Source organism: Eubalaena glacialis, chromosome 5, assembly GCF_028564815.1.
Source record: "Eubalaena glacialis isolate mEubGla1 chromosome 5, mEubGla1.1.hap2.+ XY, whole genome shotgun sequence".
Lineage (NCBI taxonomy): Eukaryota > Metazoa > Chordata > Mammalia > Artiodactyla > Balaenidae > Eubalaena > Eubalaena glacialis.
Window position 1 is genome coordinate 122594282 of NC_083720.1, and position 269247 is coordinate 122863528.

Here is a 269247-nt window from a genome sequence, read left to right on the forward strand (position 1 = left end):
GTATATATTTTTGTTATTCTCCTGCATGTCTCTCTAGAATGGCTTTCTCTACTTTCTCTTGGTTTCTCTGCTCTTGATTAAGTACACTGTATTTGGTCTGCCCAGTTTCTAGTTGACTATGCATTGTAGTATCTCATGGATTACTATCAGTGTTTCAATCCCAAATTCCTGGTGTTGGGAGATGGATTAGCCCAGTTTAGATCAGGTGCTCATCCCAGGTTCATTTGGTGTTAATAGGGGTCGGGGCCACTAGATACCAATATAGTTACCTAGGTCTACCTCTTGAGCAGGAGCCAGGATGGGAGGCAGGTTCTCTTAAAAAGAAGAGTTATAGATGCAAAACGTTGATTGGCATCTCCAGCATCTGTCTACAGCCTATTGGTGTCACAGAAAATTAATTTTTTTATTAAAAAATCTACTAATATTCCCATTCAAGCACTCTGATCCTTTTAATTTTCATTCATGGTTTAAATTTAATCAAAGGTCAGTTCTAAGCTCAATTGCACTGGAAATACATTCAGCTAAGTTGTATTTGAAGTATGTTTTTGTGAGAGCCGGAGGTTAATTTCACCCATTTGAAAATTAGATTCTTACCTCTTTAGGTAAGAATCATGAAAGGAGATATGAACTTAATATCTTATAAATTCTAAAAAATTCTTTCAGCTTTTGACTTCTCTCAAAATAGATGCTCTTCACAAGTGCTGAACTTAATCTTCTGTCCATAGTAAATGCCCCAGAGTGTATGTAAGTGCGGAAATCCTGTGACTTGGTTACCAGTCAGGAGACCCACTGAGTTGCATTCTTAAAATAGCACAACTTTTGGTTCTGCCCTCAGAAGATGGGCTACTTCAGAGCCTAGCTAGAGGAAGGAAGTAGAGATTTTGTAAGTCTCACATTCAGACATAAAAGAGAAGGACGGAAGTCAAAGGAGGCATCACCCATTTACTTACTATTTTATAAGAGAATCAGGAATTAAAGGGCAGTGACCTTGACTTTGTAACAAGTTTGTAAGACTCTGTAACCTTTGCAGGCCACTCCTACTTGTCACTTTTGTCACTCCTTTTGGTGAGCACTTAAAATCTAAATTCCTTTACCATTGAATTTTCTTCTTCTACAGTTCTTTCAGTATTTTGAATTGATGTACCATGATATTTGGAAATAGATCGAATTTTAATTCTGGAGTTATAGTTAAATTCTCAATGAAGTAGTTATTTTCATGATGCTATAACTTCCTTTACAAAACTGGTAAATCTTATGCAAGTTTGATTCCAACTCAATACCTTAAGGTGGAAATTGTGATTGTAATTGTATCTTCCAGCTGGTTGGCATTTTATTTACATATCGTGTTCATGCCCTCGTGGAAGCAGACACTAAGACAGGATCAGACATGCGAGAGATTGATTGGGGGAAATGCCTGTTAAGGATAAAGGGGGGAAGCAGAAGCGGGTAGGGGGTACCTTCAGAGACGAGAATATCCACTCCAAAATATGCCACTTTGGCATGAGGATTATTGTGAGCTGGAAGCAAATGAGAATCAACAGATGCAGAAAGAAGCCTTCCTGGAGCTAAAAGCAGAAACTTTTGAAAAATGAGGAATGCCATAACTCTCCCCTCCCAGGGAAGTTTCATAGCTATGAGGAAAATAGAACGTTGGCACCCAGATGGATCTGCACAAACCTTGCTCCATTCCTTTCCCCCATATATTTACCTTCCCACAGTTTACACCCTTTGAAAGCCTAAAACCTTGTCCTTTGCCTTGTCACTTCTCTACAAATTTATTGTTCTTTTGTGAAGACGCTATAGAAGCCTAAGTTCTAACCACCCCTTGAATTACTCTTCATTGAGGTTTCTCTTGCATTATGTGCACTACACATTAATCAATTGTTTGGTTTTCTCTTGTTAATCTTTTGTCAGTCTAATTTTGCAGGGCTTCAGCCAGAGAACCTAGGATGGTAGAAGGAAAAAACATATTTTTCTTCCCTACCATTGCCACAAACATATATGATATGTTTTGGAAAGAGAAAGATGTACTTTTATTTTATTACTTACTTATTTTTTAGTTTTTTTAATTTTTGGCTGCGTTGGGTCTTCGCTGCTGCACGCAGGCTTTCTCTAGTTGTGGCAAGCGGGGGCTACTCTTCGTTGCGGTGTGTGGGCTTCTCATTGCGGTGGCTCCTCTTGTTGCGGAGCACGGGCTCTAGGCGCACAGGCTTCAGTAGTTGTGGCGCATGGGCTCGGTAGTTGTGGCTTGCGGGCTCTAGAGCACAGGCTCAGTAGTTGTGGCACACGGGCTTAGTTGCTCCGCGGCATATGGGATCTTCCCCGACCAGGGATCGAACCAGTGACCCCTGCATTGGCAGGCAGATTCTTAACCACTGCACTACCGGGGAAGGCCCAGATGTACTTTTAATAAATTCATCTTCTAATTTTACTTAACTAATTTCAAATGATTTTATAGACGCATATGTACACACGCATACATATATACACACACACAAACACACACTACACAATCTTCAGGGTAGAAAAATAAGATGTAAACTTATTATTGGACCCTTAGTTTGGACTTACGAAGATCTCAGGCACTCAGAGGAAGATAAAATTTAGATGACAGAAGATTTGCACTTTGATGATGATGATAACTAACGTTTATTTGTTAGCTACATGTATTGTGCCTGGTCCTAGTACAGGTGTTTTACATGTGTTAACTTATTTGGCCTTCACATTAGCTCTTGTGAACTTGGTAATATTTGTCCCCATTTTGCAGAAAGAGAAACAGACACAGAAGGTAAAGTGGTTTGCGCAGCACTGTACAGCCAATGTATGATACGGCAGATTAATTAGACCAAATTGCATTGGAGTAAAAGATGAAACCTATAGTTTGAGACTGGTAGCTTATTATGAGTGTGGAAATAAATGAAGACCACCCAAATGAGAACAAACGAAGTGACCATCACTTGCTCTAGGCAGAGTAGAAAAACTTTATAGTGGTATGCTCTGATTACAGATCGTGGGCATGGAAAAGCTAGATGTGGACTAACAAGAAGCAGGCCATCTTATATACATGATTGGTTTGAAGAGCACGTTTGGTTTTCTCTGGTTGGTCCTGAGTTTGAGGCAACAAATAGAGAAGTTGGCAGTCACTGACCAAGTCCTGATAATTCTGGGCAGATTGCCGTGGAGGCTTTTGTGGTTTAGCTTCTCAGGCCGGTTGCTACACAGGTTGTGGGTCAGAGCTCCATTGTCATATATGATCAGTTTGTGTATTCAGCCTCTCAAGAGGAAAAAGAAGTCATCCAGTTTATCTTAACTCCGTTAATAATAGTTTGCTTCTATCAGGATAATGCTGATAAAATGCTATTTAGGTTATCTCACTATATATGCATGCAATGAGGTTCTCCACAGAAAAAAGTTAGATAAGTACTACATACAAGATGTACATATACACATATATAAACACAATTGCGGAAGAAGATTAATTCTAAAGAAAACCCAAAAGGTTAGTGCCTCCACTAGTTCCTATATTGCTGTTACTTGAGAAAGTCTTGTTTTTTCCTTTTTTGTCCGTGCCACGCAGCATGCGGGATCTTAGTTCCCCCATCAGGTATGGAGCCCACTCCCCCTGCAGTGGAAGCGCGGAGTCCAAGAAAGTATTTTAAAGTGTGTGATGATGACAGACTAAGAGTTGTTCTTTAACTACCATTCTCCAGTGCTTTCATTTTAGCTGGACACGTGGCCATGCTGAGTAAAGAAGGCATTTCCCGTCCTCCCGTGCAACCATGTAAGTGAAGGATGAGTGCAATTTACTTGAGGAAGAAATGAACTTCTATTGTGCAAGCCACTGTTATTTTGAGCCCCTGCTACACACCACTAAACCACATTCAATAATACAGTGTTTAATTTTTCTCCTGTGCACAATTCTGGCCTTGAGAATATGATTTTTTGTTGCTAATTGAGACCAAGACAAAAAAGTTATTTAGAGACAGAGACTCAAAAATGGTTTTCTGCATGGAGCAGGTGCCCTTCAATGAAAAACAAAAGGACGTCATCAGGACACAAAATTGGTACTTCCCAAGTGCCCCCAAATCAGTTTCTTTCTAAAATTTCTGCTGTCTATATAAATATCTGCATGTTGTTTGTCCAGAAAAGGGTAAATGTTTGGCTAAAATGCATTTATAATTACAAGTTTTATCCATTCCCAGGGTGAGCCAGAGTTCTTCAGTATACTGAAATAAAGTTTTATGGATACTAAACAAAATAATAAATTATTTACTTTCTATTTCATACATGACTTTGTTTAAGTAAGGATTACTTTCCTAGGCTACGTAGGAGCTAAGCACATGCCTGGGAACCACCAAGTCTTGGAGGAGATTAAAAAAAAGAAAAATAGCTTATATTAGCTTGTGAGCTTGCCCGTGTCTGTGGCTTCTGTGGTCTTAGAGAGGGGAAAAAAGGGGTTTGGAATTTGGGACTATCCCTTGTCATTTCTTCAGTGAAAGATGGGAGGACGTTAAATGACTAGTATTAAAGAGGAAAACCTCTTTTTAGTTCCTCAACAAGGTATTACGAGCTCTGTTGTTAGGAATCTGGCAGAGGAATGGGCATCTGGAGCAAGCTTATGCTGCCCCGCTGGGAAGCAGAGCTCCAAGCAGGCTGTAGGGCCCATTGTCCCAGCTCCACACCACGTAATTAAAGAACTAATGCAATAGGATCTGTGTGCCCAGCTCTTTGGTGAGGGAAAAAGTCAAGCACAGGAATGAGGAGAAGGAATACACAGGTTCAGAAGAGTAATTCTCAAAGCCAGGCACATCCCCAGGGACATGTCAGCTCGGCTCCAAGGCAGATATCAAGAAAGGGACTAAATATTCCAATTAGAAAAAAAGATTGTCAGACTGGATAACACAACATAACTAGTCTAAATGCCACTTACAAGAGATACACTTTAAATGTAAGTATTCTCAAAGGTTCAAAGTAAAGAGATAGAAAAAGATAGTCCTTGCAAATACTAACCAAAAGAAAATGGGGGGGGAGGAGGGGCAAGATGGCGGAAGAGTAAGACGCGGAGATCACCCTCCTTCCCACAGATACATTAGAAATACATCTACACGTGGAACTGCTCCTACAGAACACCCACTGAACGCTGGCAGAAGACGTCAGACCTCCCAAAAGGCAAGAAAATCCCCACGTACTTGGGTAGGGCAAAAGAAAAAAGAAATAACAGAGACAAAAGAATAGGGACGAGACCTGCACCAGTGGGAGGGAGCTGTGAAAGAGGAAAGGTTTCCACACACTAGGAAGCCCCTTCGTGGGCAGAGACTGCGGGTAGCAGAGGGGGGAAGCTTCAGAGCCACGGAGGAGAGCGCAGCCACAGTGGTGCGGAGGGCAAAGCGGAGAGATTCCCGCACAGAGGAGCGGTGCCGACCAGCACTCACCAGCCCGAGAGGCTTGTCTGCTCAGCCGCCGGGGCGGGCGGGGCCTGGGAGCTGAGGCTCGGGCTTCGGTGCTAGCCGGGAGGGAGTCCGGGAAAAGGACTGCAGCTGCCGAAGAGGCAAGAGACTTTTTCTTGCCTCTTTGTTTCGCGGCACGCAAGGAGAGGGGATTCAGAGCACCGCTTAAACGAGCTCCAGAGACGGGCGCGAGCCGCGGCTATCATCAGCGCGGATCCCACAGCAACAGGGACGCAGAGGGAAAAACGGAGAGATTCCCGCACAGAGGCTCGGCGCCGAGCAGCACTCACCAGCCCGAGAGGCTTGTCTGCTCAGCCGCCGGGGCGGGCGGGGGCTGGGAGCTGAGGCGCGGGCTTCGGTCGGATCCCAGGGAGAGGACTGGGGTTGGCTGCGTGAACACAGCCTGAAGGGGCTAGCGCACCACAGCTAGCTGGGAGGGTGCCCGAGAAAAAGTCTGCAGCTGCCGAAGGGGTAAGAGACTTTCTCTTGCCTCTTTGTTTCGCGGCGCGCAAGGAGAGGGGATTCAGAGCGCCGCTTAAACGAACTCCAGACGGGCGCGAGCCGCGGCTATCAGCGCGGACCCCAGAGACGGGCATGAGACGCTGAGGCTGCTGCTGCCGCCACCAAAAAGCCTGTGGGTGAGCACAGGTCATTCTCCACACCGCCCCTCCCGGGAGCCTGTGCAGCCCGCCACGGCCAGGCTCCCGTAATCTGGGGACAACTTCCCCGGGAGAGCACACGGCGCGCCTCAGGCTGCTGCAACGTCACGCCGGCTTCTGCCGCCGCAGGCTCGCCCCGCCTCCTCCGTACCGCTCCCTCCCCCCAGCCTGACTGAGCCAGAGCCCCCGAATCAGCTGCTCCTTTAACCCCGTTCTGTCTGGGCGGGGAACAGACGCCCTCAGGCGACCTACATGTAGAGGCGGGTCCAAATCCAAAGCTGAACCCCGGGAGCTGTACGAACAAAGAAGAGAAAGGGAAATCTCTCCCAGCAGCCTCAGGAGCAGCGGATTAAAGCTCCACAATCAACTTGATGTGCCTGCATCTGTTGAATACCTGAATAGACAACGAATCATCCCAAATTTAGGAGGTGGACTTTGGGAGCAGGATATATTAACTTTTCCCCTTTTCCTTTTTTTGTGAGTGTATATGTGTATGCTTCTGGGTGAGATTTTGTCTGTATAGCTTTGCTCTCACCGTTAGTCCTAGGGTTAGGTCCGTCCGTTTTTTTTTTTTTTTTTTTTTTTTACTTAAAAAAAATTTTTTTTCCCTAATAAATGTTTTCTTAATAATTTTTTCCTTATTTTCTACTTTTAAAAAATTAAAAAAAATTTTTTAATAAGTTTTTTCATATTTTTTATTTTAAAAAAATTTTTTCTTAATAAATTTTCTCTTAATAAATTTTTTCTTATTTTTACTATAAAAAATTAATAAATCTATTTTTAAAAATTAAAAAAAATTTTTTTCTTAATAAATTTATTCTTAATAATTTTTTTCTTATTTTTTTATTATAATTGCTTTATTTTATTTTCTTTTATCCTTTTTCTTTCTTTCTTTACATTTTTTCTCCCTTTTATTCTGAGCCGTGTGGATGAAAGGCTCTTGGTGCTCCAGCCAGGCATCAGGGCTGTGCCTCTGAGGTGGGAGAGCCAACTTCAGGACACTGGTCCACAAGAGACCTCCCAGCTCCACGTAATACCAAACGGCAAAAATCTCTCAGAGATCTCCATCTCAACATCAAGACCCAGCTTCACTCAACCACCAGCAAGCTACAGTGCTGGACACCCTATGCCAAACAACTAGCAAGACAGGAGCACAGCCCCATCCATTAACAGAGAGACTGCCTAAAATCATAATAAGGCCACAGACACCCCAAAACACACCACCAGACGTGGACGAGCCCACCAGAAAGACAACATCCAGCCTCATCCACCAGAACACAGGCACTAGTTCCCTCCACCAGGAAACCTACACAACCCACTGAACCAACCTTAGCCACTGGGGACAGATACCAAAAACAACGGGAACTACGAACCTGCAGCCTGTGAAAAGGAGACCCCAAACACAGTAAGATAAGCAAAATGAGAAGACAGAAAAACACACAGCAGATGAAGGAGCAGGGTCAAAACACACCAGACCTAACAAATGAAGAGGAAATAGGTAGTCTACCTGAAAAAGAATTCAGAATAATGATAGTAAGGATGATCCAAAATCTTGGAAATAGAATAGACAAAATGCAAGAAACATTGAACAAGGACGTAGAAGAACTAAAGAGGAACCAAGCAATGATGAAAAGCACAATAAATGAAATTAAAAATACTCTAGATGGGATCAATAGCAGAATAACTGAGGCAGAAGAACGGATAAGTGACCTGGAAGATAAAATGGTGGAAATAACTACTACAGAGCAGAATAAAGAAAAAAGAATGAAAAGAACTGAGGACAGTCTCAGAGACCTCTGGGACAACATTAAACGCACCAACATTCGAATTATAGGGGTCCCAGAAGAAGAAGAGAAAAAGAAAGGGACTGAGAAAATATTTGAAGAGATTATAGTTGAAAACTTCCCTAATATGGGAAAGGAAATAGTTAATCAAGTCCTGGAAGCACAGAGAGTCCCATACAGGATAAATCCAAGGAGAAACACACCAAGACACATCTTAATCAAACTGTCAAAAATTAAATATAAAGAAAACATATTAAAAGCAGCAAGGGAAAAACAACAAATAACACACAAGGGAATCCCCATCAGGTTAACAGCTGATCCTTCAGCAGAAACTCTGCAAGCCAGAAGGGAGTGGCAGGATATACTTAAAGTGATGAAGGAGAAAAACCTACAACCTAGATTAATCTACCCAGCAAGGATCTCATTCAGATTTGATGGAGAAATTAAAACCTTTACAGACAAGCAAAAGCTGAGAGAGTTCAGCACCACCAAACCAGCTTTACAACAAATGCTAAAGGAACTTCTCTAGGCAAGAAACACAAGAGAAGGAAAACACCTACAATAACAAACCCAAAACATTTAAGAAAATGGGAATAGGAACATACATATCGATAATTACCTTAAATGTAAATGGATTAAATGCTCCCACCAAAAGACACAGACTGGCTGAATGGATACAAAAACAAGACCCATATATATGCTGTCTACAAGAGACCCACTTCAGACCTAGAGACACATACAGACTGAAAGTGAGGGGATGGAAAAAGATATTCCATGCAAATGGAAATCAAAAGAAAGCTGGAGTAGCAATTCTCATATCAGACAAAATAGACTTTAAAATAAAGACTATTACAAGAGACAAAGAAGGACACTATATAATGATCAAGGGATCGATCCAAGAGGAAGGTATAACAATTGTAAATATTTATGCACCCAACATAGGAGCACCTCAATACATAAGGCAAATACTAACAGCCATAAAAGGGGAAATCGACAGTAACACAATCATAGTAGGGGACTTTAACACCCCACTTTCACCAATGGACAGATCATCCAAAATGAAAATAAATAAGGAAACACAAGCTTTAAATGATACATTAAACAAGATGGACTTAATTGATATTTATAGGACATTCCACCCAAAAACAACAGAATACACATTTTTCTCAAGTGCTCATGGAACATTCTCCAGGATAGATCATATCTTGGGTCACAAATCAAGCCTTGGTAAATTTAAGAAAATTGAAATCGTATCAAGTATCTTTTCTGACCACAATGCTATGAGACTAGATATCAATTACAGGAAAAGATCTGTAAAAAATACAAACACATGGAGGCTACACAATACACTACTTAATAACTAAGTGATCACTGAAGAAATCAAAGGGGAAATCAAAAAATACCTAGAAACAAATGACAATGGAGACACGACGATCCAAAACCTATGGGATGCAGCAAAAGCAGTTCTAAGAGGGAAGTTTATAGCAATACAAGCCTACATCAAGAAACAGGAAACATCTCGAATAAACAACCTAACCTTGCACCTAAAGCAATTAGAGAAAGAAGAACAAAAAAACCCCAAAGCTAGCAGAAGGAAAGAAATCATAAAGATCAGATCAGAAATAAATGAAAAAGAAATGAAGGAAACAATAGCAAAAATCAATGAAACTAAAAGCTGGTTCTTTGAGAAGATAAACAAAATTGATAAACCATTAGCCAGACTCATCAAAAGAAAAAGGGAGAAGACTCAAATTAATAGAATTAGAAATGAAAAAGGAGAAGTAACCACTGACACTGCAGAAATACAAACGATCATGAGAGATTACTACAAGCAACTCTATGCCAATAAAATGGACAACCTGGAAGAAATGGACAGATTCTTAGAAATGCACAACATGCCTAGACTGAACCAGGAAGAAATAGAAAATATGAACAGACCAATCACAAGCACTGAAATTGAAACTGTGATTAAAAATCTTCCAACACACAAAAGCCCAGGACCAGATGGCTTCACAGGCGAATTCTATCAAACATTTAGAGAAGAGCTAACACCTATCCTTCTCAAACTCTTCCAAAATATTGCAGAGGGAGGAACACTCCCCAACTCATTCTACGAGGCCACCATCACCCTGATACCAAAACCAGACAAAGATGTCACAAAGAAAGAAAACTACAGGCCAATATCACTGATGAACATAGATGCAAAAATCCTCAACAAAATACTAGCAAACAGAATCCAACACCACATTAAAAGGATCATACACCATGATCCAGTGGGGTTTATCCCAGGAATGCAAGGATTCTTCAATATATGCAAATCAATCAACGTGATACATCATATTAACAAATTGAAGGAGAAAAACCATATGATCATCTCAATAGATGCAGAGAAAGCTTTCGACAAAATTCAACACCCATTTATGATAAAAGTCCTGCAGAAAGTAGGCATAGAGGGAACTTTCCTCAACATAATAAAGGCCGTATATGACAAACCCACAGCCAACATTGTCCTCAATGGTGAAAAACTGAAACCATTTCCACTAAGATCAGGAACAAGACAAGGTTGCCCACTCTCACCACTATTATTCAACATAGTTTTGGAAGTGTTAGCCACAGCAATCAGAGAAGAAAAAGAAATAAAAGGAATCCAAATCGGAAAAGAAGAAGTAAAGCTGTCACTGTTTGCAGATGACATGATACTATACATAGAGAATCCAAAAGATGCTGCCAGAAAACTACTAGAGCTAATCAATGAATTTGGTAAAGTAGCAGGATACAAAATTAATGCACAGAAATCTCTTGCATTCCTGTATACTAATGATGAAAAATCTGAAAAATTAAGAAAACACTCCCGTTTACCATTGCAACAAAAAGAATAAAATATCTAGGAATAAACCTACCTAAGGAGACAAAAGACCTGTATGCAGAAAATTATAGGACACTGATGAAAGAAATTAAAGATGATACAAATAGATGGAGAGATATACCATGTTTTTGGATTGGAAGAATCAACATTGTGAAAATGACTCTGCTACCCAAAGCAATCTACAGATTCAATGCAATCCCTATCAAACTACCACTGGCATTTTTCACAGAACTAGAACAAAAAATTTCACAATTTGTATGGAAACACAAAAGACCCCGAATAGCCAAAGCAATCTTGAGAACGAAAAATGGAGCCGGAGGAATCAGGCTCCCTGACTTCAGACTATATTACAAAGCTACAGTAATCAAGACAGTTTGGTACTGGCACAAAAACAGAAATATAGATCAATGGAACAGGATAGAAAACCCAGAGATAAGCCCACACACATATGGTCACCTTATCTTTGATAAAGGAGGCAAGCATATACAGTGGAGAAAAGACAGCCTCTTCAATAAGTGGTGCTGGGAAAATTGGACAGGTACATGTAAAAGTATGAAATTAGAACACTCCCTGACACCATACACAAAAATAAACTCAAAATGGATTAAAGACCTAAGTGTAAGGCCAGACACTATCAAACTCTTAGAGGAAAACATAGGCAGAACACTCTATGACATAAATCACAGCAAGATCCTTTTTGACCCAGCTCCTAGAGAAATGGAAATAAAAACACAAATAAACAAATGGGACCTAATGAAACTTAAAAGCTTTTGCACAGCAAAGGAAACCATAAACAAGACCAAAAGACAACCCTCAGAATGGGAGAAAATATTTGCAAATGAAGCAACTGACAAAGGATTAATCTCCAAGATTTACAAGCAGCTCATGCAGCTCAATAACAAAAAAACAAACAACCCAATCCAAAAATGGGCAGAAGACCTAAATAGACATTTCTCCAAAGAAGATATACAGATTGCCAACAGACACATGAAAGAATGCTCAACATCATTAATCATTAGAGAAATGCAAATCAAAACTACAATGAGGTATCATCTCACACCGGTCAGAATGGCCATCATCAAAAAATCTAGAAACAATAAATGCTGGAGAGGGTGTGGAGAAAAGGGAACACTCTTGCACTGTTGGTGGGAATGTAAATTGATACAGCCACTATGGAGAACAGTATGGAGGTTCCTTAAAAAACTACAAATAGAACTACCATACGACCCAGCAATCCCACTACTGGGCATATACCCTGAGAAAACCATAATTCAGAAAGAGTCATGTACCAAAATATTCATTGCAGCTCTGTTTACAATAGCCAGGACATGGAAGCAACCTAGGTGTCCATCATCGGATGAATGGATAAAGAAGATGTGGCACATATATACAATGGAATATTACTCAGCCATAAAAAGAAATGAAATGGAGGTATTTGTAATGAGGTGGATGGAGTTAGAGTCTGTCATACAGAGTGAAGTAAGTCAGAAAGAGAAAAAGAAATACAGTATGCTAACACATATATATGGAATCTAAGGAAAAAAAAATTATAAAAAAAGGTCATGAAGAACCTAGTGGCAAGATGGGAATAAAGACACAGACCTACTAAAGAATGGACTTGAGGATATGGGGAGGGGGAGGGGTGAGATGTGACAGGGTGAGAGAGTGTCATGGACATATATACACTACCAAATGTGAAATAGATAGCTAGTGGGAAGCAGCCGCATAGCACAGGGAGATCAGCTCGGTGCTTTGTGACCACCTAGAGAGGTGGGATAGGGAGGGTGGGAGGGAGGGAGATGCAAGAGGGATGAGATATGGGAACATATGTATATGTATAACTGATTCACTTTGTTATAAAGCAGAAGCTAACACACCATTGTAAAGCAATTATACTTCAATAAAGATGTTTTAAAAAAAAAAAAAGAAAATGGGTATAGTTATAATAACAAGAAGCATTACTAGAAATAAAAAGGAACACTTCTTAATGATAAAAGGGTCAATTTACCAAGAAAATAGAAAAATTCTAAGTTCATATGCATCTAATGGCAAAGCCTCAAAATGTACAGAGCAAAATTTTACAAAGTTATAAGAAGAATTAGAGAAATCGACCATCAAGTGGGAAATTTCACATTCCTTTCTTAGAAACTGATACAACAAGGAGCTAAAAAAAAATCAGTATGGATAGATGTAAGATTGATATGTTTAACAAACTTGACCTAATTAATATATGTAGAAAATTGCACCTACCAACTGTAGATACTCATTCTTTTCAAGAACAGATAGAACATTTGCCAAATTTGAGGCTATGCTGAGTCAGAAAGCAAGTGTTGACAAATTTCCAATATTTTAAATCAAAGTATTTTCTCTGACTATAGGGGGATTGAGCTAGAAATCAGTAACTAAAAAATTACTATAAGTCTCTCAGGTTTGAATTGAATTTGGGTTTTTTTGTAATTTATAGAGATGAATACTTGGATCATTGATTTTGGAATGTCATACCTTTACTACCATTTAGTTCAAATATTTTCTAATTTCCCTTTTGATTTTTCCAGTTGATTAATTTCCAAACATGAGAGACTTATAGTTCTTACTTTACCTCCCAGTAGGATTTCACACTTTTGACCACTCCCTTTTTCCTGAAATACTCTTCTTTCTTAAGACCACACACTTCTGGTTTCCGTCCTGCGTTACTACCTGTTCTTTCTCAGTCTCCCTTGCAGGCTCCTTGTCCTCTGCTTGATCTCTACATGTTGAATTTAGTCATGAGACCAATTCTCTTTTCTAACTGCACATTCTCCCTGGGTGACCTCATCCATTTCCAGGACTCTATATATATCTATACTGTGAGGACTCCCGGACATATATCTCGATCCTTACGCTCTCTCTGAAATTTTATCACATTCAACAGCCTATTTGTCTTTGCTTTGAGAATGTTTAGAACCCTATCGCAGACTTAACATGGCAATACAGAACTTTGTCCCCAAACCTCAACGGCATCTCATCTCATAAACGGCACACAATCTATCCAATTAATCACACCAAACGTCTATTCTGCCAAGACCTACTGTTGAATAGGTCTTGGATAAATACATCCTGGATTTTAAGGAACGTACTGCTGAGCATTAGCAAATACCAGGTTTCCTAAGTGCTTGGACTAACTTATAGGCAGCTCTGGCAGTCTCAGAATGCATATTTAGTTGTGTCTCCTGTCTTCCCCCATGTCGGCTAAATCCCAGACTCTGAGGCAGGGCTTGGGTGGGAATATAGCCAATATTTTATAATAACTATAAATGGAATATAACCTTCAAACATTATGAATCACTATGTTGTACACCATATTGTACACCAACTATGCTCCAATACAAAACAGACGTAAACAAAAGGCACCTGAGAGGCTTGAGTGGAGCCCTGAATAGAGCCAAGAGGAGCCAGGTGATCCCCAGCAGTGATCCAGGTGAGAAAAGATACAGGAGTAAATGAAGGCAGGAGCAGAAAAGAAGAGAATGGACTTAAGAAAGAGGGACATTTATTATATGGGTAGAGAAAAAAGACTGAGAGTTATAAAAATGTGTTAATAAGAATTCTTTACAATCAAAATATATCACAAAACATGCATTGATAGGGGCTTCCCTGGCGGTACAGTGGTTAAGAATCCACCTGCCAGTGCAGGGGACACGGGTTCGAGCCCTGGTCCGGGATGATCCCACATGCTGCGGAGCAACTAAGCCTGTGCTCCACGACTACTGAGCCTGAGCTCTAGAGCCCGTAAGTTACAACTACTGAAGCCCGCGCACTCTAGGGCCCGCGTGCCGCAACAAGAGAAGCCACCGCAATGAGAAGCCCACGCACCACAACGAAGAGTAGCCCTGCTCACCGCAACTAGGGAAAGCCCACGTGCAGCAACGAAGACCCAACGCAGACAAAAATAAATAAATAAAATGAATAAAAATAAAAACAAAAAAAAAACATGCATTGATAAGTATGAGGGTGCTAGTAACACATTTCTCTTTCTGAGGCGGTCTCTCCCACCGCCCTGGCCATCAGTCTGACCAACCATGGGCTGCCCAGCCCCCTCTCCAACTTGTCTCCCTCTCCTCTCTTCTCCATCTTTCTCCAGCTACAAAAACAGGGAGTTAGAGCAGACTTGAACCACACATTCCTTAAAAGCCGAGTAAAACTATCTAACTAAAATGTCACAGGAAATCGTCAAAAGCTGTTCAATCTGCCCCATCCAATATGGGGATATGATTGTAAACTTTACTAATAGTAACGAGAATTAAGTCAGTTCTGTCAACTGTTCGTTTGGTGAATTGGTCTGATTCCATAAGATGCAGGGTGGAAACTTGGTGGTGGATGGCTGAAGGAGGTGGAGGGAAAGGTCATTAGAGTTCAAGGAGCTGAGAGAGGCTTGTGTTCTGTATGCACCACTCAGGAGGATATTAAAGTCACCCAGAGCACTGAAAAAAAACAGGGAAGAGCAGACAGTGATCTATGGGGTGGAGTGGGGGTGAGGCAAGAGGGAGTGACCACTGAACGAGAAGGGGTGACCACGAGTCACTAGATTATAGCAACAAGGAGAGTGGTGTCTTAAGCTAAATTGCTAGGGATTTGGGAGGAGGAGGGAGCAGTGCCGGACAGGAAGGGAACCCATTTCCTGCTCCCAGGGCCGGGAAATAGTTCCACGTGGTCTCCTCAGGGGAGCCGACATTCCATCAAGGCAAATTGGGCATGAAGTGGAGATAAGGTTTTTCAGAGAACCAGAGGAAAGGCTTGGCAAAGGGAGAGGGTTGGGAGACGGTGGTAGCTGAAGGGATGATCATTTGGAGGTTGAAAAACTGGAGATGATAGTGACAGGAATTCGGGGAAGGTTGGGGAGACTGCAGATGAGAGGAGCCCTCAGGTGCGGTGACTGGCACAGCGGTTGGAGTGGTGTTGGCAATGGGCAAAGAGAAGTCGGCAATCGGCAAAGAGGACAATTGTTTCCTCCTATTGTAAGCCTTTGAGGGATCATCTCAGCTCAGAAGGTTTCCATCTTTGTAACTGTAGAAGGAGGACAATTGAATGTTTGTAGCAGCGTTATTAATAACAGCCAAAGAGTGGAAACAATCCAAATGCCCATCAGCTGATGAATGGATAATTAAATGTGGTGCATCCTGCAATGGAACATTATTCAGCTATAAAAAGGAATGAAGTGCTGATACGTGCTACAACATGGGTGAACCTTGTACACATTAAGCCATGTGAAAGAAGAAATTCACAAAAGACCACACAGCATATTGTATGATTCCATTTATATTAAATGTCTAGAAAAGGGAAATCCACAGAGGCAAAATAGATTAGAGGTTGCCTAGGGCTGCAAGTAGGGTTGGGGAAATGGGTAGTGACCGCTAACAGGTAGGAAGTTTCTCTTTGGAGTGATGAAAATGTTCTAAGATAAATTGTGATGATGGTTGCACAACTCTGAATATACTAAAGACCATTGAGTTGTACACTTTAAATGTGAATTGTATGGTATGTGAATTATATCTCAATAAAAAAGGAGGGCAGTAACTCCTGTTCTAATTAAACAAAAATATGGATGTGAGATTTCTTTGGAGACCAAAAAGCACAAAATACATATGAGATCACTAAGGCAAGTGTAGGGACACCTTCAATGAGGGTTGAAAGAAAAGGGCTAATATTTGGGGGATGGCCAGAACTGAGTAATTGAAGGTATAGCTTCAAGAAACTATTACAGTTGTAATTCTGTGAAAGAATAGTCATATAAGTTTATTTCACTTTTTGTCAGGACTTGCCTTGTAGATTCGGCTTTATGCACAAGGGGGCGATGTCCACCAAACAACAAAAGTTCATAGCTGCTGGGAATATGCATATATAATCTCAGAGAAAAAACAAAATATAATTAAGAACAGCTGAAATTTGTAAGTTGCATTAATACATATGAATTTGCTTATCAGTGCACATCTGGAAAAACAAATAATGTGAAAGGGATACTTTTTGTGTTTTGAACTATGTCATTGTATTATTTATTCAAAATATTATATAGAAAAAAGACTTCATAAGGAAGATTATTTTGTGCTCTTATTTATTTAATTTATTTTTTAATAAATTTATTTTATTTATTTATTTTTGGCTGCATTGGGTCTTCATTGCTGCACACGGGCTTTCTCTAGTTGCGGTGAGTGGGGGCTAGTCTTCGTTGCGGGCATGGGCTTCTCGAGGTGGCTTCTCTTGTCACGGAGCACAGGCTCTAGGCACGTGGGCTTCAGTAGTTGTGGTATGCGGGCTCAGTAGTTGTGGCTCGCGGGCTCTAGAGTGAAGGCTCAGTAGTTGTGGTGCATGGGCTTAGTTGCTCTGCGGCATGTGGGATCTTCCTGGACCAGGGCTCGAACCGGTCCGTGTCCCCTGCATTGGCAGGCAGATTCTTAACCACTGTGCGACCAGGGAAGCCCTGTGCTCTTATTTAGGTTAAAATATTAATTTGATAAAAGTGATGTGAAGAATATATGCAAATATATAGACGTTATTTTAAATGTTTTTTAGAATGAGTGCCAATTCACACTAATAGCTTTTAAAAAACATGTTCTGATGAACTCAAGGATTTCCTGTATATTATTTATTCTTACCATTCTGTTTTCTCTCTATTTCTTCTTCCTTCTTTCCTTCCTTTCTTCCTTCCTCCTTCCCTCCTTTCCCCTCTTTCCCCTTCTTCTTTCTCTCTCTTTCCTTCTTTCTTTCCTTCTCCTTTCTTTCTGTCTCTTTGTTTTTCTTTTTCTTTCTTTCTCTCTCTCTCTCTTTCCTTCCTTCCTTCCTTCCTTCCTCTCTTCTTTTTCTCTTTCTTCTCTCTCTTTCTATAGGAAAGATCAATTATCTGTTCAATTATTTTTCAATTTTCTACTATCAAACTCTTCAATAGAAAGGTTGAAAGAATATTACAATAAGTACTCACTACCTTGACAATTATTAATATTTTGCTTTATTTAAATCTGTTTCTCCACATATACATGTATTGTGAGCAATTTTTTCAGATTTTTTTTCAGATGCTCTAACCCTAAATATTTCAACATGCATCTATTTGATGAAGGCTATTCAACTACAGTACCATAATACTGTTATTACACCTGAGAATATCGAGTAATTCTTCAATATCATTTATTATCTAGTCCATTTACAATTTTCTATTTGTGCCTAAAATGTCTTATACAGCTTTTTCCCCCCAATCAAGGTTTACATATGGTATTGTGGTTGTTACGTGTTGGAGGACAGAGGGAACGAAAAGTACCCACTGAACTGAGAAGCCATCTTGAGACCAAAAACTGAGGCAGGCAGCTCCATATAATCAATAGATCAGTTTATTATAGGGTAACTTCCTCACAGGGTGGGATTGGGCAGACAATGATCCAGAAGCATTCACAATTGCATTCTGTACCGCCAAGAGGCCATTGTGCCATGGTGACAATTTTATAGTTAACCTAGGATAAAGAGGTAGGTGCTTGGAAACAGGATGTGCATTCCTAGTCAAGATGATTGAATGAGTAAGTAGTCTTGTGGGTGTCAGGAATACGTCAACAAAGGTCTTCATCATTGTTTAGGGACTAACAGAACACAGAGGCCAATATCACTGGTGAACAAAGATCCAAAAATCCTCAACAAAGTATTAGCAAACCGAATTCAACAGTATATATTAATATTTTATAGTAGAGGTTTTGCACGTTCTATTTTAAATGTATTCCTAAGTATTTGATATTTTTGATACTGTCATAATCTTCATCTTTAAAAAAAATTTACATTTGAATTGTTTGCTGTGGGCCCATAAAAATACAATTAATTTTTGCCTATTAACTTTGTCTCTAGCAATCTTTTATCTTTAGATTTGTTTGGATTTTCTACATGTACAATCATATCATTGTGAATAATAGCAGTTTTATTTATTTTGTCCAAATCTCCTACTTCTCACTGGCAGGGTCCCTCAGTACAGTAATGAATAGAAGTGGTAATAGTGGACGTACCAGTCTTGTTTTAGGTCTCAAGAAGAAAGTTGTCAATATTTCACCCTGAAGTGTGATGTTTGCTGATGGATTTTTAAAATAGATATTCTTGTCTTTGTAACACGTTTCTTTTTTTACTTCATGTTGATAAGAATTTTGTTTTTTAAACCATACATAGATGTTGAAATCTATCAACCAGTTTTCTGCATTAATTGAAATGACTGTGTAATGTTTTCCCCTTTAATTTACTGATGTGGTGTATTACCTTGCATTCCTGAACTCCTGTAGGATTCTCATGATTTCTTTTCTAAAAGTTTGGTAATATTTATAGGAGATTTTGTCTGAGCCCAGAATTCTCTTTGTAAAAAACGGCTTTTAATTATAAAATTCATTTTAGTTGACATAGGACTATTCAAATTTTCTTTTCTCAGTTGTAGTAAGTTTTTTTTAATAGCCATTTGTTCATTTTATAAAATTTTCAAATTTATTTGCCTAAGGTTGTCCATAATATCTTTTTAATTATCATTTTAATGTCTGTAATATCTGTAGTGATATCCTGCTGTTTTAGTGCTATTAGTTACATACAAACATAGGATTATACTATGTTTAGTTATATAGCCTTAATTTTTACACAGCAGTATATCTTGGAAAAACCATTCATGACATTAAATGTGCTTTTATTACAACAGTTAGGATGTTTTCCACTAGCAGAACCTATCTTTCAAGTAAAATCTTACACTTATCTTCCAATGTGGAAACAGAAAAAGTAGGGACACCCTAAGTAAAGCAAGGTGAAAGGGCATTGGACCTCCCAAACTTGGCCTCCCTTTTGTTTCAGAGGTCTCTCTTGTTAGAGGAACACACTTGAAAATTATTGTTCTATATTATAAATGGCTATATACATATGTATGCACAATTTAACCAACCCTCCATTGTTGAATACACTTCCAACTCCTTGGAGATAAATTATTGTGCATACATTTGATTAATTCTTTAGGGTTAATTCCTTAAAATTCAGTTGCTTGGTTAATGGTTAAGTATAGTTTCAAGACATTAAAATTGTAATAATAAACTGCTCTTTAAAAAAAGTTGCACCCCTAGACTGTGAATTATGGAGAACAAGACTGGGTCTATTCATCTCTGAATACTCAGCCTTGCACAGTACTTGGCATGATGTAGATTCTCAATAAACGGTCATGGAATAAATGTAAAAAAAAAAAAGTTGTACCAATTTTTGCTCCCAGTGGTAGTACAGTAAGTCCCCTACATACGAACCTTCAAGTTGCGAACTTTCAAAGATTCGAACATGTGTTCCATCATCATCAGGCGTGAGTGAAATTGCAACTTGCCCTCCATCTCCTATTGCTGACGATCCTTCAGCTCTACCCTCTCCCACCTCCTCTCCCTCCTCCAGTCAGTAACTCTTCTTGCCTGTTTACTTGATGTCAGCCCCTGTATGCCAGCTGTTGTACTGTACTACTGTACTCTTCTTTTTATAAAATTTTTATTATTTTTTGTCTGCACCACGCGGCATGTGGATTCTCCATTGCCTGACCGGGGATCGAACCCGTGCCCCCTGCAGTGGAAGTGCGGAGTCTTAACCACTGGACCGCCAGGGAAGTCCCATGTACTACTGTACTTTTCAAGGTACTGTACTGTAAGATTAAAAATGTTTTTTTGTGTTTGTTTTTTATGTATTATTTGTGTGAAAAGTATTATAAACCTATTACAGTACAGTACTACATAGCCGATTGTGTTAGTTGGGTACCTACGCTAACTTTGTTGGACTTATGAACAAATTGGACTTACAAATGCACTCTCGGAACGGAACTCATTCATATGTAGGGGACTTACTGTATATGCCAGTGTTCCCCTCCCCACACCTGTATCCAAATTGGATATCATTGAGTATTTTAAAATATTTGAAGGGATATTATTCAGTCTTTAAAATAACAATTCAGATAGATGCTTAACACCTGGGAAGATATTTATGACAGCAGTAAATGCGAAAAGCAGAATCCATCTGCACATTTGCAGGCAAAGAAAGGGAAGTAACACAGATTGCAAGTGTTTTTCCTCTCCTCTCCCACCATCTCCCAATTTTCTTTTGTTATACAGTTTTGCAATATGAGAATAAGAAAAAAATATATTCCAGAATGCAAGAGGCAGAAAAACAGGCCCGTGTCAGTTTTCAACAGGGGTAAGCCACTCTAGCAATTTTAAACCAAAAGAAATTTACTATAGAGAATAAAGAGTTAACAATCACTAGCAGGTGTATAGGCCTTTAGGAATGATTCTCAGATCAATGCCACGGAAGAGCCAGACATGGAAACAAACAGGAATCTGGGTTCACGAAACCACCTCACTAGTGGCTGAATCCAGGATCACGTGCCCATGGCGCCATGAGGGTGCAGGAAGCTGCCACCACAGATGTTGGCTCCAAGAATATGCCATCTTAGCTGTCAACCAAGGATCAGGAACCCATCGCTTCATCTACTAAAAGTGAGTGGCTAGATTTAACAATACTGATGCTTCGCAGAGTTCCGCCTCCCGCTCCACTGAACTGTTCCTGACTTTGAACGTGACAGGTGGAAAGTGGAGGATGGGCCGAGCCCTAGCTGCAAGGAAGTCTGGGAAATGTAGTTTTTTATCCTTACAGCTTCTGAAGTACAGGATGGCACTCTAGAAAGAGTTTGGATCAGCTGTTAAGCAAGCCAATCTTCCACAGACCCTTTATTTCTTTGATGGTTTGACACGGTAATAAATATGACGATTGTGAAGGATTTTCTCTGTTTGCTCTGTCTGACCTGCCCTCTTGCCTTCTCCGCCTTGCCATGTGCCCTGAGAAGATGACCTCCATGTATTGATATTACATCTCTTGGGTTATTTCTGGCTGCTGGTTGTTTTTAGCCAATGGCAAGTCATAGGAGAGGTAACCTGACTCCCTCCCTGCTGGTCTGCCATTGGTAGTGGTTGTGTCCTTTTACCTAAGACTGAAATGTCTGCTGGCGGACAGCTCTTGCTGGGTGTCAGTAACAGCACCCTCCATTTGCCTCCTTAGTTCTAAAAGTGTTGATGGCTTCTTACTGTTGCTAGGGGTTTTTAACCACCCCTTGTTTGTTCCCTTCACCCAATCTACACATTTGCAACAGTTTCTTCATTCAACTCTCTTCAGTTACTCCTTTGAATGTGCCATATTTTCCTGCCAGGGCTGTGACTGATGTAATGACAGATAAGACATAGTTTTTATTCTAAGGTGCATATAGCTAGGTAGATGAGCTAAACACAGCCATCTATTATGGACTGAATTGTGTCCACCCAAAATTCATGTTGAAGACCCAACCCCCCATACCTCAGAATATGACTGGTTTTGGAGATGAGGCCTTTAAAGAGGAAATTAAGTTTAAATGGGTCATAAAGGTGAGGGTCTCATTCAGTATGGCTGGTGTCCTTACAAGAAGAGAATGTGACACCAGGATTCCCATGTCCAGAGAAAAGGCCAAGTGAGGGTAAAGTGAGAAGGCGACCATCTACAAACCGAGGAAAGAGGCTTCAGAAGAAATTAAACCTGCCTACACCTTGACCTCTAACTTCTAGCCTCCAGAACTATGAAAAAATAAATCTGTTATTTAAGCCACCCAGTCTGTGGTGTTTTGTGATTGTGGCCCTAGCAAATTAATATACCATCACAAAAGCCAAAAGTGAAAAACAGAAGAGACTTGCCAATTTTGTGACTTTCAGAGGAAGGAGCTAGCACCTCTGGGTGGGGTAGTTGAGGGAAAGCCTTGTGCAATTGTTTAAGTTGGAACTTGAAGGTTGGAGAGAATAACGTTACCTACTTCACAGTATTATGATTAAGTAAGAGTAAATATAAAACACAGTGTCTCAATAACTGTTGAATAGCTTCGTAATTTATAAGGACACAGAGCTAAACTCATAGACCCAGGTTCAGAACTATCTCCTAACTTCCTGTGGCCTACTCTTTCCAGGCTTTGTCTTCTGACATTTTAAAGTTCTTAATTCTCAATACACTTGAGTTCCTTGGTCCTTAAGGCCCTCCATCTTTGGTGTCATCTCTTAACATTCAACTCTGCCTTTGTGATAGCTAGCCTCTAAGATGCTGCCAGCGATGATCCTTACTTCCTGGTATTCATGTCCTTGTATGTCTCCTCCCACAATGAATAGGGAGTAGACCCAGAGAAAGAAACTATCCATCCATCCATCCATCCATCCATCCATCCATCCATCCATCCATGTATGCTGTGTATCTATCTATGGAAATCGAGGTTTACTTTAAGGAATTGGCTCACAGAATCGTGGGGATGGCACGTTTGAAATCTGTAGGGCAGGTTGGCAGCCCGGAAATTCACACAGGATTTCTATGTTATGGTCTTGGGGCAGAATTCCTTCTTCTGTGGGAAACTTCAGTTTTTGCTTTGAAGGCCTTCAACTGATTGGATGAGGCCCATCCACACTATGGAGGGTGATCGGCTTTACCTAAACGGATTGTAATGTTAATCACATCTACACAGTATCTTCACAGCAACGTCTACACTAGTGTTTGAACAAACACATGGGCACCACAGTCTAGCCAAGTTGACACATTAACCATCATGATACCATATTGGAGAAAGTGGGCTTTTAAAACATTTATGTGATTTTTTCTTTTCTGTACCACCACATACTGAGTCCTCCAAATGCTCTGGGTACCACACACAAAATCAGAGACGTGTTGAGCTACGAGTGAATCACCAACATAACCATGATTAAAAGTAATAAAATCCTGTCTAATGAATTATAGGAATAAACTTTAGGAACTTAATTTTCTTCCCAAACTTCCCAAGTATGATCTAATGACAGAGTCAGAGCTGCAAAATGCTGCGACTTATGGTAATTCTTGGGGTTTTATGAAGCACTGGAGGTGTTTGGAAACTTTCCTAGAAACGAAGAAGCTCAGCCAGCTATCATTTCCCAAGTCATGTTGGGAATGTATTTCCTGATGGTAAAGGTTGCACACAGGCCCTTACTTATTGGCCTTTTACGCAACAAAGTGCTGGTAGCATTTGCTACATGAAGGAATAATGCGCATACGCCTAGGGCAACTGGGTCTCAGGAGCTTTTCCTATTTAGTTAGAGCATGACTATTATATTTAGCATGATTTAGTGGGATCGTTACTGCAGAAAATGAGTGACCCTATGGAAGTAGAACTGGGAAGCGTAGTTAACGGCAGAATTGGGTTAGATAAAGACTCTAAGGAAGGGTTGGAAATAGAAATTTTATGTCCTCATTGGGTCACAGTTTCAGTATTCAAATTGACTATTTAAGGTCTTGAAACCAAATTGTTTGAAAAAGTTTTATTTGGTAGCAGAAAATATCTACAATTGGATCTTTACAAAAGAAGATGTGCAAGAGGGGAGAAATAAATTTATACATAAGATTTTGCTGTGGAAATTTGGAATGATTATCAACAATTGATTTAGGTTACAAGAATGCACACAAAGCCATATCTTTTTAGTAAAGGAAGCCAGAAGCTATGTTAATCCCTTGATGAAACAGTCTGTTGAAACTCACAATATGCATTATACTGATCCTAAAGAAAGATAAGTCTATGGAGGATGAACTAAATTATTTCAAGCTGTAGTGATATATAAACATATTTAGTCAGATTAAAACCAATCATCTCAACAACCCGACAAGTGATTTTTCATCAGAACAAGTCCATGATGTCTACAACATTCATTTGCACCATGGCTTTTCACCTCATAGTTGTTGGTATTTTAAATTATATACAGATTTACAGATAGCTGATGTTATTGACAATAACTGTTATCCTGGGATATGCCCCTCTCTCTGTATCCATTTGGTTTGGTCATGTTATGTCAATCCTGTTACAGACCTGACTGCTTATCTAACAATGGAAGATAAGACCTATCACAATGACCCAAAGATAGGAATAAAAAGATTCAGTCCCCCTTGTCGTTTCTAAAATGTTTAAGGTTAGTATATTTTTAAAGGATAATTCATTCGAAATACTAACACCAATACTGTCAGTGGGCCAAATAAGGAGGCACTAAGAGTGTTTGGGAATATCTAAGAATTATGCCTATGGTATAGTGTACAGGCATAAAGTAGTCAACAGTTTAACAAAATATAAAAAATACTGTTTTTGCTAAAGGGGGAAAGCAGACAACTTCCCACTAAAAGAGAAAGAAAAACAAACACTGGTGTTCAATTTCCAGTTTGAATGCATTTATGGCTATGAATATTATGACCTCCGATGAATTAAATATAAAGAGTCTAGAGGGAATTATGACTTATGACATTAATGTACAAGTATGGCAGTATTTCTATATCAAATTAAACTTAGTCTATGATTAAATACAATGCTATATATACATACACACACTCATAGTACCTTTATGGAATTCTCTAAAATGCTCACAGTAGCTTATATGGTATTGATAAAAATAAAGATGAAAACGTATAGAGTGTAGATAAAAACCACTTTTATAGCTTTCTAAGGTGATGCATCCTGTGGGTTAAATAGCTTAAATTATTCAAGTCTGAATTTTGAGTTTTGAAAGCAGAGCTGAGCACTGGTATTCAAACTTTCATAAAATTGTACAGTTTTTCAAAATAAGGAATAAAAGGTAGAGAGCATCAAACGTGGGAGAAGAAAACTTCTGATTTATAACACAACTGTTACACAGTTAACCAGTGGTGTTCAACCCATGCCTGGCCAAAACTCAGCTTCTTGTGGGCGATTAGGGGTATTAAAGAGTTTGATTCAAATTTTGTTTTTATAAAAGTGTGTAGTTTAAAAACTTAGTAAAAATGCACATTCTAATGTGTTACATACACTATTTTACCACACTGGAGGCTGCTTATGTATAAACTTCCACTACCAGGATAATTTACTTTTATATAAACCTGGGAATACAACTTTACCTATCTCTAGTTAAAGAATCTCCTGAAATGTGTGTTTAAACCCTATTATTATTTGTACTTACTTACATTTGCATGAAGCAAAATTCTCTTGACAGTATGCGAATAAAACAAGGCATAGAAACAGACTGGCAGCTAAGGTATCACCAACTATCTATAACCCCAATTTCACATTTGTGTTACTTAGAAATGTTATTCTTAGTAATGTTCTAAGACAAGTAAACATAAATGTGGACTCAAAATACAGTTACACTGATCAAATGAACCTTCCAGGCTTTACATATTGGGCTTACACAAGAGTTTACTTAAAAGAGATTCTAGTGCTAAAAAGTCTTTGGGAAATACTGCTCTATAAGAGACTGTCTTTTCATTTAATTTGTTAATGCAATGTTTAACGTGATTTAGTTTAACAAACTGCCTAATTTTCAATTCTTAAATTACTCTGCATAATGGGAAAATTTCTACAGATTTGAGTGCTGTGGGTCTTCAAAATGGTAACTTGTAAAAAATTGAGAAATTACACTAAAAAATTCATTATTGCCTTAGAATCTTCTAATAGGTAGCTTTTAAAACAAGATTTCTATTTTTGAATTAACAATATATTTATTGTTGTGTTCTAAATCTCAAAATATGTTTATCCTCCATGCAACACAATTTGGTATCTTCACACATCAACTGTGTTATGTGTTTTGACAGTTGAGGCACATTTCAATGATTTTCGACTCTATTTTGTGGTTTCATTATAAAACAGCTTACTCACAGCAAACTCAAACAATGTTTTTTTATTTAAAAATCCACCTCAAAATTCAGTTCTGGGTTTTAGTTTTTGTTTAAAAAGAAGCAAACATTTAAAAGCATCCAATGTTACTTGTCTACAATTCATCTCGTTATGAACGTTTTTAGCTCATGGAGGGGACATAAACCCATTACATTGATTAGGCACAGTACGGTGACCAAGGGGCCAGAAATCAGGGCACATCTGTGTACTCAGGCAACATTAGAGGTCTGCATGGAGGGAAACATGCCTCAGCTGTGGGCTCTTCAATCTCTATGCCCCCTCCAAACACTGTTAGTAAGTCTCAAATCAGTACATAAGAGATTGTATGTAACTTAGTTAAAAACCAATCAAACCAATAACTATACCTGCTTTCTAAATTACATTGCAAAGCCAAGACAGATAAATTGTAGCCTTACTATAGATAATGTGTGGTCTTGCTATAGGACCATGTTATAGGTGAGATAGAATTATACGATACCTCTGGTGGTTTCAGAAATCTGGTTGGAAGAGGTCCATGACTATAAGATTTCACATTATAGCAAGGCTCCAATATTTCTTGAATTGGGGCAGTGAATATAAATCACAGTACAAAATCCTTAATTCTTTTACTGGAAAAGCAATAGGTGCTACATATGAGAATCACTTATATAACATCTATTTTTTTAAAAAAATGCAGATATAAAATATTAATTGCATAGGGATTTAAATAGGATAAGGCCAAGAAGAATATTAAGTAAAGTTTAAAAAAAATCATAGAAAGGGCACTATGGTGTCAAAAGACAGAATTTCATTCTTAGAGTAATAAATCTGAATGACTGTCTAATTAAAAATCACAGTATGTTGCTATAACTAACAGTGAATGTCAATTGTGCCATTAATTCCAAACTGGAAACCAGCGTTAGAGGACTAACACGAATACAACTAAAGCTCACTGTCTAAACCTGATCAGTGTATTAGCACATCAGTGCCTGGTACGTACCTGATTAGTTATATAATCTACACTTTGCAAATAACGTAAAGTTTAATACATGTTGAAAATGTGAGAGCACATCGTCACCACATGCCATCAGTGAGTTGTACGCTTACTTGATACTGTGATTATTCACTCTTTCCAAGGTGTAAGATCCCACCTGGCAGAATCTTCACTTAATGAGCCCAAAACACTGTAATTAACAAAATATGAGAAAGTTCCACCACTGAAAACCAAATGTCCATGAACCAGAGAACAAAGTCCTGACACCAGTAGGTACATGATGCTTAGCACTTTGGAAGGCAATGAATGATGAGTCCAACTCTACTTTGTAGTTTAAGCTAACGGTTACCCCGTTAAGTTTCAGGTAGAAAGGTATATTGTGAATCTACTTCTCACGTCATGTTGTTACCCTGCAGCTGAAAGAGCAATTTCCCAGTGGAAAGTAGCTTAGTTCACGTAGCATCGTTCTTAAGAGTAGTGTGAGGAAAAACAAGAACTCCCAAAAGAATCATGTTAAGGTCCATTCGGGAATACCCAAACCAATGCTTTAAATGAAAAAGTGCATAAATACAGTAATACTACAAGTGTGTTAACTACGAAACAAATGTTTCTCTGGGAACCAAACAACAGTATTTTCCCACATTATTTACATGTGATGAATTGTTCAGATACCACAAAGCACCATTTACACGCTCAATGGCTTGATTAAGTCTGAAAGGTCCTCTGACTTCGACTCTGTTCAGTTGAGGATCTACCTAGAGTACAAGGGTCAAGTTATCTTCGGTCAAACAGGATTTCTCCTTACAGCTCGGCCCTCTTTTGTTCAGAGACATTAAAGCGGCATTTTCACTTCACATTCTTGGCTGGCGTTTCAGACTCTGTGGACTGTCTCCCATCGGTCCAGGCTTCACGGGTGCTCTTCAGAGCCAGGGTCTTCTGTTGGTCAACCACGACATAGTCCACTCTCTCGTCAGCTACACTGCTGCCTGAGCCACTGCTCTTTTGCTAAAAAGCAAAGGAAAAAACCCCATAAACCTCCACAGAAAAAGCGGTGCTTCTGCGTGAACTCCAGTCTTAAAACACAGACACATATGCACTGTGAATAACTCGTGAAATTCTACTGGGTCACCAAAAAATCACATTAACTACCTCAGTTTAACAATGTTGTCTCTCTCCTAACTGTACTCTGTTTTTCCCTTAATTTAAAAATGATTATATTTAAGAATTCAAACTAATGCTCCCATAACAGATGAAATTCTTAGAAAAGAAGGAGAGCAGACCCCTGGTTCATCTTAAGAGACATAGCTTGCTTTTAGCCTTTAGCTTAAGCTTGACTTTTTCAAGTCTTGAGAACAGGTACAGGTGTTTACTTTCAGAGTTAAGAAATGTTTTTTGAAAAGGAGTATTTCAAGAATGGCAGGCTACATAAAATCCAACTAGATACTCACTAACTTAAAACAAATGTAATTATTAACACGTTGCTGGGCCACTAGAAATTAAGGGAAATATCCAAGGTGTGAGGGAAATGGAGGGAGTAGAGAGCTGCTGAAGGGTCCAGACAGTGTCGTCTTCAGGATGAACGTCAACTGAGCAATGCAATCAGGAGGCCTGGGTGGGAGGCATGCGGAACCCTAAACTATCCTCTAAGGATAGGGACCCTTGAAGGAAACTGAGGTAGTCCTAGGGTGGTAGCATCACCTGCTTCCTAGCAGAAGCAAATGCAAATCCTTTCTGAAGGAAATTTAGGTCTGCAGGTTTCCCACAGATATGCTTAGCAAAATAAATTCACAATAAAAATGTATGAACACACAAGGAAACAAGCCATCAGGTATGTGAGAAACAGTAAACATAGATTCAGACCTCCAAGGACTTCAGATATGGAAATTACTGCATAAATAGTATAAAATATGTGTATAAAATGTTTAAAGGAATTGAAAAATAAAAAATAAAAGGAATAAGATAACAAAAAAGGAGTGAGAAGCTATTCAGATCAGATAGGCATATTTGGGGAAAAAAAGCCAAGCAGAATGTCACTTCAGCAGTGAAAAATAAAATATTGAAATTAAAAATTAAACACATGGGTTAAGCAGAAGAATTGAGAATTAGTGAACTTGGTGACAGATCTAAAGAAATTTTACAAGTAAGCAAAGAAATGATAAAATAGAAAATATGAAAGAGTGGTAAAAGATAAGAAAAACAGAATGAGAAGTTCTAACTGTCTAATCAGAAACCTAAAAGGACAGAAGAAAGAGAATAGTGGAAAAGCAATATTTAGGGAGATAATGATTCAGACTTTTCCATAACTGACAAAAAATATGAGTCCAGAAATAAAGACTGCACAACTTCTACCAAGCAGGATAAATAAAGAAAAATCTATGTCTAGATGTCTAGACACAGTGTAGTGAACCTGCAGAACACCAAAGATATAGAAAAGATCTTAACATCAGCCAGCTAGAAAAGACAGATTACCTACAAAGGAACTGCAATTAGACTGACAGCATACTTTTCACAGGAACAATGGAAGCCAGGTGACAGCAAATAGTATCTCCTATGTGTTGAGAGAAACTTACTGTCAATTGAGAATTGTGAACTCAAACTGCTCCCCCCGCAAAACCCTCAATACTCATTTTCCAGAATGAGGCAAAATAAAGACATTTCAGTTAAACAAAAACTGCAAGAATTTACCATTAACAGACTTCCATGAAAAGAACTTCTAAAGGAAGGAGGAAGGAAAATGATTAGAGAAGGTCTAAGACACAAGAAGGAATGATAAAAAAAAGAAGTTGGTAAACATGTAGGAAAATGTAAATAAACATTGTCCATATAGTAAGAATATTACTACTACTAATGTCTAATTTGTGAGTGTAACAACAACAAGAACAACAAAAAACCCTAAAACTTTTGGACAAAAATACCAAGAAAGTCAGAAAAGGAGTAATTTGAGCTAACATCGGAAAGGGAGTGAAGACCATGATTAACTTTGGAACTTTAGAATTTAGTAAAGTAAGCATTTCAATGGTAATCACTAAGAGAGTACAAAGTGTGTAACTTCCATACCATTAGAGATGAAAAAATAAACTTATCAGTCTAACACTTTTGTGATTTATGAAAAAGCATTAAGCAATAGTACTAAATTTAAATTAAACACACTAAGAAAATTTCCCCAAAGGAGACCCGATTCTTCAGGTTTCAAATGGGAGCTCAGTGTATTTATAGAATGAGGTTTCACTTACCTTACGTGGTGGCGTGGATTTCCCAGAATCTAAATCTAGATCTAGATATTCCACTTGTTTGTCTCCTTTGGGCTTGATCATTGGGCTGCTTCCTCCATCAAGACTATTACTGCCAAAAAGATTCTGAAAGTAAAATACAACAAAATCAACTGTCAAACATTCATGAGACATACTGCTTATTACCTTGTTTGCCATCTACTCAAACCTAAATATTAACTTTAAGAGGACATAGCTTGAAGAAATGTCTCCTTAGAAAATTATATAATCTTTTAGGATGGGGAAAAATAAGTAATATTTTAAAAATTGATTAAAACATAGCATAGGTAAGCAAGCTAAAAGTAGTTTGGAAAGTAAAACTTGGTTCAGACTAAGACTGGGCCATCAAGCTACAGTTAACTGCAACAGTTCTTTTTTTTTTTTCGGCTGTGCCGCGCGGCTTAAGGAATCTTAGTTCCCTTACCAGGGATTGAACCCAGGCCCCCGGCCGTGGAAGTGCCAAGTCCTAACCACTAGACCGCCAGGGAATTCCCAGTTGGAATAGTTCTAACTCAACGCTATTAAAATGATATCTGGAATCCCCGTGTCGGTGCTGCTGTTTCGCACGAGGAGCTTCGGTCTTAAGTGCTGGGTGCAAGGACTCTGCACGCAGCACCCTCTGAGCAAGCGGAACTAGACAAAGCACAAAGGAAAAGAAAAAGAGTGGTATACTGATTAACACGGGAAGATGGCGGAAGAGTAAGACGCGGAGATCACCTTCCTTCCCACAGATACATTAGAAATACATCTACACGTGGAACTGCTCCTACAGAACACCCACTGAACGCTGGCAGAAAACGTCAGACCTCCCAAAAGCGCGCAAGGAGAGGGGATTCAGAGCGCCCCCTAAACGAACTCCAGAGACGGGCATGAGACGCTAAGGCTGCTGCTGCCGCCACCAAAAAGCCTGTGTGCGAGCACAGGTCACTCTCCACACTGCCCCTCCCGGGAGCCAGTGCAGCCCGCCACGGCCAGGCTCCCGTGATCCGGGGACAACTTCCCCGGGAGAACGCATGGCGCGCCTCGGACTGGTGCAACGTCACGCCGGCCTCTGCCGCCACAGGCTCGCGCCGTCTCCTCCGTACCCCTCCCTCCCCCCGGCCTGACTGAGCCAGAGCCCCCGAATCAGCGGCTCCTTTAACCCCGTTCTGTCTGGGCGGGGAACAGATGCCCTCAGGTGACCTACACGCAGAGGCGGGTCCAAATCCAAAGCTGAACCCCGGGAGCTGTGCGAACAAAGAAGAGAAAGGGAAATCTCTCCCAGCAGCCTCAGAAGCAGCGGATTAAAACTCCACAAACAACTTGATGTGCCTGCATCTGTTGAATACCTGAATAGACAACGAATCATCCCAAATTCAGGAGGTGGACTTTGGGAGCAGGATATATTAATTTTTCCCCTTTTCCTTTTTTTGTGAGTGTATATGTATATGCTTCTGGGTGAGATTTTGTCTGTATAGCTTTGCTTTATAATAGCTTTATTTTACTTCACTATATTTTATCCTCTTTCTTTCTTTCTTTCCTTCTATTTTTTCTCCCTTTTATTCTGAGCCGTGTGGATGAAAGGCTCTTGGTGCTCCAGCCAGGCATCAGGGCTGTGCCTCTGAGGTGGGAGAGCCAACTTCAGGACACTGGTCCACAAGAGACCTCCCAGCTCCACGTAATACCAAACGGCGAAAATCTCTCAGAGAGCTCCATCTCAACATCAAGACCCAGCTTCACCCAACGACCAGCAAGCTACAGTGCTGGACACCCTATGCCAAACAACTAGCAAAACAGGAACACAGCCCCATCCATTAGCAGAGAGGCTGCCTAAAATCATAATAAGGCCACAGACACCCCAAAATACACCACCAGACGTGGACATGCCCACCAGAAAGACAAGATCCAACCTCATCCACCAGAACACAGGCACTAGTTCCCTCCACCAGGAAGCCTACACAACCCACTGAACCAACCTTAGCCACTGGGGACAGATACCAAAAACAACGGGAACTACGAACCTGCAGCCTGTGAAAAGGAGACCCCAAACACAGTAAGATAAGCAAAATGAGACGACAGAAAAACACACAGCAGATGAAGGAGCAGGGTCAAAACACACCAGACCTAACAAATGAAGAGGAAATAGGTAGTCTACCTGAAAAAGAATTCAGAATAATGATAGTAAGGATGATCCAAAATCTTGGAAATAGAATAGACAAAATGCAAGGAACATTTAACAAGGACGTAGAAGAACTAAAGAGGAACCAAGCAACGATGAAAAACACAATAAATGAAATTAAAAATACTCTAGATGGGATCAATAGCAGAATAACTGAGGCAGAAGAACGGATAAGTGACCTGGAAGATAAAATGGTGGAAATAACTACTGCAGAGCAGGATAAAGAAAAAAGAATGAAAAGAACTGAGGACAGTCTCAGAGACCTCTGGGACAACATTAAACGCACCAACATTCGAATTATAGGGGTCCCAGAAGAAGAAGAGAAAAAGATAGGGACTGAGAAAATATTTGAAGAGATTATAGTTGAAAACTTCCCTAATATGGGAAAGGAAATAGTTAATCAAGTCCTGGAAGCACAGAGAGTCCCATACAGGATAAATCCAAGGAGAAACACACCAAGACACATCTTAATCAAACTGTCAAAAATTAAATATAAAGAAAACATATTAAAAGCAGCAAGGGAAAAACAACAAATAACACACAAGGGAATCCCCATCAGGTTAACAGCTGATCCTTCAGCAGAAACTCTGCAAGCCAGAAGGGAGTGGCAGGATATACTTAAAGTGATGAAGGAGAAAAACCTACAACCTAGATTAATCTACCCAGCAAGGATCTCATTCAGATTTGATGGAGAAATTAAAACCTTTACAGACAAGCAAAAGCTGAGAGAGTTCAGCACCACCAAACCAGCTTTACAACAAATGCTAAAGGAACTTCTCTAGGCAAGAAACACAAGAGAAGGAAAACACCTACAATAACAAACCCAAAACATTTAAGAAAATGGGAATAGGAACATACATATTGATAATTACCTTAAATGTAAATGGATTAAATGCTCCCACCAAAAGACACAGACTGGCTGAATGGATACAAAAACAAGACCCATATATATGCTGTCTACAAGAGACCCACTTCAGACCTAGAGACACATACAGACTGAAAGTGAGGGGATGGAAAAAGATGTTCCATGCAAATGGAAATCAAAAGAAAGCTGGAGTAGCAATTCTCATATCAGACAAAATAGACTTTAAAATAAAGACTATTACAAGAGACAAAGAAGGACACTATATAATGATCAAGGGATCGATCCAAGAGGAAGGTATAACAATTGTAAATATTTATGCACCCAACATAGGAGCACCTCAATACATAAGGCAAATACTAACAGCCATAAAAGGGGAAATCGACAGCAACACAATCATAGTAGGGGACTTTAACACCCCACTTTCACCAATGGACAGATCACCCAAAATGAAAATAAATAAGGAAACACAAGCTTTAAATGATACATTAAACAAGATGGACTTAATTGATATTTATAGGACATTCCACCCAAAAACAACAGAATACACATTTTTCTCAAGTGCTCATGGAACATTCTCCAGGATAGATCATATCTTGGGTCACAAATCAAGCCTTGGTAAATTTAAGAAAATTGAAATCGTATCAAGTATCTTTTCTGACCACAATGCTATGAGACTAGATATCAATTACAGGAAAAGATCTGTAAAAAATACAAACACATGGAGGCTACACAATACACTACTTAATAACGAAGTGATCACTGAAGAAATCAAAGGGGAAATCAAAAAATACCTAGAAACAAATGACAATGGAGACACGACGACCCAAAACCTATGGGACGCAGCAAAAGCAGTGCTAAGAGGGAAGTTTATAGCAATACAAGCCTACCTCAAGAAACAGGAAACATCTCGAATAAACAACCTAACCTTGCACCTGAAGCAATTAGAGAAAGAAGAACAAAAAAACCCCAAAGCTAGCAGAAGGAAAGAAATCATAAAGATCAGATCAGAAATAAATGAAAAAGAAATGAAGGAAACAATAGCAAAAATCAATGAAACTAAAAGCTGGTTCTTTGAGAAGATAAACAAAATTGATAAACCATTAGCCAGACTCATCAAGAGAAAAAGGGAGAAGACTCAAATCAATAGAATTAGAAATGAAAAAGGAGAAGTAACCACTGACACTGCAGAAATACAAACGATCATGAGAGATTACTACAAGCAATTCTATGCCAATAAAATGGACAACCTGGAAGAAATGGACAGATTCTTAGAAATGCACAACATGCCTAGACTGAACCAGGAAGAAATAGAAAATATGAACAGACCAATCACAAGCACTGAAATTGAAACTGTGATTCAAAATCTTCCAACAAACAAAAGCCCAGGACCAGATGGCTTCACAGGCGAATTCTATCAAACATTTAGAGAAGAGCTAACACCTCTCCTTCTCAAACTCTTCCAAAATGTTGCAGAGGGAGGAACACTCCCAAACTCATTCTACGAGGCCACCATCACCCTGATACCAAAACCAGACAAAGATGTCACAAAGAAAGAAAACTACAGGCCAATATCACTGATGAACATAGATGCAAAAATCCTCAACAAAATACTAGCAAACAGAATCCAACAGCACATTAAAAGGATCATACACCATGATCCAGTGGGGTTTATCCCAGGAATGCAAGGATTCTTCAATATACGCAAATCAATCAACGTGATACACCATATTAACAAATTGAAGGAGAAAAACCATATGATCATCTCAATAGATGCAGAGAAAGCTTTCGACAAAATTCAACACCCAGTTATGATAAAAGCCCTGCAGAAAGTAGGCATAGAGGGAACTTTCCTCAACATAATAAAGGCCATATATGACAAACCCACAGCCAACATTGTCCTCAATGGTGAAAAACTGAAACCATTTCCACTAAGATCAGGAACAAGACAAGGTTGCCCACTCTCACCACTATTATTCAACATAGTTTTGGAAGTGTTAGCCACAGCAATCAGAGAAGAAAAAGAAATAAAAGGAATCCAAATCGGAAAAGAAGAAGTAAAGCTGTCACTGTTTGCAGATAACATGATACTATACATAGAGAATCCTAAAGATGCTACCAGAAAACTACTAGAGCTAATCAATGAATTTGGTAAAGTAGCAGGATACAAAATTAATGCACAGAAATCTCTTGCATTTCTATACACTAATGACGAAAAATCTGAAAGTGAAATTAAGAAAACACTCCCGTTTACCATTGCAACAAAAAGAATAAAATATCTAGGAATAAGCCTACCTAAGGAAACAAAAGACCTGTATGCAGAAAATTATAAGACACTGATGAAAGAAATTAAAGATGATACAAATAGATGGAGAAATATACCATGTTCTTGGATTGGAAGAATCAACATTGTGAAAATGACTCTACTACCCAAAGCAATCTACAGATTCAATGCAATCCCTATCAAACTACCACTGGCATTTTTCACAGAACTAGAACAAAAAATTTCACAATTTGTATGGAAACACAAAAGACCCCGAATAGCCAAAGCAATCTTGAGAACGAAAAATGGAGCTGGAGGAATCAGGCTCTCTGACTTCAGACTATATTACAAAGCTACAGTAATCAAGACAGTTTGGTACTGGCACAAAAACAGAAATATAGATCAATGGAACAGGATAGAAAGCCCAGAGATAAACCCACGCACATATGGTCACCTTATCTTTGATAAAGGAGGCAAGCATACACAGTGGAGAAAAGACAGCCTCTTCAATAAGTGGTGCTGGGAAAATTGGACAGATACATGTAAAAGTATGAAATTAGAACACTCCCTGACACCATACACAAAAATAAACTCAAAATGGATTAAAGACCTAAGTGTAAGGCCAGACACTATCAAACTCTTAGAGGAAAACATAGGCAGAACACTCTATGACATAAATCACAGCAAGATCCTTTTTGACCCAGCTCCTAGAGAAATGGAAATAAAAACACAAATAAACAAATGGGACCTAATGAAACTTAAAAGCTTTTGCACAGCAAAGGAAACCATAAACAAGACCAAAAGACAACCCTCAGAATGGGAGAAAATATTTGCAAATGAAGCAACTGACAAAGGATTAATCTCCAAGATTTACAAGCAGCTCATGCAGCTCAATAACAAAAAAACGAACAACCCAATCCAAAAATGGGCAGAAGACCTAAATAGACATTTCTCCAAAGAAGATATACAGATTGCCAACAGACACATGAAAGAATGCTCAACATCATTAATCATTAGAGAAATGCAAATCAAAACTACAATGAGATATCATCTCACACTGGTCAGAATGGCCATCATCAAAAAATCTGGAAACAATAAATGCTGGAGAGGGTGTGGAGGAAAGGGAACACTCTTGCACTGTTGGTGGGAATGTAAATTGATACAGCCACTTTGGAGAACAGTATGGAGGTTCCTTAAAAAACTACAAATAGAACTACCATACGACCCAGCAATCCCACTACTGGGCATATACCCTGAGAAAACCATAGTTCAAAAAGAGTCATGTACCAAAATGTTCATTGCAGCTCTATTTACAATAGCCAGGACATGGAAGCAACCTAAGTGTCCGTCATCGGATGAATGGATAAAGAAGGTGTGGCACATATATACAATGGAATATTACTCAGCCATAAAAAGAAATGAAATGGAGGTATTTGTAATGAGGTGGATGGAGTTAGAGTCTGTCATACAGAGTGAAGTAAGTCAGAAAGAGAAAAACAAATACAGTATGCTAACACATATATATGGAATCTAAGGAAAAAAAAAAAAAAGGCCATGAAGAACCTAGTGGCAAGATGGGAATAAAGACACAGACTTACTAGAGAATGGACTTGAGGATATGGGGAGGGGGAGGGGTGAGATGTGACAGGGTGAGAGAGTGTCATGGACATATATACACTACCAAATGTACAATAGATAGCTAGTGGGAAGCAGCCGCATAGCACAGGGAGATCAGCTCGGTGCTTTGTGACCACCTAGAGGGGTGGGATGGGGAGGGTGGGCGGGAGGGAGATGCAAGAGGGAAGAGATATGGGAACATATGTATATGTATAACTGATTCACTTTGTTATAAAGCAGAAACTAACACACCATTGTAAAGCAATTATACTTCAATAAAGATGTTAAAAAAAAAATGATATCTGTTCTCTACAACATTCTTTAACTATAGGATCCTTATAGTCCATGCTTTCAAATTAAATTGTTTTTCTGCAAATGACTCTATATTTCATTCTCACATAAAAAAACCAAGCCAGATTGCATGGTGTGTGTGTGTGTAAAATTTTGTATTCAAATGTAACGACAGAGCCCATACCTGAAATTTCCCTAATTGGAAACCCCTAGAATTATTCACGGTGTTGCAGGCTATGAAAGAAACCCTTGGGTTCATATGACGTACATGTTTAATCTCAGTAAGTTGTTCTTAAAGAGAATTTCTCAGAATTGCTAGTTCAACTGTACTCTGTCTAATAATTACTAGGACTGGAAAATTTTTCATCTTCAAGTATTGTTAAAATGTGTGTCTCTACAAAAAAAGTCTATTTGCTCTTGATCTAATATAATCTCAACTGGGAACAGCCTGTCTCTGCATTCTAGGCTTTAACCCAGTGTTTTCCCAAAACAGTTTAGAAAAACCCTAAGATTCCAAGAGTTATTATGAAGTGTTCTGTGAATTAAAAGAAAAAATATAGTAGTACTTTGTTTTTCTAAAATTCTTGAAAAAATACATAAAATTATTGAACATACTTTTGATGTTGTTGTTACAAACAATATATATGCCTTTAGTAATGATGTACTGTCACTTGAATTTCAGGCGTCACATTAAGGGTTCATTTCACGAATGGTTGACTTTGGATGTCTGCATAAATGAACAGGCAGCATCACCAATTCACTGTTTCATTAGACACTGTCTGCTCCATGATCACCAGTGTAGGAAATAGACTGTGCTTCAACATTTCAATGTACAGAATTTAATCTTCATTGTCCCTATAAACCAGATTTGATCCAATCCTGTTTCAACTTCTCCAAGACTAATTTTTTACCGACTTCATCAACCTGAGCATATGTTAGACCTTGTGAACCTCTATGGTACTCCACTGATACACTAAATTCCAAGAGGTGTGGGAAATATTGCTGTAACTATCACATTCATTCCTAAGGAAAAGTTGTTTGGACTAAGATGAGCCCTTGCAGTTGGTGGCATAAGATGGAAATGGCACAGCTGACTTTTCTATTGTGAATGGCAGATGGATATTTTCACTTGGGACATTTTTGCTTATTTCTAACCCTTAGGGCCTCAGTACCTTAGAAATTCACCATCTGGTGGTTAGTTAGACACCTCTACTGGCAGGTAAAATTATCTTTCTGGCTTAGTGTTATACTATATAAAAGAACAATTTTATATCTTCCTTTCCTTTGACTTTCTGATTGTAACAGATTTTTTCCTAGATTTTTCCCTTCACTTAACACCTACTCATGACAAATCATACTTTCAAACTTTCCTATTACAGGTCCTTTCCAATATTTTTATGTTTATTTACTATTTTGGGCAAAATAAAAGATTCTTTAGTATCTCAGAAAAGAATTACTTTTGTAATAAAAAAATTCATTTAACCACCTAAAGATGAAAATTCAGGGCAATATGTACTCCAATGCAGCACTGAGGATTTACTTAGACTCTTACTAGAGTCTGTTTACTATAATGAAGAAACAAATTAAGTTAATAAAAATAATAAAATACTACTCATCAAATGGAAAAATTATGAATCCAGAAGTGAAAGTCAGTTAATAAAAATTGCCCTACCTTGAAACATTAGTGAAAATGTTATTGATATAGTTCGTTTGTATTCTAATTCAGGGTTGACATAAATATTTTAAATTATCTTATTCATTTTTGAACACTTTATGAATTTGATAATATTTTACAGTTAATTAGTTCAAGCATCAAATCAGGCTTTTCAAATCACTTAATTTTGTTCCCTGACAAATGGTCGCGAGAAATCTGTTTCTGCCTAAAGTCCATTAAAGATATAAATTCAATGAAAAAATTGGGCTTTATATATTGAATCTCTGAACAGAATTGTTTTAAAGGACATAAAGTCACTAAAATGTTACTCATGCCAAATTTTGACATTAGGTATTTGCTTATCAGATGTTGCCTGGTTGTGCCCCATGATCTGTTCTCCCTTCTCCACCGGGAAGGGGATTTTTAGCCGGGCCCACTGTCCCTCGGTACAAAGGCTACTGTTTCCAGTCCCTTTCGTGTTTATGTGGCCAGAGGCTAAGTTCTGGTCAACAGTTTGTAGTCAGCAGTTTCTGGGAACCTTCTCTATGAGGCAATTGGGCTGCATCCTTTGCTTCTTCTTCCTTCCCTCCATTCTGCAGCCTGGAATGTGAATCTGCTGGCTGGAGTATCATCTTTTTCTATTGAGCCTGTGAGCCAGACCCAGGGGACAGCGGATTGGAGAGCAGGAAGGGGCAAGGATCCCCGAGGGCTCCTGGAACAAAAAGCTGCCACAACAACCGCGGACTGACTCTCTGGACTTCTACATAAGAAAGAAATAAACATCTGTCTTAAGTCCTTGTTATTTGCTTATTTTCTGTTACTCAGAGGGGATCCTAATGCCAACTGATAGACTTATCTACTAAAAAGCAAGTAACAGAGCAAGCAGTGACTCTGGTTTGAGGGAAAGCAAAAGGAAAAGATTTTTAAAAAATTAAAATTGGCTTGTATTTTTAAACATCTGAAGTATTTTCTGGCAACTACCTGATTTCTGGGGAACATAATGCTTGCTACTATTACAAAATTCTTGGGCCTTGGGGTAATAACAGTCAGTCTGAAGTAAATCAGGTTTTAACAGGTCTTCTTTGATCTTTAAGCCTTACCTAAGGATGTATTATTGAATGATTATTAAAAACCCTCGGCATAAGATTGTTTCACCCTGAGTGCGCTGACGTGGGTCTGGAGAAATGCATTATAAAATGCTTCCAGTAAAAAGTATTTTCTTGAACAGTTTCAAAAGTGAAGTACATCTTAAAAGAAATATAACTGGAAAACTTTTATGATTTTTAACTAACTTGTATCTACTTTATAGATATTAATATTACACTTTGACCCTTTATTGGTTTTAGACTTGATGATGCTGTTTTTCAAAAGCATTTTTATATGAAGTTTTTTTTTTTAATTTTTAAAATTTATTTTATTTTTTGGTTGCATTGGGTCTTCAGTGCTGCACGCGGGCTTTCTCTAGTTGCAGGGTGAGCGGGGGCTACTCTCTGTTGTGGTGCACGGGCTTCTCATTGCGGTGGCTTCTCTTGTTGCAGAGCACGGGCTCTAGGCGCGCGAGCTTCAGTAGTTGTGGCACACGGGCTCAGTAGTTGTGGCGCACGGGCTTAGTTGCTCCGCAGCATGTGGGATCTTCCTGGACCAGGGCTCGAACCTGTGTCCCCTGCATTGGCAGGTGGATTCTTAACCACTGTGCCACCAGGGAAGCCCCCAAAAGCATTTTTTAAAAAAATTATTTATTTATTTATTTTTGGCTGTGTTGGGTCTTCGTTTCTGTGTGAGGGCTTCCTCTAGTTGTGGCAAGCGGGTGCCACTCTTCATCGCGGTGCGCGGGCCTCTCACTGTCGTGGCCTCTCCTGTTGCGGAGCACAGGCTCCAGATGCGCAGGCTCAGTAATTGTGGCTCACGGGCCTAGTTGCTCCGCGGCATGTGGGATCTTCCCAGACCAGGGCTCGAACCCGTGTCCCCTGCACTGGCAGGCAGATTCTCAACCACTGCGCCACCAAGGAAGCCCCAAAAGCATTTTTTAAAAGTTGTCTTTTATCCTTTTTCCTTAAGTAAAGAAAGATGGAGGGGTAAGGTGTATGGACTGCAAGAAAGGTCTAGTGTGAATGATTCAGAAGGGCTGCTCAGGAAGAGAGACGTTAAGAGAAGATTCTACTTACCGAGTCTTCACTGGACAGGTTTGGGTTCATGGGAACATAATTCTCTTCACTGTCATGTGAGTCGCTGCTTGAAGTCGTGCTGTGCACTGAATCCGGCCGGGGAGACATGGGAAACCTGGAGGAGCTGATTACAGAGATGACCATCACAAACACACAACCTGACCAAATTTCTCAATTCGCTTTGAAACTAAAAATGAGTGATAGTATACATTCTTCCAGAAACATTTATGCTTACAATCATTTATTGTATGCATTTATTATTGTACAATTTATCACACACATTCAAATGCACAACTAATATTTATAGCTATTTGTAAAGGGATATTTTCTTTTTTAAAAAATTTTTTAATGTTTTACACAATTTTGAAAGGTTACTTTCCATTTACGGTTATTACAAAATACTGGCTCTATTCCCCGTGTTGTACAATACATCCTCGAGCCTATCTTACACCCAAGATAAGCTCCCACTTATCTTGTAGTGGGAGGTAGTTTGTACCTCCCACTTCCCCACCCTATTCCCACCCCCCCACCCCGCCACTGGTAACCACTAGCTTGTTCTCTATGTCTTCAAGTCTGCTTCTGTAAAGGGATATTTCTGAGCATCAAAGTACCTTCTGCAGGATAAAGAAAATGTGGCACATATATACAATGGAATATTACTCTGCCATAAAAAGAAACGAAATTGAGTTATTTGTAGTGAGGTGGATGGACTTAGAGTCTGTCATACAGAGTGAAGTAAGTCAGAAAGAGAAAAACAAATACCGTATGCTAACACATATATATGGAAGCTAAAAAAAAAAAAAAAGGTTCTGAAGAACCTAAAGGCAGGACAGGAATAAAGATGCAGACGTAGAGAATGGACTTGCGGACACGGGGAGGGGGAAGGATAAGCTGGGACGAAGTGAGAGAGTGGCATGGACTTATATACACTACCAAATGTAAAATAGCTAGCTAGTGGGAAGCAGCCGCATAGCACAGGGAGATCAGCTCGGTGCTTTGTGACCACCTACAGGGGTGCGATAGGGAGGGTGGGAGGGAGACGCAAGAGGGAGGAGATATGGGGATATATGTATATGTATAGCTGATTCACTTTGTTATACAGCAGAAACTAACACACCATTGTAAAGCAATTATACTCCAATAAAGATGTTTAAAAAAAAACAACAACAAAGTACCTTCTGCAGAACAACAAAAAAAGTATTGCTAGTGATGTGGGGTATAAGTAGAAAGATACAGATACAAAAAGGAAGATTTAAGAATTACTATTTAAAAAAACTATATATATATATATATATACACACACACACATATATTCACACACACACACACACACACACGTGTACACATTCAACACAGGTTTGTAACTACAAACATTCTTTTCATTTCCCCATATACATTTAAATGAATCTCCATTAAATAATCCCCAGAAGAAACTACCGTATTTTCCAGAGCAGTAGTTCTCAGAAATTTCTAGCCTCATGAACCTTTCACACCCTTAAAATTTATTGAGAACCCCAAGGAACTTTGGTTAATATGGGTGCTATCTACTGATACTTACCACATTACATATAATAGAAAAAAAAATTAAAAGACAAGGGTACACAAATACATACACTATTAGCTGTCACAACGATATCGTCCAATATTATGCCACCTCTGGAAAACTCCAGTGTACACTCATGAGAGAAGGAGAGTGGAAAAGCAAATGACATCTTAGTATATTCATGAAAATAGTTTTGACTTCACAGAACCCCAAAAAGGGAGGCTCCCCAGACCATCCTTTGGGAACCACTGTTCTAGGTACTCTCCATTACAATGAACAATCAAGCTAAGTATTTTAAACAAAGACTTACTCTCGAGCAAAACTCCTAGTGATGGGAGATCTTACTGGGGCTTGTAATTCTTCCCATTCTGGCAAAGGTTTTATTTCTAAAGGTGCTGGCTTGACTGAAACAAAAGAGAAAAAAAGAGACTTTAGCATACAGAAATTTGGAAAACAAAACAAGACCCTCTTTCTACATCTCTCTTTATACATTATAGCCAGAGTACACCTAGCACCAGCTTCGTTTCACACATGAAAAGAAGTTCACTGATGTTATGTGATTTTTCCAAGGTTACACAGCTAAAAAATTAGTGGCAAAAGCTAAATCAGATAATGTTTCCTGATTGTTGACTGAAAGTCTAACTAAAACTCTATTATTACAACATGTTGCTTCTTAAGTAAATATTTTATGAATATAAACTTAATGAGAACAAGAAAGAGTAATGTGACCCAATTCCTTCATAGTTACTTGACTTATACTTTTCATTATTTCCTTATTTTGTTTTTTTCACTAACTTTATCCTCAAACACGGAGATTTAATTTTCTATGTAAAAACAGTCCTCATCATCAACATTGAAGCATCATTTATACAGCTATACATATAAAATGATGTTTAGGAAGCAATAAACACAAAACTTCGCTAAAACCAAAAACTGAAAAAAAGAATTAATAACCAAATCTTTTAAATTAATTCAGGCCCAGTCTGGAACCAAATAAAACAAAGCAATAATTATATCTTTATGCTCAAACTCTGCTCTGAGAAAAGGCCACAATTTAACAATTGCCTCAAATTTTTAGCTTAATTTAACCAACAATATCCTTTAACAAATTAAGTAAAAATAAATGCTAATGTTCTTATTAGCTTTATTTATAAGTTGTCTTTGCTTATTTACCCTATTATTGCAGTGGACAATTAATTACTCTGCCAGTATACATTCCACAGAGCTCTTCGCCCTTAAAGTAAGACTCAGTTTTCAGAAATTCATGGCATGAGCAAAAGAACTTCAACAATATTATTTGTTAATATTCATTATATTTTAGGATACGATTTAAACATATTAGGTAAATATTTTAGTTACATTTCATCCTGCCACTCTAAAGAAAAAGTCTTCATTTTTTCCAGGCACCCCTCCTCTAGTCTTTCTTTGTCCATATATGTGTACATTGAATCAACCAAGTTATAATTACCTTCAAACTAAAAAATAGGTAGTCATTTTAAAGGAATATGTAGATTCTCTGGGGTTGATGCCGAAGTATTTTTGGCAACTCAAATACAAAAAAATTCAATGAGATTTTCTGAAGGCTACATTGATTTAAGTTTGAGTTAAAATAATTTTGCTCACCTATACACTTAAAATGGACATGTACAGAATGCTGTGCTCACTTGAAAGCATTTCTTTAACTCTGATGTTTTCACTTTTTTTAAAACACAAAGGCTAATAGCTGCTTAGCTGTCAAATTCTAAGTAATGGCATAAAGTAATGAATCCATGGAAATGATTGTACATTGTCTCAGAACAGAATATATACATTATACATAAATACAGGAGACAACTGGAACTCACAAGCATCCCACAAGCTTAAAGAAAACACTCTATTGATGTCTAAAAGGTTAAAAGAATAATGCAAAAGGAAAAGACTGAATATCATATATTATCAAATATTTAACATGCTGCTGTTAATGGCATAACAAATATACTCGTTGTGTATTATGGGAAGCATTCACTTTAGAAATTACATGCTGGGAAGTTTTATTTACAACAAAATAGTATTTAAGCCTCTTCTCCTTTACTTTTAAAGGAAACAACATCACAGAATAAATAAATTCCCAACACCCCATCCAGCATGCCGTGCTAAAGTACATACCCTTTCTTCTTGTAGCAAAGTCACCTATGGTTTGTGAATCAGTTCGCTCTAAACCATGGGGTTTAGGTCTTAAAATTTTAGGACTTTGACCTAATTGGTAAAAAGAAGACTCTCTTAATATAATGTTATTTTTTTAATTGGAAAAGCAACAGAGCCCTGAGCAAACATGTTACATCTCAAAAGCATAAACAAAAGTTTGTTCGTGGAGACTATTTCAGTCTGGCTATGCATATCATTCATGCTCAATACCATGGGAACGCGGAAGCTGCATGCAACAATGTAATAAGCAAACTGTTATAAAAGATGGTAGGGTTTTAGTGGCATAACTGCTTGGTTAGTTGTTATCTTTATTTGGAGGAAGAGAGGAAAAACATGTGTCATGTTAGTTACTCTTCTAACATGCCTTAGAAAACTGGATCCAATAAAAAATTATACAACCTCTCAGTCAGATCGCAAGTACATCTTTTCTTTGCAGTCTGGTGTCTCATACGAAAAAGTACCAAGGCCTACTTTCTTAACTTGATGGAGGTGTTTTAAAAACCTTAATCTGACTACTCCTTCACCACCTGAAAGCGCCCTTCTAGAGAAGTTCTATTGATACAATGTCTGCTAATCCAAAGTCAAAACCAAGACCAGCATTTCTTTTCCCTGAACACTCAGTGGTTGCCCCCGTGACACCATTTTGCAAGGATTAGATGTCTAGATTCTGGAACTGCTGACTGTCTAGCTTTAATTTGAGAATTGGAAAGCATAAATTCAGTTGCCATCTTTTTTTTTTTTTTTTCGTTTAATCTCTGTCATGTACAAGTACTGCTGAAAAGCCTTATGAAAAGTACAGGTTTAATACCCAGCAGCTGGCCTCATACTTTTCCCCACCAGAAGCCTGGATGCCAGAGTAGCAATATCATTTCAATCAGGAATTTAAACTACTTCATTCTCAATGGCACCAAATTCTCTTTTTTCTTGGCATGCACAAAACTGAGTTGACATCTATTAAATGGAAAATAATATTAGAGTTCGCTGATTCAATGCTGATCTCTAGCACCTTATTGACCAAAATCTACAAGTTCTTGAAAATGTGATTTTCTAGCTTATAAAACATGAAAATTTCCTAACTCTCTCAAGTACTCTCAAGGGTACTCCTTGGCATTCTTCACAGAAAGATACCGTATTAAGTGAATTTTTTAATAGTGCATTTATAAAATTTCCATGTATTTTCTACTCCATGCAAAGCTTAAGGCTGATTTTAGGACAAACGCCTCAAGGTGAAAATGTTGCCCTGAATTGAACCTAGTCACTCAGGCATTTTGGTAGCTGAATTCATTTCTTTGTATTTTTACTGCCTGGCTCAATTTGACATTTATGTTCCAGACAGAAATGAAAGTGATACTCAAATGATGGCTCAGTATTACTTATGAGGAGAGAAAGGAAAAAAAAGTCCAAGGTGTATGTACTTCTCCTCTGCTGCCTAGAGGCAAATCCTGGAACGTTTCTCTGATTACTTAAGTGCGACAATTAAAGGGTATGAGATAAGACTAAAGCAGAGGCAGAAAATGAACCAACTCTGGGGATACACTGATTCTCAGATTGTAAGAGTCAACAGTGTTAACTCATTTGAGCCTCAGCTTTTTTTTTTTTTTTTAATTATTAGCACCTTTAATTATTATTTATTTATTTATTTATTTTTTGGCTGTGTTGGGTCTTCGTTTCTGTGCGAGGGCTTTCTCTAGTTGCGGCAAGTGGGGGCCACTCTTCATCGCGGTGCGCGGGCCTGTCACTGTCGCGGCCTCTCTTGTTGCGGAGCACAGGCTCCAGACGCGCAGGCTCAGTAGTTGTGGCTCACGGGCCCAGTTGCACCGCGGCATGTGGGATCCTCCCAGACCAGGGCTCGAACCCGTGTGCCCTGCATTAGCAGGCAGATTCTCAACCACTGCGCCACCAGGGAAGCCCAGCCTCAGCTTTTAAATCCAAGACAGTTAACAAGGAGGCTTTAGCTAGATTAGGTTTGAACAAAGAAAGTGACATGACGCATTTCTTTAGCAAAGGGCACCCCACTGTGCGTTAACCCTCAAGGGTTAAAACAATCTCCCCCGGGGCTGTCAATCTCTGGATCATGGGATCTGCTCCCTCATTTGGAGCACAACTTGGTACATCTTAACCTCTGGTTCAGATCTCCCCTAAGATCCTTACTGGCATACCTACAAAGTCACCCCACATGGAGGTTCTGTAGGCTTTCACACTGCACGTTCGAAATGGAATTTATCTTCTGGGACCCACCATACCTGCTTTGTTTCCTCTGTCTGCGGTTGCCATAGCAGATCTCTTAAGAGTTACTCTAGATTCCACTTTCTCTCTGATTTCCCTGTATCAATTTTACTTTCTATTTATAATGGCAATAGTTTGTTTTCATTTATCCAAGAAAATTAAAGAATCTGTAAGTCTGAAGTCCTGGCTTCCTTTTTTTAATGTGCACTGCACTTACCTGGTTTGTTTTTCTGCAATTGAACTCACACTGTATGCCTCCACTTACACTCCAAGTGGCCTCCAAACTTGTAAAAATCACTCACTCTAGGTCCCCAAGTGGAGGTAGCAATTTCGAGTCAGGACAGGGACTTTTGTTATGCCTCCCTGTCTGATCATCTCTAAAGCGAGGCGTCAAGAACCCTGGGTTTGGAACACCGGGCAAAGCACTCTTTAAAGAAGATGCTGAAAAAAAGTGTGATTTTATAACAGTTTGCATTAAAAAATACCATTTTTCCCCTATGGTATCCTTAAATCTTAGAATGAGCTTTCTAGGGGCCGACCTGATTATGTTACTTGCCTACATAAAACCCTTTAATGGTGTTCTCAGAATAAAGCCCAAACTCATTAGCATGGATTATAAAACCCCCAGGAGCTGGCACCTGCCAGGCATTTGGCATTCGTTCCTTCATTCATACTTTCCTCCCTCCCACCCAAGACTCTGAGCCAGTCCCCTCTTTTTAAAGGATCTGGGTATGCTGTTTATTCTGATAGAAGATCCTCTATCATCATTTCATTGCCACTCACCCTCTGAGACTCTCCTCAGAGGAGACAGCCTGCAGGGCCAAGAGCTAACCTCAACCACAAGCCCCCTTCTGTGCTAATTATGATAATGTGTTTACTTTTCCACTTTCCCACTAAACGGGAGCTTCTTTAGAGAAGCCACCTGTCCTTCCTTGGGTTTCCAGACCCCAGACCTATCAGAGGGTACATCCTATAACTGGGAGGCCCTTCAATCTGTTTTGATGAACTGTGGTTCTCTTAAAGCTTAATCTGATAGTGGTGTTTAATCTGATCAATGTCTTAACTTTGTGTTTGCCTTTGAAGGAAAAAAAAGAAAATAAGAGCAACTGAATGTTGTTTCAAAAGCTGATCATACCAAATATGGTCAAGGCAGTCCATACGAGGTCATGCTTCAAAGAAGCAGATGCAGTCCTTTTTGAAAAGTCCATACACGATTATTATTTTTACTAGGTACTGCTTACATAAATGCAACTCAAAGTGGAAAATTTATTTTCTCTACCATTATAGGTCTAACTTAGCCTAAATTATTCACTCATCTGAAGTTTCACAGATGATGCTATTTCCAGTAGGCATCTCAGAAATCAAGAAAGAAGAAAAATAATTCACAACATTATTATCCTCTGCTAATTCCAAGTAGTAATCAAAGTAGCACACTGAAAAACTTTTACACTTGTTTGAATAGTCTCATTGTGTAAAGGGGACTATAATAATGATAATTATATTGGAAGGTCAGGAATATTTAGGAAAAAAACCCGCACGTAGAGGCTGTGCTGTAAAAATGCACTCTGTACTCATTTCCTTTAAACTGTAACCACCAACCCAAAAATCTGACTTGAGAGTCAAACTTTAATACTTGTTTATTAAAATCTAGCTATATTTACTGGTATCATTTACCCATCTTCCAAACATTTATTCTAGTATAAAAGTAGTTTTTTGAAAGCATGTTAATTTTTAATCACTTTCAAAAAACTTCTTTAGAAGCTCTCTTGAGCAAATATTTATAGCAAAGATACCAAAAAGATCCACCTAGAGAAGCTCCTCGATTGGTCTTCTGGATCCTTCCTATACCAAAGTGAAGATCCAGAAGGACCTGAAGATATTTTAACCAAACGAACGTAAAAAAACACAAGAAGTCACCTCGCACTGCTTTTTTAAAACCAATACAACAACTAATGGTCAGATCTACTGCAGAAAGCCATGAATGGACAAAGCCAAACAAAACAAAATATGAAGACAGTATATCTGAGGCTTGAACAGCTGCTATATCATGTTAGAAAGAGAGTGAATGGGCCCAGTTAAGTGCACAGATGAAATCTGGTAGATTTATTTAAGAACTTACTTTAAGAGAAATCACAATATCTTATAGAAATTTCCCAAACTTTACAAAGTTGCATTTCCATTAAAATATAAAAGTTTCAGTTGAAGTAATCAAAACAGAATTTGTCCTGCATTTCCAATGACTCATCTGCTTTCCTAATATTTAACACAGTACATGTAAATTATGATTTTCTCCTCTGTTAATATACACAAGATGTGGTTCAGAACAAATACTATTGTGACAGAAATAGTATGGGTGAAAATATAGATACCACAGTTGGGTGACTGGGTAAAGTGTCCATGAAAATACACTGAATGTAAGTGTTTAAAACATGCATGTATTTCTGCAGCTTCAATTACTCAGAAGTATTTGAAAAACTCATCCGTACTACTAACTACAGCAGCTGACATCTATAATTGGGGGTATAAACAAGACTAGAATGTCACTCATTTATTGTAGACCCTTCCCAAGAAGATGATCACAGAAACCAGTTATACTGGGTGTTGAGTTAGTTGTATTGAGTTTTGGAACTAATCAAGCCATATTCTATAGAATAAGGTTTGCTTATTATGAGGTTTAGTTAATAAGAGATACTAGAATAATAGACAGAGCCATGTATCTGATGTCACAAAATTTGAAATGAAAACAGACTCATTAGATGCTATGCACCATGAGAAGAATTTCAGGACGAAATAAGACATCTGTTTTTATGGTTTAAGTTTTTAAGGATAAACTTTGCTCCAAGATCTGAATTTGGGTTTCAAAATGTTTTTCTCGAATAGCTATAACTTTCTAAAGTGACTTGACAAGGTTTGCCTTGCCGTATTAGATACTTTCTCATGCCTTCTCTTGTATCATATTTATTTTAAAAAGTAGAGTAATAATAAGAAAAGCAACCCACCCCCTTTTTTTATAACTAAGACTTTAAGTAACTTCTTTACTGTTTTGCTAAACCTATTATTCTCCTTGAATTTGTCAAAAACTATGTGGCAATTTTATTCTGGGTGCTTTTTCAGTTCATTTTGTATCTAAGTAATGATACCAAATCAGTAATCTGGCCCATGAGCTCAAGATTGTCTTTCAATAGCTCAGTTTATTTTTTAAAGACTAAACAGAATCTCCAGAAGTAACCAAGGAACCTACTTTGTTCTGTTCTACAGTAGGGTCACCATTGGTTGGTTTAGAGGACTAGGACAGTCTCTCATGTACTAGAATATATAGTACTTTCACTATATATTTACATAGGGAGGTTTAATTACACATATATGCAATATATATGATGTAGAGTACACATGCCATTTTATTATGCTGCCTACATAAAATAATATATACTATAATATGGGGGTACGTGAACTCTGTCAGACCTAGATGATACTAAAAGCATTTCATTATGATCCTAAAACTTTCCAACATGTAAATAGGGACCTTTTCTGATTCTGCATTGTGCTTACCACATGAAACCATTAACTGTGAAATATACTGGGAATTTTCAAACTGTGTTAAGCAGAGCCCGACGGGAGGAAGGAGAGGCAGGGGAGCAAAGCCGCAAGGACTCAGAGCTCCATGCGTCACCCACAGCACACCACGTCCATATTTATGTGGGGACCTCAAGATATAAAACGGTTACGTTTGGTGTCAAAAACTAGCGATCTGCTGCCAACATGTGCTAATTACAGGAAAAGAAGGAGAGAACCAGTTTAGCATTAAAATGAGGATTTCGATGTTTCATGGACTTCCTGACACTTGTATCTTAATCCTTCCACCCTCTGTGGGCTCAATTATAAATCTATACATGTCCAAACATACTTCTGTGTGTTGTATGCAAAGAAGAAAATGACGAGGGATGTCTAAATAGATTTAAAAACAAATGAGGACCAAGAGAAACAAAAGGAAAAGTTATCACCTAAAAAGCCTGGGATGCTCACACTGTTTCTAAAATAGCCAGCCCTGATCATGGCTCTGCTGCTGGGGCCTCTGGGGTGACTGGGGGTGCGACCATCTTTCCAGCTGTCCGAGCAAAGGTGGGCCCTTGACCCAACAGCAGCCAGCGTGTGGGCTCGCCTACAACCTACAATCTATCTTGTGGCCTGGTGTGGACAGAAAAACGAGACCAATCAAACTTTCGCTGAGCGATCTGGAGTGAGTCAATAATGAACAAGGCAATTAGCAGCAGATGTGGAAGCTGCGAGGGCCCATAAAAAGGAGCCACAGGGCGGAATCGAGGCCACACAGGGGTATCAGAGGCCAAAGCTCTCTGACAGCAGAAAGCACGTAAAGTAGAGGATGCAGCGTAAAAGAAAACAGGAAAGAAGGAAAGAATGTGAGGGAGAGCAAAGCAGGATCAAAGACTTTCCAGAGGACGGAAATGCAGGGAGGGCAGGACAAAGTGACAGCCTCCTAGGAGTGTCTCAGTTGCCACTAACTTTCTCTTTTCATTTACTTTCTTAAAAGCAAAACAAAACAAAACTCATTTTCTTAAGATACTCTGAGTCTCAGTCTCTGTTCCCCACACCGGGAACTTAATTAGAATGACTGTTAATGATCCAAGCCCAGGTTAATGAGAAATTTACACAAACATTACATGCTTTTTAAAAACAGCTACATAGAGCACACGAGACTCTTCAAATGTGCTGAATTCCCCAGAAATTGTGCCACGCATCTCACAGCCAATACACTAATTTACTTGGTTGTCGAGATTAAATCACACTTGCAGCCTGCGGCAACACAGCTGGCTGTCTGGGGTTTAACCACTTGAGCCCAAATTTCAAAAGCTTGGGTACATATTACCAGTTTGGCTGAAAAGTTTCTTTTACACTGAGTTCTTAATCAACCATGCCACCTTAGAATTTAATGTTACTTATGAAGGCCAGTATGAAAGAATAGACTAGAAGCATTTATTTACACCCCAGCAAAGGCAGAATCATTTTTAAAAAGTTGTTATATGCACAGAATGGAAAGAGTATACAAGCAACCTTACTGTTCTTAAAGAATCATGGCAAGTGCACTAATAATCTCAAGTCTGATTTGATATTAAATACTCTGGAGGAGAGGTTACAAAAGACCAGCCAAAGATGATATCTAGCTTGTAAAAGTGTGTGGTATGGTCTGCAATGTTTCGTTTTGTTTTTTTTTTAAATAATTAAATTAGGTGGTAGAACTTAAAAATCAAAAGAAAATACATATAAAACCCCAAATTTTTGACTTCCTTTGATAATCAGAAGATTTTCCTCTAGGGGGCCCATGTTAGTTTCACAAGTCCACAAAGGATTGTAGCCAGGCAGTAGTTAGTGACTCCATTTGGATGGGCCAAGGGCATTCCAGTTTCTCCTAATTATCTCCTGTTGCTTACCAATCCTTGCGAATATTTTAGTTTGTAACCTCTGCTCCAGAGATAGGAGACTTAAAAATCTCACCTGGGCATCAACGTATGACATAATAATTATTAATCTATAAACAGCAATACTACTTTACTTAAACAAGCTGGTAACTTAGGTAATATGAAATACTTCTGAATTTCTAGTCCCGATTCCGTTTTGGATTTAATGACAGTTAAATGCAGATCTCAATTGGCAACCCCCCGCCCTTTTACCACGCCACGCTCTCCTTACCTTTTCTGTCTGGCTTGAGGTTCCGATCCACGGGGGGTGGTTCACAGTCTGCAACAGGAACTGGCCTTCTAGGAGGGGTCTTCGGGCTGGACCTGAAGCCCATATGAGCGGGAGGAGGCACTTGCATTCCAAATGAAGAAAAATCAAATGTCCCCGGAGTCATTGGCACATAATTTGCTTCCTGAATTGGTTCTGTGAAACTGCTGGAATGTTGTCGTGGAGGAGAGTTGGGATTCATGGGGACATAATTTTCATCCAGTTCTTCGCTTGATACACTCCCCACTGTCAATACATTTTTGATTTTCTAAAACACACATACATTTCTTTTAATAAACAAGAACTACTGTCAAACAGGAAAACACAATTGTAAGTTATGCCTATGCATGTGGATCTGAAGGGACTTTTATTTCAGGATCTCATTTAGTCTCAGGGTCCTAAGTGCGAAGGTTTTGACAATGAAATACACTTGATGATGTCAAGGTCAATTATACTTACAAAGTGGTTGTGGAAGCCTTCGAGTGAGCTAGATCTATCAGTTGGAAATGTTCGTGGAATATCATAGCAGTCTTGAGAACTAGCATCTAAAACAGAGAACAAACTATCAATATTTCTCCCCATCTTTGCCAGTTCCCAGGGTAATCAGGAATGACCTTCTCTCTCTCTCTTTTCATATATGCATGCATGCACACACACAGGTTTTAAAAAGGATGCTCAAAGAATAATATATTGAATTGAAACATTAAACCACTAGAAAATGCAGACATTTATTCATATGCTAACCAGTACCAGTATTTGATTATGACAGTGAGATGGGTTATTTAAAGATGGAGAAAAGAAATACTTCTGTTTTCTTATCTTTTGCACCCTTGGGTATAACTTATATCTCACTAACTTATTATAACCACCTCAAGATACATTACAGCCATTTCGAGAAAGAAGTTAGAAATTGGTGTTGAATGGCTAAGTAAGTATTGACATAAGTACCATCCACAAGGCATCAAATCTTTAACTTCTTTAGAACAGCTGGATAACTCTACCACAAAATCCAGAAGTGTCAGAAGTAGTTTTTAGGGTGGGTGCCTTTTAAACTTGGGCTTTTTATTTTCAGGACTTTAGGACCCTCAGAGGCTAACCCAGACTCAATTTTTCTCCTCTCAAAGTCTATAACTTTTGGCAGGCTCTAGGAAGATGGTACAGGAATCAGTGAAGTGGCTAAGGGGTAAGGGGAGAGAAGATTCAGAGCTTTAAAAACAAATAAAACCAAACAAACAAAAAGCAGAATGACCTGATTGCAACTGAATATCACCTGGTAGACATAACGTAAAAACTGTTGATCTGGGAAGGAAGGGAACAGAGCCCAACAGATGTGACACAGAAGCGGCCGTAATAGGACACAAATACGGGAAAGGGTATGACTGGGAAAGGCTTTGTGGCTGGTCCATTTCCTGTGCCTCTGCCCCATCGGGTCTGCTCACCCAGGATGTAGAGGAAGTGAGAGAGAGCGGTGCACACTCCCTGAGGCAGGGAAGTATTACTAAGGCCATACTTCTTAGGGATGAAAAACTCCTCGTCTTTCTCCCTTCCACCACAACATGTACACAGGCACACGCTGCCTGCACAAACACACTTCCTGGGATCTAATGAGGCTCTGACAGCTTCGCTACCTGAGTGGGTAACTGCAGCGCTGAAGAAAAAAGGGACTGCCGTTTAATGTCACACTAAGCGTCCAAGAACAAATACTCAGAAAAAGAGATTTTCTATCATTAACCTCTAAGCCAGGAAAAGCCAACTGGAGCTGACCTTTTCGCAATTTGTTCAAATCCACAGTGGAAATGGTATTACTACGGGACGGTGGCACCCCTGCTGTCGGGATACAGTAACTACTGTCAGTGTCAGAGGCTGTGCGTGTGATGCTACACGTGTCCACAGGAGATCGGTCATGAGCCGGATGCGGTTTCGGTGGCCGAGGTGGAGGAATATCTGGAATAGTGTCTAGCTTTGACGTCTGCCCCAAGGTTCCTTCTGGAAATGTTCGTGGAATCTGATAAGTATTACCAGGTGTTGGAGGAATGTCATAACTAATAGATACATGCCTCATTTGAGGCTCTACACTCGAGGTCCCGGATGGGGTATTAAAAACATAGAGCTCTCCGTCAGCTTCGGTACTTGAAGGAGACACCTTTGGTAAGACGTCGTGGGAGTGACTTCTGGGCAGGTTATAAAGGCTGGAGTCTACAGAAACGGATGCAGCCCGAGACGGTGGAGAGTCATACATCATCTGCTGTTGGAAAAAGCCATTCACTCCATGTTTGCTCTGGGAGGAAGCAGGATTTTTATGAGAAGGGACGTTATCATTGCAGTCTGTCTCCGAAGGGGTGGATTTCGCAGAATCAGCGTGCGTTCTAAATAAGAATTGTTAATGACAGAAAACAGGGTGAAGACCGAAGACTACATTTTAATAAATATATTTCTAGCTTAGCAATCAAACTCCATGGCTTTTTTCATTCAAGTTTTTGGTGTGTGTGACCCATCTGATTGAAAGCACGAATGTTCCTGAGTTTTTATGATTATACACCAGATAACAAAACCACCACCACAAAACCAAAAGCATTCTCCCTAATCTCGTTCTGTACCTGTCCACACCCCCCACCTCCACCTAGTATATCCACACGTAAAACCACAATCCCTGAAGCACTGGAATTAGAAAGGTATAAAACTTGGAGGAAGGTAAATAATTAAGGCACAAGACACCAGGAAAAGCACTTCCTCTGAAAAGCATGCAAAAACCTCGTGCCAACAGTTTATCAAGGTGATCCACTGCTCTTTAGCCCACCTGTGGCAACTCTGTTGTTCTGTAAAGTTTAATGATTACCTGGTATTGAATACATTCAATGTGTCATACAAGGAGGTGGCAACTTGATAGGTTTTGTGTATCTTCCTTTCTATTTATTTTCTTTAACAAATATTTAGCCAATACTATGAAAAGAATCAAAATATAAGGCAAGGAGTTAGCCAACTCCAAACAATAATTCACCTTGAGAAATCTCATTAGAGTGTATTTTATGCTTTGGGTACATTTCTGGTCTCTGTATTTTGCGGTATCACGAAATTTGGGAATAAGTCAAAATGAAGCTACCAATACCAGAACGCTTGTCCTTCCTTAATGCTAAACAAGATACCTTAACTACCTATGTGTGTTGTCCAAAGTCCTGTAGGAATTTAAACTCAATATTTAAAAAAAATAACTTGTGATAGTTTTTTTTTAAAGGGTATATCTCCCTGATTTCTTGGTAACATCTGGCACTGTGTATTGCATTTATTCACTGAAACTCTCCCCCACTACTATCAGAGGACCTTTATTGCAATATCCTGACTTTCCTTCTTCCTCACTGATTATGCCCTTGTTTCACTGACTGCCTCTTTCTTCCTGTCTCTCCAACCTGGAAATGGCCATCAGAAATCAGTCCTCTAAGTCTTTATAGCACACACCATTAAAAAATCCTCCTTTCTCGTAACTTCCCCTTCTACTGAATGCTGACAACTGCCATCTTCTCACCAAACTCCGAGTCCTGTATTTACAAATGGTTCAAACGTATTGCTACTTGGTTATCCCAGTGTTCCCTTGCTCATGTGTACCAAACTAAACTCAACTTACTTCTCAAATTGGTGGTCCTTTCTGACTTGCCATGAAAAGAAATGTCTTTATATCCCAGATTCTCTAAACTCAAAATCCAATCAACTTTGCTTCATTCTCTTTGATCACCACCATCACTTGGGCACAAAGTCCTTCTTTCTAGCCAAGCGCCTATTCCCCCACTCTGTTCCCACTGTCACCACCCCAAGTTCAGGTCCGTATCTCTGCTGAGATCTACACCACGGACCCCTCCCTCAGCAAACTTCTTTCCTCTAGCTTCTCCCTCTTCCAATCTATCGTACCATCGATAGGACCAGGACTGCTACAAGATCAATATTTCCAAAACATGGCTCTCAGGTCACTCACCTATTCAGAGAAAATCCCTTTAAGGGTTCCTACAGGCTGTAGGAACTACAAAAAGCCCACAAACAACTCCACTTGGCACTGAGGCTACTCCTACTCCTCCTATGAGGCATCTCACCCTCCCTCTCAAAAACACTTGCACTGACCTTTCTAGGAATTTCTAACACATATTCTAAAATTTGTACTTGATTTAATTCAAACGTGAAGTTAAGAAGAAGCTAGAAGTACAATGAGTACTAAGTTCCCTGTCTTTGACTAGCTTAGAGTTTAGTGGAGAATACATAAAATTATCAAGCTATTTCCAATTCTGTGATACTGGGCTGGCCAAAAGGTTCGTTCCGCTTTTTCCGTAAGATGGCTCTAGTAGCACTTAGCTGTCTTTAACTTCATTTGAAACAGTTTTGTTAGACTGTATGTGACAGCTGTCATATCAGCGTGCATTTAAAAAAAGACATCAAAATTGGTGAATTTTTGTATAGCCATTTTAAAATTGAAAATGGAAGGAAAAAGCAACATTTTCAGCATATTATGCTTTATTATTTCAAGAAAGGTAAAAATGCAACTGAAATGCAAAGAAAGATTTGTGTAGTGTATGGAGAAGGTGCTATGACAGATCGAACGTGTCAGAAGTGGTTTGCGAAGTTTCGTGCTAGAGATTCCTCACTGGACGATGCTCCACAGTCAGGTCGACCAGTTGAAGTTGATAGCGATCAAATAGAGACATTAACTGAGATCAACGTTATACCACGTGGGAGATAGTTGACGTACTCAAAATATCCAAATCAAGCGTTGAAAATCATTTGTGCCAGCTTGGTTATGTTTTAATCGCTTTGAGGTTTGGATTCCACATAAATTAAGTGTAGAAAACCTTCTTGACCGTATTTCCACATGCGATTCTCTACTTAAACGTAATGAATACGTTCCGTTTTTAAAACAAATTGTGACGGGTGATGAAAAGTGGATACTGTACAATAATGTGAAATGGAAGAGAGCATGGGGCAAGCGAAATGAACCACCACCAAGCACACCAAAGGCCAGTATTCATGCAAAGAAGGTGATGTTGTGTATATGGTGGGATTGGAAGGGGGTCCTCTGTTATGAGCTCCTTCCAGAAAACCACACGATTAATTCCAACAAGTACTGCTCCCAATTAGACCAACTGAAACCTGCACTTGAGGAAAAGCGTCCAGAATTAGACAACAGAAAACGCATAATCTTCCATCAGGATAATGCAAGACTGCATGTTTCTTTGATGACCAGGCAAAAACTGTTACAGCTTGGCTGGGAAGTTCTGACTCATCCGCCGTGCTCACCAGACATTGCACCTTCGGATTTCCATTTATTTCGGTCTTTACAAAATTCTCTTAATGGAAAAAATTTTCAATTCCCTGGAAGACTGTAAAAGGCACCTGGAATAGTTCTTTGCTCAAAAAGATAAAAAGTTTTGGGAAGATGGAATTATGAAGCTGCCTGAAAAATGGCAGAAGATAGTGGAACAAAAGGGTGAATATGTTGTTCAATAAAGCTCTTGGTAAAAATGAAAAATGTGTCTTTTAGTTTTACTTAAAAAACCGAAGGCACTTTTTGGCCAACCCAATAAAACAGAGACATGGGGGTACAACCAGGATTCTCTGAAAACCCAGAGAGGCATTTAATACAGCCTGGGAGTTTAGTGGAATGCCTCCTTAGAGGAGATGTCTGAGCTGAGGACTGCAGGATGAACGGGCGTTTGCAAGGCAATGCTCACATCTTGCCTTCATCTATAAGCACTTCATGCTTGCATGTTTTGATTCCTTCACAAGCTTTACTTTTAAACTCTGAAGGTGACTGAATCTAAGGGGGCTGTATCTTATGTAATTAGTGTGTACCTTCATAGCACCTAGCGAAACAGTGGGCCCTCAGTGGGTACTTCACGACTATTTGCTATTTAACTGTCACTTTTGCAAAATACAGATACAAAATATATCTGAGTAATGATTTTGAGCATAATTTCTACTACGATAGGAAAGCTATGATACCAATGAGATCAATGAAAGACACTATATAAAAAGAAAATGTACTGAAAACTGTCACTTAGCTGTTGGCTTTTGAAAAGCTGAGATGGAAAAATAATTGTGGAGCTCCCTAAAATAAAATCTTAGTTATTAGTAGCATATGCAACAACGTTGCGAGTGTATAATTTTAAATTCTCACAGCAAACAAGCAAAAATCAAGTTAGAATTTGATATTAACTGGTGTTGATTTATAATTTTTCCTTCTTTTTTTTTTTTTTTTTTTTTTTTTTTTACTTTTACAGGTAAAATCCCATTACAACAAATATATAGAAACTCATCTTTGGAAGGTTTGTGAGCTATTTCCACTATCTCAGGGAATGGTTCACAGAAACTAATTTGTGGATCTTAACAAATTCTATATAAAAATTTTTGAACAAGGGTTTTGTATGATCCTTTAGCCCAGTAACAGTCACTTTCAACGTGAAAAAAAACTTTTTTTTATAAAAATAATGCTTGAATCTAATATCCCTGTTTAAAAAAATATCTTTTATATTTCAATGCAATTTACCTCCCTCCTTAATATTGCAAATTAAGATAATAAATATACCCCATATCACTAGTTGTCACATAGCTATTAATGGTATGACAGGCCTTGTGATCATCAATTTCTGGCTCAGTTCTCACCATTACCTCCAGTCTTCCAATTATTCAACATCAAATGAGAAGAACGATTAAATTAAAATATCTTATAGCTTAGAAGAAAAGAGGGGTATGGGAGCAGAGATCAAGATGACAGGGAAACCAAGGATTCGGCAAAGTTTTATGATATCTTTGGTCAAGTACTGAAATCCACAGACTTCATTCTACTTAAAAATCTGCAAAGTCAAGGCATGTGGTAAGCTCTGCTTCATCGCTAGGTGTGAAGATTTGAAAGTTTCAAAGTTTTTAGCAATATATTTGATTTCATCAAATTTCACTAACATCTGATTTGTTTATTCCATAGGATTTGCTATATTGGGATTTTACCTGTACGATTAATTTCTCACACAGATCCAAAGCAACCACAACACACTCACTGCAATGGAATCGTTTTGCTTTCAAAATCTTCTAGCAGTAGGTATTCCTCTCCTTCTTCAGAAACAAAAGATGACCCTTGGCTGGTTTACAATCACACAAGAAATGGAGCAAGATCACCATTTATAAATCAGTGAAATCTGTTAAGCAAAGTTAACACTGTGAATCTGCAACAAGGACTAAGACACAGGAGACAGATTTCCAAAAGAGCCATGAAGGCACATGTGTTCTTTGCCAAAAATGATAGACAATGTGCTTCTCCAATAAAATCTCCTGAACATCAGAAAGCATTCGTGGAGGAACATCAACCTGAATTATAAGCCTAAAAGATGAGCTTCTATAGGTGGTTACTTTTAAGCCTTCAAATCAGGGTTAAAAAAGTTTAAAGGTAAGAATGCCTAAGGGTATGCACGTACACGCACACAGACGCAGGTGGTTTACCTGGTGGGTTCAGGCTTCTTGCTTTGACAGTTGATTAGCAAGAGGTAGTCCTGAGGATCCTCCTGGATGCCAAGGGTTTCCAGGTGTGGTGGAAGGCTAATTAGCTGATACGGAGGAGGTGGAGCAGCCGAGGAGGCATCCACCTGGGTGGACGGTGGTGCTGTATTTATCGCCAGTGGTAAATCAGCTGGTGCTGGTAAGGAGCTGCCAGGTGGCTTCACGGGATCTGCAAAACCCAAGTGTGACCATCACTGTCCATCCCATTTCTTTTTTAACATCTTTATTGGAGTGTAATTGCTTTACAATGGTGTGTTAGTTTCTGCTGTATCACAAGGTGAATCAGCTATATGTATACATATATCCCCGTATCTCCTCCCTCTTGCGTCTCCCTCCCACCCTCCCTATCCCACAGATCGCTAGTGGGAAGCAGCCGCAGAGCACAGGGAGATCAGCTCGGTGCTTTGTGACCAGCTACTGGAAAGTTTGGAGATAAATCGTTTAAACACACGGAGACAGGATAAACCAGGACAATGTCAGTTAAAATACGTACTACCTAAATGGCAACGCTGACACAGAAAATTATTGGTCCTCGTTAAAGAGATCTGAAGGGTAGGGTTCTTTCTTCCAGGGGCTCTAAAAAAGCCACGGTTGGGAATTCCCTGGCGGTCCACTGGTTAGGACTTGGCACTTTCACTGCTGGGGCCCAGGTCCGATCCCTGGTGGGGGAACTAAGATCCCGCAAGCTTCAGGGTGCGCCAAAAAAAAAAAAAAAGCCTTGGTTAACGTTGCCTTGAACACTCTTTGGTTTTGAGGTTACTGGGAATGGAGATGTTAGCACAAGTAGCAGCAGACTTTTTTTCCATGATAGTAAAGCACTTTCTAAGCCAAGCCAACCTTCCAAGGAGACCCATTTTATTATGTGGTATCTACAGGCCCATGGTGCTGTGTGTACCAGAGCCAGCTCTTTACCCCATGTTTATCTTGCTGTTCATTCTTTTCTTTCTACTCCTTAGCCACCGACTAGGGAGAAATATGTCTAACTCTAGGATTCACATTTAAGGAAAGAGCTTTTCTTTAAGGCATCACCTCTTCCCTCGGCTCATAGCCTCATTTGCCATTATCGGATTTCTGTAGTATTTTCATGCAAAAGGTAAAGAAGGTAAAGAAGGCAGCAGGTAAAGAAGTAGTTTATTAAGCATTTAACTACATTCTGAGAAGACATATGAAAATAGTTAAATTGTGTAGAATGAAGTAATTTGAAAACAAGTTGAAAGCCTAAAAATAAAATCTCACTGACACAACCAAGGAAATTTTTGAGGGCCCAGAAGAAAAATTCTGTTAGTCTGGTTAGGAATACGGGGCTATAAATCCAGCAAAAAAAGGTAAATGCTCATATTCGAATAAACAAATCTGTTTATTGGCTGTTTATATTAGAACAGAAAAGGCTGGGTTGAAACTGAGATTTTTCACAACAAAACAGTACCTAACGATGTTAAAAAGTGGTAAGAAGACTTAATATGTTCTATAGGATAGAATAACAGGCAGGTCATTTGGCCTGTCAATTCCCCAGGGAAGAGCGAAATGTCTGCTCTCTCTTCTCTAGATTCTACAGAATAAGTCCATGTGCTTTTGATGAGGTCTTTATGTATTCAACATTAACATCCACATACGCACTACAGCCAAGTTTATGTAGCTCATTTCAAAACTCTTCTTCCTAGGCAGAGAAGCTCATATCCTAATGGTAAAGCTTGAATGATAACACGTGAGTATGGCTATCTTTAATTAGTTTATCTTTAATTGTGGGTCCCCAAAGCAAACAAAAAGGATCAAAACTCCTGGGGCAGATGCTCGAGAACACTCCATTCACCCAACAGAAACTCACTTAGCACTTTCTCTATACCAGGTTGGAAGAGGTGAAAGCAATCCCCAATCTGCAAGACCCCTTCACCTGCACGTGCAGTTTGGAATTTGCTCTTCCAGAAATCTGTGAGCCCTGCTAGATGCTAACCGAGTATGAAAATTTCTTTCTGTTGGAGACTTTGGCCTGAGTTAAGGAGAAGTTGAGCTAATTTCTAATGTTCTATCTTTGTTATGCTGCACGCAATGTCAAGTCTTCACACAAGCTCATCTAACAAAAGCTAACACTTTATGACAGAAATTAATTAATTCATTCTTTCTTATTTATGAAAGGCCAGAACAGACGATGGTGAGAAAAGAAAAAATTAATTTTTCGACATTTATACAAGATAATGGCATAATTTCACAGGAACTCATAAATACCTCATCATGTCTAACTGATGTCGGTTATAAATAGTGTTTATAACATACCCTATGAAATGTTTTACTGTTTTGATTTTGAAACAAATATAAACAGATTTATCTAAGGGGATTTGAAATGCCATAGATTAATCAGTGACTCAGAGTAAATCCTTGTGGAGTGTTAAACTTCAGAGAACTATGAAAAATATTTACCCTTTAAAGACCTTAAGAAAAATACATACAATATTGAGGAGAAAAAAAAAGCAGAGGAATCACAAAGTAGTTACTGTATTCTGTGTAGCCTACAGGGTGTATTCACAAGTATATTTTATATACTTCTTTCTTCTACCACAGAGATATGGTAAAATTGTATAATCCAGTTCAATGTTTAGCTCTGACCAAACAAAATCAAACTAAACACTGGAAAAACTTTACTGTATAAAATAGTACGAATTCTAGTTTTCCACTGCAATTCCTAAAATAACTTTTCCAGGTGGGTTTTTTTTTTTTTTTTTCAAGTCGTTGTTTTTATAGATACACTTTTCCTTTAGTATTTTTTCTAAACTGGATGGCTATATATTAAACGAACTGAGTGATTCATCTTAAATGGGAAAAAAGTCACCCAGCCAAGCAATCACTTTTGTTTGGCCTTGTTTTATTAACACAATGGGACTATCTCATTTTTTTTTTTTTTTTGACTATCTCATTTTTAACCTTCCATTTCTGCCACCTGTGAATGATGCAAGTGTTTTACTCTTTTATAGCTGCAAGAGCCTCTCCATTTTCTGACAAAAGGACTGGGATTCAAAGGTTCCTTTTTTAACAAAAAAATCTTGTTCACAATATGGGAAGACTTATGTATACTTCTCAGAGGCAAGAACTAGAGAGAAACCTCCATTATGTTCACTAGCAAGCTCATGGAAGAAAAGACCTTCAAATAGCCGTGAACAGCAAGCCCAACCGTTCCAAACAACATGGCACACAAAGGACTTTAAAAGGGAAGGGGACACTGCTTTACCACCTTGGGCTCAGGTAATGCACCATCTTCAAAGTTTGAGTGTTTGGGATGATTCTACTCATGGTAATTTGACTATATCCTCAACTCTGTGATTTTAATGCCAGCATGGCATGGTATCTAAATATTCTTCAACATAAAACTTCTAGCCAAAGTTAACCAACTGGTCTGAAAGAAGAAACTTCTCTTCAACCTTAGAAAGACATGGGATTAGCCCCCATTCTATCCTACAAGTAGTTGAGCAGACCATGTTTATTGCTTTCTGCCTCACTTGGGTTTCCGACTTACTGCTCTTTCTAAGTAATGCTAGTATCAAGTTTCTGAGAACCAAACATCAGCATAGGGTGTGCTTCTGTGTGTAAAATTATTTCCTGCCTCTTAATTCAGAAGGCATGAAGATGATAATCAGCATCCACTAAAGGCCTAATAAGCTGCTGCAGCAAACTCTTAATTTAATTTTACTTAGAAAGCTAATAAGTACTGCAAAGGAAAGCCTTAACCAGTTTTCAGTGAAGAGGAGTAGATTGTTCTGTGAGGGGAGCCACAAATAATAGATTGGTTCACACGATCCCTACCTTAATGCACAGTTTTATACCATTTGGAAGCATAACGCTCTGGAGTTAGTGTCCCTCATACAAGCTGGGGTGCCCAGCCAACGCCTTGAAATATTCAAAATAATATTTTTTAAATCAAATGGTACACGTGCTTAAGCCCAGGAAAGCAATCTTACTCTTTTTTTTTTTTTTTAAAGTATTTGTTTATTTATTTATTTATGGCTGTGTTGGGTCTTCGTTTCTGTGCGAGGGCTTTCTCTAGTTGTGGCAAGCGGGGGCCACTCTTCATCGCGGTGCGCGGGCCTCTCACTATCGCGGTCTCTCTTGTTGCGGCGCACAGGCTCCAGACGCGCAGGCTCAGTAGTTGTGGCTCACGGGCCCAGCTGCTCCGCGGCACGTGGGATCTTCCCAGACCAGGGCTCGAACCCGTGTCCCCTGCATTGGCAAGCAGACTCTCAACCACTGCGCCACCAGGGAAGCCCAACAATCTTACTCTTTATTATGGGTAAGGTAGACTATTTCAAAGTTGACGTGCTAAGATCCTCTGATTTTGTAACTACTGACATACCCTTCCTGAGCATGTGGTAATAGAACTGGGGTGTTGCTCACTTCCTGTCAGGAGACCAGATGAGATCCTTTCCTCCCAAGATGGGCTACATTTGTTGACAGAACATTTGCTTGTTGCTATTGCAAAAGTTTTCCCTTTATGTTCACAATTAAAGGTAAATAGGTCAAGGTCGCTCTATATCTACTGATTCCTGATTTACCAGGTCTGTTGTAGATATTTTTTTTTTCTGTAAAGAGAAGCATTTCAAATAGATTTATGTGATTTATATCTAATTAACCTAGCAAATAAGAGTCCACAAAGAGTATGCATTAACTATTAACTATTAACGCTAAAATGGCCGTCTTCTACTTCCCCAGCGGTCCAGTGGCTAAAACTCCGCCTTCGGGACTTCCCTGCTGGCGCAGTGGTTAAGAATCCACCTGCCAATGCAGGGGACACGGGTTCAATCCCTGGTCCGGGAAGATCTCACATGCCGCGGAGCAACTAAGCCCATGTGCCACAACTACTGAGCCTGTGCTCTAGAGCCCGTGAGCCACAACTACTGAAGCTCGTGCACTCTAGGGCCCACGTGCCTCCACTACTGAGCCTGCGTGCTGCAACTACTAAAGCCTGTGCGCCTAAAGCCCATGCTCCGCAACAAGAGAAGCCTGCACACCACGAGGAAGAGTAGCCCCCGCTCGCCACAGCTAGAGAAAGCCGGCGCACAGCAACGAAGACCCAACACAGCCAAAAAAAAAAAAAAAATTAAGTTAAAAAAAAAAAAAAAAGACTCGGCCTTCCAATGCAAGGGGTGCCAGTTTGATTCCTGGTCAGGGAACTAAGATCCCACATGCTGCGTGGTGTGGCCAAAAAAAATAAAAAATAAAATAAAGTAAAAAGAGCAATAAAAAAAGAAATGGCCGTCTTCTCACTTCTGAGCATACCCTTCTTTACGGAAGAACATTTTATAAGGGTAAATCTATCAAATGGATACAAACAAGAAAGAGCGGTAGTCACAATTTTCACTGAAGCAACCTGAAATGTCTTCAAATTATTTAATCAAAAATCGAAGACCTTTCATCAGAGTCCAATCTTCTTATTTGTCATGACCATCTATCTCCTTAATAGAGTGTGAAAACATTCTTGGAGACTTTTAAAACAAACCCTTAGTGCTGACAAATGATTTAATTTTCATCCAGAGGTGTCATGGTATCTTGGCATCAGAATCACTTGTTGGGTATTTGAGAAATCTAGGTGCCTGGGCCTCACCTCAGGAGACTCAATGAATCAAGATCTCAGGGGCAGCAGCTTGAAAATGTGTGATAAAACAAAAGAAGACAAAACAGAACAGACAGACTCTGGTTGGATTGGTCCTCAGGAAAATGCAAAGTAAGACCACAATGAGATACACACTCACTAGAATGGCTAAAATTAACGACCCACAACACCAAATGCTGGTAATGTAGAGTAACTAGAAATTTTACATGCTGCTGGTAGGAAAGCAATTGGCACAATAACTTTGGAAAACTAAAGCTACTAACAAATCTACTAAAACTAAAAATATATATCCTATGATGAACTGCAGCAATTCTACTCATGGGTATATATACCAAAGAGCAAAGTGTTCATGTCCATCAAAGGACAGATGTAAAAATGTTCACAGCAGCTTTATTTGTATTAACTAAAAACTGGAAACAAGCCAAATGTCTATCAACATTTGAATAGATCAATAATTTACGATATATTCACACAGTGGAATGCTACATAGGATGCTGAACTCCTGCGACATGCAACATAGATGGATCTCACAGACTTACTATTGGAAAAAAGAAGCCAGACTCAATGGTTTTATTTGTGTAAAGTTCAAGTATAGGGAAAACTAATCTATGGTGATAGAAGCAAAATAATGGTTACATTTGAACTTTTTTCTGGGTTTTTACTGGGAAGAAACGTGAGAAAACCTAGGGGACTGGAATTGTTCCATTTCTTGATTTGAGTGGCGGTTTCACAGATTTCTATGTATAGATACAGAATGGATATATAAAACTACATTGAACTGTAAACTTAAGATCTGTGCCTTGCACAGTAATAAGTTATACCTGAATAAAAAAGTAAATAAAAAGAAATTTAAGTTCCCTAATTAAGAAGCACTGCTTTGCAGGAATGGCAGCGTGTGTATATTCTCACATTAGTTTACCTACTTTTCTAAAAGGAAGAATATCAGAGAATCACACTATTTTTTTTTTTAAGCCAGTATTATCTGGGCATTTTGAGAAAAGCAACTCAACTGATTAAGAGGCAACTTTCTAAACTTGCACCTGAAATGAGACCAGGAGCCTCTGCACCAAGTTAGTTGCGTTCAGCCCTAAGGCTGAGTTTCCTGGCACTTGTTTAGCAGATTTTACAGCTTCCATCTCGGTGTAGAAACAAAAATAAATCTGCACATTTCCAAGAAAAACAAAAGAAATTAGTTTCTTGGTCTCAAGTCTACTAAATAAAAGCATTCATAGGAACCACACACAGTGCAATAAGCTAGAATTGAAAAACAGATTCAGCCTGCCAGCATTCTGAGTATTCAATAATAGCAATGGTCACCTGGGGCAGCGGAAATAACACGGTAATGATATTTTGAGAGGTTCCTGGAATCAAAACACAGGTCAGAATTTTCCCCTTTCCTTTTGTTTTCAGGAGAAAATTAGTTATTCTCCTAGGGATTGGGGATAGTTATGTTCTCAGGCTGTAATACCAAGCATAGTCTATTTCTTCCCACGTCTACCCTGAAACTAGTTTTAGTGAAAAATCATTTCGTGTTATTAATTTTAAGCCAAGAGTGGGAACATATTCGGCTGTCTGAAAAGGGAAGAACACAGGGCTCAGGGGACAGATCTAGGTAAAGACAAAAGCCCCTATTATACAGTGAGTGGAGGAAGCAGGAGAATATAAAGCAGGTAGTAAAGTTAATGGAAGAACAAAGACATTCTGATATTCCCCTTGTCATATTAAACTGTACGAATGTGATCACAAAGGATAACAGCAGTTCTCTGCAGTTTAGAATTTGATACAAAGCTTTAAATATGTGGAATTTTGAAGAAGGCATCTAGCAAAGTCAGCTACTACAAATGAATAGGGAAATACAATGGTTGGCTTTTAAAAGCTTTTTGCAGTTTTGCTACTATGCCTCAAAACCCAAAATTATAGAGCAAAATAAAACTATTTGTGTGGCTCCTTGATACTACACAATGAAGGATTGCTCATCTTTCACTGATTTATTCCAAGAAACTCAAGTCTCCAACACAGTCTAGTAAGACATTTCTAACTGTGGTTATTTGGGAGATGGCCAGGATGAACTTGTAAAAACATCTAAATTATAGAATTGAAAAAATAAGCACAATTGAATTTAGATATAGATCAGGAACTAAATTTAAAAGTATTTAAACTGAAGTATTTTGACTTCAGCAAACTGAAGTCCTTAGGGACTTATTTTAATGAACAGATAAAAATGATCTGTGATTAGCATAGCTACTCTTGGTAACCAACTCAGCTTATATACATCAAATTTGATTAATCATATTATTAATTTTCTTACAACTTCCCCTTTTATGGATATTGTGAAGATTACAAGTTCACAAATTGAGAGCTTCACTCAAGGCAAATATACTTCTAATCTGTTTTATAAGAATTTGGGAGTTTTGCCACTGAAAAGGTGGCTTTCAAGTTTTGAAACTTTCCCCCTCCCTATACTAGTAAGTTTATGAAGTGAAAACAGGCATTGTAACTGATTCTGACTACTAATGCCAATGAAGATGTTCCACTAAGGACAAAAATAAAGTTCTCAGTACAGTATCAGTTATAGTCACAGAGCCATTTAAAACTACCTAGGCTTTTCCTGATCCTCCTGAGATGAAATCAGCTGCTATCTACGCTTTTTTTTTTCTTTTAGCAGAGCACCTAACAACTGGTATTATAATTCCTAGATTATTTGCCTGTCTCTCCTACTAGACTGACTTAAGCTCTATGAGGGCAAAAACTGTATTTACACACTCCCACAGTATCATACTTTAATATATAAAATTATACCTTAATGTTATATATTACCACTTTAATATATGTCAAAGTATGATTTATATTAAAAAATGTAAACACATATATGTGCATACATATATTTCTAACTTGCACTTATCAACTGTAATGAATTATTTTGGGTATGACTCTTCTCTTACTAGATGCTCAGTTCCCTGTCTATAATACCTCTCATCTGTCTGCCTAACTGGCCACCTAATATGTATCGGTTGAATGAATGCCCAAAGCCTAGTGGAGTACTGGCAAACTCAAATAACTGGGTAGATTACTGAATTAATGTTCTAAAGCAGACAAAACCTATCTACTTCCCAGAGCTGACTGGCTCCCAGATGATAAGAATCATTCTAAGGTGGACAGATGGACCAGACTCCTTGCCTTAAAACTTGCAAAGCTAATCTGGGACACATGAGCATGACAAATTCTTATTTTGGGGGTTCTCAACTCTCACCATCCCCAAAAGTGCTTCCAAAAATTACACACTCACATTCCTTAACCAGAGAATGCACTAAGAGGGTATCTCATATCCTTTGCTAAATCGGACAATTATAAAGAAAACAAAAAGAGACAGAAGAACACCTACTGTAGTCTTTCAGATCTGCTGAATCTGTACAGGCAACCAATGGAGACAGAAATCTGCCTTTATATCCCCCCAAATTCTAAACTGAAAAGGTAGCAGGCAAAAGAACAACATCAACACAAAGATTATACAACCACTTAAATTATTTTAGCTGAAAATCCATCATACAAGGAAATGAATGTGAGGTCTAAATCCAATCATTATCATTACTGAGGGGCTGTTAACCATTAAAAAGAGAGTGATCTCATTTGTGACTTTAACTGAAAAATCCTCTGCTGCACTCAAATATAGATTATGTATGCAAACAAGAAGGGAAAGGAGTTTTATTGGAGTTAGAAGTAATACCAGCAGGCCCACTTAAAATGTGAACATATTTAGTAACTTTACAAAAACAACTGAAGCTTTAATTCCACATGTGCAACAATTGCTTGAGGCTTTTTAATCAGGAGAACTCTGTTGAAGAGCTCTAGGTCATTAGCCTCCTGTCTAAATCAGATGCCTCCTTCCCTTTCTCAGCGCTGTTTTCCCTCCAGCATTCTAGATTGCCTCAGCAAGGGGTTTCCCCCAGCCCACTGGGCCAATCCCAGCCCTGGAAGCCTCCTTCTCCTGGGGGCTGCCTGGCCAGAGAGGAAACAGCATGCTGACCTGAGCTAATTAGAGATGATGACTGTTTCACTTCAATCTAACTCTTGAAGTGGATTGTTAACACAATTTTTCCACCCCTCACGGAATCTCCAGCACTCCTAAATATAGATATTTGGAAGTGCATGCTTGTCAATGTGAGTATAACCATGAAGACAACAGGGTCAAAGACCCTATTTAATAAGGTCGCCTTTATTTCTGATTCTTGGCTCTGCAAACCTAAATTAGTGTTGGAGTCCCCTCCGTGGGTTCTCAGTGTTTGTTTAAAAAGGAAGAGAAGTACAGAAGTAGACAGGGAATATAAAAGGTCATGACAGCTATATAAAAGCACCCAAAGAGGAATTCCGCTTGTAAAATTCTTCTTGAGGGACTTCCCTGGTGGCGCAGTGGTTAAGAATCCGCCTGCCAACGCAGGGGACAGGGGTTCGAGCCCTGGTCTGGGACGATCCCACATGCTGCGGAGCAACTAAGCCTGTGCGCCACAAATACTGAGCCTGCGATCTAGAGCCCGCGAGCCATAACTACTGAGCCCGCGTGCCACAACTACTGAGCCCACGTGCCACAGCTACTGAAGCCCGTGCACCTGGAGCCCATGCTCCTGAGAAGCCCACGCACTGCAATGAAGAGTAGCCCCCGCTCGCCGCAGCTAGGTAAAGCTCGCATGCAGCAATGAAGACCCAATGCAGCCGAAAATAAATAAAAATTTATTAAAAAAAAAAAAAATTCTTCTTGAGGCCTTTAATCACTCAGCTCCTCCCAGGAAAGGCACTCAAATCTCAGATCCTCAAGCAAGTCTCCCCTTGCCTTTATCATTCATAGCCCTCTGCCCTCTAGGAGTCTACTCCACCTCTGGGCCCTTCCCTAGCCCCTAAGCCTGCAGGTTCTGCGTCCCTCCTTTCATTTATGTAGATATAACACTACTTCCTTCAAAAGCCTACAGTTCACAATTGGTCTTTCTCCAAGAAGCTTTTCTTCACTACCTCTTTTTCAAAACTTGAGACCCCTCTTCCTCCATGCTTTTTTTAGGACATTTGTGTTAAGTAAATTCGTACGTTTGTTACTTTTTCATCACGTTTTGTGACTGATTCTCATTTGCTTTTCATAGGTATTGACAGTCACCTTGGCTATTTCATAACTCCATAATCCAATACAGTTTAAAAAATAACTCCTGTATCCATCATTAGATGAATGGATAAAGAAGATGTGGTGTGTGTGTACACACACACACACACACACACACACACACACACACACACACAGTGGAATACTACTCAGCCATCAAAAAGAAGTAATTTTGCCATTTGCAACAACATAGATATACCTGGAGGGTGTTACGCTAAGTGAAATAAGTCAGACAAAGAAAGACAAATACTGTATGATATCACTTATATGTGGAATCTAAAAAATATAACAAACTAGCAAGTATAACAAAAAAGAAGCAGACTAACAGATATAGAGATGAAATCAGTGGTTACCAGTGGGGAGAGGGAAGGAGGAGGGGCAAGAGAGAGGTAGGGGATTAAGGGGTACAAACTATCATGTATAAAACAGCTATAAGGATATACTGTACAACACAGGGAATATTGCCAATATTTTATAATAACTATAAATGGAGCATACCCTTTAAAAATTGTGAATCACTATATTGTACACCTGTAACATATAATACTGTACAGCAACTATACTTCAATTAAAAAAAACTCCCAAAGAATTAAGTTGAGCCGCATGAAAATGTTATTTTAACAGGTTGAAATATCAAGTATCAGCAGTGTTAAGGTTCAACTTAATATTTACCTTGGAACTCAAGAAATGCTCTTAAATAAGTATGTCTTCTTGTCATCATCTTCAGGACATTATTTAGACACTGCCCCACAATGGTAGTCTCTCTTTCTAAAATCTATAAAAATTTCTCCCTAAACTGATTAAAAGGTTTTTCTAAATGTTGTTACTATTATAAAAAAAAATATTATATTGTGTAACTGAAATAACAAAGAATTTTACAACGGTTTTTAAAATGTAGTAATAAAGGAGAACTCAGGTTGAGTCACAAAATCTTGAACTTACCTTCTTCTGTAGGATTAAACCCACAGATGTCACAAATACAACGAACCCACTTATTCATCTCCTCTTCACTGTCTGCTACCAAGTAGAAAATCCGGTCAATGGTGTTGATATCAAAAATGTAGCTGTTTTCAAACTCTTTTTTGTTAAATGTCAATCCAGCATCAACTTGCTGACATAAATTTAAATCAATGATACGGATAGGCTTCTTGGCATGATCATTTTTGTAATATTCCAAGACATCTGGATCTCCAGTTAAACGGCCACTGCGTAACACAAACCATCTCCTCTTCCAGGCCTAGGAACAAAACAAAAACATCCATCCAGTGTTCACTTGAGAGCAATCTTTCAAGATGCACATTTGTCAAACCAATTTTATAAATGCATTGACTAGAGAAAGTCATAGACAATGTTTTGTTTCCACAGAATAATCCACCACTCCAGCAAAGTTCACTGATGCTTCCTCAATTAACTTAATAATGTGTGTATACACATTTATTGTTTTCTATTAGATCTTCTGATAAAACATCAGAAGACACCGACTGATATCAGAAGCTATTACATTGATATGTAATACCAAGTCAACAAACCAAGGAAGATTTAGTTTTTACTAAATATACAAAGCAAATGGTGCTGGGAAAACTGGATATCCAAGTGCAAAAGAATAAAGTTAGACTCTCACCGTATCAAATAAAAATTAACTCAAAATGGATCAAAGACCTACATGTAAGAGCTAAAACTAGAAAATTCTTAGAAAAACAAAAACGGAAAACCTTGATGATATTAGGTTTGGTAATGATTTCTTGATTATGACAGTAAGAGCACAGGAAACAAAATGCCAGGGAAACTGGATTGCATCAAAATTTAAAACTTTTATATTTTTGAAGAACATGATCAAAGAGTGAAAAGGCACCTCACAGAATGGGAGGAAAGATTTGCAAATCATATATCTGATGAGAAATTAATGTCTAGAACACATATAGAACTCCTACGACTCAGCAGTGACAACAAAAATATACAACCCAATTAAAAAATGGGCAAAGGACTTGAATAGACTCCCCAAGAAAGATATACAAATGACCAATAAGCACAAGAAAAGATGTTCAACATCACTATCAGTAGAGAAATGCATAATGAGATACCACTTCATACACATCAGAATGGCTATTATCAAAAAAGCAGAAAATAACAAGTGTGGGCCAGGATATGAAGAAATTGGAACCTTTGTGCATTGCTGGTGCGAACGTAAAATGGTGTAACTACTGTGGAAAATGGTATGGCGGTCTTTCAAAAAATTCCAGTGTGGGTATCTAACTCAAAAGTATGAAAAGCAGGGTCTCTCAGAGACATATCTGTACACCCATGTTCATAGCAGCATTATTCACAACGGTCAAAAGGTGGAAGCAACCCAAGTGTCCACTGATGAATGAAGAGATAAATGAAATATATACAATGAAATATTATTCAGCCTTAAAAGAAAATTCTGACACATGCTACAATCTGTATAAACCTTGAGATGTTATGGTAAATGAAATAACCCCGTCACAAAGGGACAAAAATTGTAGGATTCTATTTATACGAGGTACCTACGGTAATCAAATTCACAGAGAGAGAAAGCAAAATGGTGGTTGCCTGGGGTTAGGGGGAAGGGGGATGGGGAGTTAGTGTTTAATGGGTAGAGTTTCAGTTTGAGAAGATGAAAAAGTTCTGGAGATAAATGACGGTGATGGTTGCACAACAATGTGAAAGTACTTAATGCTACTGAACCGTACACTTAAAAATGATTAATACGGTAAATTTTATGTTATGTATATCTCACCACAATTTTTTTAAAAAAGCAATGTTTTTCTCATGCCTTAATATCATGCCATATTTTAAGTTATAGGTTTCTCTCTCTCTCTTTTTTTTTTTTTGTTGGGGGATGGGGAGGAGGAAGGGGGCAAGGAGTAGGGAGGAGAAAAAATGGTTTAGAAGCTTTCCTGGTCTCTCACCTGGAAAGTAAGCAAAGACATGGACTACAGATAAAATCTATATTCTCGAGAATGGGATACAACTTAAAAAAAAAAATCTTTCTTCTTCTCTTCCCAACAAACATACATTGGCAACCTGGACCTACACTCAACATGTATTCCCTCCACAAGTTTTGGTAAATTTTGAGTTTGATATTATACCTAAAGAAGCCTAAAATTCTTTCACTATTACCCTCTTTAAACTCTACATTGATCAAATAATAAAAGCAGAACCAATTGTCTGAAATGGCAGGCTTCATCAGTCTTTAAACCCAACATCTCTGTCAGGAGACAAAATGAAGCCTTTACTCCTCTGTGAGGGTCTTCCTCAGCGGGCAGTCAGCTAGATCAAAAAGAGGCCGACGTTGGCAAGACTCAGTCACCTACTAAGAGACATTCTCTACTCCAGACCAAACAGACAAAGATCTCCCAAAGAGGACACTCAAGAAGTGGAAGGACTGAGAAACAGGGCAATTTATAAACCCCAAGGGAATCAAATCTTCTTCATGGCCATTGTACACTTCCATTCATTTGGAGAACATGATGGAGCACCAGTCTCATCTCAGTCCTTTAGTTCTGGAAAAGTGTAACCGAGACAAAGTATGTCTCTTCCAGTGATAACTTGGGGTAATGACAGCTTTACGCTTATGGCGTTTTCAGAAATTTTCTTCAGAGCAGTATTGAGTTTGGTGCTCCGGCTACAGTCTAATAAGACCAAGAATGCTCATGATTTTGGTACTGTAACCTAAGCCAACTTCACCCAAAACATTATTTCTGTTTCTTCCTTAACATATATATCAGTCTATTTTTAAAAAATCTACTAAATTTATCATCACCAAAAGCAATATTAGTATGACATGATAGGGTCTATTTTTTTTTTTTCTTTTGCAGAACTTTGGCATCTGTAACACAAAAGGCATTGTGGTAGCAACTAAAAACCGCTTCATTATATCTTGAAACATACATGTAAACAGAGAGAAAGAAAGGGGGACTAGCTAAAATCCACATATACTTCTCCAATAGATGTTTAGTCTCAGCCTCCACCTTCACCAAATTTTTAAATAAATTCTGACATGAGTCACTTTTGACTTGTAGTTCATTGATGGAGTCACAGCTAGGAAGCTGTGGCAATGGTCTGAAGCAGAGAAACGAGAACTAAGGGGCCGGAGTGGTGCATAAACCAGCTCATTTGGTCTTTAGTAACTTGGACACCTGTACTGATAACTGAATTAACTAGGGTGATAACTTAAGATTTAACATTTTAGTAGATTCTTTAAATTGAACCCATCGAAGAAAATTTAGATATTAAGAATTAAATCAACGAGATAACCAGTCAATAAGTTATTGATTATACTGTAAACGTCATGCTAGGTACTTGTGGGAAGAAATACAAGAAGATAATTCATGATCCCTATTCTCAACGAGTTTACTAATTATGAAGAAAACACTTACCATACATGCAAATATTTGAGATTAGAGCAATCCTGGTAAAATATATGCTGGACTATTGCTAAATGCACAGGCATTCCTTCATGGAAAAACTTATGCAATCCTTTAATAAGAAGATCAGTAGAAAAATCACAAAGACCTAAAAATATTATGTAAGTAGTTCTTTAATATCATTAATATTTTAAATTAACTTCTTGGTCTAACTGCAGCTCAAAGTTAAAAGCAAACGATTGGTGTCCAGAAGGAGAAGGTAGTGTTGGAGGTCAACAGATGCTTTAGATAATACTGAAAAGTCATAAAAGTGTTAAATTCACATGAATTTAGCACTGGCTTCTGGATTATAAAAATCCATTTAGTTAATATATGACATCTATTTATTTCAAAATAAATAAATATCATCTCTTAGTAAAAGGATGCCTTCACAGATACCTCCCTATCAAACAGTAAGCTTAAAAAGGGAATAGAGAAGTAAAGAGAAAGGAAAACACAGTATTATGTCACTTATCCAGGGCCATCAAGGAATCACATCTTTTTGTAAAAGTGATTTCTCCAGATAGTGAAGGTTCTGTCTTTAAATACAGAAATGACTTTTTAAAACTTTAATGTCTTCCATGGAAATCTTTCTAAAATGCCTTACTACATAATTCATTGAACATAATTCATCCATTCCCTAATGACTCAGACTAAGTATTACAGGCATCAATTTCTATACTGCACTTCAGAAAAGCTCTCGGGCTGCAGGACTGTTCGGAGGGTTATCTGTCCCTATACTAAATAGTGCCATACTGCTGTGCTTGTATATAGTTCATCTCTAACCATTTAAATACGGTCTTTTTTTTTTCTCTTAAGTTTTCACCAGTTGTCACTTCTCCCTTCTCATCATATGGTTTACAGCAGGGGTCCCCAACCCCTGGTCCATGGACCGGTATTGGCCCGTGGCCTGTTAGGAACCAGGCCGCACAGCAGGAGGTGAAGGGCGGGTGAGGGAGCAAAGCTTCATCTGGGGCTTCCCATCTCTCGCATCACCACCAGAACAAACCCTATCTCCCCTCCACCCCACCCACTCCGTGGAAAAACTGTCTTTCACGAAACCGGTCCCTGGTGCCGAAAAGGTTGCGGACCGCTGGTTTATGGGAGGCCAAACTGTCTCCTGCCTCAGGGACTTCGCACATGCTGTTTCCTAAGTCCGGGATGTTCTTTCCTCTCTTTGCCAGGCAGACTTTGACCTTTAGGCCTTCCCTTCCCTGATCACCCTCAACTCAACCACCACCGGTTGTAGAGCAGGGCATAATGTTAGGGACCCCATCACATACCTATGTAGTGATTTCTGTAATTTTGCAATCCAATTTTTCTTTGTATTTATTTAGTATCTAACTCCCCAAGCAGACCATAAAGTCCGCGAAGACAGTGACCATGTCTGCTTTATTTGCCATTACATACTCAATGCAGAGCAAGGGCTGAGTACTTAGAAATATTTGTACAATAAACAGAATTCCCCTAAGACTATGAAGTTGTAAAATTTTTGAGATTATTATATTAGATATATCGGCCACCCTGAATAGACAGGCGTGTGCTTTCAAAACCTCTTCCACTTGAGAAAAATACTGAACATTTACATCATAAAATAAACATAACTGAGCTTTACCAAAACACACACACAAAACACCTTGGGAAAATGACAAAAAAGAGAATAGAATGAAATATGTCCCTTTGCTACAGCTCATGTGTCACTCTTTGTCATCCAGTCGACTGTGGGTCCCCCAAACATTTCTTTGCCTCCCTCTTGAAATGATACTGTTAAAATGTAATAGGCCCTTGGAAACTAAAATACATAGCCAAGAAATGAACAGCAGTGAATTGCGGGGCACTAGACAGATTGGGCTAGGGATTACAGAGGCCGAGAAGACATTATCTAAGAGATGAACCCTGCAGCAGGAAATTACAGCATGAAAACACAGAATTTAGCCAAGTAGCACCTGCCACTTATTTATTTATTTTTAATGTGGTCCAAATGTGAATGTTTGTCTCAGTCACAAAATGAGTCACTCTCATTGAATCTGGCACAGATTAAACTGGAAAACAAAAGCAATTACATAAACTACACACTTTAATAAGGCAGATACAAAGGTTCTCTGGATTAGGGTACAAAGCACAATTTAGCCACAGAATAAAGCTTGATGCTCGACAAGAGAACTGACATCAGCACCCTTGCTAATCACAGCACAAAAGCTTCTCTATGTTTTGTCTGAGCACAAAACGGGTCCACATAAATCAGTCTTTGTTATCTGAAAATATCTGGGATTCTTAAAGTTTGCCCTATTTTTATCCTTGCTGCCTTGGTAGCCCCGGAGAAAGCTGTACATTGCTTCACCAATCCTACAGAGCAGTAACAGACAAAAAGGACACGTTTTCTAGAAACCCTCAAAAACACTCCAAGCAATTTTAAACAAAATGCGTGTGAAAAAACGTTTCATCTACTGGAAAATGAGCAGGTGTGCTTGAGAAGAACTATGCAAACATTTATTTTGTTGTCATTTCCTACATGCAATAGTGACTTCAACCTGAAGTTGAATAAATGATGCAGTAAAAAGATATCACCAGCAGGTCTGCATTTTGAAGCAGCTTTAAAAGCACCATACTCTGATACCAGTGTCCCATCTCAGGGTTTCAAGATTAACTTTGGCTACTATATTAACCTCAAAAGAGAACAGCATGGAGAGTCCATGGATCCCAATGGAAATACATTTAGATCAGACTGCCAAATTAAATATCCAAAATGCTTGGAGTATTTGCATTGCCATCTACCCATTCCCTATGTTTGGTGACTGCCTACTGCCTGCAGGATAAAGCCAAACTCTCTGGCAGGGCACATGGGGCTCTTCCAGCCTCTCCCTATCTCTGCAGCCTCACTTCTTGCCTCTCTGCCTTCCAGCCACATCGGAAATGCTTGCAGGTCCCCTAATACTCTGCTTCTGTCCCGCCTCTGGCCCTGATACAGGCTGCCCCTTGGCACATAATCCACCCCCTGGATTTAGCTCAGATTTCAGGGCACCATCCCTAAGCGGCCCCCTCCAAGCTCTCCATTTCCCCCTCGTTCCCAGTTACTGTGTTTGACATCCCTACAAGTGAGCATCTTGCGGGCTGGAGCCATGTCTTTTCACCTTTCATCTTTCTTCTCCTAGTCCCAAGGAGATACTCGGTCAGTATCGGCTGAATATGCCAGTCAAAGGAACCATGGATAAAAATATGGAAGTTCTCACACTTTCTATGCATTCTGGGGATATTGACATGACTGCAATCTGCCCAGCCCATTTGCAATTTGGCTGACAAGAATTTGTCAGGCAAGGTAGAGGTGCATAAACCATCAATTCATTTGTTTTAAAAACTCTACAGATATGAGAGGAATTTTTATACTTCATTTTAAAGGAACTGTTCTTTTAAATAATTTCTGTATTTAAGCCAACTGCATACTGAAGACAGACTTGTCACATGGAAGCAAGGTTCTAATACAGGTTTATCACATACCTACAGAGTATGGGTATGTACACATTGGCAAGAAAGTACAGATGGGGTCCCATTACCTCGTGGGAAGAAAAAAATTTCAATATGGATTAGCCCCAAACCACGACCTGTAATAATATTATTAACAAACTCACAAAATATGTCTAATTTGCCTAAATGGCAAACGGGCTCAGTTTTAAAGAAAAACATTGCGAATGCTGCACACACTTGTTTTCTGAGCTTTCTCTGCTGTAACTGATGTAACACAGGCTTGGTACAATGCTTTCCAAGACTCCCTAATCGCTTCCCTGTACTTCTATTGGAAGAGCTAATTATTGAAGAAATAGCCAATAAATGCATGGGCAAAGAGAAGAGGTCAGGGTGGTCCAGTGATTCTCAACTCTAACTCTAGGTAAGAAATATCTAGAGAAATTTACTTAAAAAAAAGATTGATGCCTGGGGGTCTCACCTCAGGCCAACTAAACTGGAGCGTGGGGCATCAGCCCTAGCACCAGCATAGGTAGTTTTAAATGCTCACCAGGTGATTCATATGTGCCACCAAGACTTGAGAACCACTAGTCCAATCAATAGACAGAATTAGGTTGCTTCTTAAAATAGAATTAAAGAAACAAACAAACATAGAGGTCCTTTAAAGCTTTCATCTATCTAATTCTTTACCTTCTCAAGCCTTCTGTTCTTGCCAAGGTAGTTTATCTTCTCCCTTCTTGTCTTTGTTGACAATATTTATCCTATTGGCGAATATGTTTGAACTCCTTTCTACTGTTGGAAACCTAATCTATTCTCCAAGGTTCTGTCCAAACTTTCCCTTTTCCTCGCCACACCTTCCCTCTGGAGTCTTGGCCATCCATCAGATACTGCCCTGGAAAGTCTTCTGCATGGCTATGGACAGTTTGGAACCATCTGTTATTTTACTATGTACATCTCCAAATGTTCCAAATGCCTGTGAATTATTTTCCCGAGTTCTTTGAAAGCCGAGACCATTCCTTAAATGTTTTTTGTATCTGCCACAGCGCTTCACCCATTGTGAAGCCCTCAAAGCCTCCACGGGATGCTTTTAAAGTTTTCTGTTCATCACAGTGATTGCGGAGAGGCAGTGAACTTAAATGAAAAGACCTCAGGGAAAGAAAAAAAGAAGTCCATAGTTGTTATTAGGGTAGTCCAAACTCCCTTTACAGGTTGGCATACAAGGTTCTTCAAAACCATACTTACCTGCCTGGCGTCTCCAGCCAACGCGCACATTTTGTTGTTTTGTTTTGAGTCTAACACATCCTCTCTCTCTCACCCAATGATCCTACTCAGTCTTTAAGAGTCAGCTCAATACCTCTTCTTTGCAGCTTCCCTCAACTTCCTCTGAGTTAAGGCTTCTCTGAACTCTCAGCACACAGGTCCCAAGTAGCCCATTAACAAGCCCATTCTGTTCGAGTAGTTCAGAAAGACCTCTGATGACTGCATTCAGGTCTCTCTAGTTGCTGAATCCTCGAGTTTACCTTGACCCGATAAACTGAAGAACAGCACTTTCCATATTCTTGAGCCAACTGCCTTTCCATCATGAAGCATCACCACTGTAATTTTACTAACCCTATATTATCCTAGGAAACTGGAACTTTCTTCTTCTGAAATCTCTTTAAAGGTATTTCATGACTGATATTTAAGGAAAGAAGGTCATGACTGTGAATTCAAAATTTACGTATAATCTCAGAAATCTGTAAAATGTTAACGGTTGAGGACATGGGTTTCACAAAATGAAAATGCTATTTTTAATAAGATAGGTTTTAATCTAAACTTCATCAGCAGGGTAATGGTTAAATTTAAATAAATTACGAGCTATCTATACAATAGTAAGTTGATGCAAAACATTTAAAAAAGTGAGACAGATCTCACTTATATGTGAAAAATGCCCACAAGATAATTGTTAAATTTTTTTAAAAAGTGAGTTACAGAACTTTATGATTTCATTTAGTCTGAAATGATTGTGTGCTTGTACATGTAAACTATGTTTAGAGAGCAGGTCTGGAAGGAGACACACCGGAAGTGTTAAATGTGGTCATTCCAGGAATAGGGATGGGAGGGCCAGACCAGTTTCATGTTTTTATTTTATATGATTTTGTGCAGTCCGATTTTTTTTCAAGGAGCTTCCATTTACTACTGTTATAATTTTTAAAATATTACATGATTTAAAAACTTATGGTTAAAAAATGCTCTGAAAAACAGTCTATTAATTAATATTTTAAAATCTAGGAATGATGTACACACACAAAAAAGTTTATTTCTGTATGGAAATGCATACTCTTCTTCTTATTCTGCAATTAGTGAATAAATTTAGCCTTTCTTTTAAATATAGAATTCCAGGATACATCTGGAGAGAGTCTTGGTCAGGAAATAGCTTAGACAAAGTATAACTACTTTGTTTTCAAGACTGGAATTTAGAGGGTTAAAAAGAAAAAAAAAAGTAAAGTTGGGAACACTTAAAATAGAGAAACAAATTTCTTCCCCCAAAGTCCAGTGGTTATAATATTCTCACAATTTTAATTTATTTTAAAAACCATGTCAGTAAATGGTTAATATACTTAGATAGTTAAATATCTAAAATAAGCACTTTGGGAATTACTTCACTTATTAAAAATATTAAATTTCCATAATAATAATACAACCAGGGTAAACAAAATAAAGAAAAACAAATTAACCATGAAGCAGGGACAAAAGAAAACCATTTGCTTTAAAATACTTGAGTTGTTTTCCAGGAAGCACCATCTTTTCTCAGAGGGCAAAATAAGGAAAAAACACTCGGTGGAAGTTTCCACTCCACTGGCTCTGTCATTATGATCATCTGTTCCAAACACACACAAGCCTAAAATTTCCTGTTTTCAAACTATTGTCACCATTTTCTAGCCTAGTGTTATCTGTGCTAACTTTAGCTTAGTAATATAAACAAAAGAATACACCAAAAATAATGCAGAACAATGCCTAGATATAGGCTAACAACTGTGCCACAAACCTTTTAAATCGGAGTTTACATATGCTGCCTGGACAAAAACAAATTAGCTAGACCTGAACCAATTTCATAACAGCAAAACAACAACAAAAAATCAAATTTAACTCAAACACTACAGTAGCTGGGAAAAAAATTCAGGGAATTTTAAATCATTAATGAATAATCGTATCATATCATTTACTTGTTGAAAGTAAATGTGCATATCAATTACTTGTTGAAATCATTGCTAAACTGATGCCTACCTCAAAGCTCTGGTGTTAAGTCCTGCATCAAACGAACAAACAAACAAAAAAGCAATGACGAAAACTCCCCAGTATTTAATATACACAAACTAGTTTTTATACCTTTTGGGGTCACAGACAGCTTTGAGAATCTAATAAAAGCAATGGTACCTTTTCTTAGAAAAAGGCACATACATAATATTGCACAGTTTCAGGGGTTCACATGACCCCTGGGGCACATGTTAAGAATGCTCGAAATAGGACTACCCTTTAATACTTCTTACTACAAAGGACAGTTTGATATGAGACCTTGGACCCCAACCAGGCATATCAATTACTAAAGTCCCACAGGAAGGTAGGTCACCTCATGGCATTAACTCTCAATACAGCACTGTGGGGCAGGTTGAATATATTTTTACTTGTGAATACTAGTTCATCTCTCATCATATTTCCACACTAACTCTGGGGCTTTTCAAGGCTTCCTTATCCTGACCAGGAGTCTGAAGAGAGGCAGGAGCCTGGCTAGCAGTGGATCCAAGATAAGCTCGCAACATCCTGTGTGGCTGGGAATGAAGGTCTGGGGTGATGGTATAGCTGAACCTGTACCGTACTGGGAAGTAAGACCACCTGCCTTGGGTTTCATCTGATCTCACCCTTTTCCTGCCACCACATGCACTAAGGGTCAGTGAGCTCATATCAGGGTGTGGTCATAGGAAAGTGGGGTCAGGGAGTCCACCTGAACTTTTGGAATCAGCCTCCGGCCTAGACAAAAGGTAGCTGGAGTCATATGCAATCTGGCCAGCTAGAGATTTAGAATGGGTGCCACAGCTAGCGACAGAGCAAGTATGTACCTGGCCGTGTCATCTGTGTATCTCCCTAAGAACCTGTGGAGGCAGAGGTGGCAAAAATGTCCAGGCAGACTCTTAGCAATCTAGCTGAAAACAGCAAAAGTACAATGCAGGGCTGTGAGCTCCAAACACGCCCAGAGTCACTGAACCATTCATTTCATCTCTACGAATCTCACCTAAGGAAACAATGCAGAATGTAGCTAAATATATAGGCATCAAAACACTCAACACCGTGCTGTTTATATGAGTAAATATTTGAAACAATCTAAATATCCAACAATAGGGTGACCAACCATCCCAGTTTTCCCAGGACTGTCCCTGTTTTGGAAGTCAAAGTTCCACGTCCTGACACCCCTCAGTCCTGAGCAAACCAGGAAGGTTGGTGACAGTAGGAAATTGAGTAAATAAATTAAGATACATCTCCATGAAGGTGTCTGACATAATCAGTAAAATGATGCTTTTCAATGGCATTTTTAAGATCCCCCTTCCCCATGGTCTGAAAAATTTCCAAAACACTGAGAGAGCTTGGCAAGGAACTAATTTTTTTCATTTGGAGTAACTGCAATCTGGTGTGAAGGAAAACTGGCAACACTTTCCTTTCTACCTTCTCTGGCTCTCTGTCACCTGCACCAGGTAAAGCTGACTGCTCCAGGGTATCCAGAGCACCTGTGCAAACTTCTATTTGAGTACTCTCCTCTTGAATGTCAAGCAGTCCTTTGTACAGCTGCTTTCCTCCCCAAGATCTTGTCCCATTCCTCTTCAATCTAAATGCTTAGCATAGCGCATAGCAGGCAAGGCCTTGGCGCCTTACAAGGCATGTGTGATAACTTACCTGAACAAATGAACAAACGAATCAATGTCTCCTGGTGACCCTGAAAATGCTGTCTCTGTCCTTCGCTAACTTAGTCTTCACGTAAATGGATGATACGCCAAACCAACAGTGGGCCTTCTTATTGCTAAGAGTTTGGCCATAAATCCTATCAAATCTCCTCCTCCACAAGGTTCAGCCAACAAAAAGTGAAACTAACTTAATCAAGAAACAAATCAGTATGAAACCATGCCAATGTGCTAAAATTCAGAAACTACAACTTCAGACACTGCCTACAGTATTTTGGAAAGTCTACATATTTATGTTAGTATATTTATTTATATATATAATTATTCTCTCTCTTCATATATTCAACATTGGTGTGTGTGTGTGTGTGTGTGTGTGTGTGTGTGTGTAATGACATCCCAGTCTCTGAGGGTCGAATGCAATGTTATTAGGGAGAATAAAGACAAAATGCCATGTACTATGAAGCATAGTGTCAACGCACATGTTTAAGTGAAGAAGATGTGAGAATGTTACTTAAATTTTGTTGTTTAAGTGGTAGGAAATTGATATCACATCTTAAAGTCACAAGATTTTCCAGCACAGATACAAATTCTAATTGCAGTTTTAGAGCAGTACTGTCCAAGAGAACTTTCTGCAATGATGCAAATGGCTACATTGATCAAAACACATTAAGTTCAAGATGCAAGGAAGAATAACCTCACCCAGAAAGGAGAACTAAGCACAAAGCTGAACATGATACAAAAATTACTCCACAGATAATGAAATCAAGAGGACCTCTGATGCGAAGGTGGAAGACTTAGCCCAAGTGCGGATAATGATGTTCTCCCCACCCCCAATCACAGAGGGGAGCGTCACCCTTTGAAGACGTGACTCTTTGGAGGAAACCACTTTTTCATTCATGTAACATCCAGATAATGATCTCATCGTACAAGAAAAACTGTTGATCATTTACCTCTCTTTGTTTTCAACAAATCGGTGCTATCTTGCCCATTCTATGATGTGTTGGCCCTCAAATGAGCCCAGCTTTCTTTTTCCTGTCAACTTTCCATCTCCCTCTACACCACCCAAGCCTCCTGACCTTCGACCGACAGGAAGTAGATACAATGGACTGAAAATTACAGCGACTGGAAGGCTTTGTGAATGCACGATTTAATGCTTGAGGACTAGGAGAGAAGGGCTGGGGGAAAGAGAAAAGGACTAGCTATTTCTGCCAGTGCCATTTGGCAGGACCCAATTCATCTTGAATTCCATACAAAACTGTTATCCCAGTTATACAGCTCATAAAAGCAAAAAAAAAAAAAAAAACGACAGTAGGTACAGTAATACATATATAGGTATACCAGATGCAGTGGACACAACTTATACACTTATCTGCTTTAAGCATGTTAGAAAACCCTGTGAGACAGTCAGTCATTCACAAAGTGCTGGCATCCGAGGTAACAGACAACAACTGACTGTGTCTGACTTGCCAACTTGGAAGTTCACTAAAGTCTATAAAAGCTAAAAATAGCCCCACAAACATGTTTACGGCATTTTGAAAATACAGGATCCACACTGTTTTCTAAATATAAACCTTGAGTTTGTAGCACAGGGATTGGCTTTGGGTTTTCAGAGACGTCATTGGGACATCCCACACGTTGGCACAGAAATTCACATTTCACTATTTTACTTTAAATATATAATTGGTAGTGTTTAACTAGAGAGAAGGTGGGGTGGATCTGGAAGGGAGAGGATGAGCAGGAAAAGATGGTATCTCTTCCCCCGTTTAATTAGAGGGCTTCAGACGACCACAAACCCCCAATTCTTTGTGGTGGGATCAGACCGTCATGAAATTCTGAAAAGGGATATCTTGCCTATATTTTTCCACTCTTTATATCCACTCTCCAATCCAGTCCCTGCCCCCTTCCTAAGACTGTAGGTGCTACTGCAGTAGATAGAGACAGAAAGTCAGATGGAACATGTACACATGTGTAAAAGTCCCTGCATCCCAATTGGTCCATGAGTGTAGGCGTGCTGAAGGCAGCAATTCTTCTTTTTTTTTTTTTGGCCACGCCACGCAGCTTCTGGGATCTTTGTTCCCAGACCAGGGATCGAACCCATTGCTTTGGCAGTGAAAGCTCCGAGTCCTAACCACTGGACCACCAGGGAATTCCCAAAGGCAACAACTCTAATTCTTGTCCAGTTCGTGAAAAGTGAAATCATTCTAAATCAAACACAGGAAAATTCCAACTAAAACCCACAATGCTCATATCAACTGGGATTGCTGAGGGGGAGAGTGGTATACTAAGACTGTGAAAGAGTTAAAGAAGTATTTTATTAGTGCAGAAAAACATGTCTATTTGGTCTCTTAAGTTACGTAAAATTACTTTTTTTAAAAAAATTTTATTTATTTATTTATTTATTTTTGGCTGTGTTGGGTCTTCGTGTCTGTGCGAGGGCTTTCTCTAGTTGCGGCGCGGGGGCCACTCTTCATCGCGGTGCGCGGGCCTCTCACTATCGCGGCCTCTCTTTTTGCGGAGCACAGGCTCCAGACGCGCAGGCTCAGCAATTGTGGCTCACGGGCCTAGTTGCTCCGCGGCATGTGGGATCTTCCCAGACCAGGGCTCGAACCCGTGTCCCCTGCATTGGCAGGTGGATTCTCAACCACTGCGCCACCAGGGAAGCCCTGTAAAATTACTTTTTGATATTAATTTCTGGTTAGAATTTGTTTAGATTTCATCCTCTGCATTTAATTCTACTAAATCTTTAAAATTTAGCAGCTATTAAAAAAAAATAAGAGAAAGAAAAACCTACAGCAACAGACTTAGCTCTGTACTAGTATGTTATAAACTTCAAATGTCTGTGCCTCTTCAAGTCCTGTGGTAGAATCTATATTTCTGGAGGTTACGCAACATCCAAGTGAAATGCTCTCCAAAATAACATTGTGTCAGTCGTATGGGCATTTTCTTAACAAATTTATTTGTAATAAACTACAAGCAATAACAAATTCAACTGAAAAATCAGGGGAAATTATATATAATCCTACCACCATCAAAAGTATATATTTTTCCATATTTTCATCTAATTTTTATTCATTTACATATATACTTTCTAGGTATACTGTTTAAATAAAGATGGCTGTGTTTTGGTTTCCTGAGCCACACTTCTAACTTTCAGGAGCTTAAAATTCTCCGGTTTAAAATTTTAATTCATTAATATTTCACTAATATTCACTAGTATTGATTAATTTTTCCAGATCTTGCTTATCATGCTAGAATTATGGAAATAAAGGTGAAGCCCTCACTGAATGCTTTCTGAAATCCGATAAAGAAAACACATTTAATGATTGTAAAAACACAAGACATTTATTTACCATGGGTTTTCTTAGCACAGCATCCCAGATACACTCTAGCAATTAAGATATTTAATTATAACTCAAATGATGTCCTGCTGGGCCTTGTCCAATTTGCTACAGTATGTAGTTGATGCTCTAAGCAAATAATGATGAAAACAAACATATATCTTCTCCAAAGAAATGCTATCACCTTGTTTATCAATAATCGCAATCTCATACTGTATACACCAATTTATTAAATCTAACAGAGGAAGAATTCATTCCAGAAAAAAAGATCTTTTGATACTTCAACTTATGTTAGGCATTGTAACCTGAAGACATTCTCAGAATAAACGTCTCGACTTCTCGGCCATTTAAATGTTTATACCTTAAAAATTAAAAGATGAGGCAATCTAGTTATAGGTTATCTACTATGAACAAAGGATAGTCTGGTCCAAAAACAGAGGAGAAGTTAAGGAGAAACAAAATATCTCTAGTTAAAATTTGACTAGCTTTGAAAAAGAAATAAAAACAAAAGTATCACTCTGTATTTTGTTGAGTAATTGACCATGAAAAGGCAAAGTAATGAGATTTTCATTTAAAGATTAAGATTATGTAACCCTAGGCTGGCTGAGGTAAATGAGTTTTGGGTAACTAGATCTAATTCTTGGTGGAGCAAAGACAAAGAATAAAAAACACAAGACCTTTAGCTAGCCTCCTAGACGTGGCACTGAAGTCCCCAGGCCAACCCCATATGGCTTTCTAATCTTTAGGAGCAGTTGGAAAAGAATAATCAGAAATAAAAACTATTCAGCACTGTAGCCATCAAGAATTCCTTGGGGGGGGCAATATAGGAGGGGGGGAGTAGGAGGTACAAACTATTGGCTGTAAGACAGGCTACAAGGATGTATTGTATAATACAGGGAATATAGCCAATAGTTTGTAATAACTGTAAATGAAGTATAACCTTTAAAAATTGTATAAAAAATAAAAAAAATACAAGAAAAAAGAATTTAAAGAAAAAAAAAAAAGAGTCCCTTATGGTTCCTCTCAGCTTAGTTCTTTCACCAAATGGCTTAGAGGGCAACCATAAGTAACCATTTGTTTATACGCAGACTCTCTTCACTGCTCTATTCTCAAAACCTAACACACACAATGCTTGACAAAAGCAGGGACCCAACGAGTGGTGACTGAGTGAATGAATGAACGAAAGTCTTCATGAATAAGATGAACCTATAGTGATCATCGTTACAGTCGTCCATAAATAATAATTAAGTGGTTTGAGATTTGATGGCGGAAACATGCTAGGAAAGCAAAAGAAGTACACTGCGACAATGAATTAATTGAAAAATTACCAGTAAGACTGAATAAACGTTTACACTTTAAATATAGAAATAAGCATAATGTACATGCTATTATATGAAAGTCACTAAATAGAAAAACCTTCCCCCAAGGTATCCAGAAGGAGCAGCAAACACAGGGCATAAAATTATAGCAAATGCAATGCATTGAATAGGTTTCCTTTCTTCTCCATTCTGTCGTCTGCCCCCTAGTGGAGTCCTTATGAGCAGAGAAAAACGTAAGAAAGGCACGCACTACAGAAATCAGGAAAAACCAAAACAGAACACAACAGAACCGAACAAAACAAAGCACAAAGCACAAAGGGATTACTCTGGACTTCTACAAATCAGCTACTCAAGAGCAAGTTAACTTATGAAATTCCTATTCAACGCTTTTGCCCCAAAGACAAAACTCTTGTATCAACTTAGGCAGGTTCACTATTCCCTTGTGCACCTTTGGACTTTTGATTATTACCTTTTAAGGAAAAGCCGGCATCTGTAGATTGCATCTAGGTAGTATATGGGTCTCAGGATATTTAAGAAGACAATTTACTAACTGCTAGTTTCTCAGTGCATGTGGTCAGCCCGCTTTAATTTCTGGTTTTCAGGTGTCTTTGACATAAGTGGCTAAAACAAAATCATTTCCATAAAGATGACTCTGGAAAGCTATGGATTCATTTTCACCGTACTTCAAATCAAGGCACAGGTAAAGTGAAACGGAGACGCTGAACAGTGATGACAGGCATGGCTGAGGGACTCCTCTGGAAAGCAGGCTTATCTCCATGGGGAGCTTTCTGTCTGGAAAGAGGTGTGGGTTTTGTCTATGATCTCATCAGCAGCAACAGCCGACTCTCCTTCAAACCGGCTGCCCATTTTGTACTCGAGTTTTGCATTAACATGTACATTTCTTTAAATATGAAGATGACAGTCACTGCTACTGACTGATGTAAACAACCAGTCCCGTGACCCCCCTCCCCCCTTGTGACTGGTGACACACATTTGCAAGCTAGCCATCCAGCCAGCCAGGGTCAGACAAACTACACTCACTGAACAAAACGTCAGAAAATCATCCCTGAAGGGAGATACAAGTCTTCGGAGTTTCTGGGCTTCAGTGATCCAGCAGTTCTATTTCTTAACCTCTGGAGCAATCAGAATGCTTAATAACTAATGATTATTTTAAACAAAATGATCTCTAGAGAGGTGATACTAGGTTTTCTCCCATATGTAAGTACTTGAACATGTAAAACTCCTGCATCGGTAAGACTTCTGTTTCCCAGAACTGTATAAAAAAATTCAAATGAGAGGATCCATACAAAAAACATTCAGAGACGAATAAAGGCACTAAAATAAAGTTTCCTGAATTAGCATGTTTTAACACCCTGTGTAGAAGTGCATTAGTATGATAATTCTGGCAGGTTCTAAAAACAGTTCGCTTCCAGTGATTTATGACTACATCTTACATGTAACGCAGTTATCAGCTTAAAACACTCTGACCAGCTTTTTCATGGAGGAAACAGAGGGGCCTAAATCAGGGGAGACGAAGTATTCAAGCCTTACTTTAATAAGCAAATACTCAGGATATAGGAACCCAAGACTTAGATTTTTTCTGTTCTCAGACTGTTGTGCATGCTGTGAAAGGTGAGAGGGATGAGGAGACAGCTGACAACCATCTTCCTCTGATCATTTATCGTTTTTCCCTTCGGACAAACCCTCAGCAACAGGAAGTATCAAGAAGACCGAAGAAAACTCCTGTGCTGGTAATGCTTTTCCCAATTTCTCTTTTGTTGCTCAGATCTCTACTAGAAAAGCAAGGAAAGGCAAATTTCCACCAAAGACCCCCCCAAAAGATTTACTCCAATCATCAAGGCTCCTATGTCAGGAAGAAGGAAGGTTGGGGGGAGTTTTCCCAGCTCTCTCTACTTGGATATTATGGCTCCTCGGGTTAATTTTTATCTGCTGTCTGTTTCACTACCAAATTACAATATTTATAGAGGGCAAAGCAGCTAAAATAATTGACTTTCTTAAAACTTACTATATTTAGATAATGATATCACTACTAAGTTTTAAATACACTAACATTATGATATAATTCTTAAAGCATGCTTATATATCTAATATAATGTTTTGGAGTCAGTTCAAATTATTCATTAAAATGAGTAACAAGCGAACAAAACAACAAAGAGGCAGCTGTTCTGTTCGTATATCTGATTTGCAGCATGTCGTGTATTACGGTTAGAGCAAAACAAGCTACTCAAGAGAAGAACTGTCCCCACTCCCAAATAATTATATTTTAAAAATTAGTGCAGTATCATTATTAAAGACTTATGTTTATACAAGTAGCACTAACTTTTTGTGTGCTATGAAATTAAACTTATAGCATTAATCACAATTCGTAATCATATTTATTTTGTTTGCTGGTTTGTGTAGCATCTTTTCTCTCCAAGGAGACGATAAGCAACTTAAGAACAGACTGAGTCGCTCCTAGCACATTAGATGAAATAACAGGTGCTGAATAAAAGTATGTATATTAAAATGTTCTATTAAATTCATACCTGCAGGAGGTTAAAACATCAAATTGTACAGAAGAGCTTATCAGGCAACACAATAACAAAAATCCCCACTGCAGGCATCCTCACCCCCAGCTGGCCTCTAAAGAGAAGGATGTCCTGGTTTTGGCTTCTCTTGGTGGCTGCCCTGGGTTGGTTATTCTTGGTTTAAACCCCTCACGCCCACCCATTCTCCACCCTTCTCTGTTTGGGGAGGGGGTGAGCGTATTTATCCTCCTCTCTTCTCCTGGCTTTACCTAATTCCTGAGCACAGCGTCCCTGGGTGGTCGCTCCTCATTGTTCCAGAGCTCACTGGTCTTGTATACACAGTGTTTTAAATTAGCATTTATTATCTCCTCCCCTGTCCCTCCAGCCCTAAGGGTATAAGGACCCTCATCTAAGCCCAACACACAGCACCATAAATAGTCCCTTCATTAAAGTCTACATTTGAACCATCTGAGCTGAGCTGAGTCTCTTACCAGGACAGTAAAAGATATATCCTATTTCCAAACACTATGCTTCTATATGACTTGTCCCTTTTAGACACTGTCTATCTACTGAGGTCCAGCCTTGACAGCTCACTTTCTCCCTACTGCCTCTTCCCTCCTTCCTCCCAAAGTAGTGATATCCCCATTCCAGTCCCTCAATCAGAGAAACTTTGAGCCACATACTAAGCTGCTATTGTAGTTTATCAGGCACAGAGTGTAACTTTCTTGGAACAATTAGCTTTCATCCTCTCCACCATCTTCCCTCACGCCCTTCCACTGCCTGATTTTCATCTGCTGTACACATACTTTCACCCTGTTCTATAACCATCTCAATTTTGTTTTTTAACTCTAAAGGTTGAGTCTAAGAGTTTAAAATCAGTAAAGGGCATTTACACTCTCATGACCGTGGATGTGTGCTGTTTCCTACGGCCCCTTGGGGCTAGAATTGCCTTGGCTTCTCTTCTTGTCCAAGGTCAGTGTCACTATCCCCAGGCCACACAACAGAGAATGCTCCTTGGGTCCTGGTCTAATGGAGTCTCTGTTTTCCACCTCACCAATTGCCTTTATCAGATCGTCAACTTTTCCCAAGCTTCCCATTGTAATTCCCATTTTACCAATCCTCTCCTTTCTTAGGTCCACTCTGCTGGAGTCCTCCCCTGCCCTGCCTTTCTGTTTCACCAGGCTTTCCTCCTGTGATTTCCCGCCTTATTTTCCCAGGGTGGGTCCACCAAGCCCTACAGGCCATGCCTTCCTCCTTCTTGGTTTACTACTCATTTTGTTACATCCAAACCCTAAGAAAGGGTATATGGAAGGCATGCTTTAAAAGATGGCAGTACAAAAAATACATGCAGCCCAATGTTCATAGCAGCACTCTTTACAATACCCAAGACATGGAAGCAACCTAAGTGTCCATCGACAGATGAACGGATAAAGAAGATATGGTATATATTGATATATATACAATGGAATACTACTCAGCCATAAAAAAGAATGAAATAATGCTATTTGCAGCAACATGGGTAGACCTAGAAATTATCATACCAAGTGAAGTAAGTCAGAAAGAGAAATACAAACACCATATGATACCACTTATATGTGGAATCTAAAATATGATACAAATGAACTTATCTGCAAAACAGAAGCAGACTCACAAACATAGAGAGCAGACTTGTGGTTGCCAAGGGGGAGGGGAAGTGGAGGAAGGATGGACTGGGAAACTGGGATTAACAGATTCACACTACTATATATAAAATAGATAAAAAAGGACCTACTGTATAGCACAGGGAACTATATTCAATATCTTATAATAACCTATTATGGAAAAGAATCTGAAAAAGAATATATATATATACATATATATATATGTATAACTGAATCATTTTGCTGTATACCTGAAACTAGCACAACATTGTAAATCAGCTATACTTCAGTTGAAAAAATGACATATATACACTACCCAACGTAAAATAGATAGCTAGTGGGAAGCAGCCACATAGCACAGGGAGATCAGCTCCGTGCTTTGTGACCACCTAGAGGGGGGGGAGGAAGACACAAGAGGGAGGGGATATGGGGATATACGTATACATATAGCTGACTCACTTTGTTATACAGCAGAAACTAACACATCAATGTAAAGCAATTATACTCCAATAAAGATGTAAAAAAAAATAAAAGGTGTGAAGAAAATTAAAAATTTAATTAATTAAACTTGCATTTAATTAATTTAAAAATAAAATTTAAAAATTAATTAATTAATTAAAAATAAAAATAAAAGGCAGCAGCAGAGTATAGTGGTTAATAACGTTTTACAATCCACTGTTATTTGAAAGAACACTGCTTTAAACATCAGTACTTATTATGCTATTCTCTTAGAATAAAGGGAACAACAATACAGCCTGCCCTCCATATCTGCAGGTTGTGCATCCACAGTTTCAACCAATCTCGGATCAAAAATATTCGGGAAAAAAAAAAATTCCAGAAAGTTCCAAAGAGCAAAACTTCAATTTACCGCGTCTGCAACTATTTACACAGCATTTACGTTGTATTAGGTATCACAAGTAGTCTACAGATGATCGAAAGTCTATAGGAGGATGTGCACTAAGCCATTTTATAGAAGGAACCTGAGCACCCGTGGACTGCGGTATCCGAGGGGGGTCCTGGAACCACTCCCCGTCAGATACCAGAAGGGACAACTGTATTTTACAAGCCCTCTCAAACATTTTTAGCCACAACTAAAGGCTTTAACTGCCTGAGCCGTGGGCATCCAACAATCTTACTGCTCACCATTTAAGTTACAATAGTATTAACCCATGAAAACATGGATTTCATTTTCAATTTCCCTTTTATGTGCTCACCTGTTCATGGGTTTCAACAGAATTCATTCAAAATTTAAAGTATTCTTAAGATATTCTTGGGGCTTCCCTGGTGGCGCAGTGGTTGAGAATCTGCCTGCCAATGCAGGGGACACGGGTTCGAGCCCTGGTCTGGGAAGATCCCACATGCCGCGAAGCAACTGGGCCCGTGAGCCACAACTACTGAGCCTGCGCGTCTGGAACCTGTGCTCCGCAACAAGAGAGGCCATGACAGTGAGAGGCCCGCGCACCGCGATGAAGAGTGGCCCCCGCTTGCCACAACTAGAGAAAGCCCTCGCACAGAAACGAAGACCCAACACAGCCAAAAATAAATAAATAAAAAAAAAAAAGATATTCTTCTTAGCACAAAAACATCTAGAATGACACCAACTGGCAACCTATATGCATCTGGGGAGGCTATTTCAGTGGAAATCAACAACTATATTTAATTTATTCATTCATTCACTCATCCAAAAGTATTTATTGAGCACCTCCATGTGCCGCTGTTCTGGCTGCTAGAAGGACATTCATAGTTTAAGAAACAAGAACTCGCCTGCTTCAGCAAACGTAAATTCTAGTGGAGGAGGGCAAACCCAAGTAAGCGAGCAGGACTGATTTTAGTTCTGTAACTGCTACGAAGGAAAACTAAAGTCGATTTGAAAGTGCTAACCTTATCTGAACAATCCAAAGGATGGGGGGGAATTGTTATAGCACTCCCATAAAACGTATTTTAGTACACGAAGCCACCACTATCCCTCACGTGGTCCCACTGGGCAGTAACAATTATCAAGCTCTCAGGGTCACATCCTGGGAGCTGCAGGCTTGAAAGCTATGCAACCTTGTCTCCTCAAAGGTCTCCATCAGCTAATAAGATGAGGTAATAATCAATGTGTGCCTTGGCTGTGTAATCTCCGTGCGAGGCCATTACTTCAGTCCCCTGACATCATCAAATACCAATCCTGGACCATTCATCTCTCGGGTCCGATATCCACAAACAGAATAAACGACTAGAGAAAAATAGAAGGAAAAAGAAAGAATGAATTTTACTTAACTCATTTCTTGTGTGTCTCCTGTAACATTTTCTATATTTTGTAAATAACTAAGTTTGTTCTTCCCCTACTTAGTGGCGAATCAAGGGGTACTAGAGAAAATGAAGAAAGGTATTCAGGAATCTGACAGATGTTTTCATGGTGAGAATGATGATGATGATGAAGGCAAGTGGCTAAAGGTAATAAAATTACTTGGCTTCACAAATAAATATACAAAATATGATGATTTTTTGTGTATATACACACACACACACACACACACATATGTGACCGGTTTTCTGAGGGAACATACCCTACATATAATGTGTGTTCAGTAAACACTCCTTGACTTGATGCTGAAAATTTATTTCTGCAGAGAAAAAATAAACGGCGACACATAGAATGATTAAGGTGGGCTCCCAAGGGAAGAAGGGATGTTAACACTGGACATCCTGCAGAAACCACCAGCCTCCCTTTTGATCTAACCTTTCTCCTCTTCTGCTGACAGCCTTTCGTGTTCTTGTTTCCCCTTCTTTCTCTCTCTAACAATTATCCTTTCTCCAATCACTCTCATTTCCACTTTATTTCTTCTTACGCTTGTCATAAGTAACATCAAAGAATGTCCATTTGCTTTGTTTTAAAGTGTCACGTTTAATATTCTTTTCTGAACCTAAAACGCAGGTATCTTTATTATTTCCTTTTATGCTTTTGAGCATTTTTTTTTTTTTTTTTTTTTTTTTTTACATCTGAGTATGGGTCTGTCTCAATGTCCTTTTTCAGTAAAGTAGGCACTATTAGAAAGAAAATGGCCTTAAACAGAAAGTGGTGTTTGAAAATTTGCTCATTCACCAATTGAAAGCATAGGCTAGTTTAGATGATCTCTAAAGACTGTTCCCACAACAGTAATAATAATCACTGACATTTACTGAGTACTAAGTACCAGGCATTGTTCTAAGCACTTCATACATTAACACAGTTCTCACCACAGCCCTATGAGGTAGGCACTGTAATTATTCCCATTTATAGAGAAGAATACGAGTCACAGAGAAATTAAGTAACTTGCTGCAAGTGGTAAAGCCAGGATTTGAACCAATGTCCCCTGGCCCCAGAGTCTGTACCTTAACCACTTAACATTATACTATCTGTCTATGACAGGGGGCAGCAAACTTTTTTGTAATGGCTCAGATAGCAAATATTTCAGGCACTGCAGGCTACACATGGTCTCTGTCTCATATTCTTCTTCCTTTTATTTTTCTACAGTCTTTTAAAAATGTAACGTGCCTTCTTAGATATAATCAGAACTACAGGCTGTAGTTTGCTGGCCCCTGGGCTATGATTTTATTAATTCATATGCGCCACTCTACTACTTTTTATTTAGACAATTTCAGACAGAAGAAAGGTGAAAGATTCCAGATGGGTAGTTTATAATCCATAGCCAATGAATGCCCAAGAGCTACCAATCATAGGTTGCCACTGCAACAGTAAAGGTAAAGAAAATGCAAACATCTTGGAAGCAACCTAAGCGTCCGTCAGCAGGTGAATGGATAAAGATGTGGTACATATATATATACAATGGAATACTACTCAGCCTTAAAAAGGAATGGAATTTTGCCATTTGCAGCACCACGGATGGACTTGGAGGGTATCATGCTAAATGAAATAAGTCAGACAGAGAAAGACAAATACTGCATGATATCACTTATACATGGAATCTAAAAAATACAATGAACTAGTGAATATACCAAAAAAGAAGCAAACTCACAGATATAGAGAACAAACTATTGGTTACCAGTGGGGAGAGGGAAGGAGAAGTGGCAATACAGGGGTAGGGGATTAAGAAGTACAAACTATGGGTATAAAATAAGCTACAAAGATATATTGTACAAAACAAGGAATACAGCCAATATTTTATAATAACTATAAATGGAGCATACCCTTTAAAACTTGTGAATCACTATATTGTACACCCGTAACTTATTTAATATTGTACAGCAACTATACCTCAATTTTAAAAAAAGAAGGGACTTGCCTGGTGGCGCAGTAGTTAAGAATCCGCCTGCCAATGCAGGGGACACGGGTTCGAGCCCTGGTCCAGGAAGATCCCACATGCCGCGGAACAACTAAGCCCATGCGCCACAACTACTGAGCCTGTGCTCTAGAGCCCGCGAGCCACAACTACTGAAGCCTGTGTGCCTAGAGCCCGTGCTCCGCAACAAGAGAGGCCACTGCAATGAGAAGCCCGTGCGCAGCAACAAAGAGTAGCCCCTGCTTGCTGCAACTAGAGAAAGCCTGCGCACAGCAACGAAGACCCAACACAGTCAAAAATAGATAAATAAATAAATTAATTTATTTTAAAAATTAATTAATTAAAAAAAAAAGAAAATGCAAGCATCAGAATCAAAGAATTGTAGGGGGTTTGTGAACACACAGAAGGACATAGAGCTTATAGACATGAACCAGGTACAGTTATCACTAATGGGAATTCATAAAAAACAAAAATCTAAGTAAGCTTCAGCAACCTAGTATATATTTCACAAGTAGAAAACTCTGGATATCCCTTCCTTTATCTGTTGGACAAAACTACTATTGTAATCTGCTCCCTGACATCTAACAACAGCATCTGCAATATTAAAGAAATGCCTTCTTTTTCCAAGTCCTTCATACTAATTCATTATTGAATTATCAAAATATTCATTATTTGCAATGTCAGAAACTAAAGAAGAGTAGCTAATTAACTCCTAGCCCAAGAACCCCGAAGAATTTCGAAATTGTTAAGAATCTGAACTTCATCTACTGGAATTCTTGCTGAGTCTCTGGCAACAGGAACATAAACTATCAACACGTCATCACCACTTACCACCCTCTTAAGATTTCAGAATTCTTGAAATAAGTTTTCATAGGCTCCATATATTTCACCACAGTTAATTTTCCTTTAAAAAACAAAAGCTCCATTTCAACAGCGTAGCAATCATTTTGATAAAAGCAATCAGAAACTAGGAATTTAAGCACTATATTTTGACTGTACAAGTCAAGTCATACAGGTCAATCTACAAAATCCCACCTCTTAGGAAACTTAATTTCCTTAGAGGTAAACACTTCCATGAAATCTGGTTCAGAGTATATGCTGTTATTTATTTTTGTCATTTTGGTGGGGGAAAAATAAAAACTGAGAAACAGTCTCACTTCTCCTTTCTTTCCTATGAACTTTGGACCATCTGTTTAAAATAGCTGCAGCTATTTTCAGTGGTTAGGCAAAGGGTTACTTACAAAAACAAAAACCAGTGCCTGCTCATGTATGAGCATTACTTGCATACAAAAGAGTCTAGTGTAAGTTACTTGCCAAGTCTAAAATTGTAGGAGATTTTTAAAAATATTATGGAGCGACTCAGGACATCATTTCATTCCTTCTAATTGTTTTTTAGCAACTGCTAAATGCACAAGAATAAAATAATTTGGAGATCATTTTTATGAGCATTTGAAAATATTTTGCTCTAATACTAGATCTTTACCCCCAACTTGGCTGTCCTTAAGAATCTGTGCATTTCTTCTGTTGAGAAAAGTTGCTTATTTAATAGTTCATTTTTTTACCTGAAGTACTTGCCTTTAAATGCAGAAACTCGTGTATTTGTCTTTTCTTTGGCAACAGTGACAAGTCAGAGATAATCTCAGTGAATATTTATGTAAGTTTTTCCTTTGCATAGCACAAAGTATATCTTTGAAAGAGAAAAAGATGAATAAGACTTCTCTGTGCAAGTCTCCACTTCTCTGCCTTCTTTTCTGTGCTTTGAAATAACTTCCTCACTCCTAGAAAAAGTTTCTCTAGAAGCCACTGTCCTTTGTCCTTGCCGGGTCACATGAGGGGTTAAGTTTAACTTACAGAGCAGGCCTTTCAAGAAGAGCACAGCTAATCAGCCTTTGCTCCATTTATCACATTCCCACCCCTTCTACAGCTTTCTACCCACCCTTCCTACTCTGCCTCAAGGTTTACCTGGATTTGCCATTTAACACTTAAAGGACCCCCTCCCTCAGAAAACAACTAACCTCTTAGGGGAGACACAAATTCTGTGCTGCAACAGCCCTTTCATTCCTCTTCCCCCGGAGCCGGGATATTGAAACCCTCACTTGAGATGTTATTTTTTAATAAAAAAAAAATAATGGTTGCATTGATTAAGCCCTGCTCCCCCAAGTCTGTTTTTCCATCTTTCCACCGTGAACGCCTTGTAACTGGGTACATGCTGTCCAGTACCGAGTACCCAGAATCTAGAAATTCTACTTCCAGACTCTCTGGCAGCCAGATGTGGTCAGGTGAGTGCAGGGGTGTGCACCTTTTCTGGGTCTGGGCCTGAAGACACTGAGCATGACACCTCCACACTCTTCCCCCTCCCCTCAAGCTTGGACACAGAAGTGCCCATGACCTCACTCTGACCATGCAGATGGACTCTGCGATGTCGGGTGGATGGAGTAACAAAGTAGAAAACCTGAGTCCCTGGATTTCTGCAAGGAGTATGACTGCCTTGCCTTGCAAGCCTGGATGCACTAACTAAAGTTGTATCTTCTTTAATTCACTGTATTTTGGGATCTCTTTGTTCCAACAGCACTGGTTTTATCACAATCGATGCAAGCACTGTATGCAGCACTGTTCTGAGAGCCTTCCATGAATTATCTCATTAATGAGCCTCTGAGCAAAGTACTGTTACTGTTCCCAGTTTCCAGATGAAGAAACATAGACTTGGAGGATTGAGTGACTTTTTCCAAGGACAAAAGGACGTTGCAATGATCAAAACTGCAGGTCTGTCCGATGCAAAGTTCAAACGCCCACCCACTACACTGCAGTGTCCCCTACGGATCACTTTGCAAATCATCTCCCTCCGGCTGAGATTTTTCTGCTGTGTTATCTCTTACATACCCGGAGGAGAAATATTACGAGCTCAAAATGAAGAGGTATAAATTATATTTGGTTGCTCATAAACATCGTTAACCTACTGTTTGTTGAAGATCAAAATTTGTAAAAATAACCCCCCAAACTTCAAAGGAATCAGACAGCAGCAAGTTGAAAGAGTCTTCTGGTTGAAACCTTTTAATTCCTTTCCAAAATTCTATTATGTGACACACAAAGCCTAGATCTGTACCTCAAATCAGTGCTGTAACACAAGATTAATTCAAAATGAGCTCATTTTGGCTGTGTTTAATATCATGCTTATTATGAAAGGGACCATGAAACCCTTACCCAACACTGGGGTTTTCCTTTCAGTAATATGAGGCGACACACCTTTACTCCTCATGAACTTTTTAAACTAAAACCAGGAGAGGTGCCAGGGACATGTGTACTGGAGGAGACTGGCAAGGTGAAGGCAGGAGGGGGATTAGAAAGATCAGCTTCTTTTGTCTTTACATTTCACCTCTGGAAAAAAAATCATTTTGCTGAAGAGTCCATTTAATCTTCCAGAAAGCTCTTATAAGTAAGAGCTTTATTTATTCCTTTCTTTATTAAGAGCCATTTATTTACTCCTTCAACACATATGTATTGAACACTTACTGTTTGTTGATTACTGTGCCAGGCACTGGACACAGAAGAGTAAGTACAGGATGAGTGAAGAGACAGAAGGTGGTTTTTTATCGTAACTTAAGCTTGAGTAAAAATTCCAGAATAAATTGTTTAATTCTTTAATAATTGCATAGACTGTAAGAAAAGAAGGCCCTTCTCTTCCCTCCTTTCTGACAAAAGGGGCTGTAAGCACTATTTCTAGGTGTTCTTCAAGCATCAGCTCTTGAACTCCCAGGTGGAGCTGTACCATTTTGCCTAGGTCGTATCTTTCCTTCCGATCCTTTCAGAAAGTCTGAATATACATTTAAAATTCATGCTTATCCATCTGCTTCCTGCCATCAGTGCCAACTTCACTAGGTTTTTGGTTTTTTAATTAAATTTATTTATTTATTTATGGTTGCACTGGGTCTTCGTTGCTGCGCGCGGGCTTTCTCTAGTTGCGGCGAGCGGGGGCTACTCTTCGTCGCGGTGCACAGGGGCTTCTCGTTGCGGTGGCTTCTCTTGTTGTGGAGCACGGGCTCTAGGCGCGCGGGCTTCAGCTGTTGCGGCACGTGGGCTCAGTAGTTGCAGCGCATGGGCTTAGTTGTCCCATGGCATGTGGGATCTTCCTGGGCCAGGGATCAAACCCATATCGTCTGCATTGGCAGGCGGATTCTTAACCACTGAGCCACCAGGGAAGTCCCGTCACTAGGTTTTAATTAACAGGAGATGGATGAGTGGACAGCATGAATTCTTTCCCAGAGTAAGCAAGTATCTCATGATTTAGATGGGTCCCCTCGTTCTAGGCTTGGTTAAAAAGACAGAGGGAGCAAAAGGAGTTGGCACTCCATAGGGTACATCATTTCTATAAAAATAAAAGTTCCTCTGACATCTGATGCGCGACTGTGGAAAGATGAAGCTGTGAAAATGCGACCTTCTGTGATTATGATGGGAGTGATTTTAGATGGATCGTCTACATGATAAGGTATGTCTCTGGCAGCACTGGTGAGAAAGGGCTCCAATCCCACCCTGGGAGTGGACTAAGAGGCTTTTCTGCAGGTGGCCCATCTCCTGTACTCGGGGTCTGTGTCCACATGTTCCCTCTTAGGCCTCACACAAGGGCTGTCTGGTTTCTGGCTCAGCCCTGGCTTCCAAGGAACTGCTTGAAACTTCCAAATGCATTCTCTCTCTCTATATATACATACATATGGAATTCCCTGGCAGTCCAGTGGTTAGGACTCCATGCTTTCACTGCCAAGGGCCCGGGTTTGATCCCTGGTAAAGGAACTAAGATCCTGCAAGCCTCTCGGCGCGGCCGGAAAAAAAAAAAAAAAAAAGAATGCATTCAATACTGCTTCCGGTCTGAAGAAAACACTTTTACTATGTCTTCAGGTCTGAAGAAAACACTTTTACAACGTAGTGTTCATCTTCTAAAAACTCGCAAAAATATTACACTGAGTTTTGAAGATCTTAAGTGGCACTCATTTTCCACATAATTAATCAGGGCCCTATTTTCATTTGCACCTAAATTCCTCCAGGTAAGTCAGTTCCATTTTTCGTGACAGGCATTAATTTGTAGACAGCATCATTGTACCACTGACCGACACCTACTAGGTAAAAGTGAAGAGGGCAGGGCTCAGGTAGATCTGGACTCAGCCTCAGAGACCTTACAGCCCCTGGGAGACTAGAAACAGACCCGGGATGACAAACCAATCCCCCCCCGCCCCCAACACAGAAAGTAGCGAGTGCCGTAAGATGCCAACAAAGCACTAGAAGCATTTGAGGAGGGAGCGCTTACCCTTAGGTTGGGAGGCAGGGCCCAGCTGGAAAGGGAAATCTAAATGTGGGAGGCACCAAAAGGAAGTCAGCACCCGCATCTGCCCGGCTGTGAACGTGCCTACCCTGCACCCGCCGTGGCCTAGGTCCCCAAAGCCTTTCGATAGAGCGAGGCTAAGGCAGTGATAGGAGCAGATCTGTGGAGACGGCCAAGCGCAGAGTGGGCAAGAGGTATTTCTGTGAGGCTGGGGACTGGAGTGTAAGGCTATAAGGAAAACAGGATAGGAAATCAAAGGGTGGAAAGATCTGGAGTGACCAGCCAAGGAGCTGGGCCTGTATTGAGTAGATAACGGGACCCACTGGAAGTCCTTCAAAGGGGAGTAACCTAAGAGGCACACTGACGGAATTCCCTGGTGGTCCAGTGGATGAGACTCGGCCTTCCAATGTAGGGGGTGCGGGTTCGATCCCTGGTCGGGGAGCTGGGAATCCCACATGCCTGGCAGCCCAAAAGCCAAAACATAAACAACAGAAGCCATGTTGTAACAAATTCAATGAAGACTTTAAAAATGGTCCACATCAAAAAAAAAAAAAAAAGCCACACTGAAAGGAGGTTACCTTGGATGGTTTGGAGGCTGAGGTTCTGTGCAGGGAGACCAGTGAGGAAGCAATGGGAAAAGAAGATCTGACCCACGGTAGCGGCAGTGGGAATGCAGCAAGCATCAAGTGCAAGACAGAGGAGAGGGCTGCAGGGAATGGGGCGGTGGGGGGGGGGGAGCGGTACTTGAGTCATGAGGCTCCACTTTAAAGATGGAAGCTCACTTCAGGAAGCAACCTTCTGTACCTGCCCCCTTCACCTCCACCAGGCTCCTGCATGCCTGGCTCCTTACATCTTTCCCAATGCTGCTTCTTCAACGACCACCCACACACCAACTCACTCTCCCGGGCTCATTAGTCTTCGTAAGACCCAACTCCTAACTCTGAATTTCCAAGGCAGTGACTCACCTGCTTACCAGAGACTATCAACTGCTCCCCTAATAGTCATTTCCTCCTTTTCTATAGTAGAGGTCAGCAAACCTCTGTAAAGCGCCAGGTAGTCAGTACTTTAGGCTTTGCAGGCAGTAAGGTCGTCACAACTCCTCACCTCTTCCACGGTAATGTGAAAGCTGCTGCGGACAATTCCTAAACGAATGGGTCTGGCTGTGTTCCTATATAATTTGTTTTTAAAATTTTGTGTATTTTTACTGAAGTATAGTTAATTTACAATGTTGTGTTAGTTTCAGGTGTACAGCAAAGTGATTCAGATATATATATATATATACATATATACGTGTGTGTGTGTGTATATATATATATATATTCTTTTTCAGATTCTTTTCCATTCAATAAGATATTGAATATTGTTCCCTGTACTATACAGTAGGGCCTTGTTGTTTACCTATGTTGTATACAGTAGTGTGAATATGTTAATCCCAAACTCCTAATTTTCCTCCCTACTCCCTACTATCCCCCTTGGTAACCATAAGCCTGTCCAATTTTATTTACAATGACAGGTAGCTGGCTGACTGGGTGCTCAGACCACTGTTTGCCAGCTCCCGTCTACAGTACCAGAAGCCTTCGCAGGGTGTCTGGCTTGCTAAGGATGACATTTTCCAGCCTCCCTTACAGCTAGTTGTGGTCGTGTGACTCTGAGTGAAAATGATCTGTACAACATCTAGATCATGTCCCTTCTCTTGGCTGAAAAGAGGTCATGGTGAGTCACCTTGACTGTGAAGATGGGGGCGGCACTCACGGGATGGCAGAGAAACAAGATGGAAGGAATTCGAGGCTTCCTACTCGTCCTGGAGTACGGACCATCTGGACTGTTCTGAGTAAAAGGAAAAAGCCCCCCCAAACCTTTTAACTTAAGTCACTGTATTTTGGGGCATCTCTTTATAAAGCTTTGCGTTTTCGAGTTTAGCTCAGTGCGCGAGGAGGCTGTATTCAGAAGGGGAAACGACTTTGTTGCAGAGCTACCGCGAGATCAATGATCAATCAAGTACCCACAGAGTGGTCGGATGACTCGGCACACATCTACCATCATCACAGCACGAATCTATCATCATCATGGGAACTAATACTGAGCGAAAGCTTACTCTGTGCCATCCACTTATAAAATACAAGCTCTCACTTATCTTGAAAGCAATTCTTATTCGCATCAGTTTTTACAGATGAGGTTCAGAAAGATTAAGAAATATGCCCAAAGTCATACTACTCCGAAGTAGCTGCACAGCTATATAAACTCGGGGACACATGATTCTCCAGCACGTTCTTTTGCCCACATCAGCTCCCTCGTGTCGAGGACAAGCCACAGTAGTCAATTCTAGGGTGATTTTCAGAGATGGTTCTGTGACTGCAGGCTTAGTTTTCAAACTGAAAAGCGTCACTAAGATCCACTGACTGACGGCTCCATTTGGTTTCATCACTACTCCCCTCGAAGAGCCAAGTACGCCAGAATGACACAAGGTTAAATGACCTATTCCTTTGAAAGACTCTGAGAACGCCAGAATGTGGATTGCATGAGACAGCCACAGGGGCTGCCAACTCGGCCCCAGCTTTGCCACTACCTCCTCTTTCACTGCCCATTAGAAGTTAACTGCCTTGACACCTGCTACCCCAGGCTGAACAGAGGCTGCAAAGCAGTTTCAAAATATGCCAGCAGAGGGGGAGAGCTTCTTTTCTCTCCAGGAAAGGGTGAGCAAGGCCACCGACATTTACTGTTGACCCTAGGCTGTCAGGTGTAGCAGCCGTCTCTGCTGGGGTCTTGGCACCCATCATGGGGACCATCTGCCTCTGTTTCCCTGACTGCATGGCCTTTCCTGTCCTGTACAGCCTGGAGGCCCAAGGAAAATCAAGTTCACCTCCAAATTACAGCCTAGCTGATGGCACCAACTGACCGTGGTAGGTGAACCCAAAATTCAGGTGCAAAAGATTTTCATCTTATTTCAAGTTTAAAAGAAAGAACTATTTCAGGGGCTTCCCTGGTGGTGCAGTGGTTAAGACTCCACCTGCTAATACAGGGGACACGGGTTCGAGCCCTGGTCCGGGAAGATCCCACATGCCGCGGAGCAACTAAGCCCGTGCGCCACTACTACTGAGCCTGCGCTCTAGAGCCCGTGAGCCACAACTACTGAAGCCCACGTGCCTAGAGCCCATGCTCCGCAACAAGAGAAGCCACCACAATGAGAAGCCTGTGCACCGCAACGAAGAGTAGCCCCTGCTCACCTCAACTAGAGAAAGCCCGTGTGCAGCAACAAGACCTGATGCAGCCAAAAAAAAAAGAAAGAAAGAACTATTTCAAAATCAGTTTGATTTTTTTTTAAAGTCTTCTTTTGGCTGCATCGTGAGGCATGTGGATCTTAGTTTCCCGACCAGGGATTGAACCCGTGCCCCTTGCAGTGGAAGCGCAGAGTCTCAACCACTGGACCGCCAGGGAAGTCCCTAGTTTGATTTTTTTAATAGGGTAAGTTCATTTTTGAAAACATCACTTGTTTAATCAGCTGTGAATGGCTAATTAAACATTAATTACTTATAATTAGTTGTTGCTATACCAAGAATTATATAAAGTAAATGTTTTATTATAGAAATGTAGTAAACATTAAATAAATTTATCTTGAGTAAAGCACAAAATTAACATGTTCTTAATTACTTTTTTAACCCAATTATTTTTAAAATTAGGAAGAAAGACCTCACCCCCAAAATGCACTTTTTTCTTTGGCACATCTTTAATAAGTATTTCCAGAGCCAAATCACAATGGATGCCAAACTGCAGCTATTTAAAATCATATTTTCAAAGAATAGTTTTGGGATGTGAGAAAGGTTCTCATATCTATTATTATGCTTTTTAAAAGGCAGGTTTCAAAAAGGTTTATAGACACTCTTGTAAAAGAATAACTACATATCCATATAAATAAGCATAGAAAATTAGTCCGGAAAATTAGTCAGTTTTTCTCTGAGTGGTAGTTACAAGTAATTTTTATTGTCTTCTCGGCAGTTTCAAAATTTTCTAACATATCATAAAAACATATATTTTTAAAAGAGCTAGACTATATAAAGAGTATGATAACACTAAAAGCTTTCTCCTTTCACTGCATTCTGTAAATGGATGCAGAATGTGGTTTGTGCAAGCTATTTTATATCCAAACCATACAGAAAAATCTCAGAAATGCCTATATTAAACACCAAGTCTCTGTGCTCTGACACTGCACATTTCAGAAAGATCAGAGAGGCAACCATAACATATGGAGATACGGAGCCACTGGGGAGAGGGTCCAGATTCATTACACCCACAGCTATTATCCATGTTTTATCTCCACTAAATTGACGTTAAAAATGGAGTAGGGAGTACGTGTAGCACTCAAACACCTGTGACACACCATTATGGAAGAAAAATATTTCCCGGAATTTGAATTCCCAAGTACTGCTTACAGATTGAGAAAACAGCAGAAAACAACTGTGAAACTGAAAAGAAATACATGCATGTCACAATTTAGCAGTTGGTAAGATTAACTAGAAATCAGTTTCTATTTCACAATGGGAGTTACTAAAATCACAGAAAGCCCCACAATTAGGGAACAGACGTCAGAATCAAGTCTAAAACTGGAGAATGTATCTCCCACCCCCAATCACAATGCCCAACAGGGTCCGGGGACACACATTTGTTTGCAGATATGAAAAGAAAAAAATATTGTAATGGCTCAAGCTAACAGATCGCTGCCCCAAGTTTCACACTAATGGTTATATGACCTCCCAAGTGCTGTTTCTCAGACAAACAGTCTCTTTTTTATAAAGCCAAAGGATCACCAAAAAGGCCTAAGCCAAGCAAGCTCCTATATTTTAAAAATGATGGATCGATCCTCTTAACAGAGGAAAACAGGACTTTGAAAGAAATATTTCAGGAAAAGGTGAAGGTAGGGAGGTTCAGGAAAATGTCTGATAAAATTCCATGGCTTTTCCAAAACAACAAAAACATAGTTTCCCAAGCCCCCAATACGAAAGCAGAGGAGAAAATAAAAGTGGGTTCTCAAGCGACACAGTTCCTGAGGGAAACACACTTTCACTTGCTATTTCGACAAATATTTTCCCCACAGGGTTATTTTACTTACAAAGAAAAAGACAGTATAGATTGAACAGTCCCCAAATGTCACATCTCTTTATATAGACCACACACAGTACAGAAATATACAGCTTTATGGAGAAATTTCACCTGCCTTCAATAAATATTTAGTTAACTGAAGAGAAGATTTTCAACAATAAAACAACAATGGAGAAAGACAAATAATAAATCAGCGTCAGTCTGTCTAACCCGAGAACAAGCAAAACGACAGCTAAAAGAAGAGCGATAAAGGTTGTAGGGTAAGAGAAAAAAAAAATTACTAGGATACTAAGTCAGATTCTGATACATCAGCACCAATACGAGGAAGACGGCAAACACACCTTATGTGCAGGCTGCCTAGAAGGACAGCTTCCCCGTACCTCTGATTTCCATCATCCTGTTCAGGACCAGCCTAGGAAAGTAATATACACCCGCAGAAACACTGGCCTGGCCGGCACCCAAGTCAGTGACTTCAACTGCTCCACATTAATAACAAAAGCTGTACAGAGTGGACAGGCAGGGAGCGAGATGAAAGACCGGAGCAGACTTCTAAGAGCAAATCTATCTCCTGTTAAAGATGCTGGCCAAGCCTGTTCCTCCTTGATGGAAAAGATCTGTTCTCTTTGTAAAGACTACAGTCATTTCATGGAATGGTTTTAAAGTTTGCATGACACTAACAACAAAAAATGATTTTCATGGTAACAGACTGCAGTAAACACAGACTTGTTATGTGCCAGGGACCATTCTGCGCGCTGCACGCTGCACGCAAACTAACCCATGGGATCTCCAACAACCTGATGACGTAAGTGCTACTAGCCTTGGTTTACAGATCGGGAAACTGAGGCACTCAACTGATCAGTGACTTTACCAAAATCACAGAGCTAGGACAGTTGAACCCAGGCTCTCAGGCTCTGGTGGCCAATGGCTTAACCCCAGCACCAGGCTACCCTGTGCTGAGCCCTGCTCATGCCTCCTGCCCTCCATGCCTTAACCCCACGGAGGTCTCAGACCCTGCTACTCCACAGACTGCAGTTTTGTTGCTGCTTTCTGGCTGCTCCACGGGTTGGAGGGGAAAGGCAGAGAGCTACCTTTCATGGAAGGCCTATTTTATGTCAGCCCCTTCAGAAAAGAGAAATGCTCTCTTCTATCCTGCGATCTCAGCATTATTATTGTAATTTCTGTTTTCTAGATGAAAAACAGATTCTGAGGTTAAGTGTCAATACCTTGCATAAGGCTAGTGAGAGGCTGTGCTGGCATCAGGACCTAAATCCGTCTGTACTTGGTCCGTGTTCTGGCCACTACAGAAAGCATCTCCCGCCTCAGTCACAAATTCATCCCCTAACTGGGGGACACATCTAACAGCCACAGATGAACTCCCATATTTTAACTAATTGTTTCGCAAATGAATGCCACCTGGACGATTGGGAGGAACAGAGAGGGAAGAAAGGTCAGTAAAATTCCAACACAACAGCCAAAAAACCCTCTTACACCATAGAAAATTCCAGTTAGGTAACAGAAAGCATATTTTGTGTGTACATGCTCAGCGCTGCTGCAGAACTATGAATTGTAAATACACGGAACTGGATATTTCTGGTGCACATAAGCTCTGCAAATCATATTACATATTTTTTTTTTTTTGAAGTTGTCTCAGTAGATCAGATTGTTTATTTGAAAGGAAAATTTAGTCATGGGCAGTTGACTGCCTTGATGATGCAAATTATTTTGAAGTGGCAAAATAATTTGGTTTCAAAATTTATAGTGGGAAACTCCTACTAAAACCTTCTGAGCACTCATGTACTTTGAGAATTAGAACTGTCTCCATAATAATGAAAGACTCCTTGACCAACTATAGTTTAATTTAAAAAAAGAAAAAAAAATAACATATTACATTTTAAATGCACTGCAGGAACTAACTCACTATGGAAAAGAATTCTGTGGTCAAATCCCTTTGTAAAGTCAAAAGCTCTTTCACATCCTCTAAGTCTTTGAATATTCAAAAGCAGGCATATTCTATTTTACTAATGAGGTGTATAAAAATCCAAATTATTTTACATAGGTTTGGGTTCTATTCTGCCTTAAAATTGAAGAAATGGACTATTATACAATTCCCCACTTTTTCCAGCCTGAGGTTCTATAAAGTGCTAAGTTGCCTATCACACATCAGCATATAAATTAATTAGCATCTACATCTTAGCTAAGAATTTCTTGAAATAAAAAGAATAAATGGAATCAAAAGATTGATGATTAAAATGAAAAAGTATCAGGAGACTGTGACTCACAAAATGTACAGATATGAAGGCTTCAGACTTCAATCTCCTCACTTTATGGTTAAGAAAACTAAGGCCCAAGCGATTGGGATTGACATGTATACACTGATGTGTATAAAATTGATGACTGATTAAAAAAAAAAAAGAAAACTAAGGCCCAAGAAGTAAATTGATCTTTTCTAAATCTTAACTAGAGTCAGTAGGAGAAACACTAATATCCAATTCAGTACGTGCTGTGTGGTCCAGAATTGGTTCCCTCTAATTATGTGAGATAATACAGCACTGCAAGCTCTAAAAGAGCAGAAACTGTGTCATATGTCTTGTTTCTGTAGCTCCTACAAATTGCCTTGCTTAATAAATAATACTAATTCTCTCTATGGTGGGAGAAGGGAATCAGAGGTAGTATAGTAGGCTACCCCCTACTTCATGTCTGGTCTTTGTAGACTGTTAGGCAGATCCTAGGATCTCAGCGAACAGCTGTGCCAATCAGTGCCAACCTTACACAGAGAACAGAGCGGGTAGCGAGCTGATGTAGCACCTTAAGGACATCCTATGAAAGAGCTCAAGATGTGAAGGCACGAGACACTTGCAAATGAGTTTACTTGTCCAGCTCAATATTTCTCCCCTCCAGGGAATTCTCTGGTGGTCCAGTGGTTAGGACTCTGTTCTTTCACTGCAGAGGGCCCGGGTTCAATCCCTGGTTGGGGAACTAAGATCCCGCAAGCCGAGGTGCAGCCAAAAATTTTTTTAAAATCTTTTTAAATTAATTTTTAAAAAATTATTAAAAAAAGATTTCTCCGCTCCAAAAGGAATAAGCTGTACTTCCTGACCTCTAATGGCTGCTTCCAATATTAAATGTTATTATTCTGTTTAGACCCGAAATTTGTAACTTTGACACAAAAAAACAATACTTTAATAAGTCCCTTTCAATGCACCTCTTTGGTGGGTTACCGTGAATCTTACATGTATTCAAGTAGTCTCACCCCAACCTGCCCCAGCGAATGGGGCGGGGAATGGGAACACTTGGCTCTGCAATGGCCACTGAGCCCCCATTTTCTTTCCTAACACCACTTCCACCAGAAAAGCTCCTGGGTTGGGGTATGAGGCCCATAGCACTTCGAGTGTTACCCTTAGCATCAGGGTCTAGGGCCAGGCTCGTCCCATCAAAGATACTGTTCCAAGGCTGTGGTCCCTCCAGGCAGGCTGCCTCTGCTTGGTGTCCAGCGAGGCTTTGAGCACAAGGGGGCCCCTCGTCAGCGCTGGTCAACTGCAGGAGATGCCCACAGTGCACAGCTGGTCTGAGGCCAGAGGCATGGGTCACAGAGAGGCCAGGGCCGCTGGGAGGCCAGCCTGGAGTGGGAGCCCTGCTATGTAACCTGAAACTTGAGAAGGTGATTAAGAAAGAGATACTCACACAAAGGAGAGGTCTGAAGACTAGAAAAATGAGAGCATGACAGAGAGAGAGATTGCTTTGGAAATTCCAACCAACCCGTCTCAAAAAAGCAAATGTTACTGTCTTGCAAATGAGTCAAAATAACACGCATTTATGGTGTCTGTGAGCTAAATGGGATCAATCTTAATTGTTAAGCAGTGTTGCTATGAATACACATGGGTCAAGAAAAAGAAATGCCCAGCCACAGGACTTTCATAATTAAGGAAAGAATCAGAACTTACCCTGGACCTCTGTATAGAACTTCACAGTTTACACATCAGCTTCCCGCCCCACCTTCTGCTCTGACCCTCACCACTGCTTCACGACACTGAACAAACTGAGGATCGAGAGGTTGATTTACTGGTCTAAGATGCCCAAATTGCTACGTAGCACGTCTTCAGGTCCGCCTGGGGCTCTTCCACCACGCCAAGTCTCTTTAGAACGACTTTTCCTCAAAACCCACCTTTTAAGAGAAATTAAATGTATCCCTATGCAATACATTTTTTTTCAATTTTAAGGTCTAGCACTGAAACAAGCTGCAGGTTGAATATCATTAAACAGTGTTTGTTTTTTATTTTATTGAAGTATAGTTGATTTACAATGTTGTGTTAATTTCTGTTGTACAGCAAAGTGATTCAGTTATACACCCACGTATATATTCTTTTCATAGTCCTTTCCGTTATGGTTTATCACAGGATATTGAATATAGTTCCCTGTGCTACACAGTAGGACCTTCTTTTTTATCCATTCTATGTATAATATTGCATCTGCTAATCCCAAACTCCCAATCCTTCCCTTCCCCACCTCCCCTCCCCCTCAGCAACCACAAGTCTGTTCTCTATATCTAAACAGTATTTTGATATGCTACACAGCACTGTCCCTTTGCTGCAAAGCATGTTAGCCTATGATGGGTTAACTAAGCTTTGAGGGCTGGTCTGGAAACTTTAGCACCACACATACTATACTATTGTTTCTATGGGAAGCTCTGTTCCAAGTTCCAGTCACCTGACTTAAAAGAGACCTTTTGGTGCATATGAACACGGCCTAAAAATAATCACCACTGCAAACTGAAGGCATTTCTTGGATTTTGATTTTGCTTTTCTTTTTCATTTCATTTAAATATATACAGACATACACAGAGCCTGTTTTCACGGAGCAGCATGTCCGGTATGAAAAGCTAAGCATTTCAGTATAACAGAAGAAACTGCATCAAATTCCCACATGTGATGAGTGTGGATTACATAAAGAAGTGGGAAAGTCCCCTTCCACCCCAAAACTGTGCCAAGACATCTGACATGCCTATGTCTGCCAGAAGTCTACAGCTATTCAAGTCGGAATCCATGTTTTTGATAAATCAGCATAATATTATAATGATCTAAAAAGTTTAAAAAGGACTTCTTGCCAGGAGAATTGTTTTATGGCCCTTCAAAAGATTTGTTCCGAGAAAAATGTCTCCCTGCCAAGGGATTTCAAATGCTAAAGGCAGAAGGGCAGCTTTTCAGTGATGAATTTTCAACAAATTACCCAACATACATGGTTGAAAGTTCAAGAACTGAGGTGCCAGGTTTAAGATTTAAAAAAAAATACAGCGTATATTAAAAGATAAATCAGGGCAGGGTTGGGACCACTGTGTCTACTCAAGGAAACAGGTGATTCAGAACATTGGGATAAATTCCATTAAGTTCTCCTGATGCTTTTTGATTCGTTAATAATGGATTTATACACCATTTTTCAGAAACCTTCCTGTTGTGTGAGTTCAGACGTGACTGGGTTATGCTTAAACCAAACCGAACTGAAACCACAAGAAAGAACAATCAGGCGGAATCTAAATATAACACTCTCAACCGAAAGTTCAGACAGAAATCTGTCAGTCGCCTTTTACCCTACCTCAGCTGGAGGGATTGTGCGGACCGGTGACTCAGGATCCTGCCATTTTTCTCTTCTGTCCTCACTCAGGACAGTCTTTCCAGCAGAATCTTGAAAAAGACAGACTAAGAATGACAGGGGTCGAAACAAAAGGCAGCTAACACGCATGAGAAACTCTGAATTGCCTAATTTCAGTCCCCAAGCGTCTCAGCCGGCCGATCCTCTATAATTTTTGATGAAGTACAACATACACCTCTTTAGAGCTGTTTGTAATCAAAAGGTACAAAGTGTGAGACCCAAATTCTCTTGGTTATTGAGATGAGTCTTAAAATAACCACAAGCGGCTAATATTTAATTTGGTGTTCTTGCCTTTCTGTGAGAATTCTTAGTAAGATACAAAATGCCCTTATAAAACATAACTTAACCTACAGTGGAAATATCTCATCGGGGGGGGGGCACTGTCTAGATTATCTAGATCTAAAAAGCAAATCATTTTTTGAAAAAGTCCAATTATTGTTACTTTAAATCCTCTTCTCTGTTTCTTTATATATATATACATATATATATATACACTTAAAATAGTCTAATATGAAGCCCATACAGCTCCACGGGGCTGTGCCAGAAAGCCAGTCATATTCTAGTGAGTTTGCTCTGTTCTTTTTTTAATCTAAAAAATATTCAATAAATATCTTAAATTCTTTTTTTAGTGGTGCTAGCCTTTGATTTTCCTGTGATGTGAATCCTTGTTCATCTTTCTTATCTATTTCCATAAGCTTATGTTTTCTTACTGAGTTGCCTGAAAGTAGATACACTTTCATGACCTGTAAATCATCTTAAATAAGCCTACAGTCCAAAATCAGTATTACCTCCAATACTTGTATTTTTTCTTTTTTCTCGTCACTAATTGCCCTGGGCCACAGTTTCTTCACGTATAAAATGGTGGTGTGTGTTGGAGAAGGGGTGGGTAGTACCAGGGGAAAAAACGTGCCTGATGATTTCTAAGTTCTCTTCCAACTCCAGAGTTCTATTATTTGCTGGTTTCTCTGGTCTGCATTTATCCCAGACATGAGCTCCTATAGAGCAGTGGTTCTTGGGGGGGCCGAGGGGGTACTATTTTGCCCCCCAGACATTCGGCAATGTCTGCAAACATTTCTGGTTGTCACAGCTGAGGGAGGGGTGTGCTACTGGTATCGAGTGGGCAGAGACCAAGGATGTTGCTAACTAAACATCCTACCACCGGCAGGTAGCCCTAAAACCAAGAATCATCCAGGCCCGCACTGTCAATAGTGCTGGAAGTTGTAGGGTAACAAACCTGGGAAACTAAATGACTTGTCAGATTCAGAAAGTTGTGGAAGCCACTTCCTAAAATATTTACTACCTTTCATATTCCTAGACAGGCAGCTCGGGTGCTTCAACACCTAAAAGGGAAGCAGAAAGCAACAGGGCTTATTCACAGCTCCCGTTCTTCCTCTATTTCCCTCTTTCTCTCATCCAAACCCACAGAATGATCAATGATGGAGGTAGGATGGATAAGCCATGGTCCCTGCCTTCCCAGTGCTACCATCTAGTGAAGGAGACAGAAAATCAACAGTGGTCAGTGCTTTGGATGTAGCAACATGTGATGTGGCTTGCAAAAGCCCACAGGTTCTTTCAAGACCCATTAGGTATCAAATCTTCATTTAATGAGCAGATATTACTAAAGAACCTTCATCGACAAATTTTTAAATAGATCAGTGCAGCTAGAAAAGTAGAAGATGTGTTTTCATTTTGAAGATGTTTTTTCAATCTACCAAAATGATGAAAGTTCTTCCTCAGCCATGAATAGCATCTTTATCCTTCTAAAGGAGTATACGATCACGTGCGTCCAGGAAAACTAACAGTACTCCAAGGATTGTTAGGTGGTCAGGTCCTACAAGTCGTTCTGGAGTCTTTTTGTAGGAAAAGGTGAGTAAGGAAGGCCCAGAGGTGACTGCACCATGGGAACCACTGCTTTCTAGGATACTCTGGGATGTACCCAAGGGAACCATACAATTTTTCTTCCAAACCAAGAAACTTTTGAGAATGAGTTATGCCAGGACAACAGGATAAACCAGGACCAATGTTCACCGAAGCTATGACTGCTATGCTGTGGCAGCGCTTCTGAATGCCTGATGGAAGATCATGCCCACAGGAACCTCGAAATAGCCGTGGGCACTAAACAAAAGTATGACTTCCACTTTCTTAGTCAACTAAAAATCAGTGATAGTCAAAAGGAAAGAAAAGTGATACTCAGGAATAAAGTCAACACAGCCAAGTCTGGAAAACCCAAACATACTCTGTTTATGAATCTAAAGTACAAGATTCCCACAATAGTGAGCTCCAGATGGGATGTAGTCTTTTCTCTGTGGCATGTGAAAAGCAAGAAAAACTGTGAAACAGCTTCTGGTCTATCAACTTAGCTAATATACTGATCCCCCTAATACACTGACCCTTCAGTCAGCCCAAGCGAATTTCTGGTACTTGCAGTCAAGGCAAGCCCTCTGCTAAAAGTCATGTCTTGGCAGGTCTGGCGTGTTTAATCACATTCTGGTCCCAATGGAAACTTCTGTACTAGGCAACAGACAGCCTCAGTAACTCTCCCCTAAAGTCACATGACCAGCAAGGTGGATGGGTTCCTGGGCATTTGAGTGGAACAGAAAACAGGATACCCAGTGCTCTGGAAAACAAAAATATTCCCAGGATCAGTAAGGCTAATTTTGTCTTTTTTCTTACCCATAAACAAGGTAGCCTCTTAAGAAAACATTATAATCTTACAGGGAGCTTGCAAGTCAAAAACCAAACCAAAAACATGTCCTAGTGCTTTGGGCACACGAACTAAGACTGCATGCGAGCCCTGACCCCCTGCAAGCATGCGAGGAAGGCAAAAGCGAGCCCAGGAGACCTCAGGGACTGCCAACAGCAGCAGCAACCTTGACACCGCATCCCCTCCCACTTCCTTTTCAGCTTTATCAGAAGCAAGACTAAAAATCCTGGAAAAGGGACTTCCCTGGTGGCGCAGTGGTTAAGGCTCCGTGTTCCCAATGAAGGGGGCCTGGGTTCGATCCCTGGTCAGGGAACTAGATCCCACACGCACGCCGCAGCTAAGAGTTCGCATGCCACAACTAAGGAGCCAGTAAGCCGCAACTAAGGAGCACACCTGCCACAACCAAGACCCGGCGCAACCAAATAAATTAAATAAATAAAATAAATATTAAAAAAAAAAAATCCTGGGAAAGATGGTACAACCTTCACCAACGTCAGAAGGCCCAATTATTCAACTTCTATTTCACCTCAATGTTCTATATTTGATCAAGGAAGAGACTTAAAACGGGCAACGGTGGCCCATCCTGAAAAAAGGGAACAGAGGTCACTTTTCAATTTTAGCCTCATCTCATGCTTAGGAACCAAGGGAGTCACTACTGGCAAGCTCTCCACACATGAAGGCAGAGGTTCCAGAAAAGAAGAAAAGGGCACATACAAAAACGGTAAACCACAGGCAAGCCTGGTTATCAATTCAAACACAATTCAGTAGATAGATTTTAAAGACTCAGGGATAAGACAGAGCAGCAGTGGCTTACTGTATTTCCAGTGTCATGTCAAATTATCCTAACATGCTTTTTGGTAACCCTGGTATCAGAGAGAAATGCCACAAAGAGAATGTCTCTTCATTTTCCAAAAAGGTCTGGATAAAATGAAGAAATGTGGGCTGGATGACATAGTTAAGGGTAGTCACAGTTATTTGAAATGCCATCCACAAAGAATACTAATTATTGAGCTGTCATAACCTGAAGGAATGGCCTAGTATCATTATTCTATTTTAATTGAGTAATTATATTAAGCACATAGATGATGTTTGAGAATACGCTTATTAATTTTGTAGATGGCACAAGGTCAGATGAAAGATAATATTCAGAAGAATCTGAATGCAGAAGGCTGCGTGAGATGACATTTTAATAGAGACAGATATTGAGCCCCACATTTATTTATAAACATAAATTGTACAAAAAGAAATGCTGGAGACCTGGCTTAACAGTACTTTAACATTGGGAGTCAGAAGTAAGACAGTTGTTTAAAAAGAAAAGGAAATTCAATCCATGGCTGCATTACTAAAATTAAATTACTGGATCAAGGGAAGAGACAGCCTACTAAGCATGACCCAAGTTAAAACCACATCTAGAGGATGGAGGTAAACATGAAAAAGAATATGTATATGTATAACTGAGTCACTTTGCTATCCAGCAGAAATTAACGCAACACTGTAAATCAACTATACTTGAATAAAACAAAATTTTTTTTAAAAAAGGCTATACTGGGGACATCCGCTGATCAAGTTCTAGTTTGCCAATGTCCTTCTAGAATGTAAATGCAACACTTCAGGTTCAGCTGGACAGCGAGAAAGCAGAGGAAACATAACCTCTCTAGTGTCGGGCATTCTGTTTACATAGCCTAAGATGGAATGAGGCTTTTTGGCAACTGCATTACACAGCTGACTCACAACAAATTTAAGTTTCTCTTGTGAACAAGATAAACAGTTGATAAGCCTCAGCAGTTATTAACACTGGTCGGTCATCACATTATACACTTCTGTGTTCAACGTCCACCTCTATCCACTAGAATATGAGTTTCATGAATGCAGGAGGAGTTTTGCCCTGTTCACAGCTGAATATCCCACACCTAGAACAAGTCCTGGCCCCTAGTGGACATTCAATTAGTACATGTTGAATAAATGAATGACCGTTAAAACAACAACCAACAAAAAGGCTATAATGGGGACAAAAGATACAGGGCAAGACAGTAGCCTTGGGACTTTCCTGGTGGCGCAGTGGTTAAGAATCCGCCTGCCAATGCAAGGGACACGGGTTCGAGCCCTGGTCCAGGAAGATCCCACATGCCGCGAAGCAACTAAGTCCGTGCGCCACAACTACTGAGCCTGTGCTCTAGAGCCCACGAGCCACAACTACTGAGCCCACACGCCACAATTACTGAAGCCCGCGTGCCTAGAGCCCGTGCTCCACAACAAGAGAAGCCACCACAATGAGAAGCCCGTGCACCGCAGCCAACAGTAGCCCCCGCTCGCCGCAACTAGAGGAAGCCTGTGCGCAGCAATGAAGACCCAACACAGCCAAAAATAAATAATAAATTTATTAAAAAAAAAAAAAAAAAAAGAGAGAGACAGTAGACTTGTTCTGTGTAGCTCCAAGAGGGAACAAGCAACCACTCTAAGTTCCAGGAAGGCGCTTTCAATGCAAGAAAAACCTCCCTAATAATTAGAGCTGTTCCACAACAGAACAAGCTGCTCCTTCAAGTAAAATTTTGTTCTCTACAACTGAAAATATTAAACTAGATGTTGGATGAATAGGAAGTCTGCACTTTCTGGATGCCTGAACTGGGTAACCTCAAGTATTTCTGAGATTCAATGATTCTTCATAGAAACAAGTTCCACAGTATTCATGGGGATAACAGGCATGTCCCCTTCAACATAGGAACTGCTTTTACAACACCCGTGCTGGACAGTTTCCAGCTACCCCTCCAGATCCAGTCTCCACCTGGTCCTGTCCTGCTGAGCTGGGGGAGGCTAACTTAAGGACTGCATCATGTCTGGTTCTCTGGCTCTGGGATGGGTTTGGTCAATGGGGATAAGAGAGAGAGGAGTCTGAGGGCAGGAGACTGATTTCCCTGGCTGCAGCCTTATGCATCCCTGAAAGGCATCCATCTCTACACAGCCATCCCTCCAGGGGTCTGGGAATATTCCTTCCTCTTTCCTCTTCTGGTGTAGGTACTGGCCCTCGCCCACCCCTCTTACTTGTCCTTGGATTGTCACTATACTCTAGATTTGGGTAAGCATTTTTTTTTGTTCAATGTTCCTCAAATTATCCAACTGGAGTGTTGCCACCTGCTTCCCACCAGGCCCCGATCCACGCACCAGCTAAGCGGGGACTCACCGGGTGTCTGTTTGAGTGCTCCCAGGGACAGGGAGGGAGCACGGCAGGTTCTGGAGAGCTCTGGTGCACAGCTCTAATTGTTAGACGTGCCTCCTTTCTATTCAGCCAACTCCGTAATTCTTATTCATTAGTTTTAGTGCTGCTATGATAACACCAGGCCTTTCACTTATTTGAAGCCAGCTTTCAAAACCAGTCACGACAGTGGGAAGGCAATGCAGCCTGACAGTTTACAGCCTGCCTTGTGTCTCAGCAGAAACGCTTAAACAGCTCGATTTCCTGTGCATTCCGGAACAGCAGTTTCCCAGTTTAGCAAGCATTTGGGCTTCACATTCGATCAATTCTTCAGAAAAAAGAAGCAATGTCAGGTTGTCACACAACAGTATCAAACCTGGACACCAACAGCGGTTAACGGGAAATCATGTATATATTACGTTCTTTCTCCAAAAACAACTTTGTGAAAGAGCAAACACTACCAAACTTCTCCTTTTCATCTCTTGTTATGGAGGCCGCCTTTTTGCGGGAACGCAAGCAAGAGGATAATTTCACTCTGCATTGATTTTGATCTTATAAAGAATGTATCCAGTGGGGAAATACTCTTTTCTCACTGCCAACAGAGTGGTACAAGATGAATGAAGATGTCTGGTAAGAATCGTTTTTCTTTACATGGCCTAGAGTCACAGCAAACATTAAGCAAACAAAACATCAGGTGGGAAAAGTACACATAAAACCAGATGAATTTAGACAAAGGAAAATAAAGACAATTTTTTAAGTTATTAAATAAAGAGGAACAAAACCTTGAGAACTGCCCAAAATATGCAGGAAAACCTCCATAGGAATCTACTGCCAAGAACAACTACTTGTATATCATAATTATTTTTAATTGTATATACTTAGAGAAATTCGGCTTCTGTAGCAGCTTAGGCGGGTAGAAACAGAGAAGATAAAAATGAAAGCCATAAAACTTTTATTATTATGATTTATAATTATATTTGCAACAAGTTTTCAAACTGTTTAAATATCTAAGTTTTAGACAATCACAGGGTGATGGGGTAGCATCATCTACTCCAAAAACAGCGCAGTCCTATTTGGGGGGGACCACTGTTAGGGAAAAAACAGAAACTAAGCGAATCCTAAGAGTTTAGGTGCTTACTTCTTTCAACACTGGGCTGCTGTCCTATCCTGCCTGGGGCCCCCTTTCTCTGAACTTTGACCACGTAAAGTAATTAGCACCAGTATGTAAGAAACTCTTCGCTACACTGGCAGGAACCCCTGTTTACTCTTTTTTTCCTTCAAAAACAGGACCCACCAATAACATCTTTCTTCCTTGGATGAAAGCCCTGTGGATGGGGCTGAAAACACCAGCCTAGAAGCAAAGTCCCTCCCCTGTCGCACCCGAGGGGAGCCCTTGTGGATGGCCCCATCGTCAGAACTTAGATCCTCATCGGAATTTGCAGCTCAACCCCTGACTTAAGGATGGTCCAAACACGGCTTCAAAAAAGCTGAAAGATGTACCCTCAAGCCCTTGTACTTAGAGGGGAACTCACGACAGCGTGTTTTATTGAGGCTTCAGTGGTAACTGGCTACTAGAACTTATGCCTCTGGAAGGGAAAAGAAAAAAGCAAACATTTAATGACATATCCAAACATGACGTATCTAATATGAAAGTGAAAAGCAACTGCTCTGGGGCTCTCCTGCAAAGAGATACTCACCAAACATTTTCCTCATTGGACCAACATACATTCTCACTCTTGCTCTCTCCCATTTCAACTAGGGGTGACTAAGTATATTTATAAATACAGAATTTCCTTTCTAGAGACATTGAAGATTTCCCTAGTCGTGCTACCAGATCCTGGATCCAGTCCAACAAACATGTACTGAGTTCCAGTTATGTGCCAGACACTGAATAATGGGAAGATAAGTTTTTCCAAAAATGTAGTCATCTCCCTTAATTCCTGGTTCAGTTTTTTGGCATCCTGACTAGAAACAGTAACTATCAATTATGGCTTTAGTCTTATGACACCCAGGTGATCTCCAATGATTTCATTCACTAATTTAAAAACTACTTACTGATTTTTGGCTCTTTGCAAGGCTATTTCTGGTAGCAACAGAAACGTCCCTGTCTCATGCATTAAAATCTGAAATGAGGGACAACTGTATAAATAACCAAAAGCACAAGTTGAAACTGCGGCACAAAGGGCTGTGACAAGTTGAAGGAAGAGAGATTACTTATCACTCAAGGGATCAAAGGAAAAAATTCAAAAAGGAAGTAGCATTTGAGACAGTCTTCAAACAAGGAAACAGGACAGGGAAAACCCAGCCGTGAAAGATATGGAATGTGAACAGAGGGAGAGGGAAGAGAAAGCAGCCTGGCAGAATTACAGAGGGTCTTGAGGATCGTAAAATTTTCAATTAAAAAATAAATTTAATCCACTTTGGATAAACAAATTGTGATATAGCCATACAACGGATTATTCGGCAATCACAAGGCATGGCGTTCTGATATATGCCACAACATGGATGAACTTTAAAAACATTAGGCCAGGGGCTTCCCTGGTGGCGCAGTGGTTAAGAATCCACCTGCCAATGCAGGGGACATGGGTTCGAGCCCTGGGCCGGGATGATCCCACATGCCGCGAAGCAACTAAGCCCGTGCGCCATAACTACTGAGCCTGCGCTCTAGAGCCCGCGAGCCACAACTACTGAGCCCACGTGCCACAACTACTGAAGCCCGTGTGCCTAGAGCCCGTGCTTCGCAACAAGAGAAGCCACCACAATGAGAAGCCTGCGCACCACAACAAAGACCCAACACAGCCAAAAAAAAAAAAAAAAAAAAAAAATTAGGTCAAGTAAAAGAAGCCAGACACAAGAGGCCACATATTATATAACTCCATTATATGAAATAGCCAGAATAGGCAAATCCATATAGGCAGAAAGTAGATTAGCGGTTGCCTAAGGCTGGTGTGGGGGGCATTTCAGGGAGATGGGAGTTACTGATAATGTTATGGGGTTTCTTTTTTTAGGGTGATGAAAATGTTCTGGAATCAGATAGTGGTGATGGATGTATAGTCCCATGAATCTACTAAAACCCCGTGAACTGTACACACCTATATAAATGGGCGAACTTTATAGTATGTGATTTATATCTCAATAGAGCTGTTATAGAAAATAAAATTAATCCATTTAATATTTACGTTTATATAGAATTTGAATACCTAGGCTAGTGCCCTACACATATTTTTCACTTTGACATATATATTAACTATGTATAGAGAATACCACATATGTACAGGACATAAAACATAACAGCAGGTTGAAATTTTTAAGTTAAGGTTCATTGCCTTAGAACTTTCCTAGAAGAAATGAACCTGCTGTCTTCCTAACCCTCCAAACCCTCTAAAGTACATTTCAAGTATTAAAAAATAAATGATAAATAAGTTACATGAAGCTTTTTAACACTGGAACACAAAGTAGTTAGTCTAAGAGATTAGAGTCCTTTATATAGCATCAGGTTTAATTTTCGAATGGCATTTTTATTGAAGCTCAGGGGGCTGCATTCCATTGTATATGTTCTCCAAGACCATATAAAAAAGACCAATCATAAATTTTCAGAGGCCACTTTTTTGTGCTTGTTGATGGTTCATTTATTTGTTCTTAATTACAGAAAGTGGCCTGATATTAGTATTTAATTTATTCTGTCTTCCTCTGAGAAAGACTCAAAGACTTTAGAAAGCTAACAGTTTCCTCTTCTGGGTCATATTTACCGTAAATTTCTGATTTTGTGCTTTGCTTTGTACACAATGAACTTAGAAAAAACTCAAGTAGTAGCAAAACGACTCACTGCAAGCAAAAATCTAGCTAAATGTTCATTTTATGAGTAAAAGGAAGTGAAAGTGAAAAAAATAATACAGATGCACATAAAATGATAAAAAGTTTACCAATTTTATACCATGTGCACATACCTTAAGGCATAAACAGAAGGAAAATGTCTCACAATGTGCAGACCTGTGCATGGTGAGATGGTCTGAACTTCTGAGTCTGAATGTTTACCTTCTTTAGCACAAGTGAAAGGATTACTTATTGGGTACCTATTCTGTGCCAGTTATCAAGAAAAGCATTTCCCTCATTTCAAACGTGGTTCATTACACTGCAATAATTTGATTTTCTCCTATAAGGAAACTTTAGTTAAAAACAATCTTCCAATAAATTTGCAGAAGTGCCTCTACCTTTAATTTCTATAATGGTGAAAGAACATCAAGTATTGAGTAAACCAAGTTAACATGCGTCCAGTTTGTTTTAATAATTCAAGGTTCTTGCCAACTTTAAATAATGATCTTTTTGACAGTAGGAACACTGTGATATATACCTGCATGAACTATCATTCTGTATTAAACAGAACAGCAAAGGATACGGAAAGTATTTTGCTCACAGAAGCAAACTGCTGAATAATTTATGAATTGTTCTGGCATTTAAACCGAACTACTCCTCAAATGTGGGTTTTCAACTTCTCATAACTACAGGGACCAGATTCTAGCTAAGGATTGATTTTGACATTAAAAGAAACTGCTAAAATGATAAATAAGAAACCAACAAGGCAAGAAAACATGTAGTTTATTAGTAGTTATTGTAGAGAGGAAAAATAACACTCTAAAATGTATTTGCAAATTCAAGTTTAAGCACTAATTCAGGAATTATCCTGTTACCCTGATCACTAAATGGAATTCCAGAAGCTAGATATAGTACCCGTTTCTCTCCAGATCCTGGGAGGAACCAGTCATTAATTCACTTGCCAGAAACAGTTAATATACTACTTGAATTATAGACTTTAATTCAAAATAAAAGAGATCCAGCAACAAAGAAGTTTGTGGTTCAAGTCAGATTTGAAATAAACTACCAGGTAACTTTTCCAAGTTTCAAGGCAGACTCATAAAACTATTTCCACACAAACACAACTATTTTCCAAAACAAACCCATTATTTTTTTACAGGGAGTTCCAAGTATATTTTATAAATAGAATTTATAAAATTCTGTAGAATTTTTTATATAAACATCCAGATTTCCCACATCCCAGTTCCCAGAAACTAGATTCTGTTCATCAAGTATTTATTAAGATGCATGGGTAAACAATTTGGGGAAAGGACATCTCACTGAAATATTTTTACATACACGAAGAGATGCTGTGTTGTATGCATGTGTTATGTGTGTATGTGTGTGACGGTGCCAATGGAGGAGAAACACATATTTGCTGTAAAAAGTTTAAAAATTACAGGAGAGCATTTTAAAAATATCTGTTAACGCCAACACCCATACATATTATCCCAGAGGAATATGCTTTCAAAATAAAGCGCCATGGTGCTATTTTTATGTCAATTTCATGATGGGTCCGGCTTCATTCTTTTCATGATAAAAAGTTGGAATAAAAATAAATGGTTTGCTCCTGGATTTCTCATTCTCAATAATACAGACAAATTCAGAATGACTTAAAAGCTGTAAAGGTGGGGTTATTGCTATTAATTGTTACTCATCAATGTCAATACGCTTTCTCCATCATTATCTAAAAATACATTTCATAACAGAACCACATGTGATAAGGAAAATGGGCAAATGAATAGAGCAATTCAAAACCACAGAATTACTGGGCTGGAAGTGACCTTGTGTGCTATAGGAGTGCAATTCCTTTTTAAATGGAAACCTGCTTGTGCCCTCGCCAGGACAGAGTCCCTATTTTATTCACGTGTGAATCCCTCCCACAAAGCCCAGCATGTAACAGGCACTCTATGAATACACTTGAAATGAACCACCATGTTTGTCAGATGAAGGAAATTCATTTTAATGTAACAGTTTATCATCTCAGAAGGAAAGACTTCTGTCTCTGCTCCTTCTACAAAGAAATGGCTTACTGTTCATTTACATATTTGTAATGAATAAAAGACTGAATGGGAGATCATGCAATGGCAGTCCTCAACTAATGGAAAGGATGTAATCCAAAAGTTTCTATGTAAGTAGATTCATTTGAACTCAGAATGCATTTTCCCATAGAAACAATGTGGTACATAATGGCTCCCTTCTCTGGCCAGCCCACTAAAACTCCCTTAAGTATACAGTTCCAACAGACTAACCACCATGCAGAAAAACGTGCCATGGGAAAATGTGTCCAGCAGCCCTCTGTGGGAACCACCTTGCTGCTGCCAGGAGGTGGGCTCCTTGAAGATCAGAGATGGGGGATGAGCGAGAAATGGGACCAGGGCAAGGTTGTCAGGAACAATAGAAATCATGGCTTACTCCCCCTTCCACCACAAACTCGCCGTCAGTTCCTCACTCATCCACTAAATGTGCATGTTTGGAGCACCTTCTCTATGTCAGGCACTATGCTAGGCCCTGGGAGGCACAGCAGAGACCAAAATCCACGTGGTTTTTATCCTTCCGGAGCTTACAGTCTAATAGGGAAGACAAACACTGAAGGGTCAGAAAGGAGAATGGCGTGAGGGTGAGTGGGGAGCAGGGAGAGGTCTGATGAGCAGAAAAGGAAGAGTATTTAGAAATGTAAGGTATCACTGCCTCTTTATTCTCCCATCTGCATTCCTTTCCTCATTGGAGGGAGAGAAGGTGAGGGACAGAAACGAACAACTAAAAAGCAGATGCAGGGAGAACTTTCATTTTCATCTCCCCTGGTTTCACCCTTTTTTATAAATCCCAATGCCAGCAAGAGCAGGCAGAGATGACTGGCACTGACTGGGCCGGGGGGAGTGGCCAGCAGACACTAGGGCTATAGCAGGGACCACAGAACCCAGAGGAAGGAAATCTCACCACCCCAGAACAAAGGAGAAATCACACTGTGATCAAGAATGGACAAGACACGGCTTCCCTGGTGGTGCAGTGGTTGAGAATCCGCCTGCCAATGCAGGGGACACGGGTTCGAGCCCTGGTCTGGAAAGATCCCACATGCCGCGGAGCAACTGGGCCCGTGAGCCACAACTACTGAGCCTGCGCGTCTGGAGCCTGAGCTCCGCAACAAGAGAGGCCGCGATAGTGAGAGGCCCGCGCACCGCGATGAAGAGCGGCCCCCACTTGCCGCAACTAGAGAAAGCCCTCGCACAGAAACGAAGACCCAACACAGCCATAAATAAATAAATAAATAAATTTATTAAAAAAAAAAAAAGAATGGACAAGACAAGGCTGCACCTAAATGAGAAAAAGGCCCTCCCGCTCAGGGCCCACCCAAGACAGACTCTGCTCTGGACATATAACCTCACAGACATTAAAATCCATCCCAACACCTCTCAATTTTCCCCATCATTTTCTATAACTCACTCAGGAATACTTCCACTCCTATGCCTGTATATTCTAAAGAGGTTCTCTAAAGAGGGAGGAATCAGATAAACTGTAAATAGTTCATTTTTAATCACTCATCCTTTCCGAAGCTTAATCACAAGGATGCTTTAGGGTGACATTAGGCTCTTTTGATTTGCAAAAAGACAAACAAATAGCTTAAGTGGTTGGCAGATTTCACCAGGCCCCCTGGGTTGGAAGGAAGGAGGCAGATTAGCTTCCACGTGGGCAGACATAAAATAACAGGCTGAGGGGGAATCAATCTAAGTCATTCTTCAGGGATGATGGCCTCTAAATAAACAAATATGACTCCAGAATGGGACGTAGAAAACACTAGTCCAATGGTTGTTCACTCTATGGGTGTGGCCCAAAGACCACCAAAACTAAAGCATCATTTAAAAAAGGAATTAAAATTTTAAACACAAAATTGCACGGGTCCGCTGAGTGTGTGAACCTAAAATACAGGGTGGTGTTTCTATCAGATTTACAGAGAAGGGTAAGATTCAGAGAACATTACTTCAAATTACAAAAGGCCACCCTAACTTCCTGCTTGACTGGTCTACCCCAGTGGCCTATCTTCCACCCAATTTTGATTCCTGAAGCACCTGGCTCCCAACCACACCTTCCTTCTTACACTGTGATCTTTGGCTCCCCTAACATTATCTCCTCCCACTAAGAGAAAATCAATCTGTCTCTTTTGCTGGTTCCTCTCCTTCTGACCCACTCCCCAAACTAGTGTTCTGTAAGGTCTCACCATGTCCTCTCACTCCACGATCTCTTCCCAGACAACCACGTTGATGCCCAAAGCACCCAGGGACACTTACATTCTTGTGGTTCCTGAATCTGTAGCTCTAGCCCCAGTCACCTGCCTGAGCCTAGGAGCATCTCCCAACTCACGTTAATGGTAAGTAATGGATTATTAAGGGAAACAATGCAGAAGCAAACATACAATTTTTTGGTTTAAATCAGGGAGGGCATCTGTGCTCTTCCACAGAATTTCTGTGAGGAGGAAACCTGGTACAACAGAAAGAAGAGAGGTTTGCAAACAGTCACAAATGGGTTTGAATCTCAGCATTGCCATATACCAGCTGAGTAACTTTGCTAAGTTACTCTGAGCATCAGCTTGTTTACCTGTAAAAATGGTGGCAATAATGTGTACTTTCCAAGGTGGTTGAGTGGATTAGAGATAAAATTTAAAAACAAAAAAACCCCAAACAACCAAAAAACCACCACCCAGCACATAACAGCTGTTCACTAAACAGAGTGCTTGCTCCTATGTCTGTGGAGGTTGCTGTTATGAGAATACACAACTTCCTCGACTTATGATGGGGTTACATCTTGATAAACCCACTGTTAGTTGAAAATATTGTAAACTGAAAACGCATTTAATACACCTAACCTACCAAACATCATAGCTTACCCACCTTAAATGTGCTTGAAACACTTCCATGAGCCTACAGCTGGGCAAAATCATCTAACACAAAGCCTATTTTATAGTAAAGTGTTGAATATCTTATGTAATGCATTGCGCACTGTACTGAAAGTGAAAAACAGAATGATTGTGTGTCTTTCGGTTCTTTACCTTTGTGATTGTAGATGGCTGTCTGGGAGCTGCCACGGCCGCTGCCCAGCATCATGAGAGAGGATCGTACCACAACGGATCAAAATGGAAAATTCAAAGTACATTTTCTACTGAATGCGTATCTCTTTTACACCACTGTAAAGTCAAAAAAATCCTAAGTCGAACCATCGTAAGTCAGGGACTGTCTGCTAAGAAATTATTGGTTTTGTGATGACTTCGTTTCCTCATACCAGTAGCAGAGATTTTATTTTTGAAGTTCTGTGGGAGGGTCACTGTTGTCCTTATTTTTAATCCTTCTGCCTCTACCACCAATATGCTGGGTATGGTAGAGTTACATGACTCTGTTAGGTTGTCCAGCATCTAAACTCCCCTTCCTATGTTTGTAAAATCATTAACCCTAATATTACAAAAGCAGAAAATTCCAGATGACAGTCTTCTTAGCCCTCCCCCTGACCCCACTCCCCCGTGCAATACAGAGCAGGCACAGGATCAGGTCCGCTGGCTCCACCAAACACATTCACCCCAGATTTTGAATCCCAAGAAATCTCAAGAAACAAGTACTGTACAGAAACCTGGATCTGGGAGTTGGGGCAGCGTGAACAGCTTCCAGAGGCAGCAGTGGCAGCGTCTGGGGTGTGGTGTCAGTGATGTTGGTAGTGCAAGATGTTGGGTCTAAAGTCACAGCCCAGGAGGCAGTAGTGATGTTCCCTGGACCAGTTCAGTGGCATTGTTCCTGGTTGATAAGGTTCTGAGCTAGGTTCTCAGCTTTCCCAGGGAAACTGTGAGCTACCTAATTGCCTTCAGAAACTCCTTTCCTGATGAAGTTAGCCAGAGGTTTCTGTTGCTTACAACTGAGAATCCTGACTGATACACCAAGTCACGTGACATTTTATTACTTTCGGTCAAAGGCCACTGTAAGATTTACAGAGTAAACAATTACAGTGAGATCCTACCAGTAAGCCAGGGAGTCGGGGTGAGCAGGTGAACAAGATGTTACTGAGCATTTCTGAAATCATCTCTTAAAAGGCATGACAGGATGAATGCGTCACCACACTGTTTTAATAGTACGAAAAAATTAGTCATATTTTAGATACTATCAGGCTGAGAGATGCAGAACACTGGCCATCCCCTAAAAAGCATTCAGTTTCTTTCTCACATGCTCTAAGGTATCCTATCGCTCAAGAATTCCAATGACTCCCTCCAAAGACTTGAGTTTTTACCTCCCTGCTTGATTATTCCCAAAGAAACTGTGATGCCATTCCATTAAGCTAGCTCAATCAGTAGCATCACCTTATACTAGCCTGATAGAAAAATCTTAAAAACGCACATCCTTGGGGAAAAGACCAGGTAGGAAATGAAAAGTGTAATTTTTGAAACTAGAAAAGAGCACTCATATACTTTATCTTTAATTAGAATTGATATTTCCCCTACAATCATCTAACTTCATTCACCTTGGATAATGCATTTTTGAATTTCCCCTAGTCACTATAACTAAATTGTATAAAAGTTCATATTAAATTTTCCTTTTGGTTTATTATCAGCAACGTTTACCACTGTACTTTAAAAAAAAACATATTTTCAATAAGACCCTTGTGATTTCATGTGTAGAAATCACATGAAAAACAAAACTTTGGCACATGAAAAAAATTCTTACTAACAATAAGCAGCAGGATTCTGAGAAAAAGCAACGCACAAAAAAACTTTTTTTAGTATGACGGCAAGGGTTTGGGAAAAAGGAACTTACAGGAAAAAGTTTGTGTTGCCACACACACTTTTTTTTTTGTGTGCTATTTTTGCAATGTCCAAGAAGAATTCCTTGTCCTAAACCTAACTTTATTTTCTATTTTATCCTCCAAAGGTCTCACAATCTTCTGATAATTCTGGTAATTCCATGGATGTAGGTTTCAGTTCAAAAAATAAACAGTCAGAATAGAAAAATGTATTTTCGATCTCAAACAATAAAAGCAAATTTAAAACAGCAAAAATAATGTTTAAAAAAAAATCAGAATCAGAAGAACGTGAACTGTTTGTAAATTTTTCCAGTTCTGAATTCTGATTTTTTTTTTTTTAATTATGTGATATATATGGGATTTTTGTCTCTCTCAGTATTTCAGAGAAGGACAGAGTGGTGAATCTAGTCATACAAAGGAAGCTTCTGTCTATAAGCCAGGATTCATATAGTTAGATCATTTGCACAAGGCCGGATAGTTTTATGCCACATTCATAGAAGATCTATTTCCTCTTCTACTCTCTAAAATCCTTATTAACCAGAGATCCTGAAAAATCAAGCAGGCTGCAACCTGCCTGACCTTCAGAAGTAAGAACCTCTTTTAGGATATTTCAAACTAAGAGTGCCTCAGCGGGGAAAGTGGGTTGCTGTTAAACTGAGATTTTCTACGTTAGGGTTTCCCGGTTTTTTTGCTCAAAGAGAAGCCCCGCGATGGGCACAGGTTAGAGGGAGAGACTGTTACATGGCGGAGGAGGTCATCACCATCACTCTAGGTTGACCAACACCCTCTGGCCCTGGGAACCCCTGCAAACCTCAGAGAGGCCCTGTATGAAGGGGAGAGGCATTCCAGGGAAGACTCCAAAATATCCACCAGGAGATCCCCATTTCTAGGTAGGGGGCCTGATGATAAACGAGTATGAGAAGGACACGCTCAATATGCAATGGGACACACAGTCCTACAGAGGGTTTAGAGGAATCACACACGAGAGGATGCACACCTGTCAGAAAGTTCAACTGACAAGGACAGAGGATGCTTTAGAAAACCCAATAACCCTATAACTGTGGGTGAATTAAGCACCATAGGTCAGCGTAACCCCACAGTGAGCAGGCATCAGAAATGCTCATCACAAAGCATGTGGACACGTTCTCTCATTGTGCACTGAGCTAGGAGGGGGACGAGACTCACCTAGTCACTTTCTCCTTCATTGTTTCTATATTGGGCACAGTCGGATGAAAATGGTCCCACTGGTTTGGTTTGTCCGTTTCTGCTTGTGTACACAGCTCGTTAACAGACAAAGTTAACATCTGCTTTTAGGATCAGATGTTTCTGGTATCAGACATGGCAGGCTGGTTGTCATCGGCATTGAGGAGTGGTCCTCTGGCCAGGAGTTGCTATAGTTTCACGTCGATTTCCTGTTCCTCAGAGGAAACAGAAATGCCCCCCTCTTTCCCTAGGAGGCTGACCCTGGGCCACCTGACAGCTGGGCCCCTCTGCTACATCCCTCCTCAAGTACTGGTTAATTTTTAATGCCATTTAAAATGTTCTCCCACGTTTACTTAGCTCTGCAGTTTATAACAAACCTACCAAACAGGACAAACCAGTCTGGATTATATAACATGGAAATAAGCCTGGGCGCTGAGAAGGGAGCTGACAGCAGACAGCTGCAACAATGGTTAAACCAGTTCAACCTCACTACACCTGAAGGCAGCCTTTTCACTGCTCCCTCCTAGCACTTTATAGCTAAAATAAGGAGAAGACAAAAACCGACCCAAAAAAGTTATTATATGTGTCCCCACAAATACCGACCAGTAAGTCACTAAAGTGAATTAAAAGGGACACGAAAGTCAATATTTACATTTTGTCTAGTTTTTTTTAATCTAGTGCAGCTACTGAATAACTCATATTCGGACCTAACAATATTAACACATTCTAAAGGGGTTATCAGTAATTAATATCTTCTTCCCACACACATGTGCTGCCAGATTAAATGTGGGGAAAGTGCCAAAACTCAAGTTTCACCAGTGTTGTTCTATGACTCCAATAAACTGTTTTATAGTTTCATGCATGTACTTGTTTAAGAAATAGATGCTATATCTACCACCCTCAGAGATGTTCAAGATGTACTAAATAGTGAAACTGGTAACAAGATGTACTAAATAGTGAAACTGGTAACATTGCATATTGTATTAATTCTATAATACAAGAAACCGACAGAGAAGCCCCAAGAATATAATATTTAACATTTTATAATAAAAAAGGAAAACACTGAACTGCTAGTTTTTCATATTAATCCTACATTGCTTCATGCATTACATGATTACAATCACCTATCCATTTTTTTTATTTTAAACAGGCTGTTAGGAATCAACTGGAATAAAAAACCTATGAAGAATCAAAGTTGGGAATTCCCTGGTGGTCCAGTGGTTAGGACTCCGCACTCTCACTGCCAAGGGCCCAGGTTCGATCCCTGGTCGGGGAATTAAGATTCTGCAAGTCACGTGGCATGGCCAAAAAAAAAAAATTATATTAAAAAGAAAAAGAATCAAAGTTGTATTTATATAATTAGTTAAGAGTAGATGGTGACTGGGACTTCCCTGGTGGTCCAGTGGTTAAAAAACTCACAGTCTAACCTTACACCTAAAGTAACTAGAGAAAGAAGAACAAAAAGAACCCCAAAGTTAGCAGAAATAAAGAAATCATAAAGATCAGAGCAGAAATAAATGAAATAGAAACGACGAAAACAATAGCAAAGATCAATAAAACTAAAAGTTGGTTCATTGAGAAGATAAACAAAATTGATAAACCTTTAGCCAGACTCGTCAAGAAAAAACGAGAGAGGACTCAAATCAATAGAATTAGAAATGAAAAAGGAGAAATTACAACTGACACTGCAGAAATGCAAAGGATCAGAAGAGACTACTACAAACAACTATATGACAATAAAATGGACAACCTGGAAGAAATGGACAAATTCTTGGAAAGGTACAACTTTCTAAGACTGAACCAGGAAGAATTAGAAAATATAAACAGACCAATCACAAGTAATGAAATTAAAACTGTAATTAAAAATCTTCCAACAAACAAAAGTCCAGGACCAGATGGCTTCACAGGTGAATTCTATCTAACATTGAGAGAAGAGCTAACACCTATCCTTCTCAAAGGCTTCCAAAAAATTGCAGAGGGAGGAACATGCCCAAACTTGTTCTATGAGGCCACCATCACCCTGATACCAAAACCAAAGATACCACAACAAAAGAAAATTACAGACCAATATCAGTGATGAACATAGACGCAAAAATCCTCAACAGAATACTAGCAAACAGAATCCAACAACACATTAAAAAGACCATGCACCATGATCAAGTGGGATTTAACCCAGGGATGCAAGGATTCTTTAATATATGCAAATCAATCAATGTGATACATCATATTAACAAATTAAAGAATAAAAACCACATAATCATCCCAATAGATGCAGAAAAAACTTCTGACAAAATTCAACACCCATTTATGATAAAAACTCTCCAGAAAGTGGGCATAAAGGGACCTTACCTCAACATAATAAAGGCCATATATGACAAACCCACAGCCAACATAATTCTCAATGGAGAAAAACTGAAAGCATTTCCTCTAAGATCAGGAACAAGGCAAGGATGCCCACACTCACCCTACTATTCAACATAGTTTTGGAAGTCCTAGCCACGGCAATCACAAAAGAAAAAAAATAAAAGGAATCCAAACTGGAAAAGAAGAAGTAAAACCGTCACTGTTTGCAGATGACATGATACTATACACAGAGAATCCTAAAGATGCTACCAGAAAACTACTAGAGCTAATCAATGAATTTGGTAAAATTGCAGGATACAAAATTAATGCACAGAAATCTCTTGCACTCCTATACACTAACAACAAAAGATCAGAAAGAGAAATTAAGGAAACAATCCCATTTACCATCTCAAAAAAAAAGAATAAAATACCTAGGAATAAATCTGCCTAAGGAGGCAAAAGACCTGTACTCCGAAAACTATAAAACACTGATGAAAGAAATCAAAGATGACACAAACGGAGAGATATATCACGTTCAAGGACGGGAAGAATCAATATTGTGAAAATGACTATACTACCCAAAGCAATCTACAGATTCAATGAAATCCCTATCAAATTACCAATGGCATTTTTCACAGAATTAGAACAAAAATTTTACAATTTGTATGAAAACACAAAAGACCCTGAATAGCCAAAGCAATCTTGAGAAAGAAAAAAGAGTTGGAGGAATCAGGCTCCCTGACTTCAGACTATACTACAAAGCTACAGCAATCAAGATAGTATGGTATTGGCACAAAAACAGAAATATAGACCAATGGTACAGGATAGAAAGTCCAGAGATAAACCCATGCACCTATGGTCAACTAATCTATGACAAAGGAGGCAAGAACACACAATGGAGAAAAGACAGTCTCTTCCATAAGTGGTGCTGGGAAAACTGGACAGCTACATGTAAAAGAATGAAATTAGAGCACTCCCTAACACCATACACAAAAATAAACTCAAAATGGATTAAAGACCTAAACGTAAGACCCGACACTATAAAACTCTTAGAGAAAAACATAGGAAAAACTCTCTTTGACATAAATCACAGCAAGATCTTTTTTGACCCACCTCCTAGAGTATTGAAAATAAAAACAAAAATAAACAAATGGGACCTAATGAAACTTAAAAGCTTTTGCACAGCAAAGGAAACCATAAACAAGATGAAAAGACAACCCTCAGAATGGGAGAAAATATTTGCAAACGAAGCAATGGACAAAGGATTAATCTCCAAAATATACAAATAGCTCATGCAGCTCAATATCAAAAATACAAACAACCCAATCCAAAACTGGGTGGAAGACCTAAATAGACATTTCTCCAAAGAAGACATACAGATGGCCAAGAGGCACATGAAAAGCTGCTCAGTATCACTAATTATTAGAGAAATGCAAATCAAAACTACAACGAGGTAACACCTCACACTGGTCAGAATGGCCATCATCAAAAAATCTACAAACAGTAAATGCTGGAGAGGTTGTGGAGAAAAGGGAACCCTCTTGCACTGCTGCTGGGAATGTAAATTGATACAGCCACTATGAAGAACAGTATGGAGGATCCTTAAAAAACTAAAACTAGAACTACCATACGACCCAGCAATCCCACTCCTGGGCATATACCCAGAGGAAACCATAACTCAAAAAGATACATGCACCCCAATGTTCACTGTAGCACTATTTACAATAGCCAGGACATGGAAACAACCTAAGTGTCCACTGACAGATGAATGGGTAAAGAAGATGTGGTACATATATACAATAGAATATTACTCAGCCATAAAAAGGAACGAAATTGGGTCATTTGTAGAGATGTGGATGGACCTAGAGTCTGTCATACAGAGTGATGTGAGCCAGAAAGAGAAAACCGAATATCATATATTAACGCATGTATGTGAAATCTAGAAAAATGGTACAGATGAACTTAGTTCCAGGGCAGGAATAGAGATGCAGACATAAAGAACAGACATGTGGACACAGGGGGGGGAAGGGGAGGTTGGGATGAATTATAAGGTTAGGTTTGACATAAATACACTACCGTGTGTAAAATGGATAGCTAGTGGGAACCTGCAGTATAGCACAGGGAGCTCAGCTCAGGGCTCTGTGATGACCTAGAGGGGTGGGATGAGGTGGGGGGCCGTTTGGGAGGGAGATCCAAGAGGGAGGGGATATATGTATACATATAGCTGATTCACTTTGTTGTACAGCAGAAACTAACACAACATTGTAAAGCAATTATACTCCAATTAAAAAACAAAAAAAAGACTCCACGTTCCCAATGCAGGGGGCCCAGGTTCGATCCCAGGTCAGGGAACTAGATCCCGCATGCTGCAACTAAAGATCCCTCGTGCTGCAACTAAGACCCGGCACAGCCAAATAAATAAATAAATATTTTTAAAAAAACAAAAAAGAGTAGATGGTGATTGTGTTAAATATAAGAATCATATAGAACACTGAAAAAATTACAAAGAAGTCAGTGAAGTTCAACAAAAGCTGGCTGCAATTTAATAACTGTGGTCTAGACACTTAAAAGCATATATATTTATACACACACACATGATTGGCATATAAAATGTAAATATATATGCTCATTATAATATTCGTTAAAAATTTAGGCTCGGTTTAATGTACCAGCCATTTCTTTTTTAGGTTCTCATTTTTTTTAAGTTTTAATAGCTATGATCAAATTTGTTCTTTCCTGTTTTTGATGCTCCATATTTGTGATTTTAAAATATCAGCCTTATGGCCCACTTTTGAAGAGATAAGGAAAAAACAAAGCTCCAATCAGGGGAAAAAAAAACCCTTTTCTGACAATCTTATTAAATGTACATTTAACATATTATTTCAAAATCTTTCCCAGGAGGAGTGAACGTTGCTGTCATCAGGCGGTATCTTTCCAATCCTGAGAGTAAGCATGAGGCAGGGGAGCAAACAGGCCTAAACTATGCAACCTGCCACACTGTGGCAGGCACCCACAGCTTCAACAGATACTAGATTCACCTCATTCCTTTGTCATCCCTACCTACCCTTTGCTGCAATAGGAAACAGGAAAAAAAAAAAAAAATCAAAGTGCACGGTTTTTGAAAAAGCTCCCTGGTGATTTTTATACTCTCCTGAGTATACACCTCAGCATCTGTGTACTGCCCCCCGAAAGGAGAACTCAAGATAGGCAGTGCCTCATCTCACCCTTAAATGCACTATATCAAAATACCTGAGAACCCCTGGTTTCAACTGACTACTCCCCTGACTAGTTTCAGAGCCCAAAGTTGTGGCTGCAGCCAGACAGGTGTCAATGCATCAACTGTGATACAGGCCCCCAAAAGAGAACCTTGTAAAGACCATTTCTCTACGCCTCAGAGCTGGGCCAGGCTGCCATCTTTATGATCTGAGCAACCACTGGGTAGGAGGTGACTCCACAGGTGCCCTAGTTTATCCTGTCTGTCCTGTTCCCATCATTTGTGTTCACATGATAAGCTTGCAGAAGAGTTGCTCCAGCGAGGCTCACGGAAAGAGCTTCAGGACTAATTCTGCGGAGACAAAAACCTGGCCGAGCAAGAACTCAAACTCATCCCGGAGAGATTACCAAAAGCTTTTTGGGAGACAAGTCCTAAGGTACTATTCTAAAAAAAAACACAAAAAGGTGGTGGAAAGAGAAGATCTGAGATTTCTGCAGAATCTGAAGAGAGAAAATGAAAAATTTATTTTGTTCAGAGGGTAAGGGAAGTATCCTAAATAGCATCTTCTAAAAGGTTTCCCCTTCAAGAAGAAAATGTCAACACTTCACAGGCTCGACTCTCCACACTCCTCCCAGAAATTCCCATCGCTCACTTGGCGGGCGTCCAGATCGCCTAGTTCAGCTGGCAAATATTCAAATACAGTTATTCCAAATATGTTAATGAGGCTAACAGGGTACTCCCACCACGTCACCCCACCCTCCCTTTCTTTGTGTGAACTGAACCTGTGCAGGTTAAAACAGGTGTGCCAGACACTTGCTAAGTGAGATTACTGACTGTAAGCTAAGTGACTGCCAATTTAAAATAAGCATTCAGGGAGAATGGCTTTGCTCAAATGTATGTTGTCTTTTGAAAGGAATATTTCGATGTTCAACTCACTCCCACTCCAGTAATCCTCTATGGGTGTAAAAATATATGCATCAATGATTTACATTCTTTCAGTGCCATATGCAAAGTATCTTAAAGATTCCAAGGTACTTGACAAGTATTCTTTTAAAAAGAACTTCCCAGAAGAAATGGAATTAGTGGTTACACATTGGGAAAGATAATGATAACTGGAAATCACCGGCAGGTTTACTAATTTGTTAATTTATCAGTTAAGGAATTTATTCAACAATATCTCTTTAGCCCAACATTAAGTATTTCCTTTGTGTACCCAAAGAAATCACAAAGCCAACTAGCTACTCATCTTTGGTTTGTATGTATTCTAAAAATCTCAAAATTTCCCCCACAAAATCCGACTACCTAAAAATCTTCATTCCTCTTTCTCCCTGCCTCCCCAAAAAAGCTTTAACTTGTTTCTTCATCCACACAGACATTCCACACATAGTCTGAATTTTAAAATAGGCCATGCAGCTTCACTGTCAGTAGAATAGAAACTGCCAGTTCCAAAAAAATCTCAGCATCGCCTGGTCCCTAAATTAGTCCCCAAATCACTGGACCTTATACAGGAAATCAGGATCCAGTATCTTAAGTTTAAAAATTAAAGGGAGGTTGGAAGGAAGGTATAAATGGGATTACATACTTACCCAGGGTGACTCACGCTCATATGATCAAGATTAAACTGAGCACGGAATCTACAATCAGGAAAGAATTTTTCCTCGGGGGCAGAAAGGGGTGTGGGATTTCCAAATGGGCACTAAAGCAGGATCTTCTGTGTGGATCAGGTGAGCAAATCCCACATAATTAACTTCCTACTATCAATACAAGAAAGGAGCAAACACAGGTGAGCTGCATGCCTTCCCAAAAGGTGCCAGTCTAAAGCCCCTTCAGATGTTTCCAATGCTCCAGAGATTAGATGGAGAAGCAAAAGAGATTGGGGTGGCACAACCGTGTCAATACACTTAACATTAGTGAACTGTGCACTTAAAAATGGGTAAGAGGGTAAATTTTATGTTATGTGTTTTTTTAAAAAATAAAAATTTTAAAAAAGAGTGAGAGACTGGGGTGAACTTACCATATTGTCACTGCTCTGAGGGGCAGCTAAAAGGCTCTTAAAATGTCAAAGCATTTGAATTTTGGTAAGTACAACAACCCACTGAAGATGGGGATAGATGTGGCAGATTGGGAATGGCACTGGGCTGGGTGTCAGGAAGCTTGCATCCATGACTACCTCTGCCTGCTGAAACCAACTGGCCTTGAACTCAGGGTATTTCCTTGGCCTCAATTCCCTAGGTCCTCATTTCTCACTGAGAATAGGATCAGTAATTAAGTTTTCCTCCTTTCACTACTTCAAGTATTTCTTCTCAAGTATTTCAATAAAAATCTCAAAGTTATGAAAAGTTATTCTGCTTTGGAAATACACGGTTTAGAAACAACAGATTCTCTTTGAAAAACAAACATGAATGTTTTCAACACGAGAACCTTATCTGAAACATTAAAAATACTTCAATATCCATGTTCCAATATCCCTCAGTTAATAAGAACATGGGTTTCTCAACATATAACTATTTCTCCAGCTTGGGAATAAAAATCGCATTTGCTAAAATATTTAGTATGCATAAAACCTACTATAAAAGAGTATGTTTTAGCTGTTTAAGCATCACTGAAATCAGTAGGGAGATACTAAACTTTTAAATATATCTGAGTATTAAAAATTATACCTTAAAACATAGAAATAATCAAAGTACCAACATCCTATGAATTTTAAGTCAATCTATGCATTTTCTCTTTAAATATAAGTAAATATAAAATCATTAAAAGTTTAAATATGTATATTCAGTTTAATGATGTCTTATTTAATTATGAAAGAGACATTTCCCTTTAGTAACTTATGCAAAGGGCAATATATCTGCTTACCTAATATTTTACAACTTCTGCTTAACTAACATTTTATAACTTTTTTTTCCTATATGTTAAAGCAAAACCAGAAATTTTAAAGTTAAAATACTCCCACTGAAAACTGATAAGCTATATATTTTTTTTATGCTGCACTTGGATGACTACTTAATGTTGTGGTTCTCCCTAGGAGCATTTACACTTGTTTACAGCAAATTTAAATATTCATTGGAAACATCTATCACTGTGTTAAACAACATATGGGTTAGAATAAATTATAGAAAAAAATCTGAAAAAATAACTAGAACTATCAAGAGACTCCTAAGAAAAGAAGTCTACCAAGTATATGGTTTTAAAAATACAGGAAAGCAAGGCAATAAAGTCACCTGAAATGAAAAGAGCAAGGCATGAGCCCAGCCTTCGATTCTTCGTGCAGGACAGAAGTCACAGGAGTCTAGCCTTTCTTCACAGAAGCTGGTTCTGGGTCTCCACCACCAGCCAGCAACAGCCCTTCTATTCACTTCGGGAGCAAAGTGATCTACGAACCGAACATACCTGAACTCTCAGTGCAGTGAGAGGGTGTGGTGGACACTTCGTATAATAACAATAGTGATACCGTATAATAACAATAATGATACTCAACACTTACAAAGCAGATGGGAAGATCCTCTAAGATCTTGCAGGCAGATGGGCAGAGTATCTTCCCGAGTAAGGAAATGGAGGGGAAGGGAGAGAGAGTGAAGGATGGAGAGAAGGAAGGGAGGAAGGAAAGGTCAGCCAGCTCATCAGTATGACACCACAGTGGTGAAAAGTCGACAGTACAATCTGGGTTCCCAGCATGGAGAAATGAACACTTTGACACCGAGACGGTTAGGGTAGAGTAAATTGAAAGACGCACACTCTGATGAAGAGATGGTTAGAGCAGGGTAAGGAAGGAATTAACAAAAGCTGATGATAGCCATCATTTTATAAGTAACTCCCCCAATTCCTTTTATTTTGGGAGGGGGGTGTCAAGCTCTTTCTGCAAGGTATAAATAGAATCATAAAGTTCCCCTAAGAAGATAATATGTGAAAAAGATGATAGCTTTCTAAAAACATAGTGAACTCAGTAGGTAGTTGGAAATAAATTCTTTATTCCTCTGCTAGGATTAAATAACCATTCCCACCTGGGCCACTTCTTGGCCAATTTTCTAAGTCTGTCTTTCTCTCTCTCTTGCTCTCATTCTCTAAAATGGACTTTAAAATCAAAGTTTAGGTTCAAAGAAACAGATTAGAATATATACATTACACACAGGGAGAGAGAGAAAGAGAGACAGACAGATATTTGAAAACAGAACTTCTTTAGTCACGTAGAACTATTTCGGTGCTCTTTTACAAACCAACCACATCTCAACTAACCAAAAATTAGGGCAAACTAGACATGTACTATAAAGACAGTGGGAAAAAAATATCTGAAATTAGAACTATTCCAGGAAATCTGGACTGTATTTTAATAATAGGCTTTCAGATCCAATAACCAGAATAACCAGAACTTCTGGTGAAGAGCTAATCCTCTTCATCTTTAAGCCATTCATAAAGCTCTCGATTCAGGAATGCACGTTCTTTTTCAAATCGATACCTGCACAGTACCTTCCTTGATTTCATCACATCTTTGAGCTTCTTGGCGATGGTTAGGTACTTTTTCATATTCTTACCTTTCTAAAAATTCCCTTTCACTTTTGTCATCCTCTAAATATGTCCCCTTTAGGGGAAACTTTGATCTAAATCACATATTTTTTAAAGGATCACAGCATATTTCCCTTATCTCACAGAAAAGAAGCTGAAGTTACTTTCTGAGTTTTGGTTCTTGCCTTCCTATCCCACTCTCTATACACATTTACTTCTATTGGATTTTCTTCCTTTTCCCATGTTTCCTCCATGCTAACTCAGCACTTATCCAAGGGTAAGGTAAGGACCACCTACATCAGAATCAGCAGGGATTTGAGTTAGAAAACGCAGTTTTCTGGACCTCTACCGAGATTCACTAAAAATTTCAGAAAGGGCAAAAGGCTCCAGAATGTTCATTTCAGAAGTTACCCAGGTGACCGGTATGCACATTAAAGTTTAAGGTCCACTGCCCCAAACCCTTGATCTTCCTTCACCAAAGGACACGGGGACTCTACCGAACTATTACATGAATAAGTGCCGTCAGAGCATCTGAGAAGAGAGCAGCGTGGCAGTTCTGTTCACCTTCCTTTTGAAATGCAGATAGAGGAGGTAACAAAGTTTGGAGGCTGAGCTGACTGTGAGACATCAGCACAAATGCAGACTCATCAGCCCTGCTCCGTGGCTGCTGCCAATTACAGTAGCCAGACCTGCAAGAGGACTGATTACATGTAATTTATAAAAAGTAAACAAGCTGAGCGGCTTGTGAACAATGAATGGTGATATTCAAGCCAAGAGGTAATAAAAAGCATGAATAAATGACTCAGCATCCCCCTCCCCACCCAGACAACAATTGGTTGTACTCCAGCTAGGATTAGCATGGGAAAAAAAAAAAAAAAAAAAGAGTATTTGAGGCAATGATTTAAATGATAACAGACCATTTACCATTGGAGAGAGATTTCTGTCTCTTGCAGAAACCCCTGTGACAGGGGTGCATGGCCCCAACCTCTGGGGTTCAAAAGCTCAGGCATCTAAATGACTTTTTCTCAACCTTATTGAAGCCAGAAAAGGAAATGCCTGGGTCCAAGGCTGCAACACAGTCCTGTACCTGAATTATGGCTTTTAAAGGAAACACAGGGAAATAAATCAAATGAATAATACAGCTGTAGGAACCAAGTTTTATGAAAGATTCCTCTACCTGAGGGTTTCCCAACTTCTGCCCTATTGATATTTGGGGCTGGGTCATTCTTGGTTGCAAAGGCTGTCCCGTGCATTGTAGGATGTTTAGCAGCATCCCCGCCTCAACCCACCAGCCGCCAGTAGCACCCCCAGTGGCGACAACCAAAAAACACCTCCAGACATTGTCAAACGTCCCTGGCGGGGGGAAAATCACCTTCCCACTTCCACTAAAAACCACTGCTGTACACAGACACATCACGAAGAAATGTTCGTATTAGTAAATTAGCTCGAAGAACATATTTTTGACATCATAAAGATCTCATGATTTTTGCTTTTAAATATACATGTATATACGCCTCTTAAGTCCGTGATCCTACTTTTTAAAATATATTTTTCCGATACCAGGGACTACAATACACAATCTTAATATGGTCTCAGGGAGCTATTCAAGCCACTACAAACGTGCCACATAAGGAAATAACTAGTGGGCTCCTTGCCTTTCCGAGTCACGATCAATCAGCTGTCAACTTTATCGCCAGAGGATTCATGTCCACTTAACACAGCCAAAGTGTCCATCAGGCACAGGCCACCAAGTGCTAGAGCCCGTAAAACTTTTAGGAGCCCACAAAAAGTGTCTTAATACGAATTCCTTTTAAAATCAGAATAAAAAATGAACATAATAAGGATAATAACTATCTAATAATAAATCCAGCTTGGAATATATTCATCTATCTGGACACAGTTGCAAAATATAATTTTTATTCTTTTTTTTTTGTTAGAGGAAGGGAACCCTTGAAGGCAAAAGTACTGGGGGCTCGTGAAAAATCACAATAAGCCCCAGCATCAAAAGGGGGAACAAGAAATTAAACAAACAAGTGCAATCCGGTGCGATGGGCACTGTCCTGTGGGAATGGCCGAGCATTGAAGGGGAACAAAACAGATGCTCTTGGCCGGCTGGGTCTGCATGGGTGAGTGACAGTGGTGGCGGGAATTTGAGGGAGGCTCCCGGGGTAGCCTGGGTGTGGAGGCAGAGAGAGGAGGGCCAGGAATCCCTGGAGGAGAGAAGTGCACAGGCCAAGGCCAGAGTGAGGGATCACAAAGGCAATTCGGGACCTGAAAGCTCAGTACAGCTGAAGCGGAGCGCGTGAGTGAGAAGGAGGTACATGCACGGGCCACATCACAGAGAGCCCTGCAAGCCAAGAGAAGGGGTTTGGGCACTCCTCAGAGCAAAGGAACCCTGCGGAACAGCCTCAAACTGGAGCCTGGGACGATCAGATCTGGGTTTCAGAAAGACCATGCTGGCTGCCTTGATGAAGCTGGTTTGGAGGGACGCAAGGATGGAGACAGGGAGATGAACTAGCTATTGCAGAAATCCGGCAGAAAGGCAAAGGCAAAGGCAAAGGCAGCTTAGGCAACACAGAGGTCAAGAAGTCAAGAGATCTCTGGAAGGTAAAACTGACAGGATTTGGTCACTGGATGTGGAGAAGGAGAAGAGAACAAAGAAAACCCTCTGGCTTAAGCCACTGGGAAAGGGATGGTGGCGTGACTGACTGAGAGAGGGAACAGCAAGAGGACGGGGTTTAGGGAGAGGATGGTGAGCCCTGCTGGGGGCATGCGGACTCTCCGTTGCTGTGGGGATCTAAGCAGTTAGAGATCTACTAACCACTTAGAGCCAAAGATGTGGAGTGACAAATGGGCTGAAATGGTGTCTTTAAATCATCAGCATATAATTCAGGGGCATTTCACTGGGCTTTATGATCCACAGATGGGCTTTAAAGGTTAGGAAACGTGCAAGGGGATAATAAGGTTTGCGTGTAAGTGTTTAAGAATTCTGTGGACACTACTATATATGAAATAGATAACCAACAAGGACCTACTGTATAGCAGAGGGAACTATACTCAATATCTTGTAATCACCTACAATGGAAAAGAATCTGAAAAAGAATATATAACTGAATCACTCTGCTGTACACCTGAAACTAACAAAACTGTAAATCAACTAACAACCAGCATGATGTGGGCACTGGCCAAGCAGGGGGAAAAAAAAAAAAAAGAATTCTATGGAAATGGAGAACACAGAGCTTTTATCAAATTTTCAAAAAAGTTCATGAACTCCCAATGGACGAAGAACTACTAACAGTGTGACATGGGAGTAGAGCCCATCCAGGGTTAGCCAGCACGAGAACGCTTAGGAACTCCAACACTTCCAGAAACCAGAGCCTGGTATCAGGAAGGCACAGGGAAGAACATATTTTGAGAAAACGGACTGGTTATCTCCAACAATGTACTCAAGAGTTTAATGAAAAATAAAAATTAAAAAGTTCAGATCTAGTTCTGCTAGATTGGGCAACCATTGGGGATCTTAGTGGGAGCTGGGTTAGGTAAGGATGGTGGAAAAGGACCTGGGCTGTATTCCACTATGAGATGAGTAGCAGGTGAGGAAGAGGGGGCCGCCAAGTGGACACAACCTACCCACGAGTCTGGCTGGAAAAGGGAGCAATAGAAAGAGTCTTGCTCCAGCCCCATCTTTGAAAATTGAATCCATCTTTTAAGGTCCTGGTGAAATCTCTCTTGCCACCTTCATGAAACCTTCCCGGAGTCCCTGAATTCACCTCCCTCGGCTGAATCCTTCTAAAGCCTGGCCTCACACATCACTGATCACAACATAATTTGCAGTACTGAGTGCCTCCTATGTCCCTAGCAGCATATAAACTCCTGAAAGGTAGAGGCGGTGCCCTCTTGGGCCTCCTCTGAATTCTTTGCAATGCCTTGTTCTCAGCGGGCATCCCCTCAAGGACTGCAGGGTCTGACTTGAGAAGTAAGAGATCTGGCCCTGCCAGAACAGCTGGTTAACTTGTATGACCTCGGACAAATCAATTAAGTCTCTCGGAGGCTATTTATTTTCATTCCCTGTAAAAAGAGGAGGCTGGACTCTCCACTAGGGAAGAAGGAGATAAGTATAATTGGGAAAGATATTCGATATAGCTATTGTTTTTGTAATGCAAATCATAGAAAATAAAACTGGATTAAAAGCCACGGGGAAACTCAAACAATACGTGATAGAGAAATGGGTTAGAAGAGGTTGAGAACCATTGAACTAGATGATTTATCATTTTAGGCTTAAAATTCAACAAGTATTTGGTCATGCTGCTCAAGAGATTGTGCCAGGTACCACCTTGTGCGTTTCAGACGCAGAGAACAAATGCCATCTTTGTCCTCTGGAAATTAATAACCTATTACAAACACCAAAGAATGATAAATGAAGCCATAATTTTCTTCGTAAATAGATCATGTGTACACACTTTCTACTGTGTATACTGTGGGTCATTAGGAAAATCATCTAGAAAGATATGTTAAAACTAAAAATATACCAGGCATGCTTTTCCTGTTTTGACTCTTCCACTGCTTAAATGAAGAGAAAGAAAAAAGAAGAGAAAGAAAAAAGAACTACAGCATCAGTTTAATTTTGTGCACTTTTCTTCAGAGATAAATGACCTGGATACCCTGTGAAGATTACTCAGAAGGCTTGGGTTTTATGCAACAGCACCACCAGGAACAAATTAACTGCCCAAATACTTCGCATTCTTCCTAGCTCAGTATTTCCTTTTACCTTTTTCCAACACTTCAAACATTTAAATCTGAAGTTGTCGGGGAGAACTTGTAAAATCCAATCCTCCTACCCAACTCTGGGGTCAATTATAGCTTTGCCAGAGGGTAGGGGCTTCAAATGATGCTTCCCTAACCCAGTGGGGTGAGCCTTCCTCACCAAGTTCTACGTAACGCCACTGGAATTCACAGCACTGGAGGTAGCATTTTACCAAGTGTTTCTCTTCCAAGTGACAAAGATGAAAGCACTTCTTTCCCGCAGATCAAGTGGTCAGCCCTCCAATCAGAAGCACTTTCCTCTTGGCTACGATGACCCTAGCCAAGGCACCGATGGGAATGTGTGATGGACTGGAGTTGACAAAGCACACCAGGTACTTAATTCTTTAACCAAGTAGTCATTTCAGGGAGGAGTCCTGCTAGTGAGAAAGTAGCCTGACCGCATTTCCCAATACAGTAGTAACTAAAAACTGCATTTCAGGAGAGAAAAACAATCTACCTGCTGGGTAGAACATTAGGATTCCTAGTCTTGATTACTACATAACAGGACATAAATAACTCCCCCTTTTTTTTTAGAGAAAAGGTGAAAGATTGTGTGTGTAAGGATTTTGACATGAATACTTTGTGATGTTGGTAGTGAGGCTTCTACTACAGAGGAAGAAGTGGAAAACAAGGGGAAAAGGGGAAAAGGGCAAGAGGGTAGGGATTCCTGGGGGAAAGAGTGCTTTTTACCTCTCTCCCACTTAAAAAAGTTAGCAGATAAAATTTTATAGCAACTGGCTAACTGATGTATTAAATACAATAAATATTTAATACAAAATATTAATTACAAAATATTAAATACAGTAAAAACGACAACAAAAATAGATCGAGTTCTCAATCCCCTGATGCTACTGTCCTGCATATTTTATTTCATAAAAGCAAGCCTCTTAACTAAAATTATATATACCTGCTTATTTCACATAAAACTGCTAAATATCTCTAGGCAATAATGACAAATATTCAATTCAACCAAGCAACACGAAGTCAGTTACAAACCCTTACTGTTAATTAACATTTTTTCCCCTCTTCAGACCAGAGGATGAAAAGTAAAATTAAATTTTAATGTTTTCTTTTTCCATGTGTGATATTCTTAAAGAAGAACCATATGTACAACTTTTCAAAAAAAATTAAACGACATGAGTTAAAACAAAGGAAAATAAATAAAAAAGGGAAAAGAAAAACAATGAGGATAGTTGAAGCAAAGTTTAGTATTTTTCTTCCTTTTAAAAAAAAAAAAATGACCTAAGATTTCTACATTGAAGAGAAATGTTTGGACTCTTGGTATATTGTTTTTAATTCATGGAACAATGTAGGCATTTGTTTTTTTCCTTTTAGGACATTGCTGCTGTTGTTGTTGTTTTTTTTTTGAACACATGGGGAATTACCTAGGCCAAGTATGAATTCAAAGAAAAAAGCTGGGAGTAAAAAACCACCACCATACGAAAAACTTGTGGTAAATTTGGCATTCTTTCCAGTGTATAAAAGTAAAAGAAAACTCAGTTTAGAAATATGATAAAAATTTCTGAAACACACAGAAAGGAAAGAAGTTAAATAGTAGGAAAAAAAAATTAAGATCACTCACATTTCCCCTTCTAGAAGCTCTATTTCTTTGCGACTTACATCTTCACATGCAGTTTGCATATAGTAGCTCTGCTAAAAACAACCACATGGAAAATTTTTGTTCCAGATAACACTGCAGGACGGGGCTTGGCAGCTACAAGCTGTAATCAGAATGCTTCAAGGGCTAATGTAACCCAGATAACGACCAAGCATGCATTTCGGTGCAGAGTCTTAACTTTTTTTTTTTTTTTTTTTTATAAAGCAGGCTGTGGGAGGGTCCAAAGCTGCTGGGTTCTACTTTATACACATTCAGCAATGAGCATTTTTCTCTTCAGTTAGGGAGCCTTTTGCTCCTACGAATAAAAGAATTGCTTAAAATATAAAAGATTCTTTTCCAGTTAAGGCATTCTGGTAGGATTTGAGGTGCTCACACAGACAAGCCTGGAATGGTCGAAGCTTCCAAGTTCCTAAAATGACTTTTCCCAGTAATTCCACAGGCCTGCATCGCCATCTCCAATTCATTAAGGCTCCCCCAGCCATTGAGTTGGCAAATGAAGAGGCTACATATTTAACGACCGTGGAAATCCATGGTACAATGAGCCACTTTCCCCCAGGAGTAATCTAAAGAAGAAAAGAATGCTGATTTTATTTGTTCCTGTAGCTGAAGAGGGGGGAGCAGACAGAGACCTGGGTCTTGGTAAGTTTCCTGTACTTAGTCGACTGAGATAAAGAGTCACAGAAGTGCTGTGACTTCAATCCAAGTTCAAGTGGCAAATTCAGATGGAGCTCTAACTTGGGGGAAATGAGCCACCATGTTAATGCAAGGAATGTGAAATGGGAGAAACCCTTCCATCAACGGTCAGGAGGGGTTTAATGTGATCCAATGGTGTTATTCTCTGTCCTCCAGCCCTGGCTGGCACTCACACAGCTGGGCTAAGATGGCTTCCAAAGTCCAAAATAAGACGCTAGCCCAAGGCAGCCCCGGCCCTCCTGCTGGAACTCAGAAGCAAATGAATCAAAGGCTCTTTTATTCTCCCTCCTACCAGAACATGCTCCCTCTCTGTTGTCAACTAAACGCTTGCCAGAATGAATTATTTAGTTCCAAACAGACATAAAGAAATCTTAAATAACACATGTCCCTTGGAATTTTAATAAGTTCAGGTGACCGGACAAGTGGGGTTGTTTGGTTTGTTGTCTAGCCCGGGACAGAAAATTCACTTGTGGTCAGGATCCCATCAGGAGCATTAGGTCATGGCAGAAACTGAAACTTCTCAAACTGCAAGTTACAGCTGACATCCAAATTCCATGCATGAAACGGAGCCGTTCTGTCCTTTTCGCTGGGATGTCTGAACTCAACACAAAGTCCCCGTTCTTCCTTGAAAACCAGGCTTCCCTTCTGATTTTGCTATTTCTGTCAGAAGCACCTGGATTCTTCCAAGGATAGAGCCTGAAATTCACCTGTGAAGTCTTCCCTGGCTGCCCCCATCCCCCTCCCCTCTAGTCTGAGCTCTTAAGCAATTACTGTCTGTATCAACCATTTGGCAATTCATCATATACAGCCTTATAAACATAGCTCTTGTAAAACGATTTAAAGGAACATGCATTTACAGCTTGTCTTGGGAAACAGATTAGAAACTCCTTACGGGAAGGGAGTGGGCCTTTCCCTCCACGGTATTCAACACGTGGCACATTTACAAAAGCTCCAGGGATACCTGTTTATCAATTCAGTCAACAGATACCTGGTGAGCTTCCACTCTGTATCAGACACAGCAGCACAGGCACTCGGCAGCCCTGGGCTCAGTGAGCCTGCATTCTGTTAAGGGAAGCGCCGGAGGGTCCCCAAAGAATTCTGCTTCTGCAGTTCTAATATATTCACTAGGCTATTTAAGATGAACAAGAAATGAAGATTTATTTCCCCCCCCAAAAGGAAGCCTATTGAGAAGCTCCCCATCTGGCCCTCCCTCCCAAGGAAAAGTCTGAGAAGAGGAATGTTAGAGGGCAAGAGAGTTCAGAATGTAGATGTGTTGCCCATCCCTTCCCCATTTTACAGATAAGGAAACTGAGGATTAGAAGGATCCAAAGATCACGTGAATAGTGGCAAAGCCCAGGTGAATTCTGGGTCCTGACACTCAGTCCAGGGTTCCTTCCACCATGGCCCAATTTACCCAAAACCCTTCAAAAATAAAGTGGTAATCCACCTGCTACGATGTTCCTTCTCGTGTGTTAGTCTCTGTAAGAAAATTAGCAGTGCCGGCAGTTAATCACCTCTTAAATGCCCTCAACCTGCAGATCATCAAGACCTTAGCTACGTATTTTTTATGTCAACTCCAAACTATGGCATCTTACTTAGCCTTAAAAGTGCCTTGTCACTTCATTTCTTTCATATTCTTTAAGCGGACTCATTATGGCAAAACACACTGAAATAACCAGTTCACCTGTCAACCAGATTATCCAAGTATAAATTCTTGCCATATTTTTGTATTTGTTCAAAGATGATCAATTAAAAAAAAAAAAATTAAAAACAGCAGAATTCTAAAACTACCCTCCAAGCTGATACACCTTCTTAGCAGTAATTTTGAATCCCGAAAGACAACAATCAGATTCAGGGATTCAGCAACTCGTATCACTAAGCCCAGGCACAACAAAAGAATTAACTATCATTAACTTTCATAAAGACAATGTAAGTGCTAGTTGATGATCTTTCTTAGTAGAAACAATGTTCCTGCCTTATTGGAAAAGGTAAAAAGAAAACATTTCCAATTTGAATGGAATGTTCACTCATGGAAGAATCGCAGGAAAAAATTTCCTTGAACAGAATAATTATGCTCCTTCAGTCTCTGTAAGCAAAAGCTTCAGAATCTGTTGACTACTGGCAATTCCCAGTAGCAGAATCTGCTACTGGGAATTGCCAAAAAAGGGCAGGAAAAGCTTCCAAACATCCCAGTCCTCTTTGTTGTAGTGACACTCTGGAACAGGGGCTTAGCCCAGCTCCTGGGGTGTCCTTGAACCAAGGAGATGCTGTTATTTTGCCTTCCCCATGCCTCTCTCCTCCATGTAAGATGTCAGGTGCCCACCCAGAGGAAGATGCTGTTTCTAAGTCCATTTCCAGAACCACAAGTTCAGACAGAAAACATCCTATAAACTGACAGCTGAAGAGCAGAGCCCAAGCTGGGTGCAGATTACACACCCAAGAACTGGCTGAGGTTGTGCTCCCCAGCTGGCTGGCAGCTAGCAGGCCACCTTGCCCTGGTCCAGAAGCGGGTTCTCCTGCTGAGATTGCACACCGGCCCAAGGCAGACATCTGGGCCATGGAGGGGCCCAAACTTGGTGTCTTGGCTTGAGGCAGGCCATAGGGAAGCTCCCCCTGCAGAGATAGGGGGACAGCCAGCTGGCTTGAAGCAATCCTTTGTTTTCAAGACTTACCTTTTATTTCAGCTAAAATTTCAAATCCTGATGAAAATTCTACCATTATTTCAAAATGGCTGATTTGTCTTTAAACAGCCCTTTAAACATCTGAGCGCTGCCGTTGAGTGCATACTACCAAGAGTCTACTCGGTTTCTATAACCCTAGTGACGTTGATCTGTATGTGATTCTACTCAGGTCCTTAACAGAGTGAAAAATCAGCTGTTTAATATATAACACAGGGTGAAAACAGCAACACAGTAGGAGCAAAACTGAGAGAAAGCAGAAAAATCTTCACCTCCATATTAAGTGGACTTCTAAAAATTCTCAGAGGATGGAACACATACAAGAGGTTCTTACCCTTTTGCAAATAAATATAGAAAAAATTAAAAAGAGGCAAAAAGGCTGGAGAATCCACTCACTAGTCTTTGTCTTACTGTCTTTTATGCCACTTCCACTCTCTTTAGGAAATTCAAGAAAAGCTTCCATATCTGAGGAACATACTAATATAAAAAAACAATGCTGTTGACTATAAAACAGCAAACATAAAATGGAGTTGTAAATGGAATGCATGGGGGCCATAACTTGAGATGACTTTGAAGATAAAACTAAAACAATTTTTGGTCACTTAAAAGCCCTGATGGATCATCTTAATCAATGCTTGGACTACCCTATAAATACTGTAAACAGCGAGACAACTGTCCAAGTCCTCTGGGCCAAATGTTCCCCAACGAAATCAATGTTCAAACTCCCTGAAGTCTCATTTAACAATTACAGTACCAGGCATCCAAGATATCTTATCACAGTGAATCCGTTCATTCAAAACCATTATCAAGCAACATTTTGCCTATTGGGTGGCCAATAATGTTTCCTTTCATCCAGAAAATAAAGATTTTACATGAAAACCAAACCAGCACAGGAGATGCATGTATATATGCCAATGTCTTTGAGGGGCAAAGCTGCTTTAGCCAAAACTATCTGAATTGGATACCAAGCCAAGAGCAATCATCTGGGAATGTCAAAATCTGGGCAACCAACTTGACAGTGCAAATATAAGACAAGACTCATTTTAACTTATAAGTCTCCAGTCACCCTCTTGGACCCCTCAATTCTGGTGGCCACCCTGCCCACTTTCTTCCTGGGCTGTCTCTATGTACTTCATTAGTGTGGAAAGAAAACCCCAGTGCCCAGCCAGGCAAAGAAAACCCCGCCTCCCTCCACCGTTAGGCATATTCTCCCCTCAGTTGACAACAATTTAGGGAGCCCACGGTCTCTCTAAAGTATTCCTATGGTTTCAGTCTACATGAAGCTTGTTCCTCAAAACATCTATGAAATAACCATAGTACTCCACTTGGGCACACAATCAGAAACCATGTGGCATTGCTAGCTACCTTTTGTGCACACATGCTTGTCTTGTGTTTCTTCAGCACTGCACCTCTGATCCGCAGCCCGCCCCTTCCTTGCATGCTCAACCAATATCCACAGACTCATAGAAAGTTACAACTTGAAAGGCTGTTTACAGATGACCCGCCTGAGTGCCAGTTGAAATCAACTAAATGAGTCATTAACCTTTTAAAGCCCAGTCAGGCAGGCAGAACTGGGTTCAAACCCTGCCTCTGGCACACTCTGGTTATGTAGACTGTGTTCTCATCTGTTAAACAGATAGATAATACCCGCCTCATAAAACTGTTGTAATGATCAAATGAAATAATAATTTTTTTTTAATTTAGATTTTCCATTTTCTTGGTCCTTGGTTAAGACATAATCTTTGGGGCTGATTTTCTTCCTGGTTTGTATTACATTAAATTGCAAGCCCAAGAGGCAAGGCTTTTTTCCTACTGTATTTTTTAATCTTATGGTCCCTAGTCCAGTGCGGGGCATCTTTTGAGAGAGCCATAAACCAATCATGTGAAAGAAAGCATTAAACCTCTATTACCACTACCTATTTCAGCTAATGTAGTGTTCTTCAGTTCCCCCAAGGACCCAATCATTTCCTAAACAGCGCCTTTTCAAAACAAATACATCTCTCTATCAATCCACTCCCTCTTCCCACACACATACAACCTTCTCTTCAGAACTCAGAGCTGAAAACAACACTGCCTCTCCCCAATTTTTGGATTAAAGTCAGCATATTTACCAGAATATTCAGGCAAAGTGTGATAGGTGGAGAGAGGATTGGAAGGATTCAAAAAATCTCTGGAGAAACTTTCTTAGGATTTGTGGCATCAAATCCTTAAATAAGAATTACTTGCGTATAACAAATTCTGGCAGAAAGTAAACCAGAAACTCACCGGTGAGTTGTCGGTGAAGTTAAATATTGCACTTCACTCCGTTCTTTGCAAGCAAACAGTGACTAATAGGATTACCTCGAGCTCTCACTCTGGATGTAGATACCCTTCCACAAGAAACAGGTTCCATTATTAGTGTCGGCCCCCTGGTAGTAAATTTATATGTAAGGGGGCATACATTTTGTTTTCGAGACATACTTTACTAGAAAAATATTTGCGTCATATGCCAGGGCGAAGGTGTCATTTCTTTCTTTTGCAGGGGGCAGCAACAAAAGAGCCAATGGGGGAGAAGGGGATAAGATCGCAGACCCCCCCCGCCCCGAAGAGGACACAGATTTCCACCTAAGCAAGGTTGGTTCTTTCAAGGAATATCCTCCTTAACAGCTAAAACGGTTTAACACATAATCAGCAGAAGCAACTCGGGTGGCCTGGGAAAGTACCGTAACACACAGAAATCCTGACTGGCCCCAGCTGTCCTCTCCTGCGGGGTTTGACAGCGTGTCCACGGCGCCCGAACACCAGCCACCAGGCTCCCCCCAGCGCCCTCCTTTCGCAGCAAACTGCCAAGGCTCTCGGGCCAAACTCCAAGGTCCCTCGCTTCAAAACCGCGAAAATGTGAACCGTGCTAAGCAAACGGTAGGGCGCGTAATAACTTTTTTCTTTCCCGTGTGCGCGGACTGGAGATGCTCGGCTCCAAGGCCAACTTCCCAGGTCCCCCGCCCGCTTCCGGCAACCACCCCGAGGGGAAGGCGGGAGGGAGCGCGGACCAAATAGAGGGCTGATGAGTTCCAACACCTCCGTGGTTTTCCCAGTGCGGGAAATTTATTACACAGCAGTCCCTAAGGATTCCCTGCAGATATAACGAAAGGAGAATGCTCTCCCCCTCGCCCCTGCTAAAAGGAACAATAAAAACATGCAGCCGGCGCTCAGCTGGCCATGCCGGGCCCTCCTACGGGCCGATGTCTGGAATCTGGAGGAAGAAAGGTGCCCGGCCAAAAGGCCCGGGCGTGAGTGTCCAGCCTGGCTCCCCAGCCTGCCGGGGAAAGGGCCCACGGGAAAAGGATGGGGACCAAGGGGAAGCAGCAGCCCGCGCGCGAGCCGCCCGGGAAGGGGAACGGCGGCCGAGTTCTACTTACATAACGCTTCAACTTTTTCTCCGGGGGTGACTTGCGGAGCCATCCGGAGCAGACCACTTCACCGCCGCTCATGGTGCGCGCCTCTCCGGCTCCGGGCCGGGCGCGCTCCCGACACCGCCGACGCCGGACAGCCGCGCAGCGGCGGGGACCTAGCTCTCCGGCGGCGCACCCCGGGCGGACGGGCTCCGTGGCGCGCCGGCTCTCGGCCTCCGAGCTTCTTCCCCGCAAGCAGGTCCGCGGACGTGAGTAGAAGCGGGCCGCGCCGCCGAGGCCGATACCTCGGGGCAGGGTCTGCGGCCGGGCCGAGGGCGCCCCGGCCTCCCTTCAGTGCGCCCGCCCAGCCGCCAGGCGCGCCGTCCCGCCGGCTGCCTCCGTCGCGCTCGGGCTCAACGGGACTCTGCCCCGGCACGGAGCCCAAGCCTCGGCCCCCTGCGCTCCGCCCCCTCGGGACGGGACCTCCCAGAGCGCTCTCTAGATAGACACGACGCTGCACGCGCGCACACCCACACTCACACACGCACACACACACACACACACACACAATGCCCCTGCGCGGTGCCCACTCCGACTCGCCCGCTCTCGGTTTCGGTGCGCCCTGCGCGATCCTCTCCTTCCCCCTCCTCGCGGGAGGGTGGGTCACTTCCCCGCGGCGCCCGGGCAGCCGGGAGGAAAGGGGAAGCCGCGAGGGTCCCTTGGACAGCGGGCGCAGGGCTGGTCCAGGGCCACGGAGGGAGCCGCCGGCTCGGCGTCGCTGGGCAGGGCAGAGGTCCCGCCGGAGGGTGGGTCCGCGCTCGCCGCCGCTGCGGGATAGAGGGCGGACGGAGGGCGGCGAAGGAACGAGGCTCTCGGCTGCTCGGCTGCGGGGACCAAGCCCACTGTCCAGTCCCCTCGCGCTCCTCCCGCGCCGCCTCCCCCACCCCCGGGCGCGCGGCAGGTTCTGAGCGGCCCGGCCCCCGGCCCCGATCCCTCCCTCTCCCGGCCTCCCGGCTCCCTCTTCCTTTCCTCCTCCCCTTCCCACGTTCGGGCCGGCTGCGGTTTCTGCCCAGACTTTCTCTAACTCCGCCGGAGCGCTTCCAGCCAAAACAAGGGCCAGGAAGGAGGAGACGCACGGAGGGAGGGAGCTAGAGAGGGAGGGAGCGGGAGTCCGAGAGGCACCCTGGGATCTGTAGTTCGGGAAGCTGGAGAGGGGTCCTCGGCCGCCCGGCGGCGTGGAGCCCGGAGCCCCCGGCGGCCTGCTCGCCGGGGAAGGTGGCGAGGCCTCGGCGAGGGCAGCGCCGCCGGGGCTCGGGCTCCGGGTGGAGCGAGGAACCTTCGAATGTTCAAGTCTGGAGATTGCCATCTTGGCTCAGCCGAGTGTCAGTTCGGAGTTAGTACTGTGCACGAGATCAGGAATTGGGGGGGGGGGGATGGGGGGTTTGTACTTGACAGCATGCAAAGCAAAACAGCCCGGAGGGAGACCGCGCGCCCTGCAGAGTCCGCGACCCCCGGATCCCTGCCCGCGAGTCTGAAGGGCAGGGACCAGGAGGTCGAGGACCCGGGGGAACGCGCTAAGGCGACAAGCCTGGAGCGGAGGGCAGAGGGGGACCCTTCCGGGCTGGTGTGGGCTGGTCCCCGGAGCAGCCTTGTCTGAGTGGTGTGGGAACGCTTAGCGGGGCCAAAGGATTTGGTTGAATCGATCTCTGGGACATTTTGAAGTCTCACACTCCCTCCATTTGTTGCCAGTTTCTTCCACTTGACTTGGCATTTGTTTAAAATCTACCCTTGGGGTGTTGGACCAGAAAAGGGAAACTTACTGGATGTCTTAGCGCTATTTGCTTTCTTGTGTGTGCTTTACAATTATGATACCTGGTCCTGAGTTTAACACGATCCTGTAATAGAAATGTCTTTTCCAGTTTATTTGTGGAAAACAAAGCCCTCACGCAAATTTTGGAAGGTAATATAAATAATCAGATAAAAGTGCTAAAAATAGTAGGAGATAAGTGAACATTTCTGGAAGAAATAACCTCAGGCATTTTCTTGTTGATACAACATTCACATTCAGGAGTTCCTCTGAGTTTGAAAAGCTTGTACAGTTGTAGTAGGAAATTAGGTGCTGGGGTGGTGAGAACTAGAGGTCCCTGCACTCATGGAAGTGACATTTCTGTGGTGGCGTAGGATAGTAAACAGGGGTCAACACAAGTACAGATTGTGATAAATGTTGTGCCCTGGGGGAAATAAACACAGTAAATTGGAAGAATAACCAGGGTGGGACCAGGTCAGATAGGATGAGAGAAGTCTTCCTTAAAGAGGCAGCTAGCCAGAGATTTGAAAGATGGTGTAAAGAAGAGAATCAGACTTGTTTTGTGAAAGATCAAAGGGATAACCATAAGGAGGATTGAGAGAGAAAAAACAAGCAAGGGGGTTCATTGTTTTTCTTAAGTTTTAAGGCTTTTTAGAATACAAGTGAGTGTAATTTTTATGGCAGCTAATAAACCAAAGCAATTTTTATGTGAACTCGGGTTTTACCACAAGCCGTCCAAATGAAAATAAATCACTGAATTAGTTTTCCACTTCTCCCACAGGCAGTGTGTCTGTACACTGAGTCAAAGTATTTATAATTAACATTGCTAAGACTAGTCCAGTCTTTCATAGTTAACTGTTGGCTAGATAATTTACCACTTCCTCCACTCCTGTTATAAAGTCCTTTTTTTAAATCTCTCTGTCTCTCTCTTTTTCTTTTTTTTTGGCCGCACCCGTGTGGCATGCAGGATCTTAGTTCCCCAACCAGGGCTCGAACCCATGGCCCCTTCAGTGGAAGAGGAATTCTTGACTACTGGACCGACAGGGAAATCCCTAAAGTCCTTTTTTTTTAAATTGAAGTATAGTTTATTTACAATTGTTGTTTTAGTTTCAGGTATACGGTATAGTGATTCAGTGATACACGTGTGTATGTATGTGTGTGTGTATATATATATATATATATATGCTTTTTCAGATTCTTTTTTTTTTTAATTAATTTATTTGTTTATTTTTATTGTTGGCTGTGTTGGGTCTTCGTTTCAGTGCGAGGGCTTTCTCTAGTTGCGGCAAGCGGGGGCCACTGTTCATCGCAGTGCGTGGGCCTCGTCACTATCGCGGCCTCTCTTGTTGCGGAGCATAGGCTCCAGACGCGCAGGCTCAGTAGTTGTGGCTCACGGGCCTAGTTGCTCCGCGGCATGTGGGATCTTCCCAGACCAGGGCTCGAACCGGTGTCCCCTGCATTAGCAGGCAGATTCTCAACCACTGTGCCACCAGGGAAGCCCCTTCAGATTCTTTTTAATGGACGATTGTAATACAGTCGGCCCTCCTTATCCCTGGGGAATGGGTTTCAGGACCCCTCCCCATACCAAAATCCTTTGATGCTCAATTTCCTTGTATAAGATGGTGTAGTATTCACATCTTCTTTATACTATAAATCATCTCTAATTACTTATAATACCTAATGCAATGTAAATGCTATGTAAATTGTTGCCAGCATGCAGCAAATTCAAGTTTTGCTTTTTGGAACTTTCTGGATTTTTTCCGAGTATTTCCCATCTGAGGTTGGTTGGCTCCTCGGATGAGAAACCCAAGGATATGGAAGGACCAACTGTATACCCAATAATTTTTTTCATTACTTCAAATAAGGGATTCAGTGATCTCATTTCCATATAGGAAATCATTAAGTATTTTCCCTTATCTTCGACTATGTTGTTTGAGATTTATATTTCTAGAGATCAAATAACTGAGGAGAGGTTGAAGATAGATATGTCTTCATGTATGTATGTTAGAAAGGAAATTGGCTTTATCTTTACATTATATGCCGTTTTTAGATTATCTGTAAAATTACATTTTATATCCTTATATGTTAAAAGGTATGCTGGAAAACACTATTACACATCAGTATCTTAAATTTCATTCATACAACAAATATTTATGGAATGTCTTTTTATATACAAGTTCTTGAGGACCCAGGATATAATAGGGAGGTTAGCCAGACCTATTACCTCACTCCTTTATTCTAGAGAAGAACATTTTACTAGTCATTAGCCCCTTAACTTCTACAGTACAGTTGATAAATGCTGTGAAGGAAAAACAAAGAGTCTTACCTGGGCATACAGCTGGAGGCTCTACCCTCTGGGAGAAGGGTGGGTAGGTGGGGAAAGACTTCCCTGAGGAACTGACTTTAAACTGAGATCCTCAGGCTGAGTAGAAATGGCCTGGCCAAGCAGCAGAGAAGAGTATTCCAGACAACAGAGAAACTACGAAGTGTCTAAATCCTCAGGCTGGAAGAAACTCCAGAGGACCTGAATGAAGGCAGCAGGGAGACGAGTGAGAGGGACATTGGACTGGGTGAGGTGACAGAAGCAGGCAAGGGACAGATTGTGCTGAGGCCTGGAGGTCTTCTTAGAGTTTAGACTTTTCCTCAGAGCAAGTGCCAATTGTCACCTCCCATGGCCTTCAAATCACCTCAAACCATCACCCCTCCGTGGACTTTGTCATTCACCTCCAGCAGCCCACTCCAGCTACGCATCTTCCAACTTGATCTTTCCAGTTCTTCCCCTGTAATCTTCTTTCTTCTCCAACAGCTTTCTAGCCTGTTGACATCTCTGCTTTCGCATGACCCATCAGACCTCTCCATCTTCACTTCCCCCCCTTATCCAGTTTGAATTTTGCGGTCCACATTTTTAATAACGTGCTTCCGACTCACAAAACCCCAACCCTGGGTGAACCTGACTGCACTTTCTTCTGCACCCAAACAGCCAAGCGCTGTTGGAGAAAGTTACACAACAGAATCAGTGACGTCACTGTAAATTCATGTTCAGTGACCTCACATAGATAGATCCTCAGCTCTTTGCAGGGGCAGATCTTGGTCTTCTGGAACCTGAAGCATATACAGTTTGGGGAGTCATTTTAAAGGAAAAGAATATACAATTACAAATAAAAAATTACGATGAATATGAATCTAGAATGAGGAAAGGAATAAGGAACAAATTACTGGCGCCTTTGAGATACAGATGCCTTTCTTTTGAGATCTCTATGATGATTTGCCAGAATCCTTACACGGATATGCTTTCTGAGTGCATCCTAACTTCCCCTCCCAACTAGGACACCCAACCTCTCCCAGCAACTCCCTACTCTCGTGGGGACCTGTGCAGCCAGCTTCATTAGCTTTATGGATGTCTCTGCTACCTGGCAATCCCACTTCCTTTATCTGGACAGTGCACTATATTCTCTGCAAAAACTTTTCTTTCTTTCTGTCTTCTTTTTATTAAACAACAGCTTTACTGAGATATAATTCACCTACCATAAAATTCACATTTTTAAAGTATAGAGTTCAGTGGTTTTAGTATATTCACAAAATTCTTCAACCTCACCACTATCTAATTTCAGAATATTTCATCACCCCGAAAAGAAACCCCATTCCTCCTCCCCCTGCATCCCTGACAACCAGTAATCTTTCTGTTTCTATGGATTTGCCTCTTTTGGACATTTCATATAAATGGAATCATACAACATGTGACCTTCTGTGACTGGTTTCTCTCACTTAGTGTAATGTTGTCAAGGTTTATCCATTGTTGTAGCATGCATCAGTACTTCATTCCATTATAATGTTAAATATTAAATGTTAAATACTATTGCATTATATGGATATTTCACATTTTTCTTATCCACTTATCAGATGGTGGACATTTGGATTGTTTCTACTTTTTGGCTATTATGAATGATGCTTGCAATAATTCTTAAACCATCTTCAGATATCCCAAATGTCCAAACCCTCCATCAACCAAAGATCTTATAGTTTCATCAGAAAACCAAAATGCTCAGATGGAAACTCCTTCAACCACTAGCCATCAAACATGCAAACGTACATACCATCTTCACTCCTCCTACTCCCTCCTTCCCACGGCAAATGAAAGGCATTGCTTTCCTGTTATGAAAGGTCAGTCCCTCTACTTATGCTTTGGATTTCATGCCATTGCATCTTTTCAAGAACATCACCCTATAAATGATCTCTTCTCTCTATATCTAAATACTCTACTCTCTATGTAATTGTTTGTATCACTGGTGTGTGTTGCAATAAAACTTTATTTAAAAAAACAAGTAGTGGGACTTCCCTGGTGGCGCAGTGGTTGGGAATCCTCCTGCCAATGCAGGAGACACGGGTTTGAGCCCTGGGCCGGGAAGATCCCACATTCTGCGGAGCAACTAAGCCCGTGTGCCACAACTACTGAGCCTGCGCTCTAGAGCCCGCAAGCCACAACTACTGAGCCCACGTGCCACAACTACTGAAGCCTGTGCACCTAGAACCCATGCCCTGCACCAAGAGAAGCCACTGCAATGAGAAGCCCGTGCACCACAGCAAAGAGTAGCCCCCGCTCGCCACAACTAGAGAAAGCCCGCGCACAGCAATGAAGACCCAATGCAGCCAAAAATAAATTAAAAAAACAAAAAACAAAAAAACAAACAAAGAAGTAGTGAGCCAGATTTAGCCAAAGGGCTGTAATTTGCCAAATTTTGTTTGCTACCACCATGTTCTGATAGGGTGTACATTCACATACACACATACGCATACACACCCAACTCTTTTTTAAATGGAAAGGAGCCATTACTATGATGCCTTTTCAAACAGCTATTGTGAGAGGAATCTTATATGAAATTGCTGATAACATGCAGTTACAGATTATTTAATTCTCCCTGAATGTTAGCACTATTCCTCTGAATAAACTACCATAACATTAAAATGAAAGTTGGCTGCACTGTATTTGACAAAAGGATTGTAGGCAACAGACTACAGTTCTCTTCAGTTTTAACTGAAAACCGAGTTAAATTATCCATTCCATTTTAAATATACTCACATCTCTTAAGACAAAACAATGTAAAAAATCCTCTACAACATACATTGCCTTTTTTTAAAAAAAATATTTATTTATTTGGTTGCATCGGGTCTTAGTTGTGGCAGGCGGGCTCCCTAGTTGTGGCATGTGAACTCTTAGTTGCGGCATGCGTGTGGGATCCAGTTTCCGGACAAGGGATCGAACCCGGGCCCCTTGCTTTGGGAGCATGGAGTCTTAACTACTGCATCACCAGGCAAGTCCCTCTGTAGGTATTTTAGTTCCTGCACATTTAGTTTTGTTTTGTTTTGAACTTCATTTTATTTTATTTTTTATACAGCAGGTTCTTATTAGTTATCTGTTTTATACATATTAGTGTATATATGTCAATCCCAATCTCCCAACTCATCCCACCACTACCCGCCCCCCATATATTGCTTTTTAGCTACCTTTTTTTCTACCAGCTTTTCTCTCCTCTTTCACAGCCAGACTTCTGTTGAGTGTTGCTATAGTTCCTATCTCTTGTTCATCCTCCCTTACTCTTCAGTCTGCTTCTCCCTGGCTTCCATCCCACTTTCTCTCTTATATTTGCCAAGGTCATGACTCCCATGTCACTAAATCAGATGAGAATTTTCATGCCTTCCTAAAACTCTCAGAACCTTGGCCTCTGAGACATCACAGGTTTGAACCTTCCTATCTCCCTGCTCCACTCAGATTTCTTTGCAGGCTCTTTTACTGGCCCTTGGCATTCTAAAGTCTAGCCCACCACTCTTCTCCTCCTATACTTTCTCATGTGGGTGGTATTTGACACTTCACAAATTTCCATCCCCAGCCCAGTTCTCTCTTCTGAACCACCAACCTGTAAATATAACTGCCTTCTTTACATGCCACTTTGCTCTACAAAAATCAACCAAATCAGAATCATGATCTCTTCCTCAGCTCTCACCAAATCAACTCCAGTTTCTTTTTATTTCTCTTGGAGTCACTCTTTACATCTTCCTTTATTATCTTCCATTACCAACGCACTACCAAATGTAGATGAGCTTGTCTATGGATTATTTTTCCATTCCATCCATTTCTGTACTACCACTTCTTTTCAAGCTACTTCCTCTCTCTCTTGGATTTTTGGTCATATGCTTAATGTATCTGGGTCCTTTTTCCCCTGACCCATAGATTCTCCAATTTTCAGCCAGAGAAATCATTGTAAAGCACAAATATAATCACTTCAATGGCTGCCCATTGAGCATAGGATAAAAACCAACATCCTTAACGTGGCCTACCAGATGTGAGTGGCCTCTCCCCTCCACAGGTATCCATCCAGCCTCATCTGGACCACTTACCTATCTCCTTCTGTGCTCAATCACTCAGGCCTTCTTCCGGTTCCTCAAATACACTTTTTCTTTTTCCCTCCAGGGCCTCTATGTTCTCTCTGTTCCTGTGCCTGACATGCTGCTATCTCCCTTGTGTGACTTTCCTTTTGTTTTATTGGGGCTGGTTCATTCCTGCCCACCCTTCAGATCTCGGGTCACCCATCTCTCCCTCCGGAAAAGTTTCCTCAGACCTTGGTTGAGTCCTATTCCCTACTCTACCCTCTTACTGTCCTGTTGTAAGAAATAGATATCATAGTTGTCATTTTACATCTTTTGTGAGATTATTTTATTGATGTTGACTGCTCTCACTAGATAATGGACTCTATGGAGGGAAAGGACCCTGTCTGTTTTGTTTATTCACTTTATTTGTACCCCTAACACCTACCAGGGTACCTGGCATATAATCAGTTCTTAACGCATATTTGTGGAATGAATGAGTGAATGAAGGAAGTGAAGGGCTTTGCTCAGGTGGCTGATGACCCAGATGTTTGCTCGCTCCTGATAAGGTAACAGGAGATGGTGCTGGAGTCGAGGTGTTTGGGTATTGCTACAGTCTGAATGTTTCTGTCCCCTTAGAATCCTAACCCCTAGGCGGGGCTTCCGGGAGGTGATTAGGTCATAAGGACAGAGCCCTCGTGAGTGGGGTTAATGACTCTGTAAAAGAGGCAGAGCTAGCTCCCTTCCCCCCTTCCACTAAGTGAGGGCACAGCAAGAAGGTGCCAACTATGAACCAGAAATTGGGCCCTTTCCAGACACCGAATCTGCTGGCACCTTGATATTGGCCTTCCTAGCCTCCAGACCTGTGAGAAATAAATTTCTGTTATTTATAAGCTACCCAGTTTACGGTTTTTTTGTTATAGCAGCCCAAATGGACTAAGACGGGTGGGAATTGTCTCCTGAATAACCAGACTCCAAAAGGTGACAAACTGTGCTTTATATTATTATTGATACCTAAAGATGAGATTGTTTTTCTTTTTAAAATTTTCCACTTATGTATATTTGATGATTTTCCTGTAACAAAAATGTATTCCTTTAGTAATAGGAAATTCCAAGTTTTAAAAAACAGAAGTGATGTAATATTTTCAAATTAATCATTTGATGAATGGATAAAGAAGATGTAGCACATATATACAATGGAATATTACTCAGCCATAAAAAGAAACGAAATTGAGTTATTTGTAGTGAGGTGGATGGAGTTAGAGTCTGTCATACAGAGTGAAGTAAGTAAGAAAGAGAAAGACAAATACAGTATGCTAACACATATATACGGAATCTAAGGGAAAAAAAAAAAAAGGTCATGAAGAACCTAGTGGTAAGACGGGAATAAAGACACAGACCTACTAGAGAATGGACTTGAGGATATGGGGAGGGGGAAGGGTAAGCTGTGACTAAGTGAGAGAGTGGCATGGACATATATACACTACCAAACATAAAATAGATAGCTAGTGGGAAGCAGCCGCATAGCACAGGGAGGTCAGCTCGGTGCTTTGTGACCGCCTAGAGGGGTGGGAGAGGGAGGGTGGGAGGGAGATGCAAGAGGGAAGAGATATGGGAACATATGTATATGTATAACTGATTCACTTTGTTATAAAGCAGAAACTAACACACCATTGTAAAGCAATTATACTCCAATAAAGATGTTAAAAAAAAAAAGAGTATATATACATATAACTGAGTCACTTTGCCATGCAGAAGAAATTAACACAACACTGTAAATCAACTATATTTCAATAAAATTAAAAAAAAAAAAAACTTAAACCTAAACTTTAAACATTGAAATGTTCACACATCTAAATATTTCTAAGGAAGTTGTGTTTAAATAATTTGGAATGAAAATATCCTTGGAACGTACAGATGGCCAACAAACACATGAAAAGATGCTCAATATCACTAATTATTAGAGAAATGCAAATCAAAACTACAATGAGGTATCACCTCACACTGATCAGAATGGCCATCATCAAAAAATCTACAAACAATAAATGCTGGAGAGGGTGTGGAGAAAAGGGAAACCTCTTACACTGTTGGTGAGAATATAAATTGATACAGCCACTATGGAGAACAATATGGAGGTTCCTTAAAAAACTAAAAATAGAACTACCATACGACCCAGCAATCCCACTCCTGGGCATATACCCAGAGGAAACCATAACTCAAAAAGATACATGCACCCCAATGTTCATTGCAGCACTATTTACAATAGCTAGGGCATGGAAGCAACCTAAATGTCCATCGACAGATGAATGGATAAAGAAGATGTGAGATATATATACATATATTTATATACACAGTGGAATATTACTGAACCATAAAAAGGAATGAAATATTGCCACTTGCAGCAACATGGATGCAACTAGAGATTATCATACTAAGTGAAGTGAGTCAGACAGAGAAAGACAAATATATGATATCACTTGTATGTGGAATCTAAAAAAATGAAACAAATGAACTTATTTACAAAACAGAAACAAACTCAGAGACACAGAACACAAACTTATGGTTACCAAAGGGGAAGTGGGGGAAAGGGATAAATTAGGAGTTTGGGACTAGCAGATACAAACTACTATACATAAAACAGATAAACAACAAGGTCTACTGTATAGCACAGGGAACTATATTCAGTATCTTATAATAAATTATAATGGAAAAGAAAAAAAGGTAGACAAATGGATTAATGGAACAGAATAGAGAATCCAGAAATAGACTCACACATATATCGTCAATTGATTTTTGACAAAGGTGCCCAGTCGATTCAAAGAAGAAAGGATAGTCTTTTCAATAATTGATGCTGAAGCAATTGGATATCAAAATGCAAAAACAACAGCAATAAATTCAGTCCATACCTTCGGCACATGCACAAGTGTACTCACAATAGATTATAAATAGAAAAGTAAAACCTGATAAAGAGAAAACTTCTGGAATAAAGCATAGGAGAAAATCTGCGTGACTGAGTTATGCAAAGGTCTCTTAGATATGATGCTCAGAGCATGATCCATGAAAGAAAAAAATGATAAATTGGACTTTTATCAAAATTAAAAATCTCTGCTCTTTGAAAGACACCATTGAGAGAATGAAAAGACAAGCCACAAAATGAGGGAGAAAATATTTGCAAATCACATATTTGATAAAGGACTTGTCTCCAGAATAAATAAAGCACTATCAAAATTTAATAATAAGGGCTTCCCTGGTGGCACAGTGGTTAAGAATCCGCCTGCCAATGCAGGGGACACGGGTTTGAGCCCTGTTGCGGGAAGATCCCACATGCCGCGGAGCAACTAAGCCCGTGAGCCACAACTACTGAGCCCATGTGCCACAACTACTGAAGCCGGTGCGCCTAGAGCCCGTGCTCCTCAACAAGAGAAGCCACCGCAATGAGAAGCCTGCACGCCGCAACGAAGAGTAGCCCCCGCTCGCTGCAACTAGAGAAAGCCCACGTGCAGCAACGAAGACCCAACGCAGCCAAAAATAAATAAATAAATAAAATCTATTAAAAAAAAGTTAATTCTTTAAAAAAAACTTAATAATAAGAAAACAAACAACCTAATTAAAACATGGGCAGAAGATTTTTATGAACACAACTGAAAAAGACATACAGATGGCAAATAAGCCATAGCAAAACATGTATGTGCTCAAAATCGTTAGTCATTAGGGAAACACAAATTAAAATCACAGTGAGATACCACCACACACCTATTAGAATGCATAAAATTGAAAAGGTTGATTATGTCAAGAGTTAGAAGATTAAGCAGCTGAAACTCTCATACACTGCTTGTGAGAATGTAAAATGGAAGACATTTTGGCAGTTTCTTATAAACATACACATAACATATAACCCAGACATTCCACTCCTAAATACCTGGGATAAATGAAATCATATGTTCACTCAAAGACTTGTGCGCAAATGTTCTTAACCCCTTTATTTTAAATAGCCCCAAACTAGAAACAACTCAAATGCCCATCAACAGGTTAACAGATAAACAAAGTATAGTATATCCATACAATGGGTTGCTACTTAGCAATAAAAAGAAATAACTAGTAATACATGTACTGACATGGATGAATCTCAAAATAATTATTTTGAGTGAAAGAAGCCAGACAAAAATAAAAATGTACTATGTGATTCCATTTATATAAAATTCTAGAAATATAAACAATTGATAATGATATCCTTGATCCAACCAATGATGGATCAGTGGTTGTCTGGGGCTGGGAGGGATTGATTGTGGTGATGGTTTCATGATATGTACATATACCTAAACTTATCAAACTGTGCACTTTAAATATGTACTTTATTGCATGTCAATCATACCTCAATAAAGTTGCTTTAAAAATAAAACAAAACAAGATGGCCGACCCAGTAGGAAAAAAAGGGCCAAAGACTTTAAACATAGGCAAAACTAATCTATGGAAGTCAGGAGATAGTGTGTGTTGGGGGTGGTGGGGTGGGCAGAGGGGAGGTGGGAAGTAGGATGTTGATGCTGATTTCTTGATTGGGGTGCTGGCTACAAGGGTGTGTTTACTTTTGGAAATTCATCCAGCTGAACACTTACGATTTGTGCACATTTGTGTATTTGTGTTATGCTTCAATTTTTTAAAAAAATCTTGTTATAAAAAGCAATTTTATATACATCTGTGTTCATGGTGCAGAACTTTGTGACATTTTGCAGCTCCGCTTCAGGGTGAAGTCCCTGCAACTCTGATGCTAGGAGATGAATCCTCTCACTGTGCTTTTCCAGGTGGTAGAAAAATTTCCTCAGAAGTTTCTCAGAAAGCTGTTTATTATTTTTATAAGTGAGGGATGTGCCGATTTTAGCTTCAAAGAAATCAGCAACCTCTTCCAGACAGGAAATTGCTGGGGAAATGAAATTAGATTGTTGAGAATGTTAGTGCAGTTAGATTCCAGTGGGGTGGTGCCTTGGAGTGCTAGCCAGTTTGCCTGTTCAGCTCACGTGCTGCTTCTCTGAGAACTGCTTCCCTTCCCAAGCCCACCAGGGTGGATTCTTTGGTCATGGTTGCACTCTCTGATGCTCTTGTCTCTGGTGACAGCTGACAGTACCACTTGATGTATGGGAAAACAATTGATAAGCCAATCAGATTCACTCTTGAAGAATTTGGATTTGAGACAGAGACTTTAATTAATTAGTGCTGGGCCCTGGAGCTGGGAGGTCTTGTAGCTCTCCAGGAAGGAGAAATGAGATGTCTGCTGAGGGAGAGATTAAATTTCATGAAGTACCAGGAAGGCAGAGACAATCCTGGTTTCAGCTCCTCAAGGGGCCACCCTGAAGTTCTTGCCCTTGGAATCCATGAGATTCCGTGCGTTAAATTAAAACTTTGCTTTTTATTTAATGTAACCTGAGTGGTTTCTCTTCCTTGCATCCAAATGATTCCTGTCTAAGACAATCAGCAAGTAATCTAAGTAAGTAAAAATCTGGGTTATGGTGGTGGAAGGGAAGAGTCCTATCATGTAGAATCTCACATTTGCAATGAAACTTCAAAGTTGTCCAAGCTTCTCCCCCATATCAGGAATTCTTTCTATGAGAGAACCATCTGTCTCTGCTTGACCACTGCAAGTCTTTTTTTCCCCTCCCTCCCTTCCTCCAACAAATGTCTATTGAATGTCCACTATTAGCCAGGCACTGGGTGCTTGGGATTAAGCAAACCAGAAAAAAAAGAAGAAAGAAAGAAAGAAAGAAAAGACAAAATCCTCTGTCTTCATGGAGCTTACATTCCAGTGAGGAGAAACAGATGATAAAAATTTTACATAGTATTTTAGAAGGTGATAAGTCCTATGAGAAAAAGAAAGCAAGTAGGTCCATTGTACATATATACCATATCTTTGATATCTTGGAATAACCTATAATGGAAGAGAATCTGAAAAAGTTATACATATATACATAGATATAGATAGAGATATATATATATAACTGAATCACTTTGCTGTACACCTGAAACTGACACAGCATTGTAGATCAACCGTACTTCAATAAAAAAATTAATTAATTAAATTTTTTTTTTTTTTTGGCCACGCAGCATGGGGGATCTTAGTTCCCTGCCCAGGGATGGAACCCATGCCCCCTGCAGTGGAAGCATGGGAGTCTTAACCACTGGACCACCAGGGAAGTCCCTAATTAATTATTTTTTAGAAAAAGAAAGGAAGAAAGAGAGTAGGGCAAGAGCCATGGAGAGTGACAGCGGTGGTGAGGTATGCAATTTAAAACTGAGTGGGCCTCACTGGGAACATGTCATGTGCAGAGACTTCAGGAAGTGACGAAATTTGAGGAACGAGGAATCAGAATGAGCTGGAGGACAGCTGTCGGAGATGAGATGGAGGCACAACATGGGACAGGTCACATGGAGCCTTATAGCCTTATGTTGGCTCTTGCTCTGAGTGAATCGGGGAGCCCTTGCTGGGTTCTGTGCACAGAGAAATACTCTGACTTATGTTTTAACACAAATGGCTTCTGCTCTGAGAACAGATTACAAGAGGGCAAAGATCGATTCAGGGACATTGTGATTACTCCTAAGGCCACCAGTACCATTGAGTCAGAATCTCCGTTCTTATCAGTTTTACCCACTCTTCTAAACTCTGAAGCATTTGAAATTTTGATTACGTTTCTTTTTAACAAATGCTTTACATGGGGCTTCCCTGGTGGCGCAGTGGTTAAGAATCTGCCTGCCAATGCAGGGGACACGGGTTCGAGCCCTGGTCCGGGAAGATCCCACACGCTGCGGAGCAACTAAGCCCGTGCGCCACAACTACTGAAGCCCGCGCGCCTAGAGCCCCTGCTCCGCAACAAGAGAAGCCACCGCAATGAGAAGCCCGTGCACCACAACGAAGAGTAGCCCCCGCTCGCTGCAACTAGAGAAAGCCCGCGTGCAGCAACGAAGACCCAACACAGCCAAAAAATAAAAACAAACAAACAAATAAATAAATAAATTTATTTGAAAAAATATGCTTTACGTGATTATAAAACTAACCATAGATATTCCTGGCAGGATAATTGGGAAACACACAAAAAGAATCACCCATTACACAATCTCCAAAGGGAACCACGTTTTCAGTTTTATATAGCATTCTAATCTTTTTCCTATGCATGCGTTTACATAATTTTAATCTTCTTCCCCAGCAATTCTTCAGCTATTTGAAGGAAGACATTCATATTTTCTCCCCTAAGTATTTCATCTCTAGGTCAGGGTATCTTACTGTGGGGTTCATGGATATATTCCAAGGTTCTAGGAATCTCTTGAAAGCCTAAACAAAATTCGTGTGTATTTTTGTAAAGAGGAAAACATGTTTCCCCAACTTTTCAAAGGGGCTTATGACATCAAAGAAAGTTAAGAAAGTGATACAAAACTTTTTGGGTATTTTCCCGCCACAGAATGACCTCCTTAATCATCCCCATCTCAATCATAGGGGACGGTTTCTTTTTTTTTTTTTTTTTGGCCGCGCCTCGGGGCTTGGGGGTTCTCAATTCCCCGACCAGGAATCAAACCCAGGCCCCGTCAGGAAAAGCATGGAGTCCTAACCACTGGACTGCCAGGGAATTCCCCATAGGGGTGGGTTTCTTGCAGCCATGTTTGTCTAATGTACTCCATGCACTTGGCCACAGTTGATAGGGATGGGGAAGGCATCCCATGCTAACCCAAGTTCTGTTGGGAACTTGGAGCTGGAATCGAGAGAAAGCCAGTTTCTGGCAAGTGGACTAGGGATTAGAGAAAGCTGTCTCATACAGACAAAGAGGAATGAAGCAGACGGGAGGAGAAGAGAGCCAATACTGCCAGCCTTCCAGTGACATTCCGTTTCCTGGCTCTAGCCCTTCCTAAAGCTCAGCTGTATTCTAGCCCTGGATTCTCTGAGGCACTCCTGTTTCCAGGGGTGATATTGAAACTATTTAAAGCCAGTGCTCTATGGGAACCAATGAATCAGAGCAGATGCCAGAGATAAAAAACTAGCTCAGCCATACCTAGGTATCTGATCTGAGTGGCAGCCCTGGCTATGTCATTAGGATTCACGACCCCCTCTTGCCTAAGCCAGCTGAGTTTTCTGTGGAACCAAGAGTTTCAACAGATAGAGAGCCACTGCTCAGGCTAAACAGTTGGCCCAACAATTTTCTGTGCGGTGGAGAGCACAGACCTCTGCGTCCTGGTCCGCTTCCCCAGAATTGTCTGTGGTTGTTAATGACCCCCTTGTAGAACGACGGTCACAACAGAGTAGTCAGCTGTTGCCTGACCAGTTGAAGGTGAGTCTACAGAGATTATTGCCTTGCGTGATTTGGACGCAATCCTATTAATGCAGCCCACAAGAGGATTAGCTTTTAGAGCAGCTAAGTCACATCACACTGAACTTATGATCAACAAAAACAGCCCGGTCTTTTCACATAAAACAGTCAAGCCATTTTTTCCATCATCTATATTTATGAGATGGTATTTGGAATTCAAACTCAAGGCTGTTAAATCTCGTTTTGTTGCTCTTGAACCAGGCTTCCGAACCACTCAAGAGCTTTTAAAAGTCTCCATCATATTCGCCATCTCTCCTAGCTTCGTGTCATCCACAGATGTGAAGGCTTTGCTCTCTTGTACCCTAGCATGATTAGGCTTGTCTGAAACTCAATCTGGGGGCATACTCAGTCAGTGACTGGGGTCTCAATTGGGTATCAGATGTTGCACAATATCTAGAAGGCTGGACTGCGGTCAAACAGCTGAGCTGGCCACAGATATTTTTATAAAAGGTACTGAGATGGGGGTGTCAGAAATCTGTAGCCAGGGACAAATCTGAATTGCAAACCAAATGGAATAACTAGAACTGGGGGCAACTACAGATACAAATTTCAGTAAGACAGAAAGGAAGTTGGGAGAATCCGGTCATCCTGATAGAGGACTCAGCCTAGAAGTACTCTTGTCTACATGAGTGAATGACCTTGGTTGCCTCATTGGCCTCACCTGGTCACCGGGGAGCAACCTTCTCCCTCACCTCCACCTTCCTCCAAACTGCTTGATAAAAATGCTGATCCAGACAGCACCAAAGACAAAGCCACTAAAGACCTGGGTATTGCTAGATCTATAAATCTACGAACAGCCGAGCTCGGGAAGCATGAGAGAAAAAGGAGATGCCAAATCTAAATAGCAGTTAGAATCCAAGGTGCAAGGCTGGGAAGTGCCCACAGGAGACCCCCGACAGTGTTTTGCTGCCATTGGGATGCTTGTGAATGTCAGCTCTTTCACCTCAGACTTCTAAACCCTCTGATGTAAAAAGGGTGATTTCCAGAACCCAATGTCTATCTACGTTCATTGTCAAAATTATTTTGCACAAATTATAGCTAATGATTTAGCCATATGTTTTATTGTGGTTCTCTTTTCTTTCTTTTTTTATGAGAATGTTAAGTCCAGAGATTTCCTCAGTGAAAAACGATGATATATTTATCTGGAAACAGTTACATCTTTGAATTCCTGGATAAGGGATTAATGATCTTCAGATTGTTAAATGCATGACAAAATGTTGAAGCTGGCAATGAGCAAAGGCTGAAACAAAAACCATAGTTACTATCTTATTATAATTGTGAGCCATTCTGAGTCAATAAAAACAAAGTTAAGATGTTTAAAATCTGTACACTACTTGGCAATTTCCAAAAATGGCACTGCTTTCTAGTCAATGTTTTATCCTCTTATTTCATACCTTAAGAATTTTCATGCAATTATTGCACAAGCATATGCAGTTTTGTAGTGGAGTATGAAACTATTATAACCTGTGCATACTTTCGCAGGATTTCTTTTACACATTTTTTCATGGTCATTTAAGGTCATATAAATGTAAGCACGAATGTATTCCAACAAAGAGCCTTCTTTTTTCCCTTCTATCCCTGCACTTAGATACCTAAATATAAAATTTTAGTAAATTGATGGAAACACATATATTAGCAACAGTATAGAAAGGTAGAGAACATTCAACGAAGACCCTTAGTCCACTTCCACCGTTGCAGAAGTAGGAGCTCTGAGGCCTAGTTGAGATGGTCATCATTGCAAAGAGCTCCATGGCCTACTGTCCATACCGAAAGCACAGTCATGATGAGGTGAGACGTGGCCCCCAGATACCCCTTCAGCAGCCCCTGTTCCGTAGAGCCACCAGGGGGCCTTTTCAGTGCTGACGTCCTTTTCTCTCTACAGTGGGATAAAGCAGTTTTTTTTTCCCCCAGAGTTCCATGTGTAGTAACCCAGGCTTCAGGGTATCAGTGGGTTGGCTTAGAGGAATATACCTCTAGGAGACTCCAGTTTAAGAACAGGAATTTCCTTCTAGGAAACACGATTTAGTCAATATGAAGTTTTTTGGCATCTCTGCCATCCAGAAGTTTATAGTCCAGTAGGGTTAATCTCCAAGTTGTCTAAGCTTTAGAGGGTATAAATAGTGGCCAGGTGTTGGGAGAGGGTCCACCTGTTCCTTGAATGATTTCTCCATGCGGCATCCACCGCTCTAGTTGCTTTTGTGTAGAGATTGCCACTAAGATGTCCTTCATTTCTAAAGGGTCCGCATGGTCCCTTTTTTACAGGAATTTTACAGAAATTTACAGGTCCTGTAAATTTCTCGAATACTCCCATGCTGTGCCTGGGAGGCCCAGGAGTTATTTGGCTTCCTTCTTGCCAACCTGAGATTAAGAGTATTTGTGATGTTCTGGTCCTTCTCTGCTCAGACCCATCTTCAGAGAGCTCCTCTGGGGTCTTACGTCTCCCTGGAGCTCTGTGCAGTAAGCATCAGGCAGATGCCTGTGGCATTCAGACCCCACACCTCTCAGGGGTCTCGCTCCCTCCCCAGGCTTCTGCCCTAAAACGGGTGGAGAAACACGCTGTTTGGCTCCACTGATGTCTCTTGGCTCAGCACGGCTCCTTCCTACTCCTCTCTCCACCCAGCCCCAAGGGGGGACCCTTTGTTAGTCTTTCCTCACTTTGATCTCATTTTTAAAATCACACTGGAAATTTCATCAGTGGGACACAAACCCAGAAGCTTCTTTTTTTCCTGCTTCCTTCCCTGTGGCCAGGTCTGACCATGTCCTTAAATGAGGCAGGGAGAGGAAAGAAGTAGGAAAACCCAGGGAGAAAATAGTGGTTAATGTTTGAAAAATACAACTGTAAAACAAGAAGGCCATGAACACCAGATGCAGAATGGCCAGGACAGGATTTTAGTGCCCTAAGATGTGTTCAGGGAAGGGAGAAATTAGTGTTAATTGCAGAGGCAGAGCAGGCTCCATGGAGGAGGTTGAATCTAAGCTGTGCTTTGCTGGGTGGTTATGTTTCAGGGCAGATAAGAGACCAGAATCTTACATTCCAGATGGAGAGAATAATTATCCTCAAGGCCCCGATGTAGGAAGGTGAGAACTGATAAGGAAGGCTGTAAAGATTCTGAAGAGCCTTGAATCCCAGGTAAGGAGAACAGTTTTAATATGTGGAACAGTATTTTCTAAAATGGGTTCAGTTAATGTAAATAAATAAACATGTATTTCTACCATCAGATTAAATTAAACAACTCGTGAATTCTTGCACATGTTTCCTAAGTGCCTGGGATACGCTGGGCTTTTTTTTTTTTTAATAAATTTATTTATTTATTTTTACTTTTGGCTGCCTTGGGTCTTTGTTGCTGCGCGCGGGCTTTTCTCTAGTTGCGGCGAGCGAGGGCCACTCTTCGTTGCGGTGCGTGGGCTTCTCATTGGGTGGCTTCTCTTGTTGCAGAGCACGGGCTCTAGGCGCACGGGCTTCAGTAGTTGTGGCGCACGGGCTTAGTTGCTCCGCTGCATGTGGGATCTTCCCCGAACAGGGCTTGAACCTATGTCCCCTGAATTGGCAGGCAGATTCTTTTTTTTTTTTTAATTAATTAATTAATTAATTTATTTATGGCTGTGTTGGGTCTTCGTTTCTGTGCGAGGGCTTTCTCTAGTTGCGGCAAGCGGGGGCCACTCTGCATCGCGGTGTGTGGGCCTCTCACTATTGTGGCTTCTCTTGTTGCGGAGCACAGGCTCCAGACGCGCAGGCTCAGTAATTGTGGCTCACGGGCCCAGTTGCTCCGCGGCATGTGGGATCTTCCCAGACCAGGGCTCGAACCCGTGTCCCCTGCATTGGCAGGCAGATTCTCAACCACTGCGCCACCAGGGAAGCCCACGCTGGGCTTTTTGTTGGAGGTGAGGACTACAGCAGTAAACAGCAGTGGGTCTTGTTCCAGTGAGGGAGGTAGTCATTAAACAAGACATTCCCAGTGATGAGCGCCCTGACGGGGGAAGTGCAAGGGAAGGAGAAGTATAGACAGGAAACAGAACCTGGTTTCTGGTTTGGGCAACGGCCTCGTTGAGCGAAGGGAATTTCCAGCTGAGACTTGAAGGGTGAGTTGGGGCTCACCAGATGAAGAGGGGGAGGAGTGTGCCAAGCAGGGGGAATGGTGTACGCAAAGGTGGGGAGGAAAGATGGGGTGGGACATTTGAAGAACTGGAAAGATTTCCATATGGCTGGAGTGTAGCGGTATCAAGGGTTTTGGGCCAGAGGTCTCCCTAAGGGACTACCTTAGGGATCTTAGACCTTCTCTGATCCTCAGTTTAATCATCTATACCCTGAATTAAGCGTATCTGCCTCACCACTGTTAGGATAAAATGATACGAAGTATATTAAGCTTCTTTAAAACAGGCACTCCATAAATGTTACTCCTTCTCCTGCCTCTGTCTCCAGAAGGAGAGTGACTTGTTCAAAGCCCCACACTGAGGGAGCAGTAGACTCAGTTCTCAGACTCAGGTTTCTGTGTCCAGGATTTATTTTTACATCATTTGCCTTTCAGGCATTGAAAAAGCACCAGACCATAGTGGGCAGTGATATGGAGACTTGTTCAAGTTCTGTTCTCTAAACTGATGAGAGGGACTTCCCTGGTGGTCCAGTGGTAAAGAATCCGCCTTCCAATGCGGGGGACGTGGGTTCGATCCCTGGTAGGGGAACTGAGATCCCACATGCCGCGGGGCAACTAAGCCCCCGCGCCACAACTGCTGAGCTCTTGTGTCTCAACCAGAGAGCCCGCGTGCCGCAAACTACAGAGCCCACGCACTCTGTAGCCCGAGCGCAACAACTAGAGAGAGAAAAACCCGCATGCCACAACTAGAGAGAAGCCTGCGTGCCGCAGCTAAGACCTGACGCAGCCAAAAACAAAAAGAAAAGAAAGAAAAAAATTAATTAAAAAAAAATAAATAAAAATAAAATGTTGAGAAGCCCTATCAAGTCAGGGCCTTCATTTCTTCCTGGAGCTCTTCCTCTTCTGTCTCTAGAAATAACCTTGTTGTTAGATCAAGGAGATCCTGGCTAATCTCCTAGATTCAGCACTCTCTTGGCCTCTCTGGGTGACCATTCTTTCTCTCTGAACCTCGGAGCCACGGGTCCTTTCCTGCTCCAAGCCTGTGTGAAGATTAAATTAGAGAAGAATGAAGGCTCTTTTTCCAGAGACCAGAGCTGCTTATCAAAATCCATTCTCCTCTTCTTCCTCAGTAAGAGAATTCTGATTTTATTTGGAAAAGCAAAGTGCCCCGCTAAAAACCTACCTTTCCCAGCCCACTCTGCACCTGGGTGTGACCATGTGACTATGGTCTGGCTAATGAAGTGTGAACAGAAGTTGTTCGTTGAGACTCTGAAAAGGTTCCTTCAAGGAGACAGACAGCTGTCTGTGATGCAGATGTAATGGTTGGGTTCCGTCAAGGCAAGGGGCAGAGCTCTGATCGCAGGCCTGTAGAGCATACGTATGAGTTTCTTAGGGCTGCTGTAAAATAGTACCACAAACTAGATAGCTTAAAACAGCAGAATCGCATTGTCTCAAAGTTATGGAGGCCAAGAGTCTGAGATTAAAGTGTCAGCAGGGCTATTCTCCCTCTGAAGGTGCTGGGGAAGGCTGTCTCCTAGCTTCTGGTAGCCTTAGGTATTCCTTGTCTCATAGATGACCATCTTCTCCCTGTATCTCTTCACTTCATTAGCCCTCTGTGAGGGTCTGCTCCTGTAACCAAATTTCCCCTTTTTAGAAGGACACCAGTCATATTGGATTAATGCCCACCTTTATGATTTCATCTTAACTTGACTGTGTCTGCAAAGACCCTCCATCCAAATAAGGTCACATTCTGAGGTACTGAGGGTTAGAACTTTAACATGTTTTCTTGGGAGACATAATTCAGCCCATAACAGGATGAAACTCAGAGAAACAGATGTAGGAGCGAAGATAGAAGGAACCAGAAGGTTAAAAGGCCAGGAATTCTTGGGAAAACATTCAGAAGCCCCAGACTCACACAAGCTATTACTCTGGGAGTTCAGTAATCTCCAAGGGTTAGGGAAGCTTTCCTATGAGATCTGGGCTGCAGAAGAACAGGTAGAGTCAAGGACACTGCCTCCCAGAAGGGAACACCCTCTCTGATGGAGCCTTAAGAATCCTCACACCGTGGAGTGGATTCTCTGTCTGCAGGAAGCCCATCTCACAATGCAATTTCCAAGTATTTTTTAATATTGATGTTAAGGTGCCTTTCCAGCTGCCACCAGGAAACATTAATCTAAAATATAGTCTGGCATGATGATACAACAACATCATTAAAGTACAGACTGGGGAAGAAAGATGTAGCTGATGGATCTGTACTTACACAAATAGAAGGGAATCTTGAAAAAAAGAGAGTTGAAAAATAATTGGTTTTTCTTTAATGCTATCTAAGGTAGAGGGTGGTGATTCTAGATCAACAGTACCAAGTAATTGCCCCCAATGGAAGTAGTTAGGTTCATTCATCTGCCCAGCCTCCCTGCCTCTGCTGCTCCCAGTGACTCTCAGCTGAGCTACTGATCTCTCCCCATGGGGCTCAGTTCCAGATACTTCCCGGAACAGTTCTGACTTGAGGCAGGAATCATTTAACAGCCCCAGGTTCCCCTCTAACCAGTGAAGGATTACTATTCAGCTCTCTTGCAGGTTTACCGCAAATAGAATACCCAAGCTCTGACTCTGTGCTACAAATCTGTGCTGACCTAATTTTCCTGGTTTGCAGTTGCTCATCTGTGTGACTCTCACCCTAATTACGGAGTTGTTGCCTTCAGACTTTTGAATTTATGTTCACGCACACGTGCACGCGCACGCTTCCCCACTCCTCCCTCGTTCATAAACCCATTTGGAAGAACCATGCATCTACTTTGGCTTTCATTGTGAGTTCCTATCCAAGTCATCTGTTCAATCCTTTAGTCCTGCCAGTGAGCTCTGGGATCCAGCTTTTCCCTGGCTATTTCCTTCTTCCTAATGACCACAGCCATGTGAGTTCCCAGATGCCTTGTGACTAGATTTTAGGACACTTAACCTAGATTCCCTGTTGCCATGCTACCCCATCTATTGGGATCCCTGTCAGTTTCTCCAGGACTCTTCCTTGGTCTGAGAATGGAGAGCATCATCTTCTTATATTTGTTCTCTTATCCCCTGGCTTTGGGAATTGGTCCAGCTCAGGGATTAGCAAACTTTTTCTGTGAAAGACTATAGCAAGTTTAGGCTTTGCAGGCTGTGTGGTCTCTGTTGCAGTCACTCAACTCTACTATTGTAGCAGATAGACAATGTGTGAACCAATGGGTATGAATGTGTACCAATAAATCTTTATCTATAAAAGCAGGCAACAGGCTGGATTTGACCCAAGAGCCATAGTTTGCTGATGCCCTGGTCTGGTCTGTAGCTTTATTTTCCACTCTCTTACTCCCATTTCCTCTACCTTCATCCTCTTCCCTTATATTGTTGTTTGAGTGAAGCACTGTGCGTTAATATCAAGTCCTAAGATAGGACCCTAATTAACACTGGTTATATCAATAAAAACGAGTCTGTGTATACTTGAGTAACAAGTCTTAAGTTTCAGTGGCCACAGGGGTTTCTTAGAGGACACACATAGATTAGGGTCAGAGATGGTTAATAATTTAATCAGATGCCATTTAGGCAGTTTCTACTCTTCCTTTTCTAGGAAGTAGGACCCTGCCTTGACTCTTATATTACAGTCTGGGTAGTAGTTGCCATTAGTTGCCTTATCCAATGCTATTCCTTCCGTAGTCCCTGAGTAAGAGTAAGAACCCTGACTTTTGTTCAGCTGTGGCAGCAGCGTGCTTAGGGAGGATATATCCCTCCCAAGTGCAGGGAATAAATTTTTGCCTGGAATTTGTACTAGATGATATCTCAGACCCAGTTCTGGGCAATAGTGTCTGGAGAAAGTCTCCTCAGGGCTTCTAGGAGAGACTTTTTCTCCATGATAAGAAAGAGAGACATGAGGAGAAATCCATGTCCTTCTCTCCCTGCTCTTGCTTATCCCTGTATGAGAATAATATTCTTGTAGTTGTTGTACCCATCTTGGCAGCACGAGGGGAGGCATGATCAATACTTTAATGGGGGCAGAAGGAAAAAATGGAGTCTATCTGATTATGGGGTGCTGTCCCATCCTCTGAGGTGTAGACTATATGCCCCCTATTAAGTTTTTAAAAATTTTATTGAAGTATGGTTGATTTACAATGTTATATTAATTTCTGCTGTATAGCAAAGTGATTCAGTTATACATATATATACATTCTTTTTCATATTCTTTTCCATGATAGTTTATCACAGGATATTGACTATAGTTCCCTGTGCTATACAGTAGGACCTTGTTTATCCATTCTATGTATATGCCCCATATTAACTTTTAAAAAATTTGAAAGATTCCAAATCCTGAAACACGTCTGTCCTCAAGGGTTTTGAATAATGGATTCCAGACCTGCACTATAATTTGTATCCTGCATGGGGAAATAAAATCCCATTTCTAGGGTGACTAGTACCCCCTCACCCCAGGAAAGCCTATTTTTCATATGCTAACAAAGAGGCAGCCTTTCTGTATCCAGCACCTCCCCAGAGTCTTCACCTCACTGAGCTCAAGTCTATGAATGAAATTCCTGGCTACTACCCGTGAGAATTCAGTGGTAGCTTCTTCCTCAATATACATTTGTTTTTATGAAGAAAACCCCATACAAAGGTATAACTAGCTAAGAGTCTCCTTCCTTCTTCAAGATACGGTGGAGGAATGCAGCAGAGCAATGTGGAAGCAGAGATCAGCTCTCTCCCCTGACCCTGTGTGCAAATGAAACTGAAGTATGCAATGATAATATGTGACTTATCATTATCATGAAGCTTTTCATATCAACAGATTTCCCCATTTGATCATATCTTACAGAGTGAAGTAAGTCAGAAAGAGAAAAATAAATACCGTATGCTAACACATATATATGGAATCTAATAAAAAAAAATGGTTATGAAGAACCTAGGGGCAGGACAGGAATAAAGACGCAGACATAGAGAATGGACTTGAGGACACGGGGAGGGGGAAGGGTAAACTGGGACAAAGTGAGAGAGTAACACTGACATATATACACTACCAAATGTAAAATAGATAGCTAGTGGGAAGCAGCCACATAGCACAGGGAGATCAGCTCGGTGCTTTGTGACCACCTAGAGGGGTGGGATCAGGAGGGTGGGAGGGAGACGCAAGAAGGAGGAGATATGGGGATATATGTATATGTGTAGCTGATTCACTTTGTTATACAGCAGAAACTAACACACCATTGTAAAGCAATTATACTCCAATAAAGATGTTAAAAAAAAAAAATCCCCATATCTGCTTGGTCAATAAAATCTGTTTGAATCAGGCCTATGTACTTTGGGTGGCCCACAACAAACCTCTAAGGGCAGTAAATTGCATCTTGGAAATGCAGGCTTTTTGGAACTGTGTCTGCTTCCAGACTCTGGGGGATTTCAATGCAGAGAGATTTGCAAGGTTTGCATTTTTCATTCATTAAGGTTGTGTCGCTGCCAAAGTTCTCTTCCTGTTAGTCATCCAGGGAGGAGGGCTCAACACAGCGGGCTGGTCATAAATTATTGTGCAGCTCAAGGCAGCCCAAATGGAATACCAATGGGGCCATAGATCTTGGCACATGTTTTGTGCAAGATTTCTGAGAAATCCAAATGTATTGAAAAATCACATGTTTACAGAGGAATGAAAGACTTGGGCTATCTTTAAATTCAGCAAGCCAAGAATTAAGCTTGTCCTTTATCTACACCAGTGTGAGAAACCCAGAATTAGATGACTGTGAATAGTCTATTTTTGTGGCATTCCATAGGAAAAATTACTACAATTAAATGATTCTTTAGTCTTGATCTGTGGTTCTTAACCTTTTTTTTTTTTTTTTTCGTGGATCCCTTTGAGAATCTAAAGAAAGCTCTGGGCCTTCTGACCAGAAATTGCCCGCAAATACACACACATTTGTGTATACAATTTCAGGAGCTTTATGGGTCCTCCACGGTTCATCCATAACCCTCAGGTTAAGAAGCTCTGCTCTTGGCACTAGAAGCTCCTTGACGGTAACGATTACGTCTAATCGTTATGTCTAATTATATCTAATCTGCATAACATCCCTTCTATTCATGCCTAATACCCCGTTACATACTCAGAAATTCTAGTTAGTTTCCTGACGCGAACTTACAGTAATAAAGTTCCTTTCTATTTTCACAGTGCTCTTTTAAAAAGTCCAAGGTGTTTATTGGATTAAAAATGCAAGTCTCCCTTTTAAGTAAGTTCTGCAATGTGTCATTATATTCTCTTGATACAGAAAAAAATTATGAAAAAGAATTACTTCCTCTCTTGCTCCAGAATTGCCCTGAGCCAAATTTATACTTAGGCAAAACTGGAAATGGAATTGCTGCTGCTGAGAATTGCCCACTAGCTGTCTACCTTCTGCTTCATGTGGACTTTCTATTTTATTTTATAAATTTATTTATTTATTTATTCTTTATTTTTGGCTGCGTTGGGTCTTCGTTGCTGTGCGCAGGCTTTCTCTAGTTGCGGCGAGCGGGGCCTTCTCATTGCGGTGGCTTCTCTTGCTGCAGAGCATGGGCTGTAGGCGCGCGGGCTCAGTAGTGGTGGCATGTGGGCTCAGTAGTTGTGGCTTATGGGCTCTAGAGCACAGGCTCAGTAGTTGTGGCGCACGGGCTTGGTTGCTCTGCGACATGTGGGATCTTCCCGGACCAGGGATGTGGACTTTCAAGGATCCTCCTTTTTACTTACATCCTCCAGAGCGGTGGGGTAAAATGTACCTTCAGGCACTGACCTGAGCAGTTCCAGGGGGCACCATTCACACATATTCCCATGTGGACCTGAGTCCTCACTCAATCCTGGAAATGACCGCCATTGTGGAGTCTTCACTGTGGTAAGGACGCGTGTTATCTTCACAGCACCTGGTGAGTTAGATGCGATCTCCGTTATTCACTGGAGGAAAGGAAGACCAAGAAAGCTAAAGTCATCTGCTCCAAACCATAAAACTCACAAATTGCGTACTCACAATTTGAATCCAGACTTTCCTGACTTCAAGACCTTGGCCTTAACTACTACACTTGTCCTCTTCCTTTGTACTTGCGAATTTGCCAAAGAAAATCAGGGTAGAGAAATGGATGGGGAAGAGCTCTATTACCCTTCCTTCCATCCTAGGGAAGAATTCCCAGGAGATGTGTCTGAGGAGCTTCCAGGCATTGACACTCCTGAGCATACCAGCCAGCGTTGACACCGCTGTGGGGTGTGATCTGCTGGGGACGGCACCTTTGTGAACAGCTCTTATTGCTGGAGAAGAGTTGAAGGTACATTGTTGAGGATTGTACAGGGGGGCCCCCGGAGAAACTGTAAAGCAGGTTGACATGGTCTTGGGGCCCCTCAGCTTCCCTTCCATCCTCTCTCCGTTGGGTAGCACGCCTTTTTTCATAGGCAAAAGTACACTGATGTAGGGGGTTTGGGCATTTTCTCATTCACCTGTATGAGAAAGTGGCAGTTTGCTGTATAGGCTTATTTTTTCATCTTCTTAAAAAAATTTTAATTTTTATTGGAGCATAGTTGATTAACAATGTTGTGTTAGTTTCAGGTGTACAGCAAAGTGATTCCGTTATACATATACATGTAGCTATTCTTTTTCAAATTCTTTTCCCATTTAGGTTATTACAAAATATTGAGCAGAGTTCCCTGTGCTGTACAAATAGGTCCTTGTTGCCATACAGGCTTTTGTTGCCAGGTAACAAAGGCAGGGGGCATTTGGGAAGAGGGGCTCACAGAGAAGGATATTGAGGCTGGGAAATTCAGATCCTGATACAGGTGTGTGTTGGGGGTGTGGTGTGAGGACATAGGAGAGGGACACGTGCAGACTAGCTAAAAAGAAAATGATTTCTCTTCTCTCAGGTCTTATTCGTCTGGGAGGTGCCCCCAAGGACACCTGGCTGGAGAAGGATTCATCCTCTAGTCTGAGAGCACTGACCCTATCATCTGGGTCTCCCAGCTCTGCTCCCTGAGCCTCTAGTCTGTCTGTTCCCTGGGAAAACCAAGAGGTTGTGGGTACTAACAAAATCTGGACTACTTAGAGAAGAAGCTGAAGAAGAAGAAACAGGTACTATCCAGTTCTCTACTTCCAGGCTAGATCTTAGATAATGGAAATAGATGACCCTGGCGTTTATGCCTTAACAAAGGGGGACCAGAAGAGAGTTACCTGGCTGGAGCCAAGGTTGGCAGAGCGCGCAGGATTGGGGGGAAGGAAGAGGAGGGAGGTGGAGTTGGAACACACTACACAGAAATGTCCAGGATAGAAGCAGGGGAGCCAAAGGCAAGCCTCTCCTTAACCTCACATCACCCCTGGACAGAGGCCAAAGTCTGCTGGAAACTGTGCACACTGCCCCAAGTGGACTTCTCCTCCTTGTCAGCAGGTCAGGCCATTTGGGAGCACTAGCCCTCTGTGTACAGAAGGCCTGGCCCCTGACCCCCGATGGGCAGGGGTGTCTGTGAGAAGAGAAGCCTCTGCAGCAGGACTTGGGTGAGGCTGCTTGGTGGGGGAATCTGCCCTTGCTGTAACCAGAACTCCTGAATTGCTTAGTAGAATTAAATACCCCAAGGGTAATCGGGCACCATTAAAAAACTGAACCGGGAGAATCTTTCCTGATTGCTACCTAAACCGACATTTTGATTGGGGTTAAAAATTTAGGCTGATCTATATACCACTACCTGGAGGAGACTACAAAGCCACAGGATACTAGAGTCTGTTGTTGGAGGTCTCCAGCTGTGAAAAATTCACAGCTGAACTATAATTTTTTTGGACTTGATATAAAGCCCCAATATAGGGATTGACCTACAAGGCCATGAAGCAAGTCCATGTGGGAGATGAGCAAACAGTCCTGGTTATCCAAATTCTGGCCTCCTGGTACTTCCTGTTCTTCGTGATGGGCATCAGCCTGTGCCCACTCTTGTCCCTCTAGACCAGTATTCTCACCTCTGTTCAGGATCACAACTAACTGAAGGGAAAGTGCAAGAATGATAACCTGGAAATTCTCTGGTGATCCAGTGGTTAGGACTCGGCGTTTTCACTGCCGGGACCCGGGTTCAATCCCAGGTTGGAGAACTAAGATCCTGCAAGCTGTGCGGCATGGCCAAATTAAAACTAATAATAATAATAACCTGAATTTCATATTCAAAGCAGGCAGGGCAAGAGGCCTGGAAGATGGGAAGGGTTTAAAAAGAATCCTTCTTTCCTTTTTCTAAGGGAGAAAGCAGGGAATATTCTAGGATTATGTTTCTTCTTTACCCTTCCTCAATTTTCTTCTGACTTCCATTAAACATCACATCCTTTGAATATCTTTTGAGCTCAAGACACTGTGCCAAGCATCACTAAAGGTGCAAGGATGGGTGAGCCATGGACCCCTTTCTGGTAGGAGTTCTAGGAGGGGTCAAAGAACAAGTATTAAACGCAAATAACTCTAGTAGAAGGCCCATTTGGTAAATCCAAAGATAGTGGTTGAGAGGCTCAAACAGGGAGAAATGTGCCCCCCTTGAGAAGGATCAGGAAAGGCATCTTGAAGAAAGTAACATTTGAAATGGGCCTTGAGAAATGAATAAAATTTAATTAGTGGGAGGAAGATTGAGGGTTGGATGAGTGTGTCTAGAGGAGGAAACAGCTGGAGCAAAGGTCCAAGTACAGAGGGCCTGGTAAGGACTGAGAAATAGCTAGGAACCTGGGGGTGGGGGGAGGGGCTGAAGTGTATGGTGAGTATAGAGAGGCCCTGGAGCAATACTCTGCTCTTCTGACATCACTAACATAGCACATCCTTAGAGCATGTGCCTTTCAGAGCCAGTGATTGGGCAGAATATACATTACACGGTAAAGAGCAGATGGCAGGGTTTTCTACCTATGTTTCCTATCCTACCAACATATACCTATGTTTCCTCTTCCCACTACTCATATTTCTCCCTCCTTTCTTTCCCAACTATTATAGGAAGCAAGCTTGGCCTTCCACATCAGTAAAGGCGTCTCTATCTATTCTGCTTCAGAAAAGACAACATCGAATTTTTTTTTCTTAATACATTTATTTATTTATTTATTTATTTATTTATTTATTTATGGCTGTGTTGGGTCTTCGTTGCTGTGTGTGGGCTTTCTCTAGTTGTGGCGAGCAGGGGCTACTCTTTATTGCTGTCCATGGTCTTCTCATTGCGGTGGCTTCTCTTGTTGCGGAGCATGGGCTCTAGGTGCATGGGCTTCAGTAGCGTGGCATGCGGGCTCAGTAGTTGTGGCTCGTGGGCTCTAGAGCACAGCCTCAGTAGTTGTGGCGCACGGGCCTAGTTGTTCCATGGCACGTGGGATCTTCCTGGACCAGGGCTTGAACCTGTGTCCCCTGCCTTGGCAGGTGGATTCTTAACCACTGTGCCACCAGGGAAGTCCCACATTGAATTTTTAAATACACAGACAATTTTTCCTTAATAATGATTGAGAGAACTATACTACAAAGCTACAGTAATCAAGACAGCATGGCACTGGCACAAAAACAGAAATATAGATCAATGGAACAGGATAGAAAGTCCAGAGATAAACCCACGCACATATGGTCACCTTATCTTTGATAAAGGAGGCAAGAATATACAATGGAGAAAAGACAGCCTCTTCCATAAGTGGTGCTGGGAAAACTGGACAGCTACATGTTAAACAATGCAATTAGAATACTCCCTAACACCATACAAAAAAATAAACTCAAAATGGATTAAAGACCTAAATGTAAGGCCAGGCACTATAAAAGTCTTAGAGGAAAACATAGGCAGAACACTCTATGACATAAATCACAGCAAGACCCTTTTTGACCCACCTCATAGAGAAACGGAAATAAAAACAAAAATAAACAAATGGCACCTAATGAAACTGAAAAGCTTTTGCACAGCAAAGGAAACCATAAACAAGACGAAAAGACAACCCTCAGAATGGGAGAAAATATTTGCAAACGAAGCAACTGACAAAGGATTAATCTCCAAAATATACAAGCAGCTCATGCAGCTCAATATCAAAAAAACAACAACCCAATCCAAAAATGGGCAGAAGACCTAAATAGACATTTCTCCAAAGAAGGCATACAGATGGCCAAAAAACACAGGAAAAGATGCTCAACATCACTAATCATTAGAGAAATGCAAATCAAAACTACAATGAGGTATCACCTCACACCAGTCAGAATGGCCATCATCAAAAAATCTACAAACAATAAATGCTGGAGAGGGTGTGGAGAAAAGGGAACCCTCTTGCACTGTTGGCGGAAATGTAAATTGATACAGCCACTATGGAGAACAGTATGGAGCTTCCTTAAAAAACTAAAAATAGAACTACCATATGACCCAGTCAGTCCCACTACTGGGCATATACCCTGAGAACACCATAATTCAAAAAGAGTCAAGCACCCCAATGTTCATTGCAGCACTATTTACAATAGCCAGGACATGGAAGCAACCTAAGTGTCCATTGACAGATGAATGGATAAAGAAGATGTGGCCCATATATACAATGGAATATTACTCAGCCATAAAAAGAAACGAAACTGAGTTATTTGTAGTGAGGTGGATGGACCTAGAGACTGTCATACAGAGTGAAGTAAGTCAGAAAGAGAAAAACAAATACCGTATGCTAACACATATATATGGAATCTAAAAAAAAAAAAAAAAAAAAGGTTTTGATGAACCTAGGGGCAGGAGAGGAGTAAGGATGCAGATGTAGAGAATGGACTTGAGGACACGGGGAGGGGGAAGGGTAAGCTGGGATGAAGTGAGAGAGTGGCAGTGACATATATACACTACCAAATGTAAAATAGATAGCTAGTGGGAAGCAGCCGCATAGCACAGGGAGATCAGCTCGGTGCTTTGTGACCACCTAGAGGGGTGGGATAGGGAGGGTGGGAGGGAGACATAAGAGGGAGGGGATATGGGGGTATATGTATACGTATAGCTGATTCACTTTGTTATACAGCAGAAACTAACACAACATTGTAAAGCAATTATACTCCAATAAAGATGTTAAATAAAAAAAAAAAACAGTAATGAGTGAGAGAAAACGTTATGTAACACTGGCTTCAAAAGTAAATATCCAGTTTAACATTACAGTTTCTCAGAGTTGCTCTGGCTCTAGCTGTGTGTGCTCTGATGCTAATAAGCAAGACAGGTCTTACCAGCTATTCAAATATCCTAAGCAAGTAGCATGTCTGAACGAAGAATATTTTGACTACTTTGCATAAAAAATTTAAAAGTTTGGTGACATAATATTTTGGTGACATAAGTATTTAAAGAAGTATTTGGGAGAGGAAACTACACCATTCAATTCTTCTGGAATTTGGGGAAGTCCCATGGCTGCCTTGACTCCAGTGGGTGTTCTTGGCATGATTCCATTTCTAGGTAGAAGATTGTTCATCGAAAGATTCAATCTCCTTATTTGGGAGAAACCGCAGCAGCAGGAAGGCTCACCAAGTCAAAACCTGGTTATGTTAAACCTGATTTGACAAGCTTTCATATGGGGAATACCTATGTAAGCAGTCCCCTCACTGCTTGGGGAATGAAAGTGAAAAGTGAGTGAATCGGGAAGGAAAACATCTAGAAAGACCTCCCAGCTCATAAAATTCCCCACGTAGCATTAGAAATTCACTGAAAGTTCTAAAATACAGATCTCTCTTGGAAGAGTTGAACCCGTTTCTCATTTGAGTGATACAAATTACTCAGATACATTTTACTCTCATTTCACAAGTTGAGCCCGGGGATATGGAAGCATTTGGAAATATTGACAAGAGGTTAGTGGTGGGAAGGGAAAGGTTCATTTTTAAGCAAGAGATGTTTGCCTGTCTGTTATAGATGGTTTTGTTTTGTTTTGTTTTTCTTGTAGAGGAGACACTAGTACTATTACATGGTCTTTATAACACCGAATGAGAGACCACATACAGGGTTCTGGAAAACTCCAGGAGCTGGAAGGACTCTAATAGCAGGGATAATTCAGGCCCTGGGTGGTAGGAGAGGGAGGCTGGGGGATGGGAATGTTGTAAACCCAACATTACCTACTTCAAAATGTTGCCCAAGGACCTGGTGGTAGGAATCACTCCTTGACATTGAAGAAAACCTGCTAACTGCTTGTTTCCCACTCAATGTCTGAATGGCTTTAAGTAAGTATTGTAGACCTGTTTTGAATTTTTCCTCTTCCTGTGGATAATGAGAGGAATCTGGTAGACAAGGCAGGCTTTTGTCCTTATCCTAGTTCTGGCACAAATGTGCTGTGTGATACTGGGCATATTGCTTCACCTCCCTGAGCACGCTTTTTTCCCCATGTGTAACAGAAGAGGCGATAATCCCTGTCTTGCAGGTTTAATGTGAGAACTAAATAAAATAATGTATGTTAAAAAAAATCTCAGCAGGATACTTTCCGTAAGTACTATTATTTCTTTTCTATAATGCTTCATTCCATTTTGGAGTTCTGGAAGGGCAGTCTCACAGTGAAGCGCTGACAGGGCACTGGGGTTATTCTTGATAGGGTCCTCCAGGTCTCAGCTACGGCCCACACCTCCAGGGCCCTGAAGCTGACTCATTCTCTCGGGGGATCTGGGAACAGAAGAAGGAATGGACTTGGGTTCAGTGCCAACTAGAGCAGAGCCTTTCCAGAGCTGTCCCCAGCCCAAGGCATTTCCCTGGAGCTGGAGCAGCCCTGAATGGAAGGGGCCTGGCTTCTCTGGGTTTGGCCTGCGTTGGAGTTTCCAACGAACCCTGCCAGTGTCCTGCCAGACGTGAGATGCTGCGCCCTTTTTCCTCAAAGCTGTTTATGGTAATTAATCAAGGCATTTTGGAGCAGGAATTCTTCACGGAGAGGATATTTCCTACAAACATTGCAGCCTGTAACACATCTTCCAAGCGCAAAATATTTTATACGTTCTCACCCCTAAAGCTTTATAAATTACCATTCAAGCTGGAAACAGCTGATGATTTATACATGTTCTTTAACTGAATGTCATTTGAGGTGAAAAAAAAAAAATCTATCGTTATCCAAGCAACCATCTAATATGTTATAGAATTAACTCCAACCTCTCTAATTTGCATGGTTAAAAGCACTTTTGGAAACTATAGGTTTTCTTTCTCTAAAGAGAAAAAATAACTGGGGAGTTGCCGTGTGCAGATGTGTTGATTTGTTTTTGTGCATGTTTCTTTGGGAGGGTCAAATAAAATTTCTGGAAGAATATTTTTAGTAGATGTATCAGTTCCTTTATTTTATGGTAATTTGCAAAATGTAGTTTGTCTGACACAGCAGGAGACTGTAAACCTTGAGAGTGACATATCTAAGCTTAAACTAGCTCCCCACACAAAGAGGAAGATCAACCATTGGGCCATGATACGAAGGAGTGGAGTTTCTGGGGGAGGGACAAGGAGGCTGACATTTTTTGGTACTGCTTAGAGCTCCCTTTGGGAGGGGAGGGGGACTTATTTTGCTCTTCAGATCGTCCTTTCAATTTTTTTTTTCTTTCCTTTTTTTTTTTTTCTTACGAGGCTGGTTCAAAGAGATGGGACTGAAGTACTTGTCAATCAGAAGGGCCCCTTGGGCCTTTGGAAGTCCTAGAAGGAACTGAGTAGGGCTCTGGGAAGGGGAGACCGACCAGCAGTTCTTGCCCTGGTACAGAAGCACGCTCTTGCCTTGAATTTGTCTTGTGTCCTCCTGTATCTGGAGACAGAGAACCCTAGGGACACGGTCTGAGTGGGGGCCTATAATAGTGATTCTCAAAATGTGGTCCCCAGGGACTTCCCTGGTGGCGCAGCGGTTGAGAATCTGCCTGCCAATCCAGGGGACGCGGGTTCGAGCCCTGGTCCGGGAAGGTCCCACATGCCACGGAGCAGCTAAGCCCGTGCGTCACAGCTACTGAGCCTGTGCTCTAGAGCCCACGAGCCACAACTACTGAAGCCCGCACGCCTAGAGCCCGTGCTCCGCAACAAGAGAAGCCACCACATGAGAAGCCCGCGCACCGCAACGAAGAGTAGCCCCCGCTCACCGCAACTAGAGAAAGCCCACACCCAGCAATGAAAACCCAATGCAGTCAAAATTAATTAATTAACTAATTAATTAATTAAGAAAAATGTGGTCCCCAGACCAGCTGCATCAGCATCACCAGAGAACTTGCAAGAAATGCCAGTTCTCAGGCCCCACACCAGATGTACTGACTCAACATCTCTGTGCGCAGAGCCTAGTAACCCATGTCTTAACAAGCCCTCCGGGTTTTGCTATTGTAGATTAAAAGTGGAGACCGCTGGCCTCAGAAAACCTATTTCTAGGCTAAGTCTTCATTACTTAACTAGGCACAGCTAGAGGGGCTGTGCCTGCCCAGCTCCGCAGAGTAGGGAAGAACTTAAGCGGGTAACAAAGTATGTGGGCACAGATGACTCTGTCCTTTTGGACCTGCGGCAGCAGTAAGTATCTGGCTGAGGAATCAGGATTTTGAATCAATCTGCTTCTTGAATATTGGAGGTAATATTAATAGTATTCTTTAGTTAATGAGCCAAGACATTGACAGGGGCCTGAAAGTTACTAGATAACCAGGCCAGAATAAAATGTAACAGTCACCATAGGTAGCCAGCAAGGTGTAAGGCTGGATAATGGAGCCAAAAGTTTTAACTGTTTTTAATCATGCTTTTAAAGTGAAGGAGTATTTCCCCTTCATTTCACTCTGCTGTTTGTTTTACTGGGAGGAGAGTGCCTTACAAAGGTAAGTGAGGTTGAAGAGCCTCAGTGCTGGTACCTACCACCTGGATGGCCTGAGGCAAGTTGCTTAACCTCTGAGACTTATTTTCATCATTTATAAAAATAGATTAATACCTAGTCTTCAGTACTGGTGTAAGGTTAGAGATTCCAGGGAACCCCATTGATCTGCCTTAAGGGAGGAGGGCAATAGATCATCCAAAAAAGAATGGCTTTCTCTTTGGCTTGGGAGGCATCATGTGACTCCTTTTTTCTTAAAGATTTATCTTCCTAATTCTTTGCTTAAGTGGAGATGAAGATTCCCTTCCATGGTGGGAATGATTCCCTTGTATTGGGGGAACACATTTGTGGCTGGAGTTTGCCAAGGAGACGTGCAAACCTTTTGTAGATAACTGAGGGTTGGCTGTCAAATTATGGTCGGTTCAAAGGTCATAGGTCATTGGAAATATTGTCTGTGCTGGTTTACGTTCCAGCTGGTGGCCCCCGTGTGCCTGATGGAGGGTGACCAGAGCAGGGGATTGGGAAGTGAGCCTGTGCTCAGGGAATAAGGCGGGCCCAGGCTGGGGGCAGGGGTTGGGCAGAGAGGACACACTTCCGTGTTGATGGCGGCCGGTTCTCATAAAGCAACACCAACGATTACTCCAGAGACACCTTGGGCAAAACACAAGGGTCATTACACCTCAATTTTCTCGTCTGCAAAATAGTGATATAGCCTGTGCCTCACATCTCGTGGTCCTAAGGATTAAATGAGATGGCTGTATGTAGCCAGCCCATAATAGACTACTTTCTACTGGAGGAGTCTCTCTAAATCCTATTGGCCTTCATTACTTTTCTTGTTTCTGTGTCTCCCTGTTTTCTCCCAGAAAAGCACGACTATCAATCTGAAAAGCATAAGAATAGATGATTTCTACCTGATATGTCCTACTACAATCTGCCAAGAAGAAGATGACTTTATTTCTTGAGGAGAACTAACCAATTATTTCTCATCTTCATACTCCAGAACACAGTGACAGGCTGGTCCTTCCTTTCTTTTTGGGTGAGAGAGGCATGCTAGGTTCTGAGTTCAATCATGAACCCAGAAAATCTCCTGAAGTTTTCAGGCCCTCATTCTGCTCCTGTGTTGAAACAGGGAAAGGACATGTGTTTTGTCTCATTTTCTTAAGAATCTTGTTGAGGGTAACTTGTATTTGTTTGTTTGTTTGCTTTCTTGAAATCTGGTAAATCAAGATTTTCCTTGATGGTTATTTTATCAATCCCCATATTTTATCGAGTGCCATAGTAACTCATTTATTTATACTTTCTGTTATTTCATGCAAAATAGGGCCTATGGTGAAATGGCAGCATGGTGATGTGGAAATTATGCACGCTCTCAAGTTCAATAGGCCTAGGTTCAATTGACTCAAGACTCTGTTGGATGCCAGCTGTGTGACTTCAGAGAAATCACTTAACCTCTCTGACCTTCAATTTCCTTATCTATAAAAGGAAAATGAATGTTGCTATTTCATAGGACTGTTGTCTAGGGTAAAGATAATATATGAAGGGACTTTGCACAAAGTAAGTAGTAAACAAATAATAGCTGTGATTAAATCCTAGCCCTAGAAATTATAATATTCATCTGAAAGTTTAACAAAAGTTGCGCTCTTCACAGTAACCCTTTGAGGCACTCTTGTTTTCTTCTTATAGACAAGGAATGGAGGCACGGCGAGGTGATGTACAATAACATGCTCAGAGGTGTACTTCTAGAGAATGAAAAAAACCAGGATTCAGCCCAGATTTTTGTGGACCTTAAATTTAGGGCTCCTTTTACTCTATCCCAGCTGCCCTCTCATGATGAAAACTTAATTCTCTGTGGTATAATGAGACCCAAAATTGTGAATGCCAAAAACAGACACTTTGCCTGTTCCTCTTTAAAGCACTGATTACCTTCTGCCTCACTGGATAATTACTTATGCATATGCAATAGTTTATCTGTTAGCCTATGCAAAAAAAAAAAAAAAATCAAATCAGAGCCTGACTGTGGGCGTTCTTGTATTCTCCATAGCATCAGCACAGGGCCTTGGAGCCAGTGGGCCCTCAACATATACTCATTGAATGATATAGAGCTGAGTGGTGGAGACTTATACCCAGCTTTGTGTAATAGTTACACCAGCATGCCAGCCCGTTTCTCTTGTGTGTCTTGCAGAGTTTGTTTTAAAAATAATTTCTTACACCTGTCTCTAGTCCCAAAATGCTTGAGGTGGTTTATTGCTCAAATTAATCTGTACCTGACTTTGCTGACTCACCTGGGGAGAGCAACAAGTTCACACACCAATGTGAATGAAGAAGAGGGAGGGGACAGGCTTCTTATAATTTAACGAGGACGGGCACTGACATATCAAAAAAACGTGTATGCAAATAAAATGTTCTGTTTAAATAAATCAATTAACAGAAGTCCATGTTGCAATCATTTCCAAGCAATGCTCTGACAAAAATTTATGTAGTTGAGGGACTTATCAGATAACAACATCTGAAAGCATTCGTCTGCTCGGCTCAGTCATCCTGTGGGCTCCTCATCCCACCCGATCCTGCACACAGGCAGCTCTGCTCTTAGTAAAGGCTTTAAGCTATAAACGATTCCACACGTACAGTTACAGGGTTGCTTCTGGTCCATTTCATGCTATACGGACTTGCTCTCCTTGAGAACGGAATTAGTCTCAGAACTGACTTAGTGACTCCCCAGGAGGAGAACACCAATCAGACATATTCAACCCAGCCAAGGATTCAGTGCAGCAAGAGGGCAAATTTATACTGCAGCTCAGTCTTAGTGGATGTGTTTTCAGAACTAACCAACTCAAGGAATAAATTAGGGTCTCAGTGAGTTTCCTGTGGGGTGGGGTAAAGTGGCTGTCAGGGTCTTATGCTTGGGACTTGGGAGTCATCATTTTCTTTTTCCAGTTAAGCGACTGCTTTTTGGCTGGACGCTATTACTTAAGTTCATTGACTGCTCCGTGCCTTGATTTTTTCACTTAGAACAGTGCTTCTCAACTGGGGGCCGTTTTGTCCCCCAAAGGACCACATGGCAAGGACTGGAGACATTTTTGGTTGTCACCAGCAGGGGAAGGGATGGTGGTGCTACTGGCATCTAGTGGGTAGAGGTCAGGGGGGCTGCTAAACGTCCCAGATAACACAGGGTGGGCGCACAACAAAGAATTATCCAGTTCAAAATGTCAGTAGTGCCAAGGAGGAGAAACCCTGCTTTAGGGAAACAACCCCCTCGAATCACCCCCCCTTGAATGGAACATTAGGAGATTTGACTTTTGTAGAAGACGTTGAGATCCTTGGATCAAAGTTGCTGTGTAAGTTTAAAAAAAAAATCGTGTTGCTACAAGTCCCCAGGCCTCAGTGAAGCTTGCTGACAGGGTCTGACTCAGCTCCTTCCCACATTTTAAAGGGTTATCTTTGCTCTCCTTGGGATTTGTCTTTTTTTTAAAGCTTGTTTTTCTTCCTAAGTACTTTATTTTTTTTTAATTAATAAATTATTTATTTTTGGCTGCGTTGGGTCTTCGTTGCTGCACACGGGCTTTCTCTAGTTGCGGCGAGCGGGAACTACTCTTCGTTGCGGTGCGCGGGCTTCTCATTGCGGTGGCTTCTCTTGTTGCCGAGCACAGGTTCTACGTGCGTGGGCTTCAGTAGTTGTGGCACGTGGGCTCAGTAGTTGTGGCGCACGGGCTTAGTTGCTCCGCGGCATGTGAGATCCTCCTGGACCAGGGCTCGAACCCGTGTCCCCTGCATTGGCAGGCGGATTCTTAACCACTGCGCCGCCAGGGGAGCCCTTCCTAAGTACTTTAAATTTTAAAGGTTTGGTCCTGAACCACTTAGTTATCTAAGTTATTTTTGGCTTAGTTCTCAAGAGTCCTAAAGAGAACTTTGCAAACTGGTCTTGGTTCTAGACTAAAGGAGATTATTTTCCTGAGGTCAAGGAACCCGGTAAGTCTTTAACAATGATCCTATTACTGGCTGACTCAACAGCTCACCCACAAGTGAAAAAGAGTTAGGTTAGTAAGAGCAAACTGAGTCTTTTCATTGGCTCTTCTCCTTCCTTTGCTCCTGGAAAATTCTCTTCAGCGGGCCGTTGGGATTCACACAGAGAATGACAAAGAAGGGAAAAAACAATTTCCAAAGTAGGCGCTCACAAGAATCGTATTTATTTTTTCTGGAACCATCTAGGAAAAAAAGAAAACAACCAGACAAGACAGTTTTAAACCAAGCCTGCTTCTGATTTAAGTCATTTCCTTTCTGCCTGTCAAAATTCAACTGCGTCATATCAGGTCATTCTGAAAACCAGATTGGTGCATGAGGTATTTTTGGCACTCCCTGGACTTTGGCAGACTGTAGAAAATATGAAACGTGTCAGAAATCTGGGAGTGGGGGGAATGGAGAAATGGACTTCATTTTCATGGAAAGTTGGTTGTGTGCTTAGGTCGCTGAGAATATTTTTCCTATGAAAAGATGATTTAACGAAGGCTGAAGATGAGGGGGGAAAAATTAAACCACTGACGATCAGGCAAAGAAATAGAATTTCTACCTAAGAAAATTTATATTGGCCTAGAAACCTGTATTTCATTATCCAAGGAAGAGCATTCTACCAGCCCTGTTAATAATACTTCATTACTGTTCAATGAATTCCTTTAGTGGATGGCAAGAGTCATTAAAAAAATATTGTGAGCTGGAGGGCACCACTGGAAAGCACTCATGGAGAACCCACGGAAGCTACTCTGAGTCAGGACAAGAGCTAGAGAAACAGGCTACCTACCCATCGTTGTTGTGAACTACAGCATCCCTCTTAGCTTTACCTTTGATGTGTCTGGGACTGACATTTCTTTACTTTTCTTCCTCCCACTGTTTGAAGGGGATTATGGGCGTACAATTGGCTCCTGGCGATGACACTAGCATTATGAATAACGCTCAGGGGCTAGATCTAGGACGCTGAGAATTGACTGTTGGATTCCCAGAACATTTTGCACAATGATGTCTGGGATGCCAAGTCAGCAGAGTGACTGTCAGAGGAAATGTAGGCAGCAGAAATCCTTTGGAAGAAGGCTTTAAAAACTAGATATGTAGACAGAGAATTTTGCTGTAGTATCTTCCTCGTGTTTGCATTGTGGTGTGGTGGTGTTTACCTTGCCATAATTTTGTTATTCTTTATTTGTAGAATTATACAGCTTGAAAAAATATTCTCTTGCTGCTACTTAAATGTGATCTCTCTTGGCTTCGTTGTAATTCCTGTAATCAGCCATGGGATTGGCAAAAATTCATGACTTATCAAGAAACCAGCCGTCACATCTATGTGCTTGTTTAGATTGTTCTATTCCGTGTAGATGGGAATTAAATTAAAGAAGAAAGTAACTTGATCTGATTGGTAGAATGTTAAGGTAGGAACGAGCTTTCCCTTGTAGGCTGGAGGTGTGAGCAGGGAGGTTTAACTCTTGTAGGAGCAGAGCAGAGATGTGGTTCAGGAGTACTGGTTATATCTATAGTGGGGAAAAGAGCCTGCTAATGCTGGGATTTTTTTTTAATTGAAGTACAGTTGATTTAAATGTTGTGTTAATTTCTGCTGTACAGCAAAGTGATTTAAATGTTGTGTTAATTTCTGCTGTACAGCAAAGTGATTCAGTTACACACACACATACATATATATATGTAACACATATATATATACATACTTTTTTTTAATATTCTTTTCCATTATGGCTTATCACAGGATATTGAATATAGTTCCCTGTGCTATGCAGTAGGACCTTGTTGTTTATCCATCCTATATATAACAGTTTGCTTCTGCTAATCCCAAATTCCCACTCCATCCTTCTCCCACCCCCCCTCCCCCTCGACAACCACAAGTCTGTTCTCTATGTCTGTGAGTCTGTTTCTGTTTCATAGGTAAGTTCATTTGTGTTATATATTAGATTCCACCTATGTGATATCTTATGGTGTTTGTCTTTCTCTTTCTGACTTACTTCACTAAGTATGATAATCTCTAGTTGCATCCATGTTGCTGCAAATGGCATTATTTCATTCTTTTTTTATGGCTGAGTAGTATTCCATTGTGTGTGTGTGTGTGTGTAAATACACCACATCTTCTTTATCCATTCATCTGTTGATGGACATTTAGGTTGTTTCCATGTCTTGGCTATTGAGAATAGTGCTGCTATGAACATAGGGTTGCATGTATCTTTTTGAATTAGTGTTCTGTCCAGATATATGCCCAGGAGTGGGACTGCTGTGTCATATGGTAATTCTATTTTTATTTTTTTGAGGAACATCCATACTGTTTTCCATAGTGGCTGTACCAACTTACATCACCGACAGTGTAGGAGGATTCCCTTTTCTCCACACCCTCTCCAGCATTTGTTATTTGTAGACTTTTTAATGATGACCATTCCAACGGGTGCAAGGTGGTATCTCATTGTAGTTTCAATTTTCATTTCTCCAATAACTAGCGATGCTGAGCACCTTTTCATGTGCCTGTTGGCTATCTGTATGTCTTCTTTGAAGAAATGTATATTTAGTTCTTCTGCCCATTTTTCGATTGGGTTATTTAATTTTTTGCTGGGATTTTAAAAAAATGACCTTAAAAAAAATGTTACTACCAACTTAGGATAACGTTGTCTTAAAGGACCCGATAGTAAATATTTTAGGCTGTAGGCTGTACAGGCTCTGTAGCAACTACTTAACTCTGCCGTTGTAGTGTGAATGCAGCACAGATAGCAAGGAGATGAATGGGTGTGGCTGTGTTCCGATAAAATCTTACTTATGGACGCTGAAATTTGAATTTCATGTAATTTTCACATTTTACAAAATAACATTCTTCTTTTGATTTTTGTCAACCATTTAAAGATGTAAAAACCATTCTTAGTTTGCAGACTGAGGTGGCACAGCAGACTTGGCATGTGGTCTGTAGTCTGCATACCCCTGGTTTAGAGGGAAACGCGGTGACTTTGGAATTAGATAGACGCAGATTAAAAATCTGGCTCCACCCATGACTCACAAACTGCTTGGTTTGGCTGTGGGCAGATCACTTTTCTAAGCTTCAGTTTCCTCACATGGAAAATGCAGATAGTACAGTCTCCCATTCATGGTTATTATGAGTATAAAAATAACAGCATAAGTAAAATGCCTAATACTCTGCTCTCCCTTCACAAATGATAACAAGATAATAAAAACTATTATTGTTAACTGCATGTAGCAAAATTCACAGTCACCCACCTTTGCAATATGAACATACCATTGTAGTTTTCTCTAAAGGTAGCATGAGATCAGGTTTTCTCAAGTCAGTTACTTTACTTTTATTCTACAAGGATTTTCTTCATCCAAATGCATTTCTGTGGTCTCCTGATGGAGTCTACAGATCCAGACTTAATACGTATGAACCCAGATCTATATATCCTTTCCCACATGAACAGATAAATAAACATTCAAAGCATGTGTTTCTTGAACCTTCTTACATTACTCCAGAGAGAATCTCATCAGGTTCACACTGCAGTGTAAACCTGGGAGTTGCTATGGTTCTGGTTTGCCTTTCTCATCAGACTTGGCAGGACAAGTCTTTGGTTTCACTTTAGTGCCTTATGTTTGTGACAGAGCAAGAGATAACATGAGAAGAGTGTTTGCCTGGCTTTTGCTAGATGATGTAAATGGAAGAAACTTTATTCAGAATAAGCCTTAGCATCTAATTCAAGGTACAAGCATTTCTCCAACCCCATAATTTGGGAAAATATCTTCCCAAGAGAACTCCCAGCCTCAAAGTCTACATTCGGCTGAACCCAGACACTCAAGTAGACTTTCCATTTGAAAGAAATACCTTTGTTTCTCCATCTCTTCTGACAGTACCCAATCAAAATCTGAAGAACGGTATGCCCTATGGGGCCAGCATTAGGGTAAGACAAATAGGACACTCGCCTTGGGGGCAAAATTTAAGGGGGTGCCAAAAAAACTTAGTCATCAAGATAAATGATATTTTAAGGCAATACTTAAAAAAAATTAAAATCCATTTGAACAAAATCCAACTGAAAAAAATTTCAAAATTTTACCTAAAGACAGGCTCAGGAACAGTGCTGGCCAAAACGTATTTGAGCTTAAGGCAAAAGAAAAATTCAGTAATACTGATCCAATAAATCTTTTTTAGACCCCTTCATAACTATTTCTCCCCTGGAGGCCATGCCTAAAGTTATTACTGTGATTAAAAACATTCGCTTAGAAACAGTTGGTTCTGTTGCACTGTTTTCCTTTCTTCACTGCTTAATCTCTCTCTCTACATTCTCTTCTCGGACTATATTTTCTCTCCTTTTTATTTTGTTATCACTCACATTTCTTTTTGCTACTTTCTTTATACACATTAGCTTTGACCCATTTACTCTTCCTCAGTTTTTGCAAGGAAAGCGATCAAAGAGCTCTTTCATTTATAACAACTGAGTGGTTTCCTATCAGTCAATACTAAGTCCCAGGCAAAATGCCTTTCGTCGATGGTGGTATATGTCCTCTTGGCTTGAAGCCACCATGGTGACCTCTTTAACAATTCTCATGGTTCCCTGGGGTATGGAAGTCCAATCTGGGAAACTCTGGGCTACATGAAAGCTGATAAACCGCAATAAGGTCTAAGGATTTCCCTTTATTCTATCGGTGGCAATCTTAGAGTGAGTGTTCATGAATGCAGGGGGCCACTCCTCCATGATTCCTGACAGTTACCAGCACATTCTGTAGAAAGGACGTTTGAGAACCAAAAGTTTGAAGTAAGCACGACGTGGCTGTGTCAGACCATTAATTTGGCAGCATCTGGCATTTATAATCTGAGCAAAAGCTCCCTTCCTCTTTCTTAATCTTTATCCCAGATGAGAGCATGGCTCAGGACCAAGAAAGTTTTCAGTTTTTCTTCCCAGGAAAGCTAAGCCAGATGCACAGAATGCCACAGGGAGGCGACCATGGGAAGAGGGGTCAGAGTTGTCATATATTCCATGCAGTAGCTAGAGCACCACGGGGACACAACCTCTGATGAACATTTTAAATGCAGGCAATTACAGGGACACCGATTAAACCCAGCCCTGTGAGTTTATAGCAGATTATCAGACAGAATCATGATTTGGGGATATTTTTGCTATTCCCCAGTGTTTAAAAAATGTCTTTAGCTCCTCTGTTGCCCAAGAGTATATATAAGTGATAGTTCCTTTAGTCCAGAAGTTTAAGCTCTAAAACATGTCACATATTTATGCACATATTATCCAAACACACACCAAGTACTTTTTGTGGTTGGTTTGAAGTTTTGATTCTGGGTTTCTGTATTTATTTATTTTTCTTTTAAGAAACAATGTGAATATCCTGTGTTAGGGTGGGAGTTGGGGGAGGTGGCTTTTTCCAGATGATGGGAGAAATTGAATTTAGTTCCTCCGGGCTTGGAAAGCTTCTGCCATTCGGTAGAATTAGAGATGAGCTTGAACAAGGTCGAAAAAGGGAGTTCTCTGAGGAGATAAGGGAAGCCTTTTCAGCTGGATGAGAACAGAGACCAATCCAAGGGAAGTAGAGAGTGGTGTTCTTAAACTTGAACTTGAGCGAGCATCAGAGTTGCCTGGAGGGATCCTTAAAACATGCATCACTGGGCCCCACCCTTGGAGTTTCTGATTCAGCAGGTCCAGGTGAAGCTCGAGCACTTGCAGTTTTATCAAGATCCCAGGTGATGCTCTTGCTGCTGGTCCAGAGACCACACTTTGAGAACGACTAGTACTGAGTAAAAGTTTATCTTAACTGGATCATAGACTCCACTGGGCATCTGAAGAAAGCTGTTAGAGTCCTCCTGGAAAACTGCACAAACAAAAATGTGAAATTTTGGGTCTAGTTTCAGGACTCAGTGGTCCAGATTAAGGATACCCCTTAGGTATGGTTGACTGAAAAAAAATGCATAACCTAAAAGTTGAGAGTCATGTTTTACTTGGCAGACAAAACTCAGGACTTAAGCCTGGGACACAGCATCTCAGGTAATTCTGAGAGACTGTTCCGAAGAGGCAAGGGGGGAGCCAGGATATATAAGAGTTTTTGCAACAATAGACCAGGTAGTTGGAATCAAAAGATTACTGTCAATTAAAGAAAACCAGATATATCAAGTTAGGGAATTTAGCACTTTTCTTTGTATGGGAAGATGCAAAACTTGGGCTCACTGCAATCATTCCTTTGATATGCACCTCAGCTATCTGGGGCCAGTATCCTATGTTATTTCATCCTGAGTTTCCTCAGGGTGCACCATTGTGGGTGTGGCTACAGCTGAGGGCATTGTCTCCGTCCTGAGTTCCCTCAGGGCTCATCATCTGGGCGGCTGTAATGTGATGGCTTGATGGCTGCAACAGCCTTTGTTTACTGATATGGCAGGTGACATTTTGTATTCACAGTATTGCTCCATTTGAGATGGCCCACACTATCCCGAACTCCATGATTCTTCAATTAGGGATTTCATTCATCCATTCCACCAAACCTTGCAAGATGTGATGTGATGCTGATTTTAGGGATGACTTAATTAAAGCCTCTGGATTTAACTAACATTCTTGGAGACAGAAAGGGTTTTGTAGAAAACAATCATTTCCAAAAACCCCAATATTTAACACTCTGTGTAAATGTTTTTACAAAGTTTGTTCTGGTGCCCTGAAGGTACTCAATTCATTTTTTAAATAATTTGAATAAAACTATAACCCTCCTCTAAAGAAAGTTGACCTTGAAAGGATGAAGAAAAACTGCAGCATTTATGAAAAACGTTGAGTACGTGCATTGTTAGTGTTGAGCGCCAGTTTCAAGTAATTATTGAAGGAAGAGAGATTTCCAGCAAGTAAGATAAAGGAAAGATAATTCTGAATTTTGTCAACCACAGACCATGGTGCAAGGAGAGAAAGCACAGCAAACTGCAAAAAGACACGTGTTTTTTGGTCGGAAGACTTAATCTTGGATCGAGGCACTGACATTTACTAGTTCGGTAATTCTGCAAAAGCTGTTCCCTTCTGGAGCCTCAGCTTCCTTTCCTGTAAAATGAGTGTGTTATCTATCTCACAGGTTTTTGTGAAGCTAAGATATACTTGTTAACTTGCTTAGCGTAGAGGAGCCTCAATAAATATCCTACAGGGTGTAAAATTTCCCACACTCAGTGTTATACCGTTTGATCCTTTTAGGTGGTACTTTGCCCATACTTGAGTGGTTTCCTCACTTGCATGCATTCATCAGAATTCTACTGAATTCTCAAAGGGGACTCTGCAGGTCTCTGGAGTTCTCTCTCCATGCAGCTGTCCTCTCTCTGGTATTTGGTCCTGTGAACCCTGGCCACTTTTGTCTCTCAGGACTTTCTTGCATCTCAACTCAGGGAGTCTCCTGGGCTCTGCTTGAGTTCCCCCTCTGCTTCTCCAGCTAGAAATTCTCTCAAAGCAGTAAGCTGGGCCAGTTGTAGGGCTCTCCTTTCAGGGATCACTTTCCTTCAATGCCTGGTGTTCAGTGTTTTGAAACCATTGTTTCATATATTTTGTCCATTTTTTGGTCCATTGTTTCAGGCAGTAGAGTGTCTTGTCTCTGTTACTCCATCTTGGCTGGAAGTAAAGATTCATTATTTTTTTAAATTTGTTTTTCCTTTTTTCTTTTGAAATCTTTCATATAAACGTAAGAGCATTTAAAATACGTATGTACATTTTTAATAATAAAACACCCTTTCACATGTCAACCAAGTTATAAATTAGAACATTAAGAGTATATTAGAATTTTTCTCTAGGCCTCTCTCCAATTCTGTTCCCTTCTTTTCTCCCCAAAGAAAACAATTCCTCTGAATTTTATGTCTATTATTCACTTTTTAAAAAATATCTTTGCCACCCATGTGTGCATGCTTAAATAATATTTTTTAGTCTTGCCTGTTTTTGTATTTTCTATCAACGAAACCATAGTGTATGTATACTTTTTTTTTTTTAAAGAAATTCACGTTCTTTTTATTTATTTATTTATGGCTGTGTTGGGTCTTCGTTTCTGTGCGAGGGTTTTCTCTAGTTGTGGCAAGCGGGGACCACTCTTCATCGTGGTGCGTGGGCCTCTCACTATTGCGGCCTCTCTTGTTGCGGAGCACGGGCTTCAGACGTGCAGGCTCAGTAATTGTGGCTCACGGGCCCAGTTGCTCCGCGGCATGTGGGATCTTCCCAGACCAGGGCTCGAACCTGTGTCCCCTGCATTGGCAGACAGACTCTCAACCACTGCGCCACCAGGGAAACCCCTGTATGTATACTTTTATGACTTGCTTCTTTTATTCTACATTATAATTTTGCTATTCACTCGTGTAGATGTAGTTCCTTCATTTTCATTGGTTGTATTCATGTTTTATTTACCGTTCTGTGGTTTATATACTTCTGGGTTGTTTTAAGTTTGGAGCTAGTGAGAACAATCTGCTTTGATTATTCTTATATTTGTACCCAGGTGCTCAGGAACATGAGTTGATCGAGGATATATACGTTGGAGAGAAATTACTGAAATTGCAGTGTATGTACAAGTTTAATAGTGATGAAACATTGTTTTCCAAAGCAGTCATTCCCATTTATACCCCCAGCAAAGTACGTAAGAATTCTCACTGATTCACTTCTTCTACACTTTATATTGCCACAGTTCTTAAATTTTGCAAAACAGGTGGGTGTTTAATGGTATCTTATTATGATTTTCATTTGCATTTCTCTAATTACTAATGAAGTTGAGTATTTTTAATGTGTTTGTCATTTGAGTTTCTTCTTTAATAATATCTATCGTCTATCTACCTATCTATCTATCTTTGCTCAGCTTTATCTTGTTTTTTTCTCATTTTATTTATCAATTCAGTAGTGTTCTTAGTATATTCTGAATGCTAGTCTTTTGTGCTAATATGTGTTGCAACTACCTCTTTACAGTTTGCTTTTTTACTCCCTTTCATGATAACGTTTGAGGAATTCTTAATTTCAATGTAACTGGATTTATTAACTTTTCCTTTAAAATTGTCCATTAAAGAAAATCTTTAAAAAAATCCTTTAATACCCTCAAGGTCACAGAGATAGTCTCCTTTGTGATATTCTTAAAGCTTTATTTTTTGCCTTTCACATTTAGATCTGTTCCCCACTTGAAGCTGGTTCAGTGGTGCAATGAACTGTACAATCACTCTGCACTAAACTGCAATAGCGACTCTATCATTTATCAAATGATAAATCATTTATCAAATGATTGTCTATGTCAAACCACATTGTCTTAATTACAATAACTTTACAGCAAACTTGATAATTGGTAGGGCAATTCCCTACCTTCTTCTTTCTCAAGAATTGACACTTTCACAATAATAAGTCCTCTAATCCAGGAATATGATGTACATGTCAATTTATTTAGGCCATCTTTAATATGTAGTAAAATGTTTATGGCTTTCTCCATAAAAGTTTTCCACATCTTCTGTTAGATTTATCTTAGGTACATTTTCAAAATATTACTGGAAATGACATTTTTAAAAGTTCATTTTATCTATTTGTTGCAGATTTATGAAAATGCAACTCATTTTTGTATGTTAACTTTATATTCAGCTGCACTGCTAAGCTCTCGTTAATTTTAATAATTTACCCATAGATTCTTTTGCATTTTCTGTGTGTACATCCATACCATCTGTAATGATAGTTTTGTTTCTCCCTTTGAAACTCTATGCTTTTACTTTTCCTCTTGAATTATGGCACTGACTAGAATTTTCAGCATAATATTGAACACAAGTGGTGATAATGAGCACCCTTATCTCAATTCCCAATCTCAAAGAAAATATTTACAACATTTCAGTGTTAAATATAGTAACCAAAGAATTTTTGGAGACATTGGTTCTTCAGTACTTTGACTATTATTTCACTGTCTTCTGGCTTTTTTTAAAAAAAATAAATTTATTTATTTATTTTTATTTCTGGCTGCGTTGAGTCTTTGTTGTCGCGCACGGGCTTTTCTCTAGTTGTGGCGAGCAGGGGCTACTCTCTGTTGCGGTGCACAGGCTTCTCATTGCAGTGGCTTCTCTTGCTGCAGAGCACAAGCGTGGGCTTCAGTAGTTGTGGCACTCGGGCTCAGTAGTCATGGCTCGTGGGCTCTAGAGCGCAGGCTTAGTAGTTGTGGCGCTCGGGCTTGGTTGCTCCACGGCATGTGGGATCTTCCTGGAGCAGGGCTCAAACCCGTATCCCCTGAATTGGCAGGCGGATTCTTAACCACTGCGCCACCAGGGAAGCCCCTGGCTTTCTTTTGAAAGATGAACAATTATGTGTCTGTCCAATTTTTCAATCCTCTGACCACCATTAAAATCCTCTCTGACTTCAGTCTTCTGCAGTTTTACCATGAAGCATCTGGTTGTAGATTTCTTTTGATTTATGCTGCTTGGATTTGTAAGATTTCTTGAATCTCTGAGTGCTGTATTTTAAGAAAATTTTAACTGTTCTGTCATCAAATATTTTCTCTGCCAAATTCTCTCTCTTATCTCTTTCTGGAAATCAAATTAGATTTATGTTAGTCTTTCTCACTCTATTCTTATAACTTCTCATAAATTCACTTTCACAGTTATCCTTTTTCTTTATGATGACTCCTGAATAATTTTTCCAATCTATTCCTGTTCACTAATTCTCTTTTTGATTATATGTTATAATCTATCTTTGTTTTCTAAAGAATATTATATTCTTGGAACTTCCCTGGTGGTCCATTGGTTGAGACTTCGCCTTCCAATGCAGGCTGTGCGGGTTTGATCCCTGGTTGGGGAGCTGGGATCCCACATGCCTCATGGGCAAAAAGCCAAAACATAAAACAGAAGCAATATTGTAACAAATTCAATAAAGACTTTAAAAAGGGTCCACATCAAAAAAAAATCTTTAAAAAAATATTCTTAATTTTTAGAAGGCCTATTTATTCACTTTTAAATATGCTTATTCCTCTTAAAGAGTTTCTTTTTCCATGCACATGTTTTCATAGTTGCCTTGCATTTTTTTTTATTTGAAGAAATAGACAACCTACAGTTGGATCTTGCTGCTTGTTCAATCTGTCAATCTCTGACTTCTGTGTTGTTTAGATTATTTATATTTAATGTAGCTAGTAGTATGATTGAATTTAAATCTAACATCTTGCTACTGTTTTCCATCAGTTCCTTGTTCTCTTTCCCCGCTTTTACCACCTTCTTTTGGATTAATTGTGTCACATATTTCTGAGTTCATTTTATTACCACCATTTGTGTTATTAGTTGCATCTCTTTAATTTTTTTATTGGTTGCTCTAGGATTTACAATATCCATCTTTAACTTATCACAGTTTACCTTCAACTAAGATTATATTACTTCCTATATAGTGTAATAATCTTACAGTGCTATGTTTCAAAAATTTTTTTTCTTTTAGAATCAATTTTTAAAAAAAATTTTTATTGGAGTACAGTTGGTTTACAATGTTGTGTTAGTTTCAGGTGTACAGAAAAGTGATTCAGTTATATACATATGTATATATATTTTTTATTCTCTTTCAGATTCTTTCCTCATATAGGTTATCACAGAATATTGAGTAGAGTTCCCTGTGCTATACAGTAGGTCCTTGTTGGTTATCTGTCTTATATATAGTGGTGTGTGTATGTTAATCCCAAGCTCCTGATTTATCCCTCCCCTCCACATTTCCCCTTTGGTAACCATAAGTTTGTTTTTGATATCTGTAAGTCTGTTTCTGTTTGTAAATAAGTTCATTTGTATCATTTTTTAAAAAAATTAGATTTCACATATGAGTGATATCATAAGGTATTTGTCTTTCTCTGACTTACTACACTTAGTATGATAATCTCCAGGTACATCCATGTTGCTGCAAAGGGCATTATTTCATTCTTATACTTCAAATTCTTTCCTCCCACTTTTGGTAGGATGTTGGTCATACATTTTACTTCTACATGTTATAAAATGCACAATACATCATCATTTTTGCTTTAGATAGTCAGGTGTTTTTCTTTTTAAAAAAGAGCTTACAAATAAGATAAAGTCTCTTTATATTGACCGTTTTAAAAATTTTTTGGTGCTTTTTATTGATTTGTGTAGGTTTAAAAACTACCACCTAATATCATATATCTTCTTCCTGAAGAATGTTCTTTAACATTTCTTGTAGTTCAGGTCTGCTGGCAGTGAATTATCTCAGCTTTTATTTTCTGAAAGAAGTCTCTATTTTCCTTTCATTTTTGAAATATATTTTCACTGGGTATAAAATTCTGGGTTGACAGGTTGTTTTCTTTTAGTACTTTAAAGACATTGCTTCATTGTTCTGGCTTTGTGTAGTTTCTGATAGTCTGCTATGATTCTTATTTTTGTTCTTCTTTATGTAATGTTTCCTTTTTTCTCTTCTTGACTTCAGTGTTTTCTTGCTTTTTGGTTTTCAGCAGTTTGTTTATGATATGTCTAAGTGTGTGTGTGGTGTTGGTATTTATCCTGCTTGGGATTCTCGGAGGTTAGCTATCATCATCATTGTTATTATTATCATCATTACTCTGTTCTCTTCCTTCTTTTTTTTTTTTTTTTTTGGCCATGCCATGTGGCTTGTGGGATCTTAGTTTCCCAACCAGGGATCAAACCTGTGCCCCCTGCGGTGGAAGCATGGAGTCCTAACCACTGGACCACCAGAGAATTCCTGTTCTCTTCCTTCTGAGACTAGTTACATATATGTTAGACTGATTCTGTCCCACAGCTCTTGGATGCTCTATTATATTTTTTCACTCTTTTTTTTCTATTTGTGTTTCAGTTTGTATAATTTCTGTTGGCCTATCTTTATGTTTGCTAAATCTTTCTTTAGTTGTATTGATTCTGCTAACAAGTCAATCAAAAGATTTTTTCATCTCTATTACTTTTTTAAGTTTCTAGCATTTCCACTGGACTCTATATTTTCTACTTCTCTGCTAAAATTCCCCCATATATTCATGCATGTTATAGACCTTTTCCACTCAATCCTTTAACATATTAATTCTAGTTATTTTGACATCCCTGACTGAGGACTCCAACATCTGGGTAATCTCTGAGTCTGCTTCTGTTGATTCCCTAATCTCTTGACAATGGGTAGGTTCTTCCCTTGTCTTTCTGTGTGACTCAAATATTTGATTGAATGTCAGACATTACGTATTGAAGAACTGTAGACACTGAGACATATATAGTCCTTATGTCTGGAAATAGGCATGCTGCTTCTTCAGTCAGGCCATTAGTGTGGGGCACTGGGTCCATCTAGTCACAGGTTGAACTAAACTTGGATTTTGTTGTTGTTATCTTCAGTGTGATACAAGATTAAAATTCAGCCAGCAGTGGGTTACGGTTACCTTGTGCTCAGCATGTGACCTAGCAGTGTTCCTGCTCTACCCATAGCTTCCAGTAGTCCCTTAACATTTGCACTGAAGAGGAAGTCTCTTTTTTTTCAGTGGAAGACTGTTGTTGATAGTTACTAATGGTAGGCTCCTGGTGGTAGTGGTGGGGACAAAGGTGGTTATCAGTTATCCTGATCCAGCTGTAGTCTTAGGCAAGCCTGTGACCCTGGAACTCAGAGGGTGGAACTTTCTCTGCAATTCTGCCCATATTCCCCCATGGTAGCCAAACTCTGCATTGCATTTATGGTGGTCTTACCCCTTCTCCAGTGGTAGCAGACCTCTAATTTATATCAGTACAGGAATCTGAGCCCAAGAGGTATTCCTGTGCTTTCCCCAGGAGCAGAGGGCTTTTATTTCTACCCTTTCTTCAAGCAGTAGATCTTTCATAAAGTTTTGCTGCCCCTAACAAGTGGTACAAAGCTTTTGCTCCAAAGAAGGAAGGATCTAGGGAAGCAGGCAGTCTTTTATGCATTTTTCCCCCTGCATCAGTCAATTACCATTGCACATCAGCAGGGACTTTCTCGAGTCTTCTGCCCTATGCTTAGTTTTGACCTAGTAGAAGCCTGCAGAAAAGAACTTGCAAGTGAGTGCAGATTCTCTTTGTGTCAGGGACTCCCAGTTATTCTAAACTGATTCATCAGCCTGTACTGATTTTAAGAATTTATTAAGCAATATTAGCTGATTTCTTCTTATCCACCTTTATGGCAATGACCTCTTCTACTCATGCCCTCTCAAAGGCAAAAGTCCCACTTCTCTGCAGAGGGGATTGTCACTCTCTGGAATTCAATTTTCTTGGTTGTCCTGTGACCTCATCTCTCTGGTGAGTTCTAGAAAAGTTATAATTTTACTGATTATACAATTTTTTCTTGTTGTTAGAATGGGAGCAACTTTGTCTAGCAGCTTTTTACATCCTAAGCACAAGCAGAACCCTCTCACCTTTCTTTTTTTTTTGAGTTTTAGCTCCTTTTATTTACTTTATCTTTTACTTTAGTTTTTTTTGTTTTTAAAAAACAGCTTTATTGAGATATATCTCACATACCATAAAATTCATCCATTTAAATTATATAATTCATTAGTTTGTAGTATATTCACAGAGTTGTGCAACCATCACCAAAATCAATTTTATAACATTTCATCATCCCAAAAAGAAACCCTGGACCATTTAGCAGCCACTCACCATTTCCCTCTAACCCATCCAGCCCCTAGCAACCACTAACCTACTTTCTATCAATGGATTTGCCTATTCTGGACATTTCACATAAATAAAACCATACAGTACGTGGCTGTCTGTGGCTGGCTTCTTTCACTTAGCATAATGTTTTCAAGGTTCATTCATGATGTAGCATGTATCAGTACTTCATTCCTTTCTAATAATATATTGTCCTCGGATAGAGGACATGTCAGATATTAAACTGATAAGAACAGATACTACTTTTGATCTTAGCCAAAAGACCGAGAAGTGATTCACCTTTCTTTAAACATATTAAATATGGTCATTTTATAATTCATGTCTGATAACGTAGCAGTCAAGTTTCAAACAACAACCATAAATCCCTTGCTAGGAAATACATACACACCCACACAAACGCACACACACATCTGTTACAGGGAATTGGCTTACGCAATTTGGGGAGCTAAGTAGTCTCTGCAAGGCTGTGGTTTCTACTTTTGAATCTGGAGCTTTAAGTCTACAGGGCAGGAACAGAAGATCATAAGCAGGCTGGAATTCACCAGCATGGGCTGGAATCCTAGAGGGTAGACGGATACATGTATCCATTCTTGTTGCCTCTGTCATTGGTGACAAGGGTATTCTGCAGAAGCTGGGGTCCTTTGTCACAGAACTATATACACATGCTTTACCTAGGAGTTAGAAAAGCTAAAGAAGGATGGAGGGGAAGGTAGAGCAATTGCAGGCCCTGCTGATGCTTCACATTGAGGTGAGTCAGCAAAGCAACCTGTGTGTGTGCACTACAAAATGGCTGCTGCTTCCCTCCTGCCTTCCAAATCCCAGGACTTCCCTGTAGCCTACCCTAACAGGAAGCATTCAAGAAAGGGAATTCTGGGAAAAGCACCTCAGCCTAGCCAGGTTGACACATTAAGGCCACCAGAGATAACTCCACAATCTGAATTTATTATAGGACTGTTTTATGGAACATAGTGTTCCACTAGTTCTCATTCTTGGTGACTTTTTTTCTTATGTATTTTGTTATTTTTGTCTATGAGCTATTCATTTTCCTCAGAATTTTGTTTGCAGGAATTCTCATAGGATTGGTTGGAAGTTTGATTTTTACAGTGTATTTTTATTTGCTTTATCCAGGAACCTGGGGTTATTATCAGTAAGGGATTACTTTACAGTGAATTCTTGACTTGAGATTTTTGCACTATACAATATGTGAATTCAGATACAAACCCACAATGTGGACTGAATAGTGGATCTAAATTTTTAGCATCATTTCCCCCTTTTTTCAGTGCCATTTTCAAGAGAATTGATCTTTCTTGCAATTCTTTGGAGTTGAGAAAAAGCTTACTTCCACTTCACCTTCACTAAGAATATAGCCCTCTATGTCCCAGAGTCATGTTGGGGAGGGGAGGAACTATATTTTGTAAGATTTATACATTTGCTTGTCCCTGGGTTTTATTTCATTTCCCCATTTTGGTATTAACAGAAAGACACATCTTGAAGGAAATATTTTTAAAAGCATAATTGAGAGTAAAAATATACTATACCTTAGCTCTGTAGATCTCAGGAAATGAACAATTTTGTACAATCTTCTTTCTGGATATTTAAGAGTTAACTTAGAATTTAAATATTAAAATTTGAACTATTTTAAGTGAAAATATTTCCTAACTATTTCCCTGTCATCTTTAATAGAGAATACCAAGCATAATTTAACTTTTTTGTGCTTACTCAGAGTAATCATTTTGAGTATTCTTAAACTTCTAATCATAACAATAATCCTACAAAGCAGGTATTACTAAAATTATTCATTTAAAAAACTACAAAACATTAAATTGAAGTTTGGAGAGTACCAGGGAGTAAAAAATGATAAGCACATTTCCAGATTATAATTTTGATTATTGGTAAGATCTACAATTATAAATATTTTAGAAGATTCATTCTCTCATTTTTTTTTTTTTTATTTAGGATACTCAGTCTTGACTTTAGTGACTGTGGAAGTGAAATACTAACAGCTTACATTTATTGAGTGCTTACTCTTTACCAGCATAATTCTAAATGCTTTAATCCTCACAAAAACTTTATGTGGTTGGTGCTGTTTTTATTTCAATTTTATGGTTCAGAAACCGAGGTACAAGGAAGTTAAGTAACTTGTTCAAGGCCACATAGTTAATATGTAAAAAAGTTGAAATATGAGCCCAGGAAGTTGGCTTCAGAGCCTAAGCCTTTAACACCACACTTGGCTGCCTTTCACAATGCTGTTCTACACAGGGAGGAGATGGAGAGAGCTGTTCTCTGCTTCTGCAAGCAGAGAACTTATGGTTTTCTTTTCACCACCTTTCTATTGGGAAAGATTTCAAAGCTACAGAAAATTTGCAAGATGAGGATAATGAGCAACTGTGTATATTCTCCAGCTAGACTAATTTTTAATCTTCTGCTTCTTTATTTCTCTTTGAGCCATTTGCAGACATCATAATCATTCAGCCCTTAGGAGATACAGCTTGTATCTCCCACGAACAAAGATATTCTTTTATCTTACGTATGGCCCATTATCAAATTTCTGTAATTATCTGAATACTATCCTTTATAGCCTTAGTTTTTTAAAATCCAGGATCCAATGAAGAATAACTTAGTGCATTTGGTTATTGTGCTTCTTTAGTCCCTAACTAGAGTACTATACTGTCCTTTTTTTTTTTTCTTTCATGACATTGACTTTTTTTTTAAGTCCAAGCCAATTATTTTTGTAGATTGTTCTTCAATTTGGATTTAATTGCTTCCTTATGATGCAATGCAGGTAACACATTTTTGGAAGGAGTACTGTACAGGTGATGTGGGTCCTTCTCAGCAAATGACATCACGGGCACACAATGTTGGTTTGTCCCATTATTGGTAATGTTGAATTTGATCGTTGGGTTAAAGTCATTTCTGCCAGAATTCTACTAGAGGTACAAAAGCACCTGTTTTCCTTTCAAATTAATAATTAATATTGGGGTGAAACCTTGTGTCTGTGTAAATATTTTTTCCCAAATAATCTTTTACCCAATAAGTTTGGCACCCATTTTTGGTTCTTGCTGAATCAGTTATTACTGTAGTGATTGTAAAAATGGGGATTTTCTACTTACATCATGCCTTTGCATTTATTAGTTGGCACTTTTTTTCTGTAGAGTATAACTCCTCTTCCACTTGGACTTTGTAAAGAATTTTTATCAGTGTCAATATGACCTTCATGGATCCTTTTTCTTCAACGTGTGATATCCACTTCATTCAGTATTCATTCTGATGAATGCATGGCCTAGAATATTGCCAGTGGTTGCCCCTTCATGCAGACTCCTACAATCTTTTGACATGCCCTCATTAGTTTGGAGCATCATCATACTTTCTGGCATTTCCTTACTTTTCTATAACAAGGTGTCCCAGGCTCATGGAAGTCCTATTTAGGGTCTTCTGTCTCTGCTCATTACACAGTGCCCATTCCTAGGTTCAGATCTTTCCCAATTTCTTCCCTCATCTTCTCTCCTTGCTTTTTCTAGTTTCCCTTGATTCTCTCATTTACTTCATCCATTGTGCTGACATAGGGGTCTTTTATATATATTACAGGCAATCAAAATGCATCATTTATGCCGTAAAAGCTTGGTCCAAGCTCTACTCTGAAATAGCCTCCTATTTTGTCCCCTGCTTCTATCTTGCCTCCTACAGTCCATTCTTCTAAAAGCAGCGAGAACAATCTTTTAAAAACATAAATAAGATATTAGTGACTTTTCTGCTTAAAATCCTCCAGTGACATCCAACTGCACATAGAATAAAAATAAAACTTCTTCCTATGGCTACTAAATACTTCTCCGATCTTAACCTACTACCACTCTCTTGCTCGCTCCCATGCTTTAGCCTTTGTCCATCAACACACTAAGTTTATTTTTACTTCGGACCCCTAGCTCTCTGATTGTCTCTCTCTGGGGTGCTTGTCCTTGGATCCTTGCATCCTCATCATTCCAAGACTTAGGGTGAAGGCCTTTCCTGTTCAACCATCCAAATAAACCTTGTCTGTCTTATTTACTGCCATCTCCACACCCCCACCCCCACCTTGAATGGAACTCATTGTAGTTGGTAAATAAGTATTTGTTGAATCAATCAACAAGTGAATGAATGAATAAATCATATTCAGCACATCAGAATATCAGGTGTGATATGTATAGATTGAGGAAGTTTTTGGTTTTTATTTTGTTTTGTTTTGCTCAATGCTCAGGTATTATCACTACTGTTGTTTTATTATTATTATTTTGTGTGTATGCAAGAATGGAGGGATCAGGGTTACTTCCAGGTTCAAATCCATTTTGAAAACCTTAAGGTTCTGGAGGGCTGTTTTTCAATAGTTAAAGTTCCACTGTTTTTTGTAGATGAAGTTAATTATATTTATGAAGAGTCTGGAAACAAGATGAGAGCTCACTCTGAAAGCACCTGGTGAGAGCTTACTCTCTTGTCAGCCATGGGCTGTGAAAGACAGATGGAATGGGAGATATGGTGATAGAAAGGGGCCTTGCCTCGTGCTGCTCATGACTCAAAGGCTACTCTTTCTGCTTGTGAGACCAGTTTTGAAGAGGGGACTGTGTTACTTAATGATACTACTCATACCGCTGAAATGTTTAGAAACAAGTCTCTGTTTTAGTTATACTTAACATCGTCCATTTTCTGTGAAACAGGCTCATAGCAGAGAGTTCCCCTGAAATAACACACTACAGGTCCCAAGAAAAATAGTCTATGAGTTGTTCCTGCATAGTTTAATTCAAATCAATACTAAATAGAATCAAGGACTTCCCTGGTGGTCCAGTGGTTAAGACTCCACACTCCCAATGCAGGGGGCCCAGGTTCGATCCCTGGTCAGGGAACTAGATCCCACGTGTGTGCCGCAACTAAGAGTTCACATACCACAACTAAGGAGCCCGCGTGCTGCGACTAAGACCTGGTGCAACCAAATAAATAAATAATAAAAATAATAATAAATAGAATTAAGAATGCTGCATTTTTCAGATGAAAAAAAAATGTATAATGAAGCCTAGTACTCATATGGTAGTGGATACATATGACGGCTAATGAAATAGGAGTCAGATATTCTTTTGTCTTTGTCTCCATATTCAGTCATTTCCTATCATGTGGACAAATATTATCTGAGTTTTTAAGTTTGTTTTGGATGTTTAGCTGCCCCTAGAATTTTGTTTGGCATATCATTTTTTTTCTTAGCCTTCCAGGTTCTTAGCTATAGATAAGTCTAGAAATAATGCTTAAAGCTTTTATTACTTCCTCAAATTACAGTGATAAGTAAGAAAAAGAAGTAAATAAAATTTAAAATTCTTTCTGAATTAAAAAAAATGACCACTATGGAAAATGTCATCACTCTACACTGTGAATATTTCTGACTCTTCTTACTACTGAGATAATTAAGAAAGAACTAGTTACCTGAAAATAAAAAAAAATTAAAAACAGTAAAAGTAATTGTCAAATAAAGCTAGCAAAGGCAAAATCTAATATAGATGTGTGTGTATGTATGCATATATATGTATATATATGTATACTATATACATATGTAAATATATAAATACATATGTATATATATGTTTTCTCCAAATCCTGTATTCATGACAGAATGCTATTAATCTTGTGGCAAATTGCTCATGGGAATTATTTTAAGAGCCAATTCCTACTCTATTTCCCTGAGTAAGTGTCTGAAAAGCCAGAAAGGTTGACTCAGCCAGGGCTGGATGCAAGCATCATCAACCCATCAAATTCACTATCTAAAATAGTCTGGACAAGTTAAGTAATTTTGGCCTGAGCGCTAATGAGCTAGAGCATCCTCTGCTTGGACCACTCCCTGGTGTTAGGCTCGATGTTTAGAGTGGTCAGAAGTCACAATGTCCTGCCTCTATGTGATGACAGCCCTGGTGGTCTGCCCTCATGGAGGCCTGAGCCTCGGGTGTCTTTCTAGCAGTGAAGAGGTTTCTCCCCAGTTCCTCATATTCCTAGGTTAACCCCCTTGGGATATATGCTGTGTATTTGGGAGGCATAGCTAGTGGTCAGGGAGATGTTTTGTTCCTTACAAACCTACCTGGCCTAATATTGAGGACACAGAAATGGTAATTTAAAAATATAACCTTAGAGATCTAAATCAAATGTGGGTTCCCCCAAAGCACCTCTCTTTCTCCTCAGAGAATCTAACATAATGAAATAAAATTGTCGACACCAGATCTGCAACGTCACCGTTTTATTTTCCTTCTTCTCCAACTTTCTTTTTTTATTTTATTTTATTTTTTAAATTTATTTTTGGCTGTGTTGGGTCTTCATTGCTGCGCATGGGCTTTCTCTAGTTGCGGCAAGCGGGGGCTACTTTTCGTTGTGGTGCGTGGGCTTCTCACTGCAGTGGCTTCTCCTGCTACGGAGCATGGGCTCTAGGTGGGCAGGCTCAGTAGTTGTGGCATGTGGGCTTCAGTAGTTGTGTCTCGCAGGCTCTAGAGGGCAGGCTCAGTAGTTGTGGGGAAGGGGCCTAGTTGCTCCAAGGCATGTGGGATCTTCCCGGACCAGGGCTTGAACCCATGTCCCCTGCACTGGCAGGCGGATTCTAAACCACTGTGTCACCAGGGAAGTCCCTTCTCCAACTTTCTATTTTAAGAATTTTCAATCCCATAGAAAAGTTGAAACAATAGGACAGCAAACACTTATTTACCCTTTCTGTAGATTCAAACATTGATACATTTTGCCACGCTGGACCATTTGAAAGTAAGTTTCAGACATCATGACCACAATTCTTCAACATGCACCTCCTGAGAACCATGGACATTTTTCCATCATATCATTATCATGCCTAAGACAATTAACAGTAGCTCCATAATATAATCTAATATCTAGTTCATTTTCAAATTTCCTCAGTTGCCACCCAAAATGGCTTTTATAGCTGTTTTTTAAAGTATCCAACAAGTTTCATGAATAGAAATTGGTGGTTAGTCTTCAATCTTTCAAAATCTAGACCAGTACCCTCCCTAAATCCTTTATTACTCATAACATTTATTTTTATAATGGTGCAAAACTGTATCTTTCTGGCAAAAAGATCTGCAGTACCTACATTACTTTTTTAAAGAAATTCATATTTACTCAAATATATATTTACTATACCTTTTAAATCATATTTGTCTCTGTTTATACTATGTTATTTTATATTCTCATAAGTAGCTTTATAATAGCCTTTAGTTGTTTTATGCTTATGTATTCTTCCCCTATTTCATGACTCATTTAAAACCTTATTTTTCAGGTATTCTCATGTATAGTTGCAGGTAGTCTATATTGAAGTCATCTTTTTGGAAGGCAATTTTGAAAGCATCTATCAACATTTAAAATATATATATATATATACCCTTGACTAACAATTCTGTACCTAGGAATTTATTCAAAAGAAATATTTGTACAAATGAATAAAGATCTATATATAAGAATAATCATTGTAACAGTCTTTGTAATAGCCCCAAATTATCAACAATATAAAGGTAGATTCAGAAGATGCTGATTGAATCTTGGTAAATCCATAATATGGAAAACTCCTCATCTGAGTAAAATGAAGTAGATCTCAAAATACCCATGATAATAAGATATTCATGAACTATTAAGTGGCATATTGCCTAATCCTATTTTGTTTAAAATGTTTTATATATGCATATATATTTTGCATGTTTAATGGGTACATAGATATGCATTTATGTATGTTATATACATTTGTATATGTATGGGAAAATGACTTGAAGGTAAAAGTAATAGTAAAAGTAATTGTGTATACTTCAGATTAAGTTTTCTTTAAGAAACTTAAAATTTGTTTTTTTAGCTGTGGGTTTTGAGAGATGGGAAAAGGAGAATTCTTCTCTTTTTACTTTGTAAACTTCTTAATATGTTATATTTTGCAACGAGGGCGTATTGCTTTTATAATGAAAAATATAACAAAGGTTTTAAACTTTCATCATATCAAAATAAATTATATCATATGTCAAAATAATTTTCAGAGAATTTAGAGATAAATGTAAAAATCCAATCTTTTAAAAAAAAATAGAGACTTTTTAATAAATTTTATACCTCCATCTGTAAACCACTAGACCCTCTAAATAAAAACTCTGCGCTTATTTATGTAGTTTTCAATGTTTGGTTAAGAAGTTTTTCTAAAGCAAATTAAGCAATAGTTAGTTTTTAAAAGAATTTCAAAAACAACATGAAAAAGTGCTGATGACTCGTTGTATCATAAGAACATCTTTGCTAATGTTTTAAAAAGTCGAGAAGAAGGAAAGGAGGTTCTTGGCAGATTGTTTTCCGTTAGAACGTCATAAAGCAGGAAAGGCGTAGAAGAGAGCCACTGTCAGGGAGACTGGGGCTGGGGGAAAGGCAGAAGGAAATATTTGGAATGCAGGTTATTGTGCTACCAAGTAGTTTCTTCCTTTTTCTGTCTGGCCACTTGCAGGAGCCTCAAGGGAGACGTGAATAGAATAGCCGTTAAAAGGAACATCTGGTAGACCAGCCACCTTCTCAGGCCTGCTAGCCTGTATCACAGGGTAAAGGAAAGAGGCCATGGTCGGGAGGAAAGTGCTGTGGCTTTTGCCACCACCCTGGCACTGAAAAGCCCTGAGAGGGCCTAACGTGGAAAGAAAACTCAAGGTCAGTTAGGGAGAAACAAACCTGGAAAAGGTAATTAGATTTCAGCCAAGCCGTTATTAACAAGGAAGGAAAACTGAGAAAAGATCTTGGTTGCCCGCATTCTTTAACTGTTATGCTGATTTTGCTTTCAATATAAATTTGGCATTTGGAAAAAACAGTTCATCTTTATCCCTAGATTTTTTTTTTTTCCTAAATGAAGAGCTCTATTTTGTTATGGTGATGGTTTTTAGAAACATAATTGAGAGGAAGAATATACTAAGATCTTCATCCCAGTAACCACATGTGTGAATGACCTCATCTTGAAAACCCTGAGATCACAGTCAGACCATAATTCCTATTACAGATGATCTGGCTTAGGGTGGGCCAAAGACATTCCCTCTGATTTCTAATTTCCTCTTAAATTGTACCAGGCTGATTGAATGAAGTAGCCAACACCCAAACTGTTCTAATCACACCTATATTTTGGGCAAAGCCATCAAAAGATGTGTAGATTACCCTCCCATCCTATTTCTTCCAATTCTCCTGGGCCCCATGTACACACATAATCAGGACTCTTCCTGCAATCAGGCAGCAGGAGATGGAGTGGTGAGGGGAGGCTCTGAATCAACAGGCAGTAGAGCTGCGCCCAGTCTGGTTGCTATCTGCAGGAGCGACAAGAAGCAGAGTTAATTCTAGGCAAAGATTGCCATGTGCAGAGCCTGGTGTGTCTAAGTCCGCCTGCAACTTGCTTGGCTCCCACTGTATGTGTTCTCTGTGTGTTTTGTGTGTGTGTGTGTGTGTGTGTACAGTTACTAAAGGTCTCAGGAAATTACAGAGTACTAATCATTTACAAATAGAGATTGTATAAGGTAGACTCGGTTTTATCACTGCCTCTTTTACTTTCTAAAGTTTGGACCAGCCTTCCTTAGGTCTGCCCTCTGCTAGTTTGTTGCAGTTTCCCAAAGGTTGGCTGCTGCTGAGCAGACTGCCCAGTTCAAACTGTAGGAATCACTCGTGCTCTCTAGGCCACTCAGTCTCCAGCTGACCTCTGACCTAGGCTATGCATTCTGTCCCAAAGCGGTACACCCTGCCCCCTCTGCCTGAGGGTATGGTGCTAACTCTTAGGTTATGTTCAAAATTCACATGCTGTATTCTGCACCTTTTTTTCAGTCAGTTTTTGGTTTCCTGAACACTTGAGCAGCTTTTTGTACTGCAGTGCAGCTTGGTTAAAGAAAGGTGTCATTCTTTTTCTTTTTTTAAATACATTTATTTATTTATTTATTTATTTTTGGCTGTGTTGGGTCTTCGTTTCTGTGCGACGGCTTTCTCTAGTTGCGGCAAGCGGGGGCTACTCTTCATTGCGGCGCGCGGGCCTTTCACTGTCGCGGCCTCTCTTGTTGCGGGGCACAGCCTCCAGACGCGCAGGCTCAGTAGTTGTGGCGCACGGGCTTAGTTGCTCCGCGGCATGTGGGATCTTCCCAGACCAGGGCTCGAACCCGTGTCCCCTGCATTGGCAGGCGGATTCTCAACCACTGCACTACCAGGGAAACCCCTAAAGGTGTCATTCTTTAACTTTATTCCCTCCTGGTCTGGCTGACAGGAATGGTAGAAGATTAATTCCTGCTTCTTCTTGTAAACCAGCACTTTTTTCTGTAGCTGACGCCTCTAATCAGCATATTAACAATATTCCCTAAATTTACATAATGTATGCATGATCCAGTTTCTCCATATCCTTGTCAGCATTTGATGTTGTCACTATTTTTTATTTTAGTTGTTCTGGTAGCTATGTAGTGATAGCTCATTGTGGTTTTAATTCATGTTCCCCTAATAGCTAATGATGTTGAGCCTCTTTTCATGTGTTTATTTGCCATCTATATATCCTCTTCAGTGAAATGTCTGTTCTTGTTTTTTGTCCATTTCCTAGTTGGGTGTTTTTTTTTCCTGTTGAGTTTTGAGAATTCCTTATGTATCCTAGATATGAGTCCTTTGTTGGATATGTACTTTGCAAATATTTTTCCAACTCTATAACTTATCTGTTCATCTTCTTCAAATGGGTTTTCACAGAACAAATTTTTAAATTTCATGAGGTCCACAGAAAACTACTAGAGCTAATCAATGAATTTGGTAAAGTAGCAGGATACAAAATTAATGCACAGAAATCTCTTGCATTCCTATGCATTAATGATGAAACATCTGAAAGAGAAATTAAGGAAACACTCCCATTTACCATTGCAACAAAAAGAATAAAATACCTAGGAATAAACCTACCTAAGGAGACAAAAGACCTGTATGCAGAAAACTATAAGACACTGATGAAAGAAATTAAAGACGATACAAACAGATGGAGAGATATACCATGTTCTTGGATTGGAAGAAACAAAACTGTGAAAATGACTATACTACCCAAAGCAATCTACAGATTCAATGCAATCCCTCTCAAACTACCAATGGCATTTTTCACAGAACTAGAACAAAAAATTTCACAATTTGTATGGAAACACAAAAGACCCCGAATAGCCAAAGCAATCTTGAGGGAGAAAAATGGAGCTGGAGGAAACAGGCTCCCTGACTTCAGACTATACTACAAAGCTACAGTAATCGAGACAGCATGGTACTGGCACAAAAATAGAAATATAGGTCAATGGAACAGGATAGAAAGCCCAGAGATAAACCCATGCACATACGGTCACCTTATCTTTGATAAAGGAGGCAAAAATATACAATGGAGAAAAGACAGCCTCTTCAATAAGTGGTGCTGGGAAAACTGGACAGCTACAGGTAAAAGAATGAAATTAGAACACTCCCTAACACCATATACAAAAATAAACTCAAAATGGATTAAAGACTTAAATGTAAGGCCAGACACTATAAAACTCTTAGAGGAAAACATAGGCAGAACACTCTATGACATAAATCACAGCAAGATCCTTTTTGACCCACCTCATAGAGAAATGGAAATAAAAACAAAAATAAACAAATGGCACCTAATGAAACTGAAAAGCTTTTGCACAGCAAAGGAAACCATAGACAAGGTGAACAAACAACGCTCAGAATGGGAGAAAATATTTGCAAACGAAGCAACTGACAAAGGATTAATCTCCAAAATATACAAGCAGCTTATGCAGCTCAATATCAAAAAAACAAAAAACCCAATCCAAAAAAGGGCAGAAGACCTAAATAGACATTTCTACAAAGAAGATATACAGATTGGCAACAAACACATGAAAGGATGCTCAACATCACTAATCATTAGAGAAATGCAAATCTAAACTACAATGAGGTGTCACTTCACACCAGTCAGAATGACCATCATCAAAAAATCTACAAACAATAAATGCTGGAGAGGGTGTGGAGAAAAGGGAACCCTCTTGCACTGTTGGTGGGAATGTAAATTGATATAGCCACTATGGAGAACAGTATGGAGCTTCCTTAAAAAACTAAAAAAAGAACTACCATACAACCAGCAATCCCACTGCTGGGCATATACCCTGAGAAAACCATAATTCAAGAAGAGTCAAGTACCACAATGTTCATTGCAGCACTGTTTACAATAGCCAGGACATGGATGCAACCTAAGTGTCCATCGACAGATGAATGGGTAAATAAGATGTGGCACATATATACAATGGAATATCGCTCAACCATAAAAAGAAATGAAATTGAGTTTTTTGTAGTGAGGTGGATGGACCTAGAGACTGTCATACAGAGTGAAGTAAGTCAGAAAGAGAAAAACAAATACCGTATGCTAACACATATATATGGAATCTAAAAAAAAAAAAAAAAAGTTCTGATGAACCTAGGGCAGGACAGGAATAAAGATGCAGACGTAGAGAATGGACTTGAGGCCATGGGGAGGGGGAAGGGTAAACTGGGACGAAGTGAGAGAGTAGCATTGACATATATACACTACCAAATGTAAAATAGCTAGTGGGAAGCAGCTGCATAGCGCAGATCAGCTTTGTGCTGTGTGACCACTTAGAGGGGTGGGATAGGGAGGGTGGGAGGGAGATGCAAGAGGGAGGGGATATGGGGATATATGTATACATACAGCTGATTCATTTTGTTATACAGCAGAAATTAACACACCATTGTAAAGCAGTTATATTCCAATAAAGATGTTAAAAATTTTTTTCATGAGATCCAGCTTACCAGTTTTTTTCTATATTGGATTGTGCTTTTGGTGTCAAGTCTAAGAGCTGTTGGCTTAGCCCTACATCCTGAAGATTTTCCTCTGTGTAGACTTGCATCTTTCACCAAATTTGGGACTTTTTCAGCCATTATTTCTTCAAATGCTCTTTCAGCTCTACTATCTTTCTCTGGTCCCTATGCAACTACAATAGTAAGAATGTTGATTATTTTGTTATTGTCCCACAGGCAGTTGTCTCAAGTTCCCTGCTTCTGTCCTTTGTCATCTTTATTCTACTATTGAGCACATACAGTGGGTTTTTAAATTTGTATTTTTCAGTTCTGTAATTTCTATTTGTTGTTTTTTAAATAACTTCTGTTTCTTTGCTGAGGTTTTCTATTTTTTTTCATTTATTTCAAGAGAATTTGTTATTGATGAAGCGCTTTTATGATTCTGTTTTAAAATCCTTGTCAGATAATTCCTACCTTTGATTTGTCGTGGTGTTGGCATCAGCTGATTGGCTTTTCTTACTCGAGTTGTAACTTTCTTCGTTCTTGGTATGATGGTGATTCTCAACTGTATTCTGGACATTTTGCCAATTTTGTTGGCAATACTCTGGGTCTCATTTAAAGCTTTTATTTTAGCAGGCATTCACCCTGTTCAGGTTTGGCATGCAGCTCCTGACCTACTTTTGTGGCTGTGATTCCAGTGGCAGTTTAATTCCTAGAGACTTTGTGGTGTTGTGTTAGTGGGTTTGGTTTATCAGTGCCTGCGGCTCCTGTGCTCCCTGCTGGTGCTGGCTAAGCGGGTGGAGGCTGGTCCCCAGGCCTGGGTGCTTGGGCGAGACTTGGTGAGGAGGGGTGTGGTAGGATGCTCCTGTCAGTGTCCCCTGGCTGCTTCTGGGCAAAGGAGAGTTTTGGGCCCATAGGAATAAAGAGGCTTCTTGGACCAAGCAGCTTGCTGTCGCCAGGTCTTTTCTCCTATTTCTGCCCACTCACCTCAGTTTCTCTTGGCAGAAAAGATGTCTCAGGCCCTGCAGGAAGGAAAGTGCGTCCCCTAGCTCAGGGCTCCCAATTCATCCCCCTTGCCTGTGGAGTTGGGTTTGCCTGATGCTGTCAGAGGGACTCCTGTTCAATATGGGAGAAGAGTGAGCCCACCTGTGCTGCCTTCCTTTCCTAGGTGGGGAGCTGGGAAGCAACATGTCTGGTGACCTTCTGTTGGGTAGATGGCTGGTGCACGATGCCCTACCACTGTGCCGTTCCTCTCCTCCTGGGGTCCCAGACCAGCTCGCCTTCTTCTCACCACTTCTCAGAGTTCTCCTCTGGATGCCTTGCATGCCGTTTCCAGAGTGTATAGTTGACCAGGAGAAAAATGACTCTATGTCATTGGGTCCAGACTGGAAGTCCGTGTACATGTGTTTTATGACTTCTGTTGTCTTCCTTCAAGGTGCTAGGCTGGGGTATGGAGGGAAGAAAGCTGTCTGATGCAGCAAACACACATTAATTAAAGTAATGGAAGAGTTACTTCTCATTGGCTTAGAATTTAATAATTCTTATAAATTTATTTCCTGAAGATTGTCCCTTCATTTGTCTCAAAACATTATTTTCCCCAAGCAACCTTTTTCTTGTCCTTGCCTAGGTTTGTACAACTGACAGCATACTCTTTCTGCTCTCAATATCCTAGAAAACTACAGGATGTGCTGAACAGTGAGAATTTGCCTTTCTGTCTTGTCCAACTTTACCTTTATCCAAGCTGCAGACAGAGTTTCTAGGAAGCAACAGCAACCTCAGTACTTACCAGATTTAACTGTCCCCAAACTCTAAAGTAACTACAGATCTCATAGTTATAAGATAATATACATGTAATAGGTCATCCAATAACTATCAGCTGAATGAATGATTCATAATTTCAATTTACATTTTTATTTTCTTAGATTCTCATCTGAATCCCCATTTTTCTTAAGATAATCATTTATTCATAATTTGATTGAATGTGTGTTGAAACTAGGTTGAATGCTCTGGTTGTGTGTTTCCATAGTTTCCTGCACTTCCCTTCATGCAAGAGATATCTTCTGGTCCGGTTCATCGAGCTCTTCATGAATGATGGAGCTTATACTCGTGTTCACATAAGCAAATGACTGACTTTAGGAATATGTAGAAAGACATTCATTAAAAGGAACAATCAGCAAAGGTGGGGAGTTGGGGGGCTAGAGTTCCCTCCTCCTCACCCCAAAGCCTCGAGATGTCTTGGGGCCCCTTCAGTTTAGTGCATGTATAGTCTGGATGCGAGGCTCGCATGATTCTTCTCAATGACTTGGAACTGACATCTGAACTTACTCAGCTTCCCAAGAATTCATATTCAACCTCCAATGGAATGCTACTGAACAAACCACACTTCATTTTACCTGTGGAATACCACCCTTGGGGTATTCATGATGCAGGCATCGAAATGAACCCTCGCTGGACACCTCAAGTCCAATCACAGGATGCATGGTATTTTGCTGTTATTGCTTATTCAATCATATATCCATCTAGACTCTAAACAATGGGTGAAGAGAACTGTGCTAATTTTGCTATCCATTTTCTCTCCAGTAGCTAACACGATGCCTGACACACAGTGGGTGTTCTTATTTAATGATTAACTATTCCACGGTAGGTTCTCTACGATGTACTCTTCTAATAGTGAGTAAACCAAGTTCCTTCTTTTACGAAGCTTACTTTCTAGTGGGAAAGATAGGCCATAAACAAACAAACTATTAGGTATAAAATAAGCTACAATGATGTATTGTACAGCACAGGGAATATAGCAAATATTTTATAAGACCCTTAAATGGAGTATAACCTTTAAAAATTGTGAATCACTATATTGTACACCTATAACATATAGTATTATACATCAACTATACTTCAATTTAAAAAAGTAAATAAATAATAAAAAAGTAAAAAAATAATAATAATTAACTATTCCAGGCACTGGTAGGGGTGAGAAGGAGTCCAAAATGTGGAAGAACTGGTTGTTTCCCCAGGAACTTAGAACTTTGGTGAGGAAGATTCATGGGGAAATAACTAACAGTGGTATAAGTCATTCAAATAAATGCTAGGAAGAGATTAAAATGATCAGCCCTGGTAGTCACCATCACAGGGAAGTTAATGACCAATTTATGGGATCAAGGAAGGCTTTACACAGGAAGTGGTTTTCAGCTCATCTGGAAATAATGCAGTCTGGTAGATGTAAATTCCTTCTCCAGAGTGCATCCCCCTTTTCCTGACTTCTATTCTTTTTCCTCAAAGGAGAAAATTTCACAAAGTCTTCCTGTTACTAAGGGTCTACTTCCTGCGGAAAGTCCTGAATAGCATTCAGTGATTTAAAAAGAACCTCTGTGGGATAATAGTAGATCCAGATCTGGATGCTAAGTCTGGAGGGAAAATATTAACCAAATTTTCAACCCAAATACTATTCCAGGGCCGTTGGGAGTCACTTTGTTTTGGTTTAAGCAGTTTGGTTTTGGCTCATAAGTAATCTCAGATGGTAACAGCATTTCTAATTAGGTCTTAGTCCTGCTGACTGTAATTCATTTAAGGGTGTGAACATTTTTTTTTTCTTAATTGGATTCATAGCATTACTGACTTCTCCAATGACCAAGAGAAATTGTATAAACTTTGGTAATTGGATTTTCCAACCGAAGGGCTATTAACTCTCTCAAGAAGAGAGAATATGTAACAAATCCAATTCAACTCTGTTATTTTCTTATAAAAAGACTGCACATTTTCATAAAATATTTTGCTAAAGTATCGCCAAGTGTTTTGGGGCTGCCTCACTGATTTTTCACCAGGAACTTGATTGAAAAGTTGGGAAAGAGGCAAATCATATTGCTTTTCTTTAAATGATTTCTTCAACACAGAAAGGTTAGGTGACTTGCTGTTTATCACACAGCAGACCAGGAGCAGAGTCGCTGACTGTATCTTATATGATGTACTTATTTTGTGGCTAGAAAAAAGATTTTTAAAACTTTGCCCCTAATAATAGTTAGGGTGTTCACTAACGACTCAGAAAATGAGGGTGTGGGACTAGGAATGAAGGAGTTAAAAATGAACATCTTGAGGACTTCCCTGGCAGTCCAGTGGTTGAGATTCTGTGCTTCAAATGCAGGGGGCACAGGTTCAAAACTAAGCCTACATGCCTTGTGGCACAAACCAAAAAAGAAAAGGAAAAAAAAAATGAACACCTTGAGGAAGGCAGGAGAAGGTGGAGAAGTTGAAGTTGAAGGCTGTCTGAGGAAAGCAGGATTTCTGGATGCAATCTCTAAGGCCACACGATTGGCCCTTGCCACCAGAATGGTGAGATATAAACATCAGAAGAGGCTGTGATCCTGGGGTCAGGGGTGGCCAAGAAAGAGCTGTGGCAGAGCTGACTACATGAAGTTTGGTTGGATGAATTAAACATTTCCAGGCCTTTCCTTCCTCTACGTGAAGTAGTTTATATCCCATTATCTTCAACAAAGCTTATTGGGGTCAAAACATTTATTGTCTCTACCTCACAATTAGCTCTCATCTTCTCCCCATCGTGCTACTTGCACGGGCTTCTCCTCAAATAGATTATAGTCTCTTCAGGGGCGAGGACCAAAGCTTATAGATTGTATCCCCGCAGGGTCCTGTACAATTCCTTCTACAAGTTAGGAAGTCAGTAAATACCTTTTGATGGTATTTCATTTAACGCAGATGTAAGGGATGTCTATGGTGTTTATCTCTAGGTCAAGACAATTCCCATTTTTTTTGAGGACTGATGTTCTCCTCTTTTGCACCTGGGAATCATCAGAGGTGGCACCAGAGCCATGCCTTCACTTTGAGATTCTCCCTGATAGGCCAAGCAGAGCCAATGAGTCTTTCTCTTAGACCTTTGGCATTTGAGAGAAGGAGGAAAAAGACATTAGAGTTTCCTGCCAATGGAAACCCATTATCAGAAGAAAGCAAGGTCCACAAACTTCCTGGTCCCTGTATGAGGCACACACTCTGGCCGTTCATCAAGAGGCATAGTTTCCACTTTTATCCACGATCAAACACCACTATTTCCCTCCGGTGTCAGCTGATGATTCCTCAAGCTCATGAAAAATGAGATTCCAGTCTAGGGATGATCATAAATCTATTAATGCTGTTCTATCCAATGATAATCATAAACTCAGTTCTGTCTAATGAGACATAGTAGGAAGCCTGCTGAGGATCTTCTATAAAATATTTATTGCTACTTGAGAAAAAGAGAAAGAATAATAAGTTTCTCTCTGCCATTGCCACCATCCTCACCCCCTGATTCCTGCCTTTAAATCGAGAGCCTGGTGTTAAGGCAGCTATCTTGTGACCATGAGGCAACCAAGTACAAGAATGACTGGCAGGGGCTTCCCTGGTGGCGCAGTGGTTGAGAGTCTGCCTGCCAATGCAGGGGACGCGGGTTCGAGCCCTGGTCTGGGAAGATCCCACATGCCGCGGAGCTGCTGGGCCCATGAGCCACAATTACTGAGCCTGCGCGTCTGGAGCCTGTGCTCCGCAACAAGAGAAGCCACAATAGTGAGAGGCCCACACACCGCGATGCAGAGTGGCCCCCGCTTGCCACAACTAGAGAAAGCCCTCACACAGAAACGAAGACCCAACACAGCCATGAATAGATAAATAAATAATAAATTTAAAAAATTAAAAAAAAAAAAGATTAAGAAATATAACTTTAAAAAAAAAATGACTGGCACACAGAGGCTGGTAAAATAAAAGGATGGAAAGGATCTGGCTCCTTGATGACATTGTTAAGTGGCAGAACCAGCCTTGGAATATCTGGAATGTTATTTTGTCGGAGAATTAAATGTCTTTTTTTCTAAAGCCACTCAGTCAGATTTTGGTTATTTGCAATAAAATGTATCCTAAGGTTAGACCATCTGACCCAGATCTTCCTTGAATTTCATTAGATTCACTAGTATACTTCCTATAGATTCTTTTCCCCCTTTGGGTAACCAGAGTAAATTTCTATTTTGTGCAACCAAAGAAGCATTAACTTCGTACGTCGGCTTATTAACTTATTACATAGGCTTTTCACAAAATTTTTGAGGGTTTTTTTTTTTATGTCATAGGAGGAAATCAGGAAAAATGATCATCCAAATGTAGAGAGTATTTGTTTCCTCTGCTTCCTTGAGTATTTTCCTCTGCATTTTGACTTAACTCTGGATGAAAGCAACAATCAACTCAAAAACTACTGTTGCTATTATACTCTTAGCTTTGAGAGAGAATTGCAAAAGAGAGATGAGAGAATTCGAGCATAGCTTAATCAAAGGTAGATGCTCTTGCTGGTAACCTAGGGAATGTAATTCGAACTTAGCATTTTATGTCACCTGAGGTGAGAGTAAAGTTTAGATAAAAATATGTAGCGAAGAGCATTTCAAATTGGCATATCTCCTTTTTAAAGAGATGAGATAACATTTAGTGAAAGCTGCAAAGATATTCATGTCCTTTGACCAAGTAATTCTACGCTAGAGAATTTTTCCTAAGGAAATATTTTGACAGATGTAGGACAGATGTTTCTATCTGTAATATGAAAAAACACCACTGAAAAAGAAAAACATTAAATATTCAACAATAAGAAGATAATGTAGTTAATTACAATATATCAAATAGAGGGCCTACAATCCAACCATTAGATATAATAATGATGTAAGCAAGGTAAGAATATAGAAAATGTTTGTCATTTTTTTTAAAGCACAATACCTAGTGATATGTAAACTATGATTGTAATTATAGCTGAGATCTGGAAGGTATATGAAAAAAATTTAAAAATAGTTTTTGGAGTTAGGTGGAATTGAGAGTAATTTCTTTCATTTTTTCAATGTTATTCCAATGTGTTTTATCCTTCATGCCAAGCATTGTGTCATGCCAAGATCATCACCTGTGCATAGAAAAAAAGTTTTCCCTCACTCCAAACCTCATGTGGACTTAAAAATTTGCTTGTTTTATATTCTTATGCTGAATAATCTGAGCGATGGAAAACTCTTGAGGAGTCTATAGCTGAGAACTGACAGGACCACCATCACAAGGGACATGAATGTTCAGAAAAAGTTCTCCAAGGCCTTAGCAGGATTGATGATGTCTGGTCTAAGGGGTATCAGAGTGGCCTACATTCTTCCTGATCCATAATTTCTCCCTGTGGTCTACTGGGTGGCTATTGATTTCTTATCCTTGGCAAGTTTCCTGAGCCTAAGAAGTTCTCTCCTAGGCCTTCTGAAGTTCATTCATGTGGCTGAGGTTTTTTTCAAGGGCATACCACATATAGTGCCTGGAAAAGATCTCAATAAAATAGTTCCTCCTACTAGAATTTAAGTCGTTCTTCCTACCAGAATTTAATAAGCCTTTTCTTGAAAAGAATGTAATTGGTATAATAGCAACACCTAGAAAATAGTTTCATTTGTCCTTTCTGATAGGAAGTACTGACATATAATGAGTGTGGGCAGGGCAGGGCTGGGCTGAGATGACCTGGGAGTGAACACATTAAATTCTACTTCCATATTTATTTGTGTCTCTAAATAAGATAAGAAAACACTCCATAACAACGGCCATGTTCAGTGATAAGAATGGACCCCTGTTAGAAGGAACCATGCCTTCAGCAGAGATGAATACAACCCTGGAGAGAAACCTTGGCCTTATGAGTAAGAAGTCTGGCGTCCCAGCCACAAGAAAGTAAATTGCTTTTGGGGGCTGTGAGACAGAGCAGTGTCCATATAGAAACATATGTCTGAGGTATAGTGGTTCTTGGTGTTTGGAAATATGAGGGAGAATTTGTGATGTCAGAATAACTGGGAGATATTACTCAATTTAGTGAGCAAGGGCGAGGAATACTAATCTCCTACAGTGTTGTAGACTGTCTTGAACACTGAAGAATCGTCCTCCATAAAATTTCAATAATGCTTCTGTAGGAAAACACTAGAAATTTAAAGCTGGGAGGCATCGTGAAGTTATCATCAAAAATGGAAAGAGTAGGGGGACTATAGAAGAAAAGCATATTTCTCTGAGTGTTGAGTTTTGTTTTGATGGTAATGATTCAACGGTTCAGGAATGCATCTAGTATATTAGGAAAGGCTTTATTGGAGATCCTTATACATCATTGTCCCAGGAAAAACCAGCTGCTTTGGAATTCTCCAGTTAGATGCTTTATGAAGTTGGTGACATTGAGAGATTTATTTGAGAGAAGAGCTTAAAAATCAGGTTTTGAAAATATACCTGCTGGAATTTTTACCAGACTTTATCATTTTTCTAGGTTTTATAATTTCACCTAGACTTCTGAGATGGAAAATCTGATGACAGAGAATATTCGTCTATGAGATAAAGAAAAAATATTTTTACTTACATCTTTCATTTTGAGCCTAACTCTTACTGAAAATAATGCAATAGTTTTTTGGCCTCATATATATTTTTTCTAATTTGGGGAGAGTTCAGTTTGTGCCAATATGTTTAGCCATGCAGCATGATGGACTTTTAATTAAAACTATCACATGATGAGGTCACTGAGCATAGGAAGTCTCTGTAACACATTCATCTATAAGCTTCATGCAAAGGTCTTCCTGCAGTCACACAACTGCAGTTATGTTGGGTTAACCTGTAGTTTTAGGGTTTAACTAAGCCTTTTAATGTTAATATCCGTTTCCCTATGACTGGTTATTCATTATTATAAAGGATTAATATAAGGAAAGGATTAGTCTAGTAGTGATCCTTCCTTAATTGCATTCTATATAATGGGGAAAAGCATAAATTGAAGCCCACCACCCATCAAGCTGAGGACAAGTGAACACACTGAAAAGAGAAATACTATCAATTTATTTTCGGTCTTTTCTATATGCTACTAATGTATTTGAAAGTGTTTGCAACCCTAAATCTCGTCTTTCTCACATTAGAGATTTTAGTTTCCCTTAAAGAAAAATGAAAATCCCTCCCCCCACCCCCGCTTCCCTCTCCCTCCCTTGTAAAAAGGATTCTAGTGCTTTGGCTGGTTCTCAATGTACTTTTGTTCTCTGAGTGCTTTATCTTTACCCATCTTGAGTAATGGAGCCCAGTGAAGAAGAAGTAACTTTAAAATCTTAATATGCTTTCTCACCCCTTCTCTTCTCTCCTTGAACAACTTGTGCCATGTTGATTTAGCTGAGGTCCCAGGACAGTTACTGCTAAGTTACAGGAGGGAAGGGGTATGGATCTTGGGTTGGCCATGGGTCATCTTCCTAGGTGGCTTTGTGATGCCTGAACTTCCACTGCACTTATAGAAGAAAAACTCTCTAGGGACTGGAGGGAAAAAGATAAAAGAGTGTTTTTCTTAGTTTCCAGATCAAAATGGGAACCTGATACTTGGTCTTATTTTTCAGCACTCCCTAACCCAAGGAAAACGGTCAGAAGAGGGAGGGCAGGGTGTTTCTCTCCACTTAGGAGGCCATAATCCTGGTCCCAGGGGCATTCCTTCCAGAGCAGAGCATTGCTCACAGCCTGGGTGGCCAGGGAAGCTTCCTCCTGGAGAGATGCAGTGAGAGCAAGGGAGTGGCCAGAGCATGAGGGCAGGTGAGCAATCTGGGCTCATTCTTCCTTATGCCACCCAGGAGGCCTCAGTTGGGAGCTCCAGTTGGGAGGGCTGATGGAAACAATTTTCTGTTTTGTGTTGTTTTAAATAAGAGGAATATGATTATATTATTCCACTCTTGATCTTCACTTTAACCCTACTTCTTGAGTATGCCATTTTTCTCAACAGATATCACTCACTTAAAAAGGGTTTGTAATGAAAGTCTCTTGAGTGGATACAAGAAAACATGCAACGCAGTCAGGAGAGATGCATTTTCCCCCTTCTGTTAAATTCTAGTAGAGGCTTATCACAAGCTGTTTCTGTTTCCTTGAATGCCCACTGCTTTCTCTTCTGTTGAGAGAAATGCCACTAAATTTTCAACCCTCCTGGGCAAAACCTTCCCTGAAAGCATCCGCCCTTTCCTCCCTAGCTTTTATGCCCCCTCACTGCATCAAGTAACACAACCTGGTGGAAAGGAAGCTTTATTAAAACATCATTCTCTAAGCAGTCCACCGGCAATCTGCTCACCAGGCTTTGTCCCTTCTGCGACAGAACAAATAGGCAGTAAGGTCTATCTCATCCACAAATCTTTCTGTGACGGTATCTAGAGGGATTCTTGAACTTGAGATTTTTAGGAAGATGACAATGACAACAACAACAGCTGTTCGAAAGAAGAACTTAGTCTACATGAAAACCATTTACATTTGACTAAATCTTTGTGCTGGCTTTTCTGTTGGGATGGTAGCAACCGTCCAATTCCCATCTATTCCCCCCCAGCTATTATAGGGTCTGGAAGCCTGGAAACTACATTTTCCAAACTGCTTTGTCATCAGGTATCTAGTTTAGGTTCCAGGAATGGGAGCCCCCCTTGAGATTTAGAACAGAATAAAAAGAGAAGCTATTATTGACTCAGCAGTTGTGGACAAGCACGTAAGCTTTGGCAAAGCGCAGACATGAGGTTTTGCCAGAAGTTTCTAGGTACAGTATTCTTTTGAAAATCACCCACTTTGGTGCTATAGGAAGCTGAGATCACTGGCTCAGGTTTGTTCCGATCCTCGAACTTCCTGATTTTCTGAATACCATGAGGAGCTGCCCAGACCTTTATTCTCCTCCCCCTTACAGTGGTTTTATATAAGGGCTCTCATTCTCTGTATTAAATCCCTTCCTGCTTGACATACCTATAGTGGTTTCTGTTTTCTTGACCAGACTCTGCCTGATCCAATCTATATAATCAATTACAAAAGCTAAAGGGTGGATCTTTGATATGAGATTTTAGTTACTGTTCATCAAGGCTCAGATGATTAAAACAGGAGTCATTTTTTTTTCTCATGCTGTCCAAACACTGCTCATCCTCTTTTGTGTGTTTCATTCCTGTTTTGTCTCATATTGTGATTTGCTTTCCATTCAAGAGCTCTTACTCTGATATGTTACAACAGTCTGCACACAGTAGGTCTACAATATTTATTTGTTGAATTAAAAACAAAATGAACTATACTTATGCCCTTGCTTTACATTCATCTTAGATACAATAATTTGTAACTAAATGGCAAATAAAGGAGGCTACTATACTTCTAAAACATTCTGCAAAATGTCTAATGATTACATACACCAAGGAATAGTTTATCCCTCAGTGTGAGTAATGTTGAATCATTGCCTATTCATTCTTGCATAGAGTCATTTACTCAGTAAATACTTATTGATCACCTACCACGTGTCAAGAATCATTATAAGTACTGGGAAACATCAGGAAACAAAACAAGCAGAAATCTCTGCCCTATTCATCTCACTGCTTTGATTTGATCTTGAAATCTGAGACTGGATGCTCTTTCCTTTGTTTCTTTGTGTTAAGTGTCTCATTGTGCCTAAGGCAATTATTCTTGGTGGGTTAGTAAGTGTCCTGATGGCAGATCCAAACAGAAACCTGATTCTCCATATTAGGAAAGAGCATAGAGTCCAAGGCCCTGTCTGGGAACCTCATCTTCCTGGGACCCTTAATATAGGGATGACACTCTCTGTCTTCCTTGCTAACTGGTGTCACACGCATATGTGGATACACTTTCTTCCTGTGTGAAAATCCAAACTTCCCCCTCTTTATTAGTAGCAGTAGAAGTTAAGCACAGTTTCTCTTCCAGCCTTGGCAAGTTGTTGTTTTACTGGGATTGATAACATTTAGTAGCACTTAACATTCAAGTCCCTTCTTGCCAATGGTTTATCATATTTCTCTTATTGTTTAGATTTAGACATAAAATAGTCTGGAGAGGTTTCTTATTCTCTATGTTGTTTTTGGCATATTTCCATGAAGAAGTCCACATTATCTTTGCTCATATGCTACCTCTGAATGATTTCTGGAATGAGACTGACTCATTGCTTATGACTAAGTTTGGTAGCAATTTCCTTTAAAAAGGATAATTCTACAGTTTATTCTAATACATTATGTAAATATTCGGAAATATTAAGTAATATACTTGTGGGTAAATGATGGAAATGTATGACTTCATGTATATATTTTGTCCTTCTTAGTAAATGGGGAGAGAGAATTCACCCAGATATCACTGAGGGTAATTTTACCTCTATTCGCAAATAAAGGAGGCAGAAGCCTTCCCTGTATTCATGGTGGTCCCAAAGAGTGGCCAGAAGGAAACCAGGGACCACTAGTGGTTCTGGTTGATGGAGAGTCTCAGGCCATTGAGACATGACTTTTAACTTCATTCAAGCTCTATTTCCTGCCTTACACTGAAAGGGTGGTACTCTGACCAGTGCTGAGAAGGGCAGGGTTGGGAGTGGGTGTGGTCAGATCTCCTGACTGGGGGCCAGAAAAGGAATGGGGATCCAGGCAACAGCACTGCCTATTTCCAGCCTAAAAGGCATTTGGGCAGCTGGGATTTGGCTCTAATCAAAAGAACCTGTGATTCAGCTTGGCCCACGCCCAGTATTCACCACTAAGTGAAAATGGGATTTTATTGTTTTAATCTCCATTTCTTTAATTATGAATAAAATTGGGAATATACCTACTCACAAGAAAAAAAAAAAAAAAAGAACCTGTGATTAACCTCATAGCAGAGGTCAGCGGAACTCACATTTTTAAGATTTAGGACAATCATTACAGCATGGATTATTTTTTTCAGAAGATGGAAAACCTATGCTTCCAGATTTTTATTCTCTATGTCCAAACATGAAGATAGAAAACAGCAAGTCAGGCCAAATGGATTCTACCGTGTGTATCTTGTTGGCTGCCTGCATACGGAAGAAGACTGAGCTGGACTGAAGAAAGAAAAAATTGCGCAGGGAGCGGGCGGAGAAAAAATGAGAAAAAAATGAGTGGGGAAGACTTTCAGATCAGTTATCAAAAAAATATGAGGAAAGGAAATACTGGATCCCTACTTTTAAATAATGCCTATGAGTTTTCTTAAATCAACAAAAAAAAACTAGGAAATTAAGAACTAATTTTAATATCTTTTCCACCCAAGCCTATTTAAAGTGTTCCAAAAAACCCAAACCGACAAACAAAGCTCATAGGGCAGTACCCCAAGAAAAAAGTTAATTTTACTGTATGTCAAATAAAAATAATAATAATAATTTTTTTAAAAAACCTAGGGAAAAAAATTGTTCCAAGCCTGAGGCACAGCTGTGGAGAAGCAGAAAGATGATGCTTAATGGTTGTTCTCTCCCTTGCAGTGTATTTCTACTTTAATCCAGCCTGTTAACATTCTGCATGTTATTTATTTAAATGGAAGACAGTATGTAAATACACTAAATATAGGAGGGCAAAGCTGGAGATGTTCCAGCTTTGCAAATGTGGTAGGGGAAATGGCCGTGGAGCGCCCTGGCCAGCACATTCCAGCTCTGTTGTAACCCAGGGGCTGTCCTGCAAAGACAGCCTAAGCAAATATTTTTTCAGTTAATGGGCACAATTACTGAAATTCCACACAACACTTCAATCTTGCTCTGCAGTTCAATTTCCCTTCCACGTTCAATATCCAACCTTTGAAAAGACACATTTCCAGAGCTATATTCGTTTTAGCATGCTTTGAAAAGTTCTACCAAATGATTGGAAACAGGCTGTGAATTTCTTCTCTTTTCCCTTTCTTTTTCTCCAGGTCCTCCTGTCCTAGTTTAGGGAATGTGTAGGGTCAGGGAAACAGGTGGGGTCTGGTGGCAGGAAGAGGAAAGGGGGTCCATATATACTATCAGGAATATCTTTTTTTTTAGGATGAAATCTCATCAGGGAGCAGCCACAACTTTTTACTCAACACATACCTGTTGACATAGCTTTAGTATCTTTATCAAAATTATCTTCTTTATTTCTACCAAGATTATTTCTACCAAAATTACTTCTACCAAGAAAGATTTGAGATTACAATTAAAACCATATACAATGAACAGGGTAACGAGATTAGAAAGTAAATTTAAAAGTCATATATGCAGGCAAAAAAACAAACCCACCCCATAATGGACCTTTAATTTATATTTGAATCTTTACATAACCAAAACAAAAGAAGAAAAATAAGCCTATATTTATGGAGTGAGTTCTTGCAATTTGCCCAGCTCTGGATTTGAACACAGAAAACCACTCATAATAATGCATCATAATGTCCAATGATAGCATCTTTGGTGTCTTCACCCTGGAGAAAATTTGGTGATGATCAGCTTTATTCTGACTACGGTTAACTGTAATAATCAAAATATGCCTTAAGCAGAAGTCATGTCTAGAGAGTTATAGACTATTTGTAAACACTTCTAGGGATATGCAAAGGTGCTGTTACCATATGTAATTGAGGAGTTTGGCCGCAGGCCAAAATCCCATGTGTAATCCCTCAAGCCCGACCATAGGCAATTGTAAAGGCTTTAACCGGCAGGCTTTTGTGGGAGAGCTGCGCTCGCCACACTTGGTGCACAGTCTGGGGTAGTTATAGTCCGATTCACTTCCCCACAGGGCGGCCAGGCTCACATACAACTGCATTCCTAGTCCAAATACCTCCGTTCAGAGGCCTCCTTATCAAGGGGCCTTCCAGTCACTTTTCTACACTCTGACACAGTACTTTTCCACTCCTTGCCCTCTCCCCACCCCCATCCCCATCCCAGGGCTTCCCTGGCAGGGAGACAATCCCCCAATCTGGGCTAATACATCTGACCCTTGCCTGGAGCTGCTCTTGGGAGGGAAAATGGAACACTGGGAGCCAGTGCTTTTTCCTGTTTTGCCTTTTGATTATACTATTGCGGTAAGTGAATAAAGGCTTAATTGTTACTCTCTGTTTGGCTTGTTGTCTTAATTGACCGCCTTAACACCTGGCAGCTCAGCTTTCTCCAGTTCAGCTCCTGACAGTAATTAGATATCAAATTTGGGAACAGAGACACAATTTACAGTTCTTACTCAGGGTTGAATGGATATTTATCCAGAACGATCAGGCATCTTCCCTGAATTCCAGAGTCCGTCAAGCCCCTTGAGGGGAATTGAAAAGCATCATGGTTTCATGGACAGGACACAGAATGAAATGCTGGAAGCCTTGGGCTCTAAAGTATACCTTGCTGTATAATTTGGACTTACAACATCATCCAAATTTTCTGGGTTTTAGTTTTCTCAACTGTGAAATGAGGAACTCTGGACAAATGGGTATTGAAGATGCCTTTCACTCTATGGTGCTCACCTGAGCCATCACCTCTTCATTCCTTGATGTAGGTCGGAGTATCTATCACTCACTTTTGCTAGGACGTGGGAGTGATGAAGCTGGGGCAAGAGCGTAATCCTCAGTGTCTTTAGAAACAATTACCCCATCCTAGATCGTCTACTGGGCAGCTCTAGGCCTTAGATAAGAATTTGGGCTTTCTCTGAGGACAAGCGTAATTTGGTATTTTATAATTTTATGCATATTTTCTAGAGCAGATAAGCCCATGTTTTAGTTTTAGAGCATCCTCAGGTGAGTGTCTAGATACTTGGTAAAGGATACTTTTCTCTGTTTTTTTTTTTTAAATTATTTAATTATTTATTTATTTATTTATTTATGGCTGTGTTGGGTCTTCATTTCTGTGCGAGGGCTTTCTCTAGTTGCGGCAAGTGGGGGCCACTCTTCATCGCGGTGCGCGAGCCTCTCATTATCGCGGCCTCTCTTGTTGCGGAGCACAGGCTCCAGACGCGCAGGCTCAGTAATTGTGGCTCACGGGCCTAGTTGCTCCACGGCATGTGGGATCTTCCCAGACCAGGTCTCGAACCTGTGTCCCCTGCATTGGCAGGCAGATTCTCAACCACTGCGCCACCAGGGAAGCCCCCTTTTCTCGGTTTATAGACATAGGGGAGTACTTATTGTAGTATTTACTAAATAGATTTTGAATAAACATGGGTGTCGTGAGCTGAATTTGTGTCCTTCCAAAATTCATACGTTGAAACCCTAACCCCCAATGTGATTGTATTTGGAAATGGAGTCTTTAAGAAGGTAATGAAGGTTAAATGAGGTCCTAAAGGTGGGGCCCTAGTCCTATAGGACTGGTGACCTCCTAAGAAGAGCAAGATCTCACCAGCGGTCTTTCTCTCTCCACCCATGCACAGAGGAAAGGCCATGTGAGGACACAGTGAGAAGGTGGCTGTCTACAAGCCAGGAAGAAAGATCTTACCAGAAGTCAACCCTGCTGACACCTTGATCTTGGATTTCCAGCCTCCAGAACCGTGAGAAAATCAGTGTCTATTGTTTAAGCCACCCAGTCTGTGGTGTTTTGTTATGGAAGCCCAAGCGGACTAACACAATGGGATAAAACAATCATCTGTATAAAACTCACTGTCTAAAAATAAAGCCAGCAAAAAATGTGGCATGATATTGAGCAACTGATGGAATGTAAGAAAAGAATAGCCATTTGACCTTGACATTGGAAAAGGTTCCTTCAAGCAGCACAGCTTATCGACATAGGATTATTTTTCACTTGTTGTGGGTCCAAAGACCCCCTTTGTTCTGCTGAGAACAGCATTTCCTTTATGATAATATTTTATATATTCAAGTTTTCCGTTTTTCAGTTTTCAAGATTCAGCCTTTAGACAAATCTTAGTACATTTAATTATAATAATTGCATGTATGCACATGTATGTAAATTACATAAAATAAAAATATAAATTTTAAAAGTGTAAAAATTAAAGGTAGAGCTGGTAAGCTGGAAGGTGGTAGAGGAGAAGAGTTGAAACAAAATGGAGGGAGTTGATTCCTCATTTTATAAATTAGAGAGTTGAGCAGTATGATCTGAAGTAGATGGATTAAGGAACAGAAGACACAGTTCTTTAAAGTTACAAAAATCACCAGTAGTAGAGTTAACATAAAAAAAGGTTAACAAGTTCTTGGAGGGAAAGGAGCTAAGTTATGAGCTAGATCCCTCATTATTTATGAAATAAGATAAACAGCTACTCGGAAAACTGACACATCAGGAAACAGAAGTGTAGGTATATTGTTTGGAACTAATCGCAGTCAAAAGAAGGTGATGTTGGGCTACCAATCAGTGGAACCCCTCTTTCCCATCCAGTTTCTGAACGAATCGGGGAATAAGGCAAGGAGTAAGGCTGGTGGGAGATTCAAAGGTTACTTATTAGTAGTAAAGGTCAACTTGGGGTAGATGGCTTGCTCTGAGAGCTGAAAGCCTTGTTTAATGTACTCCAGGAAGAGGAACTTTTTCCATCAATTATAAAAGTTCTGGACCAGGGCATCCCTTCCCACATTGCAGGAAGAGCCCACACCTGGAAAAGCAGCAGGGGAATGCCTTTCCCACTGAAGCTCCAACCCCAGGAGAAAGAAAGGAAGGAGCTGAGCCAGGCATGCACAGTTTATCTTTCTCAAATTTCCCACTCAGATTAAGCCATTCTTTAAATGAATTCCATGGTAGAATGGAGAGAGGCCAGGACTGGCACATATGGAAGGAAACTTCAGGATGAGGGAGTTTCCCCCTTAACAGATGCCTCTAGAGAGTTGAATGTGTACCTAGTGTAGGGCGGACTGGAGAAGAATTTTTCTTGTCATTGTATGGGAAGAATAGCAGTCGAAAGTGGGAGGTGAATGAGGGTTTGGTCTGTGCCTTGCCTTCGCTTTGGCCTATTTTGGTTGCTACCTTGCCCTTCCTTCATCCCCCTGGAGATTTTGGTTGGACCACCTGAGCAGAGTCGAGGATGACAAAGTTAAAGAAGAAAGGAGCAAATGCTGGCTCAATACCGTAAGTCAGTTCTCCTGAATGTTTATCTCATCCTCTCTAACATGGAAGCCACACTTCAATCTACTTGCGTTGAGTTATCTTTATTTTGTTCACTAAGATGTGGGCCTGAGATGACATCTCAGCCACCCTCTCCTGCTTTTGGGATGCACAATAGCCTTTTCTTTTCTTCCAGGTGAATAAATTCTAACATGATGAGAATTCAGGGAGGACCCTCAGGCCCTGAGATCAGACTGAAGTGGGCTACTCCCGTGTATACTTGTTTGACTCTTGTCTATCGACCTTCATTCTGTTTCCTCCTCCCACTCTGTTGCGCTAAGGACACATTTCTCTAACCCTCAGAACTAAGCATCTCTTCTTCCTCCATTAGCCAGGTGATCGAGAACTTGGCATTCATGGTATCTTGATCTGGGTGGTAGTTACGCAGGAAATATATGTGTGTGAGAATTTATTGAACTGTATACTTAAGGCTGGTGCACTTTATCCAATTTACTATACGTGTGCTATAGATCAACTAGAAAAAAACCCTAGTCTTCAGTTCCTTGACAGTCTCTATCCCTGCCCAAAACTGGCACAAGAACAGGCGTGGCCCTTCCCCTAGACTTGTATTATGGCAACACTTTGAAGGTGGGGCTTTCTGAACTCCCCATAATCTGCCAGTGTTTCTCAGTCTTTTAAATGTTTCTTTTCCTCAAGACTTTCTGAACGTTTTCAAGGCACAGTCAATTTTCTTCTTCACCAGCTCTTTTTAACTGAGACACAAAATCTACAAGCCATAGAAAAATATTGTTACATTTTGCTGCATTTAAAAAAATCAACATGTGCATGACAAAAACACCATGAGTAAGATAAAAATATGGATGAAAAGATTAATATGGGAAAAATGATCACAACTCAAATCACAAAGGGCTGTGTCCCTAATAGAAGAGTTCCAACCAGTTTATAAAGAACCCAATAGAAAAATGGGCAAAAAATGTGAACAAAACATTCCATAATACATAAGCCACCAAGCACATGAACAGATGCTTAACCTCACTCACAATAAGAGAAATGAAAATGGCAATTACACCAAGACACCATTTTACAAGCTATCAGACAGGATAGAATAAAAAAGTTAGATACCACATGATGCTGGCAAGCCTGGGGGAAACAGGCCCTGCCATACAGTGGTTGGGAGGGCAAATTTTCTAGCTTTCATAGAGGGTCATTGACTAGTACCTATCACAATAACAAATGCATATGCCCTTTGAGCCCGTAGTTCCAATTTTAGGAATTTAGATGGCAGGTATACTTTTGACAGGCAAAATGGTGCCTGTTCAAGGTATCGTCATTGTTTGTGCTAGCAGACTATTGAAAATAACCTAAATGTTAATGAATAGAGGTCTAGTTAAATAAATTATGATATATGCTTACAATAGAATACTAGGCAGCTATAAAAAATAAGAAAGCATTTTTCATTTTAATGTTTAAAAAATCTGAGTTATTGTTGAGTTAAAAAACCAATGATAGAACAATGTGCTAATACTGGTGTAAAGAAGGAGGGAATGCATGAATGAATGAATGAGGGGGCAGGTCCAGATCTGCCTCGAATGTGTGTTTGGGGGATCAGGGAGGTCAAGGTTAATAGGGAGAGACTCTGAAGTAGTCATGACTTGTCTTGTGTAGCCTCCCTCCCACCCTAACCCTTTTCTGGTTCTTAGTTCTTCCTTTGTTTTCTTAACCCTGCCCTTCAATGCCGGTGTTCAGAGTCCTGCTCTAGCTCTCAGCAAGGCCAATCTCTCTGCAAACACAATCACATTTAATTGTTAGTGGATTGTTGTAGAAATCCTCCTGGTTGTAAGTGAATTTCAGAGGAGGACCCACAAGATGCAGATGCCTCCCGTCCTTTCCATAGTGGCACCTTTGAGGCGTGGTGGTGCCTTTGGTACTTATTGGACGGCTGTGGCTAGAAAAATTTGAAATGAGAATGCTTAGTGATTTATGTTCTCAGAAACCAGGAAGTGCTGGAACCAAGGGTTTTATTTTGTGAGGAGGTTTCCTCCATGGTGACACTGCCTGAATGCCCACTCATTTTATCAAAATAATAAGGTTTCTGAAGGAACATAAAGAGCTCCTTCGAACTTCTACCAAGAGAGAAAGGAGGAGACATAAGGTCCTTGAAAATATCACAGAGAATGGTTGCCCCCCCACCCCCCCACCAGAGTGAAGTGAGGACGATACAGAACAAGAGAGGGTAGGAGAACAGAGAGGAAGAGAAAGTCTTCCACAGAGGAAGGAGAAAGCTGAGAAATAGAGGGCAGCTGAGAAGGGATGACAGGAGTCAGAAGCCCTGCCAGTACCTCTGGTCTTCGTGGAAAGACAGTGGAACCCGACAGCCTCCGCAGTGCACATGACCATGAGCAGGTTAACACTTCACAACAGGGCAGCGGGCAAGCGACTCAGTGGCCACCAGTGAGGACTAATGAGCCATCGTCCATCCACAAAATGGGATGATTCTAGCTCTAAAAGGGAGGAAGGACTAGTTCTCTCTACCACTATAGAGTGATCTCCAGGATATAGGTACTTTTTAAAAAATTAGGTGAATAAAATCAGGTACAGTGTGCTACCCTTTATCTAAGGAATGGATACAAATATATATACAGCTTTAAAAATCAACAACAGGAGGATAAACTATGAAATTAAACAAAATGGTTACTAATGGGGGAAGTAGTAGGATGGGGAAAGGGATAGAAGTTGATCTTCTTTGTGTATACCTTGTTTTGTAGTTTTGATTTTGAAATCATGTATATACTTTACATAATTATAAAATAAAAAATTAAATTTAAAAACAATTCCTAAAAATAGAAATTTTTAAAAAGGCACATGAACTTAACTCTGTATGGAGTTAGAGGCATAACCATACAGTAAGTAACTATTCTAAGTGCCTTTAAAATGGTAATTTGATTGTAGCCCCTAGAAGGATATTCTCTATGGGAAATTATAGAACAAGGCTGCTGGTTTATTCAAAAATGAAAACAACAAAATTTGCGAGGAAAATAAGAGGAAGAGATGAGAGGGAAACCCATAGACTTAAAAAGTCTGAGGAGGCACATCTGAGTCAATTGAAATGTAGGGACCATATTTGGATTCTGATTAAAACATTCTAACAGAAATTGTTCTAAGTAATGTAAAAAACAAAACATTCTAAGACAATTCCGGAAATCTGGATGCTGACTGAAATTTCATGATGTTAAGAAACTATTGTTAATTTTTTAGGTGTGACCATTTTATTCTGGTTAAGTTTATTTTAAAAAGAATTCTTAGGATTTACTGGTACAAATGGATATATTTAAGGATGAAACGATGCCTGGGATTTCTTCAAAATAATCCCAAGGCGGAGGGAAGGTGAGTGACAGGTATATGGAGGTTCATCACACATCTTATCTTTTTGTATCTTTGAAATTTTCCAGTCTAAAAAATAAGTTTTGTACAGGGCAGCAGGAGAGAGAAAATTCTCATTAGCAAGTTATATTAGTAGGGTATTCTTCACACAATTGGGGCTTTTTCTTAGAGTATCTGTGACTCCGTGAGATTCAAACCTCTAAAGATAATGTACCCTTTCAGGCCACAAGAGAATGACAATGCCTTTAAGGATGTCAGAATTCAGAGTTTCAAGGGCCAGCTGATTTTAAAACTGGCCTCAAAACTCATTTTCCTCATTTATTTCCTTTTTTCTGTTGCCAGTACCAATTCAGCCTGATACCATTGTTTTGCCAATTCATGCCAAGGCTATTATAGTAACTACCTTATTATTTCTTCCCTTAGCATAAGGCTAATAGAACAGAATTATCTCTATTGTAAACACACTTAAGACCTCCCTAAACATTGATGTTTTTAAAAGGTCTAACCAAAAAGTCAAAGAATGGAGAGGCACTATTGATTAAAAACACTTTACACCAGTGATCAGAATGTATTTACACTTACTGTCTGGTTAGATAAATGGTTATTTCTTTAGAAAAAATTGAAAAAATACAATTACATGATACAAAATTCAAAAAAATACCAAAAAAATACTGTAAAAAACAAGTCTTCCTTCTATCTCTACCCACCCCCCCGCCCAGTTCTCTCCCTGGAAACATTAATGCTAACAGTTTATTGTGTCTTCCTCCAGCGATATTGTAAATATATTTGCAGAAAACATAATTATATATCACAAATGGTAGTAAATTAAATATAGTTATTGAGTAATCCTTAACTTTCCCTAATCTGTGATTTTTCAGGGCTCCTTTTTACTTCTGGACTATCATTTACACAGTCAGCACAGACAATTCTGAAAAGATCTTTGCCTCACGTTTATTTTTTTCTTTGGTTTTGAAAAATTCTTTCTTGATCTCGACAACTGGAGCATTTCAGTTTTTCCAGATAAATAATCACAGGCCAGTGTAAATAAGAATTAAAACTAGCATATACCTGAATCCACTGATGGATTTCCGTGAACATTTTGCTTTGGGTTCTAGCAGTGTCCTAAAATTGACAGTTAAAAACAGTGATAAAACTAGACAATCCTGCTTTTGCCTCTTGTCTCCCTAGTTTCAGAACTGTGAGTTCTTAGGAAGACCAAAACCGTGGGGATTTTTAATAAAAGGTATCTTGACTTAAGTGACAGTGTGTTTGTTAGATCCACCACTGCAAGATGGGGAAGGCCAGAGATTGGGGAATAGGTAGGAAAGAGAGAATGGCAAAGGAGGGCGTCACTCCCTTTGCAAGCCTATCCTTCTCCGATCCTGGATTCTAGCTTCTCTCCTTAACATCTGTCCTTGGAGACAGGACTGTACCGCCCACTGCCCTGCCTCACAACAGCCCTTTGAGGTCGTGGGTGCAGCAGTGCCCTCAGCTGTGGCAGCTGCTTAAAGAAAGACTAATCGTTCAAGTTTTCGAGTTGGTCGGTTTAGGTTCCTACCACATGCATAATACAAGATATTTATATCAACCAATAATTATGTATATCATTAGATCAATTCTCAATTATCATTAAAACTATTAAATAATATTTTGCATAAAACTGCACCTTAAGCTATGAAGTAAAATCATAAAAATCCAGCAGCAATTCTCAAGCCTGCCACCCCAATCTCTTGTTCCTTCCTTATTTCCTTTTCCTCTCCCCACTCCCTTTTTCTTTCTTCTCAGGAGTTCAGCTAGTCCGTAAGAAATTGTCATTCCGTCCTCAAGCACACGGAAGATCTAAACCTGGCCTCAGGCCCAGCCTACTCCACGTTGTCTCTTTCTATGTGGAAGACCAGGTTAAACTTACTAAAGAAAGTAGTTGTACCTACTCAGAAAATTCATGGGCAGAACATCTAAGCAAATTAAATAGGGGCTACAACAATGCAGGATTCTAAAAGTCAAAGAGTCCAAGAATCAAATAAATGCCAAACAGAAGCCACACGAGTTTAAAGATAACTAAAATTGCTAAAAAATTACTACTCTTTCCCTATGGATTTTGACTCTGCCTTGTAATTAAACAGATTAAGGCACAACTGAGCCAAATACTTTTTCCCCATTTAATAAAAAATCTAGTGCCTACTCTACTCAAATGGAAATTTTTACACATTATCTTACTCTGTCATTTGAAGTGCTATATATAGCCTTATAAATTCTAATAGGATACAATATAATACAATATAATATAATAGATATACATTACTTTAGTATAGAATTACTATTATCTATAAGTCCTAATTCCAAATTTCTAGGAAGGAAATCTAATTTGTTCACCTTGGGTGGGATGTCAATTCTTGGCCCAGTTATGCCCAGGGTCTTGGTTGGGCGCACATCCCCCAAAGCATGAAGTACTTCCGTCCACTTATCCTCATGCATGCTTTCTCCTTGACATACCATCCAGACACTTCTTGACCAATTAGGTCTATCACCTTCTTCAAGATTCATAATTCTCAGCTCTCAGAAAATGATCCTGCCTAACACGACCTTGTGTTCAGTTTCATGTGCATCTATTTAGTGCATACTAAATGTCAGATGATACGGTAGACATTGGGATGCAAAGGTGAAGGCATTCTTTTAGAGGGAATTCAATCTATTTGCAGACAGTCATATCCCCAAATATACAAAATTAACAATAGGCTGTCTTCATGTACTTGACACTTTAACGAAGATTGTGTTAAACATACCTTTCTGTTGGAAACTGAAATGGCAAAAAATTACATCAATCAATTTATTTAAAGTATGAAAATGAAAACCACCTCCCCACTTAGAAATGCTGTGTCAGAGGAGAGTAGTCATGTGGCTCCTTGTTAGCAGCTCTCTTAAATTTCTATGGAGAGAGTAAAATAATTGAATAATGTGAGGCTTGGGGTTATCACTGAAGTCTTGCCAACTGTAATCATACTTTTTTTTTTAAATGAAGATCCTTTTTATAAAAAATACTATTACTCTCATTGTTCTTCTTCAAAACCACGCCTCCAGGGTACTCGGTGTTGATAACTGACACTGCGTTGCCTAGAAAATAGAGATGTGGATTGTTTAAGGCACTTGTTCTGAGTCAATAGTAGATCTGGGAAGAGAATTTATTTGCCAGATGGCAGCCAATCTATTATTTTGTCTCTAGTATTTAACACAAACTCAGCCCTTTGCATACTTATAAATGTCTACCCATGATGTTCCAACAAGGGATAGTGGAATATTCAAAAACTGTTCCAGACAATTGCTGACCTGTTTATATCGGCAGCCAGTGTCCTGGCTGAAGACACAATAGAATATTCTGGGCAGTCAGTTCCCAAAGCAAGATTCTTAGTTTAGCTTGGAATTTTCCCCCAATACTATTTTGTCGGGATTCAGGGGAGGGCAGTAGAGATTGAGAGGCAAGTTTTGTATTATTACCATTATTATTACTTTTCTTTTGTGTTCATCTTAGCCATGGGTGAAGAAAGTAATAAACTTGTCTCTGACCATTGGCTGGTTTGATTATGCAGTTGCTTCTATTATTACTGAAAGCTGAGAGGGTAGAGATTATCCAAGGCAAGAAACTATTCAGCAGAGACATACAGGAGTGTACCATCAATTACAACAGCAAATTACTTGTCCATGTTTTGAACCTAGATTTTAATATTTTCTTAATTAACTCTGGACCATGTTTAAGAACAAACTGCTCCAGACAGAACCAAATTAAGGTCAAACCCGTCCTTCACACCTGAAAATGATGAAGTTCTCAGGAAATATAAGCTGTCAAAATTACAGCATGAATAGTATTTATAAACATGTGCCTGGGAATTAGCCAAGTATAGATGATCCTGGAGAAACTGAATGGCAGCAGTGCGCTCTACTGGAATATTGTGAGGTAGCAAGGTCACATACCACAAGGCAGACATCCTGAAAAATATTCACTTCTATTATTGTCTGATTAAAGAAACTAGGGTCAGTGCTAGGAAGTAGAGGACAGAACCCAAGGAGTAAAAATAAACTTAAAAAGAAGACAAGATGTTCTAAAAGGGCAAGTAAACATTATGAGTTATTTCCTTTCTTATAGCCATGGACAGACTGTTTAATAAGTGGTCAACAGGAGCAGCATTAAAATAAGTCTATTGCTCTGTTGCCTTAATAATGGGGAAGTCTTTAATATTGTTACAAGTTCCCCTTTCAGAAGTCATAGATGGTCCATTCTCTGCATAGAATTGAGCCTGAAATTTCCAGGAAGATGGATACCCAGAAGTTTTTTCTTAAACATTTTCATTTATTTCATAGAGAATAGACATGTATTTAATTTTTTATAAGGGTATCCAGATGATGGTTAGTTAGGATGGGAAGGAAGCATAAAATTATAAGATGTAGTTTACCACCAGTATGGTTCATCACTATTTTTTAGGGTTGTACTGTTCATTATGGTAGCCACTGACCGCTTAAATGAGGCCGCTGACCATGTAAAATGTGGTTAGTGTACTGGAGGGACTGACATTTTAATTTAATTTAAAATTTAAAATAGATACTCGATTTAGATGTATGCAAACAGTTCATTCTCATCCTCTCCAGTTTTCTTCAACTCTCTTAAGTCCATCATCCAGCCTTGGGGCTCTCAGAGTAGCTTCTTAACTGCTTTCTGGCCTTTAGTTTTACACTCTGCTAGGCCAGTCTCAAAAAAATGCCAGTTATAATGAAATTTTTCAATGTTTTTTTGAAGTATAAAAGACATACAGAAAAGTAAAAAATTATAAGTATGCAGTTTGATATGTTATCATAAAGTGAACACAGCTGATAAATGAACAGCTAGGTAAGACATAGAATGTGAATTATACCACAGAAGTCCCCATTCATGATTCTTTGTGATCACTTCCCCCTCCCCTTCTCCAAAGGTAACATCCATACTTCTTACATCCACAGACTGCCTGCTTTATATTAATGGTTTGTTTTCCTTAAATTTTGCTTGTGGAATTCATCCATGTTGTAACGTGTATCTGGAGTTCATTCATTTTCACTGCTGTATAGGTATCTAACATACGATATACCACAATTCATTTATCTATTCTACTCTTCATAAACACTTTGATTAGTTCGACTTTTAGGCCATTATGATTTATATTACATTAAACCTTTTAAAATGTGTTTTGTGAACACATTTCTGTAGAATCTATTCCTAGCAGTGAGTTACTGGGTAATAGAGTACTCATAGGTTCAGTTTTTGAAGATACTGCTGGTTTTCCAAAATGGTTTTATCAATCCATACTCCTGTAAGTATGAGACTTTACATTCTACATCCTCATCAATATTTGATATTGTCAATCTTTTTAAGTTGATTCATTTTATGAGCATTTAATGGTGTACAATTGTGGTTTTATTTACATTTTCTGATGATTAATGAAGATCAGTATCTTTTTGTATGTTTCTTAGAAATTTGTTGTCTTTTGAAGTTCCTGCTTCTCTTTTCCTCATTTTTCTGTGGATTTTTTTTTTTTTTAATTTGTAGTTCTTTATGTATTCACTTATGAGTTGCAAATATCTTCCACTCCACGGCTTTTTCATCCTGAATGGTGTCTTTGAGGATCAGAAGTTTTTCATTTTATGTTATCCATTTTATCATTGTTTTTCTTCATGACAAGGGCTTTTTGGGTCCTTTTAAAGAAATCTTTCCATATTCCTAGGTTTTGAAGATATTCTACTAAGTAATCTTCAAGAAGTGTTATTTTGCCTTTCAGTTTAGATTTATAATCCATCTGAAATATATTTTTGTATATAGTGTGAGGTAAGGGTTAAGTCTCTTTTATTTTATATAATTATCCAATTGCCCCACTATAATTTATTGAAAAGGCCATCCTTTCCTCACTGCTCTGAAGTGCCACCTTTGTCTGTGGTGACCAACTTATACTAATTTTCCTTGTTTTAGCTCTGAAAGTTCTATATCCTGGGAACAGCCTCAGGCTCAGGCAAACTAGGATGGACGGTTATCTTACTATTGTCATAAATCAAGTGTGCATAAGTATGGGTCTATTTCTGGATTCTCTTTTCTGAACAGAATAATAAGCCCATTCTGTCTTAATTAGTTTTATAATAAACCTTGTTATCCTATAAAGAAAGTCATCCTATCTTGTTCATTTCCAAGAGAGTCTTGGCTATTTTTAGAATTTTTTCATTTCTATTTTAGAATCAGCTTTTCAATTAATATAAATAAAAATTCCAAGATTGGGAATGCATTGATTCTATAGGTCAGTGTGAGGAAAATTAGGTATTTATAATATTGAGTTTTCCAAAGCCATGAATTGTTTAGGTCTTCTTTAATTTCCTAAGTAATGTTTTTTAGCATTCTGTGTGAAGGTCTTGTGTATCTATTGTTAAGTGTTTAAAAAACTGATTTTTTATATTGTTGTATGTATCATTATTTGATTTCATATTCTAATACTTATTCCTGATATATAAATATACATTTGAATTTGGTATATTGGCTTTATATTCAAGTAACTTGCTAAACTCGCTTATTAATTTTAAAATTTTATATGTAACTTAAACGTTCTTAATTATTTTGGATTTTCTACATAAACAGATGGCTGGCTCATAGGCTGTAGTTTGCCAAATTGTGCTGTAGTCCATGTTTATACTTCTTTTCCTGGAAGGGAGTCTCGTCTGTCTGTATGGTATGTTGGATGCATGGTGGATGCAGCAGGAGGTCCAAATTGCTGCTCATGGGCACAGTGTGAGTCTTGAGCTTTCCAAAGCTATCCCTCCTTTCTTGGATATTGAGTCAATTGTGCCAAATCTATTTCAGCACTCTTTATTTCTTTGTGTAAATCCAAGTTTCCATCTAGTATCATTTTCCTTCAGCCTGGAGAATTTTCTTTCTTTTTTTTAAAATAAATTTACTTATTTATTTTTTTGGCTGCATTGGGTCTTCGTTGCTACGCGGTTTTCTCTAGTTGCGGCGAGCAGGGGTTACTCTTCACTGTGGTGCGCGGGTTTCTCATTGCAGTGGCTTCTCACTGCAGAGCACAGGCTCTAGGCACGCAGGCTTCGGTAGTTGCAGCACATGAGTTCAGTAGTTGTGGCTCTCGTGCTCTAGAGCACAAGCTCAGTAGTTGTGGCACATGGGCTTAGTTGTTCCACGGCATGTGGGATCTTCCCAGACCAGGGATCGAACCCGTGTCCCCTGCGTTGGCAGGTGGATTCTCAACCACTGCGCCACCAGGGAAACCAACAATTTTCTTTAACATATCATGTAGTGCAAATACTAAAAAAAAAAAATCCTCAGCTTTTGTCTAAAAATGTCTCTTTTACCTTCATTTTGAATGACATTTTCACTGGTATAATACAGCAAATATTCACTAGGCAGTTTTTTCTTTCTGCACTTTCTAGATGATTCCATTGCCTTCCAGCTTGCATGTTTTCTAGTAAGAAGACTGCTGTCTTTCTGCTGTTTTTCTATATCAGGGATCACAGACTTCTTCTGTAAAGTACTTTAATAACTATGTTTGGCTTTCCAGGATAAATGGTCTCTGTCACAACTACTCAACTCTGCCATTGTAGTGTAAAAACTGCCGTAGACAATAGGTAAACAAATAGGTGTGTCAGTGTTCCAATAAAATTTTATTTATGAAAAACAGGAGGCATGATAGATTTGGCTTGAGGGCTGTATGTAGTGTGCTAACCTCTGTTCCATATGTAATGTGTTCTTTTTCTCCAGTTGCTTTTAAGAATTTCTCTTTATCACTGTTTTTAACAAATTTGATTATGGTGTGACTTAGCGTAGTTTCTTTTTTTCTTTTTTTAATGATTCTTTTTTTTGGCTGCGTTGGATCTTTGTTGCTGTGTACGGGCTTTCTCTAGTTGCAGCGATCGGGGGCTACTCTTTGTTGTGGTACACGGGCTTCTCATTGCGGTGGCTTCTCTTGTTGTGGAGCATGGGCTCTAGGCACGTGGGCTTCAGTAGTCGTGGCATGCAGGCTCAGTAGTCGTGGTGCATGGGCTTAGTTGCTCCGCGGCATGTGGGATCTTCCCGGACCAGGGCTCAAACCCGTGTCCCCTGCATTGGCAGGCAGATTCCTAACCACTGAGCCACCAGGGAAGCCCAGTGTAGTTTCTTTTATGTTTATTCTGCTGACGGTTTGTTGAGCTTCTTGGATTTCCCATTTCTTTATTCATACTTTTTGTTCATTTTGTTCATATTTTTCTTTACATTCTTTTAAGCTCCTAGGTTGTCAATTCCTTCCTTTCCATAATTTCTGAGTCTGTTTCTCTTGATTGGTTTTTCTTCTTGGTATGAGTCATATTTTCCTCCTTTGAATGCCTAATAATTTTTTTATCAGATCCTGAATATTGTGAATTTTATTTTCTTAAGTACTGGGTTTGTCGTATTACTTTAAAGAGTGTTGGATTTTGTTCTGCATGCAGTTAAATTACTTACAGATGAGTTTGATCCTTTGAAAGTCAGCTTTTTTTTCCTCCCCCCAAATTTAAGTGTTTATTAAGAGTTAAATATAAACATCGACCTATTGTTTTATAGAAAAATAGGGTCTTTGGGGAAATGTTTGTACCTGGATTATAGTTATATGTTTGCGTAACATGATTTAGTGGGGTGCAGGGTCTTTCGCAGGAAGAGTAGAAGAAGGAGATTGGAAAGAACATCCTGTAATTGTAACAGGGAAATGATAAAGAAAATTTCACATATTGAAATATAAGGAAGTCATTCTGGCTTATACATGAGTTAACTTGAATTTTATGCTAACTAAAATAGCCTGTCTGTGTTAAGACCTGCTTTTAATCTTTGTTGCTATAGAGGATCAGCCTTTAAGGCTAATTTAGCTCCATTACTAAGCCATGATCTTTTCAAGGAGAAGCACAAGACACAACCCAGGACAAAAGGGGAGACTAGTCAGTTTGGAAGGTTTTTATGAGAAGGCTTGAGCATATTGACAGGTGAGCAGCAATTACTCAAATGAAAACAGGGAGGGAAAAGTGGGGTGAGGGGAATGGTGTGCTATACTGAGACTTGCATGTGCAAAAGCCTAGAGATGGCAAGTATATAATGTTGTCTGAATAAGAACTATGCAAGGTCCAATATGACTTGGGAGGACAGAAAAGGAAGAATGGAAGAAATAAGGCTAGTAAACAGAGATTAAACAGGTGTAGCAAATGAGTTTGCTCAGAACCATGTTTCTCAACCATACAAGTTTTAGCAAAGCAGGTCTCACTTTTTTTTTTTTTTTGAATAATGTTTGGAGTGCAAAAGAATAATTGATACAGATTATAGAAATTTTATTTCATTAAGTTTATTGCAAGCCCTTATTAATATGTAATTTGTTTAGGTCTTTTGCTCACATTTTTCTCCTACTTGTTACTGTCGCTCTGTCAGACCATTGACTTTGGAGTTCTGAAGACCTGGATTAAAATCTCAATTATGATTTTTAAAAATCTCAATTTCTGATTTTTTAGCTGCATAATTTTGAGCAAGTTCCTTAATCTGAGTCTTCACTTTCTTTATCCACAAAAGGGTAAGGGAAGGTAAAGGTATGAACTCACTTACAGGGCTGATATAAGTTAAAATGACGTATAAATATCTATGAGTATCCAGCACATGATAGACACTCAACATGTTAGTGTCCTTGGATAAAAGCCCTAGAGAAAACAACTCCTTTTCTAACCTAGAAGTTCTCAACCAAGGTTGCACATTTAAATCATGTGAGGAACTTCAAAAAATATTGGTGCCCAGTCCCCACGTAATTTAATAGGCCTGGGGCAGGGCCAGGGCCAGGCATGGTATTATTTTTTAAAAGCTTTCCAAATGTTTCTAACATAGTACAAGGTTGAAAACTGCTGATCTAGCCAGGAAAGGCTGACCTTTTTATCCCTCTGAAATCAAGATGTGTGTGTGTGTGTGTGTGTGTGTGTGTGTGTGTGTGTCTAGCATACAAAGCAAAACTTGAAAATATGAGATTTATTAAGAGAAAAACGACTGCAGGCCATAACTGACACTGATGAGAGCTGGCTACACACTTGGCTGACTTCTTAGATTCTATTTTTAATTTTAAATCCACATTGGTTATGTAACACTGTGGCTAAAGGTTTTACATAACAAATCCCTTTGATTTTGTAAAGCCCAGATAGTTAATTTGTTGAATAAAACTCTTTATTTCTTTAAAATTATTTCTATAGCAAAATTTCTTTTCATACAGGAAACCTGAAGTTTCTTTATAAGCTAACTTTTTCCTTTTTATTTATTTTTTTAAAGAACTGTTTACTTTGAATCCTTGCTTTTTAAATTAATTAATTATTTATTTATTTTTGGCTGTGTTGGGTCTTCGTTTCTGTGCGAGGGCTTTCTCTAGTTGTGGCAAGCGGGGGCCACTCTTCATCGCGGTGTGCGGGCCTCTCACTATTGCGGCCTCTCTTGTTACGGAGCACAGGCTCCAGACGCGCAGGCTCAGTAGTTGTGGCTCACGGGCCTATTTGCTCCGCGGCATGTGGGATCTTCCCAGACCAGGGCTCGAACCCGTGTCCCCTGCATTGGCAGGCAGATTCTCAACCACTGCGCCACCAGGGAAGCCCCCTTGCTTTTTTAAATCCCTCATTCATTTTGAGGTTCATTCACTTCCAAAAAGGACTGTAAGAAATTAACTTAGTAAAACAAAAAATAAGGCTAACATTATAATGATATGACAGTTTGGTAAATGCTTAAGAATATATATATATGGAAGAACTTATATTTTAGAGTTCTTTTTTAAGCTTCATTGGGTTAAAATTTTTTGGCTTATCTTTTTCTTTATTTTTAAATTTTCTTTCTTTATTTTTTTAAATTGAAGTATAGTTGATTTACAATGTTGTGTTAGTTTCAGGTGTACAGCAAAGTGATTCAGTTTTTCAGATTCTTTTCCAATATATGTTATTATAAAATACTGAGTAGAGTTCCTTAGGCTATACAGTAGGTCCTTGTTGGTTATCTATTTTATATATATACAGTAGTGTGTATATGTTACTCCCAAACTCCTAATTTATCCCTCCCTCCATCTTTCCACTTTGGTTACCATAAGTTTGTTTCTTTGTCTGCAAGTCTCTTTCTGTTTTGTAAATAAGTTCATTTGTATCATTTTTTTAGATTCTGCATACAAGCGATATCATGATATTTGTCTTTCTCTGACTTATTTCACTTAGTATGATAAACTCTAGGTCCATCCACATTGTTGCAAATAGCAATATTTCATTCTTTTTTATGGCTTTTTTATACAATGGAGTGATATTCCATTGTACTGATATATATATACCACATCTTCTTTATCCATTCATCTGTTGATGCACACTTAGTTTGCTTCCATGTCTTGGCTATTGCAAATAGTGCTGCTATGAACATTGGGGTGCATGCGTATTTTTGAATTATGGTTTTCTCCAGATATATGCCCAGGAGTGGGATTGCAGGGTCATATGGTAGCTCCATTTTTAGTTTTTAAAGGAACCTCCACAGCGTTTTCCATAGTGGTTCTACTAATTTACATTCTCACCAACAGTGTAGTGTTCCCTTTTCTCCACACCCTCTCCAGCATTTATTATTTGTAGACTTTTTGATGATAGCCATTCTGACTGGTGTGAGATGATACCCCATTGTGGTTTTGACTTGCATTTCTCTAATAATTAGCAGTATTGAGCATCTTTTCATGTGATTGACCATCTGTGTGTCTTCTTTGGAGAAATGTCTATTTAGATCTTCTGCCCATTTTTTGATTGGGTTGTTTTTTTTTTTTGATATTGAGCTGTATGAGCTGTCTGTATGTTTTGGAGATTAATCCCTTGTCAGTCACACTGTTTGCAGATATTTTCTCGCATTCTCTAGGTTGTCTTTTTCATTTTGTTTATAGTTTCTTTTGCTGTGCGAAAGCTTTTAAGTTTAATTAGGTCACATTTGTTTATTTTTGTTTTTATTTCCATTACTCTAGGAGATGGATCCAAAAAGATATTTCTGTGATTTGTGTCAAGGAGTGTTCTACCTATGTTATCCTCTAAGAGTTTTATAGTATCAGGCCTTACATTTAGGTCTTTAACCCATTTTGAGTTTATTTTTGTTTATGGTGTTAGAGAATTTTCTAATTTCATTCTTTACATGTAGCTGTCCAGTTTTCCCAGCACCACTTATTGAAGAGACTGTCTTCTCCATTGTATGTTCTTGCCTCCTTTGTTGTAGGTGTGTGGGTTTGGTTCTGGGCTTTCTATCCTGTTCCATTGATCTATAAGTCTGTTTTTGTGCCAGTACCATACTGTTTTGATTACTGTAGCTTTGTAGTGTAGTCTGATGCCAGGGAGCCTGATTCCTCCAACTCCATTTTTCTTTCTCAAGATCGTTTGGTGATTCAGGGTCTTTTGTGTTTCCATACAAATTTTAAGATTTTTTTTTTTTTTGCTCTAGAGCTGTGAAAAATGCCATTGGTAATTTGATAGGGATTGCATTGAATCTGTAGATTGCCTTGGGCAGTATGGTCATTTTAACAATATTGACTCTTCCAATTCAAGAACACAGTATATCTTTCAATCTGTTTGTGTCATCTTCGATTTCTTTCATCAGCATCTTATAGTTTTCGCAGTACAGGTCTTTTGCCTCCTTAGGGAGGCTTATTCCTAAGTATTTTATTCTTTTTGATGCAATGGTAAATGGGTTTATTTCTTTAATTTCTCTTTCTGATCTTTCATTGTTAGTTTATAGAAATACAACTGATTTCTCTGTGTTAATTTTGTATCCTGCAACTTTACAGAATTCACTGATAAGCTCTAGTAGTTTTCTGGTAGCATATTTAGAATTTTCTATGTATCTGTCATCTGCAAATAGCTACACTTTTACTGTCATAAATGGATGTTGAATTTTATCAAAAGCTTTTCCTGCATCTATTGAGGTGATCATATGGTTTTTATTCTTCAGTTTGTTAATGTGGTGTATCAAACCGCTTGATTTGCGGAAGTTGAAAAATCCTTGTATCTCTGTGATAAATTCCACTTGATCATGGTGTATGATCCTTTTAACGTTTGTTGGATTCAGTTTGATAGTATTTTGTTGAGGATTTTTGCATCTAAGTTCATCAGTGATATTGATGTGTAATTTTCTTTCTTTGTGGTATCTTTGCCTGGTTTTGGTATCAGGGTAATGCTGCCCTCATAGAATGAGTCTGGGAATGTTCCTTCCTGTGCAATTTTTGGTAATAGTTCAGAAGGATAGATGTTAACTCTTCTCTAAATGTTTGATAGAATTCGCCTGTGAAGCCATCTGGTCCTGGGTTTTTGTTTGTTGGGAGTTTTAAAATCACAGATTAAATTTCAGTACTTGTAATTGGTCTGTTCATATTTTCTATTTCTTCCTGGTTCAGTCTTGGGAGATTGTACCTTTCTAAGAATTTGTCCATTTCTTCTATGTCCATTTTATTGGCATACAGTTGCTTGTAGTAGTCTCTTATTGTCCTTTGTACTTCTGTGGTGTCGGTTGTTAACTTCTCCTTTTTCATTTCTAATTTTGTTGATTCAGTCCCTCTCCCTTTTTTTTCTTGATGAGTCTGGCTGAAGGGTTATCAGTTTTGTTTATCTTTTCTAAGAACCAGCTTTTAGTTTCATTGATCTTTGCTATTGTTTTATTTGTTTCCATTTCATTTATTTCTGCTCTGATCTTTATGATATTTTTCCTTCTACTAACTTTGGGGTTGTTTTGCTCTTCTTTCTCTGGTTGCTTTAAGTTATTTATTTGCTATTTTTATTGTTTCTTGAGGTAAGCTTGTATCACTATAAGCTTCCCTCTTAGAACTGCTTTTGCTGTGTCCCATTGGTTTTGGATCATTGTGTTTTCTTTTTTATCTCTAGGTAATTTTTGATTTCCTCTTTGATTTCTTCAGTGATCCATTGGTTGTTTAGTAGCATATTGTTTAGCCTCCACATGTTTGTTTTTTTTTACAGATTTTTTCTTGTAGTTGATTTTCACTCATAGTGTTGTGGTCTGAAAAGATGCTTGATATGATTTCAATTTTCTTAAATTTACCAAGGCTTGCTTTGTGGCCCAGCGTGTGATCTACCTGGAGAATATTCTATGTACACTAGAAAAGAATGTGTATTCTGCTGCCTTCAGGTGGAATGCTCTATAAATATCACTTAAGTCCACCTGGTCTAATGTGTCATTTAAGGCCTGTGTTTCCCTTATTTGTTTTCTGTTTGGATGATCTTTCCATTGATGTAAGTGGGTTGTTAAAGTCCCCCACTATTATTGTGTTACTGTCAATTTCACCTTTTATGCCTATTAGCATTTGCCTTATATATTGAGGTGCTCCTATGTTGGGTGCCTATATATTTACAATTGTTATATCTTCTTCTTGGATTGATCCCTTGATCATTATGTAGTGCCTTTCTTTGTCTCCTGTAACAGTCTTTATTTTTAAGTCTATTTTGTCTGATATGAGTATTACTACTCTAGCTTTCTTTGATTTCCATTTGCATGGAATACCTTTTCCATCACCTTACTTTCAGCCTCTATGTGTCTCTAGATCTGAAGTGGGTGTCTTGTAGACAGCATATATATGGGTCTTGTGTTTTTATTCATTCAGCCAGTCTGTGTCTTTTGGTTGGAGCATTTAATCCATTTACATTTGAGGTAATTATTGATATACACGTTCTTAATGCCATTTTGTTAATTGTTTTGGATTTGTTTTTGTAGATATTTTTTCTTCCTTACCTCTTTTGTTCTCTTGCCTTGTGATTTGATGACTATTTTTAGTGTTGTGTTTGGATTCCATTTTCTTTTTTGTGTGTATATCTATTATAGATTTTTGGTTTGAGGTTACCATGAGGTTTTGATATGACAGTGTCTATATATACATGATCATTCTAAGTTGCTGATCTCTTAATTTCAAATGCATTTAAAATATCCTGCATTTGTACTCTCCTGCTCTCATGATTACTGGTTTTGACATATTTGTGTGTGGATGATTTCCTACCTTTACTGTATATTTACCTTTACTGGTGAGCTTTCCCATTTCATACTTTTCTTGTTTCTAGCTGTGGCATTTTCTTTTCCACCTAGAGAAGTATCTTTAACATTTGTTGTAAAGCTGGTTTGGTGGTGCTGAATTCTTTTAACTTTTGCTTGTATGTAAAGCTTTTGATTTCTCCATCAAATCTGAAAGAGAGCCTTGCTGGGTAGAGTATTCTTGGTTATAGGTTTTTTGCTTTCATCACTTTAAAAAATCATGTCACTCTCTTCTGGCCTGCAGAGTTTCTGCTGAAAAATCAGCTGATATCCTTATGGGGATGAACTTGTATGTTATTTGTTGCTTCTCCCTTATTGCTTTTAATATGTTCTCTTTGTCCTTAATTGTTGTCAGTTTGATTATTATGTGTCTTGGTTTCTCCTTGGGTTAACTGCCTGGCACTCTCTGCACTTCCTGGACTTGGATGACTGTTTCTTTTCCCATGTTAGGCAAGTTTTCAGCTGTTATCTCTTCACATATTTTCTCAGGCCCTTTCTTTCTCTCTTGTCCTTCTGGGACCCCTATAATGCAAATATTGGTGCATTTATTGTTGTCTCAGAAGTCTCTTAAACTGTCCTCATTTCTTTTCATTCTTTTTTCTTTATTCTGTTCCGTGGCAGTGATTTCCCCCATTCTGTCTTCCAGCTCAATTATTCGTTCTTCTGCCTCATTTATTTTGCTATTGATTCCTTCTAGTGTATTTTTCATTTCAATTATTGTATTCTTCAACTCTGCTTGGTTGTTCTTTATATTTTCTAATTCTTTGTTAATAATTTCTTGTAACTTCTCACTCTGTGCATTCATTCTTTTCCTGAGATCTTGGATCATCATTACATTCAGTACTCTGAACTCTTTCTTGGGTAGACTGCCTATCTTTACTTCACTTAGTTGTTCTTCTGGGGTTTTATCTTGTTCCTTCATCTAGAACAGATTCCTTTGCCATCTCATTTTGTCTAAATTTCTGTGATTGCAGACTCAGTTCCGCAGGATGCAGGATTGTAGTATTCTTGCTTCTGGTGTCTGTCCCCTGGTGGGTGAGGTTGGTCTAGAGGCTTGTGCAGGCTTCCTGGTGGGAGAAGTTGGTGCCTGTCCACTGGTGGGTGGATCTGGGTCTTGGCAGTCTGGTGAGCAGGGCCTTGTCAAGGGGTGTGTCTACAGGCAGCTGTGGGCTCAGGAAGTTTTTAGGCAGCTGGTCAGCTGATAGGTGGGGCTGTGTTCCCCCCGTTGGTTGTTTGGCCTGAGGCGTCCCAGCACTGGAGTCTACAGGCTGTTGGGTGGGGCCAGGTCTTGATGCTGATGGCACAAGCAAGACGTCTGCCTCCTCGAGTCCACATAGCTGAACTTCCCCTGAAATCTCTACCACCAGTGTCCACATCCCCAGGGAGAGCCATAGTCACACCCCGCCTCCCCAGGAGACCCTCCAAGACCAGCAGGTAGGTCCAGCCCAGGCTCCCATGAAAACTCTGCTTTTGCCCTGTGTCCTGGTATGTGCGAGACATTGTGTGCACCCTCCAAGAGTGGGGTCTCTGTTTCCCCCAGTCCTGTGGAGCTCCTGCAATCAAGCCCCACTGGCCTTCAAAGCCAAATACTCTTTGGGTCTTCCTAATGCCAGACCCCCAGGCTGGGTAGCCTGACATGGGGCTCAGATCTCTCACTCCTGTGGGAGAATTTCTGTGATATAATTTTCTCCAGTTTGTGGATCGCCCACCGAGGGAGTATGGGATTTGATTATATCACAAGTGCACCTCTCCTACCATCTTGTGGCTTCTTCTTTATATCCTTGGATGAAGACTATCTTTTTTGGCAGGTTCCAGTCTTTTTTATTGATTGTTGTTCAGCAGTTGTGATTTTGGTGTGCTCGTGAGAGGAAGTGAGCCCAACGTCCTTCTACTCTGCCATCTTGTCCCAAGTTCCTCTCAGTTATTTCTTATTCCATTCCTGGTATAGCAAGAAACTTGGGTCATGAGGACTGAGTGAAGTACAGTCAGGACTCCAGCACCATTTCTCTACAATTCTCTTGCTTTGCTTTGCTTTGCCCTCCTTTGTGTGTAGGTTTTGTCTTCAAGGTGACATCCTTCACTACTGAAAGAAGACCATGAGCAGCAACAATGGCAACATGCTTTCTGGTTCCCTTCCAGTGGAAGAGAGTCATTGGGTTAACTTCAATTCAAATCTCCTTGCTTTCACTTTAACCTGTTATGAGATCACATTATCCAAGGTTTAACCTTATTCCTGTAGATAATGCTACTAAGTTATTAATCATAGTTAACATTTCCTAACAAGTTTTCCTAAGATGTGAATAACTTATTCATTACTTCAGGACTATTTAGTTTCAGAAATCTAAACTTATTAGAAAAAACAGAGAGTAAAAATATATACAAAGTACAACACTTATGAGAAAAGATGCCATATATAAATATATTATTTTCTCTGAAATATTCATTTAAAAAGCTCTCTTTGTATAGTGCATATTATGTGAAGTGCGTAATCATAGGAAAAGATATACTGGGAATTAAGAACTGGAACTAAGAATACAACATCAAAATGGTGATTTCTATTAAGATCTGTGTACTGGACAGATTATGCCAATTATGTTTTCCTTAAACTGTGCTGGGTGCACAATAAGCATTCAATCCCCTTTTAAAAGAGGTAACAAAAAGTTTTTGAAGAGGTAGTCTATGAAAAGATAACTGCTTTTGTAAATAACATTATCATAAAAAGAACGGAACTAAATGACAAAGAACATTATGGATTTGAGGTTAAGACTTACTTTCGAAATATTTTTGTTCTTTCCAAATGTGAGTTAAAAATATAATAGGCCTTCTGAACCTGCCACAAAGTCCCACAATACCTCTAGACATTATAAGAGATCTTTACTTCTACATCCAAAGGATTCTTCTGGAAACTTAAGGTATGGAGACGAAAGTCAGGGATCTCTAACACAATGCTCCCGTTTCTCTGATTATTCAGCTGGAAGAGAGGTGATGGGAAGATACTTGGAGAATGAGCTATATTCCTTTCTCCAACTTGAGCTATGTAAATGTCATGAGTCAGAGGTGCACAGGCATTTTCTTAGTGGACGGGTTACAAGGGCTTACATATCCAATGACATCACATGTATTTTCTTCTTCGTATATCTCTCTGGAAAAAAATGCTACTTTTCTCAATGTGTCAATAAACATCCTTGAAAGAATAGACTTAGATTTCTAGTTTTTTATTTTTGTTAGTAGTGAGGATTAATGTGCTCTTCTCAGCAGCAATGAGCAGCTTCATTTAAACTGATTACCTTAGGCTGAACTAAAGAGAAATAGTAGTTCTCTAGTCAGCCTTCAGTCAGACCTTATAACATATGCAAGAGGCAGAGGCAAGTACAAGGGTTAGGAATATGGGAGAAAGAAAAGACCTAATATGATAATCAAATAAAGCTGCACGAAAGCAATGGAGATGCTAATCACTGAGGAATAAAATGATTCTTAGCAATATTGCTAAGTAGCAATAGTTAGCAATCCTAAGTATTAGCTTATTGAAAAGGGTCAGTTAGATGAGTTTTTGAATGAAGTGTCTCATTATTCTGGTTCCAAATCTTCCATAGGTATAAATACTTTAAATTCAGCAAATAAGGAGAGCGATCAAGATGGCATAGGAGTAGGACATGGAGGTCACCTCCTCCCACAAATACATCAAAAATATATCAACATGTGGGACGATTCTCACAGAACATCTACTGCATGCTAGCAGACCTCAGACTTCTGAAAGGGCAAGAAAATCTCCATGTAACCAGGTAGGACAAAAGACAACAACAAAAAAAAGGAATCAGGATGGGACCTGTGGCCCTGGGAGTGAGCTGTGAAAGAGGAAAGGTTCCTGCACCCTGGGAAGTCCCCTCACTGGTGGGGAGATCAGCCTGGATGGAGGAGGAGCTTTGGCGCCTCGGAGGAGAGTGCAGCAACCTGTTTTGGGGAGGCAAAATGGAGAGAGAGATGAGCAGATTGTCGGTGCCACTGCCCTGCGATCCCCAGCCTGAGATGCATGTCTGCTGGTGCAGACGGGGGCTGGGTGCTGAAGCTCAGGCTTCAGAGGTCAGGCCCAGGGAGAGGACTGGGCTCGGCTGCAAGGAGACAGCCTGAAGGGGCTGGAGCATGGTGTGGCTGTAACCGAGTGTGCAAGCGGAGGAATCCTTGGCCTGCCATAGAGGGGAGGCACCATTGCTGGGGGGCAGGCGAGGGGAGGGCCCAGACCTGCCACAGGAGACTCTTTCCCCATGTGTGCACTCTCAGGTGACAGGACACTGCTGTCACGAGCCCTGGAGGTGGGTGTGAGCTGCTGCCACCATTGCACGCCACTGCTGAAATATCAGGGAGCAGGTGCCAACTGCTACCTCTGCCGTTGCAGGCTCCAGAGCACGTATGAGCTGCCACCACTGAGAGATCCGGAAGTGTATGCCAGCCGCTGCCACCACTGTTGTGGCATCTAGGAGCAGGCACAAGCCTCTGCTGTTGAGATCTGGGAGTGCGTACTGGCCACCGCTGCCCTGTTGAGGGCTCTGGGAGGGTGCACGAGCCACCACATCTGTGTATCCCCTATTCAGGGGATAACAGCCAGCACATGCTGAGGAAAGAGGTGGCAGGCATCCATACTAAAAAGAGCCCTTGCACCAAAAATAATAAACCTACACAAGCTGCACAGGGACACTCCCATGTATAACTAGCCTTCCAAGACCACAGTAGATAACTGTTTCTCCTAAACTCAGAGTAAGAGAAATGTAAGTAAAGTGAAGAAGCAGAGGAACCACTCCCACTTAAAAGGCCAAGAGAATTCCCCTGAAAGAACAATGAAAGAGACCTCTTCAGTCTAACAGACACCAAGTTGAAAGAGGAGATAATGAAAATACTGAAGGAATTAGAAAGGCTGTCGACAGAAATGCAGATTACTTTAAAAAGGAACTAGAAAATAGGAGGAGGAGCCAAGAAAACTTAGAAGTCATTTGCAGAGGCAAAAGCTGAACTAAAGGCGATGAACAGCAGTACGAATGAAGTAAGAATGAAGAATGAGTAAATGACCTGGAAGATAGAATAATGGAAATCACCCAGTCAGAACAGCAGACAGAAAGCCAAATGAAAAGAAATGAAAGTGGTATGAGAGACCTATGGGATAATTAAAAGCCCGCCAATCTACGCATAATAGGGATTCCAGAAGGAGAAGAGGGAGAAAAGGGCATTGAAAATGTATTTGAAGAAATTATGGCTGAAAACTTCTCAAACCTAAAGAAGGAAACAGATATCCAGGTACAGGAAGCACAGGGTTCCAAAGAAGATGAACCCAAACAGACGTACACCAAGACATATTATAATTAAAATGGCAAATGTTAAAGATAAAGAAAGGATTCTAAAGGCAGCAAGAGAAAAACAAAGTTAATTACAAGGGAACCCCCATAGGGCTATCAGCTGATTTTTCTACAGAAATGTTACAGGCCAGAAGAGAATGGCAAAATATATTCAAAGTCTTGAAAGGGAAAAATCTGCAACCAAGAATACTCTACCCGCAAGATTACCATTTAAAATAGAAAGAGATAAGGAATTTCTTAGAAAAGCAAAAACTAAAAGAATACAGCAATACTAAACCTATCCTAAAAGAAATATTGAAAGGATTTCTCTAAATAGAAAAGAGGCAAGAAGCTATAGGAAAGAGGAAATCACAATAGGAAAGTAAATCATTTAAATGGGCCAGTATACAGATTAAAAAGAAAAAAAAAATCTATTTGTGGAAGTGATGATAACCACAAGGAACAGCAAAAGGATAAACATGAAGCTGTAAAAGAGGACATCAAAATCACAAAATGTGGGGGACGAGAGAAAGAAAATTTAGATTCTTTTTTTTTGTTTTAATTTTAAAGAATGCATTTGAGCCTATATGACTACCAGTCTAAGGCAAAGTAGATGTAGGAAGGGGTTAACATACTTGAAAAACAGGGTAACCAAAACAAATCAAAAACATACAATAGAGTCACAAACACCAAAAAGAAGAGAACATAAGTATAATACAAAAGAAAATAGTCAAATCACAAAAGGAAAAGCAAAAAAAAAGGGACAAGGAAGAAATGTAAAAACAACAGGAAAACAAGGTTTAAAATAGTAATAAATACATATCAATAATTACCTTAAATGTCAATGGACTAAATGATCCAATCAAAAGACATAAGAGTGGCAGATTGGATAAAAAAACAAGAGCCTATAATATGCTGCCTACAAGAGTCACTTTAGGGCAAAGGACACACATTGATTGAAAGTAAGGGGATGGAAAAAGATATTTCACGCAAACGTAAATGACAAGAAAGTAGGGGTCGCAATACTCATATCAGACAAAATAGACTTTAAAACAAAGGCCATAAAGAAAGATAAGGACACTATAACATGACAAAAGTATCAATACAGGAAGAGGATTTTACACAACCAAGTGGTATTCATCCCATGTTCACAAGTATGGTTCAACATATGCAAATCAATCGATGTGATACACCACATCAACAAAAGACAAAAACCACACCATCATCTCAACAGATGCAGAAAAAACATTTGGCAAAATTCTACATCCATTCATGATAAAAACTCTTATTAAAGTAGATATAGAAGGAACATATCTCAACATAATAAAAGCTATTTATGACAAACCCAGAGCCAATATAACACTCAACAGTGAAAAGGTGAAAGCCTTCTCACTAAAATCAAGACAACATGATAAAGATGCCCACTCTCACCACTTTTATTCAACATACTACTGAAGTCCTAGCCACAGCATTCAGGCAAGAAAAAGAAATAAAAGGTATCCAAATTGGAAGGGAAGAGGTAAAACTGTCATTACATGCAGATGACATGATACTAGATATAGAAAACCCTCAAGATTCCACACAAAAACTACTAGAACTGATAAACAAATTCAGCAAGGTAGCAGGATACAAGATTAACATACAGAAATCAGTTGCATTTCTTTACACTAACAATGAAATATCAGAAAGGGAATGTAAAAAAAAAGAATACCTTTTATAATTGCGCCAAAAAAAAAAAAGTACTTAGGAATAAACCTGGCTAAGAAGGCAAAAGACTTAAATGCTGAGAACTATGAAACATTAATAAAGGAAATTAAAGGTGATTCAAAGAAAGGGAAAGGTATCCCATGCTCTTGGATTGGAAGAATTAATATTGTTAAATGGCCATACTACCCAAAACAACCTACAGATTTAATGAGATCCCTAACAAATTACCCATGACATTTTTCACAGAACTAGAATAAGCCTGAAATTTGTATGGAACCATAAAAGACCCAGAATTGCCAAAGCAATCCTGAGGAAAAAGAACGAAGATGGAGGCATAACCCTCCCAGACCTCAGATAATACTACAAAGCTACAGTAATCACAGCAGCATGGTATTGGCACAAAAACAGACATACAGATACATGGGACAGAATATCGAGCCCAGAAATAAACCCAAACACCTATGGACAATTAATCTTTGACAAAGGAGGCAAGAATATACAATAGGAAAAACGACAGTCTCTTCAGCAAGGGGTGCTGGGAAAGCTGGACAGCTGCATGTAAATCAGTGAAGTTAGAACACACCCCGACACTATGCACAAAAATAGACTCAAATGGCTTAAAGACTTAAACATAAGACATGACACCATAAAACTCCTAGAAGAGATAATAAGCAAAACACTCTCTGACAGAAATTGTACCAATGTTTTCTTAGGTCAGTCTCCCAAGGCAATAGAAATAAAAACGAAAATAAACAAATGAGACCTAATCAAACTTACAAAGGAAACGATAAACAAAATGAAAAGACAACCTACGGAATGGAAGAAAATATTTGCAAACAATGTGACCGACAAGGGCTTAATTTCCAAAATATACAAGCAGTTCATACAACTCAATAACAAAAAAACAAACCACCCAATAGAAAAATGGCCAGAAGACCTAAATAGACATTTCTTCAAAGACACATGGATAACCAATAGGCACATGAAAAGATGCTCAACATCACTAATTATTAGACAAATGCAAATCAAAACTACAATGAGGTACCAACTCACACCAGTCAGAATGGCCATCACTAAAAACTCTACAAATAACAAATGCTGGAGAGAGTGTGGAGAAAAGGGAACCCTCCTACACTGTTGGTGGGAATGTAAGTTGGTGCAGCCACTATGGAAAACAGTATGGAGGTTCCTCAAAAAGCTAAAAATAGAATTACCATATGATCTAGCAATCCCACTCCTGGGCATATATCCAGACAAAACTATAATTCAAAAAGATACATGCACCCCTATGTTCATAGCAGCACTATTCACAATAGCAAAGACATGGAAACAATGTAAGTGTCCATCAACAAATGAATGGATGAAGAAGATGCGGTACATATACACAATGGAATACTACTCAGCCATAAAAAAGAATGAAATAATGCCATTTGCAGCAACATGGATGGAACTATAGATTACCATACTAAGTGAAATAAGTCAGAAAGAGAAAGACAATATGATATCACTTATACATGGAATCTAAAATATGACACAAAGGAACATATCTACAAAACAGAAACAGACACACAGAACAGACTTGTGGTCGCAAAGGGGGAGGAGGGGCGTGGGAGGGATGGACTGGGAGTTTGGGGCTAGCAGATACAAACTATAATATATAGAAGGGATAAACAACAAGGTCCTACTGTATAGCTCAGGGAACTATATTCAATAGTCTGAGCTAAGTCAAAATGGAAAAGAATACAATAAAGAATGTATATATATGTATAATTGAATCACTTTGCTGTACAACAGAAATTAGCACAGCATTGTAAATCAACTATACTTCAATTAAAAAAATTCACATACAGAGTGAAGTAAGAGAAAAACTAATACCGTATGCTAACACATATACATGGAATCTAAAAAAAATGGTTCTGATGAACCTAGGGGCAGGACAGGAATAAAGACACAGACGTAGAGAATGGACTTGAGGACACGGGGAAGAGGTAGGGTAAGCTGGGACAAAGTGAGAGAGTGGCATGGACTTATAAATACTACCAAATGTAAAATAGATAGCTAATGGGAAGCAGCCGCATAGCACAGGGAGATCAGCTTGGTGCTTTGTGACCACCTAGAGGGGTGGGATAGGGAGGGTGGGAGGGAGACGCAAGAGGGAGGAGATATGGGGATATATGTATATGTATAGTTGATTCACTCTGCTATACAGCAGAAACTAACACACCATTGTAAAGCAGTTATACTCCAGTAAAGATGTTAAAAAAAAAATGGAAAAAAAATTAACAATTTTCTCTAAAATAAATAAATAAATAAATAAAAGTTCAGCAAATAATTAATGTTACTATATTTTTAATCTTAAAAGGAAATCTTTAATTTCCAGTCTTTGGTAGTGGTATGAAGTTATCTAAATATGCTCAGTATTATTATATAACTAGAGTTTCATCTTTCTCTTATCATTTTGAAAATTCAATATGTATTACCTTGACACATAAAAATCTTTGAATGACTTGCTATTCATAGATAAAACTTTGTGTAGGTCTAATTGTCTTTATGGAAGTTCCTAGTAGAAGCAGCTGAGCCTACTATCAACCTACCAAGTATTAAATGACTTTACCAATTTCAATAGATGCTAAGACTGATATAATCTGACTATAAATCGTTATCTAGCCAGTGGATAACTGAACGCATAGCTTAGACATTCATTATTAGAACAATAGGAAGTCCAGAGGAAAGAAAGTTGATAAAAAAAACTTTCTGGTTCAGTGATTTGTAGGAAAGAGAAATCTCAATCAATTCTGCAAAAGAATTTCCAGTTTTTAACTAATCCAATCAGTTTTCCTAATCTTCCTGGTGACTAGAAACAGGTTAGGAGTGGGAAGTAGTAGAATGAAGATGAGGAGTTCTGTTTTTAACCACTGCCATTAAAAGCTTGGGAAAAAGATAAACCCCAAATCACCAAAGAACATTCTTTCCTTAAAATGTTTTCAAAATAAATATGTGACCAATCTTCAGAACAATGTACACCATGGATAAGTTAAAACTTTTAGGAATGGGGACAATTGGGATAACTCCCAAATACTGTATAATCAAGACCCAGGAGAAGTGACTTGTTTCCAGTTTCCTGGCAAGAGAAAATGTGGGACCATAGGGGCTGACATTTTGACATTTTATCTGAAACTGTGAAACAGAAACAACTGTGCAAAACGCATGACTCAAAACGAGAAAAAACAAAAAAACCCACAAATGTATAACTCTAAAAATATGTGATCAATGTTTAATATTCTGAGGATTAAGTAACAAAATCGAAAAAATTTTTTTACTTGACTAGGTTGATTTCCTCTGAATTCTTCTAAGAGTTATAAACAAACTATTACACTTATTGATTTAGAACCATCAGATTTTACTTCAGGAAAATCTAATACCTTTCAAAAAGTTATAATTTTAATGTTAGCACAAAAAATTACTTCCTAACATTTGTAAAAAACTTTTCCGCAGCCAGATTCCTATTTTTGAATTACAGTACTGCAAGGCACATACAGAACTCACCTCCTTCAAAACACACAGAAGATATACTCCCTGAAATAGAATTTTTAAAATCCTCAATTAGAAACTCTACAAAGTTAGCAATTTTTAGGTAAAAATGTGGCTCCTACAGGATCATGCACCTTTCTTAAAATCAATTCAGCACATATGTATAAATAATCCTTTTTTAAAACATTTGTACTTGAAATGTAGATACAGTGATGCTGAAGACAGCACTGAACAAACCTGAAAAGTACTAGAGCTCGATAAAGTTTATGTTATTG

At 39.9% G+C, this 269247-nt stretch overlaps 1 protein-coding gene and 1 pseudogene across 4 annotated transcripts; both read right to left on the bottom strand.

The window, feature by feature from the left end:
* Window positions 1–27235: 27235 nt before the first annotated feature.
* GAB1 (GRB2 associated binding protein 1) lies at window positions 27236–154700 on the bottom strand. 4 transcript variants are annotated; one of them, XM_061191634.1, is made up of 12 exons: window positions 154610–154700; window positions 72627–72921; window positions 60889–61114; window positions 60450–60530; window positions 55183–55784; window positions 53878–53963; window positions 53383–53686; window positions 45412–45501; window positions 43577–43670; window positions 41724–41847; window positions 30678–30800; window positions 27236–28449 (listed from the first exon to the last, which is right to left on the bottom strand). In XM_061191634.1, exons 1-12 carry the CDS (start codon window positions 154679–154681, stop codon window positions 28291–28293), a joined length of 2256 nt encoding a protein of 751 aa, XP_061047617.1. In that variant the 5' UTR covers window positions 154682–154700; the 3' UTR covers window positions 27236–28290. The 4 variants fall into 4 exon arrangements, with proteins under 4 accessions (XP_061047617.1, XP_061047618.1, XP_061047619.1 ...); XM_061191635.1 differs by lacking the exon at window positions 60450–60530; XM_061191636.1 differs by lacking the exon at window positions 45412–45501.
* Window positions 154701–209610: 54910 nt separating this feature from the next.
* Window positions 209611–209723, bottom strand: LOC133092873 (U2 spliceosomal RNA; annotated as a pseudogene).
* Between the last annotated feature and the right edge of the window lie 59524 nt (window positions 209724–269247).

Coding starts and splice junctions, on each gene's coding strand:
- GAB1 (XM_061191634.1), bottom strand. CDS start 154,681: ATGAGCGGCGGTGAAGTGGTCTGCTCCGGATGGCTCCGCAAGTCACCC. Junction 72,922..154,609: donor AGAAAAAGTTGAAGCGTTAT/GTAAGTAGAACT, acceptor TTTTGTTCCTAG/GCCTGGAAGAGGAGATGGTT. Junction 28,450..30,677: donor AATCCACGCCACCACGTAAG/GTAAGTGAAACC, acceptor TTTGCTTTTTAG/CAAAAGAGCAGTGGCTCAGG.